The 243,510-nt window shown below is 53.0% G+C and overlaps 2 protein-coding genes across 4 annotated transcripts; both read left to right on the plus strand.

The window, feature by feature from the left end:
* The first annotated feature begins 6,803 nt into the window (after positions 1–6,803).
* On the plus strand, positions 6,804–212,688 carry LOC147706642 (pregnancy-specific beta-1-glycoprotein 11-like). 3 transcript variants are annotated; one of them, XM_086933129.1, is made up of 6 exons: positions 6,859–6,939; positions 179,810–179,860; positions 187,935–188,056; positions 200,098–200,247; positions 206,629–206,985; positions 209,576–212,688. In XM_086933129.1, the coding sequence occupies exons 4-6, from the start codon at positions 200,178–200,180 to the stop codon at positions 209,578–209,580; spliced, it is 432 nt and encodes a 143-aa protein (XP_086789255.1). In that variant the 5' UTR covers positions 6,859–6,939; positions 179,810–179,860; positions 187,935–188,056; positions 200,098–200,177; the 3' UTR covers positions 209,581–212,688. The 3 variants fall into 3 exon arrangements, with proteins under 3 accessions (XP_086789256.1, XP_086789255.1, XP_086789257.1); XM_086933131.1 differs by having other exon boundaries at positions 6,886–6,939; positions 187,907–188,056; XM_086933130.1 differs by lacking the exon at positions 179,810–179,860 and having other exon boundaries at positions 6,804–6,939.
* Positions 210,644–212,688, plus strand: LOC147706643 (uncharacterized). The gene is made up of 3 exons (XM_086929642.1): positions 210,644–210,692; positions 210,967–211,314; positions 211,594–212,688. The coding sequence occupies exons 1-3, from the start codon at positions 210,644–210,646 to the stop codon at positions 212,535–212,537; spliced, it is 1,341 nt and encodes a 446-aa protein (XP_086785768.1). The 3' UTR covers positions 212,538–212,688.
* Positions 212,689–243,510: the final 30,822 nt, after the last annotated feature.

Here is a 243,510-nt window from a genome sequence, read left to right on the forward strand (position 1 = left end):
CTCAGCAGCAACGCTTACCTCCAATGCGATATATAATCCAGCGATATTTGCAAAATGTGCGATTATCGCTGGAGCCCATCGATAGGCGATCCGTTGATGATGCAAGGTTTCCCGTCCCAGAAGCGGGGGGCTGTATCCAACAAGGACAGCTGCAGGACGCACGGGCCTCGGTGCCACCGCCCATGTTCTTCCGTGCAGGAGAAGGACAGGGCCTGGGTCTCTAAGTGTTATACATTACAACACACCACTCCTTCTAGCCCCCAGAACAAAGAAGAACCTCAAACTTTTCTATACTTTCCCAAGTATTTCAGCGCAGGTACAAGTCGTAGAACATATTTAAGGTGCACCATCGCTGTCCACGATTAATTTATTGTGTGAGAACACCCTTATTAAATACATTCCCACTCATGGTACAAAGAGTTTTCGGGTGCATTAAAATAGAAAAAAAAAACCACAGGCAAAGAAATCGCCAGTCCAATACCCCCTCCAACGCTTCAAATCATTCTAGAAACAAGCCAGTGAGGTAGCTCAAAATCTCAAGTGCGTTATCAAATACGAGAGATGGAGCATCAATGCAAATACCGTACCTTGGGCGCCCCTTTACCCGCTGTAAAATTGGACTTTTGTTCTCCAGAGAAGGTGGTGGTATGCAGCCAGACTAAAGAGCACTGGGGGTTTGCGGTGAATCCCTCCTTGTAGTTGGAGTCTGGGGGACAACCCCCACTGCCTGTATATCGAGGTGCAGGCATCCAACATTTAGGCACAACAATGAAAGAACAGGACTGTAATGTATGGATTCAGATCTGTGGCAATTATTTAAGTGCATTAGTTCATTATCTTTATACAACAGCACCAACTGTACATCAAAAGATTGATCTCATTAGCGCTGAATTGTAAACAGGATTAGTGCCAACATCGGCCCATCCCCCATCCCGCTCACAACAATTTCCCCAATAACCGACACCACACAGTGTTTTGTTGGAGAAAGTTGTTCGCAGCTTTATTTGCATAAACATTATGCCAACATATTGGGTTATCTTACGGGCGATCCAGGGTCAGGCCGCCCTTCGCAACCTGCCCACCTGATGAGCCATAAACCCCCTGTGGTGTTAACCACGGGGGTGTTGTCAGTATTGGGGGAAGGGCTATGCCCTCCCCCGGCGGACCTCCCGTCCACCCCTGACTCACGCCCCTCCCCCTACGGGGGCGGAGCGTTGCAGGCAACCCCCGGTTGCTCAAGTCCACAACCGCCCGAAGGACTAGCGGGGCGCCGTCGCTCCTCCAGGATCCCACCGAAGATCTCCCAGGGGATAATTGGCTCTCGCATCCTTCCTGTCCTCCTGTAGAGGGTACCCTTCTGTACCTTCCAGCATTGGATCGCCCTGTAACTCTGCCATGGCTTTGGGTGTGGCCACCGCCACCCCAGAGCCCCCCCACCTTCTATTGTTCTTTTATTTACAACTTAACGCTACCAACGCTTCCGCTAAATCAAGCCGGAAGAGGTCCGTCCCCACTTAGGATAGGTGTATGCCATCTTCCTCAAAGCACCCTGTGCATTTTGCATGTAGCAACCCATGCCTGACAAAACCAAATCCTCTTTGCTCTGTGAATGTGCGCATTGCGCTGTTCACCCGCCTGCGCGAGGCCTCCATTGCCTCCCCTGACCTTGCGCCCCGCCAGGATAGCCTCGGGTAATTTCAGATCATCATATCTGACAGGTTCCCCGCAAGTTGCTCAATTCGCCCAAAGTGTTCTTCATCAAGTGCAGCATGCCCCTGCGCCCCAGGTGAACCAACTCATCACCTCCTAGGTGTATTACCAATAAATCGGTTGGTGAGCTACCAACCAGGTACCAAAGAGGGCGCTGTTACCCATGCCTCATGCCTCTGCCATATCTAGCAGGAATGGGTCCATCCCCACTTTGGATCAGTGTAAGCCATAGTCTTCAAAGCACAACGTGCTTTTGCATGAAGCAACCCATGCCTGACAAAACCAAACCCTCTTTGGCCCGTCAAATTGCGCATTGTGCTGTTCACACACCTGCGCGTGGTCTCCATGGCATCCCCTGAACGTTAGAAACTAATGCCTGCTCAGACCACTTTTTAACCTCTATATCCAATGGGAGGTGGATATTCAGGTTAAGTCCCCATTAGCGATAATGCTTGAATATCGCTGGATTTCCAGTGATATTCACGCATTGTGCCGCTATCGCAGGATATTTTATCGCTTTGGAGATAAACGTTGCTAATAGCACGTTATCTCTGCGATAATATTCCGGCGATAAAAAACAATGCGCTAAGTGCATTTAGCGATAATTATCGCTACTCCTTGCTAATATGCCCAAAGGTTTTTAGGTCTCGCCTTCGGAGCGCGCATGCGCTGCATAGGCAAAAAGACCTTTTGCTATCCCCATTGCTTTTCAGCCAAAAACGTGCACGCGTTCCTTTGCCTTCAATGGCAACGTGTGCACGTGTGGCGATTCACTTGCGGGAGCGGGCGGCGCCATATGGTATAAATTATCGCTGCTCCCGTAAGTGAATCGCGCAGGCCCCCTCCTCTCTCCCCCCATATGTTTGTAAGTGATCGTGAGCTGATGCCATCTCGTGTGCAAGACATATCAGATCATTAATTGACCCGCCTCTTGCTGGCCTATGGAAAAGCCACATGACAGTCACACAATGTTACACAGAGAGAGTAATAACATGCTTACTACTAAGTTAAAAGGGGGGAAAGAAATCCCTACTCAGTCCCATGCCGAAAACTCACCAAAGTTAACGATGACGTCCTGCAAAGTGCTCCGCGTCCCTCGATAAATGCGGCCTTAAGCGAGTATGGAGTCGGACTTTTAAATAATGGCCTGCTAATGGTAGAGTTCAGAAGACAGCCGTGCGTTTCCCTTTTCCAAACATGATCTCCCACATCCTCGTTCTTCCTGCTAAAACCCAACAGAGGCCCCATTCATATGTCTGAAGAACATGGCTGCGTATAAATGAGCGGGTCCGTCTCTAACCTTTGCTTCTGCAGATCTCACCCTGTGACTCTTTGCAGAATGGGCAGCTTGCATAGAAAAATATTGCTGCAGGACACTCATTGAATGCTGCCTCTGTCTTTCCTTCTATTAGAGGCATCAGAGATTACCATCTACATTCACTTTCACAGCCTTGAAGCGCTCTGGTATTTTTGCATAAGTACAGGCACCTTGAGCACTTCGCCCTATGCTGTGAGTCTATTTCCATGTGCTAGAAATTTTGGAATTGGGAGAAATCTTTTCCTTACCTGTAAGTAAATAAGGCCACAGGACCTGACTAACGCATGATTTTGCGAGTTACACACATCCCTAGCCATATGTACTCCCATATGCTTATTCTGACATATAGAGTAAATTTGCACCTTTTTTGTATTCATTCAGAAGTCTCGAAAAACCTAGGGTACTCAAAGATGCACAGCCGTAACAGATAATAATTATAATAACCAGTGTTTTATTTGCAGCTTTATAATTTGCAGCTTTATACCTCACTTCTGCAATTTCTTTTTCTAAAAAATATATTTTTAGTTTATTTTCAAAACATTGCAGCAATAGCAAATAAAGACACTGGACCGCAAATTCAAGTCCAACTCCATTGACCACATGGTAATAACAACCACAAACAAGCTTTGGCATAGCCAATAGGTCTCACCTTTGGGACCTTATAAGTATTTAGCAATGCAACACTTGATGTTGTTGCACCAAGGATATTGTGCTGGATAACTAAACACGTATAATGTCCCAAAGGCAAGACCTATTGGCTATGCCAATGCTTGTTTTAAAAGTTTTAGAAGTTTGGGGGCGCTCTCTGATCCTGGCCTCACCTTAGAGGAGAGAAGCACCCTCTGGCTTCGCTAAGAATATTGGCATAGAAAACAAAATGAAAAAGGTAAGCGTGCATTGAAAGGTGAACAAGTACCACTTTCTGTTTACCTCTTTCTGCCCAAATCCACTTGCCCAGACAACGCCCTCATGCATGACTAGGTGTTCACCTGGAATCACAACACTGCAGAGGTATTTATATATATATATATGTTCACCCTAAGTAAGGTGAATATAATTGTTTCCTCTTTAAAATAGGTTAAGTTAACCTTTTTAAGTGGGGAATGGATAATTGTAAAGAGAGTGGAGCTGTTGTAGATGTGTTCACGGGATATTAGACGGGAGCTATCATAACCCAAGATGTATACGTTTCTCAAAACAAACGACTTCTTTTTGTAACCTACAGGTCCAGTTTCTCTCCTTCGGGTACTAAAAGTCAATTTTGCACACTGCTTGATCATAGGAAACTTGGAGACTATGCAGAGTTAGTTATCCGATGTGAAATTTCAGTGAGTTGGATCAAAAGGTTATATTTTAATAGAAAAACGTTCGCATGTGATATGTTATTTATGTGTAAACCCTCACACACCTTTGACTGGCAGTTACTCAGCCTTCCATGGTGTAAGATTTACTTACCATGAATGTGCTATGACTCTTATGAGGACTTACCATCTACCTATAATTGTGATCTCATATCCATGTACTTCTTCAATGTACCTGTATGAATTTCTGAATGTAAAGATGTTTCTTGGCATGTCATTATAAAACGCTGGATTTATCTCTATGTCTCTTCCCCTTTCTCTAAATGCTCAAAACTGTTAGCAAACCTGTAAGCTACTACACAAACATTGGCTCTTCCCCACATAACCACCATACTCACACATGAATATACAGCATATCCCTGTGTATATAAGAATGTATTTGGACTAAATATGTGTAGCTAGATATTTTTATTCCTTTGTATAAACATGTATAAGAATTATGTTTAGAAATATATAGATATTTGTTAGTCCTGCTTAAGAAATGTAAATTTTACATATGGTTATATTATTATGCGTTTAACATGTATACATGTCGCTGCATAAATAAGTAGATTTTTATCATAACTATCTACAATTGATTCCCTATTGAATTATCCACCCCCAAACATATATATATATATCATAAAAAACAAATACATTAGCTTAAATACAACTCAAATCTACATATATTACTATTCCCTGAAAAAATCATAGGTTTCAGGCCAGATATAGTTCTCTCCTGATAACAGGTTAGTAAATCAGAATTCAATGTTCGGATGATTTTAGGTGACTATTTTAAAGCTCCAAAACTCCACACTTAACAGAACTTCCAAGTGAAACCAGTCAATGTTAGCCTACGGAAGGAAATTCAAGTTACTGTAAGTATGGTTAGAATTACTTTTCAGGGTCAGTGCTGGGCTCAAAGATGCAGCACTGAGGTCTCTCCTGATAACAGGTTAGTAAATCGGAATTCATTGTTCGGATGATTTTAGGTGAATATTTTAAAGCTCCAAAACTCCACACTTAAAAGAATTTCCAAGTGAAACCAGTCAATGTTAACGTATGGAAGGAAATTCACTTAGCAGGTAAGTAGTGTAATCTTTACTTTTTCTTACTCAGTGGTGGATCCTGGATCCAGCACTGGTGCATCTCCTGTAAACAGTTGAAAGAATGCGTTCAAGTCATACAGGCGATTTTTTAGGAATATTTTCAGTTTGTGGAAATAGACAGAAACTTTTCTGCTGAAAACCAGACAATGGATTCCTTTGGAAGGAAATACAAGTTACTGTAAGTATGGTTAGAATTACTTTTCAGGGTCAGTGCTGGGCTAAAAGATGCAGCACTGGGTTCTCTCCTGATAACAGGTGAGACAATTGGAATTCGTTGTTCGGATGATTTTAGAGGAATATTTAAAAGTTCCAAAACTCCACACAGAAGAATTTCCACGTGAAACCAGTCAATGTTGGGCTACTTGGCCCCCATGGTCCCTCAGGTTTGAAGTGGAATTTTTCCCCAACTTAAAACGCGCCACAGGGCGTGTTTGCACACATCACGTCAGGCCCCGTCCCCTCCCTTCACCCCTGTGTAAACGCACCCTGTCACTGTTCTAAGTTGAGAGATTAAGTCCCCTTCAATCCTAAGGGTCCCTAGGGTCAAACTAGCCCACCAGGTACCTCCTGTAAGCATCACAGAGCTGCGTTGCAGAGAGGTGTAAAAAGGGGCGTGGCCTCTGAACACCTGTCTGCAACGCAGCTCCGTGGCGCATACTGGAGATACCTGTTGGGCTATTTGGCCCTTAGGGACCCTCAGTATTGAAAAAGAATTAATTCCCCAACTTAAAACGCGCCACAGGGCGCATTTGCACAGTGGTGAGGAAGGGTGCGGGGCCTGAGGTGATGTGTCTGCAAACACGGACTGTGGTGCGTTTTAAGTTAGAGAATGAATTCCTCCTCAATCCTGTGTGTCCCAACTAGGCCGCCAGGTACCTCCAGTACGTGCCAGGAGGCAGCGCTGCAGAGAGGTGTGCAGAGGCCACGCCCCTTGTTACAACACTCTGCAACGCAGCTCTGTGAAGATTGCTGGAGGTACCTGGTGGGCTAGTTGGCTTGTTTCCAGTCTAGGGAGGTCCTGGCCTGGCAGTTCGGGCTGGGCTGTTCCCATGGGGCACAGGGTCAATGCTGGTTTGCATATGGCTGGGTTCAAAGTGGAATGGCATGGTGAGCAAAAAAACGACGGATTTAGGCCCAGATCTCTGTACTGGGGTGAATGTATGACATCGTTCTGCATTCTGTCCACCAACTGTTCTTTTTTGCAATAGCTCCAGGTCTAGCAAATGCGAGACGTGTTGCATTGCAAATGCTTGTTATAGGACTTATGCCCTGGCCTTGGAGCTGCAGCAGGCGTTCTTTCTGCCTCTCCTCTTCAAGCAAGCAGGCTCAAACCCCTCCTTTCTGGCGCGAAGGCACGCCCGCATCTCGAGGCCTCCTGGCCTTGGCTTCTTTCCATCTCACACACACTGCAGCCGAGTTCAGTCCGGAGGGAAGTCAGCAGGGCCCAGGAGAGAGGTGCCTGGTGAGTACCTTTGACCCTAGGGGGGGGTTCCTGTCGCAAGAGGCACCGGGTCTACAGGGGGCCTTGAGAGCGCCACCTTGAGGTGATCCCTTGTCACTGCCTTGAGGCCAGAGGCCACTGCTGGGCTTCGCCCCTTTTGTCACCCGCTGCTGGGGCCATGCCGGTGGCCCCCTCCTTCCCGCCAATGGGGAGTGCTCACGGCCCCTGGAGTGAGTGCTGATTCCACGAGGGACTGACAGACATGAATGTCCGACACAAAAAGGGACCACAGAGCTGCCCTGCGCTTATGTTGTGGCTGCTTTAGGTCTGACTGCGTTCATGCCAAGCTCTTTGCCGCATAATGGGATTCTTTAAAGGTGCCCCTCTGCTGTGCTGCTCTGAGCTGTGTGCCGCATAATGGGATGCTTTAATTGTGCCCCTCTGCTGTGCTGCTCTGAGCTGTGTGCCGCATAATGGGATGCTTTCATGGTGGCCCTCTGCTGTGCTGCTCTGAGCTGTGTGCCGCATAATGGGATGCTTTCATGGTGCCCCTCTGCTGTGCTGCTCTGAGCTGTGTGCCGCATAATGGGATGCTTTCATGGTGCCCCTCTGCTGTGCTGCTCTGAGCTGTGTGCCGCATAATGGGATGCTTTAATGGTGCCCCGTGCTGTGCTGCTCTGAGCTGTGTGCCGCATAATGGGATGCTTTAATGATGCCCCTGTGCTTTGCTGCTCTGTGCATGGACACCTTGGCCCGCTGTGAATTGAGTTTCAACCGTTGTTCGCGCCATGGCGACCCCTAGAGGTCTCATTGGGCTCTGTGAACAGGCGCCTCCCTGCTCCGAAGCGCCAAGAAGCCTTTGTGCCCCGTTCATTTCCAGGCACTTCTACCCTTCGTGCACCCCCCGTGCAAGCCTCCATGTTGTTTGCTCCTGGGGGGGCCTCTCACCATAAACCATAGATCGCGACTCATTTTAAATGTGCATTCGGCAGCCAGCAGTGCAAAGATATAAAGTATATGTAAAAGTGACGTTTCTTATCCTCGTCATAACCTGAGAGGGGGGTTTCCTGCTCGAAGCCCCGCTTTCATTGAGTGTCCAACACACACATAGCGTCAAGGCAACCTTACACAATAAGCGAAGATAAATAAAGAAATCACAACACATAAGCACCCCTTAACATATAGCAAATGCGTTTCAATGTGTTATTGACGCGCGTGGGCGCCGCGAAGCATTTTAAAAATGAAGAATGAATGAAACGTGTATTGAGCCCAAACGAGAGGGGTTTACTCTGTGTTCACACTCAAGACCCTCACACACGTGAGCCCGGCCGCAGGGGCCAGGATTAGAACTATATTTATATCTGTGAATTCAACTTCCGGAATGATCCCTGGGGTTGAGTCAGGTGACGCTCTGTGCCCAAGTCCCCAGTTATTATTGTAAAGCTCTCAGTGGCACCGGGGTTGGCACCTCCCAGGGTGTGTCTCTGCCCGTGTGCCCGCCCCCACGCCGCTGCCAGGCACTCTCCTGAAGTTCGCAGGTTTAACATTCTGTGCATGAGGTTTTTTTAATATGTATTTGTATTAGAAACGAGGCCGCCCCTGTCACCGCGGTACATTCCATCCTGAACTTGTATATCCTTTTATTGTATTTTCATTCGTCCGCTCACACTCCTTTACATTAACTTAGCCACAGCTGTACTGTAGAGTTGCTATAAAAGCGCATGCTATGGCATAATGTGCACTTTTTTCTTTAAATAATCACTCTACTACAAACAAAATACAGCGCATTCCTGTCCTTTCCCCCTGCGCCGGCGCACAATGGGCTGCCGAGCGCCAATTCAGGCACCTTTGCACCATGGTGCAAGGGGGCCTGCGTTGCGGGGATGATTATTTTTGTACAGGAAGAGAAACCTCTCTGTACAAAAATAATCACAAGAGGCCTTTTCCTCTTTCTATGTGTGCTGCAGAATACAGGACGCATAGAGAAAGGAAATACGAAGAGAAATAAAGATATTTCTCCTGGTTGCGCCTCCCTTATGCCTCCCCTGGGGAGGCGTAAGGTTTTGGCGGTCTCAGATTTACAATTGCTCGTAAATCTAGGGCAGTGTCAAAAGGCCATGGATTTTGCTGGGAACACCCCCAGAAACACCCATTGCACACCCCTTTAAGGCAGAACACTGCCTTAAAGGGAACAATATTTATTAGGTAGCATTAAGCCAAAAGTGTTGCCTGATAAATATCACGCATGCGTCTGCGGCACGGAACGTCACAAAAAGTGACGTTCCGGAGGTGCAAGGAGTCTCATAAATGAGGACCATAGTTTTTAAACATGAGCTTAGAGTCATTCCTGCCCCGTCCTCACTGGTGACAGTACGATTAGTGAACGTACAGGCAAGACCATTCGACACCCATCATCGACCTTCTGACCCCCCCTGGCTACTCTATCTTCAGAAGAGATAGACCTGAAAAAATAGGGGGTGGGTTAGCAATCATCTTTAAAGAAGAACTTCAACTCTCCCCCATTAATAACACTGACTACACAACGTTCGAATACTTATACAGCGAACTCAAAATTAAATGCTTCCCCCCTATACGACTGCATACCATCTACCACCCGCCTGGTGAACCCCTTCCCTTTGCAGAAGAATTCTCCGACCTCCTAACTAAATCATTACTTTCCAGCTCCAAAAACCTTTTCCTAGGAGATCTCAACCTCCACTGGAACGAACCTAATGAGCCGGCAATCAGCCTTGTCAATAATCTCCTTGAGATTAGCGACCTCAAGCTACTTTGCCTCTCCCACACCCACGCCAAAGGAGCTATCCTTGAAGCAATCATCTCCACCCCAGATCTTACATCCCTATCCACATCATCCCCATCGACTGGTCTGACCACCATCTCATTCTGTTCACAATATCCTCCCCAGCCCCTCCTGCCCCTATAAAAATAAATAAAGCTACAATTGTAGCTAGAAATTTGAAACAAATCACTCCTGGCGCACTGGAACATAAATTCCAATCCCAACTCAGCCCCCCCCCTTCAAATGCTAATGATCTCACAGAGCATTTCAACAAAACTGTATCGGAGGTGTTAGACCAACTTGCACCTCTGAAAACTAAAACATAAAAAAATGCCCCCTCTAAATCATGGTTCACCCTAGACCTTAATAAAGAAAGACGCTCGCTGAGACTGGCAGAAAGAACATGGAGGCAACACCCCTCCCCATCCCATCTTGCCCTCCTTAGAACTGCGAGATCCTCTTGCAAAACACAGGACTTTTCAGAGGAAGCGTCATTCTTTCATCTTCAACTCTCTCATGCCAAAAATAGACCCAGAGAACTGTTCAACATTATTAGAAACCAAACCAACCCTCCACCCCTTAACCCGGTGGCCTCCCTCGAAGCCAACAAATCCCTCGACCCCTCACAATCTGGCTTCCGAGCAAAACACAGCACTGAGACCGCCCTCATCGCAGCAACAGACGACATTCGAACTCTACTGGACAAAGGAGACACAGTCGCCCTCATCCTCCTCGACCTCTCTGCAGCCTTAGAGTTAGACACAGTCTGCCACAGCACCCTTTTACAACGCCTCAGAAACATCGGAATCCAAGGAAAAGCACTTGAATGGATCACCTCGTTCCTCACCGGAAGAACTCAGAGAGTCCGCCTTCCACCATTCAAGTCCGAGGCCACTGAAGTCATCTGTGGCGTACCCCAAGGGTCCTCACTCAGTCCCACCCTCTTCAACGTATACATGAGCCCCCTCGCGTCCATCGCCCGCCAACACAACCTCAACATCATCTCTTACGCGGATGACACTCAACTGATCCTTTCTCTCACCAATGACCCCAGCACCGCCAAAACTAACCTACACGAAGGAATGAAAGAAGTCGCCGATTGGATGAAACACAGCCGTTTGAAACTGAACTCAGATAAAACAGAAGTCCTCATCTTAGGTACATCCCCCTCTGCATGGGACGACTCTTGGTGGCCGGAAGCCCTTGGAAAAGCACCCATCCCGACAGACCACGCTCGGAACCTAGGCGTTATCCTGGATTCTTCACTCTCAATGAACAGACAAGTCAGCGCCGTATCTTCATCCTGCTTCAACATTCTTCGCATGCTCAAAAAAACATTTCGCTGGATCCCCACCGAAACCAGAAAAACAGTCACCCACGCTCTGGTCACGAGCCGACTGGACTACGGAAACACCCTCTACGCCGGTACCACCGCAAAACTCCAGAAAAAACTCCAACGCATCCAGAACGCTTCAGCCAGGCTCATATTAGACATCCCGCGTAAAGAACACATCTCTGGTCAGCTGAAAAACCTCCACTGGCTTCCCGTCAATAAGAGGATCACTTTCCGGCTCCTAACCCACGCACACAAATCTCTCTACGACATCGGACCAGAATGCCTCAACTCACGTCTGTCCTTCTACACCCCCTCCCGCCAACTACGTTCTTCCAGCCAAGCCCTCGCCACTGTACCTCGCATCAACAAGACCACCATGGGAGGCAGATCCTTCTCATACCTGGCTGCTAAAACATGGAACTCACTCCCCACTTACCTTCGCCTCACCCAGAACCACCTAGCATTCAGAAAGCAACTTAAAACGTGGATATTCGACAAGTAATCCTCCTCCCCTCCCTAAGCGCCTTGAGACCCTCCGGGTATGTAGTGCGCTATATAAATTCTTTGACTTGACTTGACTTGACTAACTTTTTCTGTGAAAAAAATCACTAAAATAGACTGCGCTTTCCTTGATACTTCACCCTCGCTCACCCCTCAACCACCCTTGATCACCGCACCTCTTCCCCCTCTCCCCTTGAACACTTCTCTGACCCCCTCTCACCCCCTCCCTTCTCTTACCCCTCCGGAACCCATTTCCCTTCCGCTTAAAAATAACGCCTCATGCCATAATTTCCACCCTGTATCTGAACAGGAGGTCTTCAACATTTTAGCCAAAATCAAACCTTCCTCCCACACCAAAGATCCTCTCCCTTCCGCACTCATCCAAGATCTCAAACATGTTATCGTCCCCTACTGGACCCACATCATCAACGCCTCGCTCTCAACAGGGAGTGTGCCCATTTCCCTTGAACTCGGGCAAATCACTCCCATCCCCAAAAATCCCAAAGCTGACCCCAACGACCCTAATAATCTCCGCCCCATCTCCAACATCCCCCTCCTCTCCAAAGTCCAGGAAAAATGCGCCCTCCTCCAACTGGACAAACACATTGACACGTTCAACCTGCATGACTCCCTTCAATCTGGCTTCTGCAAAGGTTGCAGCACGGAAACCGCGCTTCTCAACATAGTCGATGATATTCACCTAGCCCTGGACAAGGGCGAGACCTACCTACTCATCTTTCTTGACATTTCCACGGCATTTGAAACAGTTTACCACCCAACCCTACTCAACACACTCAAAAATCGCTTCGGCCTCAGTGGCACTGTCCTTAATTGGATCATCTCCTACTTTCAACAGAGAACCCAACAACTTAAAATTCAAAACTGCCTGTCTGGCCCAACCTCTGTCTCCCTTGGTGTCCCTCAAGGATTCATCCGCTCTCCCGCTCTTTTTTAACGTCTTTATGACACCCCTTTCTCGGATACGCAAACAAGAAAAAATCAACTACCACCTATATGCTGACGACACCCAATTGTACTATAAAACATAATCCGGTGCTGATATCCTGCACCTCAACACAGTCCTAATCAAAATCCAAACCTGGTTCCGCAACAATCATCTGAAACTCAACCCTAAAAAAACTGAGATCATTCTCTTCTCTCCCAAAAACAACCCTCTCCCCATCCAAACTTGCATCGCCGACCTTAATGCGCTAAACTGCTCCCTCTCCCTCGCCGATTCGGTTAAATCACTCGGCATCACCATCAACAATAAACTCACACTAAATTCCCATGTCAAGAACTCTGCAAAAAGTGCTCTCTTCACTGTCCGGCATCTGAAAAAAATCAAACCTTTTATCCCAGCGGAAGACTTCAAATTAATTGTCCACTCTCTTGTTCTATCCAAAGTAGACAATGGTAATGCCATTCTCTCTGGCACCCCCAAAATCCACCTGGCCCCCATCAAATCCGTTCTCAACCTCACCGCCAGGCTAACAACGAACTGTAACCGCTCTGACCACATCTCCCCTGCCCTCAAGTCCCTCAAGTGGCTCCCCATCGAAGGCAGATCCTCCTATAAAATTGCCTGTATTACTCACAAAGCCCTTTACCAGAAGACCCCATCCTACCTCGCAACTAAACTTAAAAAAGCTGGCTGTGCCCGAACACTGAGAAGCACCAACACTCTTCTTCCCATACCCCCCTACTCAAAAAAGCTGTTCGAAATCCCGCTCCTTCTCTGGTAAGGCCCCTACCATTTGGAATGCCCTACCCAAAGACCTTCGATGCCACCCCTCCTACTCCAGATGCAAAAAAGACCTTAAAATTCATTTGCTCACTACATTTTGGGGAAACTAAATCCTAGATCTCCTTTCTCACAACCTCTCCTCCTCCCTCCTTAGACTACTCCCCCACCCCCATTCACCCCCCATTTTTCTCTTGTCACCTCCCTCTCCCCCTCCCCCTCCCTTTACCACCCACTACCTACTATGTCCTTTGAATCCTTTTTGACATACTATTACATTTACTATTTACAATAACATTCTGGTTCCTGCTACTTGCTTCTCTATCTCTTCCTATATGTTCCTCTAATCACTATGTTCCCTAAATTACTCCCTGTGTTTTTTATTGGTTTGAACACCTGTATAACCCGTTTCGTTCAACTGCCATGATTGTTTTTATTGTGTACTTCCATTGCTGATGTAAAGCGCTCTGATACCCTCGGGTGGAGCTAGCGCTATATAAAACCTTCTAAATAAATAAATAAATAAAGAAAGTTGTTTCGTGGCCCCTGTATGTGGCCCAGGTTAATATGGAGCACCCTTAGTCCATTAAATTAAACACAATAGGTTTTTGTATAGTTACTTTTCTGAAAAATGTATTTGAACTTGCTTTCATGCACAAAGTTGAAGAAAAACGATTTTTGGTGAAATAAAATATTTGCTCAAGATCACATAATTTAAGTGGGGAAGCTGCAATTTATCCAGGTTTTATGTTTCGCGTTGTACAAATCAGCCACTAAATGTCTATCTATTTGCTCCTCCTGTTTAAGGCAATGCTTTGTTTTTACCTCCTTGCGCAGTTTTCTGCAGTTTTTCTATAGTGTAGAGGTATTGAAGCACTTGGCATGAACACCAGTTACATTACTCAAGCCATATTCTTTTTATTTGATATTTTATGCACTGGAGATTTGCCCAAAATCACAGGATGTTGAGCCAATGCAGACTCAAACCTAGCTTGTACAGTTCTAAAATTGGAAGCTCTTGCCATAGTGCCACATCCTGGGTAGATTGAGGGTGGCAGCCAGGAGGTACATGAAAGCTCGGCTCGTCATTGGCTTGAAGTTCCAGAACACCTCAAGCTGAGCCGGAGCCAGGCTTCAGGCTCAAGCCCGGATCAAGCTTACTGTGGGTTCCCTATCTCTAGTTGGGAGTGGGGACAGAGGTTAACCTGCCGATGATGCAGCAGGTACAGTGACACCAGGGTCCAGGCCAGTGAACGGCTTTCTGCGCCTCCATTATGATTGGTGTTTATGCGTTTTAGCTTGTGTATGATGCACGCAGTAATGTAGTTTAGGATGGGGCATGCATCATACTATTCAGATAGTACAGTGCAAGCCTCATTGGATGAGCAGCCACCAGGCTGAGGGGGTCATAAATGTCCCCCAAGAGTTAATGTGGAATTACAATGCCTAGTAGTGGAAAAGCCTGATTCACAAAGGTAGGCGTACACGTGTGTATAAGTGTACTATTTTTTTGTATTCACAAACTACAAGTTTATTTTTACTAATAGCAATTTTTGGACACCGTCGGTGCCACTGTCTGGGTGGAGAGCTCCGCACGTTAAAAGATGAGACAGGTCTAACGTTTTATGTGTCGCATATCTGCCCAGAATGCGGAGTCTCCACAGCCGTAAAATGACTATTCGCAAAAGTAAACTTGTAGGTTATGAATACCAAAAAAATAGCAAACTTCAACAAACCTTTACGTTTACCTTTGTGAATCAGGCGCTGAGCGTGTCTTTCTGTTTACTGCCAGATGCTGAGGTGAAGTTAATAACTGTTATCTCAAGTAAGATGTTGTGTTGGGATGAATTTGTTCTCACAGGCCTGAGAGTTACAATGGGAGCATTTCATATCCTGATATCTTGTGACCGTACATGGCACATTCTCAGGTTCTAGTCACCACCAATGGAATGAGGCCATTTTATGGCTGTGGTATTTTCGACACATGTATTACTTTTGCCTCATGTGCCACATAATCTATCATCTGCAGTATAATATCCAGTTTAAAAAGAATCTCCCTAGCTCAAAAAGATCAAAAGTTACTAAAAATGCTGTATATAAGCCTTTGTTTTCACTATAGATACTTACCTATGTTTGTGTATTACTTTGTATAAACATGTAAAATAATATTATGTTGTTAAGAAAAAAAAAAAATTAAAAAATCATCTCTGGTCTACATGTGCATACTTCCATTGTGCCTCTATGTACCTTCCATGTACTTGGATCTTTGTGTCTGTTACTTTTCTCCTGAAAAAGCATATCCAATGCACTACCCTATTTCTCATCCTGTCCCTCTATCAATATATTTAATCTAAATATACTTACCTCCTTTATGTATCTATATACTTTCAAAGTACTTGTGAATCTATATATTTATCACTTTCTTCTAATTTAGCATTTCCAATGCACTACCATATTTCTCAGCCTATACTTCGCTCAATATATCTTCTAGCCCAACCTTCTGACTCATCTCAAACTTCTTTCTACTACTCCTTCCAATGCACTACCCTATCTCTCATCCTATACATCTATCAATATATCCTCTACATCCCCTCTCTCACTTATCCCAAACGCCATGCCACTACTATGATCGCCAAAATGACCCTTTCTAGACTCTCTCCTGCTCTACCCCTCCTTGCATCATCTGACACCTCTTTACTATACCGATCCCCCTAAACAAACCTTTCTAAACTCTCCCCTCTGACTCCTCCCCTCCAAAACTCCTTTTTACTCATCCAAAACCCTCCTCCTACTGCTAAGACCTAAAACATTTTTTTTTTTAAATGCTTCACTCTTTTATCCCTCCACTATCCTTCAATCAAAATTAACAGGCTAACATGTTCACTTCTCAAATTCCATATTTAACTATACTAATATACTACCCAAATAACTGAATAACATATCCACTACTCAAATTACTTCATATTTATACTATACAAATTTTCAACACTAATGCTTTATGGGTTCCGGAGTGGCGTGCTACTCGCCAGAAAAGTGCTTCAATGCCCATCAGGGGTAACAAGTGCTATATGAATGCAAATCTTTCTTCCCCTTTTATCCCTTTGCTATCCTTTAAACGCCAAGTAACTGACTAATATCCACCACTGAAATTACTTCATATTTTACCATATTATCAATCAAACAATCAATCAATCAATCATTATATTTGTAAAGCACACTACATACCTGTGAGGGTCTCAAGGCGCTGGGGGGTGGGGGGCTGCTACTGATCCGAGAGCCAGGTCTTGAGGAGTCTTCTAAAGGCCGGCAGATCCTGGGTCTGCCGTAGGTTGGTGGGGAGCGTGTTCGAGGTTTTGGCGGCGAGGTAAGAGAAGGATCTGCCGCCGGCGGTGGTTTTCCGGATGCGTGGCACTGTGGCGAGGGCAAGGTTGGCAGATCGGAGGCTGTGGGTGGGGGTGTAGAAGCTGAGTCGGTCGTAGAGGTATGCTGGTACGGCGTTGTGTATGGCTTTGTGTGCGTGGATGAGGAGTTTGAAGGTGATCCTCTTGTTGACGGGGAGCCAGTTAGGCCTCTTAGGGGGGGTGCGATGTGGCTGCGTCGGGGGGCGTCGAGGATCAGTCGTGCCGAAGCATTCTGGATGCGTTGCAGCCGTCTCAGGAGCTTGGTTGTTGCTCCTGCGTAGAGAGCGTTCCCGTAGTCCAGTCTGCTGGTGACGAGGGCCTGGGTGACGGTTTTCCTAGTGTCGGAGGGGATCCATTTGAAGATTCTGCGGAGCATTCGGAGGGTGTTGAAGCAGGACGCGGAGTTGGCGTTGACTTGCTTGGTCATGGAGAGGGCGGGGTCGAGGATGAAACCCAGGTTGCGCAGGTGGTCGGTGGGTTCTGGGGCAGTTCCTAGCGATGTAGGCCACCAGGAGTCGTCCCAGGCTGATGGGGTGGGGCCGAGGATGAGGACCTCTGTCTTGTCTGAATTCAGCTTCAGCCTGCTGTCCTTCATCCATTCAGCGACGGCCTTCATTCCTCTGTGCAGGTTGGTTTTGGCGTTCTGGGGGTGTTCAGTGAGGGATATGATCAGCTGGGTGTTGTCGGCGTAGGAGATGATGTTAAGGCTGTGTTGTCGTGCGACGTGGGCGAGTGGAGCCATGTAGATATTGAACAGCGTCGGGCTGAGGGAGGATCCCTGTGGAACGCCGCAGATGATCTCGGTGGTCTCGGAGCAGAAGGGTGGGAGGCGAACGCTCTGGGTTCTGCCGGAGAGGAAGGATGTGGTCCAGGCCAGGGCCTTCTCTTGGATTCCGGCGTTAAGGAGGCGTGCTGTTAGGGTGCGGTGGCAGACCGTGTCGAAGGCTGCTGATAAGTCCAGGAGGATAAGGGCGGCTGTTTCTCCTTTGTCCATGAGGATCCTGATGTCGTCGGTGGCGGCCATGAGGGCGGTCTCGGTGTTGTGGTTGCTGCGGAAGCCGGATTGGGATGGGTCCAGGATGTTGTTGTCTTCGAGGTAGCGGGTCAGCTGTCTGTTGACGATCTTCTCCGTGACTTTCGCCGGGAAGGGGATGTTTGAGTTTGGTGAGAATTCTGGCAGGGTTCTTGCCAAGAGACTCCACCAGCGAAGTGTACAGAGCTGTGTCATAAAAATTCAAGATCAAATGGGGGTAGTGCATGACACTCAGGAGGGCGTAAATGAAGTGTTTTTAAATAACTATACCAACCTGTATAAGGAGGATATTCTGAGGCCTCAGACAGAGATAGAAGTGGAGGAATTTTTATTAGGGGTTGATACTCCCAAGCTGTCTCAGGAGCAGTGTGAATGTTTGTCGGCTCCTATTCAATGGGATGAGGTGGAGCTTGCGGTGAAGGCCTGAGCGAATGGTAAGGCCTGTGGCCCAGATGCCGTGCCTCTTGAGTTTTATAAGACATTTTTGGGTGAGATTGGGCGGGACTTGCTTAAAGTACTTTAGAGCTGCGCAGAAGGGTATAGTGCCGGAATCTTGGCAAGACACTATTATAGTTTTGTTTTAAAAAAGGGTAAACCTGAGCTGCTGCCATCAACTTTTCGACCGACTTCACTAATAAATAGTGATTCTAAAATCTCTTCGAAAATTTTGGCAGCCAGGCTAGCTCAGGTGATCATTCCCTTGGTCTCTTTGCGCCAGCACGGAATTATTCCGGGGCGGGACACGGCAGATCATGTTAGACGTGTCATAGTGTTATTAGATTGGGCACAGGTCCTGGCCTCTCCCCTCGGGGTGATCCTGTTGGACGCCGAGAAGGCATTCGACAGGGTCTCCTGGGGGTTCTTGTGGGCCGTGCTCCTTTGGAAGGGATTTAGGACTGAATTTGTTCAGGCGATTCAGGCGCTGTATTCCTCCCCAAAAGCTGCACTTCGTATCTCTGGCCAACAGACTAGCTCATTTTCTATAAGTAGGGGTACGCGGCAAGGGTGCCCGTGTTCACTCTTGCTGTTTGCCCTTTATATTGATCCATTCCTGAGTAAAATAGAGGGCAACCAGGGCATAGCACCGATAAGGGCTGGCGATACTACGTATCGTACCTTAGCATACGCAGACGATATAGTTGTCTTAACATCTGATGTTTCTTCCGCATTTAGTGCGCTTAAGGTTTTGGCTGAGCAATTTGGGGCAGTGTCAGGGTACAAGTTAAATGTATCCAAAACTCAGGTAGTTCAGACACCTGATATGCCATTGTCAGATGCTCCAGTTGTCACAGAAGCCATGTATCTAGGGGTCCGAATAACTGCCGCAGTTGAAACCATTCCGGATTTAACCATTCTACCGGTGATAGAGGCGGTTAACACTAAATTAGAGCGGTTAGACCATCTTCACCTTTCCCTTTATGGACGATGCAGTGTCCTTAAAATGTTGGTACTCACGAAGTTTTTATATTTATTTAGGACTATTCCTTTAGAATTATCTCAAAGTAGTTTGATTAAGGCGGATAGGATTTGCTATAGGTTTTTGTGGGGGTATAGGCGCTCTCGCCGGGCAGCTAAGTAGATGTGCCTTCCGCGGGATCGTGGTGGCTGGTCCATACCAAATTTAGTATTGTATTACTGGGCAGTGATGGCTCAGTCGCTGGGAGTACCACTACTTGGAGATAAGGCTATGTTCCTCCATGTTTATTATTATTTTACTTGTTTTGAGGATTAGTATCTTTGTGCCTCTTTCCCGTTTCCTTTATATTTTTTGCTTTGTTGTCCTTCAAGAAATGATCTTAATATTGATTGTTGTAATGAATTCAAACTTACTTTTTTGATGTATTAATGCCATGACTGCATTGCTTGGATGTAAACTTCTGTCAATAAAATTAAAAAATAAAAAAAGGGGAGGGGAGGGGAGCAAGGAGATGGGCCGGACGTTCTTGAGGTCTTTGGGGTCCGCCTCGGGTTTCTTCAGTAGGGCGTTGATCTCGGCGTGCTTCCAGCTCTTCGGAAAAGTTGCTGTCTCGAAGGAGATGGTGATTGTTTTCCGGAGATGGGGTGCGATGGCTGTGCTGGCTTTATTGAAGATGTGGTGAGGGCATAGGTCAGATGGGAATCCGGAGTGGATGGAGTTCATGGTCTTGATGGTGTCTTCGTCGCTGACGTTGGACCAGGCGGTCAGACGACTGACGTGGGTGGGGGTCGCAGGGATGGTGGTCTCGGCGGCGGAGGTGGGGGTGTCGGTGTTGAAGCTGTCGTGGATGTCGGTGATCTTGCGGTGAAAGAAGGTGGCCAGTGAGTCGCACAGGTCTTGTGATGGTGGAATGTTGTTGGTGTTGGAGCTGGGGTTGGAGAGTTCTTTCACGATGTTTAAGAGCTCTTTGCTGTTGTGTGCGTTGTTTTCTAGGCGGTCCTTGAAGGCGGTCCGCTTGGCGGTCTTGATGAGTTGGTGGTGTCTGCGGGTGGCATTCTTGTGGGCGGTGTAGCTGTCTGGTGTTCGGTTGCGGAGACAGTTCTTCTCCAGCTTCCGGCAGGTGCGCTTCCTGACAGCGTGCGTCAACAAGCGCTACATAAATACAAACCTTTGTCCTCTTCTATCCTTCTGCTATCATTCCAAATCCAAATAACTGACGAACCTATCCACCACTTAAAATGTACTTGCATGTTTCACTATACTAATTCAACACTAATCCTCTATGGGTCCCGGAGTAGCGTGCTACTCGCCGAAAAAGCACTTTGACGCCTCGTCAGGGGTAGTAAGCGCTATATAAATGCAATTACAATACAATACAAAACATATTGTAGCGCACTTGAAGACACTTTGCAACGGTTGACTGTTCACCTTTCAGTTGGTTTTTGCTATGTTTGAATGTTAAGCGTGTATTACAAAGGGTAATCGAGGCTCAGACAATATTAACAAGTGTCAAAAAAGAAAGTAATGAAGTAATACTATCACAAAATGTCGGCTCATTACACCACATAATTTGCATCATCTTGCTGCATAATTTAGTCAACCCTGCTGCATAATGTTGTCCTCCCCTACCACATAAATTTAGTGGCGCTGGTGATTCTCTTTGTCTAACCACATCTACTCGTACAGAGACTTATCACAATTCATTTCAATAAAGGGCTACCACGGGTTAAGCAATGTGGGATGATGGACGCACAGTGGCATTCATGCTTATTATCGAGACTTACCGTAGAAATAAATAACCCAAACCAAGAACCTTCAGCTCATCCTTGACTGCAAACTCAACATCACAGCCCAAATCAACTCCATCAGCGACTTATACTAGCACAGACTGCAGGTGCCGAGGAAGCTTTTCAAACGGCGGCCACTAAACACCGGGGGCCTCATTTATGAACAGTGACGCATCGCTGCGTGAAAACAGCGATGCGTCACTTTTCACTGCGCCCTCCTTGCGACACCAATGATGTGTCATATTTAATGTATGACGCATCATGTCGCAAGGACTTACAGATCCGTCAGTATTTCTGACGTATCTGTAAGCGCAAAAGTGACGCATTGCTGGAGTGTGTCACAAAAGTGACGCAACTCCAGCAATGCGTCCTTTCACATGGGGAAAGCCCCATGTGAAAGGGCTTGCGTCAGTCTTACGCCTGCTGTGAGGCAGGCGCAAGATTTTGACGCAACAGCGTCCTAAAAGTGATTTCACTGCATCACTATTACGAGGCTTTTTGCGGGGGAACGCCCCCTCTGCATACATTATACCTGACGCAGGTATAATGTGGCGCAGGGGTTTAAAAAGTGACGCATCTACCTAGATGCGTCACTTTTTAAATATGGTGCAACGAGGCGCATGTTTTACGCCGCAGATGCGTCACAAAAAGTGACACACCGGCGGCGCAAAACTGACGCAAGGCCTCATAAATGAGGCCCCGAGAATCATCACCCACACTCCACCAGAACGAGCAGCCGCTGGGCCAGGATCAATAAGTATCTCATCGGGAGGCTGCACAACATCCAGCACTCGGCAGCCAGAATCCCTCCCAGCCTCCCACGACACTCGCGTATCTCACCTCACCTCAAGGAGCTACTCTCGCTATCCACACCCAGACGAGCACATTTCAAGCTCCTCACCCACACCTTTAAGGCACTCTGGCCCAGCACACCTCAAAAACACCATCGGCTTTCACAAACCTTCCAGACACCTCCGTTTGGCTAGACTCCTGCTTGCTCACAACCCACACCTACGGAAAACCAAAGCCGGCGGAGGAGCCTTCACCTACATCGGTCCGAAGGCATGAAATGACACATCCCAGCCTCCGCTTCATTTCTTGAATTGCACAAGAAGCTGGTCCCGGCTCTTCAAATAACCACATTAGGCCCTAGGCCTGGCGAATGCACACCTGCTCTGCGCCAGGACACCCTCCAGGTGAGAGTGTGGTTTACAAATCAAAATACCCTGACCTTACCTGACCCAAGAGAAGCAAACGCACTTCATGGAGCATTCAGTTCCAACTGGTACAAAACTCATCCCTGCTGGAGTATTCTGCAGGACTGGAGACCTGCTTTTATTGCCCATGTTGTGTGTCTGTTTGCCATATATGGCTGGGGTAAGAGGCAAAACGATTCCCTCGTTGGCGTGGGGTCACGCCCCATGCAAATGAGGGAACACCCTCTGAATATAGCGCTGTGTATACACATGTGTCAGCGCTATCAGTATTACAGAAGGGGGCACACAGGCACCTAAAGACTCATCGGTAACCAGGGCCCCAGAAGGTGTCCTGCGCAGGCATCTGCGGACTCCTCTGTAACCCGGGCCCCAGAAGGTGTCCTTCACATGCATCTGCGGACTCCTCTGTAACCCGGGCCCCTGAAGGTGTCCTGCACAGGCATCTGCGGACTCGTCTGTAACCCGGGCCCCGGAAGGTGTCCTGCACAGGCATCTGCGGACTCGTCTGTAACCCGGGCCCCGGAAGGTGTCCTGCACAGGCATCTGCGGACTCCTCTGTAACCCGGGCCCATGAAGGTGTCCTGCGCAGGCATCTGCGGACTCCTCTGTAACCCGGGCCCATGAAGGTGTCCCGCACAGGCATCTGCGGACTCCTCTGTAACCCGGGCCCCAGAAGGTGTCCTGCACAGGCATCTGTGGACTCCTCTGTAACCCGGGCCCCAGAAGGTGTTCTGCACAGGCATCTGCGGACTCGTCTGTAACCCGGGCCCCAGAAGGTGTCCTGCGCAGGCATCTGCGGACTCCTCTGTAACCCGGGCCCCAGAAGGTGTTCTGCACAGGCATCTGCGGACTCGTCTGTAACCCGGGCCCCGGAAGGTGTCCTGCGCAGGCATCTGCGGACTCCTCTGTAACCCGGGCCCCAGAAGGTGTTCTGCACAGGCATCTGCGGACTCGTCTGTAACCCGGGCCCCAGAAGGTGTCCTGCGCAGGCATCTGCGGACTCCTCTGTAACCCGGGCCCATGAAGGTGTCCTGCACAGGCATCTGCGGACTCCTCTGTAACCCGGGCCCATGAAGGTGTCCTGCACAGGCATCTGCGGACTCCTCTGTAACCCGGGCCCATGAAGGTGTCCTGTACAGGCATCTGCGGACTCCTCTGTAACCCGGGCCCCAGAAGGTGTCCTGCACAGGCATCTGCGGACTCCTCTGTAACCCGGGCCCATGAAGGTGTCCTGTACAGGCATCTGCGGACTCCTCTGTAACCCGGGCCCCAGAAGGTGTCCTGCACAGGCATCTGTGGACTCCTCTGTAACCAGGGCCCCAGAAGGTGTCCTGCACAGGCATCTGCGGATTCGTCTGTAACCCGGGCCCCAGAAGGTGTCCTGCACAGGCATCTGCGGACTCCTCTGTAACCCGGGCCCCAGAAGGTGTCCTGCACAGGCATCTGCGGATTCGTCTGTAACCCGGGCCCCAGAAGGTGTCCTGCACAGGCATCTGCGGACTCCTCTGTAACCCGGGCCCCAGAAGGTGTCCTGCACAGGCATCTTCAGACTCCTCTGTAACCCGGGCCCCAGAAGGTGTCCTGCACAGGCATCTGCGGACTCCTCTGTAACCCGGGCCCCAGAAGGTGTCCTGCACAGGCATCTGCGGACTCGTCTGTAACTAGGCTCCCAGAAGGTGTCCTGCACAGGCATCTGCGGACTCCTCTGTAACCCGGGCCCCAGAAGGTGTCCTGCACAGGCATCTGCGGACTCGTCTGTTACCAGGGCCCCAGAAGGTGTCCTGCACAGGCATCTGCGGACTCCTCTGTAACCCGGGCCCCGGAAGGTGTCCTGCACAGGCATCTGCCGACTCCTCTGTAACCCGGGCCCCAGAAGGTGTCCTGCACAGGCATCTGCGGACTCCTCTGTAACCCGGGCCCCAGAAGGTGTCCTGCACAGGCATCTGCGGACTCCTCTGTAACCCGGGCCCCAGAAGGTGTCCTGCACAGGCATCTGCGGACTCCTCTGTAACCCGGGCCCCAGAAGGTGTCCTGCGCAGGCATCTGAGGACTCCTCTGTAACCCGGGCCCCAGAAGGTGTCCTGCACAGGCATCTGCGGACTCGTCTGTAACTAGGCTCCCAGAAGGTGTCCTGCACAGGCATCTGCGGACTCCTCTGTAACCCGGGCCCCAGAAGGTGTCCTGCACAGGCATCTGCGGACTCCTCTGTAACCCGGGCCCCAGAAGGTGTCCTGCGCAGGCATCTGCGGACTCCTCTGTAACCCGGGCCCATGAAGGTGTCCTGCACAGGCATCTGCGGACTCCTCTGTAACCCGGGCCCATGAAGGTGTCCTGCACAGGCATCTGCGGACTCCTCTGTAACCCGGGCCCATGAAGGTGTCCTGCACAGGCATCTGCGGACTCCTCTGTAACCCGGGCCCCAGAAGGTGTCCTGCACAGGCATCTGCGGACTCCTCTGTAACCCGGGCCCATGAAGGTGTCCTGCACAGGCATCTGCGGACTCCTCTGTAACCCGGGCCCATGAAGGTGTCCTGTACAGGCATCTGCGGACTCCTCTGTAACCCGGGCCCCAGAAGGTGTCCTGCACAGGCATCTGCGGACTCCTCTGTAACCCGGGCCCCAGAAGGTGTCCTGCACAGGCATCTGTGGACTCCTCTGTAACCAGGGCCCCAGAAGGTGTCCTGCACAGGCATCTGCGGATTCGTCTGTAACCCGGGCCCCAGAAGGTGTCCTGCACAGGCATCTGCGGACTCCTCTGTAACCCGGGCCCCAGAAGGTGTCCTGCACAGGCATCTGCGGATTCGTCTGTAACCCGGGCCCCAGAAGGTGTCCTGCACAGGCATCTGCGGACTCCTCTGTAACCCGGGCCCCAGAAGGTGTCCTGCACAGGCATCTGCGGACTCCTCTGTAACCAGGGCCCCAGAAGGTGTCCTGCACAGGCATCTGCGGACTCGTCTGTAACCCGGGCCCATGAAGGTGTCCTGCACAGGCATCTGCGGACTCCTCTGTAACCCGGGCCCATGAAGGTGTCCTGCACAGGCATCTGCGGACTCCTCTGTAACCCGGGCCCCAGAAGGTGTCCTGCACAGGCATCTGGGGACTCCTCTGTAACCCGGGCCCCAGAAGGTGTCCTGCACAGGCATCTGCGGACTCGTCTGTAACTAGGCTCCCAGAAGGTGTCCTGCACAGGCATCTGCGGACTCCTCTGTAACCCGGGCCCCAGAAGGTGTCCTGCACAGGCATCTGCGGACTCGTCTGTTACCAGGGCCCCAGAAGGTGTCCTGCACAGGCATCTGCGGACTCCTCTGTAACCCGGGCCCCGGAAGGTGTCCTGCACAGGCATCTGCGGACTCCTCTGTAACCCGGGCCCCAGAAGGTGTCCTGCACAGGCATCTGCGGACTCCTCTGTAACCCGGGCCCCAGAAGGTGTCCTGCACAGGCATCTGCGGACTCCTCTGTAACCCGGGCCCCAGAAGGTGTCCTGCACAGGCATCTGCGGACTCCTCTGTAACCCGGGCCCCAGAAGGTGTCCTGCGCAGGCATCTGAGGACTCCTCTGTAACCCGGGCCCCAGAAGGTGTCCTGCACAGGCATCTGCGGACTCGTCTGTAACTAGGCTCCCAGAAGGTGTCCTGCACAGGCATCTGCGGACTCCTCTGTAACCCGGGCCCCAGAAGGTGTCCTGCACAGGCATCTGCGGACTCCTCTGTAACCCGGGCCCCAGAAGGTGTCCTGCACAGGCATCTGAGGACTCCTCTGTAACCCGGGCCCCAGAAGGTGTTCTGCACAGGCATCTGCGGACTCCTCTGTAACCCGGGCCCCAGAAGGTGTCCTGCACAGGCATCTGCGGACTCCTATGTAACCCGGGCCCCAGAAGGTGTCCTGCACAGGCATCTGAGGACTCCTCTGTAACCCGGGCCCCAGAAGGTGTCCTGCACAGGCATCTGCGGACTCCTCTGTAACCCGGGCCCATGAAGGTGTCCCGCACAGGCATCTGCGGACTCCTCTGTAACCCGGGCCCCAGAAGGTGTCCTGCACAGGCATCTGCGGACTCCTCTGTAACCCGGGCCCCAGAAGGTGTCCTGCACAGGCATCTGCAGACTCCTCTGTAACCCGGGCCCATGAAGGTGTCCCGCACAGGCATCTGCGGACTCCTCTGTAACCCGGGCCCCAGAAGGTGTCCTGCACAGGCATCTGCGGACTCCTCTGTAACCCCGGCCCCAGAAGGTGTCCTGCACAGGCATCTGCGGACTCCTATGTAACCAGGGCCCCAGAAGGTGTCCTGCACAGGCATCTGCGGACTCGTCTGTAACCCGGGCCCCAGAAGGTGTCCTGCACAGGCATCTGCGGACTCCTCTGTAACCCGGGCCCCAGAAGGTGTCCTGCACAGGCATCTGCGGACTCGTCTGTAACCCGGGCCCCAGAAGGTGTCCTGCACAGGCATCTGCGGACTCCTCTGTAACCCGGGCCCATGAAGGTGTCCTGCACAGGCATCTACGGACTCCTCTGTAACCCGGGCCCCAGAAGGTGTCCTGCACAGGCATCTGCGGACTCGTCTGTAACCCGGGCCCCAGAAGGTGTCCTGCACAGGCATCTGCGGACTTCTCTGTAACCCGGGCCCCGGAAGGTGTCCTGCACAGGCATCTGCGGACTCCTCTATAATCCGGGCCCCGGAATGTGTCCTGCACAGGCATCTGCGGACTCCTCTGTAACCCGGGCCCCAGAAGGTGTCCTGCACAGGCATCTGCGGACTCCTCTGTAACCCGGGCCCCAGAAGGTGTCCTGCACAGGCATCTGCGGACTCCTCTGTAACCCGGGCCCCAGAAGGTGTCCTGCACAGGCATCTGCGGACTCCTCTGTAACCCGGGCCCATGAAGGTGTCCTGCACAGGCATCTGCGGACTCCTCTGTAACCCGGGCCCCAGAAGGTGTCCTGCACAGGCATCTGCGGACTCGTCTGTAACCCGGGCCCCAGAAGGTGTCCTGCACAGGCATCTGCGGACTTCTCTGTAACCCGGGCCCCGGAAGGTGTCCTGCACAGGCATCTGCGGACTCCTCTATAATCCGGGCCCCGGAATGTGTCCTGCACAGGCATCTGCAGACTCCTCTGTAACCCGGGCCCCAGAAGGTGTCCTGCACAGGCAACTGCGGACTCCTCTGTAACCCGGGCCCCAGAAGGTGTCCTGCACAGGCATCTGCGGACTCCTCTGTAACCCGGGCCCCAGAAGGTGTCCTGCACAGGCATCTGCGGACTCCTCTGTAACCCGGGCCCCAGAAGGTGTCCTGCACAGGCATCTGCAGACTCCTCTGTAACCCGGGTCCATGAAGGTGTCCTGCACAGGCATCTGCGGACTCCTCTGTAACCCGGGTCCATGAAGGTGTCCTGCACAGGCATCTGCGGACTCCTCTGTAACCCGGGCCCCAGAAGGTGTCCTGCACAGGCATCTGCGGACTCCTCTGTAACCCGGGCCCCAGAAGGTGTCCTGCACAGGCATCTGCGGACTCCTCTGTAACCCGGGCCCCAGAAGGTGTCCTGCACAGGCATCTGCGGACTCCTCTGTAACCCGGGCCCCAGAAGGTGTCCTGCACAGGCATCTGCGGACTCCTCTGTAACCAGGGCCCATGAAGGTGTCCTGCACAGGCATCTGCGGACTCGTCTGTAACCCGGGCCCCAGAAGGTGTCCTGCACAGGCATCTGCGGACTCGTCTGTAACCCGGGCCCCAGAAGGTGTCCTGCACAGGCATCTGCGGACTCCTCTGTAACCAGGGCCCATGAAGGTGTCCTGCACAGGCATCTGCGGACTCCTCTGTAACCCGGGCCCATGAAGGTGTCCTGCACAGGCATCTGCGGACTCCTCTGTAACCCGGGCCCCAGAAGGTGTCCTGCACAGGCATCTGGGGACTCCTCTGTAACCCGGGCCCCAGAAGGTGTCCTGCACAGGCATCTGCGGACTCGTCTGTAACTAGGCTCCCAGAAGGTGTCCTGCACAGGCATCTGCGGACTCCTCTGTAACCCGGGCCCCAGAAGGTGTCCTGCACAGGCATCTGCGGACTCGTCTGTTACCAGGGCCCCAGAAGGTGTCCTGCACAGGCATCTGCGGACTCCTCTGTAACCCGGGCCCCGGAAGGTGTCCTGCACAGGCATCTGCGGACTCCTCTGTAACCCGGGCCCCAGAAGGTGTCCTGCACAGGCATCTGCGGACTCCTCTGTAACCCGGGCCCCAGAAGGTGTCCTGCACAGGCATCTGCGGACTCCTCTGTAACCCGGGCCCCAGAAGGTGTCCTGCACAGGCATCTGCGGACTCCTCTGTAACCCGGGCCCCAGAAGGTGTCCTGCGCAGGCATCTGAGGACTCCTCTGTAACCCGGGCCCCAGAAGGTGTCCTGCACAGGCATCTGCGGACTCGTCTGTAACTAGGCTCCCAGAAGGTGTCCTGCACAGGCATCTGCGGACTCCTCTGTAACCCGGGCCCCAGAAGGTGTCCTGCACAGGCATCTGCGGACTCCTCTGTAACCCGGGCCCCAGAAGGTGTCCTGCACAGGCATCTGAGGACTCCTCTGTAACCCGGGCCCCAGAAGGTGTTCTGCACAGGCATCTGCGGACTCCTCTGTAACCCGGGCCCCAGAAGGTGTCCTGCACAGGCATCTGCGGACTCCTATGTAACCCGGGCCCCAGAAGGTGTCCTGCACAGGCATCTGAGGACTCCTCTGTAACCCGGGCCCCAGAAGGTGTCCTGCACAGGCATCTGCGGACTCCTCTGTAACCCGGGCCCATGAAGGTGTCCCGCACAGGCATCTGCGGACTCCTCTGTAACCCGGGCCCCAGAAGGTGTCCTGCACAGGCATCTGCGGACTCCTCTGTAACCCGGGCCCCAGAAGGTGTCCTGCACAGGCATCTGCAGACTCCTCTGTAACCCGGGCCCATGAAGGTGTCCCGCACAGGCATCTGCGGACTCCTCTGTAACCCGGGCCCCAGAAGGTGTCCTGCACAGGCATCTGCGGACTCCTCTGTAACCCCGGCCCCAGAAGGTGTCCTGCACAGGCATCTGCGGACTCCTATGTAACCAGGGCCCCAGAAGGTGTCCTGCACAGGCATCTGCGGACTCGTCTGTAACCCGGGCCCCAGAAGGTGTCCTGCACAGGCATCTGCGGACTCCTCTGTAACCCGGGCCCCAGAAGGTGTCCTGCACAGGCATCTGCGGACTCGTCTGTAACCCGGGCCCCAGAAGGTGTCCTGCACAGGCATCTGCGGACTCCTCTGTAACCCGGGCCCATGAAGGTGTCCTGCACAGGCATCTACGGACTCCTCTGTAACCCGGGCCCCAGAAGGTGTCCTGCACAGGCATCTGCGGACTCGTCTGTAACCCGGGCCCCAGAAGGTGTCCTGCACAGGCATCTGCGGACTTCTCTGTAACCCGGGCCCCGGAAGGTGTCCTGCACAGGCATCTGCGGACTCCTCTATAATCCGGGCCCCGGAATGTGTCCTGCACAGGCATCTGCGGACTCCTCTGTAACCCGGGCCCCAGAAGGTGTCCTGCACAGGCATCTGCGGACTCCTCTGTAACCCGGGCCCCAGAAGGTGTCCTGCACAGGCATCTGCGGACTCCTCTGTAACCCGGGCCCCAGAAGGTGTCCTGCACAGGCATCTGCGGACTCCTCTGTAACCCGGGCCCATGAAGGTGTCCTGCACAGGCATCTGCGGACTCCTCTGTAACCCGGGCCCCAGAAGGTGTCCTGCACAGGCATCTGCGGACTCGTCTGTAACCCGGGCCCCAGAAGGTGTCCTGCACAGGCATCTGCGGACTTCTCTGTAACCCGGGCCCCGGAAGGTGTCCTGCACAGGCATCTGCGGACTCCTCTATAATCCGGGCCCCGGAATGTGTCCTGCACAGGCATCTGCAGACTCCTCTGTAACCCGGGCCCCAGAAGGTGTCCTGCACAGGCAACTGCGGACTCCTCTGTAACCCGGGCCCCAGAAGGTGTCCTGCACAGGCATCTGCGGACTCCTCTGTAACCCGGGCCCCAGAAGGTGTCCTGCACAGGCATCTGCGGACTCCTCTGTAACCCGGGCCCCAGAAGGTGTCCTGCACAGGCATCTGCAGACTCCTCTGTAACCCGGGTCCATGAAGGTGTCCTGCACAGGCATCTGCGGACTCCTCTGTAACCCGGGTCCATGAAGGTGTCCTGCACAGGCATCTGCGGACTCCTCTGTAACCCGGGCCCCAGAAGGTGTCCTGCACAGGCATCTGCGGACTCCTCTGTAACCCGGGCCCCAGAAGGTGTCCTGCACAGGCATCTGCGGACTCCTCTGTAACCCGGGCCCCAGAAGGTGTCCTGCACAGGCATCTGCGGACTCCTCTGTAACCCGGGCCCCAGAAGGTGTCCTGCACAGGCATCTGCGGACTCCTCTGTAACCAGGGCCCATGAAGGTGTCCTGCACAGGCATCTGCGGACTCGTCTGTAACCCGGGCCCCAGAAGGTGTCCTGCACAGGCATCTGCGGACTCGTCTGTAACCCGGGCCCCAGAAGGTGTCCTGCACAGGCATCTGCGGACTCCTCTGTAACCAGGGCCCATGAAGGTGTCCTGCACAGGCATCTGCGGACTCCTCTGTTACCCGGGCCCCAGAAGGTGTCCTGCACAGGCATCTGCGGACTCGTCTGTAACCCGGGCCCCAGAAGGTGTCCTGCACAGGCATCTGCGGACTCCTCTGTAACCAGGGCCCATGAAGGTGTCCTGCGCAGGCATCTGCGGACTCCTCTGTAACCCGGGCCCCAGAAGGTGTCCTGCACAGGCCTCTGCGGACTCCTCTGTAACCCGGGCCCCAGAAGGTGTCCTGCACAGGCATCTGCGGACTCCTCTGTAACCCGGGCCCCAGAAGGTGTCCTGCACAGGCATCTGCAGACTCCTCTGTAACCCGGGCCCCAGAAGGTGTCCTGCACAGGCATCTGCGGACTCCTCTGTAACCCGGGCCCCAGAAGGTGTCCTGCACAGGCATCTGCGGACTCCTCTGTAACCCGGGCCCATGAAGGTGTCCTGCACAGGCATCTGCGGACTCCTCTGTAACCCGGGCCCATGAAGGTGTCCTGCACAGGCATCTGCGGACTCCTCTGTAACCAGGGCCCCAGAAGGTGTCCTGCACAGGCATCTGCGGACTCCTCTGTAACCAGGGCCCCAGAAGGTGTCCTGCACAGGCATCTGCGGACTCGTCTGTAACCCGGGCCCCAGAAGGTGTCCCGCACAGGCATCTGCAGACTCCTCTGTAACCCGGGCCCCAGAAGGTGTCCTGCACAGGCATCTGCGGACTCCTCTGTAACCCGGGCCCCAGAAGGTGTCCTGCACAGGCATCTGCGGACTCGTCTGTAACCCGGGCCCATGAAGGTGTCCTGCACAGGCATCTGCGGACTCGTCTGTAACCCGGGCCCCAGAAGGTGTCCTGCACAGGCATCTGCGGACTCCTCTGTAACCCGGGCCCATGAAGGTGTCCTGCACAGGCATCTGCGGACTCCTCTGTAACCCGGGCCCCAGAAGGTGTCCTGCACAGGCATCTGCGGACTCCTCTGTAACCCGGGCCCCAGAAGGTGTCCTGCACAGGCATCTGCGGACTCCTCTGTAACCAGGGCCCATGAAGGTGTCCTGCACAGGCATCTACGGACTCCTCTGTAACCCGGGCCCATGAAGGTGTCCTGCACAGGCATCTGCAGACTCCTCTGTAAGCAGGGCCCATGAAGGTGTCCTGCACAGGCATCTGCGGACTCCTCTGTAACCAGGGCCCCAGAAGGTGTCCTGCACAGGCATCTGCGGACTCCTCTGTAACCCGGACCCATGAAGGTGTCCTGCACAGGCATCTGCGGACTCCTCTGTAACCCGGACCCCGGAAGGTATCCTGCACAGGCATCTGCGGACTCGTCTGTAACTAGGCTCCCAGAAGGTGTCCTGCACAGGCATCTGCGGATTCGTCTGTAACCCAGGCCCCAGAAGGTGTCCTGCACAGGCATCTGCGGACTCGTCTGTAACCCGGGCCCCAGAAGGTGTCCTGCACAGGCATCTGCGGACTCCTCTGTAAACCGGGCCCCAGAAGGTGTCCTGCACAGGCATCTGCGGACTCCTCTGTAACCCGGGCCCATGAAGGTGTCCTGCACAGGCATCTGCGGACTCCTCTGTAACCCGGGCCCATGAAGGTGTCCTGCACAGGCATCTGCGGACTCCTCTGTAACCCGGGCCCCAGAAGGTGTCCTGCACAGGCATCTGCAGACTCCTCTGTAACCCGGGCCCCAGAAGGTGTCCTGCACAGGCATCTACGGACTCCTCTGTAACCCGGGCCCATGAAGGTGTCCTGCACAGGCATCTGCGGACTCCTCTGTAACCAGGGCCCATGAAGGTGTCCCGCACAGGCATCTGCGGACTCGTCTGTAACCCGGGCCCCAGAAGGTGTCCTGCACAGGCATCTGCGGACTCCTCTGTAACCCGGGCCCCAGAAGGTGTCCTGCACAGGCATCTGCGGACTCCTCTGTAAACCGGGCCCATGAAGGTGTCCTGCACAGGCATCTGCGGACTCCTCTGTAACCCGGGCCCATGAAGGTGTCCTGTACAGGCATCTGCGGACTCCTCTTTAACCCGGGCCCATGAAGGTGTCCTGCACAGGCATCTGCGGACTCCTCTGTAACCCGGGCCCATGAAGGTGTCCCGCACAGGCATCTGCGGACTCCTCTGTAACCCGGGCCCCAGAAGGTGTCCTGCACAGGCATCTGCGGACTCCTCTGTAACCCGGGCCCCAGAAGGTGTCCTGCACAGGCATCTGCGGAATCCTCTGTAAACCGGGCCCCAGAAGGTGTCCTGCACAGGCATCTGCGGACTCCTCTGTAACCCGGGCCCATGAAGGTGTCCTGCACAGGCATCTGCGGACTCCTCTGTAACCCGGGCCCATGAAGGTGTCCTGCACAGGCATCTACGGACTCCTCTGTAACCCGGGCCCATGAAGGTGTCCTGCACAGGCATCTACGGACTCCTCTGTAACCCGGGCCCAGAAGGTGTCCTGCACAGGCATCTGCAGACTCCTCTGTAACCCGGGCCCCAGAAGGTGTCCTGCACAGGCATCTGCGGACTCCTCTGTAACCAGGGCCCATGAAGGTGTCCTGCACAGGCATCTGCGGACTCCTCTGTAACCCGGGCCCCAGAAGGTGTCCTGCACAGGCATCTGCGGACTCGTCTGTAACCCGGGCCCCAGAAGGTGTCCTGCACAGGCATCTGCGGACTCCTCTGTAACCAGGGCCCATGAAGGTGTCCTGCGCAGGCATCTGCGGACTCCTCTGTAACCCGGGCCCCAGAAGGTGTCCTTCACATGCATCTGCGGACTCCTCTGTAACCCGGGCCCATGAAGGTGTCCTGCACAGGCATCTGCGGACTCCTCTGTAACCCGGGCCCATGAAGGTGTCCTGCACAGGCATCTACGGACTCCTCTGTAACCCGGGCCCATGAAGGTGTCCTGCACAGGCATCTGCGGACTCCTCTGTAACCCGGGCCCATGAAGGTGTCCTGTACAGGCATCTGCGGACTCCTCTGTAACCCGGGCCCCAGAAGGTGTCCTGCACAGGCATCTGCGGACTCCTCTGTAACCCGGGCCCCAGAAGGTGTCCTGCACAGGCATCTGCGGACTCCTCTGTAACCCGGGCCCATGAAGGTGTCCTGTACAGGCATCTGCGGACTCCTCTGTAACCCGGGCCCCAGAAGGTGTCCTGCACAGGCATCTGTGGACTCCTCTGTAACCAGGGCCCCAGAAGGTGTCCTGCACAGGCATCTGCGGATTCGTCTGTAACCCGGGCCCCAGAAGGTGTCCTGCACAGGCATCTGCGGACTCCTCTGTAACCCGGGCCCCAGAAGGTGTCCTGCACAGGCATCTGCGGATTCGTCTGTAACCCGGGCCCCAGAAGGTGTCCTGCACAGGCATCTGCGGACTCCTCTGTAACCCGGGCCCCAGAAGGTGTCCTGCACAGGCATCTTCAGACTCCTCTGTAACCCGGGCCCCAGAAGGTGTCCTGCACAGGCATCTGCGGACTCCTCTGTAACCCGGGCCCCAGAAGGTGTCCTGCACAGGCATCTGCGGACTCGTCTGTAACTAGGCTCCCAGAAGGTGTCCTGCACAGGCATCTGCGGACTCCTCTGTAACCCGGGCCCCAGAAGGTGTCCTGCACAGGCATCTGCGGACTCGTCTGTTACCAGGGCCCCAGAAGGTGTCCTGCACAGGCATCTGCGGACTCCTCTGTAACCCGGGCCCCGGAAGGTGTCCTGCACAGGCATCTGCGGACTCCTCTGTAACCCGGGCCCCAGAAGGTGTCCTGCACAGGCATCTGCGGACTCCTCTGTAACCCGGGCCCCAGAAGGTGTCCTGCACAGGCATCTGCGGACTCCTCTGTAACCCGGGCCCCAGAAGGTGTCCTGCACAGGCATCTGCGGACTCCTCTGTAACCCGGGCCCCAGAAGGTGTCCTGCGCAGGCATCTGAGGACTCCTCTGTAACCCGGGCCCCAGAAGGTGTCCTGCACAGGCATCTGCGGACTCGTCTGTAACTAGGCTCCCAGAAGGTGTCCTGCACAGGCATCTGCGGACTCCTCTGTAACCCGGGCCCCAGAAGGTGTCCTGCACAGGCATCTGCGGACTCCTCTGTAACCCGGGCCCCAGAAGGTGTCCTGCACAGGCATCTGCGGACTCCTCTGTAACCCGGGCCCCAGAAGGTGTCCTGCACAGGCATCTGCGGACTCCTCTGTAACCCGGGCCCCAGAAGGTGTCCTGCGCAGGCATCTGAGGACTCCTCTGTAACCCGGGCCCCAGAAGGTGTCCTGCACAGGCATCTGCGGACTCGTCTGTAACTAGGCTCCCAGAAGGTGTCCTGCACAGGCATCTGCGGACTCCTCTGTAACCCGGGCCCCAGAAGGTGTCCTGCGCAGGCATCTGAGGACTCCTCTGTAACCCGGGCCCCAGAAGGTGTTCTGCACAGGCATCTGCGGACTCCTCTGTAACCCGGGCCCCAGAAGGTGTCCTGCACAGGCATCTGCGGACTCCTATGTAACCCGGGCCCCAGAAGGTGTCCTGCACAGGCATCTGAGGACTCCTCTGTAACCCGGGCCCATGAAGGTGTCCCGCACAGGCATCTGCGGACTCCTCTGTAACCCGGGCCCCAGAAGGTGTCCTGCACAGGCATCTGCAGACTCCTCTGTAACCCGGGCCCATGAAGGTGTCCCGCACAGGCATCTGCGGACTCCTCTGTAACCCGGGCCCCAGAAGGTGTCCTGCACAGGCATCTGCGGACTCCTCTGTAACCCCGGCCCCAGAAGGTGTCCTGCACAGGCATCTGCGGACTCCTATGTAACCAGGGCCCCAGAAGGTGTCCTGCACAGGCATCTGCGGACTCGTCTGTAACCCGGGCCCCAGAAGGTGTCCTGCACAGGCATCTGCGGACTCGTCTGTTACCAGGGCCCCAGAAGGTGTCCTGCACAGGCATCTGCGGACTCCTCTGTAACCCGGGCCCATGAAGGTGTCCCGCACAGGCATCTGCGGACTCCTCTGTAACCCGGGCCCCAGAAGGTGTCCTGCACAGGCATCTGCGGACTCCTCTGTAACCCGGGCCCCAGAAGGTGTCCTGCACAGGCATCTGCAGACTCCTCTGTAACCCGGGCCCATGAAGGTGTCCCGCACAGGCATCTGCGGACTCCTCTGTAACCCGGGCCCCAGAAGGTGTCCTGCACAGGCATCTGCGGACTCCTCTGTAACCCCGGCCCCAGAAGGTGTCCTGCACAGGCATCTGCGGACTCCTATGTAACCAGGGCCCCAGAAGGTGTCCTGCACAGGCATCTGCGGACTCGTCTGTAACCCGGGCCCCAGAAGGTGTCCTGCACAGGCATCTGCGGACTCCTCTGTAACCCGGGCCCCAGAAGGTGTCCTGCACAGGCATCTGCGGACTCGTCTGTAACCCGGGCCCCAGAAGGTGTCCTGCACAGGCATCTGCGGACTCCTCTGTAACCCGGGCCCATGAAGGTGTCCTGCACAGGCATCTACGGACTCCTCTGTAACCCGGGCCCCAGAAGGTGTCCTGCACAGGCATCTGCGGACTCGTCTGTAACCCGGGCCCCAGAAGGTGTCCTGCACAGGCATCTGCGGACTTCTCTGTAACCCGGGCCCCGGAAGGTGTCCTGCACAGGCATCTGCGGACTCCTCTATAATCCGGGCCCCGGAATGTGTCCTGCACAGGCATCTGCAGACTCCTCTGTAACCCGGGCCCCAGAAGGTGTCCTGCACAGGCATCTGCGGACTCCTCTGTAACCCGGGCCCCAGAAGGTGTCCTGTACAGGCATCTGCGGACTCCTCTGTAACCCGGGCCCCAGAAGGTGTCCTGCACAGGCATCTGCGGACTCCTCTGTAACCCGGGCCCCAGAAGGTGTCCTGCACAGGCATCTGCGGACTCGTCTGTTACCAGGGCCCCAGAAGGTGTCCTGCACAGGCATCTGCGGACTCCTCTGTAACCCGGGCCCCAGAAGGTGTCCTGCGCAGGCATCTGAGGACTCCTCTGTAACCCGGGCCCCAGAAGATGTTCTGCACAGGCATCTGCGGACTCCTCTGTAACCCGGGCCCCAGAAGGTGTCCTGCACAGGCATCTGCGGACTCCTATGTAACCCGGGCCCCAGAAGGTGTCCTGCACAGGCATCTGAGGACTCCTCTGTAACCCGGGCCCCAGAAGGTGTCCTGCACAGGCATCTGCGGACTCCTCTGTAACCCGGGCCCATGAAGGTGTCCCGCACAGGCATCTGCGGACTCCTCTGTAACCCGGGCCCCAGAAGGTGTCCTGCACAGGCATCTGCGGACTCCTCTGTAACCCGGGCCCCAGAAGGTGTGCTGCACAGGCATCTGCAGACTCCTCTGTAACCCGGGCCCATGAAGGTGTCCCGCACAGGCATCTGCGGACTCCTCTGTAACCCGGGCCCCAGAAGGTGTCCTGCACAGGCATCTGCGGACTCCTCTGTAACCCCGGCCCCAGAAGGTGTCCTGCACAGGCATCTGCGGACTCCTATGTAACCAGGGCCCCAGAAGGTGTCCTGCACAGGCATCTGCGGACTCGTCTGTAACCCGGGCCCCAGAAGGTGTCCTGCACAGGCATCTGCGGACTCCTCTGTAACCCGGGCCCCAGAAGGTGTCCTGCACAGGCATCTGCGGACTCGTCTGTAACCCGGGCCCCAGAAGGTGTCCTGCACAGGCATCTGCGGACTCCTCTGTAACCCGGGCCCATGAAGGTGTCCTGCACAGGCATCTACGGACTCCTCTGTAACCCGGGCCCCAGAAGGTGTCCTGCACAGGCATCTGCGGACTCGTCTGTAACCCGGGCCCCAGAAGGTGTCCTGCACAGGCATCTGCGGACTTCTCTGTAACCCGGGCCCCGGAAGGTGTCCTGCACAGGCATCTGCGGACTCCTCTATAATCCGGGCCCCGGAATGTGTCCTGCACAGGCATCTGCAGACTCCTCTGTAACCCGGGCCCCAGAAGGTGTCCTGCACAGGCATCTGCGGACTCCTCTGTAACCCGGGCCCCAGAAGGTGTCCTGTACAGGCATCTGCGGACTCCTCTGTAACCCGGGCCCCAGAAGGTGTCCTGCACAGGCATCTGCGGACTCCTCTGTAACCCGGGCCCCAGAAGGTGTCCTGCACAGGCATCTGCGGACTCGTCTGTTACCAGGGCCCCAGAAGGTGTCCTGCACAGGCATCTGCGGACTCCTCTGTAACCCGGGCCCCGGAAGGTGTCCTGCGCAGGCATCTGAGGACTCCTCTGTAACCCGGGCCCCAGAAGGTGTCCTGCACAGGCATCTGCGGACTCGTCTGTTACCAGGGCCCCAGAAGGTGTCCTGCACAGGCATCTGCGGACTCCTCTGTAACCCGGGCCCCGGAAGGTGTCCTGCGCAGGCATCTGAGGACTCCTCTGTAACCCGGGCCCCAGAAGGTTTCCTGCACAGGCATCTGCGGACTCCTCTGTAACCCGGGCCCCAGAAGGTGTCCTGCACAGGCATCTGCGGACTCCTCTGTAACCCGGGCCCCAGAAGGTGTCCTGCACAGGCATCTGCGGACTCCTCTGTAACCCGGGCCCCAGAAGGTGTCCTGCACAGGCATCTGCGGACTCCTCTGTAACCCGGGCCCATGAAGGTGTCCTGCACAGGCATCTACGGACTCCTCTGTAACCCGGGCCCCAGAAGGTGTCCTGCACAGGCATCTGCGGACTCGTCTGTAACCCGGGCCCCAGAAGGTGTCCTGCACAGGCATCTGCGGACTTCTCTGTAACCCGGGCCCCGGAAGGTGTCCTGCACAGGCATCTGCGGACTCCTCTATAATCCGGGCCCCGGAATGTGTCCTGCACAGGCATCTGCAGACTCCTCTGTAACCCGGGCCCCAGAAGGTGTCCTGCACAGGCAACTGCGGACTCCTCTGTAACCCGGGCCCCAGAAGGTGTCCTGCACAGGCATCTGCAGACTCCTCTGTAACCCGGGTCCATGAAGGTGTCCTGCACAGGCATCTGCAGACTCCTCTGTAACCCGGGTCCATGAAGGTGTCCTGCACAGGCATCTGCGGACTCCTCTGTAACCCGGGCCCCAGAAGGTGTCCTGCACAGGCATCTGCGGACTCCTCTGTAACCCGGGCCCCAGAAGGTGTCCTGCACAGGCATCTGCGGACTCCTCTGTAACCCGGGCCCCAGATGGTGTCCTGCATAGGCATCTGCGGACTCCTCTGTAACCCGGGCCCCAGAAGGTGTCCTGCACAGGCATCTGCGGACTCCTCTGTAACCAGGGCCCATGAAGGTGTCCTGCACAGGCATCTGCGGACTCGTCTGTAACCCGGGCCCCAGAAGGTGTCCTGCACAGGCATCTGCGGACTCGTCTGTAACCCGGGCCCCAGAAGGTGTCCTGCACAGGCATCTGCGGACTCCTCTGTAACCAGGGCCCATGAAGGTGTCCTGCACAGGCATCTGCGGACTCCTCTGTAACCCGGGCCCCAGAAGGTGTCCTGCACAGGCATCTGCGGACTCGTCTGTAACCCGGGCCCCAGAAGGTGTCCTGCACAGGCATCTGCGGACTCCTCTGTAACCAGGGCCCATGAAGGTGTCCTGCGCAGGCATCTGCGGACTCCTCTGTAACCCGGGCCCCAGAAGGTGTCCTGCACAGGCCTCTGCGGACTCCTCTGTAACCCGGGCCCCAGAAGGTGTCCTGCACAGGCATCTGCGGACTCCTCTGTAACCCGGGCCCCAGAAGGTGTCCTGCACAGGCATCTGCGGACTCCTCTGTAACCCGGGCCCCAGAAGGTGTCCTGCACAGGCATCTGCGGACTCCTCTGTAACCCGGGCCCCAGAAGGTGTCCTGCACAGGCATCTGCGGACTCCTCTGTAACCCGGGCCCCAGAAGGTGTCCTGCACAGGCATCTGCGGACTCCTCTGTAACCAGGGCCCCAGAAGGTGTCCTGCACAGGCATCTGCGGACTCCTCTGTAACCAGGGCCCCAGAAGGTGTCCTGCACAGGCATCTGCGGACTCCTCTGTAACCAGGGCCCCAGAAGGTGTCCTGCACAGGCATCTGCGGACTCGTCTGTAACTAGGCTCCCAGAAGGTGTCCTGCACAGGCATCTGCGGACTCCTCTGTAACCCGGGCCCCAGAAGGTGTCCTGCACAGGCATCTGAGGACTCCTCTGTAACCCGGGCCCCAGAAGGTGTTCTGCACAGGCATCTGCGGACTCCTCTGTAACCCGGGCCCCAGAAGGTGTCCTGCACAGGCATCTGCGGACTCCTATGTAACCCGGGCCCCAGAAGGTGTCCTGCACAGGCATCTGAGGACTCCTCTGTAACCCGGGCCCATGAAGGTGTCCCGCACAGGCATCTGCGGACTCCTCTGTAACCCGGGCCCCAGAAGGTGTCCTGCACAGGCATCTGCAGACTCCTCTGTAACCCGGGCCCATGAAGGTGTCCCGCACAGGCATCTGCGGACTCCTCTGTAACCCGGGCCCCAGAAGGTGTCCTGCACAGGCATCTGCGGACTCCTCTGTAACCCCGGCCCCAGAAGGTGTCCTGCACAGGCATCTGCGGACTCCTATGTAACCAGGGCCCCAGAAGGTGTCCTGCACAGGCATCTGCGGACTCGTCTGTAACCCGGGCCCCAGAAGGTGTCCTGCACAGGCATCTGCGGACTCGTCTGTTACCAGGGCCCCAGAAGGTGTCCTGCACAGGCATCTGCGGACTCCTCTGTAACCCGGGCCCATGAAGGTGTCCCGCACAGGCATCTGCGGACTCCTCTGTAACCCGGGCCCCAGAAGGTGTCCTGCACAGGCATCTGCGGACTCCTCTGTAACCCGGGCCCCAGAAGGTGTCCTGCACAGGCATCTGCAGACTCCTCTGTAACCCGGGCCCATGAAGGTGTCCCGCACAGGCATCTGCGGACTCCTCTGTAACCCGGGCCCCAGAAGGTGTCCTGCACAGGCATCTGCGGACTCCTCTGTAACCCCGGCCCCAGAAGGTGTCCTGCACAGGCATCTGCGGACTCCTATGTAACCAGGGCCCCAGAAGGTGTCCTGCACAGGCATCTGCGGACTCGTCTGTAACCCGGGCCCCAGAAGGTGTCCTGCACAGGCATCTGCGGACTCCTCTGTAACCCGGGCCCCAGAAGGTGTCCTGCACAGGCATCTGCGGACTCGTCTGTAACCCGGGCCCCAGAAGGTGTCCTGCACAGGCATCTGCGGACTCCTCTGTAACCCGGGCCCATGAAGGTGTCCTGCACAGGCATCTACGGACTCCTCTGTAACCCGGGCCCCAGAAGGTGTCCTGCACAGGCATCTGCGGACTCGTCTGTAACCCGGGCCCCAGAAGGTGTCCTGCACAGGCATCTGCGGACTTCTCTGTAACCCGGGCCCCGGAAGGTGTCCTGCACAGGCATCTGCGGACTCCTCTATAATCCGGGCCCCGGAATGTGTCCTGCACAGGCATCTGCAGACTCCTCTGTAACCCGGGCCCCAGAAGGTGTCCTGCACAGGCATCTGCGGGCTCCTCTGTAACCCGGGCCCCAGAAGGTGTCCTGTACAGGCATCTGCGGACTCCTCTGTAACCCGGGCCCCAGAAGGTGTCCTGCACAGGCATCTGCGGACTCCTCTGTAACCCGGGCCCCAGAAGGTGTCCTGCACAGGCATCTGCGGACTCGTCTGTTACCAGGGCCCCAGAAGGTGTCCTGCACAGGCATCTGCGGACTCCTCTGTAACCCGGGCCCCAGAAGGTGTCCTGCGCAGGCATCTGAGGACTCCTCTGTAACCCGGGCCCCAGAAGGTGTTCTGCACAGGCATCTGCGGACTCCTCTGTAACCCGGGCCCCAGAAGGTGTCCTGCACAGGCATCTGCGGACTCCTATGTAACCCGGGCCCCAGAAGGTGTCCTGCACAGGCATCTGAGGACTCCTCTGTAACCCGGGCCCCAGAAGGTGTCCTGCACAGGCATCTGCGGACTCCTCTGTAACCCGGGCCCATGAAGGTGTCCCGCACAGGCATCTGCGGACTCCTCTGTAACCCGGGCCCCAGAAGGTGTCCTGCACAGGCATCTGCGGACTCCTCTGTAACCCGGGCCCCAGAAGGTGTCCTGCACAGGCATCTGCAGACTCCTCTGTAACCCGGGCCCATGAAGGTGTCCCGCACAGGCATCTGCGGACTCCTCTGTAACCCGGGCCCCAGAAGGTGTCCTGCACAGGCATCTGCGGACTCCTCTGTAACCCCGGCCCCAGAAGGTGTCCTGCACAGGCATCTGCGGACTCCTATGTAACCAGGGCCCCAGAAGGTGTCCTGCACAGGCATCTGCGGACTCGTCTGTAACCCGGGCCCCAGAAGGTGTCCTGCACAGGCATCTGCGGACTCCTCTGTAACCCGGGGCCCCAGAAGGTGTCCTGCACAGGCATCTGCGGACTCGTCTGTAACCCGGGCCCCAGAAGGTGTCCTGCACAGGCATCTGCGGACTCCTCTGTAACCCGGGCCCATGAAGGTGTCCTGCACAGGCATCTACGGACTCCTCTGTAACCCGGGCCCCAGAAGGTGTCCTGCACAGGCATCTGCGGACTCGTCTGTAACCCGGGCCCCAGAAGGTGTCCTGCACAGGCATCTGCGGACTTCTCTGTAACCCGGGCCCCGGAAGGTGTCCTGCACAGGCATCTGCGGACTCCTCTATAATCCGGGCCCCGGAATGTGTCCTGCACAGGCATCTGCAGACTCCTCTGTAACCCGGGCCCCAGAAGGTGTCCTGCACAGGCATCTGCGGACTCCTCTGTAACCCGGGCCCCAGAAGGTGTCCTGTACAGGCATCTGCGGACTCCTCTGTAACCCGGGCCCCAGAAGGTGTCCTGCACAGGCATCTGCGGACTCCTCTGTAACCCGGGCCCCAGAAGGTGTCCTGCACAGGCATCTGCGGACTCGTCTGTTACCAGGGCCCCAGAAGGTGTCCTGCACAGGCATCTGCGGACTCCTCTGTAACCCGGGCCCCGGAAGGTGTCCTGCGCAGGCATCTGAGGACTCCTCTGTAACCCGGGCCCCAGAAGGTGTCCTGCACAGGCATCTGCGGACTCGTCTGTTACCAGGGCCCCAGAAGGTGTCCTGCACAGGCATCTGCGGACTCCTCTGTAACCCGGGCCCCGGAAGGTGTCCTGCGCAGGCATCTGAGGACTCCTCTGTAACCCGGGCCCCAGAAGGTTTCCTGCACAGGCATCTGCGGACTCCTCTGTAACCCGGGCCCCAGAAGGTGTCCTGCACAGGCATCTGCGGACTCCTCTGTAACCCGGGCCCCAGAAGGTGTCCTGCACAGGCATCTGCGGACTCCTCTGTAACCCGGGCCCCAGAAGGTGTCCTGCACAGGCATCTGCGGACTCCTCTGTAACCCGGGCCCATGAAGGTGTCCTGCACAGGCATCTACGGACTCCTCTGTAACCCGGGCCCCAGAAGGTGTCCTGCACAGGCATCTGCGGACTCGTCTGTAACCCGGGCCCCAGAAGGTGTCCTGCACAGGCATCTGCGGACTTCTCTGTAACCCGGGCCCCGGAAGGTGTCCTGCACAGGCATCTGCGGACTCCTCTATAATCCGGGCCCCGGAATGTGTCCTGCACAGGCATCTGCAGACTCCTCTGTAACCCGGGCCCCAGAAGGTGTCCTGCACAGGCAACTGCGGACTCCTCTGTAACCCGGGCCCCAGAAGGTGTCCTGCACAGGCATCTGCAGACTCCTCTGTAACCCGGGTCCATGAAGGTGTCCTGCACAGGCATCTGCAGACTCCTCTGTAACCCGGGTCCATGAAGGTGTCCTGCACAGGCATCTGCGGACTCCTCTGTAACCCGGGCCCCAGAAGGTGTCCTGCACAGGCATCTGCGGACTCCTCTGTAACCCGGGCCCCAGAAGGTGTCCTGCACAGGCATCTGCGGACTCCTCTGTAACCCGGGCCCCAGAAGGTGTCCTGCACAGGCATCTGCGGACTCCTCTGTAACCAGGGCCCATGAAGGTGTCCTGCACAGGCATCTGCGGACTCGTCTGTAACCCGGGCCCCAGAAGGTGTCCTGCACAGGCATCTGCGGACTCGTCTGTAACCCGGGCCCCAGAAGGTGTCCTGCACAGGCATCTGCGGACTCCTCTGTAACCAGGGCCCATGAAGGTGTCCTGCACAGGCATCTGCGGACTCCTCTGTAACCCGGGCCCCAGAAGGTGTCCTGCACAGGCATCTGCGGACTCGTCTGTAACCCGGGCCCCAGAAGGTGTCCTGCACAGGCATCTGCGGACTCCTCTGTAACCAGGGCCCATGAAGGTGTCCTGCGCAGGCATCTGCGGACATGTTGGACAGGCCACATGAAGGGCCGCTCTCCCCCAGCCCAACCAGGCCCGAGAGCCGCCACAACAGTACCACGCATCATCATTGTACATCTGCTGCCCTCTCAGGGCCCCTGCCTGCGAAGCAAGCTAACCTCGTGGGCCCGGTCCACTGCCGGCCCACGCGGCCAACCTGAACCGCCATCTTGGACACTTCACCACGAGGTCGCCTGGCCCCCGATCGACCCCGACCCTGGGCCTGGCCCGGCCTCAGACATCTCGGCACCACCATCCACCCAGGAGGTGAGCGGGCTACTTGGCAAGTCAATGGGAGAAAGAGGTGTCGATGGCTCCCCCCGCCAAGTGCCGCTCGCCCATCGCCTCCCCGGGCGCTGGCCCCACCCCCCTGCTGGGTGTCTGGAATCCCGCATCCCGGACCCCCCGACCTCCAAGTGCGAGGGTCCGGACATCAAAGCACGCCAGCCCTATAACTGGGGCAGCTCCAGAGCAGGAAGGCAGTTGTATCTTGGAGTCGAGAGACGTAAAGAGGAACTCATCCTGAACGGACTACTGGCGCTGCCGTAGCTCTGTCCTGTGCACCATCATCCTGCCTGGTGGCGCTGCCACAGCCGTCGTAACCTTCATCCTTCATCGTCGTCCGGATCTGCTGGCGTGGCCGCGGACCGTTGTAACCGTCATCTTCATCGGGACCTGCAGGCTCCGCCGCGGACCGTCATCTTTCATCCGACCATCTCGGGACCTGCTTGGCTCCTCCACGGCCCGATCATCAAGAAAGCCGAGCTCAAGGATTGAGAGCTATTTTTGGACTCACCGGTAACTAAAGACTGTCCCGCTACCCTTTTCCTCAACCAAAGACTAAGCTAGAGGGGACCCCTGAGTCCAGACCTCCTTGTACCATATCATCGTAACCTAAGAATTGCATATAAAGTCTCGTTAACCTTCAGTCTTGTGTGGTGTCCGTCTGTGGGGGGGAAGTTATTCATCTGTACAGTCGTTGGAGACGGCTCTCCCTGGAGACCTCTCCCCGTAACCTCGGCCGACCCTCCCGGTCCGTCTAACATTGGTGGCAGCGGTGGGATTCGAATCACCGCATAACGTACAGAAAATAGCTCACCCCACAACGAACCATAATGACAACTAAAGAAAGCGGATCAACCGAGAAGTTCCAAATGGAAAAACTAGAGGAGTACAGCCACCGTGAACTAAAGCAGTTCTGCATCGAACTAGGTATCGCTACCACCGGACTAAGCACCAAGGACGATTTTAAACATGCCCTAGAATCTTGGGCAGAGACCGGGGATACCGAAGCCCCTGAGCAAAGCACCGCAGAAAAAACCACCACAGCCCCTGAAGGGCAAAGAACCGGTCTCCCGCAAGACGAGATCCAAGAAAGAGAAAAAATCCGACTACACGAGCTAGAAATGGCCCGACTCAAGATGGAAATAGAACTCAAGTTGGCCGAACAAAAAATCAACTTAGAGCACCTACGTCTCCGAGAAGAAAGAGAAGAGAAACAGAGACAAAGGGAGCTCGAGGAAAAGAAACTGGCGTACGAGCACGAACGGAACATAGCCGAGATCAACCTGCGCAAACAGAATAAAGAGTTAGGGGTGCCCGAGAGACCACACACCCCGGGGACCGCGGAGAAAAAAGTACACATCCCCAAGGATGTGGTCCGAGAATATTTCCGAGAGGACGACATCCAACAATGGTTTAAGGCCTATGAAATCGCTATGACTGCGCACCGGATCGATAGAAACGACTGGGGTGCCGGCCTATGGGGCAGATTCCTCAATGAAGGCCGCGATACCCTGTTACAGCTCCCAGACCACCAGATGACCTCCTACGACCATATGAAAGCGGCCCTCCTCACCCGCTATGGTCTCACGCCCGAGATGTACCGCCAGAGGTTCCGAGACTGCACACGCATCCCGGGTACAACTTGGGTGGACTATGTAACGTACTTTAGCAGAGCTTTCGAAGGCTGGATCAAAGGAAACAACGTCACGACATACGAGCAGCTGTTCAATCTGATGGTATGGGAGCATCTGTCCAACAATTGCTTCATCGAACTACGCCAACACCTCCTCGACAGCAAGTTGACCGATCCCCGGCAGCTCGCAGCCGAAGCTGACCGGTGGGAGATAACCAGAGTGGGCCGGAATGGGTCCTACGAGCAAAACAGGAACAACAATGGACACCACCGACCGAGAGGAGGAGGAGGGGGCCAAGGACGAGGAAGAGACCACACTCCGGCCGCCCCCGCTGCCAGCACCACCCCCCCGGCCAACCGGGGCAGCACCCCGGCGCGACCGGGGTACAGAGCCAATGTCACATGTCACCGATGCCAGCGAGTCGGCCACTATGCAAATGACCCAAGCTGCCCGCAGTATCAGAGTCCAAAACCCCGCCAAGTGGCCGCCGCGGCACTAGGGGAAGAACAGATCCCCGAGGAACAAGAAACAGACCAGCAAGAGTATCAAGAGTGGGAGCCAGCCGCCATGACTCTCGCGTGCTTAGGGGGAAGAGACATGGTCCCGCGGGTCCCCCTACCCGCTAACACCCAGAAGTACAGCCAATGGGTAAGCATCAATGGACGACGGGCCGAAGCCCTTCGGGACACCGGGGCCAGTGTGACAGCCGTCCGCTGTCACCTGGTGACCCCCGAACAATATCTACCGAACATCCTCTGCCCTGTGCGATCAGCCGACAACTCGGAAAGTCTGTGTCGGATGGCCTGCGTCCCCTTTGAGTGGGGAGGGGTCTCCGGCATGCTGAAGGTGACGGTCCGAGACGACTCCCCCGTGGACTGCCTACTCGGAAATGACCTGGAGAGCTCCCCGTGGGCAGCCGTGGAGCGAAAAGAACACTTGGGGATGTTAGGCGTCCCGGACTGGGCGTGCGTCACCACCCGGTCCATGGCCGCCCGGGCCAACCCTCACCCAGAAGAACCAGAATGGCCGGCGCCGCCGCCTCCGGTCGCCCCAGCCGAGACCACCGACCATGACACCCCCCTCGAACCTGCTCAACCTTCCGACATCGCTAACCTTGACCAGTGGGCCCAAGAGGGGGGACCCACGCAAGAACAATTTCGCCGGGAGCAGAAGGCCTGTCCCTCCCTAGAGGGACTCCGCCAACAAGCGCTCGCCCAAAGCGCAGGGGATACTTCCGGAACTCATTGGGTCTACTGGGACAATGATCTGCTGTACAGCGAGCAAAGAATCGCCGAGCTGGGGGCCAACAGAGTACTAGCGGTACCCCTCCGTTTCAGAGACTTCCTGTTAAACTTGGCCCACGATGTCCCCCTGGCAGGGCACCTCGGACAAGATAAAACTTACAGCCGCCTAGTGACCCACTTCTTCTGGCCCAAAATGAGAAACGATGTGCACCAGCATTGCCGATCTTGCCCCACGTGCCAAGCCAGTGGGAAGAGCGGCCGCAAACTAAAGGCCCCCTTGCAACCCTTTCCAGTAGTCACGACCCCATTTGAGAGGGTCGGAATAGACATTGTGGGACCCCTAGACCCGCGTACAAAACAAGGCCATCGCTTTATTCTGGTGCTGGTGGACCACGCCACCCGCTACCCTGAGGCTATACCTCTCCGGACCGTGACAGCCCCAGTGGTCGGCCGGGCCCTGATGGGGATCTTCTCCCGTGTGGGGTTCCCCCGAGAAGTCGTCAGCGACAGAGGCACGAACTTTATTTCTAAATACATGAAATCACTCTGGCAACAGTGTGGGGTCACCTACCGATTCACGACCCCCTATCACCCCCAAGGGAACGGACTGGTTGAGCGGTTCAACCGCACACTAAAAGGGATGATCGGGGGATTGGAAGAGCCCCTCCGTCGCCAGTGGGATGTACTGCTGCCGTGCCTCCTCTTCGCCTACCGGGAGGTCCCACAAAAATCACTAGGCTTCAGCCCATTTGAACTGCTATACGGGCACCCAGTGCGGGGGCCGCTCAGCCTGATCAAAGAAGGCTGGGAGATGCCTCCGGCCAAGAACCCTCCAGACGTCTTCCGGTACCTCCTCACCCTCCGCAACCAGTCCCAGCGGTTCAGAGACCTAGCAAAAACCAACCTAGAGGCCAGTCAAGAGGATATGAAAAAATGGTATGACCAGAACGCCTCATCCATTGAATTCGAGCCGGGGCAACAAGTATGGGTAATGTCCCCCACAGAACCATGCGCTCTCCAAGACAAATGGACGGGGCCCTTCAAGGTGATCGAGCGCAAGGGTCCTGCCACCTATCTGGTCGATATGGAGTCCTCCCGGAACCCACTCCGGGTCCTCCACACCAACAGGCTGAAACCTCACTTTGCACGAACCGAACTCAGCCTACTGATGGCCACAGACAACGGGGCTGAAGATGACTCCGAGCCTCTCCCTGACCTCCTGCGGACCCAGGAGCAAGACGGCTCCGTAGATGGGGTCCGCCTCTCGGAGACCCTCACCAGAGAACAACGCCAAGAGTGCCAAGCCCTCCTGTCACAGTTCGCCAGCCTGTTCTCCCTCACCCCAGGTGTCACGTCCTGGTGTGTGCACGATGTGGACACCGGAGATAGCCCTCCTATCCGCCACCGGGCCTACCGCGTACCTGATCGGGTACGGGCCTGCATCCAGGCGGAAGTGGCCAAGATGCTCACGCTCGGGGTCATCGAGCCCTCAGACAGTCCATGGGCCAGCCCGGTCGTGCTGGTCCCCAAAGCAGCCGCCCCCGGAACCACCCCAGAACTCCGGTTCTGTGTCGACTACCGGGGCCTGAATGAGGTCACCCGGACGGACGCACATCCCATCCCCCGGGCAGATGAACTGGTCGACCGAATGGGAGCTGCCCGCTACCTCAGCATCTTCGACCTGACAGCAGGGTATTGGCAGATCGGCCTCACACCCCGAGCACAGGAACGTTCTGCCTTCTCCACCCCCGATGGCCACTATCATTTTACGGTCATGCCTTTCGGCATGAAAAATGCACCAGCGACTTTCCAACGGCTCGTCAATAAGGTCCTGGCGGGGCTCGAAGGGTTCAGCGCCGCCTACCTAGACGACATCGCTGTGTACAGCCACCACTGGACCGAACACCTCCACCACCTCCGAGCAGTGCTGCAAGCCCTTCAACGAGCTGGCCTCACGATCAAGGCCAGCAAATGTCAAATTGGACAAGGGTCTGTGACCTACCTCGGGCACCAGGTGGGAAGCGGCCTAGTGGCCCCTCTACAGCTAAAAATTGCTGCCATCCAGGACTGGCAGCCCCCTATCACCCAAACCGAGGTACGAGCATTCCTGGGCCTCACAGGCTATTACCGAAGGTTTGTAAAAGACTATGGAACCATAGTGGGGCCTCTCACGGAACTCACGTCAAAGAATCAACCAAAGAAAGTGAACTGGACCCCAGAGTGTCAAACGGCATTCGAACAATTGAAGGCCGCCATGTGTTCCGCTCCTGTGCTCCAGGCCCCCGACTACAGCCGGGAGTTCCTCGTCCAGACGGACGCCTCCGACCAGGGCATTGGGGCGGTCCTGTCCCAAGTGAACACCGAAGGCCTTGATCAACCCGTGGCCTTCATCAGCCGGAGGCTCCTACCCCGGGAGCAACGCTGGAGCACCATAGAGAGAGAAGCCTTCGCAGTGGTATGGGCCCTCAAAAAGCTCCGGCCCTACCTTTTTGGCACCCACTTCCGGGTGCAGACCGACCACCGACCCCTGCAGTGGCTGATGCATATGCGGGGGGAAAACCCAAAGTTGCTGCGCTGGTCCATCTCCTTGCAAGGTATGGACTTCACAGTCGAACACCGGCCAGGACCAGACCACGCCAACGCAGACGGCCTGTCCCGGTTTTTCCGCCTCGACGACGAGAGTCCCCAAGAAGATGGGTAACTCTCCCCGCCTTCAGCTGGGGGGGACGCATGTTGGACAGGCCACATGAAGGGCCGCTCTCCCCCAGCCCAACCAGGCCCGAGAGCCGCCACGACAGTACCACGCATCATCATTGTACATCTGCTGCCCTCTCAGGGCCCCTGCCTGCGAAGCAAGCTAACCTCGTGGGCCCGGTCCACTGCCGGCCCACGCGGCCAACCTGAACCGCCATCTTGGACACTTCACCACGAGGTCGCCTGGCCCCCGATCGACCCCGACCCTGGGCCTGGCCCGGCCTCAGACATCTCGGCACCACCATCCACCCAGGAGGTGAGCGGGCTACTTGGCAAGTCAATGGGAGAAAGAGGTGTCGATGGCTCCCCCCGCCAAGTGCCGCTCGCCCATCGCCTCCCCGGGCGCTGGCCCCACCCCCCTGCTGGGTGTCTGGAATCCCGCATCCCGGACCCCCCGACCTCCAAGTGCGAGGGTCCGGACATCAAAGCACGCCAGCCCTATAACTGGGGCAGCTCCAGAGCAGGAAGGCAGTTGTATCTTGGAGTCGAGAGACGTAAAGAGGAACTCATCCTGAACGGACTACTGGCGCTGCCGTAGCTCTGTCCTGTGCACCATCATCCTGCCTGGTGGCGCTGCCACAGCCGTCGTAACCTTCATCCTTCATCGTCGTCCGGATCTGCTGGCGTGGCCGCGGACCGTTGTAACCGTCATCTTCATCGGGACCTGCAGGCTCCGCCGCGGACCGTCATCTTTCATCCGACCATCTCGGGACCTGCTTGGCTCCTCCACGGCCCGATCATCAAGAAAGCCGAGCTCAAGGATTGAGAGCTATTTTTGGACTCACCGGTAACTAAAGACTGTCCCGCTACCCTTTTCCTCAACCAAAGACTAAGCTAGAGGGGACCCCTGAGTCCAGACCTCCTTGTACCATATCATCGTAACCTAAGAATTGCATATAAAGTCTCGTTAACCTTCAGTCTTGTGTGGTGTCCGTCTGTGGGGGGGAAGTTATTCATCTGTACAGTCGTTGGAGACGGCTCTCCCTGGAGACCTCTCCCCGTAACCTCGGCCGACCCTCCCGGTCCGTCTAACAGGACTCCTCTGTAACCCGGGCCCCAGAAGGTGTCCTGCACAGGCCTCTGCGGACTCCTCTGTAACCCGGGCCCCAGAAGGTGTCCTGCACAGGCATCTGCGGACTCCTCTGTAACCCGGGCCCCAGAAGGTGTCCTGCACAGGCATCTGCGGACTCCTCTGTAACCCGGGCCCCAGAAGGTGTCCTGCACAGGCATCTGCGGACTCCTCTGTAACCCAGGCCCCAGAAGGTGTCCTGCACAGGCATCTGCAGACTCCTCTGTAACCCGGGCCCCAGAAGGTGTCCTGCACAGGCATCTGCGGACTCCTCTGTAACCCGGGCCCATGAAGGTGTCCTGCACAGGCATCTGCGGACTCCTCTGTAACCAGGGCCCCAGAAGGTGTCCTGCACAGGCATCTGCGGACTCCTCTGTAACCAGGGCCCCAGAAGGTGTCCTGCACAGGCATCTGCGGACTCGTCTGTAACCCGGGCCCCAGAAGGTGTCCCGCACAGGCATCTGCAGACTCCTCTGTAACCCGGGCCCCAGAAGGTGTCCTGCACAGGCATCTGCGGACTCCTCTGTAACCCGGGCCCCAGAAGGTGTCCTGCACAGGCATCTGCGGACTCGTCTGTAACCCGGGCCCATGAAGGTGTCCTGCACAGGCATCTGCGGACTCGTCTGTAACCCGGGCCCCAGAAGGTGTCCTGCACAGGCATCTGCGGACTCCTCTGTAACCCGGGCCCATGAAGGTGTCCTGCACAGGCATCTGCGGACTCCTCTGTAACCCGGGCCCCAGAAGGTGTCCTGCACAGGCATCTGCGGACTCCTCTGTAACCCGGGCCCCAGAAGGTGTCCTGCACAGGCATCTGCGGACTCCTCTGTAACCAGGGCCCATGAAGGTGTCCTGCACAGGCATCTGCGGACTCCTCTGTAACCCGGGCCCCAGAAGGTGTCCTGCACAGGCATCTGCGGACTCCTCTGTAACCCGGGCCCCAGAAGGTGTCCTGCACAGGCATCTGCGGACTCCTCTGTAACCCGGGCCCCAGAAGGTGTCCTGCACAGGCATCTACGGACTCCTCTGTAACCCGGGCCCATGAAGGTGTCCTGCACAGGCATCTGCAGACTCCTCTGTAACCAGGGCCCATGAAGGTGTCCTGCACAGGCATCTGCGGACTCCTCTGTAACCAGGGCCCCAGAAGGTGTCCTGCACAGGCATCTGCGGACTCGTCTGTAACCCGGGCCCATGAAGGTGTCCCGCACAGGCATCTGCGGACTCGTCTGTAACCCGGGCCCCAGAAGGTGTCCTGCACAGGCATCTGCGGACTCCTCTGTAAACCGGGCCCCAGAAGGTGTCCTGCACAGGCATCTGCGGACGCCTCTGTAACCCGGGCCCATGAAGGTGTCCTGCACAGGCATCTGCGGACTCCTCTGTAACCCGGGCCCATGAAGGTGTCCTGCACAGGCATCTGCGGACTCCTCTGTAACCCCGGCCCCAGAAGGTGTCCTGCACAGGCATCTGCGGACTCCTCTGTAACCCGGGCCCCAGAAGGTGTCCTGCACAGGCATCTGCTGATTCGTCTGTAACCCGGGCCCATGAAGGTGTCCCGCACAGGCATCTGCGGACTCGTCTGTAACCCGGGCCCCAGAAGGTGTCCTGCACAGGCATCTGCGGACTCCTCTGTAACCCGGGCCCCAGAAGGTGTCCTGCACAGGCATCTGCGGACTCCTCTGTAAACCGGGCCCCAGAAGGTGTCCTGCACAGGCATCTGCGGACTCCTCTGTAACCCGGGCCCATGAAGGTGTCCTGCACAGGCATCTGCGGACTCCTCTGTAACCCGGGCCCATGAAGGTGTCCTGCACAGGCATCTACGGACTCCTCTGTAACCCGGGCCCATGAAGGTGTCCTGCACAGGCATCTACGGACTCCTCTGTAACCCGGGCCCATGAAGGTGTCCTGCACAGGCATCTACGGACTCCTCTGTAACCCGGGCCCATGAAGGTGTCCTGCACAGGCATCTGCGGACTCGTCTGTAACCCGGGCCCCAGAAGGTGTCCTGCACAGGCATCTGCGGACTCGTCTGTAACCCGGGCCCATGAAGGTGTCCTGCACAGGCATCTGCGGACTCCTCTGTAACCCGGGCCCCGGAAGGTGTCCTGCACAGGCATCTGCGGACTCCTCTGTAACCCGGGCCCCAGAAGGTGTCCTGCACAGGCATCTGCGGACTCCTCTGTTACCCGGGCCCCAGAAGGTGTCCTGCACAGGCATCTGCGGACTCCTCTGTAACCCGGGCCCCAGAAGGTGTCCTGCACAGGCATCTGCGGACTCCTCTGTAACCCGGGCCCCGGAAGGTGTCCTGCACAGGCATCTGCGGACTCCTCTGTAACCCGGGCCCCAGAAGTTGTCCTGCACAGGCATCTGCAGACTCCTCTGTAACCCGGGCCCCAGAAGGTGTCCTGCACAGGCATCTGCGGACTCCTCTGTAACCCGGGCCCATGAAGGTGTCCTGCACAGGCATCTGCGGACTCCTCTGTAACCAGGGCCCCAGAAGGTGTCCTGCACAGGCATCTGCGGACTCCTCTGTAACCAGGGCCCCAGAAGGTGTCCTGCACAGGCATCTGCGGACTCGTCTGTAACCCGGGCCCCAGAAGGTGTCCCGCACAGGCATCTGCAGACTCCTCTGTAACCCGGGCCCCAGAAGGTGTCCTGCACAGGCATCTGCGGACTCCTCTGTAACCCGGGCCCCAGAAGGTGTCCTGCACAGGCATCTGCGGACTCGTCTGTAACCCGGGCCCATGAAGGTGTCCTGCACAGGCATCTGCGGACTCGTCTGTAACCCGGGCCCCAGAAGGTGTCCTGCACAGGCATCTGCGGACTCCTCTGTAACCCGGGCCCATGAAGGTGTCCTGCACAGGCATCTGCGGACTCCTCTGTAACCCGGGCCCCAGAAGGTGTCCTGCACAGGCATCTGCGGACTCCTCTGTAACCCGGGCCCCAGAAGGTGTCCTGCACAGGCATCTGCGGACTCCTCTGTAACCAGGGCCCATGAAGGTGTCCTGCACAGGCATCTGCGGACTCCTCTGTAACCCGGGCCCCAGAAGGTGTCCTGCACAGGCATCTGCGGACTCCTCTGTAACCCGGGCCCCAGAAGGTGTCCTGCACAGGCATCTGCGGACTCCTCTGTAACCCGGGCCCCAGAAGGTGTCCTGCACAGGCATCTACGGACTCCTCTGTAACCCGGGCCCATGAAGGTGTCCTGCACAGGCATCTGCAGACTCCTCTGTAACCAGGGCCCATGAAGGTGTCCTGCACAGGCATCTGCGGACTCCTCTGTAACCAGGGCCCCAGAAGGTGTCCTGCACAGGCATCTGCGGACTCGTCTGTAACCCGGGCCCATGAAGGTGTCCCGCACAGGCATCTGCGGACTCGTCTGTAACCCGGGCCCCAGAAGGTGTCCTGCACAGGCATCTGCGGACTCCTCTGTAAACCGGGCCCCAGAAGGTGTCCTGCACAGGCATCTGCGGACGCCTCTGTAACCCGGGCCCATGAAGGTGTCCTGCACAGGCATCTGCGGACTCCTCTGTAACCCGGGCCCATGAAGGTGTCCTGCACAGGCATCTGCGGACTCCTCTGTAACCCCGGCCCCAGAAGGTGTCCTGCACAGGCATCTGCGGACTCCTCTGTAACCCGGGCCCCAGAAGGTGTCCTGCACAGGCATCTGCTGATTCGTCTGTAACCCGGGCCCATGAAGGTGTCCCGCACAGGCATCTGCGGACTCGTCTGTAACCCGGGCCCCAGAAGGTGTCCTGCACAGGCATCTGCGGACTCCTCTGTAACCCGGGCCCCAGAAGGTGTCCTGCACAGGCATCTGCGGACTCCTCTGTAAACCGGGCCCCAGAAGGTGTCCTGCACAGGCATCTGCGGACTCCTCTGTAACCCGGGCCCATGAAGGTGTCCTGCACAGGCATCTGCGGACTCCTCTGTAACCCGGGCCCATGAAGGTGTCCTGCACAGGCATCTACGGACTCCTCTGTAACCCGGGCCCATGAAGGTGTCCTGCACAGGCATCTACGGACTCCTCTGTAACCCGGGCCCATGAAGGTGTCCTGCACAGGCATCTACGGACTCCTCTGTAACCCGGGCCCATGAAGGTGTCCTGCACAGGCATCTGCGGACTCGTCTGTAACCCGGGCCCCAGAAGGTGTCCTGCACAGGCATCTGCGGACTCGTCTGTAACCCGGGCCCATGAAGGTGTCCTGCACAGGCATCTGCGGACTCCTCTGTAACCCGGGCCCCGGAAGGTGTCCTGCACAGGCATCTGCGGACTCCTCTGTAACCCGGGCCCCAGAAGGTGTCCTGCACAGGCATCTGCGGACTCCTCTGTTACCCGGGCCCCAGAAGGTGTCCTGCACAGGCATCTGCGGACTCCTCTGTAACCCGGGCCCCAGAAGGTGTCCTGCACAGGCATCTGCGGACTCCTCTGTAACCCGGGCCCCGGAAGGTGTCCTGCACAGGCATCTGCGGACTCCTCTGTAACCCGGGCCCCAGAAGTTGTCCTGCACAGGCATCTGCGGACTCCTCTGTAACCCGGGCCCATGAAGGTGTCCTACACAGGCATCTGCGGACTCCTCTGTAACCCGGGCCCCAGAAGGTGTCCTGCACAGGCATCTGCGGACTCGTCTGTTACCAGGGCCCATGAAGGTGTCCTGCACAGGCATCTGCGGACTCCTCTGTAACCCGGGCCCCAGAAGATGTCCTGCACAGGCATCTGTGGACTCCTCTGTAACCCGGGCCCATGAAGGTGTCCTGCACAGGCATCTGCGGACTCCTCTGTAACCCGGGCCCCAGAAGGTGTCCTGCACAGGCATCTGCGGACTCCTCTGTAACCCGGGCCCCAGAAGGTGTCCTGCACAGGCATCTGCGGACTCCTCTGTAACCCGGGCCCCAGAAGGTGTCCTGCGCAGGCATCTGCGGACTCCTCTGTAACCCGGGCCCCAGAAGGTGTCCTGCGCAGGCATCTGCGGACTCGTCTGTTACCAGGGCCCATGAAGGTGTCCTGTACAGGCATCTGGGGATTCGTCTGTAACCCGGGCCCCAGAAGGTGTCCTGCACAGGCATCTGCGGACTCCTCTGTAACCCGGGCCCATGAAGGTGTCCTGCACAGGCATCTGCGGACTCCTCTGTAACCCGGGCCCCAGAAGGTGTCCTGCACAGGCATCTGCGGACTCCTCTGTAACCCGGGCCCCAGAAGGTGTCCTGCACAGGCATCTGCGGACTCCTCTGTAACCCGGGCCCCAGAAGGTGTCCTGCGCAGGCATCTGCGGACTCCTCTGTAACCCGGGCCCCAGAAGGTGTCCTGCACGGGCATCTGCGGACTCCTCTGTAACCAGGGCCCATGAAGGTGTCCTTCACAGGCATCTGCGGACTCGTCTGTAACCCGGGCCCCAGAAGGTGTCCTGCACAGGCATCTGCGGACTCCTCTGTAACCAGGGCCCCAGAAGGTGTCCTGCACAGGCATCTGCGGACTCCTCTGTAACCCGGGCCCCAGAAGGTGTCCTGCACAGGCATCTGCGGACTCCTCTGTAACCCGGGTCCCAGAAGGTGTCCTGCACAGGCATCTGCGGACTTCTCTGTAACCCGGGCCCCAGAAGGTGTCCTGCACAGGCATCTGCGGACTCGTCTGTAACCCGGGCCCCAGAAGGTGTCCTGCACAGGCATCTGAGGACTCCTCTGTAACCAGGGCCCCAGAAGGTGTCCTGCACAGGCATCTGCGGACTCGTCTGTAACTAGGCTCCCAGAAGGTGTCCTGCACAGGCATCTGCGGACTCCTCTGTAACCCGGGCCCCAGAAGGTGTTCTGCACAGGCATCTGCGGACTCCTCTGTAACCCGGGCCCCAGAAGGTGTCCTGCACAGGCATCTGCGGACTCCTCTGTAACCCGGGCCCCAGAAGGTGTCCTGCACAGGCATCTGCGGACTCCTCTGTAACCCGGGCCCCAGAAGGTGTCCTGCGCAGGCATCTGCGGACTCCTCTGTAACCAGGGCCCCAGAAGGTGTCCTGCACGGGCATCTGCGGACACCTCTGTAACCAGGGCCCATGAAGGTGTCCTGCACAGGCATCTGCGGACTCGTCTGTAACCCGGGCCCCAGAAGGTGTCCTGCACAGGCATCTGCGGACTCCTCTGTAACCCGGGCCCCAGAAGGTGTCCTGCACAGGCATCTGCGGACTCCTCTGTAACCCGGGCCCATGAAGGTGTCCTGCACAGGCATCTGCGGACTCCTCTGTAACCCGGGCCCATGAAGGTGTCCTGCACAGGCATCTGCGGACTCCTCTGTAACCCGGGCCCCAGAAGGTGTCCTGCACAGGCATCTGCGGACTCCTCTGTAACCCGGGCCCCAGAAGGTGTCCTGCACAGGCATCTGCGGACTCCTCTGTAACCAGGGCCCATGAAGGTGTCCTGCACATGCATCTGCGGACTCCTCTGTTACCCGGGCCCCAGAAGGTGTCCTGCACAGGCATCTGCGGACTCCTCTGTAACCCGGGCCCCAGAAGGTGTCCTGCACAGGCATCTGCGGACTCCTCTGTAACCCGGGCCCCAGAAGGTGTCCTGCACAGGCATCTGCGGACTCCTCTGTTACCCGGGCCCCAGAAGGTGTCCTGCACAGGCATCTGCGGACTCCTCTGTAACCCGGACCCATGAAGGTGTCCTGCACAGGCATCTGCGGACTCCTCTGTAACCCGGACCCCGGAAGGTGTCCTGCACAGGCATCTGCGGACTCCTCTGTAACCCGGGCCCCAGAAGGTGTCCTGCACAGGCATCTGCGGACTCCTCTGTAACCCGGACCCCGGAAGGTGTCCTGCACAGGCATCTGCGGACTCCTCTGTAACCCGGACCCATGAAGGTGTCCTGCACAGGCATCTGCGGACTCCTCTGTAACCCGGACCCCGGAAGGTGTCCTGCACAGGCATCTGCGGACTCCTCTGTAACCCGGGCCCCAGAAGGTGTTCTGCACAGGCATCTGCGGACTCCTCTGTAACCCGGGCCCCGGAAGGTGTTCTGCACAGGCATCTGCGGACTCGTCTGTAACCCGGGCCCCAGAAGGTGTCCTGCACAGGCATCTGCGGACTCCTCTGTAACCCGGGCCCCAGAAGGTGTCCTGCACAGGCATCTGCGGACTCCTCTGTAACCCGGGCCCCAGAAGGTGTCCTGCACAGGCATCTGCGGACTCCTCTGTAACCTGGGCCCCAGAAGGTGTCCTGCACAGGCATCTGCGGACTCGTCTGTAACCCGGGCCCCAGAAGGTGTCCTGCACAGGCATCTGCGGACTCCTCTGTAACCTGGGCCCCAGAAGGTGTCCTGCACAGGCATCTGCGGACTCCTCTGTAACCAGGGCCCATGAAGGTGTCCTGCACAGGCATCTGCGGACTCCTCTGTAACCCGGACCCATGAAGGTGTCCTTGTCAGGCATCTGCGGACTCCTCTGTAACCCGGGCCCCAGAAGGTGTCCTGCACAGGCATCTGCGGACTCCTCTGTAACCCGGGCCCATGAAGGTGTCCTGCACAGGCATCTGCGGACTCCTCTGTAACCCGGACCCCGGAAGGTGTCCTGCACAGGCATCTGCGGACTCCTCTGTAACCCGGGCCCCAGAAGGTGTTCTGCACAGGCATCTGCGGACTCCTCTGTAACCCGGGCCCCGGAAGGTGTTCTGCACAGGCATCTGCGGACTCGTCTGTAACCCGGGCCCCAGAAGGTGTCCTGCACAGGCATCTGCGGACTCCTCTGTAACCCGGGCCCCAGAAGGTGTCCTGCACAGGCATCTGCGGACTCCTCTGTAACCCGGGCCCCAGAAGGTGTCCTGCACAGGCATCTGCGGACTCCTCTGTAACCTGGGCCCCAGAAGGTGTCCTGCACAGGCATCTGCGGACTCGTCTGTAACCCGGGCCCCAGAAGGTGTCCTGCACAGGCATCTGCGGACTCCTCTGTAACCCGGGCCCCAGAAGGTGTCCTTCACAGGCATCTGCGGACTCCTCTGTAACCCGGGCCCCGGAAGGTGTCCTGCACAGGCATCTGCGGACTCCTCTGTAACCAGGGCCCATGAAGGTGTCCTGCACAGGCATCTGCGGACTCCTCTGTAACCCGGGCCCCAGAAGGTGTCCTGCACAGGCATCTGCGGACTCCTCTGTAACCCGGGCCCCGGAAGGTGTTCTGCACAGGCATCTGCGGACTCGTCTGTAACCCGGGCCCCAGAAGGTGTCCTGCACAGGCATCTGCGGACTCCTCTGTAACCCGGGCCCCAGAAGGTGTCCTGCACAGGCATCTGCGGACTCCTCTGTAACCCGGGCCCCAGAAGGTGTCCTGCACAGGCATCTGCGGACTCCTCTGTAACCAGGGCCCATGAAGGTGTCCTGCACAGGCATCTGCGGACTCCTCTGTAACCCGGGCCCTGAAAGGTGTCCTGCACAGGCATCTGCGGACTCCTCTGTAACCCGGGCCCCAGAAGGTGTCCTGCACAGGCATCTGCAGACTCCTCTGTAACCCGGGCCCCAGAAGGTGTCCTGCACAGGCATCTGCGGACTCCTCTGTAACCAGGGCCCCAGAAGGTGTCCTGCACAGGCATCTGCGGACTCCTCTGTTACCCGGGCCCCAGAAGGTGTCCTGCACAGGCATCTGCGGACTCCTCTGTAACCAGGGCCCCAGAAGGTGTCCTGCACAGGCATCTGCGGACTCCTCTGTAACCCGGGCCCCAGAAGGTGTCCTGCACAGGCATCTGCGGACTCCTCTGTAACCCGGGCCCCAGAAGGTGTCCTTCACAGGCATCTGCGGACTCCTCTGTTACCCGGGCCCCAGAAGGTGTCCTGCACAGGCATCTGTGGACTCCTCTGTAACCCGGGCCCCAGAAGGTGTCCTTCAGAGGCATCTGCGGACTCCTCTGTAACCCGGGCCCCAGAAGGTGTCCTTCACAGGCATCTGCGGACTCCTCTGTAACCCGGGCCCCAGAAGGTGTCCTGCACAGGCATCTGCGGACTCCTCTGTAACCCGGGCCCCAGAAGGTGTCCTGCACAGGCATCTGCGGACTCGTCTGTAACCCGGGCCCATGAAGGTGTCCTGCACAGGTACCTAAAGACCCGTCTGTAACCCGGGCCCCCGAAGGTGTCCTGCACAGGCATCTGCGGACTCCTCTGTAACCCGGGCCCCAGAAGGTGTCCTGCACAGGCATCTGCGGACTCCTCTGTAACCCGGGCCCCAGAAGGTGTCCTGCACAGGCATCTGCGGACTCCTCTGTAACCCGGGCCCCAGAAGGTGTCCTGCACAGGCATCTGCAGACTCCTCTGTAACCCGGGCCCCAGAAGGTGTCCTGCACAGGCATCTGCAGACTCCTCTGTAACCCGGGCCCCAGAAGGTGTCCTGCACAGGCATCTGCAGACTCCTCTGTAACCCGGGCCCCAGAAGGTGTCCTGCACAGGCATCTGCGGACTCCTCTGTAACCCGGGCCCCAGAAGGTGTCCTGCACAGGCATCTGCGGACTCCTCTGTAACCCGGGCCCCAGAAGGTGTCCTGCACAGGCATCTGCAGACTCCTCTGTAACCCGGGCCCCAGAAGGTGTCCTGCACAGGCATCTGCGGCTTGTCTGTTACCCGGGCCCCAGAAGGTGTCTTTCACAGGCCTCTGTTGACTCGTCTGTTTCCAGGGCCCCAGAAGGTGTCCTGCACAGGCATCTGCGGACTCGTCTGTTACAAGGGCCCCAGAAGGTGTCCTGCACAGGCATCTGCGGCTTGTCTGTTACCAGGGCCCCAGAAGGTGTCCTTCACAGGCCTCTGTTGACTCGTCTGTTTCCCGGGCCCATGAAGGTGTCCTGCACAGGCATCTGCGGACTCGTCTGTAACCCGGGCCCAAGAAGGTGTCCTGCACAGGCATCTGTGGACTCCTCTGTAACCCGGGCCCCAGAAGGTGTCCTGCACAGGCATCTGCGGACTCCTCTGTAACCCGGGCCCCAGAAGGTGTCCTGCACAGGCATCTGCGGACTCCTCTGTAACCCGGGCCCATGAAGGTGTCCTGCACAGGCATCTGCGGACTCCTCTGTAACTCGGGCCCCAGAAGGTGTCCTGCACAGGCATCTGCGGACTCCTCTGTAACCTGGGCCCCAGAAGGTGTCCTGCACAGGCATCTGCGGACTCGTCTGTAACCCGGGCCCTGGAAGGTGTCCTGCACAGGCATCTGCGGACTCCTCTGTAAACCGGGCCCCAGAAGGTGTCCTGCACAGGCATCTGCGGACTCCTCTGTAACCCGGGCCCCAGAAGGTGTCCTTCACAGGCATCTGCGGACTCCTCTGTAACCCGGGCCCCAGAAGGTGTCCTTCACAGGCATCTGCGGACTCCTCTGTAACCCGGGCCCCAGAAGGTGTCCTGCACAGGCATCTGCAGACTCCTCTGTAACCCGGGCCCCAGAAGGTGTCCTGCACAGGCATCTGCGGACTCCTCTGTAACCAGGGCCCATGAAGGTGTCCTGCACAGGCATCTGCAGACTCCTCTGTAACCCGGGCCCCAGAAGGTGTCCTGCGCAGGCATCTGCGGACTCCTCTGTAACCCGGGCCCATGAAGGTGTCCTGCACAGGCATCTGCGGACTCCTCTGTAACCCGGGCCCATGAAGGTGTCCTGCACAGGCATCTGCGGACTACTCTGTAACCCGGGCCCCAGAAGGTGTCCTGCACAGGCATCTGCGGACTCCTCTGTAACCCGGGCCCCGGAAGGTGTCCTGCACAGGCATCTGCAAACTCGTCTGTAACCCGGGCCCCAGAAGGTGTCCTGCACAGGCATCTGCGGACTCCTCTGTAACCCGGGCCCCAGAAGGTGTCCTGCACAGGCATCTGCAGACTCCTCTGTAACCCGGGCCCATGAAGGTGTCCTGCACAGGCATCTGCGGACTCGTCTGTAACCCGGGCCCTAGAAGGTGTCCTGCACAGGCATCTGCGGACTCCTCTGTAACCCGGGCCCCAGAAGGTGTCCTGCACAGGCATCTGCGGACTCCTCTGTAACCCGGGCCCCAGAAGGTGTCCTGCACAGGCATCTACGGACTCCTATGTAACCCGGGCCCATGAAGGTGTCCTGCACAGGCATCTGCGGACTCGTCTGTAACCCAGGCCCCAGAAGGTGTCCTGCACAGGCATCTGCGGACTCCTCTGTAACCCGGGCCCATGAAGGTGTCCTGCACAGGCATCTGCGGACTCCTCTGTAACCCGGGCCCCAGAAGGTGTCCTGCACAGGCATCTGCGGACTCCTCTGTAACCCGGGCCCATGAAGGTGTCCTGCACAGGCATCTGCGGACTCGTCTGTTACCCGGGCCCATGAAGGTGTCCTGCACAGGCATCTGCGGACTCCTCTGTAACCCGGGCCCATGAAGGTGTCCTGCACAGGCATCTGCGGACTCCTCTGTAACCCGGGCCCCAGAAGGTGTCCTGCACAGGCATCTGCGGACTCCTCTGTAACCCGGGCCCCAGAAGGTGTTCTGCACAGGCATCTGCGGACTCCTCTGTAACCCGGGCCCCGGAAGGTGTCCTGCACAGGCATCTGCGGACTCCTCTGTAACCCGGGCCCATGAAGGTGTCCTGCACAGGCATCTGCGGACTCCTCTGTAACCCTGGCCCCAGAAGGTGTCCTGCACAGGCATCTGTGGACTCCTCTGTAACCCGGGCCCCAGAAGGTGTCCTGCACAGGCATCTGCAGACTCCTCTGTAACCCGGGCCCCAGAAGGTGTCCTGCACAGGCATCTGCGGACTCCTCTGTAACCCGGGCCCCAGAAGGTGTCCTGCACAGGCATCTGCGGACTCCTCTGTAACCCGGGCCCCAGAAGGTGTCCTGCACAGGCATCTGCGGATTCGTCTGTAACCCGGGCCCCAGAAGGTGTCCTGCACAGGCATCTGCGGACTCCTCTGTTACCCGGGCCCATGAAGGTGTCCTGCACAGGCATCTGCGGACTCCTCTGTAACCCGGGCCCATGAAGGTGTCCTGCACAGGCATCTTTGGACTCCTCTGTAACCCGGGCCCCAGAAGGTGTTCTGCACAGGCATCTGCGGACTCGTCTGTAACCCGGGCCCCAGAAGGTGTCCTGCACAGGCATCTGCGGACTCCTCTGTAACCCGGGCCCCAGAAGGTGTCCTGCACAGGCATCTGCAGACTCCTCTGTAACCCGGGCCCCAGAAGGTGTCCTGCACAGGCATCTGCGGACTCGTCTGTTACCCGGGCCCCAGAAGGTGTCCTGCACAGGCATCTGCGGACTCCTCTGTAACCAGGGCCCATGAAGGTGTCCTGCACAGGCATCTGCGGACTCCTCTGTAACCAGGGCCCATGAAGGTGTCCTGCACAGGCATCTGCGGACTCCTCTGTAACCCGGGCCCAGAAGGTGTCCTGCACAGGCATCTGCGGACTCCTCTGTAACCCGGGCCCCAGAAGGTGTCCTGCACAGGCATCTGCGGACTCCTCTGTAACCCGGGCCCATGAAGGTGTCCTGCACAGGCATCTGCGGACTCCTCTGTAACCCGGGCCCCAGAAGGTGTCCTGCACAGGCATCTGCGGACTCCTCTGTAACCCGGGCCCCAGAAGGTGTCCTGCACAGGCATCTGCGGACTCCTCTGTAACCCGGGCCCCAGAAGGTGTCCTGCACAGGCATCTGCGGACTCCTCTGTAACCCGGGCCCCAGAAGGTGTCCTGCACAGGCATCTGCGGACTCCTCTGTAACCCGGGCCCCAGAAGGTGTCCTGCACAGGCATCTGCGGACTCCTCTGTAACCAGGGCCCATGAAGGTGTCCTGCACAGGCATCTGCGAACTCGTCTGTAACCCGGGCCCCAAAAGGTGTCCTGCACAGGCATCTGCGGACTACTCTGTAACCCGGGCCCCAGTAGGTGTCCTGCACAGGCATCTGCGGACTCCTCTGTAACCCGGGCCCCAGAAGGTGTCCTGCACAGGCATCTGCGGACTCCTCTGTAACCCGGGCCCCAGAAGGTGTCCTGCACAGGCATCTGCGGACTCCTCTGTAACCCGGGCCCCGGAAGGTGTCCTGCACAGGCATCTGCGGACTCGTCTGTAACCCGGGCCCCAGAAGGTGTCCTGCACAGGCATCTGCGGACTCCTCTGTAACCCGGGCCCCAGAAGGTGTCCTGCACAGGCATCTGCAGACTCCTCTGTAACCCGGGCCCATGAAGGTGTCCTGCACAGGCATCTGCGGACTCCTCTGTAACCCGGGCCCCAGAAGGTGTCCTGCACAGGCATCTGCAGACTCCTCTGTAACCCGGGCCCCAGAAGGTGTCCTGCACAGGCATCTGCGGACTCCTCTGTAACCCGGGCCCCAGAAGGTGTCCTGCACAGGCATCTACGGACTCCTCTGTAACCCGGGCCCATGAAGGTGTCCTGCACAGGCATCTACGGACTCCTCTGTAACCCGGGCCCATGAAGGTGTCCTGCACAGGCATCTGCGGACTCCTCTGTAACCCGGGCCCCAGAAGGTGTCCTGCACAGGCATCTGCGGACTCCTCTGTAACCCGGGCCCCCGAAGGTGTCCTGCACAGGCATCTGCGGACTCCTCTGTAACCCGGGCCCATGAAGGTGTCCTGCACAGGCATCTGCGGACTCGTCTGTAACCCGGGCCCATGAAGGTGTCCTGCACAGGCATCTGCGGACTCCTCTGTAACCAGGGCCCCAGAAGGTGTCCTGCACAGGCATCTGCGGACTCCTCTGTAACCCGGGCCCCAGAAGGTGTCCTGCACAGGCATCTGCGGACTCCTCTGTAACCCGGGCCCCAGAAGGTGTCCTGCACAGGCATCTGCGGACTCCTCTGTAACCCGGGCCCCAGAAGGTGTCCTGCACAGGCATCTACGGACTCGTCTGTAACCCGGGCCCCAGAAGGTGTCCTGCACAGGCATCTGCGGACTCCTCTGTAACCCGGGCCCCAGAAGGTGTCCTGCACAGGCATCTGTGGACTCCTCTGTAACCCGGGCCCCAGAAGGTGTCCTGCACAGGCATCTGCGGACTCGTCTGTAACCCGGGCCCCAGAAGGTGTCCTGCACAGGCATCTGCGGATTCGTCTGTAACCCGGGCCCCAGAAGGTGTCCTGCACAGGCATCTACGGACTCGTCTGTAACCCGGGCCCCAGAAGGTGTCCTGCACAGGCATCTGCGGACTCCTCTGTAACCCGGGCCCCAGAAGGTGTCCTGCACAGGCATCTGCGGACTCCTCGGTAACCCGGGCCCCAGAAGGTGTCCTGCACAGGCATCTGCGGACTCCTCTGTAACCCGGGCCCATGAAGGTGTCCTGCACAGGCATCTGCGGACTCCTCTGTAACCCGGGCCCCAGAAGGTGTTCTGCACAGGCATCTGCGGACTCCTCTGTAACCCGGGCCCCAGAAGGTGTCCTGCACAGGCATCTGCAGACTCCTCTGTAACCCGGGCCCCAGAAGGTGTCCTGCACAGGCATCTGCGGACTCCTCTGTAACCCGGGCCCCAGAAGGTGTCCTGCACAGGCATCTGCGGACTCCTCTGTAACCTGGGCCCCAGAAGGTGTCCTGCACAGGCATCTGCGGATTCGTCTGTAACCCGGGCCCCAGAAGGTGTCCTGCACAGGCATCTGCGGACTCCTCTGTTACCCGGGCCCATGAAGGTGTCCTGCACAGGCATCTGCGGACTCCTCTGTAACCAGGGCCCATGAAGGTGTCCTGCACAGGCATCTGCGGACTCCTCTGTAACCCGGGCCCATGAAGGTGTCCTGCACAGGCATCTGCGGACTCCTCTGTAACCCGGGCCCATGAAGGTGTCCTGCACAGGCATCTGCGGACTCCTCTGTAACCCGGGCCCCAGAAGGTGTCCTGCACAGGCATCTGCGGACTCCTCTGTTACCCGGGCCCCAGAAGGTGTCCTGCACGGGCATCTGCGGACTCCTCTGTAACCCGGGCCCCAGAAGGTGTCCTGCACAGGCATCTGCGGACTCCTCTGTAACCCGGGCCCCAGAAGGTGTCCTGCACAGGCATCTGCGGACTCCTCTGTAACCCGGGCCCCAGAAGGTGTCCTGCACAGGCATCTGCGGACTCCTCTGTAACCCGGGCCCCAGAAGGTGTCCTGCACAGGCATCTGCGGACTCCTCTGTAACCCGGGCCCCAGAAGGTGTCCTACACAGGCATCTGCGGACTCCTCTGTAACCCGGGCCCATGAAGGTGTCCTGCACAGGCATCTGCGGACTCCTCTGTAACCAGGGCCCATGAAGGTGTCCTGCACAGGCATCTGCGGACTCCTCTGTTACCCGGGCCCCAGAAGGTGTCCTGCACAGGCATCTGCGGACTCCTCTGTAACCAGGGCCCATGAAGGTGTCCTGCACAGGCATCTGCGGACTCCTCTGTTACCCGGGCCCCAGAAGGTGTCCTGCACGGGCATCTGCGGACTCCTCTGTAACCCGGGCCCCAGAAGGTGTCCTGCACAGGCATCTGCGGACTCCTCTGTAACCCGGGCCCCAGAAGGTGTCCTGCACAGGCATCTGCGGACTCCTCTGTAACCCGGGCCCCAGAAGGTGTCCTGCACAGGCATCTGCGGACTCCTCTGTAACCAGGGCCCATGAAGGTGTCCTGCACAGGCATCTGCGGACTCCTCTGTTACCCGGGCCCCAGAAGGTGTCCTGCACAGGCATCTGCGGACTCCTCTGTAACCAGGGCCCATGAAGGTGTCCTGCACAGGCATCTGCGGACTCCTCTGTTACCCGGGCCCCAGAAGGTGTCCTTCACAGGCATCTACGGACTCGTCTGTAACCCGGGCCCCAGAAGGTGTCCTGCACAGGCATCTGCGGACTCGTCTGTAACCCGGACCCATGAAGGTGTCCTGCACAGGCATCTGCGGACTCCTCTGTAACCAGGGCCCATGAAGGTGTCCTGCACAGGCATCTGCGGACTCGTCTGTAACCCGGGCCCCAGAAGGTGTCCTGCACAGGCATCTGCGGACTCCTCTGTAACCCGGGCCCATGAAGGTGTCCTGCACAGGCATCTGCGGACTCCTCTGTAACCCGGGCCCATGAAGGTGTCCTGCACAGGCATCTGCGGACTCGTCTGTAACCCGGGCCCATGAAGGTGTCCTGCACAGGCATCTGCGGACTCCTCTGTAACCCGGGCCCCAGAAGGTGTCCTGCACAGGCATCTGCGGACTCCTCTGTTACCCGGGCCCTAGAAGGTGTCCTGCACAGGCATCTGCGGACTCCTCTGTAACCCGGGCCCCAGAAGGTGTCCTGCACAGGCATCTGCGGACTCCTCTGTAACCCGGGCCCCAGAAGGTGTCCTGCACAGGCATCTGCGGACTCCTCTGTAACCCGGGCCCCAGAAGGTGTCCTGCACAGGCATCTGCGGACTCCTCAGTTACCCGGGCCCCAGAAGGTGTCCTTCACAGGCATCTGCGGACTCCTCTGTAACCCGGGCCCCAGAAGGTGTCCTGCACAGGCATCTGCGGACTCCTCTGTAACCCGGGCCCCAGAAGGTGTCCTGCGCAGGCATCTGCGGACTCCTCTGTAACCCGGGCCCAGAAGGTGTCCTGCACAGGCATCTGCGGACTCCTCTGTAACCCGGGCCCCAGAAGGTGTCCTGCACAGGCATCTGCGGACTCCTCTGTAACCCGGGCCCCAGAAGGTGTCCTGCACAGGCTTCTGCGACTTATCTGTTACCTGGCCCCAGAAGGTGTCCTGCACAGGCATCTGCGGACTCCTCTGTAACTCGGGCCCCATAAGGTGTCCTGCACAGGCATCTGCGGACTCCTCTGTAACCCGGGCCCATGAAGGTGTCCTGCACAGGCATCTGCGGACTCCTCTGTAACCCGGGCCCCAGAAGGTGTCCTGCACAGGCATCTGCGGACTCCTCTGTAACCAGGGCCCATGAAGGTGTCCTGCACAGGCATCTGCGGACTCCTCTGTTACCCGGGCCCCAGAAGGTGTCCTGCACAGGCATCTGCGGACTCCTCTGTAACCCGGGCCCCAGAAGGTGTCCTGCACAGGCATCTGCGGACTCCTCTGTAACCCGGGCCCCAGAAGGTGTCCTGCGCAGGCATCTGCGGACTCCTCTGTAACCCGGGCCCAGAAGGTGTCCTGCACAGGCATCTGCGGACTCCTCTGTAACCCGGGCCCCAGAAGGTGTCCTGCACAGGCATCTGCGGACTCCTCTGTAACCCGGGCCCATGAAGGTGTCCTGCACAGGCATCTGCGGACTCCTCTGTAACCCGGGCCCCAGAAGGTGTCCTGCACAGGCATCTGCAGACTCCTCTGTAACCCGGGCCCATGAAGGTGTCCTGCACAGGCATCTGCGGACTCCTCTGTAACCCGGGCCCCAGAAGGTGTCCTGCACAGGCATCTGCAGACTCCTCTGTAACCCGGGCCCCAGAAGGTGTCCTGCACAGGCAACTGCGGACTCCTCTGTAACCCGGGCCCATGAAGGTGACCTGCACAGGCATCTGCGGACTCCTCTGTAACCCGGGCCCCAGAAGGTGTCCTGCACAGGCATCTGCGGACTCCTCTGTAACCCGGGCCCCAGAAGGTGTCCTGCACAGGCATCTGCGGACTCCTCTGTAACCCGGGCCCCAGAAGGTGTCCTGCACAGGCATCTGCGGACTCCTCTGTAACCCGGGCCCCAGAAGGTGTCCTGCACAGGCATCTGCGGACTCCTCTGTAACCCGGGCCCCAGAAGGTGTCCTGCACAGGCATCTGCGGACTCGTCTGTAACCCGGGCCCATGAAGGTGTCCTGCACAGGCATCTGCGGACTCCTCTGTAACCAGGGCCCCAGAAGGTGTCCTGCACAGGCATCTGCAGACTCCTCTGTAACCCGGGCCCCGGAAGGTGTCCTGCACAGGCATCTGCGGACTCCTCTGTAACCCGGGCCCCAGAAGGTGTCCTGCACAGGCATCTGTGGACTCCTCTGTAACCAGGGCCCCAGAAGGTGTCCTGCACAGGCATCTGCGGACTCGTCTGTAACCCGGGCCCCAGAAGGTGTCCTGCACAGGCATCTGAGGACTCCTCTGTAACCCGGGCCCCAGAAGGTGTCCTGCACAGGCATCTGAGGACTCCTCTGTAACCCGGGCCCCAGAAGGTGTCCTGCGCAGGCATCTGCGGACTCCTCTGTAACCAGGGCCCCAGAAGGTGTCCTGCACAGGAATCTGCAGACTCCTCTGTAACCCGGGCCCTGGAAGGTGTCCTGCACAGGCATCTGCAGACTCCTCTGTAACCCGGGCCCCAGAAGGTGTCCTGCACAGGCATCTGCAGACTCCTCTGTAACCCGGGCCCATGAAGGTGTCCCGCACAGGCATCTGCAGACTCCTCTGTAACCCGGGCCCCAGAAGGTGTCCTGCACAGGCATCTGCAGACTCCTCTGTAACCCGGGCCCCAGAAGGTGTCCTGCACAGGCATCTGCGGACTTCTCTGTAAACCGGGCCCCAGAAGGTGTCCTGCACGGGCATCTGTGGACTCCTCTGTTACCCGGGCCCCAGAAGGTGTCCTGCACAGGCATCTGCGGACTCCTCTGTAACCCGGGCCCCAGAAGCTGTCCTGCACAGGCATCTGCGGACTCCTCTGTAACCCGGGCCCATGAAGGTGTCCTGCACAGGCATTTGCGGACTCCTCTGTAACCCGGACCCCGGAAGGTGTCCTGCACAGGCATCTGCGGACTCCTCTGTAACCCGGGCCCCAGAAGGTGTCCTGCACAGGCATCTGCGGACTCCTCTGTAACCCGGGCCCTGGAAGGTGTCCTGCACAGGCATCTGCGGCTTGTCTGTTACCCGGGCCCCAGAAGGTGTCCTTCACAGGCCTCTGTTGACTCGTCTGTTTCCAGGGCCCCAGAAGGTGTCCTGCACAGGCATCTGCGGACTCGTCTGTTACAAGGGCCCCAGAAGGTGTCCTGCACAGGCATCTGCGGCTTGTCTGTTACCAGGGCCCCAGAAGGTGTCCTTCGCAGGCCTCTGTTGACTCGTCTGTTTCCCGGGCCCATGAAGGTGTCCTGCACAGGCATCTGCGGACTCCTCTGTAACCCGGGCCCCAGAAGGTGTCCTGCACAGGCATCTGCGGACTCCTCTGTAACCCGGGCCCCAGAAGGTGTCCTGCACAGGCATCTGCGGACTCCTCTGTAACCCGGGCCCCAGAAGGTGTCCTGCACAGGCATCTGCGGACTCCTCTGTAACCCGGGCCCCAGAAGGTGTCCTGCACAGGCATCTGCGGACTCGTCTGTAACTAGGCTCCCAGAAGGTGTCCTGCACAGGCATCTGCGGACTCCTCTGTAACCCGGGCCCATGAAGGTGTCCTGCACAGGCATCTGCGGACTCGTCTGTAACTAGGCTCCCAGAAGGTGTTCTGCACAGGCATCTGGGGACTCGTCTGTAACCCGGGCCCCGGAAGGTGTCCTGCACAGGCATCTGCGGACTCGTCTGTAACTAGGCTCCCAGAAGGTGTTCTGCACAGGCATCTGGGGACTCGTCTGTAACCCGGGCCCCAGAAGGTGTCCTGCACAGGCATCTGCGGCTTATCTGTAACCCGGGCCCATGAAGGTGTCCTGCGCAGGCATCTGCGGACTCCTCTGTAACCCGGGCCCCAGAAGGTGTCCTGCACAGGCATCTGTGGACTCCTCTGTAACCCGGGCCCGAGAAGGTGTCCTGCACAGGCATCTGTGGACTCCTCTGTAACCCGGGCCCAAGAAGGTGTCCTGCACAGGCATCTGCGGACTCCTCTGTAACCCGGGCCCCAGAAGGTGTCCTGCACAGGCATCTGCGGAGTCCTCTGTAACCCGGGCCCCAGAAGGTGTCCTGCACAGGCATCTGCGGACTTCTCTGTAAACCGGGCCCCAGAAGGTGTCCTGCACGGGCATCTGTGGACTCCTCTGTTACCCGGGCCCCAGAAGGTGTCCTGCACAGGCATCTGCGGACTCCTCTGTAACCCGGGCCCCAGAAGCTGTCCTGCACAGGCATCTGCGGACTCCTCTGTAACCCGGGCCCATGAAGGTGTCCTGCACAGGCATCTGCGGACTCCTCTGTAACCCGGACCCCGGAAGGTGTCCTGCACAGGCATCTGCGGACTCCTCTGTAATCCGGGCCCCAGAAGGTGTCCTGCACAGGCATCTGCGGACTCCTCTGTAACCCGGGCCCCAGAAGGTGTCCTGCACAGGCATCTGCGGACTCCTCTGTAACCCGGGCCCATGAAGGTGTCCTGCACAGGCATCTACGGACTCCTCTGTAACCCGGGCCCCAGAAGGTGTCCTGCACAGGCATCTGCGGACTCGTCTGTAACCCGGGCCCATGAAGGTGTCCTGCACAGGCATCTGCGGACTCCTCTGTAACCCGGGCCCCAGAAGGTGTCCTGCACGGGCATCTGCGGACTCCTCTGTAACCAGGGCCCCAGAAGGTGTCCTGCACGGGCATCTGCGGACTCCTCTGTAACCCGGGCCCCAGAAGGTGTCCTGCACAGGCATCTGCGGACTCCTCTGTAGCCCGGGCCCCAGAAGGTGTCCTGCACAGGCATCTGCGGACTCCTCTGTAACCCGGGCCCATGAAGGTGTCCTGCACAGGCATCTGCGGACTCCTCTGTAACCCGGGCCCCAGAAGGTGTCCTGCACAGGCATCTGCGGACTCCTCTGTAACCCGGGCCCCAGAAGGTGTTCTGCACAGGCATCTGCGGACTCCTTTGTAACCCGGGCCCCAGAAGGTGTCCTGCACAGGCATCTGCGGACTCCTCTGTTACCCGGGCCCCAGAAGGTGTCCTGCACAGGCATCTGCGGACTCCTCTGTAACCAGGGCCCATGAAGGTGTCCTGCACAGGCATCTGCGGACTCCTCTGTAACCCGGACCCCGGAAGGTGTCCTGCACAGGCATCTGCGGACTCCTCTGTAACCCGGACCCCGGAAGGTGTCCTGCACAGGCATCTGCGGACTCGTCTGTAACCCGGGCCCCAGAAGGTGTCCTGCACAGGCATCTGCGGACTCCTCTGTAACCAGGGCCCATGAAGGTGTCCTGCACAGGCATCTGCGGACTCCTCTGTAACCCGGGCCCCAGAAGGTGTTCTGCACAGGCATCTGCGGACTCCTCTGTAACCCGGGCCCCAGAAGGTGTCCTGCACAGGCATCTGCGGACTCCTCTGTAACCCGGGCCCTGGAAGGTGTCCTGCACAGGCATCTGCGGACTCCTCTGTAACCCGGGCCCCAGAAGGTGTCCTGCACAGGCATCTGCGGACTCCTCTGTAACCCGGGCCCCAGAAGGTGTCCTGCACAGGCATCTGCGGACTCCTCTGTAACCCGGGCCCCAGAAGGTGTCCTGCACAGGCATCTGCGGACTCCTCTGTAACCCGGACCCCAGAAGGTGTCCTGCACAGGCATCTGCGGACTCGTCTGTTACAAGGGCCCCAGAAGGTGTCCTGCACAGGCATCTGCGGCTTGTCTGTTACCAGGGCCCCAGAAGGTGTCCTTCACAGGCCTCTGTTGACTCGTCTGTTTCCAGGGCCCATGAAGGTGTCCTGCACAGGCATCTGCGGCTTATCTGTTACCAGGGCCCCAGAAGCTGTCCTGCACAGGCATCTGCGGACTCCTCTGTAACCCGGGCCCCAGAAGGTGTCCTGCACAGGCATCTGCGGACTCCTCTGTAACCCGGGCCCCAGAAGGTGTCCTGCACAGGCATCTGCGGACTCCTCTGTAACCCGGGCCCCAGAAGGTGTCCTGCACAGGCATCTGCGGACTCCTCTGTAACCCGGGCCCCAGAAGGTGTCCTGCGCAGGCATCTGCGGACTCCTCTGTAACCCGGGCCCATGAAGGTGTCCTGCACAGGCATCTGCGGACTCCTCTGTAACCCAGGCCCATGAAGGTGTCCTGCACAGGCATCTGCGGACTCCTCTGTAACCCGGGCCCCAGAAGGTGTCCTGCACAGGCATCTGCGGACTCCTCTGTAACCCGGGCCCCAGAAGGTGTCCTGCACAGGCATCTGCGGACTCGTCTGTAACCCGGGCCCATGAAGGTGTCCTGCACAGGCATCTGCGGACTCCTCTGTAACCCGGGCCCCAGAAGGTGTCCTGCACAGGCATCTGCGGACTCCTCTGTAACCCGGGCCCATGAAGGTGTCCTGCACAGGCATCTGCGGACTCCTCTGTAACCCGGGCCCATGAAGGTGTCCTGCACAGGCATCTGCGGACTCCTCTGTAACCCGGGCCCCAGAAGGTGTCCTGCACAGGCATCTGCGGACTCCTCTGTAACCCGGGCCCCAGAAGGTGTCCTGCACAGGCATCTGCGGACTCCTCTGTAACCCGGACCCCAGAAGGTGTCCTGCACAGGCATCTGCGGACTCGTCTGTAACCCGGGCCCATGAAGGTGTCCTGCACAGGCATCTGCGGACTCCTCTGTAACCCGGACCCCAGAAGGTGTCCTGCACAGGCATCTGCGGACTCCTCTGTAACCCGGGCCCATGAAGGTGTCCTGCACAGGCATCTGCGGACTCCTCTGTAACCCGGGCCCATGAAGGTGTCCTGCACAGGCATCTGCGGACTCCTCTGTAACCCGGGCCCCAGAAGGTGTCCTGCACAGGCATCTGCGGACTCCTCTGTAACCCGGGCCCCAGAAGGTGTCCTGCACAGGCATCTGCGGACTCCTCTGTAACCCGGGCCCCAGAAGGTGTCCTGCACAGGCATCTGCAGACTCCTCTGTAACCCGGGCCCCAGAAGGTGTCCTGCACAGGCATCTGCAGACTCCTCTGTAACCCGGGCCCCAGAAGGTGTCCTGCACAGGCATCTGCAGACTCCTCTGTAACCCGGGCCCCAGAAGGTGTCCTGCACAGGCATCTGCGGACTCGTCTGTAACCCGGGCCCCAGAAGGTGTCCTGCACAGGCATCTGCGGACTCCTATGCAATCCGGACCCCAGAAGGTGTCCTGCACAGGCATCTGTGGACTCCTCTGTAACCCGGGCCCGAGAAGGTGTCCTGCACAGGCATCTGCGGACTCCTCTGTAACCCGGGCCCATGAAGGTGTCCTGCACAGGCATCTGCGGACTCCTCTGTAACCCGGGCCCATGAAGGTGTCCTGCACAGGCATCTGCGGACTCCTCTGTAACCCGGGCCCCAGAAGGTGTCCTGCACAGGCATCTGCGGACTTCTCTGTAAACCGGGCCCCAGAAGGTGTCCTGCACAGGCATCTGCGACTTATCTGTTACCTGGCCCCAGAAGGTGTCCTGTACAGGCATCTGCGGACTCCTCTGTAACCCGGGCCCCAGAAGGTGTCCTGCACAGGCATCTGCGGACTCCTCTGTAACCCGGGCCCCAGAAGGTGTCCTGCACAGGCATCTGCAGACTCCTCTGTAACCCGGGCCCCGGAAGGTGTCCTGCACAGGCATCTGCGGACTCCTCTGTAACCCGGGCCCCAGAAGGTGTCCTGCACAGGCATCTGCAGACTCCTCTGTAACCCGGGCCCCAGAAGGTGTCCTGCACAGGCATCTGCGGACTCCTCTGTAACCCGGGCCCCAGAAGGTGTCCTGCACACGCATCTGCGGACTCGTCTGTAACCCGGGCCCCAGAAGGTGTCCTGCACAGGCATCTGCGGACTCCTCTGTAAACCGGGCCCCAGAAGGTGTCCTGCACAGGCATCTGCGGACTCCTCTGTAACCCGGGCCCCAGAAGGTGTCCTGCACAGGCATCTGCGGACTCGTCTGTAACCCGGGCCCCAGAAGGTGTCCTGCACACGCATCTGCGGACTCGTCTGTAACCCGGGCCCCAGAAGGTGTCCTGCACAGGCATCTGCGGACTCCTCTGTAAACCGGGCCCCAGAAGGTGTCCTGCACAGGCATCTGCGGACTCCTCTGTAACCCGGGCCCCAGAAGGTGTCCCGCACAGGCATCTGCGGACTCCTCTGTAACCCGGGCCCCAGAAGGTGTCCTGCACAGGCATCTGCGGACTCCTCTGTAACCCGGGCCCCAGAAGGTGTCCTGCACAGGCATCTGCGGACTCCTCTGTAACCCGGGCCCCAGAAGGTGTCCTGCACAGGCATCTGCAGACTCCTCTGTAACCCGGGCCCATGAAGGTGTCCCGCACAGGCATCTGCGGACTCCTCTGTAACCCGGGCCCCAGAAGGTGTCCTGCACAGGCATCTGCAGACTCCTCTGTAAACCGGGCCCCAGAAGGTGTCCTGCACAGGCATCTGCGGACTCCTCTGTAACCCGGGCCCCAGAAGGTGTCCTGCACAGGCATCTGCGGACTCCTCTGTAACCCGGGCCCCAGAAGGTGTCCTGCACAGGCATCTGCGGACTCCTCTGTAACCCGGGCCCCAGAAGGTGTCCTGCACAGGCATCTGCGGACTCCTCTGTAACCCGGGCCCCAGAAGGTGTCCTGCACAGGCATCTGCGGACTCCTCTGTAAACCGGGCCCCAGAAGGTGTCCTTCACAGGCCTCTGCTGACTCCTCTGTAACCCGGGCCCCAGAAGGTGTCCTGCACAGGCATCTGCGGATTCCTCTGTAAACCGGGCCCCAGAAGGTGTCCTGTACAGGCATCTGCAGACTCCTCTGTAACCCGGGCCCATGAAGGTGTCCCGCACAGGCATCTGCGGACTCCTCTGTAACCCGGGCCCCAGGAGGTGTCCTGCACAGGCATCTGCGGACTCCTCTGTAACCCGGGCCCCAGAAGGTGTCCTGCACAGGCATCTGCGGACTCCTCTGTAACCCGGGCCCCAGAAGGTGTCCTGCACAGGCATCTGCGGACTCCTCTGTAACCCGGGCCCCAGAAGGTGTCCTGCACAGGCATCTGCGGACTCCTCTGTAACCCGGGCCCCAGAAGGTGTCCTGCACAGGCATCTGCAGACTCCTCTGTAACCCGGGCCCATGAAGGTGTCCTGCACAGGCATCTGCGGACTCCTCTGTAACCCGGACCCCAGAAGGTGTCCTGCACAGGCATCTGCAGACTCCTCTGTAACCCAGGCCCATGAAGGTGTCCTGCACAGGCATCTGCGGACTCGTCTGTAACCCGGGCCCCGGAAGGTGTCCTGCACAGGCATCTGCAGACTCGTCTGTAACCCGGGCCCCAGAAGGTGTCCTGCACAGGCATCTGCGGACTCCTCTGTAACCCGGGCCCCAGAAGGTGTCCTGCACAGGCATCTGCGGACTCCTCTGTAACCCGGGCCCATGAAGGTGTCCTGTACAGGCATCTGCGGACTCCTCTGTAACCCGGGCCCCAGAAGGTGTCCTGCGCAGGCATCTGCGGACTCCTCTGTAACCCGGACCCATGAAGGTGTCCTGCACAGGCATCTGCGGACTCCTCTGTAACCCGGGCCCCAGAAGGTGTCCTGCACAGGCATCTGCGGACTCCTCTGTTACCCGGGCCCCAGAAGGTGTCCTGCACAGGCATCTGCGGACTCCTCTGTTACCCGGGCCCCAGAAGGTGTCCTGCACAGGCATCTGCGGACTCGTCTGTTACCCGGGCCCCAGAAGGTGTCCTGCACAGGCATCTGCGGACTCCTCTGTTACCCGGGCCCCAGAAGGTGTCCTGCACAGGCATCTGCGGACTCCTCTGTAACCAGGGCCCATGAAGGTGTCCTGCACAGGCATCTGCGGACTCCTCTGTAACCCGGGCCCCAGAAGGTGTCCTGCACAGGCATCTGCGGACTCCTCTGTAACCCGGGCCCCAGAAGGTGTCCTGCACAGGCATCTGCGGACTCCTCTGTAACCCGGGCCCCAGAAGGTGTCCTGCACAGGCATCTGCGGACTCCTCTGTAACCCGGGCCCCAGAAGGTGTCCTGCACAGGCATCTGCGGACTCCTCTGTAACCCGGGCCCCAGAAGGTGTCCTGCACAGGCATCTGCGGACTCCTCTGTAACCCGGGCCCCAGAAGGTGTCCTGCACAGGCATCTGCGGACTCCTCTGTAACCCGGGCCCCAGAAGGTGTCCTGCACAGGCATCTGCGGACTCGTCTGTAACCCGGACCCCGGAAGGTGTCCTGCACAGGCACCTAAAGACTCCTCTGTAACCCGGGCCCATGAAGGTTTCCTGCACAGGCATCTGCGGACTCCTCTGTAACCCGGGCCCCAGAAGGTGTCCTGCACAGGCATCTGCGGACTCGTCTGTAACCCGGACCCCGGAAGGTGTCCTGTACAGGCATCTTCAGACTCCTCTGTAACCCGGGCCCCAGAAGGTGTCCTGCACAGGCATCTGCGGACTCGTCTGTAACCCGGGCCCCAGAAGGTGTCCTGTACAGGCATCTTCAGACTCCTCTGTAACCCGGGCCCCAGAAGGTGTCCTGCACAGGCATCTGCGGACTCCTCTGTAACCCGGGCCCCAGAAGGTGTCCTGCACAGGCATCTGCAGACTCCTCTGTAACCCGGGCCCCAGAAGGTGTCCTGCACAGGCATCTGCGGACTCCTCTGTAACCCGGGCCCCAGAAGGTGTCCTGCACAGGCATCTGCGGACTCCTCTGTAACCCGGGCCCCAGAAGGTGTCCTGCGCAGGCATCTGCGGACTCGTCTGTAACCCGGGCCCCAGAAGGTGTCCTGCACAGGCATCTGCGGACTCCTCTGTAACCCGGGCCCCAGAAGGTGTCCTGCACAGGCATCTGCAGACTCCTCTGTAACCCGGGCCCCAGAAGGTGTCCTGCACAGGCATCTGCGACTTATCTGTTACCTGGCCCCAGAAGGTGTCCTGCACAGGCATCTGCAGACTCCTCTGTAACCCGGGCCCATGAAGGTGTCCCGCACAGGCATCTGCGGACTCCTCTGTAACCCGGGCCCCAGAAGGTGTCCTGCACAGGCATCTGCGGACTCCTCTGTAACCCGGGCCCCAGAAGGTGTCCTGCACAGGCATCTGCGGACTCCTCTGTAACCCGGGCCCCGGAAGGTGTCCTGCACAGGCATCTGCGGACTCCTCTGTAACCCGGGCCCATGAAGGTGTCCCGCACAGGCATCTGCAGACTCCTCTGTAACCCGGGCCCCAGAAGGTGTCCTGCACAGGCATCTGCGGACTCCTCTGTAACCCGGGCCCCAGAAGGTGTCCTGCACAGGCATCTGCGGACTCCTCTGTAACCCGGGTCCATGAAGGTGTCCTGCACAGGCATCTGCGGACTCCTCTGTAACCCGGGCCCATGAAGGTGTCCTGCACAGGCATCTGCGGACTCGTCTGTAACCCGGGCCCCAGAAGGTGTCCTGCACAGGCATCTGCGGACTCCTCTGTAACCCGGGCCCATGAAGGTGTCCTGCACAGGCATCTGCGGACTCCTCTGTAACCCGGGCCCCAGAAGGTGTCCTGCACAGGCATCTGCGGACTCGTCTGTAACCCGGGCCCCAGAAGGTGTCCCGCACAGGCATCTGCGGACTCCTCTGTTACCAGGGCTCCAGAAGGTGTCCTGCACAGGCATCTGCGGACTCCTCTGTAACCCGGGCCCCAGAAGGTGTCCTGCACAGGCATCTGCGGACTCCTCTGTAACCCGGGCCCCAGAAGGTGTCCTGCACAGGCATCTGCGGACTCCTCTGTAACCCGGGCCCCAGAAGGTGTCCTGCACAGGCATCTGCGGACTCGTCTGTAACCCGGACCCCGGAAGGTGTCCTGCACAGGCACCTAAAGACTCCTCTGTAACCCGGGCCCATGAAGGTTTCCTGCACAGGCATCTGCGGACTCCTCTGTAACCCGGGCCCCAGAAGGTGTCCTGCACAGGCATCTGCGGACTCCTCTGTAACCTGGGCCCCAGAAGGTGTCCTGCACAGGCATCTGCGGACTCCTCTGTAACCCGGGCCCCAGAAGGTGTCCTGCACAGGCATCTGCGGACTCGTCTGTAACCCGGACCCCGGAAGGTGTCCTGTACAGGCATCTGCGGACTCCTCTGTAACCCGGGCCCCGGAAGGTGTCCTGCACAGGCATCTGCGGACTCGTCTGTAACCCGGGCCCCGGAAGGTGTCCTGTACAGGCATCTTCAGACTCCTCTGTAACCCGGGCCCCAGAAGGTGTCCTGCACAGGCATCTGCGGACTCGTCTGTAACCCGGGCCCCAGAAGGTGTCCTGTACAGGCATCTTCAGACTCCTCTGTAACCCGGGCCCCAGAAGGTGTCCTGCACAGGCATCTGCGGACTCCTCTGTAACCCGGGCCCCAGAAGGTGTCCTGCACAGGCATCTGCAGACTCCTCTGTAACCCGGGCCCCAGAAGGTGTCCTGCACAGGCATCTGCAGACTCCTCTGTAACCCGGGCCCCAGAAGGTATCCTGCACAGGCATCTGCAGACTCCTCTGTAACCCGGGCCCCAGAAGGTGTCCTGCGCAGGCATCTGCGGACTCGTCTGTAACCCGGGCCCAGAAGGTGTCCTGCACAGGCATCTGCGGACTCCTCTGTAACCCGGGCCCAGAAGGTGTCCTGCGCAGGCATCTGCGGACTCCTCTGTAACCCGGGCCCATGAAGGTGTCCTGCACAGGCATCTGCAGACTCCTCTGTAACCCGGGCCCCAGAAGGTATCCTGCACAGGCATCTGCAGACTCCTCTGTAACCCGGGCCCCAGAAGGTGTCCTGCGCAGGCATCTGCGGACTCCTCTGTAACCCGGGCCCAGAAGGTGTCCTGCACAGGCATCTGCGGACTCCTCTGTAACCCGGGCCCAGAAGGTGTCCTGCGCAGGCATCTGCGGACTCCTCTGTAACCCGGGCCCCAGAAGGTGTCCTGCACAGGCATCTGCGGACTCCTCTGTAACCCGGGCCCCAGAAGGTGTCCTGCACGGGCATCTGCGGACTCCTCTGTAACCCAGGCCCAGAAGGTGTCCTGCACAGGCATCTGCGGACTCCTCTGTAACCAGGGCCCCAGAAGGTGTCCTGCACAGGCATCTGCGGACTCCTCTGTAACCCGGGCCCCGGAAGGTGTCCTGCACAGGCATCTGCGGACTCCTCTGTAACCCGGGCCCATGAAGGTGTCCTGCACAGGCATCTGCGGACTCCTCTGTAACCCGGGCCCAGAAGGTGTCCTGCGCAGGCATCTGCGGACTCGTCTGTAACCCGGGCCCAGAAGGTGTCCTGCGCAGGCATCTGTGGACTCCTCTGTAACCCGGGCCCATGAAGGTGTCCTGCACAGGCATCTGCGGACTCCTCTGTAACCCGGGCCCCCGAAGGTGTCCTGCACAGGCATCTGCGGACTCGTCTGTAACCCGGGCCCATGAAGGTGTCCTGCACAGGCATCTGCGGACTCGTCTGTAACCCGGGCCCATGAAGGTGTCCTGCACAGGCATCTGCGGACTCCTCTGTAACCCGGGCCCCAGAAGGTGTCCTGCACAGGCATCTGCGGACTCCTCTGTAACCCGGGCCCCAGAAGGTGTCCTGCACAGGCATCTACGGACTCGTCTGTAACCCGGGCCCCAGAAGGTGTCCTGCACAGGCATCTGCGGACTCCTCTGTAACCCGGGCCCCAGAAGGTGTCCTGCACAGGCATCTGTGGACTCCTCTGTAACCCGGGCCCCAGAAGGTGTCCTGCACAGGCATCTGCGGACTCGTCTGTAACCCGGGCCCCAGAAGGTGTCCTGCACAGGCATCTGCGGACTCCTCTGTAACCCGGGCCCCAGAAGGTGTCCTGCACAGGCATCTGCGGACTCCTCTGTAACCCGGGCCCCAGAAGGTGTCCTGCACAGGCATCTGCGGACTCCTCTGTAACCCGGGCCCCAGAAGGTGTCCTGCACAGGCATCTGCGGACTCCTCTGTAACCCGGACCCCAGAAGGTGTCCTTGTTGGACGTGGCCCATCTGGCAGGTCCGCCCCTGAAGTTTTTATGGTATATGTAACCTGGGGATGGTGATTCCCCCTCTGAGTGAGTGTGAGGAGAGAGCGACCTACCCTTCCATAGGAATACATGGGGAATGGATGAGTCCTCTGTAGTTCCCGGTGCGTAGGGTGTGCAGGGTCAAGTCTGGTATGTATGAACTCGTGAGATTGAATGCTGCGCAACGGTATATGAGGTATGAGTGTGTCTAGTGTAGAAGTCCCCCTTTTGGAAGTTGGCATATTTGTGGAATATGTGCCTGGCGTATGATTGGCCGGGGCTGGCTGGTGAGCCTGGCTCCCAGGATCTGGGAGGGTCTGCCCCGGTGGTGAATGGAGTGTTTAGCATACTGATGTGAGGGGAGGAGTGAGCCTGGGTCTGCTTGTGGATTGACTGTCTGGTTTGAGTGTCATGAATGAGGCTGGGTTTTCCCCAGACAATGCTGGCTCCACCCCCTGGGGTGCGGCTGATGTTCCTAGCCTGGCCAGTGTAAAGAATCCCCCCATAACCAGTTCCAGCTGGTTCTCCCCCTGCCTGCCCCTTCAGACCAAGAATGTGTGTATAAAAAGGGTGCTGTGACACTCTGGACTTGTTCTTGTTCTCAACTTGAATCTACCCGGAGCTGCTGCTGCTGGGGCTCAGGGGTGGCGTGCCTCCCTGGGCCCTGCCCTACTCCTGGACTGAGGAAGGCCCTTTCCCCTTCCTGGCGCTGCTGGGCCCCCCCTGAGGTCCTGGACTACCGATGGACTTTGGTAACCCGCATCTAGCGCTGGGGGAGCGCTGTCCCTTCTGCCCAGCGCCTGGGAGCGCTGTTCCCTGCCCCCTACCGCTTTGGGGTGCTTCACTCCTGCACGATCGCTGGTAGCGCTATATTCAACAAGCCGGTGCTCACCCGGCGTCTGCACCGTGCTACCAAGATTCGACACCCCCAGCGAGTGCCTACCTCGCTTTATTCCCTGCCCTTGTGCCTTACGAGGGAGCCCACTCCTCGTCGATTTCCCCCGAGTTCATCGCCGCCGCCCGGGACCCTAGTGATGTCATCCCCGGGCCGCGCTGGTATTGGCTGCCGGCCCGGGATTCCCCACTAGCGTCATCCCCCAGGCCGCGCCGTGATTGGCTGCCGGCCCGAGAGAAGGAGAGAGGCCGGCCGAAGAAGGACGACGAAGCAGGAGCGGCGGGAGCCCACTCCGCGCTCCTGCGATACCCCCGTGAAGCTGCTGACCTTCCCCGGGGCTCCCGAGAGAGAGAGAGCCCCGGAGCACAAGGAGAAGGCTGGCGCAGCAAAGGAGACCGGCGCACCAGACCCGGTGAGTGCTGCGGCCAGCAATGGAGAGGAGGGGCGTCGGGACACGTTGTCGGTGTCCGCCCCTCCCCTCGAGTGAATCCCTGGTTGTGCCCTGAGGTCCGTGAGGCCTCCCACGAAGCCGAGTCCCCCGAGAGTGACTCCGCCTGCCCTACCAATGGTCTGAGCCCGGCGAGGCTCCCCTGTGGCCCCCTCAACCCCTGAGCCCCGAGAAGGCTCCATTTCCATGTCGGCCTCCGAGCCCCGAGAGGCTCCATCCATATGGCAGCCCCAGAGCCCCGAGAGGCTCCACCGTGCCACTACCCCCCCTCGTTCACGAGCCCGAGTGGCTCCACCAGTTGGCACCCCTTTTTCCCCAGGGCCGGCGAGGCTCACACGATGTCCCTCAGTTGCCCAGCACTTAGTGGGCAACTGCTACGTTTAGGTTTGCCCCGGGCTCCCTGCCCTGAACGTCGAGACTCCTGGGCCCCTTGCCCCAGAAAGGCCCGCTGGCCTGTGGATGGCTATGGACTAAGACTAAGGTGATCCCTACAAGTATTCTATGTTGCACCTCTACCGGTGCCCCTGTATGTTGTGTACCTTGACCTCCTTCACCCCCCTCTGAATACCAGATGTCCCCTGTATGTGATTCCTGGCAGTGGTCCCTTGGCCCTGTGCTGTACCCTCTTCCCTGTAGCCCCTGCCCGTGCCCCTGGCACCTTGTACAATGTATGTTCCTATGTGTCCTGCTTAATACAAAGACTATTTTTATATATATATCTGGTGTGGAGTTCCTTTTGTGGGAGGCCGGGGATGTTGTTGTTGGTGGGTGCGTGCGCAAATGCTTCACATGTCCTCCGAGATAGGCCTGGCTGCCCGCGCCGCGTTACCCAGAGGGCGAGCAGGGGTCGACTTTTCATAGGAGTGGCGGTCTCTGACTGGCTGTGGCGCAAGCCCTGGCCGGCCGGGGGTCCCATTTCCTACACTGGTGGCTAGCGGTGGGATCCGGACTTGTGTTTGCGCAGTACCACAATGATAACTGGCCTCCCTACAAAACTCTGTATTGTAAATGGTCGCAAAGAAAAGAGATTATTGTTTTAAGAGTTTACGTAAATGTCCGTCCTATGAAAGATGTGTTCTGGTTAGATGGCCCTAGCTAGGGAGGGTAGATCAACTCCCTAGTACAATGTGTTTTCTGGAACTCACCGGAAGGGTGGGATCCAGTGGTGGCAGCATAATTAGGTTCAATGTATATGGTCCCTGTCCCTTCCTTAGAATAATGGTACCTGTGCCACATAGGGTCAGGTCAGGTTGCTAAAAATGTCTGTGAAAAATGTTAAAGATTGTTAGAAATACCCGTCCTGTGGAAAGTTTTAAGGGTTACTTAAATATCTGTTCTGTAGAAAAAAATGTACATGTATACTGAGAGTTAGGTGTCCCTAGCTTGGGAGGGTAAATCATCTCCCTAGTGTAATATGGTTTTCTGGATTCACCAGAAGGGTGGGATCCAGTGGTGGTTGCAAAATTGTGTTCAAATATGTATGGTCCTTGTCCCTGCCCTAGAGTAATGGTACCTGTGCCCCGAGGGTCAGGTTGAGGAATCAGGGGCGGTGGAAAACTGTCCTACCAGTCTAGGGAACGGTATGTGCATGAATGTTGAGGTATGCTGAGTAATGGAGTATAAGTTCTCTGGGATGGGGAGCTTGCTGAATCAACGTTAATCTTGTCCTTCCTTATCCCGATGAATGTGTTGGAGGCATCATGTGTTCCGTGCACCGCTGAATGTGGTTGATGCGTCAGGTGCCCCCCCCCCTTTTTGCCCTGCTAATTGTGTTTGATGCATCATGCGTTCCGTACCCCGCTGAATGTGGTTTAGGCGTCAGGTGTCGCCCTGGCTGAATTTATGTTAAGTTGTATCCCGGACAAGGAAGACCTGCTGGCTCGGCCGCGGCTTGCCTTGGGGAGAGCTGAACCTTGAGACCTGCTGGCGCTGCTGCAGCTCGTTTTGTTAAAGTTATGGTAGTTGTATCCCGGACAAGGAAGACCTGCTGGCTCGGCCGCGGCTTGCCTTGGGGAGAGCTGAACCTTGAGACCTGCTGGCGCTGCTGCAGCTCGTTTTGTTAAAGTTATGGTAGTTGTATCCCGGACAAGGAAGACCTGCTGGCTCGGCCGCGGCTTGCCTTGGGGAGAGCTGAACCTTGAGACCGGCTGGCGCTGCTGCAGCTCGTTTTGTTAAAGTTATGGTAGTTGTATCCCGGACAAGGAAGACCTGCTGGCTCGGCCGCGGCTTGCCTTGGGGAGAGCTGAACCTTGAGACCGGCTAGTACTGCCGCGGCTCGTTTTGTTGAATTCATGTTAGTTGTATCCCAGACAAGGAAGACCTGCTGGCGCGGCCGCGGCTTGCCTTGGGGAGAGCTAAAACGCTTAGTTCCCAGGTGGAAGACCAGTGGAGGGAGGAAGTTCCAAGACTGTTAGGAAAGTGTGTTCTGAGGGTGTTTCTCCTGGGAGAACGCGGAACCTCAGAAGTAGAGGTAGGGTGGGGCATTCTTGCCCGTGACCTCTGGCAAGCCTGAGGGTGTGGACCCTAGGTGGAAGGAACAGTGGTAGTCGTGGCTACCCTGAGAAAGGGAGTGGAGAAGGGCTATTGTGGGCCCGGGGTTACCACCCCCCACTTCGGATTCGCAGGGACCAGTGGTATCTGGGTGGCCTAGGGCCTGGTCCTAGTCACGGACAACTAAGGCGTGCCAGGGGGGTAGCCTGGTTGGACCTATGTCTTTATTATTTTTTTTTTATTTTTTTATTTTTCTTACTTTTTAGCCTGTGTGTGTCTATCGGCCCAGGTAGGCGTCGAACTGGAGGGTGGCTCGGTAGCGTGAGCCACGTCCATGTTCTATCGCCCTGCAGCAGGGAAGTCCATCACGGTAGTGATTGGTCTACCCTGCGTTTGGGCTGGGAGGGGCATGTGTTGGACGTGGCCCATCTGGCAGGTCCGCCCCTGAAGTTTTTATGGTATATGTAACCTGGGGATGGTGATTCCCCCTCGGAGTGAGTGTGAGGAGAGAGCGACCTACCCTTCCATAGGAATACATGGGGAATGGATGAGTCCTCTGTAGTTCCCGGTGCGTAGGGTGTGCAGGGTCAAGTCTGGTATGTATGAACTCGTGAGATTGAATGCTGCGCAACGGTATATGAGGTATGAGTGTGTCTAGTGTAGAAGTCCCCCTTTTGGAAGTTGGCATATTTGTGGAATATGTGCCTGGCGTATGATTGGGCTGGCTGGTGAGCCTGGCTCCCAGGATCTGGGAGGGTCTGCCCCGGTGGTGAATGGAGTGTTTAGCATACTGATGTGAGGGGAGGAGTGAGCCTGGGTCTGCTTGTGGATTGACTGTCTGGTTTGAGTGTCATGAATGAGGCTGGGTTTTCCCCAGACAATGCTGGCTCCACCCCCTGGGGTGCGGCTGATGTTCCTAGCCTGGCCAGTGTAAAGAATCCCCCCATAACCAGTTCCAGCTGGTTCTCCCCCTGCCTGCCCCTTCAGACCAAGAATGTGTGTATAAAAAGGGTGCTGTGACACTCTGGACTTGTTCTTGTTCTCAACTTGAATCTACCCGGAGCTGCTGCTGCTGGGGCTCAGGGGTGGCGTGCCTCCCTGGGCCCTGCCCTACTCCTGGACTGAGGAAGGCCCTTTCCCCTTCCTGGCGCTGCTGGGCCCCCCCTGAGGTCCTGGACTACCGATGGACTTTGGTAACCCGCATCTAGCGCTGGGGGAGCGCTGTCCCTTCTGCCCAGCGCCTGGGAGCGCTGTTCCCTGCCCCCTACCGCTTTGGGGTGCTTCACTCCTGCACGATCGCTGGTAGCGCTATATTCAACAAGCCGGTGCTCACCCGGCGTCTGCACCGTGCTACCAAGATTCGACACCCCCAGCGAGTGCCTACCTCGCTTTATTCCCTGCCCTTGTGCCTTACGAGGGAGCCCACTCCTCGTCGATTTCCCCCGAGTTCATCGCCGCCGCCCGGGACACTAGTGATGTCATCCCCGGGCCGCGCTGGTATTGGCTGCCGGCCCGGGATTCCCCACTAGCGTCATCCCCCAGGCCGCGCCGTGATTGGCTGCCGGCCCGAGAGAAGGAGAGAGGCCGGCCGAAGAAGGACGACAAAGCAGGAGCGGCGGGAGCCCACTCCGCGCTCCTGCGATACCCCCGTGAAGCTGCTGACCTTCCCCGGGGCTCCCGAGAGAGAGAGAGCCCCGGAGCACAAGGAGAAGGCTGGCGCAGCAAAGGAGACCGGCGCACCAGACCCGGTGAGTGCTGCGGCCAGCAATGGAGAGGAGGGGCGTCGGGACACGTTGTCGGTGTCCGCCCCTCCCCTCGAGTGAATCCCTGGTTGTGCCCTGAGGTCCGTGAGGCCTCCCACGAAGCCGAGTCCCCCGAGAGGGACTCCGCCTGCCCTACCAATGGTCTGAGCCCGGCGAGGCTCCCCTGTGGCCCCCTCAACCCCTGAGCCCCGAGAAGGCTCCATTTCCATGTCGGCCTCCGAGCCCCGAGAGGCTCCATCCATATGGCAGCCCCAGAGCCCCGAGAGGCTCCACCGTGCCACTACCCCCCCTCGTTCACGAGCCCGAGTGGCTCCACCAGTTGGCACCCCTTTTTCCCCAGGGCCGGCGAGGCTCACACGATGTCCCTCAGTTGCCCAGCACTTAGTGGGCAACTGCTACGTTTAGGTTTGCCCCGGGCTCCCTGCCCTGAACGTCGAGACTCCTGGGCCCCTTGCCCCAGAAAGGCCCGCTGGCCTGTGGATGGCTATGGACTAAGACTAAGGTGATCCCTACAAGTATTCTATGTTGCACCTCTACCGGTGCCCCTGTATGTTGTGTACCTTGACCTCCTTCACCCCCCTCTGAATACCAGATGTCCCCTGTATGTGATTCCTGGCAGTGGTCCCTTGGCCCTGTGCTGTACCCTCTTCCCTGTAGCCCCTGCCCGTGCCCCTGGCACCTTGTACAATGTATGTTCCTATGTGTCCTGCTTAATACAAAGACTATTTTTATATATATATCTGGTGTGGAGTTCCTTTTGTGGGAGGCCGGGGATGTTGTTGTTGGTGGGTGCGTGCGCAAATGCTTCACATGTCCTCCGAGATAGGCCTGGCTGCCCGCGCCGCGTTACCCAGAGGGCGAGCAGGGGTCGACTTTTCATAGGAGTGGCGGTCTCTGACTGGCTGTGGCGCAAGCCCTGGCCGGCCGGGGGTCCCATTTCCTACAGTCCGTCACATGCATCTGCGGACTCGTCTGTAACCCGGGCCCCAGAAGGTGTCCTGCACAGGCATCTGCGGACTCGTCTGTAACCCGGGCCCCAGAAGGTGTCCTGCACAGGCATCTGCGGACTCCTCTGTAACCCGGGCCCAGAAGGTGTCTATGCGCGGATGCCAGCAGCGGCCTATTGTACTTGGGCACACTTGGGGCAAATGTCAAGGTCGTTTGCGCAACCGCTACGCTTAACACTACCTATATTCCCCAACCAAAATCTGACTTGGCTGTGACCTCGCCCCCAGAGACCCTAATCTGCTTACGTTACCACCTGACCTTCTCAGATTGGTGCCTGCGCATTTGGTCTACTTGTCCGGCGGTTTAGAAAAGGTTACAAACCAATCCCGGTCGTTCTGACCGGCTGTTCATTCTAAACTGCACACGGGCTGCGTAATATGTCCTGATCAGCCAGTTGTATAAGAGAAACGCATAGGATTTATCACAGAGGAAAGCATGGAACAGCCTTGGTCTGCCACTGCTTCCAGGGAAAAAACACCCCAATTAAAGCCCAGTGGGACCACCCGATGTCCAGACTCCCCATATGATCTACCAAGAGAGAACATCACAATATTGCCACGGGGCTACCTACTATGCCCGGACACTGCAGTAAACTAGTAGGGCTGTCCCCAGCGCAGATCATGCCCTAGAGACAGAAAACATTAATTGGAAGGCCCACCCCACCCCTCATCTATCACTTTTTTGGCGCACTGCGACAGGAAGCCATAATGCCCTTCACGCTGACCAGGCCAAGCCTGTTTGGAGTATGATGACTAGTTTGTCTCCATTACCATCACAATCCGTAATTTTTACACGGGTCCTCTCTATTGTCTGAGATAGACGTTACAACTAGACATTATACTCTCCCAGCTCTGGGCGAGTACCTCCAGTGTGTAGCCCTGGTTTGCATTTGCCCATCGCTTCGTGTTGTCCTCACCCTGAGTTTGGTACTCGATGAAGGGCGGGACAGGGGGCAACACTGAACAGTCTCAAGCAGGGATTTGGCATTGACAGACAATATGAAAAGCTCAAGCAAAGGCAGAAGGGGGGGATGGACTTAGAACACAGACTGAACACAGCCGGACTCAAAAGATAGCTGCGCTGTCTAACTTGACCTGAAGAAGCCCAGTGAATGATTTAATCTGATCAATTTAAATGAGCGCAGAGAACGAGAACTGAGTCTGCGATAGAGACGGATCTGCCAACTCGACAAGATGGAAGGATTGGAGTTAACTCTTGACTTAAAATTGGGATTTTTTCCAATATTCTCTAGCGAGAGCAGACATGTACAGACAGACCTCGACTGGAGGACAGATGTAAGATGGCAGTACGCTTCCTTAAACACTAGCTCACCGCTGTGCACAGCCTTACCACTTGAGACCTCACCAGACCTCGCGAGGGCTTAACCAACATGCATCTTTGTCATAATTCAAATATGTGTAAAGCATGCGACCTACTTCTGATAATAATCTGTTGAATGAATGTACTCATTTTCACAATGCAACACATGGGATGAAAATGAGCTCGGTCTCATAAAGGGACGTGGCATATATAATTAAGGTGTGGCTTAAGTACAGGCAAGCCAAAACCTGTGCTTAGCAAAATGTGCCGCCCATTTGGCCTTTTGCTCTTTCTGTCATGTTATCCAGATACGTAATACATCAAGCAACCATTCACCGACCAGGAAGCCTGGTAGGTGAGGGCAGAGGCCCAACACCGCTCCCAGGATGCTTGTATCCGAACCAGGAAGGACAGGTTTGGCAGTTTGGGCTGGACTATTCCCAAGAGGCAACGGGACAAGATTGATCTACAAATAGCTGTGTTTGAACTGGGGTGGCAAGAGAGCTAAAGGACGATGATGGTTGCAACCGAGATCAGTGACTGGGGTGAGCGTCTGAAAAGTTTCAGCGCTCCGCCCATCATTCCTTTGTGTCTCTTTACTAGATGAGAATTAGCATCCGAAAGGTACACATGTGTGTCAAAATCTTCCCCAGGAATGTTTTAGTAAGTCAAATTTAGCGCTCTCCGTACAACATGTATGGTTATGTTGATTGGTAAATGACCCGTCCGTTCACACTGTTTTAAAGAACTTGGCCAACTCGCACCCTACATGTTGTAGACAACATGACCCTAAATGCCCGTCCCTGCCAAGGGGATCGTAATGTTGGTGGGTTCGTGGAGGTTTGTGGGCGCTGAGTGCAGAGGGAACCCGCCCCGCCCCAACTAACTCGGCATACAGATAGCCGGACCGCTGGCAAAGGAATGCGCGTTGATGCCTGTATGGAGGAGCTCTGGACACGGGCGCATCTCTATTTATATAATGCAAATTGTAATCTTTCTCCTGCTGCACGGAAACCCACCATACGGTCTTTGCTTTTTTGGCAGGGGCTGTTAGTTCTTAGTCCACAGCATATATTGCTCATCGCTTTGTGTTTTTGTGGTTCCTTGGGCTAAAACAGCTCTGAATTCAATGTAAACTCACAGTAGCGCATGCGCAGCTAGCTTAGAATTGACTATGCGCGTGAAAAAGAGGCTGCCGCTATTCTAACAGGTTTATATGATGCTTCATTACCATGTGATGTCTCGCTCGACCAGGGCCAAGCACGCTCCCCCCGTCGCGGATCCACCTTCTAAGCTCCTGTGCGGACAACGAACCTTTTCAAGACACGCACGTTGCGGCGAGCGTGTCGAGCAGGCACCCCGGACTCACCTTCAGCCGGGCGGCTAGTTACAAGCTTTCTACGAAAAGAGCATGTCTGACGTTCATGACTAGAATTGTGACTGTCGCGCTCAATACAATTGCCCTTGACGGAGGGGGGGCAGCGGTCCACTCTGGCCACGCCTCAAACATGTCTGCATGTCTGGGCCCTTTACCTGCTATGATTGTTGTTTATGCTTTCAGCCACAGTCTGCTCAACTATATTCGTCCCAGGACCTGGCACGGTGCCCCACAATTTACATGATTGTAGCAAATGTTTGGTTACGACTGAAGTCTGAGATCCCCTAAGCCTTGAAAAGGCACCTGTGTTTATGTAAAATTAAACATGCGTGCAATAAACGTTATTGCTACCGGATCAGAACGGAAGTCTGCATGTTAGCTGCAGGTATTCTAACAGATGTATATGCTGCTTCAATACAAAGTGATGTCTCCTCGACCGGGGCCAAGCAAGCTTCCCCCTGTCGCGTATCCACGTGTTGTTCTCCTCGAGCGTGTTCCCACTGTCTGGGGATACTGTCGTAACATGTAAATCACTCGTCGCGGAAAACCCACTTGTCAGCTTTCGCAAATTACGCCTCTCTCCCTGAGGAAGGGGCGTAAGGCCCAGGGGTTTGTTGAAGATCACACCGTGTAACACCTGGGGCCTTGGATGTTGCATATTCTATACTGTACGCCGAACCAACCGCGGGCAACCCTGTGGACCTCAACCCCTGGAGCGGGTGGGGGGAGGAGAATGCCGTACTGGTGTCGTATGGTCCCGAGGGCCAGGGAGAAGTGCGGCGCAGTTGTTAGACGGGGACCCGGAGGGTCGGCCGAGTACAGGGGGAGAGGCCTCCGGTGAGGGCCGTCTCCGGCGATCGTACAGACAAGTAACTCCCCCCCCACAAATGGACACCACACAAGGATGCGATCTGCACACTTTATATAGGATTCTTGAGGCAAGGTTATCAATGATACAGTGGGGGCAGGACACGAGGATCCTCCCAATTCTAGTCTCTGTAGGGTAAGGGGTAGCGGGACAGTCTTGGTACCGGTCCGTTACAAGGGCGGCCAGAAGGAGCTCACAATCCTCGAGCTCAGGGGTCTGTAAGGTCGGGCTGCGGCAGCACCAGCAGGCTAGGAGGATAGTTCTCGGCAAGGAGGGCCGCGGCAGCGCCAGCAGGCTAGGATGATAGTTCTCGGCAAGGAGGGCCGCGGCAGCGCCAGCAGGCTAGAATGATAGTTCTCGGCAAGAAGGGCCGCGGCAGCTCCAGCAGGCTACGATGATGATTTTGTTGCAGAGGGGCCGCGGCAGCGCCAGCAGGCAAGAGCGATGATTCACAAGGATGGGCCGCGGCAGCGCCAGCAGGTCCAGACAAAGATGCACGTTGCAGAGGGCTGCGCCAGCAGCCTTCGGAGATGGTTCACAAGGCAAGACTGCGGCAGCGCCAGCAGTCCGTCAGGGATGAGTTCTTCAAGGTGTCTCTCGACTCCAGGATACAACTGCCTTCCTGCTCTGGAGCGGTCCCAGTTATAGGTCTGGTCTCCTTTGATGTCCGGACCCTTGCACTTGGAGGTCGGGAGGTCCGGGATGAGGGAGTCCAGACACCCAGCAGGGGGGTGGAGCCAGCGCCCGGGGAGGCCGGGGGCGATCGGCACCTGGCGGAGGAGAGCCATCGATACTCCTTTCTCCCAATTGACCTGCCAAGTGGTCTCTTCACCTCCTGGGTGGATGGTGGTACCTCGATGTCGGGGCCTGGCCAGGCCCAGGGTTGGGGTCGAGCCGAGGCCACGCGGCCTCGTGATGCCGTGTCCAAGATGGCGGCTGGGCCGGGGCAATGGTGCTGATGGAGGCCCGGGCCAGCCGATACGGGGGGTGTTCGGGAGCAGGCGTCCCGTTGGGGACGGGTTGCGGGTTGCCTCGGTGGGTTGCCGGGATGGTTCTTTCGGGGGATACAGGGAGAGCCGGTGTCCGGGCCCTATCATGCGGGGAGGGAGCGGGCCTTCCACGAGGCCTGTCCAATATGCGTCCCCCCCAGCTGAAGGCAGGGAGAGTCACCCATCCTCTTGGGTACTCTCCTCGCCGAGGCGGAAAAAACGTGACAGGCCGTCCGCGTTGGCGTGGTCCTGGCCAGGACGATGCTCCACAGTGAAGTCCATCCCCTGTAAGGAGATGGACCATCGCAACAGTTTTGGGTTCTCCCCCCGCATTTGCATCAGCCACTGCAGGGGTCGGTGGTCTGTCTGTACCCTGAAGTGAGTACCGAAGAGGTAGGGCCGGAGTTTCTTGAGGGCCCATACCACTGCGAAGGCCTCCCGCTCGATGGTGCTCCAGCCCTGTTCTCGAGCCAGCAGGCGTCGGCTGATGAAGGCCACTGGCTGATCGACTCCCTCGGCGTTGAGTTGAGAGAGGACGGCCCCATCGCTATGATCTGAGGCGTCCGTCTGGACTATGAATTCCCGGCTGTAGTCGGGGGCCTGGAGCACGGGGGCGGTGCACATGGCGGTCTTCAACTTCTCGAAGGCCGCTTGACAGTCCGGAGTCCAGTTGACTGTTTTGGGGTTTTTCTTGGATGTGAGTTCTGTGAGGGGCCCCACAATGCTGCCATAGTCCTTTACAAACCGCCGGTAGTATCCGGTGAGTCCCAGGAAGGCTCGGACCTCGGTTTGGGTGACAGGTGGTTGCCAGGACTGGATGGCAGCGATCTTGAGCTGAAGGGGGGTCACCAGACCGCTCCCCACTTGGTGTCCGAGGTAGGTCACGGACCCCTGGCCAATCTGGCATTTGCTGGCCTTGATGGTGAGGCCGGCCTGCTGGAGGGCGTGCAGGACTTCTCGGAGGTGGTGGAGGTGGTCTGCCCAGTGGCGACTGTACACAGCAATATCGTCCAGGTAGGCGGCGCTGAATTCTTCGAGGCCCGCCAGTACCTGGTTCACGAGTCGTTGGAAGGTAGCTGGAGCGTTTTTCATGCCGAATGGCATCACTTTGAAGTGGTAGTGGCCATCCGGGGTAGAGAAGGCGGATCGTTCTTGGGCCCTGGGGGTGAGGCCGATTTGCCAGTAGCCTGCTGTTAGATCGAAGATGCTCAGGTAGCGGGCAGCCCCCATGCGGTCAACCAGCTCATCCGCCCGGGGATGGGGTGAGCATCGGTTCTGGTAACGGTGTTCAGGCCCCGATAGTCCACACAGAACCGGAGCTCGGGGGCAACGCCCGGGGCGGCAGCCTTGGGGACCAGTACGACTGGGCTGGCCCAGGGGCTGTCGGATGGCTCGATCACTCCTAGAGCCAGCATTTTGATGACTTCGTTCTGGATGCAGGCGCGCACCCGATCTGGCACTCGGTACGCCCTGTGTCGAATAGGTGGACTATCCCCGGTGTCCACGTCGTGAAGGCACCAGGGGGTGACCCCGGGGGTGAGGGAGAACAGGTTTGCAAAGTGTAGCAGGAGAGCTCGACAGTCTCGGCGTTGCTCTGGGGACAAGGCATCGGAGAGTCTGACCCCTTCCACTGAGCCATCTTTTTCACGGGTCCTTAGTAGGTCAGGGAGGGGCTCGGAGTCTTCTTCCGTCCCACTATCTGTTGCCATCAGTAGGCTGAGTTCCGAGCGTACGAAGTGGGGTTTGAGTCTGTTGGCGTGGAGGACCCGTAGGGGGTTCCGGGAGGACTCCATGTCGATTAGGTAGGTGACGGGGCCCTTGCGCTCTATCACCTTGAAGGGTCCTGTCCATTTGTCCTGCAGGGCACAGGGTTCGACCGGAGACATCACCCAGACTTGTTGTCCGGGTTCAAACTCGATGGAGGAGGCATGCTGATCGTACCATTTCTTCATGTCCTCCTGACTGGCCTCCAGGTTGGCTTTGGCAAGTTCCCTGAATCGCCGGGTCTGGTTGCGGAGGGTCAGGAGATACTTATATACATCTGGAGGAGTCTTCTGGGGGGCCATCTCCCATCCTTCCTTGACCAGGCTGAGGGGGCCCCGGACGGGGTGTCCGTACAGGAGCTCAAAGGGACTGAAGCCGAGGGATTTCTGGGGAACTTCTCGATAGGCGAAGAGGAGGCACGGGAGCAGCACGTCCCATTGGCGACGTAGGGGTTCTTCTAGGCCCATGATCATTCCCTTGAGAGTGCGGTTAAACCGCTCGACCAGTCCATTTCCTTGCGGGTGATAAGGGGTCGTGAATTTGTAGGTGACCCCGCACTGTTGCCAGAGAGACCTCATGTACTTCGAGATAAAGTTCGTGCCCCTGTCGCTGACGACTTCCCGGGGGAAGCCCACTCGAGAGAAGATCCCCATCAGGGCTCGGCCTACCACGGGCGCTGTCACGGTCCGAAGAGGAAGGGCCTCAGGACAGCGGGTGTCGTGGTCCACCAGGACCAGGATGAACCGGTGCCCCTGTGCCGTTCGGGGGTCCAGGGGCCCCACAATGTCTATTCCCACCCGTTCGAACGGGGTGGTGATGACGGGAAAGGGTTGCAAGGGTGCTTTGATCTTTCGGCCGCTCTTCCCGCTGGCCTGGCAGGTGGGGCAGGCCCGGCAGTGGTTGGAGACATCATTTCGCATTTTGGGCCAGTAGAAGTGAGTTACCAGGCGGTTGTACGTTTTGTCTTGCCCCAGGTGCCCAGCGAGGGGGACATCGTGTGCCAAGTTCAAAAGGAAGTCTCTGAAGCGGAGGGGCACCACCAGCACCCGACTGGCCCCCAGCTCAGCAATTCTTTGCTCACTGTAAAGCAGGTCATTGTCCCAATAAATCTAGTGGGCCCCTGAGGTGTCTCCTGCGCTCTGGGCGAGGGCTTGCTGCCGGAGTCCCTCAAGGGAGGGACAGGTTCTCTGCTCCTGTCGGAATTGTTCCTGGGTGGGGCCACCCTCTTGACGCCACTGGGCCAGTTCGGGAAGGTCCTGGAGTCGAACGGGCCCTTCTTCGTTTTGTTCTGGGGGATTGGCTCTTAGGGCGGCTCCCTCCGGGACAATCGGGGGAGGCGGTTCTGGCCATTCGGGTTCTTCGGGACTGGGGATGGCGCGGGCGGCCATCGACCGGGTCGTTATGCAGGCCCATTCAGGGAGGCACAACATCCCCAGGTGCTCTCTTCTTTCGACGGCTGCCCAGGGGGAACTTTCGAGGTCGTTCCCCAGGAGGCAGTCCACTGGTGCATCATCGCGGACAGTCACCTTCAGCATTCTGGACACTCCTCCCCACTCGAAGGGGACGCAGGCCATCCGACACAGGCTTTCTGAGTTGTCGGCTGACCGGACGGGGCAAAGGATGTTCGGCAAGATCTGATCCGGGGTCACCAGATGACAGCGGACTGCTGTCACACTGGCCCCGGTGTCGCGTAGGGCTTCAGCCCGGCGCCCATTAATGTTGACCCACTGGCTGTATTTCCGTGTATTGGCGGGTAGGGGGGCCCGCAGAATCATGTCTCTTTCCCCTAGGCACACCAGGGACATGGCGGCTGGTTCCCACTCGGGCTGGTCGGCTTCGTACTCCTCAGGATCTTCTGGGGTTTGCTCTTCCCCCAGGGCGGCGGCAGCGACCTGGCGGGGCATAGGGTTCTGGTTCTTCGGGCAATTAGGATCATTGGCGTAGTGGCCGGGTCGCTGGCATCGGTGGCAAGTAACGTTGGCCCGGAACCGTGGACGCATCGGGGGCTTTCCCCTGCCGGCCGGGGGTGGGGCGTTGCTGGTGGGAGCCGCCGGGACGGCGTCTCTGCCCCGACCCTGGCCTCCTCCTCCCCCTCGGGGGCGATGGGGTCCTTGGTTGGTTCTGTTCGGATCGCTGGGCCCGTTTCGGGCAACTCGGGTGCTTTCCCATCAGTCAGCTTCGGCGGCGAGTTGCCGAGGTTCAGTCAGTTTACTGTCGAGGAGGTGCTGCCTGAGCTCGGCGAAGCAATTGTTAGAAAGATGCTCCTACACAATAAGGTCAAAGAGTTGCTCGTAAGTTGTCACCTTGCTGCCCTTGATCCACCCCTCGAATGCTCGGCTGAAAAAGTTCACGTACTCCACCCAAGTTGTACCCGGGATCCTTTTGCAGTCGCGGAACCGCTGGCGGTACATCTCGGGCGTGAGTCCGTATCGAGTGAGGAGGGCGGCTTTCATGTGGTCGTAGGATGTCATCTGATGGTCCGGGAGTTGCAGCAGGGCGTCTCGCCCTTCGTTGACGAACCTCCCCCATAACCCGGCTCCCCAGTCGCTTCGGGGAATCCGGTGGGAGGTCATGGCTACCTCATAGGCTTTGAACCATTGCTGGATATCGTCGTTCCGGTAATACTCTCTGACGACATCCTTGGGGATGTGGACTTTAGGGTCTGTAGTGGCAGGAGTGTTCGGACGCTCGGGAACCCTGAGATCTTTGTTCTGTTTCCGAAGCTCTATTTCTTTTAGGTTGCGATCATGTTCGTAGGCTAGCTTTTTCTCTTCTAACTCTCTCTGTCTTTGTTTCTCTTCCCGCTCCTCTCGGAGCCGCAAGTGTTCCAATGTTATTTTTTGTTCCGCCAATTTCAGTTCTCCATCCAAACGAAGTCGAGCCAGCTCCAATTCATGGAGCCTGCTTTTTTCCCGTTCTTGGATCTCCTCTGGGGAGAGACCCGATCTTCTTTCTTCCGTCGGAGTGGTGTTCGTTTCCGGTGCCTCGAGGCTTTGGTTTTGGGGTACGGCCGTACCCGTCTCTGCCCTAGATTCCAGGGCCTTTTTGAAGTCTTCTTTCGTGCTCAGTCCTGTGGTAGCAATGCCTAGTTCTATGCAGAATTGCTTTAGTTCTCTGTGGTTGTACTCTTCTAGTTTCTCCATCTGGAATTTTTCTGTGGTTCTGCTCTCTTTTGTTGTCATTGTGGTTGTGTCGTGGGGTAAGTTACTCTCTGTACGATTACGCGTTGGTTCGGATCGCGCCGCTGGCCACCAATGTTAGACGGGGACCCGGAGGGTCGGCCGAGTACAGGGGGAGAGGCCTCCGGTGAGGGCCGTCTCCGGCGATCGTACAGACAAGTAACTTCCCCCCCACAAATGGACACCACACAAGGATGCGATCTGCACACTTTATATAGGATTCTTGAGGCAAGGTTATCAATGATACACTGGGGGCAGGACACGAGGATCCTCCCAATTCTAGTCTCTGTAGGGTAAGGGGTGGCTGGACAGTCTTGGTACCGGTCCGGTACAAGGGCGGCCAGAAGGAGCTCACAATCCTCGAGCTCAGGGGTCTGTAAGGTCGGGCTGCGGCAGCGCCAGCAGGCTAGGAGAATAGTTCCCGGCAAGGAGGGCCGCGGCAGCGCCAGCAGGCTAGGATGATAGTTCTCGGCAAGGAGGGCCGCGGCAGCGCCAGCAGGCTAGGTTGATAGTTCTCGGCAAGAAGGGCCGCGGCAGCGCCAGCAGGCTACGATGATGATTTCGTTGCAGAGGGGCCGCGGCAGCGCCAGCAGGCAAGAGCGATGATTCACAAGGATGGGCCGCGGCAGCGCCAGCAGGTCCAGACGAAGATGCACGTTGCAGAGGGCCGCGACAGCGCCAGCAGGCTTCGGAGATGGTTCACAAGGCAAGACTGCGGCAGCGCCAGCAGTCCGTCAGGGATGAGTTCTTCACGGTGTCTCTCGACTCCAGGATACAACTACCTTCCTGCTCTGGAGCGGCCCCAGTTATAGGTCTGGTCTCCTTTGATGTCCGGACCCTCGCACTTGGAGGTCGGGAGGTCCGGGATGAGGGAGTCCAGACACCCAGCAGGGGGGTGGAGCCAGCGCCCGGGAAGGCCGGGGGCGATCGGCACCTGGCGGGGGAGAGCCATCGATACTTCTTTCTCCCATTGACCTGCCAAGTGGTCTCTTCACCTCCTGGGTGGATGGTGGTGCCTCGATGTCGGGGCCTGGCCAGGCCCAGGGTTGGGGTCGAGTCGAGGCCACGCGGCCTCGTGATGCCGTGTCCAAGATGGTGGCTGAGCCGGGGCAATGGTGCTGATGGAGGCCCGGGCCAGCCGATACGGGGGGTGTTCGGGAGCAGGCATCCCGTTGGGGACGGGTTGCGGGTTGCCTCGGTGGGTTGCCGGGATGGTTCTTTCGGGGGATACAGGGAGAGCCGGTGTCCGGGCCCTATCATGCGGGGAGGGAGCGGGCCTTCCACGAGGCCTGTCCAACAGCAGTCAATACTGCAAACTAGCGGTTAATCTACAAAACTCTTCTAACATGCTGCCTCCCACACGCATGGTGTCTGATCCGGGCGCTCCCAAAATTTTGGCCGCCAATAAACCGCTTGTGGCACTGAGGTTAGAAAACGGGGGGGGGGGGGGGGGGGGGGCGCTCCTCATACACGTGAGCGCCATTTTGTCCAATACTCGTGGCCCCGTGGGGAGGGTGCTCGTGCACACGGGCGCCATATTCGCAAACGTGTACACAAATAACAAACCCCTACGGCAACAGCTAGGTAACGAACCCCTCCTAATGACCCGTCTGCTCACTAAAAGTGCGCCCATTCCAATGATATAGAACTGGAGGCATCTCAAGAAGATGAGGAGCGCGGCTGTTGGGACGCGCCTCTGTGGCCATGGCTTGCTAATCCTATGATTCAGAGGATACGCTCTGGTATCAAGAATGTGAGCATGGTCCGTAGCTGTAGCACAGCCGCCGCAGACATAAGCAATTCCCTCGGGTGTTCCGCACTTTGACCAAAGGGATTGTACGCTTTATAGAGCACCGTGTTCACATTACACAATTATGCACGGGGAGATTCTGATATAGCCTGGAGGCGAAACCGAGGCAAGAACCACGGTCTCGGCACCAAAGTCGGCAATCACACCAACTGACCACCTCCTCACCCTATTAACTAAACGTGGCAAAGTTATAATATGCTCTCAGCAGAGGTCTGCCAGCGCCAACACTGTGAATCGGATGTGTGCGGCAACTGTGGAAGAATACAGGCTGCTAATCTATGGGGTGCCCCAGGGCGATAGAAGACTGACCCCGTACCCCAATAATTGCGACCGTCAAGATGCTCGCCCAACCTCCCCTGATGGCGTCGGAGGCAGACACAGGGTGTTAGACGGACCGGGAGGGTCGGCCGAGGACAAGGGGAGAGGTCTCCAGGGAGAGCCGTCTCCAGCGATCGTACAGACGAGTAACTTCCCCCCCACAGATGTACGCCACACAAAGATAAGGTTTAACGCTCTTTATAAGCAATCTTTAAGTACGGTGGAATGGTACAAGGAGGTCTGGACTCAGGGGTCCCCTCGATTCTAGTCTCTTGGTTTGGGAAAAGGGGTAGCGGGACAGTCTTGTTACCAATCTGGTAGATGCGTTGATAAGATGGATAGCTCTCAATCCTCGAGCTCGGCGTTCTGGATGATCGGGCCGCGGCGGAGCCAGCAGGTCCCGAGATGATCGATGATAGCGGCGGTCCGCGGCGGAGCCAGCAGGTCCCGGTGAAGGTGGTAGTTACAAACGGTCCGCGGCCACGCCAGCAGGTCCCGACGAGGATGAAGGTTTCAGAAGGTTGCGGCAGCGCCAGCAGGCAAGACAGTAGTTCGCAAGGCAGGGCTACGGCAGCGCCAGTAGTCCGTCAAGGATGAGTTCTTCACTGCGTCTCTCGACTCCAGGATACAACTGCCTTCCTGCTCTGGAGCTGCCCCAGTTATAGGTCTGGCGCCCTTTGATGTCCGGACCCTCGCACTTGGAGGTCGGGAGGTCCAGGATGAGGGAGTCCAGACACCCAGCAGGGGGGTGGAGCCAGCGCCTGGGGGAGCTGGGGGCGATCGGCACCTGGCGGGGGAGAGCCATCGACACTTCTTTCTCCCATTGACCTGCCAAATGGTCCGTTCACCTCCTGGTTGGGTGGTGGTGCCGGGATGTCGGGGCCTGGCCAGGCCCAGGGTTAGGGTCGACCGGATGCCACGCGGCCTCGTGGTGCAGTGTCCAAGATGGCGCCCAGGCCGGGCGAGGGGGCCGGTAGTGATTCGGGCCCATGATGCAGAGATGTCCGGGGGCAGGGGTCCCGTATGAGACGGGGAGCGGGTAGTTTCTGTGGGTAACACCTGGAGGGCCGGGCTCGGGCCTTGTCATGCGGGGAGGGAGCAAGCCCTTCACGTGGCCTGTCCAACATGCGTCCCCCCCAGCTGAAGGCGGGGAGAGTCACCCATCCTCTTGGGGACTCTCCTCGTCGAGGCGGAAAAAGCGTGACAGGCCATCCGCGTTGGCGTGGTCTTGCCCAGGTCGAGGTTCCACAGTGAAGTCCATCCCCTGCAGGGAGATGGACCAACGCAATAGTTTTGGGTTCTCCCCCCGCATCTGCATTAGCCACTGCAGGGGCCGATGATCTGTCTGCACCCGGAAGTGGGTACCGAAGAGATAAGGCCGGAGCTTTTTGAGGGCCCACACCACTGCAAATGCCTCCCTCTCGATGGTGCTCCAGCGTTGCTCTCGGGCCAGGAGACGTCTGCTGATGAAAGCCACTGGTTGGTCAAGTCCTTCGGGGTTCAACTGGGAAAGGACTGCCCCAATGCCATGGTCGGAGGCATCCGTTTGGACGATGAATTCCCGGCTGTAGTCGGGGGCCTGGAGCACAGGGGCGGAGCACATGGCGGCCTTCAGCTTCTCGAAGGCCGCCTGACAGTCTGGGGTCCAGTTGACCTTCTTCGGGTGGTTTTTGGATGTGAGTTCCGTGAGGGGCCCCACAATGCTGCCATAGTCCCTCACGAACCGCCGGTAGTAGCCTGTGAGTCCCAAGAAGGCGCGGACCTCGGTCTGGGTGATGGGGGGCTGCCAAGACTGGATGGCAGCGATCTTGAGTTGCAGAGGGGCCACCAGACCGCTTCCCACCTGGTGTCCGAGATAGGTCACGGACCCCTGGCCAATTTGGCATTTGCTGGCCTTGATCGTGAGGCCGGCTCATTGGAGGGCCTGCAGAACCTCTCGGAGGTGGTTGAGGTGGTCGGACCAGTGGCGGCTGTACACAGCGATATCGTCTAGGTAGGCGGCACTGAATTCCTCGAGTCCCGCCAGGACCTGGTTCACTAGCCGCTGAAAAGTTGCTGGGGCATTCTTCATGCCGAATGGCATGACCTTGAAGTGGTAGTGGCCATCAGGGGTGGAGAAGGCAGAACGTTCTTGGGCCCGGGGTGTGAGACCGATCTGCCAGTAGCCCGCTGTCAGGTCGAAGATGCTGAGGTAGCGGGCAGCTCCCATGCGGTCGATTAGTTCATCTGCTCGGGGGATGGGATGTGCGTCGGTTCTGGTGACAGCGTTCAAGCCCCGGTAGTCGACGCAGAACCGGAGCTCAGGAGTGGTGCCGGGGGCGGCCGCTTTGGGGACCAGTACCACTGGGCTGGCCCAGGGGCTGTCTGAGGGCTCGATGACCCCGAGCGTGAGCATTTTTGACACCTCCTCTTGGATGCAGGCCCGTACCCGATCTGGTACGCGGTAGGCCCGATGTCGGATAGGGGGACTGTCTCCAGTGTCTACGTCGTGCAGGCACCAGGGGGTGACCCCTGGGGTGAGGGAGAACAGGGTTGCGAACTGCAGTAGGAGGTCTCGGCAGCCTTGGCGCTGTTCCGGGGTGAGGGCCTCTGAGAGTCGGACCCCGTCCACGGAACCGTCCTTCTCCCGAGTCCGTAGGAGATCAGGGAGTGGTTCGGAATCCTCTTCGGCTCCGCTGTCTGTCGCCATCAGGAGGCTGAGCTCTGAACGCACAAAGTGGGGTTTTAATCTATTGGCGTGGAGGACCCGGAGGGGGTTCCGTGCAGATTCCATATCGATGAGATAGGTGACAGGGCTCTTGCGCTCGACCACTTTGAAGGGCCCTGTCCACTTGTCCTGCAAGGTGCATGGTTCGGTGGGGGACATCACCCACACTTGTTGGCCGGGTTCGAATTCGATGGAGGAGGCATTTTGATCGTACCACCTTTTCATGTCTTCCTGACTGGCCTCCAGGTTCGCTTTTGCCATTTCTCTGAATCGCCTGGTCTGATTGCGTAGGGTCAGGAGGTACTTGAAAACATCTGGAGGGTTCTTCAGGGGGGGCATCTCCCAACCTTCTTTGACTAGGCTGAGCGGCCCTCGCACAGGGTGTCCGTATAACAGTTCGAACGGGCTGAAGCCGAGGGACTTCTGGGGGACTTCTCGATAGGCAAAGAGGAGGCACGGCAGTAGCACATCCCACTGGCGACGGAGGGGCTCTTCCAACCCCCCAATCATCCCTTTGAGCGTGCGATTGAACCGCTCGACTAGTCCGTTTCCTTGAGGGTGATAGGGGGTCGTGAATCGGTAGGTGACCCCGCACTGTTGCCAGAGGGACTTCATGTATTTTGAAATAAAGTTTGTGCCCCGGTCGCTGACGACTTCTCGGGGAAAGCCCACCCGGGAGAAGATCCCCATCAAGGCCCGGCCGACTACCGGGGCTGTCACAGTTCGCAGGGGAACAGCCTCAGGGTAGCGGGTGGCGTGGTCCACCAGTACCAGGATGAACCGATGTCCTTGTGCTGTACGGGGGTCCAGGGGCCCCACAATGTCTATCCCCACCCTCTCGAACGGGGTGGTGACAACTGGGAAAGGTTGCAGAGGTGCTTTAAGTTTGCGGCCGCTCTTCCCGCTGGCCTGGCACGTGGGGCAAGACCGGCAGTGATTGAGTACGTCGTTTCTCATCTTGGGCCAGAAAAAGTGGGTCACCAGGCGACTGTAGGTTTTGTCCTGACCCAGGTGACCAGCCAGTAGGACATCGTGGGCCAGGTTTAGCAAGAAGTCTCTAAAGCGGAGGGGCACCACTAGCACTCGACTGGCCCCTAACTCCGCGATTCTCTGTTCGCTGTACAACAGGTCGTTGTCCCAATAGACCCAATGGGCCCCGGAGGTATCCTCTGCGCTCTGGGCGAGGGCTTGTTGGCGCAGTCCCTCGAGGGAGGGACAGGTCTTCTGCTCTTGACGAAACTGTTCCTGGGTGGGCCCCCCTTCCTGACGCCACCCCCTTCCTGACGCCACTGAGCCAGGTCGGGAAGGTCCTGGGGCTGAGCGAGCCCTTCGGGGGTTTGCTCTTGAGGGTCAGCCCGGTCGGCGTCTTCTGCTGGAGCGACCGGGAGAGGAGGTGCTGGCCATTCTGGTTCTTCAGGTCGGGGGATGGCACGGGCGGCCATGGACCGGGTGGTTACGCACGCCCAGTCCGGGAGGCCCAACATCCCCAGGTGCTCTCTTCTGTCTACGGCGGCCCACGGGGAACTCTCAAGATCATTCCCCAGGAGACAGTCCACGGGGGCATCATCTCGGACCGTTACCTTCAACATGCCGGAGACTCCTCCCCACTCGAAGGGGACGCGGGCCATCCGGCATAGACTCTCCGAATTGTCGGCTGAACGGACAGGGCAGAGAATGTTCGGCAGGATCTGTTCTGGGGTCACCAGGTGGCAGCGGACGGCTGTCACACTGGCCCCTGTGTCACGTAGGGCTTCGGCCCTGCGTCCATTAATGTTCACCCACTGACTGTACTTCCTGGTGTTGGCGGGTAGGGGGGCCCGCGGGACCATGTCTCTTCCCCCTAGGCACGCTAGAACCATGGCGGCTGGTTCCCACTCTTGGTGTTCTTGCTCGCACTCCTCTTGTTCTTCGGAGATTTGTTCTTCCCCCAGGGCGGCGGCAGCCATCTGGCGGGGTCTCGGAGTCTGGTTCTGTGGACAGTTCGGGTCATTTGCGTAGTGGCCGACTCGCTGGCATCGGTGACACGTGACATTGGCTCTGTACCCCGGGCGCGCCGGGGGGTTGCCCCGGTTGGCCGGGGGTGGGGTGCTGGCAGCGGGAGTGGCCGGGGCGTTGTCTCTTCCTCGTCCCTGGCCCCCTCCTCCTCCTCGGGGACGGTGCTGACCTTGGTTGTTCCGGTTCTGTTCATGTGGCCCATTCCGGCCCACTCGGGTAATTTCCCACCGGTCAGCCTCGGCGGCGAGCTGCCGGGGATCAGTCAATTTACTGTCGAGGAGGTGCTGCCTGAGCTCGACGAAGCAGTTGTTAGATAGGTGCTCCCACACCATGAGATTGAAGAGTTGCTCGTAGGTCGTTACATTGCTTCCCTTGATCCAACCCTCGAAGGCTCGGCTGAAATAGTTCACATACTCCACCCAAGTTGTACACGGGATCCGGGTGCAGTCTCGGAACCTCTGGCGGTACATTTCGGGTGTGAGCTCATAGCGGGTGAGGAGGGTAGCCTTCATGTGGTCATAGGAGGTCATCAGGTGGTCTGGGAGCTGTAACAGGGCGTCGCGGCCCTCATTGACGAACCTCCCCCATAGCCCGGCTCCCCAGTCACTTCGATCGATCCGGTGGGAGGTCATAGCGATCTCGTAGGCCTTGAACCATTGTTGTATGTCGTCATCTCGGAAATATTCTCGAACGACATCCTTGGGGATGTGTACTTTTTTTTCTGTTGCTCCCGGGGTGCGCGGTTGCTCGGGCACCCCTAATTCTTTGTTCTGCTTACGTAAGTCTATTTCTGCTAGCTTGCGCTCATGTTCATACGCTAGTCTCTTTTCTTCAAATTCCCTTTGTCTCTGTTTTTCTTCCCGTTCTTCTCGGAGCCGCAGATGTTCTAGGTTCAGTTTTTGTTCGGCTAATTTGAGTTTGCCATCCATTTTGAGCCGGGCCATTTCTAATTCATGTAGTCTGCTTCTTTCTCGTTCTTGGATCTCATCCTGCGAGAGGCCCGTTCTTCGCTCCTCGGGAGCCGTGGTGTTCCTCTCTGATGCTGCAACATTTTGGTCCGGGGGTCTGACGGCCCCGGTTTCTGCCCATGACTCAATGGCGTGCTTGAAATCGTCTTTAGTACTCAGACCGGTGGTAGCGATACCTAGTTCAATGCAGAATTGTTTCAACTCACGATGGCTGTACTCTTCCAATTTCTCCATCTGGAATTTCTCGGTGGATCCGCTCTCTTTGGTTGTCATTGTGGTTTCGTCGTGGGGTGAGCTACTCTCTGTACGATTATGCGTTGATTCGGATCGCGCCGCTGGCCACCAATGTTAGACGGACCGGGAGGGTCGGCCGAGGACAAGGGGAGAGGTCTCCAGGGAGAGCCGTCTCCAGCGATCGTACAGACGAGTAACTTCCCCCCCACAGATGTACGCCACACAAAGATAAGGTTTAACGTTCTTTATAAGCAATTTTTAAGTACGGTGGAATGGTACAAGGAGGTCTGGACTCAGGGGTCCCCTCGATTCTAGTCTCTTGGTTTGGGAAAAGGGGTAGCGGGACAGTCTTGTTACCAATCTGGTAGATGCGTTGATAAGATGGATAGCTCTCAATCCTCGAGCTCGGCGTTCTGGATGATCGGGCCGCGGCGGAGCCAGCAGGTCCCGAGATGATCGATGATAGCAACGGTCCGCGGCGGAGCCAGCAGGTCCCGGTGAAGGTGGTAGTTACAAACGGTCCGCGGCCACGCCAGCAGGTCCCGACGAGGATGAAGGTTTCAGAAGGTTGCGGCAGCGCCAGCAGGCAAGACAGTAGTTCGCAAGGCAGGGCTACGGCAGCGCCAGTAGTCCGTCAAGGATGAGTTCTTCACTGCGTCTCTCGACTCCAGGATACAACTGCCTTCCTGCTCTGGAGCTGCCCCAGTTATAGGTCTGGCGCCCTTTGATGTCCGGACCCTCACACTTGGAGGTCGGGAGGTCCAGGATGAGGGAGTCCAGACACCCAGCAGGGGGGTGGAGCCAGCGCCTGGGGGAGCTGGGGGCGATCGGCACCTGGCGGGGGAGAGCCATCGACACTTCTTTCTCCCATTGACCTTCCAAGTGGTCCGTTCACCTCCTGGTTGGGTGGTGGTGCCGGGATGTCGGGGCCTGGCCAGGCCCAGGGTTAGGGTCGACCGGAGGCCACGCGGCCTCGTGGTGCAGTGTCCAAGATGGCGCCCAGGCCGGGCGAGGGGGCCGGTAGTGATTCGGGCCCATGATGCAGAGATGTCCGGGGGCAGGGGTCCCGTATGAGACGGGGAGCGGGTGGTTTCTGTGGGTAACACCTGGAGGGCCGGGCTCGGGCCTTGTCATGCGGGGAGGGAGCAAGCCCTTCACGTGGCCTGTCCAACACAGGGCCTCAGTATAGTTGCAGTGTCCCACGCCGCTGCTGTCCCGATGGGTGGCCTAGACTGACACCAGCGGACTGCAGGCGGGGGCAGAGGCAGTACTGGCAGGAAGGGGTAGGACGCGTGCACTGTGCCGGACCTGGCAGGTCGTAGGTTCAGAAAAGGTGTTGGCACATGAGAGGTGATGATGGGCAATATCCGCCACGCGGCGGGCCAAGGCTTCGTGAAAGCCGTGGCATCGCCGGACTGGCACCACATGGGCAGGTTGAGCCTCCACAAGGACCTGGGCCAAGGCCGCACGCGGGGATAGGCAGCGCCGCCACCACCCTGCGTGCGCCCCGCTCCCAAACACTATCTCCCGGTCCCCTCTCCCAGGCTAGGCCGAGAGTGGAGACGGCGCATCAATCGGGTAGAAGACTGCCCCCGTTATCACCGATGTACATGCGAAAGACTGCGCGATGGGCCCCATAGCTCACGAAGGTTAGAGAATGCTGGGCGCGAGCACCCACTGCACACGGGCTCCACCCGGCCCGCAGGCCCTTACCAAGGCAGGCCAGGAGGGACCCCCGCAGCCACAAACCGCAGCCATGCGGGCGGAAAGGGGGGGTAAATTGGTTTGCAGGGGCGAATGAAACGCCGAGCCCCCGGGGGAGAGGCAGTACCCATGGCCCGGGCAGGAACTTGCACGCGGGCCGGGGAAAACCTGCCCCCCCCCCTGCACCCAACCGCGAGAAGAAAGCGGTAGTAAGGTGCCCCGCACAGGCCCGAGGCCACGAGACATCTGGAAGGGGTCAAGGCCGACTCTGCACCCCCTCCTCCACAGTGGCCCGTCGCTACGCGGGCCGCCTAGCCCTGCTCGACCTCCGAGAGGAGGGAGTAGGCGGAGGGGGGAACAGTCAGAAGGCCACTCACCTTAAATTCCAGCAAAAGAGTGTCCTGTGACCCGACGTGTGACGTCCGGAGCAGCAAAGAGGCAGATAAAATGGCGAGGGGAAGATATATACCCCTCGCCTGCCTTCCGCCCCGGACGTGCGTCACTGGCCTGCCCACGCTCCATCCGGGCACCACCTGCCCGGGGAGGAGTGGCTGACCCAAGTAGGGGGGGGGGGGCGGGGGAAGCCCTCTGGGACTAAGGGCCCGCCCTCCTGATGGCCACAGGGTAGCCTCGGGCAGCCGCATTTCATTGTCAAAGAAAATGCGCTCTGTCCCCAAACCGGTGATGTCTTTGGGCGAGGAATGCGGAAGGGACCTTATGCAGCAGAGGGCTGGGGCAGAAAAGAACACATCTGCTGAGTCTGAGGCTTCAGGAGGGTCCCCACTGGGGGCCACACCACCTCTGCTGCACCAGACTGAGGGGACACCTCTGCGCCCAACACCGCCCTCAATGAAGGGCATATTTACAAGGAGGTGGCGGAGCACGGCGTTAGCCACTTTGGGTAAAGGCCGAACTTCACCACTTATAAAACAGAGGTCTGCACCATAATTATAAGGATACGGTGCAGCCCTGCATTTCCCCCTGCACTGGTGCTAATTTTAGCTGCCTAGTACCAACCCAGGCACCCTTGCACCATAGCGCCAGGGTGCCTGCTATGAAGGGGGAGATTGTTTATGTGCAAACGGTCTCTCTTCCTGCACATAAACAATCTGAAATGGCGTTTTTAACTTCTATGTGAGCTGCTTAAATGTCATTTTTAGGTCTCGGCTTCGAGACCTATTGCAGCTGAGTTGCTCCTCAAGGGAGATAGAGCGGTGCACGAGCCAACCAGGGTCTGTGGACGTGCACACACACAGGCAGGCAGGCAGTCACGAGCCGCGCACACACAGACACACACTCAGAGACAGACGCACACACACACACACCCCCTCCCTCTCTGCCCACTCCCTTTCTGCCGCCCCCCCTCTACCCCCACTCACCGGGCTCTTTCCCTCACAGCGGGTCAGTCATGGCAGCAGGCAGACTCTGTGTCTTCTCCGGCGATCTTCAGCTGATGTGCACGCCCACGCTGCGTCTCGTGCGCGACCACCACGCTGTTTCGCGCCCGTTGATCCTCAGCTTGTTGCTTACAGCCAGTGGATTGAACTTGAAGGTACTCGACAAAATATCCTTGTATAACTAAAAACTGAGCATCATCTTCATCTCACGTTTGTAAAGGTAATCATGAACACCAATTGTGTTAAAATATATTGAATACGATAGATCACCTTCCACTCACCCATACATATACTTTAAATTCCTTATTCATGATTTATTAGAACAAGGCAACGCAGAAGATAATTTTTGGTTGTCTGTGGGTGGGGAGATGGGGTTAGCACTCTCTGCCCTCTTTTCCTATCATTGACTCTTTGGCGCTTATAGGAAAAACCCAAGCTGCTTATACTTTAGAGGAATTCTGCATAAGGATTATTATAGTGTGAGTGCAGAGTGCGCACAGTTCAGAGTGCGCAGAGTGCAGAGTGTGAAGTAGTGAGTGCAGAGTGAGTGAGCAGAGTGCGCACAGTGCAGAGTGCGCAGAGTGCGCAGAGTGCAGAGTGTGAAGTAGTGAGTGCAGAGTGAGTGTGCAGAGTGTGAATGCAGAGTGCAGAGTAGTGAGTGCAGAGTAGTGAGTGCAGAGTAGTGAGTGCAGAGTAGTGAGTGCAGAGTGCGAGTGCAGAGTGAGTGTGCAGAGTGAGTGTGCAGAGTGAGTGTGCAGAGTGCAGAGTAGTGAGTGCAGAGTAGTGAGTGCAGAGTAGTGTGTGCAGAGTGTGAGTGCAGAGTGTGAGTGTGTGTGCAGAGTAGTGAGTGTGCAGGGTAGTGAGTGCAGAGTAGTGAGTGCAGAGAAGTGAGTGCAGAGTAGTGAGTGCAGAGTAGTGAGTGCAGAGTAGTGAGTGTGCAGAGTAGTGTGTGCAGAGTAGTGTGTGTGCAGAGTAGTGAGTATGCAGAGTAGTGAGTGTGCAGAGTAGTGAGTGTGCAGAGTAGTGAGTGTGCAGAGTAGTGAGTGTGCAGAGTAGTGAGTGTGCAAAGTAGTGTGTGCAGAGTAGTGTGTGCAAAGTAGTGAGTGCAGAGTAGTGAGTGCAGAGTGTGAGTGCAGAGTGTGAGTGTGTGTGCAGAGTAGTGAGTGCAGAGTGAGTGTGCAGAGTAGTGAGTGCAGAGTAGTGAGTGCAGAGTGAGTGTGCAGAGTAGTGAGTGCAGAGTAGTGAGTGTGCAGAGTAGTGAGTGCAGAGTAGTGAGTGCAGAGTAGTGAGTGCAGGGTAGTGAGTGCAGAGTAGTGAGTGCAGGGTAGTGAGTGCAGAGTAGTGAGTGCAGAGTAGTGAGTGCAGAATGCAGAGTAGTGAGTGCAGAGTAGTGAGTGTGCAGACTAGTGAGTGCAGAGTAGTGAGTGTGCAGAGTGTGAGTGCAGAGTGTGAGTGCAGAGTAGTGAGTACAGAGTTGTGAGTGCAGAGTGCAGAGTAGTGAGTGCAGAATGCAGAGTAGTGAGTGCAGAGTAGTGAGTGTGCAGACTAGTGAGTGCAGAGTAGTGAGTGTGCAGAGTAGTGAGTGCAGAGTGTGAGTGCAGAGTAGTGAGTGCAGAGTTGTGAGTGCAGAGGGCAGAGTAGTGAGTGCAGAGTAGTGAGTGCAGAGTAGTGAGTGCAGAGTAGTGAGTGCAGAGTAGTGAGTAGTGAGTGCAGAGTAGTGAGTGCAGAGTAAGTGAGTGCAGAGTAGTGAGTGCAGAGTAAGTGAGTGCAGAGTGCAGAGTAGTGAGTGTGCAGAGTAGTGAGTGTGCAGAGTAATGAGTGCAGAGTACAGAGTAGTGAGTGCAGAGTGCAGAGTAGTGAGTGCAGAGTACAGAGTAGTGAGTGCAGAGTGGTGAGTGCAGAGTAGTGAGTGCAGAGTAGTGAGTGCAGAGTGTGAGTAGTGAGTGCAGAGTAGTGAGTGCAGAGTAAGTGAGTGCAGAGTAGTGAGTGCAGAGTAAGTGAGTGCTGAGTGCAGAGTAGTGAGTGCAGAGTGCAGAGTAGTGAGAGCAGAGTAAGTGAGTGCAGAGTAAGTGAGTGCAGAGTAGTGAGTGCAGAGTGCAGAGTAGTGAGTGCAGAGTAGTGAGTGCAGAGTAGTGAGTGTAGAGTAAGTGAGTGCAGAGTAAGTGAGTGCAGAGTAAGTGAGTGCAGAGTGCAGAGTAGTGAGTGCAGAGTAGTGAGTGCAGAGTGCAGAGTAGTGAGTGCAGAGTGCAGAGTAGTGAGTGCAGAGTAGTGAGTGCAGAGTGCAGAGTAGTGAGTGCAGAGTAGTGAGTGCAGAGTGCAGAGTAGTGAGTGCAGAGTAGTGAGTGCAGAGTAGTGAGTGCAGAGTAGTGAGTGCAGAGTGGTGAGTGCAGAGTGCAGAGTAGTGAGTGCAGAGTAGTGAGAACAGAGTAGTGAGTGCAGAGTGCAGAGTAGTGAGTGCAGAGTAGTGAGTGCAGAGTAAGTAGTGAGTGCATAGTAGTGAGTGTGCAGACTAGTGAGTGCAGAGTGCAGAGTAGAGAGTGCAGAGTGAAGAGTAGTGAGTGCAGAGTGCCGAGTAGTGAGTGCAGAGTAGTGAGTGCAGAGTGGTGAGTGCAGAGTGCAGAGTAGTGAGTGCAGAGTAGTGAGTGCAGAGTAGTGAGTGTGCAGACTAGTGAGTGCAGAGTGCAGAGTAGTGAGTGCAGAGTGCAGAGTAGTGAGAGCAGAGTGCAGAGTAGTGAGTGCAGAGTGCAGAGTAGTGAGTGCAGAGTAGTGAGTGCAGAGTGCAGAGTAGTGAGTGCAGAGTAGTGAGTGCAGAGTAGTGAGTGCAGAGTAGTGAGTGCAAAGTAGTGAGTGCAGAGTGGTGAGTGCAGAGTGGTGAGTGCAGAGTAGTGAGTGCAGAGTAGTGAGTGTGCAGAGTAGTGAGTGCAGAGTGCAGAGTAGTGAGTGCAGAGTAGTGAGTGCAGAGTAGTAAGTGCAGAGTAGTGAGTGCAGAGTAGTGAGTGCGGAGTAGTGAGTGCAGAGTGCAGAGTAGTGAGTGCAGAGTGCAGAGTAGTGAGTGCAGAGTAGTGAGTGCAGAGTAGTGAGTGCAGAGTGGTGGGTGCAGAGTGCAGAGTAGTGAGTGCAGAGTAGTGAGTGCAGAGTAGTGAGTGCAGAGTGGTGAGTGCAGAGTGGTGAGTGTGCAGAGTAGTGATCGTGCAGAGTAGTGAGTGCAGAGTGCAGAGTAGTGAGTGCAGAGTGCAGAGTGCAGAAAGTAGAGTAGTGAGTGCAGAGTAGTGAATGCAGAGTAGTGAGTGCAGGGTAGTGAGTGCAGAGTGTGAGTAGTGAGTGCAGAGTAAGTGAGTGCAGAGTGTGAGTAGTGAGTGCAGAGTAGTGAGTGCAGAGTAAGTGAGTGCAGAGTGCAGAGTAGTGAGTGCAGAGTGCAGAGTAGTGATTGCAGAGTAGTGATTGCAGAGTAGTGAGTGCAGAGTAGTGAGTGCAGAGTAGTGAGTGCAGAGTAGTGAATGCAGAGTGCAGAGTAGTGAGTGCAGAGTAGTGAGTGTGCAGAGTAGTGAGTGCAGAGTGCAGAGTAGTGAGTGCAGAGTGCAGAGTAGTGAGTGTGCAGAGTAGTGAGTGCAGAGTGCAGAGTAGTGAGTGCAGAGTGCAGAGTAGTGAGTGCAGAGTAGTGAGTTGTTAGACGGGGACCCGGAGGGTCGGCCGAGTACAGGGGGAGAGGCCTCCGGTGAGGACCGTCTCCAGCGATCGTACAGACAAGTAACTTCCCCCCCACAAAATGGACACCACACAAGGATGCGATCTGTACACTTTATAGAGGATTCTTGAAGCAAGGTCATCAACGATAAAGTGGGGGCAGGACACGAGGATCCTCCCAATTCTAGTCTCTGTAGGATAAGGGGTAGCGGGACAGTCTTGGTACCGGTCCGGTACAAGGGCGGCAAGAGGGAGCTCACAATCCTTGAGCTCGGAGGTATGAAAGGTCGGGCCGCGGCAACGCCAGCAGGCTAGGAGGAAAAAGTCTCGGCAAGGAGGGCCGCGGCAGCGCCAGCAGGCTACGATGATGACTTCTTTGCAGAGGGGCCGCGGCAGCGCCAGCAGGCAAGAGCGATGTTTCACAAGGATGGGCCGCAGCAGTGCCAGCAGGTCCAGACGAAGATGCACGTTGCAGAGGGCCGCGGCAGCGCCAGCAGGCAAGACGAAGATGCACGTTGCAGAGGGCCGCGGCAGCGCCAGCAGGCAAGAGGTGGTTCACAAGGCAAGGCTGCGGCAGCGCCAGCAGTCCGTCAGGGATGAGTTCTTCAAGGTGTCTCTCGACTCCAGGATACAACTGCCTTCCTGCTCCGGAGCTGCCCCAGTTATAGGTCTGGCCTCCTTTGATGTCCGGACCCTCGCGCTTGGAGGTCGGGAGGTCCGGGATGAGGGAGTCCGGACACCCAGCAGGGGGGTGGAGCCAGCGCCCGGGGAGGCCGGGGGCGATCGGCACCTGGTGGGGGAGAGCCATCGACACTCTTCTCTCCCATTGACCTGCCAAGTGGTCTCTTCACCTCCTGGGTGGATGGTGGTGCCTTGATGTCGGGGCCTGGCCAGGCCCAGGGTTGGGGTCGAGCTGAGGCCACGCGGCCTCGTGGTGCCGTGTCCAAGATGGCGGATGGGCCGGGGTAATAGTGCTGACGGGGGCCCGGGACAGCCGCTGCGGGGATGTTCAGGGAGCAGGCGTCCCGTTGGGGACGGGTTGCGGGTTGCTTCGGTGGGTTGCCGGGGTAGTTCTTCGGGGGACACCGGGAGAGCCGGCGTTCGGGCCTTATCGTGCGGGGAGGGAGCGGCCCCTTCACGAGGCCTGTCCAACATGAGTGCAGAGTAGTGAGTGCAGAGTAAGTGAGTGCAGAGTAAGTGAGTGCAGAGTAAGAGAGTGCAGAGTGCAGAGTAGTGAGTGCAGAGTAGTGAGTGCAGAGTGCAGAGTAGTGAGTGCAGAGTGCAGAGTAGTGAGTGCAGAGTAGTGAGTGTGCAGAGTAGTGTGTGCAGAGTAGTGAGTGCAGAGTAGTGAGTGCAGAGTGCAGAGTAGTGAGTGCAGAGTGCAGAGCAGTGAGTGCAGAGTGCAGAGTAGTGAGTGCAGAGTAGTGAGTGCAGAGTGCAGAGTGCAGAGTAGTGAGTGCAGAGTAGTGAGTGCAGAGTGCAGAGTAGTAAGTGCAGAGTAGTGAGTGCAGAGTGAGTGTGCAGAGCAGTGAGTGCAGAGTAGTGAGTGTGCAGAGTAGTGAGTGCAGAGTAGTGAGTGCAGAGTAGTGAGTGCAGGGTAGTGAGTGCAGAGTAGTGAGTGCAGGGTAGTGAGTGTAGGGTAGTGAGTGCAGGGTAGTGAGTGCAGAGTAGTGAGTGCAGAGTAGTGAGTGCAGAATGCAGAGTAGTGAGTGTGCAGACTAGTGAGTGCAGAGTAGTGAGTGTGCAGAGTGTGAGTGCAGAGTGTGAGTGCAGAGTAGTGAGTGCAGAGTTGTGAGTGCAGGGTGCAGAGTAGTGAGTGCAGAGTAGTGAGTGCAGAGTAGTGAGTGCAGAATGCAGAGTAGTGAGTGCAGAGTAGTGAGTGTGCAGACTAGTGAGTGCAGAGTAGTGAGTGTGCAGAGTAGTGAGTGCAGAGTGTGAGTGCAGAGTAGTGAGTGCAGAGTTGTGAGTGGAAAGGGCAGAGTAGTGAGTGCAGAGTAGTGAGTGCAGAGTAGTGAGTGCAGAGTAGTGAGTAGTGAGTGCAGAGTAGTGAGTGCAGAGTAAGTGAGTGCAGAGTAGTGAGTGCAGAATAAGTGAGTGCAGAGTGCAGAGTAGTGAGTGTGCAGAGTAGTGAGTGTGCAGAGTAGTGAGTGTGCAGAGTAGTGAGTGCAGAGTACAGAGTAGTGAGTGAAGAGTGCAGAGTAGTGAGTGCAGAGTACAGAGTAGTGAGTGCAGAGTGCAGAGTGGTGAGTGCAGAGTAGTGAGTGCAGAGTAGTGAGTGCAGAGTGTGAGTAGTGAGTGCAGAGTAGTGAGTGCAGAGTAAGTGAGTGCAGAGTAGTGAGTGCAGAGTAAGTGAGTGCTGAGTGCAGAGTAGTGAGTGCAGAGTGCAGAGTAGTGAGAGCAGAGTAAGTGAGTGCAGAGTAAGTGAGTGCAGAGTAAGTGAGTGCAGAGTAGTGAGTGCAGAGTGCAGAGTAGTGAGTGCAGAGTAGTGAGTTTGCGGAGTAGTGAGTGCAGAGTGCAGAGTAGTGAGTGCAGAGTAGTGAGTGCAGAGTAGTGAGTGCAGAGTAAGTGAGTGCAGAGTGCGTGAGTGCAGAGTGCAGAGTAGTGAGTGCAGAGTAGTGAGTGCAGAGTGCAGAGTAGTGAGTGCAGAGTGCAGGCTAGTGAGTGCAGAGTAGTGAGTGCAGAGTAGTGAGTGCAGAGTGCAAAGTAGTGAGTGCAGAGTGCAGAGTAGTGAGTGCAGAGTAGTGAGTGCAGAGTAGTGAGTGCAGAGTAGTGAGTGCAGAGTAGTGAGTGCAGAGTGCAGAGTAGTGAGTGCAGAGTAGTGAGTGCAGAGTAGTGAGTGCAGAAGGCAGAGTAATGAGTGCAGAGTGGTGAGTGTAGAGTAGTTTGTGCAGAGTAGTGAGTACAGAGTAGTGAGTGCAGAGTGCAGAGTGCAGAGTAGTGAGTGCAGAGTAAGTAGTGAGTGCATAGTAGTGAGTGTGCAGAGTAGCGAGTGCAGAGTGAAGAGTAGTGAGTGCAGAGTGCAGAGTAGTGAGTGCAGAGTGCAGAGTAGTAAGTGCAGAGTGCAGAGTGCAGAGTAGTGAGTGCAGAGTAGTGAGTGCAGAGTGCAGAGTAGTGAGTGCAGAGTAGTGAGTGCAGAGTAGTGAGTGCAGAGTAGTGAGTGCAGAGTGAGTGTGCAGAGTAGTGAGTGCAGAGTAGTGAGTGTGCAGAGTAGTGAGTGCAGAGTAGTGAGTGCAGAGTAGTGAGTGCAGAGTAGTGAGTGCAGGGTAGTGAGTGCAGGGTAGTGAGTGCAGAGTAGTGAGTGCAGAGTAGTGAGTGCAGAATGCAGAGTAGTGAGTGCAGAGTAGTGAGTGTGCAGACTAGTGAGTGCAGAGTAGTGAGTGTGCAGAGTGTGAGTGCAGAATGTGAGTGCAGAGTAGTGAGTGCAGAGTTGTGAGTGCAGAGTAGTGAGTGCAGAGTAGTGAGTGCAGAGTAGTGAGTGCAGAGTAGTGAGTGCAGAGTAGTGAGTGCAGAATGCAGAGTAGTGAGTGCAGAGTAGTGAGTGTGCAGACTAGTGAGTGCAGAGTAGTGAGTGTGCAGAGTGTGAGTGCAGAATGTGAGTGCAGAGTAGTGAGTGCAGAGTTGTGAGTGCAGAGTAGTGAGTGCAGAGTAGTGAGTGCAGAGTAGTGAGTGCAGAGTAGTGAGTGCAGAATGCAGAGTAGTGAGTGCAGAGTAGTGAGTGCAGAATGCAGAGTAGTGAGTGCAGAGTAGTGAGTGTGCAGACTAGTGAGTGCAGAGTAGTGAGTGTGCAGAGTAGTGAGTGCAGAGTGTGAGTGCAGAGTAGTGAGTGCAGATTTGTGAGTGCAGAGGGCAGAGTAGTGAGTGCAGAGTAGTGAGTGCAGAGTAGTGAGTGCAGAGTAAGTGAGTGCAGAGTGCAGAGTAGTGAGTGTGCAGAGTAGTGAGTGTGCAGAGTAGTGAGTGTGCAGAGTAGTGAGTGCAGAGTACAGAGCAGTGAGTGAAGAGTGCAGAGTGCAGTGTGCTGAGTGCAGAGTAGTGAGTGCAGAGTAGTGAGTGCAGAGTGTGAGTAGTGAGTGCAGAGTAGTGAGTGCAGAGTAAGTGAGTGCAGAGTAGTGAGTGCAGAGTAAGTGAGTGCTGAGTGCAGAGTAGTGAGTGCAGAGTGCAGAGTAGTGAGAGCAGAGTAAGTGAGTGCAGAGTAAGTGAGTGCAGAGTAGTGAGTGCAGAGTGCAGATTAGTGAGTGCAGAGTAGTGAGTTTGCAGAGTAGTGAGTGCAGAGTGCAGAGTAGTGAGTGCAGAGTAGTGAGTGCAGAGTAGTGAGTGCAGAGTAGTGAGTGCAGAGTAAGTGAGTGCAGAGTAGTGAGTAGTGAGTGCAGAGTAGTGAGTGCAGAGTGAGTGCAGAGTAGCGAGTGCAGAGTAAGTGAGTGCAGAGTGCAGAGTAGTGAGTGTGCAGAGTAGTGAGTGTGCAGAGTAGTGAGTGTGCAGAGTAGTGAGTGCAGAGTACAGAGTAGTGAGTGCAGAGTGCTGAGTGCAGAGTAGTGAGTGCAGAGTAGTGAGTGCAGAGTGTGAGTAGTGAGTGCAGAGTAGTGAGTGCAGAGTAAGTGAGTGCAGAGTAGTGAGTGCAGAGTAAGTGAGTGCTGAGTGCAGAGTAGTGAGTGCAGAGTGCAGAGTAGTGAGAGCAGAGTAAGTGAGTGCAGAGTAAGTGAGTGCAGAGTAGTGAGTGCAGAGTGCAGATTAGTGAGTGCAGAGTAGTGAGTTTGCAGAGTAGTGAGTGCAGAGTGCAGAGTAGTGAGTGCAGAGTAGTGAGTGCAGAGTAGTGAGTGCAGAGTAGTGAGTGCAGAGTAAGTGAGTGCAGAGAAGTGAGTGCAGAGTAAGTGAGTGCAGAGTAGTGAGTGCAGAGTAGTGAGTGCAGAGTGCAGAGTAGTGAGTGCAGAGTAGTGAGTGCAGAGTGCAGAGTAGTGAGTGCAGAGTAGTGAGTGCAGAGTAGTGAGTGCAGAGTGCAGAGTAGTGAGTGCAGAGTGCAGAGTAGTGAGTGCAGAGTAGTGAGTGCAGAAGGCAGAGTAGTGAGTGCAGAGTGGTGAGTGCAGAGTAGTGAGTGCAGAGTAGTGAGTACAGAGTAGTGAGTGCAGAGTGCAGAGTAGTGAGTGCAGAGTAGTGAGTGCAGAGTAAGTAGTGAGTGCATAGCAGTGAGTGTGCAGACTAGTGAGTGCAGAGTGCAGAGTGCAGAGTAGCGAGTGCAGAGTGAAGAGTAGTGAGTGCAGAGTGCAGAGTAGTGAGTGCAGAGTAGTGAGTGTGCAGACTAGTGAGTACAGAGTGCAGAGTAGTGAGTGCAGAGTGCAGAGTAGTGAGTGCAGAGTGCAGAGTAGTGAGTGCAGAGTAGTGCAGAGTAGTGAGTGTGCAGAGCAGTGAGTGCAGAGTGCAGAGTAGTGAGTGCAGAGTTGTGAGTGCAGAGTAGTGAGTGCAGAGTGCAGAGTAGTGAGTGCAGAGTGCAGAGTAGTGAGTGCAGAGTAGTGAGTGCAGAGTGCAGAGTAGTGAGTGCAGAGTGCAGAGTAGTGAGTGCCGAGTAGTGAGTGCAGAGTAGTGAGTGCAGAGTAGTGAGTGCAGAGTGGTGAGTGTGCAGAGTAGTGATCGGGCAGAGTAGTGAGTGCAGAGTGCAGAGTAGTGAGTGCAGAGTGCAGAGTGCAGAGTAGTGAGTGCAGAGTAGTGAGTGCAGAGTAGTGAGTGCAGGGTAGTGAGTAGTGAGTGCAGAGTAGTGAGTGCAGAGTGTGAGTAGTGAGTGCAGAGTAGTGAGTGCAGAGTAAGTGAGTGCAGAGTAGTGAGTGCAGAGTAAGTGAGTGCTGAGTGCAGAGTAGTGAGCGCAGAGTGCAGAGTAGTGAGAGCAGAGTAAGTGAGTGCAGAGTAAGTGAGTGCAGAGTAGTGAGTGCAGAGTGCAGATTAGTGAGTGCAGAGTAGTGAGTTTGCAGAGTAGTGAGTGCAGAGTGCAGAGTAGTGAGTGCAGAGTAGTGAGTGCAGAGTAGTGAGTGCAGAGTAGTGAGTGCAGAGTAAGTGAGTGCAGAGTAAGTGAGTGCAGAGTAAGTGAGTGCAGAGTAGTGAGTGCAGAGTAGTGAGTGCAGAGTGCAGAGTAGTGAGTGCAGAGTGCAGAGTAGTGAGTGCAGAGTAGTGAGTGCAGAGTGCAGAGTAGTGAGTGCAGAGTAGTGAGTGCAGAGTGCAGAGTAGTGAGTGCAGAGTGCAGAGTAGTGAGTGCAGAGTAGTGAGTGCAGAGTAGTGAGTGCAGAGTAGTGAGTGCAGAGTAGTGAGTGCAGAGTAGTGAGTGCAGAGTGCAGAGTAGTGAGTGAAGAGTAGTGAGTGCAGAAGGCAGAGTAGTGAGTGCAGCGTGGTGAGTGCAGAGTAGTGAGTGCAGAGTAGTGAGTACAGAGTAGTGAGTGCAGAGTGCAGAGTAGTGAGTGCAGAGTAGTGAGTGCAGAGTAAGTAGTGAGTGCATAGCAGTGAGTGTGCAGACTAGTGAGTGCAGAGTGCAGAGTGCAGAGTGCAGAGTAGCGAGTGCAGAGTGAAGAGTAGTGGGTGCAGAGTGCAGAGTAGTGAGTGCAGAGTTCAGAGTAGTGAGTGCAGAGTGGTGAGTGCAGAGTGCAGAGTAGTGAGTCCAGAGTAGTGAGTGTGCAGACTAGTGAGTGCAGAGTGCAGAGTAGTGAGTGCAGAGTGCAGAGTAGTGAGTGCAGAGTAGTGAGTGTGCAGACTAGTGAGTGCAGAGTGCAGAGTAGTGAGTGCAGAGTGCAGAGTAGTGAGTGCAGAGTGCAGAGTAGTGAGTGCAGAGTAGTGAGTGCTGAGTGCAGAGTAGTGAGTGCAGAGTAGTGAGTGCAGAGTAGTGAGTGCAAAGTAGTGATTGCAGAGTGGTGAGTGCAGAGTAGTGAGTGCAGAGTAGTGAGTGTGCAGAGTAGTGAGTGCAGAGTGCAGAGTAGTGAGTGCAGAGTTGTGAGTGCAGAGTAGTGAGTGCAGAGTGCAGAGTAGTGAGTGCAGAGTGCAGAGTAGTGAGTGCAGAGTAGTGAGTGCAGAGTGCAGAGTAGCGAGTGCAGAGTGGTGAGTGCAGAGTGCAGAGTAGTGAGTGCAGAGTAGTGAGTGCAGAGTAGTGAGTGCAGAGTGGTGAGTGTGCAGAGTAGTGATCGGGCAGAGTAGTGAGTGCAGAGTGCAGAGTGCAGAGTAGTGAGTGCAGAGTAGTGAGTGCAGAGTATTGAGTGCAGGGTAGTGAGTGCAGAGTGTGAGTAGTGAGTGCAGAGTAGTGAGTGCAGAGTGTGAGTAGTGAGTGCAGAGTAGTGAGTGCAGAGTAAGTGAGTGCAGAGTAGTGAGTGCAGAGTAAGTGAGTGCTGAGTGCAGAGTAGTGAGTGCAGAGTGCAGAGTAGTGAGAGCAGAGTGCAGAGTAGTGAGTGCAGAGTAAGTGAGTGCAGAGTAGTGAGTGCAGAGTGCAGATTAGTGAGTGCAGAGTAGTGAGTTTGCAGAGTAGTGAGTGCAGAGTGCAGAGTAGTGAGTGCAGAGTAGTGAGTGCAGAGTAGTGAGTGCAGAGTAGTGAGTGCAGAGTAAGTGAGTGCAAAGTAAGTGAGTGCAGAGTAAGTGAGTGCAGAGTAGTGAGTGTAGAGTAGTGAGTGCAGAGTGCAGAGTAGTGAGTGCAGAGTGCAGAGTAGTGAGTGCAGAGTAGTGAGTGCAGAGTAGTGAGTGCAGAGTAGTGAGTGCAGAGTGCAGAGTAGTGAGTGCAGAGTAGTGAGTGCAGAGTAGTGAGTGCAGAGTAGTGAGTGCAGAGTGCAGAGTAGTGAGTGCAGAGTGCAGAGTAGTGAGTGCAGAAGGCAGAGTAGTGAGTGCAGAGTGGTGAGTGCAGAGTGCAGAGTAGCGAGTGCAGAGTGGTGAGTGCAGAGTGCAGAGTAGTGAGTGCAGAGTAGTGAGTGCAGAGTAGTGAGTGCAGAGTGGTGAGTGTGCAGAGTAGTGATCGGGCAGAGTAGTGAGTGCAGAGTGCAGAGTGCAGAGTAGTGAGTGCAGAGTAGTGAGTGCAGAGTATTGAGTGCAGGGTAGTGAGTGCAGAGTGTGAGTAGTGAGTGCAGAGTAGTGAGTGCAGAGTGTGAGTAGTGAGTGCAGAGTAGTGAGTGCAGAGTAAGTGAGTGCAGAGTAGTGAGTGCAGAGTAAGTGAGTGCTGAGTGCAGAGTAGTGAGTGCAGAGTGCAGAGTAGTGAGAGCAGAGTGCAGAGTAGTGAGTGCAGAGTAAGTGAGTGCAGAGTAGTGAGTGCAGAGTGCAGATTAGTGAGTGCAGAGTAGTGAGTTTGCAGAGTAGTGAGTGCAGAGTGCAGAGTAGTGAGTGCAGAGTAGTGAGTGCAGAGTAGTGAGTGCAGAGTAGTGAGTGCAGAGTAAGTGAGTGCAAAGTAAGTGAGTGCAGAGTAAGTGAGTGCAGAGTAGTGAGTGTAGAGTAGTGAGTGCAGAGTGCAGAGTAGTGAGTGCAGAGTGCAGAGTAGTGAGTGCAGAGTAGTGAGTGCAGAGTAGTGAGTGCAGAGTAGTGAGTGCAGAGTGCAGAGTGGTGAGTGCAGAGTAGTGAGTGCAGAGTAGTGAGTGCAGAGTAGTGAGTGCAGAGTGCAGAGTAGTGAGTGCAGAGTGCAGAGTAGTGAGTGCAGAAGGCAGAGTAGTGAGTGCAGAGTGGTGAGTGCAGAGTAGTGAGTGCAGAGTAGTGAGTACAGAGTAGTGAGTGCAGAGTGCAGAGTAGTGAGTGCAGAGTAGTGAGTGCAGAGTAAGTAGTGAGTGCATAGCAGTGAGTGTGCAGACTAGTGAGTGTAGAGTGCAGAGTAGCGAGTGCAGAGTGAAGAGTAGTGAGTGCAGAGTGCAGAGTAGTGAGTGCAGAGTTCAGAGTAGTGAGTGCAGAGTGGTGAGTGCAGAGTGCAGAGTAGTGAGTGCAGAGTAGTGAGTGTGCAGACTAGTGAGTGCAGAGTAGTGAGTGTGAAGAGTAGTGAGTGCAGAGTGCAGAGTAGTGAGTGCAGAGTTGTGAGTGCAGAGTAGTGAGTGCAGAGTGCAGAGTAGTGAGTGCAGAGTGCAGAGTAGTGAGTGCAGAGTGCAGAGTAGTGAGTGCAGAGTAGTGAGTGCAGAGTGCAGAGTAGCGAGTGCAGAGTGGTGAGTGCAGAGTGCAGAGTAGTGAGTGCAGAGTAGTGAGTGCAGAGTAGTGAGTGCAGAGTGGTGAGTGTGCAGAGTAGTGATCGGGCAGAGTAGTGAGTGCAGAGTGCAGAGTAGTGAGTGCAGAGTGCAGAGTGCAGAGTAGTGAGTGCAGAGTAGTGAGTGCAGAGTAGTGAGTGCAGGGTAGTGAGTGCAGAGTGTGAGTAGTGAGTGCAGAGTAGTGAGTGCAGAGTGTGAGTAGTGAGTGCAGAGTAGTGAGTGCAGAGTAAGTGAGTGCAGAGTAGTGAGTGCAGAGTAAGTGAGTGCTGAGTGCAGAGTAGTGAGTGCAGAGTGCAGAGTAGTGAGAGCAGAGTGCAGAGTAGTGAGTGCAGAGTAAGTGAGTGCAGAGTAGTGAGTGCAGAGTGCAGATTAGTGAGTGCAGAGTAGTGAGTTTGCAGAGTAGTGAGTGCAGAGTGCAGAGTAGTGAGTGCAGAGTAGTGAGTGCAGAGTAGTGAGTGCAGAGTAGTGAGTGCAGAGTAAGTGAGTGCAAAGTAAGTGAGTGCAGAGTAAGTGAGTGCAGAGTAGTGAGTGTAGAGTAGTGAGTGCAGAGTGCAGAGTAGTGAGTGCAGAGTGCAGAGTAGTGAGTGCAGAGTAGTGAGTGCAGAGTAGTGAGTGCAGAGTAGTGAGTGCAGAGTGCAGAGTGCAGAGTAGTGAGTGCAGAGTGCAGAGTAGTGAGTGCAGAGTAGTGAGTGCAGAGTAGTGAGTGCAGAGTGCAGAGTAGTGAGTGCAGAGTGCAGAGTAGTGAGTGCAGAAGGCAGAGTAGTGAGTGCAGAGTGGTGAGTGCAGAGTAGTGAGTGCAGAGTAGTGAGTACAGAGTAGTGAGTGCAGAGTGCAGAGTAGTGAGTGCAGAGTAGTGAGTGCAGAGTAAGTAGTGAGTGCATAGCAGTGAGTGTGCAGACTAGTGAGTGTAGAGTGCAGAGTAGCGAGTGCAGAGTGAAGAGTAGTGAGTGCAGAGTGCAGAGTAGTGAGTGCAGAGTTCAGAGTAGTGAGTGCAGAGTGGTGTGTGCAGAGTGCAGAGTAGTGAGTGCAGAGTAGTGAGTGTGCAGACTAGTGAGTGCAGAGTGCAGAGTAGTGAGTGCAGAGTGCAGAGTAGTGAGTGCAGAGTAGTGAGTGTGCAGACTAGTGAGTGCAGAGTGCAGAGTAGTGAGTGCAGAGTGCAGAGTAGTGAGTGCAGAGTGCAGAGTAGTGAGTGCAGAGTAGTGAGTGCAGAGTAGTGAGTGCAGATTAGTGAGTGCAGAGTAGTGAGTGCAGAGTAGTGAGTGCAAAGTAGTGAGTGCAGAGTGGTAAGTGCAGAGTGGCGAGTGCAGAGTAGTGAGTGCAGAGTAGTGAGTGTGCAGAGTAGTGAGTGCAGAGTGCAGAGTAGTGAGTGCAGAGTTGTGAGTGCAGAGTAGTGAGTGCAGAGTGCAGAGTAGTGAGTGCAGAGTGCAGAGTAGTGAGTGCAGAGTGCAGAGTAGTGAGTGCAGAGTAGTGAGTGCAGAGTGCAGAGTAGTGAGTGCAGAGTGGTGAGTGCAGAGTGCAGAGTAGTGAGTGCAGAGTAGTGAGTGCAGAGTAGTGAGTGCAGAGTAGTGAGTGCAGAGTGGTGAGTGTGCAGAGTAGTGATCGGGCAGAGTAGTGAGTGCAGAGTGCAGAGTAGTGAGTGCAGAGTAGTGAGTGCAGAGTAGTGAGTGCAGAGTAGTGAGTGCAGAGTAGTGAGTGCAGGGTAGTGAGTGCAGAGTGTGAGTAGTGAGTGCAGAGTAAGTGAGTGCAGAGTAGTGAGTGCAGAGTAAGTGAGTGCAGAGTGCAGAGTAGTGAGTGCAGAGTAGTGAGTGTTCAGAGTAGTGAGTGTGCAGAGTAGTGAGTGCAGAGTAGTGAGTGCAGAGTAGTGAGTGCAGAGTAGTGAGTGCTGAATAGTGAGTGTGCAGACTAGTGAGTGCAGAGTGCAGAGTAGTGAGTGCAGAGTGCAGAGTAGTGAGTGCAGAGTGCAGAGTAGTGAGTGCAGAGTAGTGAGTGCAGCGTAGTGAGTGCAGAGTAGTGAGTGCAGAGTAGTGAGTGTGCAGACTAGTGAGTGCAGAGTGCAGAGTAGTGAGTGCAGAGTGCAGAGTAGTGAGTGGAGAGTAGTGAGTGGAGAGTAGTGAGTGCAGAGTAGTGAGTGCAGAGTAGCGAGTGTGCAGAGTAGTGAGTGCAGAGTAGTGAGTGCAGAGTAGTGAGTGCAGAGTAGTGAGTGTGCAGAGTAGTGAGTGCAGTGTTGGACAGGCCACATGAAGGGCCACTCTCCCCCAGCCCAACCAGGCCCGAGAGCCGCCACGACAGTACCACGCATCATCATTGTACATCTGCTGCCCTCTCAGGGCCCCTGCCTGCGAGGCAAGCTAACCTCGTGGGCCCGATCCCCTGCCGGCCCACGCGGCCAACCTGAACCGCCATCTTGGACACTTCACCCCGAGGTCGCCTGGCCCCCGATCGACCCCGACCCTGGGCCTGGCCCGGCCTCAGACATCTCGGCACCACCATCCACCCAGGAGGTGAGCGGGCTACTTGGCAAGTCAATGGGAGAAAGAGGTGTCGATGGCTCTCCCCGCCAAGTGCCGCTCGCCCATCGCCTCCCCGGGCGCTGGCTCCACCCCCCTGCTGGGTGTCTGGAACCCCGCATCCCGGACCCCCCGACCTCCAAGTGCGAGGGTCCGGACATCAAAGCACGCCAGCCCTATAACTGGGGCAGCTCCAGAGCAGGAAGGCAGTTGTATCTTGGAGTCGAGAGACGTAAAGAGGAACTCATCCTGAACGGACTACTGGCGCTGCCGTAGCTCTGTCCTGTGTACCATCATCCTGCCTGTTGGTGCTGCCACAGCCGTCGTAACCTTCATCCTTCATCGTCGTCCGGATCTGCTGGCGTGGCCGCGGACCGTTGTAACCGTCATCTTCATCGGGACCTGCAGGCTCCGCCGCGGACCGTCATCTTTCATCCGACCATCTCGGGACCTGCTTGGCTCCTCCACGGCCCGATCATCAAGAACGCCGAGCTCAAGGATTGAGAGCTATTTTTGGACTCACCGGTAACTAAAGACTGTCCCGCTACCCTTTCCTCAACCAAAGACTAAGCTAGAGGGGACCCCTGAGTCCAGACCTCCTTGTACCATAACATCGTAACCTAAGAATTGCATATAAAGTCTCGTTAACCTTCAGTCTGGTGTGGTGTCCGTCTGTGGGGGGGAAGTTATTCATCTGTACAGTCGTTGGAGACGGCTCTCCCTGGAGACCTCTCCCCGTACCTCGGCCGACCCTCCCGGTCCGTCTAACATTGGTGGCCAGCGGCGCGATTCGAATCACCGCATAACGTACAGAAAATAGCTCACCCCACAACGAACCATAATGACAACTAAAGAAAGCGGATCAACCGAGAAGTTCCAAATGGAAAAACTAGAGGAGTACAGCCACCGTGAACTAAAGCAGTTCTGCATCGAACTAGGTATCGCTACCACCGGACTAAGCACCAAGGACGATTTTAAACATGCCCTACAATCTTGGGCAGAGACCGGGGATACCGAAGCCCCTGAGCAAAGCACCGCAGAAAAAACCACCACAGCCCCTGAAGGGCAAAGAACCGGTCTCCCGCAAGACGAGATCCAAGAAAGAGAAAAAATCCGACTACACGAGCTAGAAATGGCCCGACTCAAGATGGAAATAGAACTCAAGTTGGCCGAACAAAAAATCAACTTAGAGCACCTACGTCTCCGAGAAGAAAGAGAAGAGAAACAGAGACAAAGGGAGCTCGAGGAAAAGAAACTGGCGTACGAGCACGAACGGAACATAGCCGAGATCAACCTGCGCAAACAGAATAAAGAGTTAGGGGTGCCCGAGAGACCACACACCCCGGGGACCGCGGAGAAAAAAGTACACATCCCCAAGGATGTGGTCCGAGAATATTTCCGAGAGGACGACATCCAACAATGGTTTAAGGCCTATGAAATCGCTATGACTGCGCACCGGATCGATAGAACCGACTGGGGTGCCGGCCTATGGGGCAGGTTCCTCAATGAAGGCCGCGATACCCTGTTACAGCTCCCAGACCACCAGATGACCTCCTACGACCATATGAAAGCGGCCCTCCTCACCCGCTATGGTCTCACGCCCGAGATGTACCGCCAGAGGTTCCGAGACTGCACACGCATCCCGGGTACAACTTGGGTGGACTATGTAACGTACTTTAGCAGAGCTTTCGAAGGCTGGATCAAAGGAAACAACGTCACGACATACGAGCAGCTGTTCAACCTGATGGTATGGGAGCATCTGTCCAACAATTGCTTCATCGAACTACGCCAACACCTCCTCGACAGCAAGTTGACCGATCCCCGGCAGCTCGCAGCCGAAGCTGACCGGTGGGAGATAACCAGAGTGGGCCGGAATGGGTCCTACGAGCAAAACAGGAACAACAATGGACACCACCGACCGAGAGGAGGGGGAGGGGGCCAAGGACGAGGAAGAGACAACACTCCGGCCGCCCCCGCTGCCAGCACCACCCCCCCGGCCAACCGGGGCAGCACCCCGGCGCGACCGGGGTACAGAGCCAATGTCACATGTCACCGATGCCAGCGAGTTGGCCACTATGCAAATGACCCAAGCTGCCCACAGTATCAGAGTCCAAAACCCCGCCAAATGGCCGCCGCGGCACTAGGGGAAGAACAGATCCCCGAGGAACAAGAAACAGACCAGCAAGAGTATCCAGAGTGGGAGCCAGCCGCCATGACTCTCGCGTGCTTAGGGGGAAGAGACATGGTCCCGCGGGTCCCCCTACCCGCTAACACCCAGAAGTACAGCCAATGGGTAAGCATCAATGGACGACGGGCCGAAGCCCTTCGGGACACCGGGGCCAGTGTGACAGCCGTCCGCTGTCACCTGGTGACCCCAGAACAATATCTACCGAACATCCTCTGCCCTGTGCGATCAGCCGACAACTCGGAAAGTCTGTGTCGGATGGCCTGCGTCCCCTTTGAGTGGGGAGGGGTCTCCGGCATGCTGAAGGTGACGGTCCGAGACGACTCCCCCGTGGACTGCCTACTCGGAAATGACCTGGAGAGCTCCCCGTGGGCAGCCGTGGAGCGAAAAGAACACTTGGGGATGTTAGGCGTCCCGGACTGGGCGTGCGTCACCACCCGGTCCATGGCCACCCGGGCCAACCCTCACCCAGAAGAACCAGAATGGCCGGCGCCGCCGCCTCCGGTCGCCCCAGCCGAGACCACCGACCATGACACCCCCCTCGAACCTGCTCAACCTTCCGACATCGCTAACCTCGACCAGTGGGCCCAAGAGGGGGGACCCACGCAAGAACAATTTCGCCGGGAGCAGAAGACCTGTCCCTCCCTAGAGGGACTCCGTCAACATGCGCTCGCCCAAGGCGCAGGGGATACTTCCGGAACTCATTGGGTCTACTGGGACAATGATCTACTGTACAGCGAGCAAAGAATCGCCGAGCTGGGGGCCAACAGAGTACTAGCGGTACCCCTCCGTTTCAGAGACTTCCTGTTAAACTTGGCCCACGATGTCCCCCTGGCAGGGCACCTCGGACAAGATAAAACTTACAGCCGCCTAGTGACCCACTTCTTCTGGCCCAAAATGAGAAACGATGTGCACCAGCATTGCCGATCTTGCCCCACGTGCCAAGCCAGTGGGAAGAGCGGCCGCAAACTAAAGGCCCCCTTGCAACCCTTTCCAGTAGTCACGACCCCATTTGAGAGGGTCGGAATAGACATTGTGGGACCCCTAGACCCGCGTACAAAACAAGGCCATCGCTTTATTCTGGTGCTGGTGGACCACGCCACCCGCTACCCTGAGGCTATACCTCTCCGGACCGTGACAGCCCCAGTGGTCGGCCGGGCCCTGATGGGGATCTTCTCCCGTGTGGGGTTCCCCCGAGAAGTCGTCAGCGACAGAGGCACGAACTTTATTTCTAAATACATGAAATCACTCTGGCAACAGTGTGGGGTCACCTACCGATTCACGACCCCCTATCACCCCCAAGGGAACGGACTGGTTGAGCGGTTCAACCGCACACTAAAAGGGATGATCGGGGGATTGGAAGAGCCCCTTCGTCGCCAGTGGGATGTACTGCTGCCGTGCCTCCTCTTCGCCTACCGGGAGGTCCCACAAAAATCACTAGGCTTCAGCCCATTTGAACTGCTATACGGGCACCCAGTGCGGGGGCCGCTCAGCCTGATCAAAGAAGGCTGGGAGATGCCTCCGGCCAAGAACCCTCCAGACGTCTTCCGGTACCTCCTCACCCTCCGCAACCAGTCCCAGCGGTTCAGGGACCTAGCAAAAGCCAACCTAGAGGCCAGTCAAGAGGATATGAAAAAATGGTATGACCAGAACGCCTCATCCATTGAATTCGAGCCGGGGCAACAAGTATGGGTAATGTCCCCCACAGAACCTTGCGCTCTCCAAGACAAATGGACGGGGCCCTTCAAGGTGATCGAACGCAAGGGTCCTGCCACCTATCTGATCGATATGGGGTCCTCCCGGAACCCACTCCGGGTCCTCCACACCAACAGGCTGAAACCTCACTTTGCACGAACCGAACTCAGCCTACTGATGGCCACAGACAAGGGGGCTGAAGACGACTCCGAGCCTCTCCCTGACCTCCTGCGGACCCAGGAGCAAGACGGCTCCGTAGATGGGGTCCGCCTCTCGGAGACCCTCACCAGAGAACAACGCCAAGAGTGCCAAGCCCTCCTGTCACAGTTCGCCAGCCTGTTCTCCCTCACCCCAGGTGTCACGTCCTGGTGTGTGCACGATGTGGACACCGGAGATAGCCCTCCTATCCGCCACCGGGCCTACCGCGTACCTGATCGGGTACGGGCCTGCATCCAGGCGGAAGTGGCCAAGATGCTCACGCTCGGGGTCATCGAGCCCTCAGACAGTCCATGGGCCAGCCCGGTCGTGCTGGTCCCCAAAGCAGCCGCCCCCGGGACCACCCCAGAACTCCGGTTCTGTGTCGACTACCGGGGCCTGAATGAGGTCACCCGGACGGACGCACATCCCATCCCCCGGGCAGATGAACTGGTCGACCGAATGGGAGCTGCCCGCTACCTCAGCATCTTCGACCTGACAGCAGGTTACTGGCAGATCGGCCTCACACCCCGAGCACAGGAACGTTCTGCCTTCTCCACCCCCGATGGCCACTATCATTTTACGGTCATGCCTTTCGGCATGAAAAATGCACCAGCGACTTTCCAACGGCTCGTCAATAAGGTCCTGGCGGGGCTCGAAGGGTTCAGCGCCGCCTACCTAGACGACATCGCTGTGTACAGCCACCACTGGACCGAACACCTCCACCACCTCCGAGCAGTGCTGCAAGCCCTTCAACGAGCTGGCCTCACGATCAAGGCCAGCAAATGCCAAATTGGACAAGGGTCTGTGACCTACCTCGGGCACCAGGTGGGAAGCGGCCTAGTGGCCCCTCTACAGCTAAAAATTGCTGCCATCCAGGACTGGCAGCCCCCTATCACCCAAACCGAGGTACGAGCATTCCTGGGCCTCACAGGCTATTACCGAAGGTTTGTAAAAGACTATGGAACCATAGTGGGGCCTCTCACGGAACTCACGTCAAAGAATCAACCAAAGAAAGTGAACTGGACCCCAGAGTGTCAAACGGCATTCGAACAATTGAAGGCCGCCATGTGTTCCGCTCCTGTGCTCCAGGCCCCCGACTACAGCCGGGAGTTCCTCGTCCAGACGGACGCCTCCGACCAGGGCATTGGGGCGGTCCTGTCCCAAGTGAACACCGAGGGCCTTGATCAACCCGTGGCCTTCATCAGCCGGAGGCTCCTACCCCGGGAGCAACGCTGGAGCACCATAGAGAGAGAAGCATTCGCAGTGGTATGGGCCCTCAAAAAGCTCCGGCCCTACCTTTTTGGCACCCACTTCCGGGTGCAGACTGACCACCGACCCCTGCAGTGGCTGATGCATATGCGGGGGGAAAACCCAAAATTGCTACGCTGGTCCATCTCCTTGCAAGGTATGGACTTCACAGTCGAACACCGGCCAGGACCAGACCACGCCAACGCAGACGGCCTGTCCCGGTTTTTCCGCCTCGACGACGAGAGTCCCCAAGAAGATGGGTAACTCTCCCCGCCTTCAGCTGGGGGGGACGCATGTTGGACAGGCCACATGAAGGGCCACTCTCCCCCAGCCCAACCAGGCCCGAGAGCCGCCACGACAGTACCACGCATCATCATTGTACATCTGCTGCCCTCTCAGGGCCCCTGCCTGCGAGGCAAGCTAACCTCGTGGGCCCGATCCCCTGCCGGCCCACGCGGCCAACCTGAACCGCCATCTTGGACACTTCACCCCGAGGTCGCCTGGCCCCCGATCGACCCCGACCCTGGGCCTGGCCCGGCCTCAGACATCTCGGCACCACCATCCACCCAGGAGGTGAGCGGGCTACTTGGCAAGTCAATGGGAGAAAGAGGTGTCGATGGCTCTCCCCGCCAAGTGCCGCTCGCCCATCGCCTCCCCGGGCGCTGGCTCCACCCCCCTGCTGGGTGTCTGGAACCCCGCATCCCGGACCCCCCGACCTCCAAGTGCGAGGGTCCGGACATCAAAGCACGCCAGCCCTATAACTGGGGCAGCTCCAGAGCAGGAAGGCAGTTGTATCTTGGAGTCGAGAGACGTAAAGAGGAACTCATCCTGAACGGACTACTGGCGCTGCCGTAGCTCTGTCCTGTGTACCATCATCCTGCCTGTTGGTGCTGCCACAGCCGTCGTAACCTTCATCCTTCATCGTCGTCCGGATCTGCTGGCGTGGCCGCGGACCGTTGTAACCGTCATCTTCATCGGGACCTGCAGGCTCCGCCGCGGACCGTCATCTTTCATCCGACCATCTCGGGACCTGCTTGGCTCCTCCACGGCCCGATCATCAAGAACGCCGAGCTCAAGGATTGAGAGCTATTTTTGGACTCACCGGTAACTAAAGACTGTCCCGCTACCCTTTCCTCAACCAAAGACTAAGCTAGAGGGGACCCCTGAGTCCAGACCTCCTTGTACCATAACATCGTAACCTAAGAATTGCATATAAAGTCTCGTTAACCTTCAGTCTGGTGTGGTGTCCGTCTGTGGGGGGGAAGTTATTCATCTGTACAGTCGTTGGAGACGGCTCTCCCTGGAGACCTCTCCCCGTACCTCGGCCGACCCTCCCGGTCCGTCTAACAGCAGAGTAGTGAGTGCAGAGTAGTGAGTGTGCAGACTAGTGAGTGCAGAGTGCAGAGTAGTGAGTGCAGAGTGCAGAGTAGTGAGTGCAGAGTAGTGAGTGCAGAGTAGTGAGTGCAGAGTAGTGAGTGCAGAATGCAGAGTGGTGAGTGCAAAGTAGTGAGTGCAGAGTGCAGAGTAGTGAGTGCAGAGTAGTGAGTGAAGAGTAGTGACTGCAGAGTAGTGAGTGCAGAGTAGTGAGTGCAGAGTAGTGAGTGCAGAGTGCAGAGTAGTGAGTGCAGAGTAGTGAGTGCAGAGTAGTGAGTGCAGAGTAAGTGAGTGCAGAGTGCAGAGTAATGAGTGCAGAGTAAGTGAGTGCAGAGTAGTGAGTGCAGAGTAGTGAGTGCAGAGTAAGTGAATCCAGAGTAGTGAGTGCAGAGTAGTGAGTGCAGAATGCAGAGTAGTGAGTGCAGAGTAGTGAGTGCAGAGTGCAGAGTAGTGAGTGCAGAGTAGTGAGTGCAGAGTAGTGAGTCCAGAGTAGTGAGTGCAGAGTAGTGAGTGCAGAGTAAGTGAGTGCAGAGTAGTGAGTGCAGAGTAGTGAGTGCAGAGTGCAGAGTAGTGAGTGCAGAGTGCAGAGTAGTTAGTGCAGAGTGCAGAGTAGTGAGTGCAGAGTAGTGAGTGTTGGACAGGCCACGTGAAGGGCTCACTCCCTCCCCGCATGACAGGGCCCGGACACCGGCTCTCCAGGTGCTACCCACAGAAGCAACCCGCAAACCGTCCCATACTGGACTCCTGCTCCCGGACATCTCTGTATCACTGGCCCGGGCCACTGTCAACACCATTGCCCGGCCCGGCCGCCATCTTGGACACTGCACCAAGAGGCCGCGTGGCCTCAGCCCGACCCTAACCCTGGGCCTGGCCAGGCCCCGACATCCCGGCACCACCATCCACCCAGGAGGTGAACGGACCACTTGGCAGGTCAATGGGAGAGAGGAGCGTTGATGGCTCTCCCCCGCCAGGTGCCGATCGCCCCCAGCCTCCCCGGGTGCTGGCTCCACCCCCCTGCTGGGTGTCTGGACTCCCTCGTCCCGGACCTCCCGACCTCCAAGCGCGAGGGTCTGGACATCAAAGGGCGCCAGACCTATAACTGGGGCAGCTCCAGAGCAGGAAGGCAGTTGTATCCTGGAGTCGAGAGACACCTAGAAGAACTCATCCTTGATGGACTGTTGGCGCTGCCGCAGCCCTGCCTTGCGAACTGTCGTCCTGCCTGCTGGTGCTGCCGCGGCCTTCTGCAACCTTCATCCTCGTCGGGACCTGCTGGCGCTGCCGCGGCCCGTTACGATCTACGACCTCCTCGAGACCTGCTGGCGCTGCCGCGGCCCGGTACCATCCACGATCTCCTCGAGACCTGCTGGCGCAGCCGCGGCCCGACCTCCTAGAACGCCGAGCTCGAGGATTGAGAGCTACCATCATTTCATCCGCTACCAGTTGGTAACAAGACTGTCCAGCTACCCCCTTTTCCTTCCAAGAGACTAAGAACCGAGGGGACCCCTGTGTCCAGACCTCCTTGTACCATACTACCGTACTTCAAGATTTGCTTATAAAGAATGTTAAACCTTATCTTTGTGTGGTGTCCATCTGTGGGGGGGAAGTTACCTGTCTGTACGATCGCTGGAGACGGCTCTCCCCGGAGACCTCTCCCCCTGTCCTCGGCCGACCCTCCAGGTCCCGTCTAACATTGGTGGCCAGCGGCGCGATCCGAACCAACGTGTAATCGTACAGAAGGTAACTCACCCCACGACTAAACCACAATGTCGACCAAAGAGAGCGGATTTACAGAGAAATTCCAAATGGAAAAACTGGAGGAATACAGCCATCGAGAATTAAAACAATTTTGTATGGAACTGGGCATTGCTACCACCGGTCTGAGCACAAAAGATGACTTTAAACATGCCCTAGAATCGTGGGCAGAAGTAAATGCCGCCGGACCCCGGGATCAAAACATCGAAACACCGGAGACGAGCACCGCTCCGTCCGAAGAAAGGAGAGCGGGCCTCTCTCGGGAAGAGATCCAAGAACGAGAAAAAAGCAGACTGCACGAACTAGAGTTGGCACGGCTCAAGTTGGACGGAGAACTAAAACTAGCGGAACAAAAAATGAACCTAGAACACATAAGGCTCCGAGAAGAGCGGGAAGAAAAGCAAAGACAAAGGGAGCTCGAAGAAAAAAGACTGGCATACGAACACGAGCGCAAGCTAGCAGAGATAGAACTACGGAAGCAGAACAAAGACCTGGGGGTGCCCGTGCAACCGCGTACCCCAGGAGCTACAGAACCAAAGGTCCACATCCCCAAAGATGTCGTCTGAGAATATTTCCGAAACGACGACATACAACAGTGGTTCAAGGCCTACGAGATCGCCATGACCTCCCACCGGATCGATCGAAGTGACTGGGGAGCCGGTCTATGGGGGAGGTTCGTCAATGAAGGCCGCGATGCCCTGCTACAGCTCCCGGACCATCAAATGACGTCCTATGACCACATGAAGGCCGCCCTCCTCACTTGATATGGGCTTACACCCGAAATGTATCGCCAGAGGTTCCGCGACTGCACCCGAATCCCGGGTACAACTTGGGTGGAATATGTGAACTATTTCAGCCGAGCCTTCGAGGGATGGATCAAGGGAAGCCACGTAACGACCTACGAGCAGCTCTTCAACCTCATTGTGTGGGAGCACCTCTCCAACAACTGCTTCGTCGAGCTCAGGCAGCACCTCCTCGACAGTAAATTGACTGATCCACGGCAGCTCGCCGCCGAGGCTGACCGATGGGAGAGCACCCGAGTGGGCCGGGGTGGGCCAAACGAACAGAACCGAAACAACCAAGGTCATCACCGTCCCCGAGGAGGAGGAGGAGGCCAGGGCCGGGGCAAAGACGCCGTCCCGGCCGCTCCCGCTACCAACACCCCGCCCCCGGCCGGCCGGGGTAACCCCCCGATGCGCCCGGGGTTCCGAGCCAATGTCATTTGTCACCGATGCCAGCGAGTCGGCCACTACGCCAGTGACCCGAACTGCCCAAAGAACCAGACTCCCGGGCCCCGCCAGGTAGCTGCCGTCGCCCTAGGAGAAGAGCAAGTCTCCGAAGAGCATGAGGAATACGAACAGGAGCAACCAGAGTGGGAACCGGCCGCCATGGTCCTGGCGTGCCTAGGGGGAAGAGACATGATCCCGCGGGCTGCCCTACCCGCCAACACCAGAAAATACAGCCAGTGGGTGAACATAAATGGGCGCAAGGCTGAAGCCCTGCGTGACACGGGGGCCAGTGTGACGGCCGTCCGCTGTCACCTGGTGACCCCGGAACAAATCCTGCCGAACGTCCTCTGCCCCGTCCGTTCAGCCGACTATTCTGAGAGCCTGTGTCGGATGGCCTGCGTCCCCTTCGAATGGGGGGGAGTATCCGGCATGTTGAAAGTGACTGTCCGAGATGATGCCCCCGTGGACTGTCTCCTGGGGAACGATCTCGAGAGTTCCCCGTGGGCCGCCGTGGAAAGAAGAGAGCACCTGGGGATGTTGGGCCTCCCGGACTGGGCCTGCGTAACCACCCGGTCCATGGCCGCCCGCACCATCCCCAGACCTGAAGGACTCGAAGGGCCAGCACCTCCTCTCCCGATCGCTCCGGTGGGAGACGCTGACCCTACCGACCCCCCGGAACAAACCCAAGAAGGGCTCGCTCAGCCCCAAGACCTTCCAGATCTGGCTCAGTGGCGTCAAGAAGGGGGACCCACCCAGGAACAATTCCGTCAAGAGCAAAAGACCTGTCCCTCCCTCGAGGGACTGCGACAGCAAGCACTCGCCCAGAGCGCGGGAGACACCACCGGGGCCCACTGGATCTATTGGGACAATGACCTATTGTACAGCGAACAAAGAATCGCGGAGTTGGGAGCCGGTCGAGTGTTGGTGGTGCCCCTCCGCTTTAGAGACTTCCTGTTGAATTTGGCACACGATGTCCCCCTGGCTGGACACTTGGGACAGGACAAAACTTACAACCGCCTGGTCACCCACTTTTACTGGCCAAAAATGAGAAACGACGTCCTCAACCACTGCCGGTCCTGCCCCACTTGCCAGGCCAGCGGGAAGCGCGGCCGCAAACTCAAGGCACCCCTGCAACCATTCCCTGTTGTGACCACCCCGTTCGAAAAGGTGGGAATAGACAGTGTGGGGCCCCTGGACCTCCGAACAGCACAAGGGCATCGATTCATCCTGGTCCTGGTTGACCACGCCACCCGCTATCCCGAGGCCATTCCCCTTCGAACTGTAACAGCACCAGTGGTCGGCCGAGCCTTAATGGGGATCTTCTCCCGAGTGGGCTTCCCTCAGGAAGTCGTCAGCGACAGGGGCACAAACTTCATTTCAAAATATATGAAATCCCTCTGGCAGCAGTGCGGGGTCACCTACCGATTCACAACCCCATATCACCCGCAAGGAAACGGACTGGTTGAGCGGTTTAACCGCACACTCAAGGGAATGATTATGGGGTTGGAAGAGCCCCTACGCCGCCAGTGGGATGTGCTACTCCCGTGCCTCCTCTTCGCCTACCGAGAAGTCCCCCAGAAGTCCCTCGGCTTCAGCCCCTTCGAACTCCTGTACGGACACCCCGTTCGAGGGCCCCTCAGCCTAGTCAAAGAAGGTTGGGAAATGGCCCCCCTGAAGACACCTCCAGACGTCTACAAGTACCTCCTGACCCTCCGCAATCAGACCAGACGATTCAGAGAGATCGCCAAAGCCAATCTTGAGGCCAGTCAGGAGGACATGAAGAAATGGTACGATCAAAATGCCTCCTCCATCGAGTTTGAACCTGGCCAGCAAGTATGGGTGATGTCCCCCATCGAACCTTGTGCCTTGCAGGACAAATGGACGGGGCCCTTCAAGGTGGTCGAGTGCAAGAGCCCCGTCACCTATCTCATCGACATGGAATCTCCCCGGAACCCCCTCCGGGTCCTCCACGCCACCAGACTCAAACCCCACTTTGTGCGCTCGGAGCTCAGCCTGCTGATGGCTACAGACAGTGGAGCGGAAGAAGACTCTGAGCCCCTCCCTGACCTACTAAGGGCCAGTGAGAACGATGGTTCAGTGGACGGGGTCCGACTCTCCGATGCCCTGACCCCGGAGCAACGCCAAGACTGTCGGGCCCTCCTGCTGCAATTTTCGACCCTATTCTCCCTCACCCCCGGGGTCACCCCCTGGTGCTTGCACAACGTGGACACGGGGGACAGTCCCCCTATCCGATACCGGGCGTACCGCGTACCAGATCGGGTACGCGCCTGCATCCAGGAAGAAGTATCAAAAATGCTCACACTCGGAGTCATCGAACCTTCGGACAGCCCCTGGGCCAGCCCAGTCGTGCTGGTCCCCAAAGCTGCTGCCCCAGGCACCACCCCTGAGCTCCGATTCTGCGTCGACTATCGGGGGCTGAATGCTGTCACCCGGACCGACGCTCACCCCATTCCCCGAGCAGATGAGCTGGTCGACCGCATGGGGGCTGCCCGCTACCTCAGCATTTTCGACCTGACGGCGGGCTACTGGCAGATCGGCCTCACCCCCAGGGCCCAGGAGCGATCCGCTTCCTCCACCCCGGATGGACACTACCACTTCAAAGTGATGCCATTCGGCATGAAAAACGCTCCAGACACTTTTCAACGACTGGTGAACCAGGTATTGGCGGGCCTTGAAGAGTTCAGCGCCGCCTACCTGGACGATATCGCGGTATACAGCCGCCACTGGTCAGACCACCTCCGCCACCTCCGAGAGGTCCTGCAGGCCCTCCAACAGGCCGGCCTCACAATCAAGGCCAGCAAATGCCAGATTGGCCAGGGGTCCGTGACCTACCTCGGACACCAAGTGGGAAGCGGTCTGGTGGCCCCCCTCCAGCTCAAGATCGCTGCCATCCAGTCCTGGCAGCCCCCTGTAACGCAAACCGAGGTCCGGGCCTTCTTAGGGCTCACAGGATACTACCGGCGGTTTGTGAAGGACTATGGCAGCATTGTGGGGCCCCTCACAGAACTCACATCCAAGAAGCATCCAAAAATGGTCAACTGGACTCCAGACTGTCAAGCGGCCTTCGAGAAGCTGAAGGCCGCCATGTGCACCGCCCCTGTGCTCCAGGCTCCCGACTACAGCCGGGAATTCATCGTCCAGACTGATGCCTCCGACCATGGCATTGGGGCCGTCCTCTCCCAGCTGAACCCCGAGGGAGTTGACCAACCAGTGGCCTTCATCAGCAGACGCCTACTAGCCCGAGAACAGCGCTGGAGCACCATCGAGAGGGAGGCCTTCGAAGTAGTGTGGGCCCTCAAGAAGCTCCGGCCCTACCTCTTCGGTACCCACTTTCGGGTGCAAACAGATCATCGCCCCCTGCAATGGCTAATGCAGATGCGGGGGGAGAATCCCAAACTATTGCGATGGTCCATCTCCCTGCAGGGGATGGACTTCACTGTGGAGCACCGACCTGGCCAGGATCAACGCGGATGGCCTGTCACGCTTTTTCCGCCTCGACGAGGAAAGTCCCCAAGAAGATGGGTGACTCTCCCCGCCTTCAGCTGGAGGGGACGCATGTTGGACAGGCCACATGAAGGGCTCACTCCCTCCCCGCATGACAGGGCCCGGACACCGGCTCTCCAGGTGCTACCCACAGAAGCAACCCGCAAACCGTCCCCTACGGGACTCCTGCTCCCGGACATATCTGTATCACTGGCCCGGGCCACTGTCAACACCATTGCCCGGCCCGGCCGCCATCTTGGACACTGCACCACGAGGCCGCGTGGCCTCAGCCCGACCCTAACCCTGGGCCTGGCCAGGCCCCGACATCCCGGCACCACCATCCACCCAGGAGGTGAACGGACCACTTGGCAGGACAATGGGAGAGAAGAGCATTGATGGCTCTCCCCCGCCAGGTGCCGATCGCCCCCAGCCTCCCCGGGCGCTGGCTCCACCCCCCTGCTGGGTATCTGGACTCCCTCATCCCGGACCTCCCGACCTCCAAGCGCGAGGGTCCGGACATCAAAGGGCGCCAGACCTATAACTGGGGCAGCTCCAGAGCAGGAAGGCAGTTGTATCCTGGAGTCGAGAGACACCTAGAAGAACTCATCCTTGACGGACTGTTGGCGCTGCCGCAGCCCTGCCTTGCGAACTGTCGTCCTGCCTGCTGGCGCTGCCGCGGCCTTCTGCAACCTTCATCCTCGTCGGGACCTGCTGGCGCTGCCGCGGCCCGTTACCATCTACGACCTCCTCGGGACCTGCTGGCGCTGCCGCGGCCCGGTACCATCTACGATCTCCTCGGGACCTGCTGGCGCTGCCGCGGCCCGACCTCCTAGAACGCCGAGCTCGAGGATTGAGAGCTACCATCATTTCATCCGCTACCAGTTGGTAACAAGACTGTCCCGCTACCCCCTTTTCCTTCCAAGAGACTAAGAACCGAGGGGACCCCTGTGTCCAGACCTCCTTGTACCATACTACCGTACTTCAAGATTTGCTTATCAAGAACGTTAAACCTTATCTTTGTGTGGTGTCCATCTGTGGGGGGGAAGTTACCTGTCTGTACGATCGCTGTAGACGGCTCTCCCCGGAGACCTCTCCCCCTGTCCTGGGCCGACCCTCCAGGTCCCGTCTAACAGTGAGTGTGCAGAGTAGTGAGTGCAGAGTAGTGAGTGCAGAGTAGTGAGTGCAGAGTGCAGAGTAGTGAGTGCAGAGTAGTAAGTGCAGAGTAGTGAGTGCAGAGTAGTGAGTGCGGAGTAGAGAGTGCAGAGTGTGAGTAGTGAGTGCAGAGTAAGTGAGCGCAGAGTAGTGAGTGTGCATAGTAGTGAGTGCAGAGTGCAGAGTGCAGAGTAGTGAGTGCAGAGTAGTGAGTGCAGAGTAGTGAGTGCAGAGTAAGAGAGTGCAGAGTAGTTAGTGTGCATAGTAGTGAGTGCAGAGTGCAGAGTAGTGAGTGCAGAGTGCAGAGTAGTGAGTGCAGAGTAGTGAGTGCAGAGTAGTGAGTGCAGAGTGTGAGTAGTGAGTGCAGAGTAAGTGAGTGCAGAGTAGTGAGTGCAGAGTAAGTGAGTGCAGAGTGCAGAGTAGTGAGTGCAGAGTGCAGAGTAGCGAGTGCAGAGTAGTGAGTGCAGAGTGCAGAATAGTGAGTGCAGAGTAGTGAGTGCAGAGTAGTGAGTGCAGAGTAGTGAGTGTGCAGAGTAGTGAGTGTGCAGAGTAGTGAGTGCAGAGTAGTGAGTGCAGAGTAGTGAGTGCAGAGTAGTGAGTGTGCAGACTAGTGAGTGCAGAGTGCAGAGTGGTGAGTGCAGAGTGCAGAGTAGTGAGTGCAGAGTGCAGAGTAGTGAGTGCAGAGTAGTGAGTGCAGAGTAGTGAGTGAAGCGTAGTGAGTGCAGAGTAGTGAGTGCAGAGTAGTGAGTGTGCAGACTAGTGAGTGCAGAGTGCAGAGTAGTGAGTGCAGAGTGCAGAGTAGTGAGTGCAGAGTGCAGAGTAGTGAGTGGAGAGTAGTGAGTGCAGAGTAGTGAGTGCAGAGTAGTGAGTGTGCAGAGTAGTGAGTGCAGAGTAGTGAGTGCAGAGTAGTGAGTGCAGAGTAGTGAGTGTGCAGAGTAGTGAGTGCAGAGTAGTGAGTGTGCAGACTAGTGAGTGCAGAGTGCAGAGTAGTGAGTGCAGAGTGCAGAGTAGTGAGTGCAGAGTGCAGAGTAGTGAGTGCAGAGTAGTGAGTGTGCAGACTAGTGAGTGCAGAGTGCAGAGTAGTGAGTGCAGAGTGCAGAGTAGTGAGTGCAGAGTGCAGAGTAGTGAGTGCAGAGTAGTGAGTGCAGAGTGGTGAGTGCAGAGTAGTGAGTGCAGAGTGCAGAGTAGTGAGTGCAGAGTAGTGAGTGCAGAGTAGTGAGTGCAGAGTAGTGAGTGCAGAATGCAGAGTGGTGAGTGCAGAGTGGTGAGTGCAGAGTAGTGAGTGCAGAGTGCAAAGTGCAGAGTAGTGAGTGCAGAGTAGTGAGTGCAGATTAGTGACTGCAGAGTAGTGAGTGCAGAGTAGTGAGTGCAGAGTAGTGAGTGTAGAGTGCAGAGTAGTGAGTGCAGAGTGCAGAGTAGTGAGTGCAGAGTAGTGAGTGCAGAGTAAGTGAGTGCAGAGTGCAGAGTAGTGAGTGCAGAGTAAGTGAGTGCAGAGTAGTGAGTGCAGAGTGCAGAGTGCAGAGTAGTGAGTAGTGAGTGCAGAGTAGTGAGTGCAGAGTAAGTGAATGCAGAGTAGTGAGTGCAGAGTAGTGAGTGCAGAATGCAGAGTAGTGAGTGCATAGTAGTGAGTGCAGAGTGCTGAGTAGTGAGTGCAGAGTAGTGAGTGCAGAGTAGTGAGTGCAGAGTAGTGAGTGCAGAGTGCAGAGTGCAGAGTAGTGAGTGCAGAGTAGTGAGTGCAGAGTAGTGAGTGCAGAGTGCAGAGTGCAGAGTAGTGAGTGCAGAGTAGTGAGTGCAGAGTAGTGAGTGCAGAGTAAGTGAGTGCAGAGTAAGTGAGTGCAGAGTAGTGAGTGCAGAGTGCAGAGTAGTGAGTGCAGAGTAGTGAGTGCACAGTAGTGAGTGCAGAGTACTGAGTGCAGAGTAGTGAGTGCAGAGTAAGTGAGTGCATAGTAGTGAGTGCAGAGTGCAGAGTAGTGAGTGCAGAGTAGTGAGTGCAGAGTAGTGAGTGCAGAGTGCAGAGTAGTGAGTGCAGAGTAGTGAGTGCAGAGTAGTGAGTGCAGAGTAGTGAGTTTAGAGTGCAGAGTAGTGAGTGCAGAGTGCAGAGTAGTGAGTGCAGAGTAAGTGAGTGCAGAATGCAGAGTAGTGAGTGCAGAGTAAGTGAGTGCAGAGTAGTGAGTGCAGAGTAAGTGAGTGCAGAGTAAGTGAGTGCAGAGTAGTGAGTAGTGAGTGCAGAGTAAGTGAGTGCAGGGTGCAGAGTAGTGAGTAGTGAGTGCAGAGTAGTGAGTGCAGAGTAAGTGAGTGCAGAGTAGTGAGTGCAGAGTAAGTGAGTGCAGAGTGCAGAGTAGTGAGTGCAGAGTAGTGAGTGCAGAGTGCAGAGTAGTGAGTGCAGAGTAGTGAGTGCAGAGTAGTGAGTGCAGAGTAAGTGAGTGCAGAGTAGTGAGTGCAGAGTAAGTGAGTGCAGTGTGAGTAGTGAGTGCAGAGTAGTGAGTGCTGAGTAAGTGAGTGCAGAGTAGTGAGTGCAGAGTAGTGAGTGCAGAGTAAGTGAGTGCAGAGTGCAGAGTAGTGAGTGCAGAGTAGTGAGTGCAGAGTAGTGAGTGCAGAGTAGTGAGTGCAGAGTGCAGAGTAGTGAGTGCATAGAGTAGTGAGTGCATTGAGTAGTGAGTGCAGAGTAGTGAGTGCATAGAGTAGTGAGTGCAGAGTAGTGAGTGTGCAGACTAGTTAGTGCAGAGTGCATAGTAGTGAGTTTAGAGTGCAGAGTAGTGAGTGCAGAGTGCAGAGTAGTGAGGGCAGAGTGCAGAGTAGTGAGTGCAGAGTAGTGAGTGCAGAGTGCAGAGTAGTGAGTGCAGAGTGCAGAGTCGTGAGTGCAGAGTAGTGAGTGGTGAGTGCAGAGTAGTGAGTACAGAGTGCAGAGTAGTGATTGCAGAGTGCAGAGTAGTGAGTGCAGAGTAGTGAGTGCAGAGTGCAGAGTAGTGAGTGCAGAGTGCAGAGTAGTGAGTGCGGAATGCAGAGCAGTGAGTGCAGAGTAGTGAGTGCAGAGTGAGTGTGCAGAGCAGTGAGTGAAGGTGCAGAGTGGTGTGTGCTGTTGAGTGCAGAGTGGTGTGTGCTGTTGAGTGCAGAGTGGTGTGTGCTGTTGAGTGCAGAGTGGTGTGTGCTGTTGAGTGCAGAGTGGTATGTGCTGTTGAGTGCAGAGTGGTGTGTGCTGTTGAGTGCAGAGTGCTGTGTATTGGCAATCTAAATGACAATGCCATGTATTTATGATTTAAAGAAAAAAAAGAAATGTCATGAGCAATGCCAATAGCTCCACCTTTAATGATGCCGAGACCATTGCATTGTAAATGCTTGTTTTAAATGATTGTTTATGTGTAGGAAGGGACACCTTCCCGCACATAAACAATCAATGGCCTCTTGCTGTTTCCATGTGTGCTGCACAATGCAGCACACATAGAAACAGAAAAAAGCATTTGCAATGCTAATCGGTCTCGCCTTTGGGACCTTATAAGTATTTGGCCACGCAGCACATTATACTGGGCACTGCGACACCTACTGTTCTTTAACATGGAATTCTTCCCAAACTTGGGGGTTGCTTAAAGCAACATGTTTAAGGAGAGAATGAAGAATGAAAAATGTATTATTTTCTTTCACCTGTTCAAAATGTTGAGGGTCACCGCTGATGGAATGTCTCAGATAATGAAAGCTGAGAGTGTGCTTGAGAGAACTTTAGCTAGAGTGTGTGTCTGTGAGGGTGACACTGTGTGTGAGAGAAAGGAGGGGTGTCTGAAAGCATGTGTAAGAGAAATGTGTGTGTGAGTATAAATTGGGTGTGTGCGTTTGAGAGGACATGTGTGCATGAGAATGTGTTTGATAAACAACTTTAGAAGCAATTCATATGTAGGTCTGTTTGGGAAAGTGTGGTGCCTGAGAAAGAGAAAGTGTGTGTGAGAGAGAGGGCGCAAGAGAGGTGAAATTGATAGTAGTCCCCAAGAGGTGCCTTCCTAGGTCCTGACCCTTGTATGGCATCAGAGGAACCCCTTCCTTTCCTAACTGTAGGTTCCATCAAATCTTGTGTGGAGGCGTAAGGGCACCCAAAGTCTCACTGCACCGCTGAAAGATCCATGGGAAAGGACGGCGAGTGGGGCAAAGCCCCGCAAATCCTCACCGCCCAAGTAAAAGCTCATCTGAAGCAATATGAAGTGACGCAAAGCACCCTAATAACCCAACTTCTCACAATCGTCCTAAGTGGGAGGGGTATGCCCAGATGTGGGTCCTGTGCACACTGTGTCACTAGAACCAAGGTACACCTGGCTGATAAGCCCTCAAATAGGCCATAACCAGTCCTGGGTTGCTTATGTTCCGGATTAGGGAGGACCTAGTCCAGCAGTTCTGGCTGGACTGTTCCCACTGAGGCTGGGTTAAGATTTGCTTGTTTATTGCTCGCTCCAAACTAAAGAGGCATGTGTGCAAGAGCCGACAAATAACCAGAGGCTGAGATTAATTAAAGCATTCATTCCATCACTTTTTTGTATAATTTACTATTTCTAAAAGTAGCATTCACCTGCAGACTAGTAACCACAGTGGCTATCGAGGGAAAATAGTACAATGTTTGTTTCCATTGTCTATGGAAAGAAAAGCACTTAACACTTACGGCTCCCATACTTTGCTTTTGCAATTGAAACTTCAAGTAAGTGGGGTCATACTGTATCCCTTGAGCCTGGGGAGTGCAACAAAAACACTTTGCTTCTTCTGGCTTGTTGGACTTGGCCCTTTTGGCAGGTTCACGCCAGAATTTTTTTTTGCCTTTTAATATGACATAATGGTAGTGATTTCTTGTCTCTGCGCACTTTGGCACTGGGGGCCAGTGTAAAGTGCGTGCGCTCTCTGAGTGCGTGTGGTGAGATTGGCCTGCCCTCCCATAGGAATGCATGGGGGATATGTGTGTCCATGGTAGTTCGTGATGTGAGGGGAGTGCAGGGTCGAGTTTGGTATGTACGTACTCGTGAGATTAAATGCTGCGCGACGGTGTGCGCAGATTTAATGTGACTAATGGAGAAGTGCCACTTTTAGAAGTTGGCATTTCTGTGTGCAGTGAATGTGAATTGACTGTTTGGCTTGTGATTGACAGGAGCAGGCTGGTGTGCTTGGCTCCAGGAGTCAGGATGAGTCTACCTGGTGGTGAATAGGGAGATCTGCATGTAGATGGGAGGGAGGAGTTGAACCTGGGACCTGAATAGGACTGGGCCTTCCCTCCACAATGCTGGCTCCATCCCCTGTGGTGCTTCTGATGTCCCTGGCCTGTCCTGTGAATAGAGGAGAGGAGCTGAGCAAAACAAAATGCTCAAGTGCTCCTGAACCAGATGTAACTGGTTCTCTCTTAGCCCTGTGTTGTGTCACAAAGGGATTTTACTGTATAAATAAGGGGCTGTGACCCCAAGAAGATGTTCTTGCTTGTGACTTTAATCTGCCAGGGGCGTGCTGCTGCTGGGGCCCAGGGGAAGGCTTGCCTCCCTGGGCCCTGCCCTGCCCGTGGATGCCTGGAGGACTTCTTGGGACCCTTCTGCCCTGCTTTAATTCTAGGACTTCTTATGCTACTTGGGCACCCTGGGAGTGCTTTGCCTTCTCCCTGCAGCGCTGGACTGTGCGCCGCTACTGAAAAGGGATTCCCCCTGCCTAGGGATTCCCTCCTCCCTGTGAGCATTGCGGGTACCCACTCTGCTTATTTGGTGATTTTTGTGCGCAGGTGCCCACCCTGCGTCTTCGTTGTTGATTTGAAAATTGCAGGTGCCCACCCTGCATTGTGTCCGCTTGAGTGTATTTACTCGAGCAGGTGCCCACCCTGCGGCTGCCTTTCGATGGAAGGAGCGGGTGCCCACTCCGCTCGCTATTTGTCGTGAAAAGAGGGAGCCAACCCTTCATTTGTCCCGGAGAAGTTGCTGCCGGGTCTCGCTGCCAAGCCGCGGCCGCCCGGAGGTCAGGCAAGTCTGCCTGCGACCTGGGCGTGGCCGGCGGCTGGGCTGGGAGAAGGTGCGAGAGTTGTGGGGCTCCCATGAGTGGTGGGAAGCCCAGGAAGAAAAGGAGGTGGCCGAGAGGTGGCTCAATCCTGAAGTCCGGGTCCCGAGACGGGGGACCGGGTGAAGCGTGGCTGGTGCGACGGTGGGGCTCCCGAGAGTAAGGGAGAGCCCCGCGTTCTGTCACCATTGAGGAGTCCGGCAGAGGGGGCCCGAGGCACATTGCCGATGCCTGCCCCCGCCGCATCCAGAAAGAGGAGTTTCCTGCGAGAGCAGACCCGAGTCCTGCCCCCTGAGCCAGTGAGTGAGGGCTCGAGGGGGGCGGGGTGGTGCCGGTCGAGGCCCTGACCAGAGCGGTCCCGCCAGAGAGCGGGCTGCCCTGCCTTTGCTTCCCGTGGGACATCGAGGGCCCAGAGGAGCCACTGCTTCTATTATAAAGAGCCAGAGGGACCCGTGACCCCTTGTTCCGTGTCCCAGTGTGTGGGCAAGTTCTTCTTCATTATTTGGGGGCATGAGTATCTACCGAGCCAGTGTGCTCCACGGGGGCAGAGTTATTCCCAGAACCAGATGGTTCAAAAGCAACTCATATTTGATTTCTAGAGCCCGAGTGGCTCCCACAGTTTTGGTCCCATTACCTCCAGAGCCTGAGTGGCTCCCAGGGGCACTTTCCTTTAACACGCCAGTGTTAGAGGGCCAGAGAAAGCCCATGCCGCATTTGAACTTTTACAGCTGCCCAGCAAGTAGTGGGCAGCTGAACCGTTTAGGCGCAATTCTTAAAAGAGTCCCTGAGAGGGACAAAAGTGGCACAGAGGTGCCAGGCCTTCCACAGCTGCGCAGCAATTAGTGTCAGCTGCATCGTTTAGGCCCCCAGGTTATTGTTCTCAGCTGCCCAGCAAGTAGTGGGAAGCTGCTAAATTTAGGTTTTGCGCAGTGGCGCACCCTTGACCCTCGCTGCCTAGGCAGCAGTCCTGACTTTGTGGACATAGGGCGTTTGAGCCCCCTTTTGAGATGGCCAGTTGGCCAGGGGGATTATTACATTTATAGGGCGCCAGGCCCTAATGTGTTTTATGTACTAGACTAGTATGATTTTGGTGCTAGGAAATGTATTGTGTATATTATGTTTTACGCACCCTGTTTGATACCTCTAAATATGGTTTATGATTATGAGGTTGTTTTGCCTACTTTGGTTTGTGTTAGTGAGATTATACTTCACTGTGCGATTTACGCCCCTATTGTGATTTATACTTAGGTGGTTAGGGTCTAATGTATTTAGACGTGTGGGATACTGTGCATAATGTAGTTTATATCACAGACTGATGCAAACTACAGTGATTACCAGTGTTTACTGGTTGTACGTTTTATGACCTTTTCTACGTATGTGTTTTAGGATCTATTTTACATTTACCAAGTTAGCTCTGTGATGGTTCTGACAGTGGTCCATGTGGCCCTGTCAGGTTTACATAATCCCTTGTAAATATTGCCCAGTGCCTGTTGGCACAGTGTACATCATGTGATTATTATTCTAATGTGTTTTGAGAATGCAAAGGCTATTTTTGATATAACCTTGTGTGGAGTTCCGTTTGTAGTGTGCCTGGTGTTGGACTTGGCCCTTCTGGCAGGTTCACCCCTAAACTTTTTGCTTTTTGATTGTGACTTAGTGCTAGTGATTTCTGGCTTCTGCGCACTTTCACTGTGTCCCAGTGAAAAAAGGGTGTGCGCACTCTGCGTGTGTGTAGTGAGGTTGGCCTGCCCTCCCATAGGAATGCATGGGGAATGTATGTGTCCATGTTAGTTCCTGATTCCTGGGGAGTGCAGGTGCGAGTTTGGTATGTGCGGACTCGTGTGATTAAATGCTGCGCAATGATGTATGCAGCGTGATTGTGTCTAGTGTGGAAGTGCCACTTCTAGAAGTTATTCAAAAGGGGATGATGGACGGAGCGTTTGAGCAAATCAAACACTCACCCCCAGTCAAGTGATCTGGGTTTAATCCATCACCATTCTTTAGCTCACTCAGCCACCCCAGTTAAGACATGGCCATATGCAAATCAGTCTGACCCTGTGCCTCATGGGAACAGCCCAGCCCGAACTGCCAAGCCATGTCTTCCCTGGACCGGAAACAAGCATCCTGGGACCGGTTTCGGATTCATAAGCCTCATCAGCCAGGCTATCTTGAATCCAGTGGCCAAGTGAGCAAGGGACTCATGTCTGAGCATACCCTGCCAACTTAGGGCGAACAAAGCAATACAAAAGGGGATGATGGACGGAGCGTTTGAGCAAATCAAACACTCACCCCCAATCAAGTGATCTGGGTTTAATCCATCACCATTCTTTAGCTCACTCAGCCACCCCAGTTCAGACATGGCCATATGCAAATCAGTCTGACCTTGTGCCTCATGGGAACAGTCCAGCCCGAACTGCCAAGCCATGTCTTCCCTGGACCGGAAAGAAGCATCCTGGGACTAGTTTCGGATTCATAATCAAACAAATTTGGCTGGGTATGCTCCTGGTTTTATAGATCGCTTTAGGTCCAGATTGTGGCTATTAACAGATTTTCATTTGCAAGAGATTGTCGAACATTTATCACAGAAACAAAACTCTGTGGTGCAGAGTCCTTTTACCACTGAGATTGTGCTAATACACCAACTGCCAATTGGCTAATTAAGATGCGCACGTAAAGTGCGCAGACGTGTTTTTAGGGGAGAAGAGAAGGGATAAGCGGATAAAGTTATTAATCCCAAATTACAGTGTTGTGGCATAGAGCGGAGATGGAGTGGGGGATAACAATTAATGAAATCCAGAATATTACGTTTTCGTGGAGTAGTTGGGTGTTTGGTTTGTTTTGATGTGTTTTGGTGGACGCTCAGAAATAGTCTAGTTAGGAGTGTCAATTAATTGCAGCATGCAGGCAGTGTCATCCACAATACTTGTAATTACTGTCTAGCAGTCACCTGTTGGCGGTGTGAACCCACCGGGAAATGAACTGGACTTTGTATTCGCACTCTTAGTAAATCCGTAGAGTTGTAAAAGAGTTTACCAATATGTTCGGAATGAGATTTTAAACACGTCCACTCCCGCCTTAATAGAAATGCACATATTATCAACCAGCTTGCTACTGGCTCAATGGATGACAGTGGCAACAAAACTACTCCACAACATGAAGAGCAAATGAAACACACTGTGCGCTGCATTGTGTGCTTCAGACAAGAGCTGTGTGACGGAAAGCACATGACTCGTCTCTGTGCCCCAACCTGCGCAGCCAATGTGCTCATGTTCTGCCAATTGAACGGTAAGCCCGCCTCACCCCTCCCACCCCCACAGTACTGTGCCCACACACTGTCTGTTAAATCAAAGGGGACACTGTTCTAAATTGAGGGTGCAGTGTATCACCCAGTCAATGTAAAGAAAGATTGAGAGTAGAATAGAAGATAAGAGAAGAAGGAAAAAGAGAGAGGCAGACTGTCTGCCTTTGTGCCGTCTCTGTTGTGCGAGAGCGTGCTGCCTGCCTACATGCACGGCTCCAGCCGAACTTGTTCGCGAGTGCCTCGCAGCCTGGTGTGCCTGCTCGTACAGGGAGTGGCAGGGCAGAGCAACCTGCTCCAGCATTGTGCACACCAGCGCGTACCTGGAGCACAGGAAGAAGAGCAGCTCGGACGAACACTGCACTTTCACCAGTGGGTAGAACTGGTTAAAAAAACAAAGGACGCAGCTGCTTGGATAGTGTAAGTGCGCATGACGCACTGAATGTTGCAGGAAACCAAGTTGTGCCTATAGTAGGAGAAACTCATTAAAAATGTAGTGCTTACAGACTAAATAACACGTACGGTGTAACAACAGAAGTAAAAGGGCCAGTAGCCATTGGAGGTTGCAAATGAAGACAAGGACGTACTAAGGAGGGACTAACAAGCCTATTTACAAATCAGCCAGCAATTACGAAGGACAATGACACCAGCCAATGACAGATATAGGAGGAGAGTGAACGGGAATTCCATTCCATACTCCAGTACAACAAGTCTCGCAGAGCAGCTCATATGCGCTGACTCTAGGCATGACCTAAAAACAAGGAGAAATGAAACATTTCTTCTTGTTGCACCTGTTTAAGACCAGGATTATCCTGGTCTTAATTTTGATACTGCCCTATATTTACGCTGTAAATATGGGGCAGCTTCAAAATCAATGGGCAAGCCCACCACCACACCCATTGCCCGCTCCTTCCATGCTAAGGGACTGATGACGATGTTGGGGGTGGGGTGCTAATACTCCCAGCATTGTAGAGACAATTGGGAAGGGGTAATATTCCAGCAATGTAGAGCCTATATGGGGGTTGGGGGCTAATACTGTCAGCAATGTAGAGCCAATTGGCGGGTGGGGGGGGGCAAATACTCACAGCGATGTAGAGTCCATTTGGGTGTGGGGGGCTAATACTCCCAACAATGTGGAGCCAATTGTTAGGGTGGGGGGCAAATAGTCACATCAATGTAGAGCCAATTGGGGGTGGGGAGCTAACACTCCCAGCAATGTAGAGCCTACTTGGGGGCTAATACTCCCAGCAATGTAGAGCCTACTTGGGGGGGTGCTAACACTCCCAGCAATGTAGAGCCTACTTGGGGGGTGCTAACACTCCCAGCAATGTAGAGCCTACTTGGGGGGTGCTAACACTCCCAGCAATGTAGAGCCTACTTGGGGGCTAATACTCCCAGCAATGTAGAGCCTACTTGGGGGGCTAACACTCCCAGCAATGTAGAGCCTATTTGGGGGGTAATACTCCCAGCAATGTAGAGCCTACTTGGGGGGGTGCTAACACTCCCAGCAATGTAGAGCCTACTTGGGGGGCTAACACTCCCAGCAATGTAGAGCCTATTTGGGGGGCAATACTCCCAGCAATGTAGAGCCTACTTGGGGGGTGCTAACACTCCCAGCAATGTAGAGCCTACTTGGGGGGCTAATACTCCCAGCAATGTAGAGCCTACTTGGGGGGGTGCTAACACTCCCAGCAATGTAGAGCCTATTTGGGGGCTAATACTCCCAGCAATGTAGAGCCTACTTGGGGGGGTGCTAACACTCCCAGCAATGTAGAGCCTACTTGGGGGGTGCTAACACTCCCAGCAATGTAGAGCCTACTTGGGGGGCTAACACTCCCAGCAATGTAGAGCCTACTTGGGGGCTAATACTCCCAGCAATGTAGAGCCTACTTGGGGGGGTGCTAACACTCCCAGCAATGTAGAGCCTACTTGGGGGGTGCTAACACTCCCAGCAATGTAGAGCCTACTTGGGGGGCTAATACTCCCAGCAATGTAGAGCCTACTTGGGGGCTAATACTCCCAGCAATGTAGAGCCTACTTGGGGGGGTGCTAACACTCCCAGCAATGTAGAGCCTATTTGGGGGCTAATACTCCCAGCAATGTAGAGCCTACTTGGGGGGGTGCTAACACTCCCAGCAATGTAGAGCCTACTTGGGGGGTGCTAACACTCCCAGCAATGTAGAGCCTACTTGGGGGCTAATACTCCCAGCAATGTAGAGCCTACTTGGGGGCTAATACTCCCAGCAATGTAGAGCCTACTTGGGGGGGTGCTAACACTCCCAGCAATGTAGAGCCTACTTGGGGGGTGCTAACACTCCCAGCAATGTAGAGCCTACTTGGGGGGCTAATACTCCCAGCAATGTAGAGCCTACTTGGGGGGCTAACACTCCCAGCAATGTAGAGCCTACTTGGGGGCTAATACTCCCAGCAATGTAGAGCCTACTTGGGGGGGTGCTAACACTCCCAGCAATGTAGAGCCTATTTGGGGGCTAATACTCCCAGCAATGTAGAGCCTACTTGGGGGGGTGCTAACACTCCCAGCAATGTAGAGCCTATTTGGGGGCTAATACTCCCAGCAATGTAGAGCCTACTTGGGGGGGTGCTAACACTCCCAGCAATGTAGAGCCTACTTGGGGGGCTAACACTCCCAGCAATGTAGAGCCTACTTGGGGGCTAATACTCCCAGTAATGTAGAGCCTACTTGGGGGGCTAATACTCCCAGCAATGTAGAGCCTATTTGGGGGCTAATACTCCCAGCAATGTAGAGCCTACTTGGGGGGGGTGCTAACACTCCCAGCAATGTAGAGCCTACTTGGGGGGCTAACACTCCCAGCAATGTAGAGCCTACTTGGGGGCTAATACTCCCAGCAATGTAGAGCCTACTTGGGGGGCTAACACTCCCAGCAATGTAGAGCCTACTTGGGGGCTAATACTCCCAGCAATGTAGAGCCTACTTGGGGGGCTAATACTCCCAGCAATGTAGAGCCTACTTGGGGGGGTGCTAACACTCCCAGCAATGTAGAGCCTACTTGGGGGGCTAATACTCCCAGCAATGTAGAGCCTACTTGGGGGGCTAATACTCCCAGCAATGTAGAGCCTACTTGGGGGGCTAATACTCCCAGCAATGTAGAGCCTACTTGGGGGGCTAACACTCCCAGCAATGTAGAGCCTACTTGGGGTGCTAATACTCCCAGCAATGTAGAGCCTACTTGGGGGGCTAATACTCCCAGCAATGTAGAGCCTACTTGGGGGGCTAATACTCCCAGCAATGTAGAGCCTACTTGGGGGGCTAATACTCCCAGCAATGTAGATCAAATTGGAGGTGTGGGGGTCTAATATTCCCAGCAATGTGTCCTTGAATAATGTAACTGGTTCGCATGCAAAGTGCCTCAATTCCTCTGGGTGGAGTACAAGTTGCAGAAAACTGCAAAAAACACAAAGCCAATGGTTACTGAGCTGGAAAGTCATTTTCTCACTGTGGCAGCAAAAGTAATTGGCAACTTTAAGGAATGGGCAGAGTGGAGATGCTGGTGCTCCAGGAACTGTTGAAAAACCAACAAAGCCCCAGGGTAAAAGCACAGAGGCTCCAACGAAAGGGATGATCATGGAATGGGGACAATGACTTTCATATTGCCTGTGAAAGAACAACAGGAATAAAACCCATAAACCACGTCGGGATGGGTGTAGGATGTGTATAAAAAACAATTCCCAACAGGTATCACTTTAAGGCAGATCAATGATGTATGCTGTCAGCATTACATGAGAAAGAAACAAGGAGACTCATGCGGTTTGAGAGCTTATTATTCACCAATTCAACTAAGGGCGTTTCACATGGAAATACAGTCAGGCAGCACTGTACAGAGGAAATCATGTGACAACCCGAAGGCACTTGGAGAGTGGTGATATATACAATTGGTGAAGGGTGATGATGCAAGTGCAGAACGTGAACAGCGTGAACGGCGCAAGGTGACAAAGAAATATACAGTGATGGCTCCGTAGGGCTTGCTTATTGGTCACTTAGATCAAGGTTTCAACATTTTTCCAGAAGCCACAGTTGCCTAACTGTATTTCCATGTGAAACGCCCTTTGTTGAAAAGGAGAATAATAAGCTCTTAAACCGCATGAGTCTCCTTGTTTCTTTCTCATGTAATGCTGACTGCATACATCATTGATCTGCCTTAAAGTGATACCTGTTGGGAATTGTTTTTTATACACATTTCATAGTGCCTGAGCATCATTGTGATCCCAATTCGACCCTGGGTCCTTAGCATGTTGTGTCTGTCAAATGAGGGAATGTTTCATCAGGTAGGCACAGTCAGACCGCTAAATACCAGAAGAAATACACATCTGATGTGGGAACAGGAATGCCCATAGTCACAGTTATGTATCACAAAGTGAATGCAGGAGTCCCCCCACAACACACAATGAAACATCGCAGGGCAACCGAACTCTAATGTACTCACAAAAGTATTTCCACAGAGACATATTCACTGGCCCCGTGCCCGCACCTACATTGCATCTGTTATACAGGCTAAATCCTAAGATCTGAAACACATACAAAGACAACAACATCTCATGTCATAGGAAGTCACATGGCAGGAAGTGACATCATTCATCTGTATTACCTTGCCATTTCCCAAACACTACAGCAGAAGTACATGGGTTACTCTGGATAGCTGCCAAAGAAAATACATGTATAAATCACACAGGAAGCAAGACAATACATCCACCCAATCAGACGGATAACCTAGGCTTAGCTTATTCACTATCTCACACGTCACTTTACCCAATGCACAAAGTGTTGACAGATCAATGCATGTCTACAAACAACAAATTGACTACTCCAGTTCAATCTGGACCTCCACTCCCCCATCAGACCAATCACACAATCCCATATCCTGTGTCATGATGAGTACACAAGTGTCAGAACAGATCACCATAGGGAGGCACAACCTGAATGGGATGTTGGATGTGTCAGGAATGACACCACAGGAAGGACCCAGAACATATCCAGAGCAGGACTCTGACAGATGAATCCCTTACATACAATCACTAACATGCACACAGGTCAGATAGCACGCACAACGCACTCAAATACTTAGGGACAACTATCTTGGGACACAGTATGCTTTGCCAGGCCAGGTTGACACGCCCCTGCAGGACACATGCCATTCAACCACCACTGTTCACTCGGGCTAGCCAGCAGTCAGGACAGGGTATCAAAGTATCCTACTTGGAGTCAAAGCACTCAAAAAATAGATAAACTGATGACAGTCCACATGGCGCAGACCTCCAATCTGCAGGAACACAAAGGATGGTTCATCATCAAAAACCTTGGACGAAGGAAGACACACATCTCCAAACGTAGGCAAATTATCACATAGAAAAGAAAGACACCGGGACATGCGTTTGCTGGCATAAGGTACAATGAATGTCCCTGCACACAAGTCACAAGCATCGCCACATATAAACCGCACTATCAACTCAATATTGTGTCCTGGACACAATTTAGGATGTACAGTAAATCATCTTTATTCATCAGGAAATGCAGACCTGGTCAGATGGGAAGAACACACATTTAGCAAGGAATCAAGCATACCCCAACAGGAGCATATGGAACTAAATCAAACAACACAATGAACATAACAAGATAGAACAAGAAAGAGGGACCATGTGCATTTAGAAGAACACCAACACACATACCTCACAGGCCACACATGGGGGGAGGGGTGAGACTGGGGCCTCTAAGACAACAGCAATTGACAACCGTTGACATTGTAGCATATGTGAACCCCAAAAGACACCACTACGCGTGAACAAAGGAGGAAACATAATGCAGCCAGCTGCCTCATCTAGCCATGTTCTGAACACCTTTCATAGGGCCATTGACATGTGTCTATGACCCTCACCCTACAAAGTCCTACACCCATCCAGTGGCTCTTCATGTAACACATTGACCCACAGCTTAACTACTGCAATCCTCTGTAGGCACACAACTCACTCCCTGCGCAGAATCACTCTGAGTATCTCGTTTACTAGCCATCGGGGTGTTGATCCCTACACGTGCAGCCATACAATGTTCAGGTAGATTCAATCCAGTCATGAATCAGGAAACGTCTACCTTGCGTTCAGAATAGGGGAGGAATGTATGGGCCACAACAATACACTGTGAACTATACATGGATGGTTGCCTCACTAGTGTGCATCTGGGGCAGGTGATCCACAATCAGCACCATCTGCTGGGTTGTTGTTAAGCAACAGAGGAGGCAGGACAGCAGTTCACTCGACTTATTCCATAAATGTGTGCATCTCAGTTTCTCATGTTGCTAAGTAAAAGCAATGCAGTTGCTCAATCAGATGGTTGATGTGTGTTTGAACATATGTCAACAAGGCTAACATCACATCCTGCAACTGAACTGCAGTCAATTGATGACATTGTGATGCCTCTGTGTACAGTAAAGACCAGAGGATGTTGGCCGAGGCAACACATAAGTCCCCAGACCCAGCCCCTCAGTACTGATTTCAGTGCCTCCCACTCCAACAACCTAGAAGCGGTTGAGTCCCAGTCTTCATTGAAATATGTGTAGAGGAAATCTATCTGGAATTTGAAAAAAGCATGGGCCAATAACAATGTAGGATGCAGGCACCATGTGTGGACTGGGGGCGCTGCACACGACACCCAATCTGTATGTGTACAGGGTCATCTTCTGAGAATGTCATTCACACCAATTCATCAACTAGCTCCTCAGGCTGTAGTGTGTGCTGCTAAATATTAAATACATTTTGAATGTGCAGATTGCGTACTGCAGAGTAGTAGGAATACTCATGAGGATCGGCCAACAGTGTCGGAGAGATCAGTCCACAGCCCATCGTGTAGGATAAGCGGCCAGCACTGGTGAGGATGCCGGGGGTGAATAAATCTGTGACTCCCAAACACAATCAACATAGCCATCCTCAAGCCAGGCGATATGGGTACATCTTGTGAGGATGAGGGATACATGCAGAATGAGGTCTGTTTTGTTCACAATTGGCACTGGAACACTGCCTCCAAATCTATGAAAACTTCAAGGAGACCTTCAACCGAGGCACATCGACCCCAGGCTCTGTGGCAGTGTTTAATGGGCAGAATCGGACCCCGTATGGACCCACACAAGGGCTACCCTTGCCAAACCAGATTAAAGGTTAAAACATATTGACAATGCAAACACTTATGGAACTGGGTGCTATGGTCCGGTGTCACATGTGTGTTTTGTTACAGTGCAAGGTTTTTCCATCAGCACAACCAGAGATGTTACAATGCATCTACCTCCCTTGGTGTCCTCATACCTCTGACATTCAAAGTCAGAATGCCATTAATACCCATGTGTGTGTAGTCTACTGGGAAGTGTGGGGATGTGTTCCAGGAGTAGTCTGACCCCAGGTTGCACAACAACACACATACTTGACTTGTCACTTGGGGGGCCTTAGACCTCCATGCAATGGGCTGCCATCCAAAGTTCGGGCATCATGACAGTTCAATATAAGCAATCAACACCTCCACCCCAGGGCAATATCCAAGAGAAAGAATAACAAATCATTGACAACCTCTACCTACCAAGGGTAACTCGCCACTCATGCCCACACACCTCAGACAAGGCAAGGCTAGGCGGAAGCACATTTTCCTGTTGGGACAATAGGTTTTACATAAGCAAGTGCACCCCAACGTGTCCATTCCAACAATCAGTCAAGAATATGCATTGGCAGACAGCAAGCTGCAGCAAACACATTCCACATCCTCTAATTTCATCATAACTGTTTTTCCTACTTACATCCACATAATCCACATAATCAACACATTATCTTTTGGCCTGCATAATCTCTACTTGTGCAGGTATGACCGCTCTCACATCCACCTCAAAATACATGCTTATCTCTCAGGACGATCATACATACAGAAGCACGTCATCATTCCCCTGCGCTGGAGGTATCCGGAGAAGCATGTCTGCCCCACAAACTCCAGCATCGTCCAGGAACTATTCCAAGCAGAATCTCACAATCTCACACTGGTGCTGCTCTTCTTATATCCACACTTACATTCACAGCACAACCCTGCAACACTATGTACACAACACCACTCACATACATGACATGTACACAATGTACTGTACTCATCACCTCCTCAGCTGAAGTTAAACGTAACAGGTCAAATGAACCACTCGCATCACCAGTTTCACCAACAGTAATGTCTAGGACTGCACTCACACTTAACACATCACCAGTGGCCAGATGTACAAAGTTATTTTTGCAGGCCCAAATGGGTTTTAGACCTGTTTGCATCCGCAAAAAACCTGTGGCCCATGTACTAATCAAATTGCAACTCGCAAAATAGGATCAGCGACTCACTATTAGGAAGGGGAGTTTCAAGGGCATCCCTTTCCGAATATCGACTCCTTAAGCTATGCTAGAATGTTCTGCAACCGCAATTGTGGTTGCAAAAAGGTCACACTTTACACCCTTCTCAGGAGGGTGGTAAAGCACTCGCAAACAGGAAGGGGTCCCAAGGCGACCCCTTCCCATTTGTGAATGTATGAAAAAATATATTTTTAAGGGCAGGCAGCAGTCCCAAGGACCACTGCCTGCCCTTAAAAACAAGCAATGCAATAGGTCTCACATTTACGTGACTTTGAGCTATTGGCATTGGAAATGACATTGCCTTTTATGTTTGTTTTGCTTTTTAAAACATAAATAAAAGGCATTGTCATTTACATGCCAATAGCTTAAACTTGCATAAATGCGAGACATATTGCATTGCAAATGCTTGTTTTTACAGACAATACGATAGCTGGACTGGAAGGAATTTGAGCGAGGGAGAGGCAAAGAGAAAAAGAAAAGAGAACGCTGGGTAAGCAAGCCTATTTGCCCTTCCTTCTGCACCTTATGCTGCTGACCTCTGTCTCTGTCTGTGCTCCCTGATCAAATTATATACAGAGAATATATTAACATATGTCACTAACAGCCTAAAACGGACACTGCCCATCTACTGCTTCCGTTCTGACGAACCGAAGAGTAATGCAGGCTGAAGATCACTCAGGGGCAGATTTACAAGCCCCTTGCACCACTTTTGCGTCACTTTTTCCATGTTAAAAGTGACGCAAAAGTGGCGCAAGGGGATTATAAATCTGCCCCATACAATTTAGGGTGAGGATGAAGGGGGAGTGACAGCAGTCGAAGTGCGTTTAAAAGAGAATGGGAATTCTGATCCTGAGTGCAATGGAATCTGGATCAGCGAGTGTGAGGCGGTGCCAGGGGGGGTGGCTATAAAAGAACAAAATATTCTGTAAATATTTAGTTTGTCTTTCACTTTCAGGACAAACAATGCAAAACAATGCACACACCTTAAATGAGAAATCATTTCAAGGTAAAAGAATCAAAAGAAATGCACTGCAGAATGATTTTGGTTCAAGATAGAAAAGGGAGTACTGTAGGAAGGGCAGACATTTTTTATGTGTCCTTTTAAAGCGCGCTCTTCAGAACTCAACTGGTTAAGACCCTTACATTGCACCTCTCAAAAAGAATAAATCTTTGTCACCATAAATCCTCATGTGACTCCATCAAATAAAGACAAACTAGCTTCCAAGCAGCATTTACCTGTACAGATTAAGCAATTCCACACATTTACATTTCTTTCAGGTAACAGGCATCCTCGCAAGAAGGCTGGCTTCTTCTTTAGCTCCCTCCCTTCCCTTGGCTTCACAGCACAGCAGACTCCCACCTCTCCCTTCCAGTCGCAGACATCTCACCTCTCGGAATCAACCATTCCGGAGGGTAGCTTTCTGTTTTCAAAACAAAAAGTAGGGGAACTATTTTTGTTAAATCAAAAAAAGTATGGGCACGTCATTCCCCGCAGTCCCTGCCCACTTCAGTCTCTGGGTGGGGAGTCTGAGTGCGAATCGTTAACCATGACATGTGAACAATATATAATGCTGCCTTCTAGAGCATACCAGAAACATGTAAGTAAACACATTCTGGTAATAAGTAACTACTTTTAATACATCGATTCCATCTATCCTACTACCTGGAAGCCGTTTTGGTGTTAATCTGGTGTCACACACTCAGGCTGCTGGAATCATCACCTTCTTATGCAGGGTTGGAATGGGACAGAAAATAAGTCCGGCCACCAAAATAAAAGTAAAAACAACAGTTGATGGACAGAATGCAGAACAATGTCATACATTCACCACAGTACAGAGATCTAGGCCTAAATCCATCGTTTTTTCGCTCACCATGTCATTCCAGTTTGTAACTAGCCATATACAAATCAGTCTTGACCCTGGGCCCCATGGGAACAGTCCAGCCTGAACTGCCAAGCCAGGTCCTCCCTGGACTGGAAACAAGCATCCTAGAACCGGTTTCGGGCTTTCAGCCCTCATCAGCCGGGATAGCTTGATTCCAGTGGCATGGAGAGCACAGGACTCACGTCTGAGCATACCCGTCCCACTCGGGGTGACAAATGCAAAAACAACAGTTGATGGGCAGAATGCAGAACAATGTCATACATTCACCCCAGTACCGAGATCTGGACCTAAATCCATAATTTTTTGCTCACCAAACACTGCAAGCTGTAGCCGGCGGTAGCATTTTTTGAAAAGCTCTTCCCTAAAGTCTCGTCAGACAGCGCAAGCGCTGGGTCAGGCGAGACCTAAAAATGGCTTTGGCTGCAGGCATTTGACATTCTTAATGTATATTGAATTAACACAAAACAGTTGCTGTACTCATCTCTGAATTAAAAAAACAGTGCCACTAAGTACCGGTTAATTAAGTGCTGTTGCCGAGCACTGGAAACCAGCGACTCAAATTAAGTACTTAGAATTAGAAATTACTACTGTGACCAGAGCTTCAGCACTGTCTAGAGGACTAAGAATGAGGAATTACCACCGGGACCAGAGAAGCAGCTAACAGCACTGCCTAGAGGACTAAGAATGAGGAATTGCCACTGGGACCAGAGAAGCAGCTGCAGCACTGTCTAGAGGACTAAGAATGAGTAATGACCACTGGGACCAGAGAAGCAGCTGCAACGCTCTGCAGAGCACTTAGAATGAGGAATTACCACTGGGACCAGAGAAGCAGCTGCAGCACTGCCTAGAGGACTAGGAATGAGGAATTACCACTGGGACCAGAGAAGCAGCTGCAGCACTGTCTAGAGGACTAAGAATGAGGAATTACCACTGGGACCAGAGAAGCAGCTGCAGTACTGCCTAGAAGACTTAAAATGAGTAATGACCACTGGGACCAGAGAAGCAGCTGCAACGCTCTGCAGAGCACTTAGAATGAGGAATTACCACCGGGACCAGAGAAGCAGCTAACAGCACTGCCTAGAGGACTAAGAATGAGGAATTACCACTGGGACCAGAGAAGCAGCTGCAGCACTGCCTAGAAGACTAAGAATGAGGAATTACCACTGGGACCAGAGAAGCAGCTGCAGCACTGCCTAGAGGACTAAGAATGAGGAATTACCACTGGGACCAGAGAAGCAGCTGCAGCACTGCCTAGAAGACTAAGAATGAGGAATGACCACTGGGACCAGAGAAGCAGCTGCAACGCTCTGCAGAGCACTTAGAAAGAGGAATTACCACTGGGACCAGAGAAGCAGCTGCAACGCTCTGCAGAGCACTTAGAAAGAGGAATTACCACCGGGACCAGAGAAGCAGCTGCAACGCTCTGCAGAGCACTTAGAAAGAGGAATTACCACTGGGACCAGAGAAGCAGCTGCAGCACCGCCTAGAGGACTAAGAATGAGGAATTACCACTGGGAACAGAGAAGCAGATAACAGCACTGCCTAGAGGACTACGAATGAGGAATTACCACTGGGAACAGAGGCAGAGCTGCAGCAGTGCCTAGAGGACTAAGAATGAGGAATTACCACTGGGACCAGAGAAGCAGCTGCAACACTCTGCAGAGCACTTAGAATGAGGAATTACCACTGGGACCAGAGAAGCAGCTGCAGCACTGCCTAGAAGACTCGGCGAGAAACCCTGGGTTCAGATTCGACAATGAACTCTCCTGCAAATCCCAAATCAGGCAAGTTTCCTCCTCTTGCTTTGGGATGTTACGCATTATGCGGAAATTCCTCCACTTCCTTCCATTGGAAAGTCGTAGAACTGTAGTCCACGCACTTATTACATCTCATCCAGACTACGCCAACAGTCTCTACCTGGGTCTCCCCGCCTCTCTGGCTCTCAGACTGCAGACGGTCCAGAACGCTGCGGCTAGAATGATCTGCAAGATACCTGTCCGCCGCCCGATCTCCCACCACCTGAGGAACCTGCACTGGTTTCCCGTGATCACGCGCATTGATTTCAAGGCCCTGACACTGGCATTCAGAGCAATCAGGGGACTGGGCCCGACGTATCTGAGAGAGATACTCCAACACTGCCATCACGTCCGGACCCTGGGATCCAACCCTCTGTGTCTCCTTGCCATTCCTCGTTTTCGTAAGACAAGGACAGGCGGCAGAGCCTTCGTGGTCAGGACCGCAAAACTCTGGATGGCCCTGCCACTCTCGATCCGCTTAGCAGGGATGGAACAAACTTTCCGCTGTGCCCTCAAAGCCTGGCTTTTCAACCACAGCTAGCTCCTTTCCCACACCTATCTAATCCGTCGACTGCCTCAGCGCCGGGGCAGCTCGGTTGGAGGTAGCTGCACGCTCTACAAACTCCTAAATAAATAATAAATAAAAGCTTAGGTGTGAAAGGGAGAACACACGGAGAAACAGCGGGGGTTAGGGGAAAGCAGCACCACTGGCCAGCTGCTTACATTTGCAACATTTCCAGCACACCAGGCAGGCAATCTAAAAAAAGAGTGCATGAAACAAACTGAAATGGAAAGAAGCGAAGTGAGCCCTGTAACAGGGCCAGTCGCTGTGGGAGGTGACGACAGACCAAAAGGAGGGACAATTGGGCACGATTTACCATTCAAAAGTAAGGAATTCAGAAAGGCACCTTGAACAACCAATGAATGACAAGAGAAGAGCCGGCTTGAAGTCTGTGTACTGAATACACCATTCCTCGCATCGTAGCGCATGCCTCGCAGCGCATGCCTCGCAGCGTATGCCTCGCAGCGCAGCACATGCTTTGCAGCGCAGCGCATGCCTCGTATCGCATGCCTCGCATCGCAACGTATGCCTCGCCGCGCAGTGCATGCCTCATAGCGTATGCCTCACAGCGCAGCGCATGCCTCATAGCGCATACATCGCAGCTCATGCCTTGCAGCGCATGCCTTGCAGCGCAGCGCATGCCTCATAGCGCATGCCTCGCAGCGCATGCCTCGCAGCGCAACGCATGCCTCATAGCGCATGCCTCGCAGCGCAGCGAATGCCTCGCAGCGCATGCCTCGCAGCGCATGCCTCGCAGCGCAGTGCATGCACTCTGCTAGTCTCGACCTAAAAATGCTTTGCACATCTGCCCTTTAATGTTTTAAAGCAAACAGTCAGAAAACTCATGGTGGCAGTGCGCTCAATAAATTCCCTTTAACATTAACATTTAACATTACCATTTCAATTTGTCTGAGACTGGAAGACAATATAAATACTATTTATGTACAACAACATATTCCATATAGAACGTAGAATGGCGCACAGAGAAGGAGCCTGAAAGCATCTTTTAGAAGAGGAAACACAGCTGAAGGATGAACCCTCATTACTCGAGACTCTCAGCTGGTGCCATGGTGTTTGGGCCTTTAAGTGGAATCAAAAAACTGCGGGGCCTCTCAGAGGGGCGTGGCTGGCGCAATTAAGGGCGTGGCTTAAAAACACATAAGCTAAAAACCTGTGCTTGGCATAGAGTGCCGCCCCTCTGGTATTTTGCTGCTCTTGTCATGACATCCAGCTTTATAATACGACACTAACATTACACCTACTACAAGCCAGGACTCTTGGCTTTGTCAATGGTTGTTATTTGCATTTAATAAATAAGCAACGACTGTGGCTTTGCTGCTCAGAATATTGAAAGTGCATCCGTTTGAAACGATGAGACTACGAAAGACACCCCCCCCCCCCCACCCCCCCGCCTCTTTGAAGTTGCATCAAAGTCTTTGAGCGGTGGGGGGACGGCTGCAGAGGTAAGACTCTCTTTTTCACCCCGAGGGCGAGGGCAGAAATGGAGAGCCATAGGGACCTGTCTCAGCACCACCTGCTTTTAAGAACTGCCGGTGCTGAGCACCGGCAGGACCCGGTCCACTTAAAGCCCTGATGGTGTTTCTACAAATTCCATCTTTGCAGTTACTGCTGATGAACGTATGGCGACTCAGACGCTCACACTGTCTTCTGTCGGATGAGATTGTGTCTTCCTGCTCTGACATTTCTCGCCGTGAACGTTTATAGGAAACGTGAAAATAGGACCCCAAATGCACAAGAAAAGACTGAGCCCAAACGTGCTGTCAGGTATGAACACCAGAGCTGCGTGAGCCGTAGAGGGGGCCCCTGGCGCCTTGTGGTTCACCCCCTTTCCAGGAGAGGTACCAATGATGAGAGAGAGTGCCAATAATGGAGCTGTGGACAGGGCTGCACACCCCTGGCCCAGGCCAGGCTGGGCTTTAGTTGCTCTCAGGGTGAGTGTCAGGGGGCCTGGCTGCCGGAAACGTTAGTTGCCATGGTGTTTGTGTGTGGGCGGGGTGTTTTATGTAAATGGCACATTCCTTCAGCTGAACAGGGTCAGCGATACTGGGATCAAACAAGCACTGACGCGTTCAAGCCTCCGCCGCGGCTGGAGCTTCAAGGGGACAGACAGTGCCAAAGCCATACATTCAGGGGAGTAAGTGCTCTGTAAATATGTACTGTAGAATTGTCGAAGCCGGATCGCTGTTGCAATGTAACCCTGAGTGAATTTTCAATGTGTATAAAACTCTACCCACTAGTATCTGTAGAAGACCTTTGTACTCACTCCCATTCCGATGTGATTCTTAGAGTTCATACATTTGTTTCTTTATTTTATTTTATTTTATTTTATTTATTTTATTTTATTTATGCAATTTTATATAGCGCGGACTTTACCCGAAGGTGTCAGAGCGCTTCACATAAGGACCAATAATGATATACAGGAACAAAATACAAAAGCAAACAATAAGTTACATGGATCAAAAGTGACACTGGTGAGCAACCAAAATACACGAGGTAGCAATCGGTGCATTACAGGAGAAAAAAGTGAATGTGTGCAGGTTACAAAGATGTACAAAATACAAGTAGAAGAATAATACTGCAATAAAAGGCAGACACTCCATCACAAGAACAAACGTTACGTAGGCAATGGAGGTACTTGTGCAAGTAACTCTTCTAATCCAAAATCCTTACGTAACGCAACTGGCTCTTTTGAAAAGTGCTCCGACACCTTTGGGTAATGTTCCGCTATATAAATTCGCATTAAACAAGCATTGGAAATGCAATAGGTCTCGCAATAGAAAAGTTAGAGTTTTTGGTGTTGAAAATGTTTGTTTATTTTTTGCTAAAATAGAAAAGTTTGAGCTTTTGATGTGGAAAATGTAAATATTTTTTAATTTTTGTTTATGTTTTTTAAAATATAAAAGTATTAATTTTGTTATTAGAAATAGCAATAGTTTTAAAATTAGCAAATGTTACATCTATAGCATTAGTAAAGGTACATATTTAGTTTTCCCCTGTAAGCAAGCGTTGCCTAATCTGTTCCTAAAGTCAATGTCCCTCGCATAGAATTGAGCCAAACAACTTTGTCTACTTTGCAAGTTCACTGCCGAGCCGGCTTATCATGTTGAAGGCACAAGAGAACAAATGTTTGGAGTCTAATTTACTAAGCGAGAGTGGCCGTTCCCGGTTCAGAATCTTAAATCATGCGGCTACAATGCTGCAATTTTACATCAAAGCTCATACGCGAGCTGGCTATTTTCAGAAAGGGAATGCCATGGAAGCAATGTGTATTGGAAACTCGCTGCAAGCCCCCATGCAAATGACGGAATGCTACGATGTTTAAAAGCTCATACGCGAGCAGATTGTTCAAACAACCCATGGAAGCATTTCTCTTTTCTAACTCGCTGAAATGTGCACACTCCTAACTCCGACCGAAGAAAAGTACAAAAGAAAATCCTCGTTTGTTTATTTGACAGATCCAAATAAGTGTCCGTGAAAATGTCACTGTTGTAATGTAATTATCTATTTAGCATAGGTGCGCTCCCACCTGTAGTCCTGAAAAGCGGTTAATGCAGCGTTGAACATTAACACCCAAAATGAATACTCCCACAACTTGTCAGTGAAAATACAACGGGTTAGAGGTAAACGCAGTAGAACCGCTGTTTCCCCGAGTAAAAAAACAGTAGACACATCCTCCAGTGTATATGTTAAAAGAGGCAGTTATTGTGTTAGAGTGAAGACTAGGTGGCCGCTCCTCGCGCGCGAACTACCTACAAGTCGACACAGGAAGGACACTCGTGCCGCTGGTTGCAGGTGCACTTGTAAGACGACGTGTTTGGTTGCTCATTGAAAAATTCCATTTTAAAACACAAAAATGTTTTCTTTCGGCACAGGTTTACCACCAATGAACAAAAAAAAGTGGAGAAGATTTAAAACAGCGTGAACCACATCATGTACCTGTAATGCCTTGAAAGACTTCCAACTGCTCTTGAACCAGTGTGGGGATTATAGGATGCATTTGCACAAGATCACGCGTGTGAGCTATGAGGTGCGGTGTTGTGCAAGTCAAACCCGCTACAGCACCCCGTTTTTCAGCGTTGGCAAGTTGACAATGCACCTGCATTTAGTGCAAAATACTGGAATGAATGAAAACACGTCTAAAGCGCATAGCTAGTACACGAGTGTCCGTTCCCAGAACACCAGAAGCGTGCGAGCACATCTTAAGTTCCATGCTACCGTATGCAACCTAAGGAAAGGGTAACAATTGCCCACCATGTGGGTACTAAAATGCAGCAAGGACGGGGCTGCAGCGGGAGTTGCTAACCACTCGGCGTCGGTGCCACTGCACCTGCTGCACTAGTGATAGCAACAACACTCGCTACTGGGCTTCAAAGGAAAGGATTGTGATTCGAGTACGAGAAACGAGCAGTAACTTCAAACACAGATGCTGGCCAAGAACCCTGGAAATCGGTCCTTTCATACACAAACTGAGAATTTGGCATTTTTAGCGCACTTGCAGGCTTATTAAGAAGCAATAATTGAGCTGGTGCCCCATCCTGTGATTGTGAGTAAAAAGGGGACCGGGACATAAAACGGGTGTGATCTTTTAAGGCCAAAGCAGGTGTGTTAAGGGTCTCTTCTACGTCAGCAAGATGATTGATTTTACATACAGGCACAAGTGCGTGGGATGTTAGGACACAATGACAGAGCAAAGGAAACTGCAGTATGTTCAGCTTATATCGTTTTTTTTAATTCCAGTTCCTTAAAACAGTATACTTAAAAAGGGGATGGGGTAAAAGATCAGAAGAAAAAGGTAAACAGTGAGATGCTGAAAGATAGGAGGACCAGAAGAAAATGAGAACGGGAGACAATAATAATAGAAGAAAAAGTAAATCAGCGGATGGATAATAGAAACGGATGATAATCAAAAATATACATATTAAAAGGATAATGAGAGAGTAACATGGCTAACAGAAAACTCATGGAAAATCGCTTAATGAATAAGGAGAACAGAAAGGGAAAGACTGGAAGAAATGTGTTGAAAACAAAAAAATAGGTAAAGTAGGGTATAAGAAACCACGGACATGTCAAAGACATACCAGCAAGAGCGGGGAGGGTGGGAGGAGGGTGGGAGAAGTCCATGAAGAAGTAAAAAAAAAACGAGACACGGCCTGCCGGCCGTGAAAGTGAATGTGAAAATAATTAGGGGAGGAGAAATCCTTTGAAGAGCTGCTGGCGGCACCAAGCTGGGGAGACAAACGGAAAGGGGAGGAGAAATGGCTGAGTCAGAGCGCACGCTTTGATGCAGCAGGGGGCAGAGCGGAGCGGGAAGAGCTGCTGGCGGCACCAAGCTGGGCAACAGATGACTGGCGATTTGGAGAGGGTGTGTTAAAGGAAACTGTGTAGCTCTGACTCAGAATGACCTCTTTCGACCCCAACGCACCTATTACAATGACTATGAACCAGCACCGCCGGTGAGCGTCGGGACGCTGCAAAAATCACCTAAAACATGCTGACGAAAAAGATATACTAATCGCAGGGTTTTAACAGTTATCCTTTAAATCCAAAGTTGTCAAATGAGGGACCATAGACCTTTCATTCGATGGGTTGTTACTACACTAGAAGCCGGAAAGGTGGGCGGGCGTTGTATTGCCATTATTTTACCCGCAATTTACAGTCCCGATCTGCCAAATTTAGAGCGGTCTGTAAAGTGCCAAAATCCGTTCAACAGCTGTCCAAAGTCCCACTCAAAGAGAAGCCTGGCTAAAACAGTAAAAGTACTTCCGCTACTTAATTTGAATTTTGTAACCATAATAAGGTAGGAGAAAATCAATATTTTCAAAAGATACCCTTTCTAACAAAATACGTGACACGGCCTGGTGTTCCTTGCTGGCACAAACGTCCTCCTCCCAGCCCCCATATTCCGGCCCCACTACTGTACTCTCCCAGCCTGGGGCTCTGTCTCCATGGAATTCGTTTGTGGGGGGAAGGCTAGGAATTAGGAATGCTCAGCTTGTTGGGTTTAAAGACCCTTGGCGGTGGGGATGAGCATGCATCCTTCAAATAACAAGCAGTGGGGAAGGAAGAGGCAGACGATAAAAGGAGCAAATGGCAGATGAGCGCGAGTGCTGCTCGAGTGTTGTTAAAAGGTGCGTTCCTCACCAAGTGCCTTTGTGCACTTGCTCATCCCTCTAAAGACATGCACCCAGGCAGACTTCGGCACTACGGTAGGTCGCACGCATAGATACGTGTGCATTTGTAGTGGATTAATTAAATAACAGAACGAAAGAAAAGCACCTGAAATGTAAGCATCAATAACATGATTACTTTAAAACACTCCAATCGGGCCAGCAGAGCAAGAATAAGACACTGATACATGCAAAGCCAAAACGTGGCATGCCGCGTTAATATGCAGGAACGAACAAAAGTGGGCAGCCTCCATATTCTTGCTTAAGTAAAGCATGTGAAATGTAAGCAGGAACAACATGGTTACCTTAACACTTTCCGACCGGGCCAGTAGTGCAAAAATCCGATGCTGATACATGTAAACATAAAACGCGGCGTACCGCGCTGATATGCCGAACCAAACAAAAGTGGGCCACTGCCATAGTCTTGCAAGGACGTGGTGGAGGTGGGGCAATAATGAGGCCAGCATTGTAGCATGTCTGAAGCCCTCATTTCCGACTGGGCCAGCAGTGCAAGAATCCGATGCCGATACATGTAAACATAAAATGCGGTGTGCCGCGCTGATATGCAGAACCAAACAAAAGTGTGCAGCTGCCATATTCATGCAAGGACAGGGTAAGGGATTGTAGCATGAGTGAAGCCCTCATTTCCGACCGGGCCAGCAGCCCAAGAATCCGATGCCGATACATGTAAACATAAAATGCGGTGTGCCGCACTGATATGCAGAACCAAACAAAAGTGTTCAGCTGCCATATTCGTGCAAGGACAGGGTAAGGGATTGTAGCATGTGTGAAGCCCTCATTTCCGACCGGGCCAGCAGTCCAAGAATCCGATGCCAATACATGTAAACATAAAATGCGGTGTGCCGCGCTGATATGCAGAACCAAACAAAAGTGTGCAGCTGCCATATTCATGCAAGGACAGGGTAAGGGATTGGGCGATAATGAGCTAAGAATTGTAGCATGTCTGAAGCCCTCAGTTGCCGCACGGACTGCTGTGTTAACAAGAGAAACAAGAGGAAGAGGACGAGAGAGTAAACAAGTAGGGGAAAAAAGTAAAACAAGCATTTACAATGCAATGGTCTCGGCATTATTAAAGGTAGAGCTATTGGCATTGCTCATGACTTTTTTTTTAATCAGAAAAAAACGGCATTGTCATTTACATTGACACTAGCTTAATCGTTAAATAAATGGCATTGTCATTTACAATGCCAATAGCTTAATCGCTCGCAAATGCATGACCTATTGCATTTACACCTACACAGAGCCACACACACAAAGCCACCCACACACACATAGAGCCACCCACACAGAGCAACCCACACAGTCATTCACATAGAGCCACCTACACAGAGCCACCCTCACACAGAGCCATCCACACATAGAGCCACCTACAAAAAAAGCTATCCACAGAGCCACACACAAAGCCACACACACACAGAGCCCCCCCACACACAGAGACCCACACACACACACAGACCCCCCCACACACACACACAGCGCCCCCACACACATACAGAGCCCCCCCACACACAGAGGCCCCCCACACACACAGAGCCCCACACACACACACACACACACAGAGCCCCCCCCACACACACAGCACCCCCCCCCCACACACACAGAGCCCCCCCACACACAGAGGCACCCCAGCACACACACAGAGCCCCCCCACACACACATATCCCCCCACAAACACAGACCCCCCACACACACAAAGCCCCCCCCACACACACAGACCCCCCACACTACAAATCCCATGACAATCGCTACCATCACTCAGAGCCTGCTGGCATGACCCACACTTCCAGTATTCCCAATCTGTATACAGCCCCTTGGTGCAACAGTAATCCCTGCTCCGCCACACTGCAACGCGCCTTCAGGCCTCGACAAGAGGTAGGAACGTGCTGTAGAAATGAGGTGGAAACAGTCAAAGCTGACAATCAGACAGGTGCTGGCTGGGCCACAGAATAAAAGACTAAACGCAACATCACTTCTATGGACCCCATCAGGAGCAGTAACATCAGAGCAACCAGACATCCATCCTCTAAAGGAAGGGGGAATGACTCCCTGGCAAGAAAGATGGCCTCCCTCTTTTTCCAGTGATCCAAAAAACAATGGCCAGCTTATTCACCGAACACTGCCATGCTACAAATAAATCAAATGCAAATGGGAAGGAAAGACTACTCTGTGTGCCTGGGAGGAAAAAGATCACCAAATTCATAACACCACTTGCACACAGACAACCGCCTCTAATGGGTAGGTAATGATGCCACTAACACCAGGGCACATACAGGTTAACATCTGAACAAGAACTGTGCCTTTGACACGCCTTTCATTTTTGTTATTATGGCAAATGTATGCAAAAGTCGATATCAATTCTAAAACATGCTAACGGTAGTGCACAGGTTTACAAAAATAAACAAGAGGCTCTTTTCCCCTGCTACTCTACATCAGGATGAGCAATGTGAAAAAGGAATTTGTTTAGCCATTGACAGCTAAATAAAGATATCATTTACAGTATTCACATGGTTGATTGCCAAATAGCATACAATATCTGCTGTTAAGACAGCTGCTAAATGCACAATTATTTGTTTCTGCTAGTTATCTGCCCCTGTCTAAACAGCAGAAAGTACAAACTATTTGGCCAACTTACTTCAGTTAATACAGATGTAACCATTTAATTGCTACAACCGACTATTGCAAAAACGTTTCAACGGATTCTCTAGCGATTGATAATATATATTTAATCATTTTTCTGCTAAATCTTTAAACTTTCAATTTTTCGGTATAAATGGCAATTAAATGAGGACATAATATCTAAAAATAGGGGCTACACTACCTAAGTGTCATCTAAAACAGGATTAGTTACTCATGACACAAACTCCACTGTCCATTTAAGGCGCATAGGCCACACCATAGGTTACCTTTTGTAAGCATTGAGGAATCATGGAACAAGTGAATGGTGAAAATCCTGCATTAAACGAGGTCCTTTTTAGTAGCTGTTAAATGCAAACACCACAAGATTCTGTATTTACGTATGGGCATCAATATAAACCTGAATTTTAAGAAGCCTTTGTCTCAGAAAGAGAAGTAACCATAGACACCCAGGCAAAAACCACAAGTAAGTGCGATCTCTAGAGGCTAGTTAGTATTTATATATATGTACTGTACTGTAAAGGAGGATGGTTAGGTTTACTCTTGGTCTACCGCAACTTTTCATACATCTTTGTAAATCAGGAGAGCATCAAGGGATGCGCACACTTTGTTCACGTTTTGTTACACCTTCCCTAGTACACAATTAGCACACTGTCCGCCCCCTGCAACACTACCTTTCCCAATTCAACAGCTCTGTTTGTCCTTCCCTTGATGTTTTTTGGCAGAGCTTGCCTGCATTCACATACCTGCTCATTGCATTATATTGTAATACGTTCTCATTCTCTCTCTCTGATAATAAAATCTTGCAACTAGAGACGGCATCCTACCACCTAGTTTGTAGGTCACGAGTCGCTGCACAATCCTAATGAAGGAAAAAGACTTACTTACCTTACAGCTAAGAAACCGTCAATAATCCTTTCATCTATCCACGGACTGTCAGCCCTCTTTCAGACCCAGGAACAGAACTACGTGGATTGACCGGACGCCGGCGCACTGACGTCACACGCCGATTCGCTGTTGAAGAGACTATTCCACAGACTCGTCTCCCGCTTCTTAGTCCCTGGTCCGTATTCCACGAGGGCAAGACGACGGACGGACCTCAGGGCAGGAGCCGAGTAGAGCATACCTTAAAAGCTTGGAGGAGTGGGCAGGGAGGATGTAGGCGAGGCAAGGCCTTAGCGCCATGGTTGTCTCGCAGCAGGCAGGGAAGCTGCCGGTGTTCAGCCGGTAGGGCTTGCACGCACGCCTTCTTTGAAATGAACCGCTGAAAGAGCCCGGTGAGTGGGGGGCGAGAGAGGGGGGGCAGAGAGGGAGGGCATGTGTGTGTGCGTGTGTGTGTGTGTGTGCGCGCGCACGTGTCTGTGTGTGTGTGTGTGTGAACAGCGTGCTGCGCATGGCCATCTCTTGTCTGAATGCTGGTTTGCCTGCAGGACAGGAGATGTGCGCGCGTGCGTGCCTGTACGTGCTCGTCCAAATACCAGAAGCGCCGCTCGTGCCCCGGGTTATCTCCCTTGAGAGCAAACTTCATGACTATAGGTCTCGATGCCAAGACCTAATAACAGGAGACATGGCCTGGCGGCTGTGAAACTGAAAGGGGAGGAGAAATGGCTGAGTCAGAGCGCACGCTTTGATGCAGCAGGGGGTGAAGCGGAGCGGGAAGAGCTGCTGGCGGCACCAAGCTGGGGAACAGATGGCTGGCGATTTGATGCTGTGCACACGCATTTTTACTCATTGCGCTTGCGCATTGACCTAAAAGCGCATGTGCACTGCATCAAATCGCCACTTTGGTTAAACTCTGGATAAGCCCCTATATCTCTCGCCAGCTCGAATGCGCAAGCGCATCGGCAGGTGAGACCTAATAAAAAAGAAATATATATATCGTCTCGGTAAGCACGGCCAGCGTTTGAACTCATGGCAGGGACATACACTGCAAGTTCTTGATTGAAAGCACTGGAGACAGGCAGCGGGAGGCAGCAGAGTCCCCCCTGCTGCTGGGCTGCCGTGGGGGGCAGTGACCTGGGACATGGCGTCACGTGGCTGAAAGGAAGGCAAACATTGCCAGGACTCCTCCTGCTCCGTTGTGTAGAGGAGTGTGGAGTTAGAGTTAGAAAATAGAATTGAACGCCTCTCCCTTGAGGCTGAGCTCTGTGCTGGCCAGCTGCAGGACAGATGTGCCCCCCAGCAGAGGCTGGGCAACAGCACTGACATCTGGAGGGTGCCACCCATCATAACTAGGCTGCGGTCAGGGCCGGACTGGGAACCAAAACCGGCCCTGGCAAAATGCTCGCCCCCCCTCCCCCTGGGGGTTGGGGGTGCAATCGAGCTCTTTGCCGGGGCCGGTTTTCGGCCAATTTTGTTACAGGGCCAATTTTGCAGCTATGCTGCAAAAACGGCCCTGTAACAAAAACGGCCCCCGGGGCCCAAAACCGGCCCCCACCCGTGCAGCGCACCGGGGTATTGCCCGGTGCCCGCCACGGCCAGTCCGGGCCTGGCTGCCGTGCCCAGGCGAAAGGAGGCAGGGCTATAGCGCCTTGTGCCGCCGACCAAAGTAAACCATTAGTGAAATCGCCATGGGGCGGGAACACACATAGAAAGGAGGGATTGGGGACGTGGTTACAGCACCACGCAAGATGCCCGCGGAGTGAGGTCTCTCCGCCGCGCCGGACCTTTATTGAACTCTTTCTGGCGTTTCTACGAGGTTACCAGCAAGAAGATTACATTATTCCTCAACCGGAATGTAAGCCGCATTTTCTGCGCTATTTCCGGACACTTTTTATTAATGCAAGCAAGGTTTTTGCTGTCTTTGTGTTCCGCGACTTGAGGCACCCGCCATTTTACTCCTCGGTGCTGGAACTGCACTCAGCTCTCTCCTGTGATTCCACGGTGACGGTGCCCTCTGTCATGCTGTGGCTGCTCTCTTTTAAACAACGTGTAAGTCGATTTCTCCGCACTATTTCTGAGTGCCTTTTCTCACCGTGATACAGGCTTTTACAGACTGTGAGCTGAGAGGCTGGTTGTGCCCGCCATTTTGTAGCGCGTCTATCATCTCCTCACAGCCGAACGTTTTCTCCTTACACAATGTCTATTTGCAAATTGCTCTCTCCTTGGATTAAAGTATATTTCTACTGATTTTTTTTATCCAGCCATATACTTGGAGTTTGTAATTGGTACTTCTACATGAACTTTGTTACATTTCTCCTCACAGAGCATGAAGCATTGTGTTCGCTGAGTGACTTTTGTTGATTATTCTACAGACTGCTACAGATGAAGGTTATTTTCAACTACATGACCTTGTTTCCAGTTTGCCATATTGTTTAAACTTCTCCATTTGGATGCATATATTTCTCTGCCTACATGCTCAAATTTCCTCAAGACGTCAATAGCATTATCGTCTTATACCGGATGACAGACTATCTCTAATGTGCTTTTTCTCTCAGCATACCACCTGCTGCTGACACCTTGGGTTACAGATCTGGCCACAGCCACCTTTTTGACAGCTCATCTATAATTTCAATAATTGGACCCTTTTTCACCGAGGAAACCTACTTGGGTGTTGCTGGTTGCTGCTTAAACGCCAAGTCCTTTACTATCCAGCCTCCCCATATCCCTGGAGGGATTGACCGCCCTGCCGCTTGCTAACAACTTGCAGCACCCGCTTCGCGGGTGCCGCTGCGCGGCGTGTGGCAAGGGGTCGAGGCTGCTGGAGTGTCTGCCGGTCGGAGGAAGGAGGAGGGAGCACTGCGAGTCTACCGAGGGAGCGCGAAGCAGGGACTCTCAAGACCAGGAGTCCCTGCGCTGCACTGATGTGCACGGCCGCGCCCCCAGCAAGACACGCCCCCCGGCTGTCCAGGTCACAAAAGCGGGAAGCCTTCCAACTTGCAGCGGGACCCTTTTTCACTGAGGAAACCTACTTGGGTGTTGCTGGTTGCTGCTTAAACGCCAATTCCTTTACTATCCAGCCTCCCCATATCCCTGGAGGGATTGACCGCCCTGCCGCTTGCTAACAACTTGCAGCACCCGCTTCGCGGGTGCCGCTGCGCGGCGTGTGGCGAGGGGTCGAGGCTGCTGGAGTGTCTGCCGGTCGGAGGAAGGAGGAGGGAGCACCGCAAGTCTACCGAGGGAGCGCGCCGCAGGGACTCTCAAGACCAAGAGTCCCTGCGCTGCACAGGTGTGCACGGCCGCGCCCCCAGCAAGACACGCCCCCAGGCTGCAACGCCCCCTTCTAAACAACGGACTACCGCTCAGCGGGACGTGAGCGGGACGCCGAGCGAAGCCCGAGCAAAGGGCGGGCAGTCTGCGGCAGTCAGGGGCTGTTAGAGGCTGGGCTGGGCCACCCCTCTTACATCCATCGCTTTTGGTTCAAGGGCACGGTTACTATCTGCGGGTCTCGAAACCAATATGTCAACCCGCTCTGGTAAAGCTTTGAGGGGTGGGGGAGAAAGTGCCACGGGGAGTACAATAATTGGCACAATGGACAAATTCATCACTAGGGTAGCTGCGGTTATTGAAAAGGAGATTGTGATGACGGAACGTCGCCTTTCACAAGACTCCTTTCCCTCCAAACGCTCCTCCTTGGGAGCTGTTGCACATGCCCTGTCCCCAATCTCCACCTACCCTATCTCCTCCTTGCCAGAGATTCTGTCCGTAGAGCCACGGATTGTAGCTATAGAGGCAGGCATTGACAGGATAGAAAGCCTAATTACTAATCCCCTTCCCTCCAGCCCTAGCCCAGTTGCTGTGCCCTGCACCACTCACAGCTACCTCTTCTGGCCATAACTCCCAACCTCCTATTCAGGTTCCCTCACTAGGCCAAAAACCGTTGCCCCAGGCTCGGGTTTGTCGGGCCCATAAGAAAAGGAAAAGGGTTATTAGCACTCGGAAGGGAAGCTATTCCTCGCTCTACAAGCGTCCTAGGATACAGTCCCATAAAGGACCTACGCACCCAGAAGCTGGAGGGCCAGAACCATCTGGGAATATAACCCCATCAGGGCCAGTAGCAGAAATACCATTGCCCCACCACTCGGCATTACCTACACCTCTAAATGAGGGGTCCTCCCTTGAGCCCTTTGAGAAACTGGTTAAGTCTCTGCTGGTACCGCTTATTGACCAAGTTAAGAGTCTGGGGGATAGGTTAGATAGATTCGAACAGACCACCCGGGACAACTTTTTCTCCTTGAAATCCCTTTTTAAATTACAGTCAAGGCTCAGGGAGGATATTGCAGCTGGGAACGAAGGGAAAGGGGATCCTGTGGGCCCAACACAGGGACCCTTACCGGCATTGTCCGCCTATGCACAAGCCAGTGGGATGGCTTCAACACCAGCATCACTGGCTAGTGCAAAACCAGCTAAGCCGACTACTACTACTACCCATGTTGTCCAGGTCCACGCTAGCACCCCCCAGCAGTGAGAGCAGCTAAGTCTAACCCAGCTCAAAAGAAGCGGCAAGAAGGAGGGGCTGGCTCCAATTCTAAACCATCGGCCGCTCCATCCACTGAAGCCAGGGGAGTAGCCTCGGCTCCAAATAACTACTTGCCCACCTAAAAACTCGAGTCCAGTGGCTATACCACAAAAGGTGGTACGCAAGTGTCCCCCAGTCAATCTTTCCCCTGAGTGCCAACCATACGTTGTTGTTCTCATCAAGGTTCCCGCCCTAAAGGATAACCAGCAGGAAACCCACCAGGCACTAAAGAACAAGGTCATCCACTGGTTGCAAGCCAACAGACCCCTTCCCTTGGGTGTGGACGGCCTGATTCTCGGTGTGCGTAGGGTGGGTTGGATTGGCCAGGGGAAAAAATTGTTTGAGGGGGATTGTGTGGTGGTCAACTTCCAAGACATAAGAGCTGCCCACTCAATATGTAGCCTAGGACAGGCCACGGCCGGTCCCGGAGTTGAAGTAGTTGATTTAACATTAGCGCGGGGACACACTGACTAGTGTAACCAGGCGCTTTATAAGCTCAGTTAATAATAATAATAATAATTCTTCTACCCGCGGCCGGTCATGAACCCTTTAAGCAGTTATCCTGTGTTACCAACTCAAAATAGTGCTTACGGCCAATCGTACCCAGCAACAACTGTTGTGCAGTCGCATGCAGTCTTGCCAATGCCGAGCTGGCGCACTAGGGGCTACTGACTTCTAGATTCCCCTGAGGAGGCTCGGATGACCTGGTCTCCAGACGCCCAGTCCTCTTTAACTGTTAAACCTAAAGACCCCTTGACCACCTCAGATGAGCAGGTTGCCTTAGCGGACACAGGGGAACCAAGGGTGGGGAGGACTTTACTTGAGCCTGCCACTATCTGCCCTACCGTGGGAGAGGTAGACCTATTTGGCCCTGTCGAGCCCTGCAGCATTGCGGCTGTGGCGGACCCATCCATTAGGGTTCCCAGCTGGAATGTGGCTGGTCTGGACAGGAAGCTGGCCCTGCCAGACTGGAACGCACTTGTGAAGCAGTACTCCATATGTCTGTTCCAGGAAACCTGGAGTAAGGAGCCCCTACATAAGGCAGGATATTCTACTCACCACTTACCAGCTGTTCATTCAGAGACTGGCAGGGGTTTGCCCTTCGAGTGGCCTCCTTGTCTGGGTAGCTTCTGCACTTCCCTGTCGGGTGGAGGAGCATGACACCCATTGCCCGGACCTCCTTAACATCACCCTGAAAAACCCCAAGGGTCACGTTATTGTAAACATCTTTAATATCTATGCCGGAGGTATGAAGGGGGGTAGAGAATCCCCCACCATAGCCTGTCTGGAGGCTCTGCTTCGATCCTCTCCACATAAGTACCGCACTCTGGTTGCGGGTGACTTCAATTGCACCTTTGAGCCTCTCGGCCCTGAAGTCTCACAAGATCAAGAGGACGATGACAATAGGTGGGGGATACCAGCTCTAGAACTCAGACCAATTAAAAAATGGACGGAAGTGGTGCTCCAGGTTAACTCCCTAACAATGGAGTTTGACCTGAGGGCTCTTAATGGCAGGACTAGTTCCGACAAAGAGGGAGCCCATACATACAATAGGCCCGCACATACGTCAAGAATCGATTATCTTCTACTTGACGTCCATCTATGGAGCATGGTAAAGGATATGGTGGTCATACCCTCTGTCGAGAGTGACCACAACCTCCTCTCGCTTACCCTGACCCATAGGTGGTTAGACGGTATAGGGAGCAGAACCGCTTGTCCCCCCGCCCCGGATGTGTCATCGGTCTCTAACTGCGGTCGGCGGCTAAAGTGGGCTAAGCTGTCGCTCTCAGTGGAGAAAATATCTTCCATAACGCAGCTCTTAGCTGGAGCCCTAGAAAACCTTGACTCCCCTGAGGGCGGGCTGGTGGATGTGCCTGCCAGGTTCTGTAACCTAACCCAGGCCCTTAGTGACCTCTTTATTGTCCCAGGTAGGGCCAATAGAAAGAAACCATGTCCCCGGGCCAGACAAAGCTGGTTTAATCGCAAGTGTAGGGAGGCGAAGATACTGCTTGTTGAAGCAGTTAAATCCAAATCACAAATCAGGACCAGGGAGGCCAGAAGGCTATACTCTCACTGCCAAAAAGACGCTAAGAAGGAATGGGAGGACAATTTTTGGCAGGACCTCTTGGCTGCTAGTCGAGGGAGAGACGCCAAAGGGTTTTGGGACCTGGTGGGCAGTAGGAATCGTCCTGATGACACCTTGAGGACCTGTACTATCACTGCCCAGGCGTGGTTTAACCATTTTATGGCTCTCTATTCCGCCGTAGAAGGCACGCTTAATGACCCCTTTATCCTTCCCCCCTATACCATGGACAGAGATACGGACCTCTTTTCCGCACGGGAGGTCACGAACCTGATTAAAACTCTAATACCACTAAAAGCAGCTGGCCCGGATGGGTTACCAGGGGACCTTCTTCGAGCCTATCCAGGTGAATGGGGGGTGTTGATCTCTGCACTTCTGAACGCTATTATTGAGGGAGGAACTGTGCCAGAGTCCTGGAAAGGAACAGAGGTAGTGCCAATTTTTAAAAAGGGCAGTCAGGATCTACCAGGGAACTATAGGCCAGTAAGCCTTATAGACTCAACACAGAAGGTGGTGGTAAAAGCTATCTTGGGGAGGATCCTTCAATGGGTGGATGATAACCATATACTGTCTGAGATGCAAGCTGGGTTTCGCTCAGGCACAGGAACCATCGAACAAGTCTTTAGACTCCTGTTACTTTACTGGAAGGTGGTGGAACTGGGCAAGGGCAGTCTTTATCTGGCCTTTATAGACCTGAAGACTGCCTTTGACCTGGTTCCTAGGGAAGAACTCTGGAGGGTGTTGTTCAATCTTGGGATGCCCCCTTACATCTTAAACCTCCTCATCAAATTGCATAATGCCAACTATGCTCAGGTTAGATGGGGTTTGAACGGGGAAAAGACCGACAAGATCTGGGTTGTGAGGGGTGTACGGCAGGGCTGCGTTTTAGCTCCCACCCTATTCTCCCTCTATGTGAATGGGGTGGTAGAGCACCTGCTCGGTGAGCCAGCAGACGCCCCCACATTGGGTGGCGTAAAGATCCCAACTCTGTTGTTTGCCAACGACACCCTTCTTATTTCGAAAACCCCCCAAGGCCTACAGAAGCTCCTGAACCGCTTCCAGGATTTTTGCGCAAACAGAGGACTTGTCATTAATGTGGACAAAACGAAGTACTTAATCATGCACCCCTCCCCGCAAACTTGGCCGCCTACCCATCCTGAACTCTATCCCACTCGAAAGAGTGTCAGAATTTGACTATTTGGGTATCCGTTTGAGTGATGTTATGAGCTGGACTCCCCACATCAACAAAATGACTGTGGGTCACAAAAGGGTGGGGGGAGCTCTGTTAAAGGAGTACAACAATTCATCAAAACACTGTGTAGCTCCGATAATAGACATTTACAAAGCCCGAGCAGTATCCGCATCACTCTACGGAGCTGAGTTATGGGGTCTAGGTAATATGGAGTCTCTGGCTAAGGCAGAAAATAAATTCATCAAGGACCTCCTGGCCATTCCGATGAGCACCCCGACAGTCCCGGTGCTCCTGGATGCTGGTTGCAAATCAATCAAGGACCAGGCCCGCCTTCGGCCTCTTCTGCTGTGGGCTCGCCTGTGGAGGGTCCTGGAACTAAAATCTTATGCAGACGGGCTGGCAGAGGTGATGCACTCAGATGGCTGGCAGAAGATCAAATGGCTCAGGGACCTTAAGCACCTGCTTGGGGACTTGGGATTGGGCTCTTGCTGGTCTACCCACTCTGCTCCCCCGAAAGAGACCCTTAAAAAACTATATTGGGAATGGGTTTCTGCCAAGCTCATCAGCAACCAGCGTCACTGCAACTCCACCGCAGCCTTCCTGGAAATAAAAGACGTTGTTGCCCTTGAGCCCTTTCTGGACATTATTCCCATCCCCATGGATCGGGCTCTCTATATCAAATTCAGACTAGGGACTCTACCCCTAGCCGACCTCCTCTCCAGATGGAATACGTCCAAGCAGGTATCACGCCATTGCGCCCTATGTACTGACAGACCCGAAACTGTGGCACACTTCCTTTTTGAATGCCCGGATTACGTGCGCCCTAGATCCCACTGGCTTAAACCACTTTGTAGAGAAATGGGCACTCGTCAGCATTTGGTGGCTCTACGGATTTTATTAACTGATACAGCCCCTCCTATTGTTTGTGCCGTATCCAAATTTTTAAAATGGGCCTGGTTGATCCGCTTAAAAAGACTGTCCATATCAATTTAATTCTTTTTTAAACTAATTTATTCTGATCAATTGTTACTTTTACTAGCTGATTTTAATGTACAGTCTCTTCTTTACGATGTGCTGTTTTAATATTTCTCGTGTACTGCTTTTATGATATATGCATATCGAAATAAAGCAATCAACCAACCAACCAACTATTTGCAGCTTGCTGGTCTACTGCTTACTGCCACCTAATTCCTGCTCTATTGGATTTGGAACTTCATTATAAGCATTATCGTCAAGCGATCTGTCTACTCCCTCACTGACTCGCACTTTCCAATTTTATAATATCACCAAATATCTGACCCTGCCATATCCGCCATTCTTATTTAACATACTCCGTTTTCTTTGGACTCAAGATTTGAAGATGATCTGCTGAGTGCTTTGGTAATCCTACTACTACACAATCTACAGTAAGCTCCTTTATATGGGCAAACTCCGCAAACCAAAGTTCATCTTTGTCTCTTCTAAATCTCCTCAAGAGACATCCATCTCATTCTCCTCTGACATCTCTTCATCTGTGGATCAAATGGCTGGTCTGGCTCCTCATCGTTCCTCTTCAACGCAACCGTCATCAAATAAACCTTCTCCCACTGCTTCCTCTAAATGTCTGAAGCAAGATCCTCTATCTCCAGACAAGCCATCCTCTCCAATCTCTATAGAGTTACTTTTAGAGGAGATTCGCGCTTTGCGCCCCTTTGTTGAGGACACCAGCAGAGACTGCAGCTTCTGAAAGACAAATGGGCATCTATGGATGCTAGAATCTCATCTGTAGAGCAACAGGTTTCTGAGGTTCAATCCAACTCTCAACGCATCTCTTCTTTGGAGAAATTGATCCATGCCTTCCACCAACATACTGAGGATTTGGAAAATAGGAACAGATGGAATAATCTTCGTGTTTATGGTCTTCCAGAATCTTTGGAAGGAGATGACCTCGTAACATTCTTCACCTCCTTCATTCCCAAACTGTTGGACATGCCTCCTACCACTTCTCTCAGTATCCAGAGAGCTTATAGACTTGGTCCATGTTCATCTGATTCACCGAAGCCACGAGGTGTCATTATTAATTTTTTGAAATTTACGGATCTCCTCTCAGTTCTTTCTGCAGCTAGGTCCAAACGTCAAATCTCCTGGATGGGTCAGAGAGTGTTCCTTTCCCAAGATGTCTCTAGCGCCACAGCGTCTGGGAGAAAGGAGTTTCTAAATCTTAGTGCTCCTCTACGATCCTTGGGTGCTAGATATGGATTGTTTCATCCCTGTATTTTCAAGGTCACCCACCAAAATAGAACTTGGACCCTTCAAGACCCTGGAGAACTTAAAAACGTTATTCATCTCCAATCTGGTGGTGTCATGGATAAGTCCACCTCTTCGTGTGGCTGATCATCTCAATCTATATATTTGCTTATGTTGGTTTTTCTTCTTGTAGAATTTCTATTGTTGTTCTATATTCAGTTTCTCTCTTTAACTGTTGTTTTGGCTGCATTTTCATGTTATTGGTCATCCCATGAATATTCACGCATGCTTGTTTAGCATTTTATAGAACTTCTATTGTTATTGTACCTTTATATTTACCCTCCGGTTAATTCGTGTACTATATTGAACTCCTTCCCATTGTTATTTCGTCTTCTATTCTCTTGTTTGTGTAATGAATATTTTTATAGTGTACGTCCCTATTGTCATTTTCTTATTGTAATTTACCATTTTATATCCTTCATAGATTCATGAAGCTCTTCCCTTTGTCCCACGTGACTCCTTCCCTGCAACACAGGTATATTTCCCTAAATCTGCGTTGGTAAACTTGTCAATTTTACAATTTGTTTTTTGTTCTGGTGCGGTTGGATTTCCTCCTTTTGCAAGATCCGTCTTGTAGAGTGTCGCCACTTCCCCATCTCCCTGTGTCTATCTTTTTCAGGTACCTTGTCTTCAGTCATCCTTTGGATATGTACTGTCTCTTCTTCTGCTTTCTTGTTTCCCTCCTTTCTCTCCTTTCCTTTCCCCTCCTTTTCTCTGTTCAATCATATTTTATGTTTTCTAGCTTCTTGCTGTTTCTGCTTTTCTGCTTTCTGATGTTTTCATATTTTTTCACAAATCTTAATGTTATTATGTTCATCTTGTTTGCAAATTTAGAGTTATCTCGTGGAATGTAAAAGGTTTTAATAATCCCATTAAACGGCAGAGAGTACTTTCTCATTTATCCTCCTATACCCCTGATATTGCTCTTTTACAGGAGACTCACGTTAAAGATCTTGAATCTCTTAAGTTAAAAAGAACTGGGTTGGTACAGTTTTATTTTCTCCCTCTTCCAATAAGAAAAATGGTGTTGCTATTTTAATTCGTAATTTTTTTTAAATGTAAGGTATTATTAGAAGAAAAAGATTCGGAAGGGAGATGGATTTTGGTTAAATTACTGATTAATTCAATGTATCTAACTCTTTTTAATATTTATGGTCCTACTCAACCTGACTGTTCATTTTGGCCTTTAATTACTAGCACATGTATCCAACACAAAGATGATTTTTTTTTATAGGAGGAGATTGTAATCAGTTTATAGATCCGTTCCTTGATCGCAAATCTACTGTGCGCTTCATCCCTCACAAACCCCACAAGCAATTCTTGAACACTATACTTCAAACACATCTCTCCGACTCTTGAAGACTCACGCATCCAGACACTTTGGATTATTCTTCTTTCTCTCACCCTCATGCTTCTTCCTCTAGATGAGACTATAGCTTTCTCTCTCAGTCTCTCACTCAAAATCTATTATCCTCTTCTATTGAACCTATTGTTAGTTCAGATCACGCCCCTATTATAACGGATATTGATTAATTTCCACAACTTTCCAAGCCTTCTCGCTGGCACTTTAATTCTACACTTCTTACTGATCCTATTTTTTCTTCCTCATTTCGAACTTTTACTAAGGATTTCTTTCAAATTAACTCTACTCCCAACACTCCTCCTTATATTCTCTGGGATTCTTTTAAGGCTACTGCGAGAGGGGTTATTATTGATTTTGTCTCTAGGAAAAATAAACAATTTCTTCAAAAACGCAAATCTTCTCTTGCATATATTAAAAAACTTGAGCATCAATTCTATACCTCTTCCGATACTTGTATGTCCCCAGAACTTTTACGAGCGAAGATCTCTTTCAACAAGTTTACCACGGATAATGCTTCTTCAATTCTTCTTCATAGTACTGCTCGTTATTATGGAGGTCGTAACAAATCTGGCAAACTTTTAGCTAATTACCTAAAATCCTGTAAGTAGCGTACCTTCATTGAATCCATCTTTTCTTCTGACAATGTTCTTCTTCATACAGATAAAGATATTCTTGAACAATTCTAATTGTTCTATCAACAGTTGTATACTCCAGATTCCCTTCCAACTTCTTATATGATTCATTCGTACTTTGAAAAATTACTTATGCCCTCTACTTCCCACCTTAATTTTTCAACCCTTGACCTTGATCTTTCCCTACATGAACTCTCTATGGCTTTATCTTCCCTTACTAAACGTAAAACTCCTGGTCCTGATGGCTTCCCGGTGGAGTTTTATTTGCATTTTTCTGACCTTTTATTACCCAAACTTTTATTATTTTGTCAATCCTTTTATTCCTCTGGTGAGACTGCAGGTACTGTTCAAGATGCCACCATTTGTCTCATTCTGAAAGAAGGTCACATATGGCCCGCTTCTAGTCTCGCCCTCTTGTCTCTAATCATGCATGGCCCGCTTCTAGTCTCGCCCTCTTGTCTCTAATCATGCATGGCCCGCTTCAAGTCTCTTCCTCCCATTTCTAGTCACACATGCCCCTTTTCTAGTCTCTCCCTCTCGTCTCTAGTCATGCATGGCCCTTTTCTAGTTTCTTCCTCCCATCTCTAGTCATGCATGGCCCTCTTCTACTATCTCTGTCTCGTCTCTGGTCTTGTATGGCCTCTTCAAGTCTCTCCCTCTCATCTCTAGTCACACATGGCCCTCTTTTAGTCTCCCTCTCGTCTCTCGTCACTCATGGCCCGCTTCTAGTCTCTCGCTCTTGTCTCTAGTCACGCATGGCCCTCTTCTTGTCTCCCTCTCGTCTCTAGTCACACATGGCCCGCTTCTAATCTCTCCTCTTGTCTCTAGTCACACGTGACCCGATTCTAGTCTCTCCCTCTCATCTCTAGCCACAAATGGCCCTATTATAGTCTCTCCCTCTCGTCTCTAGTCACATATGGCTTTCTTGTAGTCTCTCCCTCTCGTCTCTAGTCACGAATGTACCTCTTCTAGTCTCTCCTCTCGTCTCTGGGTATGCATGGCCCTATTCTAGACTCTCTGTCTTGTCTCTAATCACACATGGCCAGCTTCTAGTCTCTCCTTCCCATCTCTAGTCACACATGGCCCTCTTCTAGTCTCTCCCTCTCATCTATAGTCATACATGGCCCTCTTCTAGTCTCTCCTCTTGTCTCTAGTCACAATGGCCCACTTCTAGTATCTCCCTCTCGTCTCTAGTCACTCATGGCCCACTTCTAGTCTCTCCCTCTCGTCTCTAGTCATGCATGGCCCTCTTCTAATCTCTCCTCTCATCTCATCTCTAGTCATACAAGGCCCTCTTCTAGTCTCCCTCTCGTCTCTATTTACATATGGCCCTCTTCCAGTCTCTCCCACGCATCTCTAGTCACACATTGGCCTCTTCTAGTCTCTCCCTCTCGCCTCTAGTCATACATGGCTATCTTCTACTCTCTCTTCTCGTCTCTGGTCATGTAAGGCCCTCTTCTAGTCTCGCCTCTCGTCTCTAGTCACATATGGCTCTCTTCTAGTCTCTCCCTCTCGTCTCTAGTCACGCATGGCCCTCTTCTAGTATCTCCCTTTAGTCTCTAGTCATGCATGGCCCGCTTCTAGTCTCCCTCTCGTCTCTATTCACACATGGCCCTCTTCTAGTCCCTCCTTCTCGCCTCGAGTCATGGATGGCTCTCTTCTAGTTTCTCCCTCTCGTCTCTAGTCACGCATGTCCCTCTTCTAGTCTCTCCCTCTCGTCTCCAGTCACGCATGGCCCACTTCTAGTCTCTCCCTCTTGTCTCTAGTCACACATGGCCCTCTTCTAGTATCTCACTCTCTTCTCTAGTCACACATGGCCTTCTTCTAGTCTCTCCCTCTCATCTTTAGTCACTCATGGCCCACTTCTAATATCTCCATCTCGTCTCTAGTCACTCATGGCCCACTTCTAGTTTCAGAACACATAAAAGAGCAGACCAGGTCTGGGGATGGTGTGTGACTATGCTAATCACTGCAAGACAATTGGATGGATGTGTGCAAAAAACGATTGAGAAACATATGCTAGAACCAGACCCATCAGCCTAACCTTTATGTCGGAGTTTACGTCATGTGGGGGTTTACTGGTCATTCATCACCTCATCCAGCCATATAGTGCCGGTGCGGGAAGGAATGTCAATACTCTAGCGATATGACTCATCGTGGAGTGATGTAAATAGAGTGCAGTGCTCGAGTGGTTGTGATGAATAAAATTGACTACACAGATTCAACAGAAAGTTCGAATAGAAGTCTGAGTGTCAGGAGTTAAAAACACGCCAAGTAGTAAGACTACCCTTCGGCGCTTTGCAAGACGGTCAACATGTTTCAGCCTAATGGGGGAATTCCCCGGCTTTCTTCAGGACCCATAGTCATGGAATAGCTACTGCAACAACAAAATATGTGAAGTGAAAAATATCAAAAATATACATATCTACCAGGAACTTAAAGGATTGTATGTCCACTGGAGGGAGAGACATAAGTCTTCTTCCTATCAAAAAACAAGAGATTATTATCAGGTACTGAGGGTTGCACACTTACAGCCGCATGAATACACAGAGACCACACAGAAAAACACCTGCATGAACAATTTACATTCTGCATTTCAAAAGAAGCATATTAGCTTGATCACACAGAGGCATTTCCTCACAGTGATACTCACCCAGCTTTTTGTGGGTGAAGACCTCACCTCACCCGGCAACTGCTCGGGAGTATGAGGCCCCGCTCTATAGTGTAGAAAAGGGACACAGTCAACACATAGATCTAGTGTGCCCAAACAAATTGCTCTACACATATAACCCAACCCACGTGTGCTAGAGACCCAACCGCCGCAATTACAGACTCTCCTACAGCTAAATCCACATAAGACACTTAGAGAACATATCTCATACAATATTCAAATAGTACATTGGATGCAATGAACATGAATCATCAGGTTCCTAGATACATGACATGAGCACTCTAGACTACTAATATTTCTACCCCATCGAAACTTGACAAGAACACTCTAGGTTGTTACTTGACATGCCCCCTAGAGAAGACCTTAGGGAGAAAAGCAGAAGAAGCTGACAAAACGCTCACCTATCCGTCGGTGTCCCCGATATTCAGCCGAACGGAAGGGGCGGAACTGGTTGTGTAGCCTTTCAGCCTTTAAATATCTGCCGCCGATAGAAACATGAGTCATAGGATGGGCAAGCGCGCGCGATGTAGGCCACTAGTCCCACGCTCATGCGTAATGCAACTGAAAGCCGACTTCTAGTTTCTCCCTCTCGTCTCTAGTCATGCACGGTCCTCTTCTAGTCTCACCTTCTCATCTCTGGTTACGCATTTCTCGCTTCGAGTCACGCCCTCTCGTCTCTAGTCAAACTTGGCCCTCTTCTAGTCTCTCCTCTTGTCTCTAGTCACTCGTGGCCCACTTCTAGTCTCTCCCTCTCATCTCTAGTCACTCATTGCCCTCTTCTAGTCTCTCCTCTTGTCTCTAATCATGCACAGCCCTCTTCTAGTCTCTCCCTCTCATCTCTAGTCATACATGGCCCTCTTCTAGTCTCTCCTCTTGTCTCTAGTCACGCACGGCCCTCTTCTAGTCTCGCCCTCTCATCTCTAGTCAGACATGGCCCACTTCTAGTTTCTCCCTCTCGTCTCTAGTCACTCATGGCCCACTTCTAGTATCTCCCTCTTGTCTCTAGTCACTCATGACCCTCTTCTAGTTTCTCCCTCTCGTCTCTAGTCACTCATGGCCTTCTTCTAGTTTCTCCCTCTCGTCTCTAGTCATGCACGGTCCTTTTCTAGTCTTTCCCTCTCGTCTCTAGTCATGCATGGCCCACTTCTAGTGTCTCACTCTCTTCTCTAGTCACACGTGGCCTTCTTCTAGTCTCTCCATCTCATCTTTAGTCACTCATGGCCCACTTTTAGTATCTCCCTCTCGTCTCTAGTCACTAATGGCCCACTTCTAGTATCTCCCTCTCATCTCTAGTCACTCATGGCCCACTTCTAGTTTTTCCCTCTCGTCTCTAGACATGCACTGTCCTCTTCTAGTCTCTCCCTCTCATCTCTGGTTATGCATTTCTCGCTTCTGGTCACGCCCTCTCATCTCTAGACACACTTGGCCCTCTTCTAGTCTCTCCTCTTGTCTCTAGTCACTCCTGGCCCACTTCTAGTCTCTCCCTCTCATCTCTAGTCACTCAGGGCCCACTTCTAGCCTCTCCCTCTCGTCTCTAGTCACGCATGGCCCTCTTCTAGCCTTTCCTCTCGTCTCTAGTCATGCACGGCCCTCTTCTAGTCTCGTCCTCTCGTCTCTAGTCATGCATGGCCCTCTTCTAGTCTCCCTTTAGTCTCTAGTCACTCATGGCCCACTTCTAGTCTTTCCTCCCATCTTTAGTCATGCAAGGCCCTCTTCTAGTCTCTCCTCTCGTCTCTAGTCACGCATGGCCCTCTTCTAGTCTCTCCCTCTCATCTCTAGTCACTCAGGGCTCACTTCTAGTCTCTCCCTCTCGTCTCTAGTCACGCATGGCCCTCTTCTAGCCTCTCCTCTCGTCTCTGGTCATGCATGGCCCTCTTCTACTCTCTCCTCTCGTCTCTAGTCACTCATGGCCCTCTTCTAGTCTCCCTCTCGTCTCTAGTCATGCATGGCCCTCTTCTAGTCTCTCCTTCTCATCTCTAGTCACTCGTGGCCCACTTCTAGTCTTTCCTCCCATCTCTAGTCATGCAAGGCCCTCTTCTAGTCTCTCCTCTCGTTTCTAGTCACTCATGGCCCTCTTCTAGTTTCTCCCTCTCGTCTCTAGTCACTCATGGCCTTCTTCTAGTCTCTCCTCTCGTCTCTAGTCACGCATGGCCCTCTTCTAGTCTCTCCACTTGTCTCTAGTCACACATGGCCCACTTCTAGTCTTTCCTCTCGTCTCTAGTCACGCATGGCCCTCTTCTAGTCTCTCCACTTGTCTCTAGTCACACATGGCCCTCTTCTAGTCTCGTCCTCTCGTCTCTAGTCATGCATGGCCCTCTTCTAGTCTCGCACTCTCATCTCTAGTCACTCATGGCCCTCTTCTAGTTTCTCCCTCTCGTCTCTAGTCATGCATGGTCCTTTTCTAGTCTCTCCCTCTCATCTCTAGTCATGCTTGGCCCTCTTCTAGTCTCTTCCTCTCATCTCTAGTCATGTATGGCCCTCTTCTAGTCTCTCCTCTCGTCTCTAGTCATGCATGGCCCTCTTCTAGTCTCTTCCTCTCATCTCTAGTCATGTATGGCCCTCTTCTAGTCTCTCCTTCTCATCTCTAGTCACTCGTGACCCACTTCTAGTCTTTCCTCCCATCTCTAGTCATGCAAGGCCCTCTTCTAGTCTCCTCTTGTTTCTAGTCACTCATGGCCCTCTTCTAGTTTCTCCCTCTCGTCTTTAGTCACTCATGGCCTTCTTCTAGTCTCTCCTCTCGTCTCTAGTCACGCATGGCCCTCTTCTAGTCTCTCCACTTGTCTCTAGTCACACTTCTAGTCTTTCCTCTCGTCTCTAGTCACGCAAGGCCCTCTTCTAGTCTCTCCCTCTCGTCTCTATTCGTGCACGGCCCTCTTCTAGTCTCGTCCTCTTGTCTCTAGTCATGCATGGCCCTCTTCTAGTCTCGCCCTCTCATCTCTAGTCACTCATGGCCCTCTTCTAGTTTCTCCCTCTCGTCTCTAGTCATGCATGGCCCTCTTCTAGTCTCTCCCTCTCATCTCTAGTCACACATTGCCCTCTTCTAGTCTCTTCCTCTCGTCTCTAGTCATGCATGGCCCGTTTCTAGTCTCTCCCTCTCGTTCTCTCCCTCTCGTCTCTAGTCCCGCATGGCTTCCTTCTAGTCTGTCCTTCTCATCTCTAGTCATGTATGGCCCTCTTCTAGTCTCTCCTCTCGTCTCTAGTCATGCATGGCTTGATTCTAGCCTCTCCTTCTCGTCTCTGGTTATGTGTGGCCTGCTTCTAGGCTCCCCCTCTGCTTAGCAGTGTATTTCCCATCCATCAGTAATATGTGTGTCTGCCTGTTGCACACAGATACAACTTGTTATCCCATCTTCTGCCAATATTTTTACAGTTTAGATGTGATTAAAACTTGCAAAACCAGCACTGTTCTTATTACAATGCTCCTGTGCATGTTCTTCTAGTGTATTTGTGTTGAGTTTGTGCATGTCTTTGTGTGTATTTCCCAATTTGCGCACCAGCCCTCTTTAGGCCACGTGGCACCGCACCTCAAGCTGCTGTGCAAGATGTTAAAAAACAATTAGCAAAGCCAATAGATGTTACATTAGTAAAACCTACTGGTTTTGCCAATTTTTGTTAAGACTTTAGCTGTTATTAGCCTGCCGTTGGGTACGTAGGGAATTTTCTCTGCTATTTGCTTGGCCACTATACTCAGCCTCTTTGGTTTTTTAACTAACTCTAAAGAATAACCGTAACATTTTCACTTTCGTAACTGTCCACCTCCCATGCTTACCTTGTAATCAAATATAGAAAATTAAGTAAAGAAGAAAGAAATGTGATGAAAGAACGAATAATTGTAGTTTTATGATCATTTTCAAGCGTTTGATCTGCTTCTGCCCAATGCCAGCTCATGAAGACACCGCAGCCAGACGGGAGAAGTGGGAAGAGACCCATTGCGCAATATCTGCAACCGGATGACGTACTTCCTCCAGCCGGCCACCTCTACATTTGAATTGGTGGCTATTTTCGGTGAGTTCGATTCCCTTGGGAGCCAATCACGGTGCAGCAAGCATTCTTTGTTTTGTGACAGCACACCCGTTTTGCCCAATTTACAAAGGCAAACTTATACTTTTATGTAAGTTTACTACTTTTTTGGTATTCACAAAGGTAAACTTAGACTAAAAATCTAACATCACTACTTTTCGGCATTCACAAAATGTAAACGTAGACAAAAAGTCTAACTTTATTTCTTTTCGGTGTTCACAAAGGTAAACTTAGATCGAAAGTCTAACTTTGCTAGTAGTACTTACCTTCGTGAGTACTAAAAAGTAGTAAAATTAGACTTTTTGGACTTACTTTACCTTTGTGAATCAGGCCCAGGATCTGGTACTCCTGACTCCCAACTTGAGGGCGTAGCCAAAACCTCTCTCCCAGGGATTACCACATAATTGTCGGGCAACAGCTGAGTTGGTAAGCCGAACCATAAACACGTGGGGCCTCATTTATGAAAAGTGACACATCGCTGCGTGAAAACAGCGATGCGTCACTTTTCACTGCGCACTCCTTGCGACACCAATGATGCGTCATATTTAATGTTGTAATGGCCGGATTTTCCGTTTAGATGGGATCAGCCCCTAGGGGCCCCTATAACCCAGCCAGAACGTACTCACCTCCCTCCTTAGAGCGTATTCACAATGGATATAGAAATATATATATATAAGTCGTACCTAAGGATAGGGAAATAGCAATGAACATGCATAGGTTTTCTACCATATCTTATTCACATCAGTTAGTCTCGCGGCCGCTCCGACCCAGACTGATCTACCCCAGGGCAGATATGACACACAATCCGGTGCGTCTACACATGGGCCTGCAGAACCCAATGCTCTCTTTTCCAAACGGTTTACAATCCGGCAAACCTACACGCTGGTAATCCCCCCCAGCGCTCTCACTTACACAAGCCACAATCCTGTGGGTATACGCGTTGGTAATCCACCCCAACGCTCTCACTAACGCCGCATATCAACGACGACCACATTCCTATGAACACCTATCGGAACAGTTTCTCCTTTGTCTACTTGGGATAAAACCATAATAGAATTTGGTACGGTTTCCAAATAGTATGATGTGCCTCTTATCCTTGGCATCGAAGGTCCACTTCGCCCCCTATTTATGTGATCACCACTTACCTGATTGGGGTTACTCATCCATTCAAACAAACAATAACCACCTAGAAGCCACGTTTACCAAGATTGAACAAGAATACTCGGCACACATCCGTTCACTAAGAACTAGGGTATTTATTGTCAATAAACACATATAACACAATACTATGCAACATGAACTATGCAAAGGAAAGATAAAGATTAGAACGTGCACTTATTATGGAAGGGGCAGATATCACCTTATTAATATGAAGTCGGGACTCGGCAGTCATCTAGGTTCCCTTCTCGTCTCTGTGTCTTGGCTCGTCTTGTAGTCACACCCCAGCCGTCACAAGCACACGTCTGCACCGCTAGGCTCAACCTCGTCTGCTTCCCTCCAAGCCACTGGAACCTTGCTGGTTATTAGCTACCGTGTCTCTCTCTCTCTCTGTTTCAGTGCGCTCCGCGCTAATTCTCCTTCAGTCTTTCTCAGAGAGTCTCGGTCTTAAATCTTTCTCGGACTTCAAAGATGGCGACTGTCTGCCATGAAATAATTAATAGCAGAGATGCTAACGGCTAGATGCCGCCTACGAACTAACTGTCGACTAACTAACACCTTCGCTAATATTAAAGCCTGTTCCTTCATGGAAAGCTACGGCCAGTAACCTGCCGGCCACCAAATTCTTGTACCTCCCCGTACCAAGGACACGTTCCCAGCCGGCTGGCCTGAAGTTGTGTCTTCGGAGTGGAGAAAAATACATTCCTTCGATAAGGGCCAGCCTGAGCCGGTTCTCTCCAAGCGAACAACAGCTTGAAACTAAAACATTACACTTGACCTAGAAGCCCTCTTGAGCTACCAGGCAGAGGGCAAAATGGAGTCTGTCTCGTTTAAGGCCTACAGGGCCTGCAATATATATATAACTCCATGGAAAATATCCTAACATGTTAGCAAATAGGCAAATCATGATTAATACTTATGTATCTATCCCCTAGCTTGAATTCATAAGCCCTATTCTCCAGCAAAGGGACACGAAAATACTCTACTATATAAAAGGCAGGGATCCTATTTATAGTCCTAATCCCTATGCTATAAGGGTGATAGGCTGGAGTCACTCTCCATCATTCTCCTTCTTAAAGGAGCCAGAAAAAGTCAGCCATTACATTACACCCCTTGACTCCAGTCTATTAACCACAAATTATATAGAACTCACATCAGTAGAAGAATAATAAGAAACAAAGTTAACTGACCTATGCCTCTTGCTAAGTCTACAAAACTGGAGCAGGGAAGGAATGCACTGAATAAAGCAACAAACAGCTATTAAAATACAAATGGTAACGATAACTCCCCCTAAAATCTGTCGTAGAGAATGCAAGTCGGGTAACCAATTAAAGAGCCAGTCAAATAAACCCTGATCGATATGTTGTCTAATTTCTGCAGTCAAGTCGTGGAGTTTGTCAATATGGGCTTGGATCGTTTTAGAATGGTCGGACAAATTAAAACAGCATAGGCCCTCAAAATCAGAACAGTCATGGCCATGTTTTAACAAAAGGTAATCAATTGCTGCACGATTCTGTAAAATCGCTCTACGTTCACCCTGGGCATCTAATAACAGGTCAGATAAAACAGTAGATGTTTGATTGATGGATTTAACCATCCAACAGGCCATCTTGCCAATGGTTTTTGCATTATAAACGGCCAATGCAGGGACTCCAATAATAGAAAAAGCTAAACCAAGGTATTCCGACTTGGAGAAAAGGTGAACAGAGGAATCACAGTCCTCATGTAGTGACATTGAATCTCGTATCATACGGGAATGTGAACTAGGATGCGAAGAAAACATTAATAAACTCAACCTAGTGATAGCACATGGACCACCGGAAATGTTTGCGGGAATATATGGCCAAGACGAATTCCCGCAGGAAAAGAGCCAGCCAGATGGTAACAGCATGGAACGATAATAACTAGGGGCAACCAATAAACGTTTACATGTCATATTGTTCTTAACAGAAAAACATGAACTTGGAAGTCTCTTTAAACACAGTAATCGTTGATGAGCTGAAAAAGAAGTTGCGGCCTGTATTTTCAACCTAAGACATTCGGTGATAGCTTTGGGGTCACATGTCATCATAAAACACAGGTCACCGGGAGTAATATTGAAAGTGGTAATTCGGGAAAGAATAGGGGTATCAAGGTCAGGAAGAACAGTACATAAGGGGCAAAATTCATGGGCCGCGAAATCGCCCAGAATAACATTTGGTCGGGCATTCAAAATATTAAAGACATGCCGTAAAGTCACAATAGATGCTGGGACGGCAACCAGGCAGGTCGCCAAAATATCAGTCACAGACCTCATGGGAGTAAGGCAAAAATGTGGAGAGTTCGTCACTCTCTTAGCCAAAGTAATCCAGAAGTTGGAAGAAGTAGTCCATGTCGAACGCGGAAATCGGGATTTCCAATCAACCGAAGTCGGTGGATCCTCTCCTCTCCCGGCGTAGCAGACCAAAAGGAGTCCAACGCCGACACATCCTGCAGCAGCAGTCCAAAGAATGATCTGAAAGAATACAAACACAGGCCTTAATCATTCTCGTAAGTAACATTTATCAGCTGGGACAGCTTCCCAGCTATCTTTCCCTGGCTTCATCACCAAAACGGTGTTGTCACGACCGGTCGCAATAATATCAGCCTGTTCAGGGGGATTTTTAGGCGATTGCACCCATATTTTAGCTCCAGGAAGATCAGACGATCCGAAGCCTTTTTGTCCTCGCACAGTTAGCAACGTTGGGGCAGAGCCTTTCTTGATCTCACCACTGAAAACAGGCATAATCAATAACTGAGCAACACGGTCAGACTTTTTGATCAATAAGTCAGTCTCACTGCTATTAAGCAAGAGAACCTTAATCTCTCCCTGATAGTCACTGTCAATTACTCCCCCGAGCACTTGAATACCTTTCAGGGCAAGGCCTGATCTGGGGGAAATTAATCCAAAACTACCGGCAGGTATACAGACACCAATGCCAGTTTCAACAATTATTCGGTCTTTTCCTTGTAAATTTGCATCATTTAAAGCATGCAGGTCTAGGCCTGCGGAACCTGGGGTTGCTCTACATGGAGCCAAAGCACCGGGGGTAATTTCCCAATACATGACAGTGTTGGATAGGGAATTAGGCTTTACATCAACATTTGGAGGAAACAAACGCATCAAAGGGGATTCAGCATGTAACAAAGGGCGATTATTTAAAATTAATAATGCCTGAAACAAAAAATCCCTCCAGTTCTTGTAGTGGTCATCCGTTAATTTACGTAATTGATCTTTTAGCAAACCATTCATTCTCTCAATCAGTCCGAAGCCTGTGGATAATATGGAATGTGAAACACCCATTCAATGTTATTTTCCACACAAAATTCCTGTACCAATCTTCCACGAAAATGGGATGCATTATCAGATTGAATTTGGAATGGGACACCATAGTACAAAATAAGCAGCTCCAGGGTTTTAATGGTATTCACTTGGGTAGCGTTCTTACAGGGAAAAGCGACCAGAAGGCCACTATAAGTGTCAACAACTGTGCAGACATACTGACAATTTTTGCTCATAGGGAGCGGACCAATGTAGTCAATCTGCCAAATTTGGGCGGGCAATTTTCCTCGATGTAACTGGCCTCGAACAATTTGAGGCACCTGCTTCTTTCTAGAATGTTGGCAAATGGGACAATGCAGAATTACATCTTTAATCAAAGAAAAAGGAATATGAATTCCTCGATCGGAAGCCCACCTGCTAGTGGCTTTCTCTCCAAAATGTCCTGCTTTCTGGTGGGCCCATTTCGCCAATCCCGCCAAATCAGAATCTTGCATATCCACCACTGCCTCAGCAATTTTAGATTTCTCATCTGCAATATTATGAAAGAATTTATCAAGGGAGTCTATTGGAGTGTGAGCAACCACGTGAAAGATTGTTACAGTACTCTGTGGGAGCAACTCCCAAATTTCTTGCCATAATTCTTTTCCCCACAATTCTTTTGAATGCAATTCCCAATTATGAGAATGCCATGTTGGTAACCACACCGCCAGTCCATTAGCAGTGGACCAGGAATCAGTGAAAATATGACAGGTGCCAGGTAATTCTTGTTTCAAAACTTGGTAAACTGCATAGAGCTCAGCATATTGACTACTCTTACCATCACCAGTTGTACTCAATAATTTCTGCGTGATCGGATTGTAAGACACTGCTTTCCAATGTCGTTTCTCACCAATGAACCTCGCTGAACCATCCGTAAACCACACATGTTTTCTATCCTCCGCGGACAGATCATCAAATGATTTACCCCACTTGACGGGAGATTCCTGCACTACGGGTACGGAACAATCACTTCCAGTCTCATTTGAGGGCGCCTGCGCCACTCGTTCATGCAAGACTGCCACACCTTTCGGACCCACACGTGCCCTATCCTGAATGTACCATTTCCATTTAATCACGCTCGCCTCTTGAGCATGTCCAATTCGATGAGATTTCGGAGAACTCAAAACCCACTGCATAATGGGAATTTCAGGTCTCAAAACCACAGCATGGCCTAGGGTCAATTGCTCGGTATCCACCAGAGCCCAGTAACATGCAAGCAATTGTTTTTCAAAAGGTGAATAACGCTCGCCAGCCTCAGGTAACTTTTTAGTCCAAAAACCTAATGGCACTTTTTGTCTGCCCTGCTTTTGCCACAGACTCCAATTTGCATACGGACCTTCCATGGACACATTCAAATCCACATCGCCTTCACCCACTGGCCACAAATCCAGAGCATACTGAATTGCTTCTTTCGCCAAATCAAAAGCATTCTGTTGTGATTCACCCCATTCAAACGCATTCTTCTTACGAGTGACTCGATATAACGGGGCTAAAATCTGACTCAAATGGGGAATATGCTGACGCCAAAAGCCAAACAAACCAATGAAACTCTGAGCCTCTTTCCTGTTCTTTGGGACTGCAAAATCTAGAATTTTTCGCTTCACCTGTGGGATCACTTCTCTATGACCTTCATGCCAATTAATTCCTAAAAATTTCACATTTTGGGATGGACCTTGTAATTTATCAGGGTTAATTTCCCAACCTTTTGCTCGCAAACAATCAAGGATCTGATCCAAATGGGACTGTACCTGATCTTGCGTCTCACCTTGAATCAAAATGTCATCAATATAATGACACACCTGCACCTGTGAATTAGCGGGAACCTCAGACAAATGCTCCGCCACCAGCCGGTGACAGATTGTGGGACTGTGTACATAACCTTGAGGAAGACTCCGGAACGTCATTTGACGTCCATTCCATGTAAAACTGAATTGTTCCTGGCACTCGGGGGCAATCGGAATTGAAAAGAAAGCATTAGCAATATCAATAGAAGCATACCATGTACCTGGATGCTTTTGAATTCTCTGAATCAAAGTGACAATGTCTGGTATTGCAACAGTCAATTTAGGTGTATGTTTATTCAGTTCTCGATAATCAACAGTCATGCGCCAAGAATTATCACTTTTGCGCACGGGCCAAACGGGATTATTCCAAGCAGACGTGACCGGAGTTATAACTCCCGCGTCAACCAAATCCTGAATTGTAGCATTAATTTCTTCATGACCTCCTGGGATACGATATTGCTTCTGAGAAACCACTTTCGTGGCTAGAGGAATCTTAATGGGGGGCATTCGCAAACGGCCAACCCGTACGGGTCTGGTCGAAATGTACTGTCTAGTTCCAAATTGATAACAACCATCATCCAGATGCAAAGTCATTCCTTTTAAAATGTCAATTCCAAATATATATTCCAAAAGTGGTACAACTAACACAGAGTATTCTCTACGAGGAATCCTGCCAATTTTAATTTCAAGTGTAGTTTGCACTGCGGGGGTCTCTTTACCACCTAAACCAGTAATTGTGAAAAACTGTCCTTTAAATTTCTTTGATTTTCCGTGGATTAAAGTGGCCTCCGCTCCTGTATCAACTAGTGCTCGGGCCCTTTGAATATTACGATGTTTCCAAAAAATCTCAATATCTACATAGGGTCTGTTGTCTCTGTGAGCCCACTTGTGTACTGGAGCTTGACCTATTTCCTAGTCATTTTTCCTGCGCTCCGTCAACCAAGACAAGTCAGGGTAAATACTCTCTGTTTTCTTTGGTATCAAAATGTCCTGTTCATATCTGTCTCCATTACGAAACGGATTTTTGTCATTTTCAAAATACTGTGAATTACGGTCAGAAAATCTATTACGATCCTCCCTTCTTTTCATTTCAGGGGAATAACTTCTCTCCTCTCTATATCGGTTGGAAAGACGATCATCTCTCCCCCTTTCTTTTTCCCCCTCTCTCCCTCTCTCGTAATCACGATGAGGGGACACATCACGATCATAACGCCGATCATCACGGCGTTCAGAATCCACACGTCGTCTCTCATCACCACTATCATCAGAACCACGATCATACTCATTCTTTCGGACACGACGGGCACCCTCCTTTCGATCCAAACCACGCTTACGAAACATATCCCATAAGCGATTGTTAGGCTCCCCGTCAATGTCCTCCCTTTTGACACCATCAGCAATGAGAGCAAGAAACATGTCACGTCTAGAGAACTTATAGTCCCCAGCAGTACGACCCTCAGGTCGAGATTGTCTTTCAGGTTTAAACCACTCACCCAGCTCACCCAGCTGACGAACCGATTCAAGCACAGCAGACAAAGGATTGCCAGTTTGATTAATCAATAAAGTCATCATGACCTGCTTGTAAGCAACAGGCGAAGAACGGATAATGCGATTACGCACAGAAGATGTTAAAAGACCATCTAGCAATCTGTCAGAAGTACTAAGAAAGATAGCAGTTTTCATGACTTCCTCCTTCAAACGTTGCGACGCATCGCGCAAAGTGTACCATGGCTTGTCATTAACAGGCCAATCAGATTCAGTAGGATATTTGTGATTACAGCCGTCAGACGCAAGCTGGAGCAAAGTAATTTGACCAGCACCATTATAGTTCCGAAAATGATCTTGAATAGTGGAATCAGAGCTCAAAGAGCAAAACCGTAAACAATCAACAGCATCAAGCATAATGCCGGCAGCGCCGAGTTCATAAAGGCGCACCATCCAAGTAAGCAAGGCCTCACCAGGCCGTTGTCGAAATCGTTGTAAAATGTCACTAACCTCCTGTTGAGTAAAGTCTTCAATACAATCCAAAGCAATACCACCTGGATTACCAGGGGCTTGTTGTCATTTGCGATAAAATACAGGATGAGCAGAAACCTCAGGAAGGGCCTCCGAGGAAGCCCGCATCTTAGATTTAACAGAACAATCGGGGCAAGATACGTCACCTCAATGGGAAGAGCGAGCGCGTTCGCCGTGAGCAACAGTATCAGTATAAGAAGCAAATTTACAATCACGTCCGGAGCGAGAAGATTCGCGCTTATCACCCTCCTCAGCCGAGGAGTCTGAAGCATTTGAATCCCAGATATTACCATCCCACTCATCAGGGTTCCAATCCATTCCGGCCTTTGCTGCGACCAGACGCACTTTTCGCGTAGATACACGACCACGACGATGTTTATACTTGTATCGTGCAATGCGGACCGCAGCTCTTTTGGCAATGGTCTGATATGTCTCAAGTTTATCAGCAAGCAATTTATTTTGACAGCGCAAAAGAGTATGCGCATTTTGCAACTCAACACATTGTCCTTCCATGTCTTTAAACTGCTTCTGCAACTGAACAAACCTCTCGTGAAGAATTCTGTATGCATTAAGAACAATCCAACCTCTGCGTCCTAAAATAGGAAGCTCATCACCCTTCACTACTGGCGCTTTCTGTTAGCACGACACCACATCGGCAGGCTCCGCCTGCTCCAAACACGAAGACCAATTTTCGCTCAAACCAGTAGAATCCGCCCACTCAAGGGCCAAAGCCTCGTAAGGCGTAGACTCCCAGCCGGGAATCTGAATAGGTAACTTAAAAACAGACGGCGATTTTTTCGCAAACATATTGACACACAAAAATTATATACACAATTATACACAAAATATTATACGTACGAGCCGAGCGCAAACCAACAAGATCAAAACAATACAGCGCACACAGGCTTCGTAAACAGTTCGTGACGCCAGATGTAATGGCCGGATTTTCCGTTTAGATGGGATCAGCCCCTAGGGGCCCCTATAACCCAGCCAGAACGTACTCACCTCCCTCCTTAGAGCGTATTCACAATGGATATAGACATATATATATATAAGTCGTACCTAAGGATAGGGAAATAGCAATGAACATGCATAGGTTTTCTACCATATCTTATTCACATCAGTTAGTCTCGCGGCCGCTCCGACCCAGACTGATCTACCCCAGGGCAGATATGACACACAATCCGGTGCGTCTACACATGGGCCTGCAGAACCCAATGCTCTCTTTTCCAAACGGTTTACAATCCGGCAAACCTACACGCTGGTAATCCCCCCAGCGCTCTCACTTACACAAGCCACAATCCTGTGGGTATACGCGTTGGTAATCCACCCCAACGCTCTCACTAACGCCGCATATCAACGACGACCACATTCCTATGAACACCTATCGGAACAGTTTCTCCTTTGTCTACTTGGGATAAAACTATAATAGAATTTGGTACGGTTTCCAAATAGTATGATGTGCCTCTTATCCTTGGCATCGAAGGTCCACTTCGCCCCCTATTTATGTGATCACCACTTACCTGATTGGGGTTACTCATCCATTCAAACAAACAATAACCACCTAGAAGCCACGTTTACCAAGATTGAACAAGAATACTCGGCACACATCCGTTCACTAAGAACTAGGGTATTTATTGTCAATAAACACATATAACACAATACTATGCAATAGGAACTATGCAAAGGAAAGATAAAGATTAGAACGTGCACTTATTATGGAAGGGGCAGATATCACCTTATTAATATGAAGTCGGGACTCGGCAGTCATCTAGGTTCCCTTCTCGTCTCTGTGTCTTGGCTCGTCTTGTAGTCACACCCCAGCCGTCACAAGCACACGTCTGCACCGCTAGGCTCAACCTCGTCTGCTTCCCTCCAAGCCACTGGAACCTTGCTGGTTATTAGCTACCGTGTCTCTCTCTCTCTCTGTTTCAGTGCGCTCCGCGCTAATTCTCCTTCAGTCTTTCTCAGAGAGTCTCGGTCTTAAATCTTTCTCGGACTTCAAAGATGGCGACTGTCTGCCATGAAATAATTAATAGCAGAGATGCTAACGGCTAGATGCCGCCTACGAACTAACTGTCGACTAACTAACACCTTCGCTAATATCAAAGCCTGTTCCTTCATGGAAAGCTACGGCCAGTAACCTGCCGCCCACCAAATTCTTGTACCTCCCCGTACCAAGGACACGTTCCCAGCCGGCCGGCCTGAAGTTGTGTCTTCGGAGTGTAGAAAAATACATTCCTTCGATAAGGGCCAGCCTGAGCCGGTTCTCTCCAAGCGAACAACAGCTTGAAACTAAAACATTACACTTGACCTAGAAGGCCTCTCGAGCTACCAGGCAGAGGGCAAAATGGAGTCTGTCTTGTTTAAGGCCTACAGGGCCCGCAATATATATATAACTCCATGGAAAATATCCTAACATGTTAGCAAATAGGCAAATCATGATTAATACTTATGTATCTATCCCCTAGCTTGAATTCATAAGCCCTATTCTACAGAAAGGGACACGAAAATACTCTACTATATAAAAGGCAGGGATCCTACTTATAGTCCTAATCCCTATGCTATAAGGGTGATAGGCTGGAGTCACTCTCCATCATTCTCCTTCTTAAAGGAGCCAGAAAAAGTCAGCCATTACAAATGTATGACGCATCATGTCGCAAGGACTTACAGATACGTCAGTATTTCTGACGTATCTGTAAACACAAAAGTGAGGCATTGCTGGAGTGTGTCACAAAAGTGACGCAACTCCAGCAATGCGTCCTTTCACATGGGGAAAGCCCCATGTGAAAGGGCTTGCGTCAGTCTCACGCCTGCTGTGAGGCAGGCGCAAGATTTTGACGCAACAGCATCCTAAAAGTGACGCAGTGAAATCTCATAGATTTCACTGCGTCACTATTACGAGGCTTTTTGCGGGGGAACCCCCCCTCTGCATACATTATACCTGACGCAGGTATAATGTGGCGCAGGGGTTTAAAAAGTGACGCATCTACCTAGATGCGTCACTTTTTAAATATGGCGCAACAAGGCGCATGTTTTACGCTGACGATGCGTCACAAAAAGTGACGCATCCGCAGCGCAAAACTGACGCAAGGCCTCATAAATGAGGCCCCTGCTTTTTAAATCTTCACTTTTCCCCTTTAGCTGGCGGTTTACCTGTCCCTCTCCGTCAGCACTGGGGCCGGTTCACACTCCATAAGACCTATAACATGACGTAATATTCACATCAGGTGGTGATCATGCAAGCAGTCTCAATGTAAGCTGTAACCTCTGTGCTCCTGAAAAGTGACTGGAAAAAATCATTCCTCCCCTTGTTCGGTATCTCACATATGATCTAGATCCAGAAGTTAAAAGCCACCGATTTCTCCTTGGGAATATAACCGATTTCTAAAAAAAACTGCCTATGGCTCATATTTAGAAGTACTATTTTGCCAGCAGGATTTTATATATTAAAACCGACTTTAAAAAAAACTATCTATGGACATAATAGCATTGACAAGATCTGTTTAATCTATTTAAAAAAGCACTTTACTTTATCAATGAATAGCACAAGGTTATTAGTGAAGCATAAATCCTTGTGCAGAGACCTTTCGAACAAAAAGAATAAAAATAATATATATATTGCAATGATTTTAAATATGGCAGCATAGATTTTTTTTATTCAGCTTCTCCATTTAATATTGAATGATGCAGTTTATCCATCACTTAACCCTGTGCTTGGTTTTCAGAATCCCATGTTCCTCGTCTCATTGGCTTTCACCGGGTATTGCGAGATCCCCTCCCTGACCAATCGTAGCTCTGAACCGAAATGGAGAACGCCTTCCAAAGTCGGCCATCTTGCACCCTGGGAGCCCGAACCTTGTGCTTCCTCCTCACAGGTGAGTGGATGTGAACTTATCACGAGGAGCAGATGAAAGTAGTTTTGACAGTTAGCGCTAATAAGACATGGGCTGCACAGAGGCCCCTCTGCGGAGACTCAGGGCCCTGATTCACAAAGATTCTTACATGTAGTAAAGATGTGAGTGTGCACTCTCAGCACTCGGGCCCTGATTCACAAAGGTACTTAAGTATGGTAAAGTTATGAGTGTGCACTCTCAGCACTTAGGGCCCGATTAACAAAGGTGCTTACAAGGTGCTTACATGTAGTAAAGTTACTAGTGCGCACACTCAGCACTCGGGCCCTGATTCACAAAGGTACCTAAGTGTGGTAAAGTTACGAGTGCGCTCTCTCAGCACTCCGGGCAGATTCTCTGCATGGTGCATTCTGCCCCGAATGAGGAGATTCCCCAGCGGGTGCAGATACTCTGCCCTCAAAACTTTACTACACATGGGTATCTTTGTGAATCAGGCCCTCAGCGAGCTGTAAATCCTAGAGGGCCTTGCCGTTGTCTAGTCTGCTTGGCGTGGGTGACGGTCTTTCGGCATTCGTGGGAGATCCACTTGAAAGTCTTTCGGAGGATGCAGAGAGAGTTGAAACAGGTTGAGGTGACGGCGTTGATCTGGCGGGTCATGTTGAGGGATGAGTCTAGTATGATGCTGAGGATCCTGGCGTGGGTGGGTTTCCGTGAGCAAGGGGCCACCAGGTGTTGTCCCAGGCGGTGGAGGAGGATCCAAGGACGAGGACCTCGGTCTTCTCCAAGGTCAGCTTTAGGCAGCTGTCGCTCATCCAGGCTGTGACATCTTTCATTTCTTCTTGGAAGCAGAGTCTGGTGTCTTCGGAATTCTTTGTGAGAGGGGGGATGAGCTAGGTGTTGTCGGCATAAGATACTATGCTGACCCCATGCTGTCTGACGATGACGGAGAGGGGGTCCATGTAGATGTTGAAAAGCGTGGGGCTGAGCCACTAATTCTGATCGTTCTATGGATGAATAAAAACAGGTTAAAAGTACTTTCAAAGTGGTAAAATCCCTGGCAAGCTCTAACTCTGCTCAACAACCAGGAAGGCCTGGCAATAACCATAGTCCTTGTCAGGGTGAGCCAGAAAGTCCACCAATTGAACTTGTGCTTAACCCTCTGGTAGCTTGGCACAAAAGCTTTCAGGCTTAAAACATAGAGGCCCTGTGTAAAGTATGTATACAGAACACAAACGGTAACAAAGTGAAAACACAAAACAACAGAAATCCCAAACCAAATTATAGAAATAGAGTATATTTTAATTTAAAAAATGACATCAAAATGAATTAAGTCCATGCATTTGAACAGGAGTTATGAATTTTTAAGTTTTAAGCGTAAAATAATACCTAAAAGATCAAAACACCAAATGTGGGTACCTGGTTGCAATTCGAAAGTTAAGGCCGACCGTGAGGGAGCACGCTTCAGCTACACAGGGTGGATTTGGCTCTGTCTCAGCTTAATTTCTGAGTTACAAGAACTTTTGAAGAAAAGTTCCTCAGAGAGTAGAGTTCAGCAGGGCAAGGCAGCCGGCAGTGTCTGAGGAGGAGACATCATAGTCAGGAAGCCTCTGGTCAGGATTGTGGTGAAGATTTCTACCTTCTGACTTTGTTACTTTGTTAGAAGTCAGAAATCTTCAGCGGGTTGAAGCTGCAGGCTCCACAAGGTCAGATAGAATTCGATTCAGGACAGGGTTTTTACAGTGAAGGAAATACTGGGCGCACTGCTATTGGTTGAAGCGCAGAAGGTTTTTGTGCTAGTATATGAAAACAATAGGTGCAGACAGGTGAGGGGAGAAGCCCTATAACCCCTCCAAAAGTGTGTGTTGCGAAACACACGCTATAACAAAGTAAACAAAAGCCACAAGGTCAGATACCTTCGCTGACAGGTCCCGAAGAACAGGATTTGCTGCTGCAGAGAAGAACATAGCGGGAGCTACCGCAAAGTCAGGTCAACCAGCAATGCACCCTGGGCAGATCGACTGGTAGGTCGGCCCAAGTCTTATGTTGGTTCTCCTGGAACATTTTGGTGCAACATTCCTAACTTTTATGGTTAGTAAGGAGCAGCACCTTCAACACCACTTCCAAGGGTTCCGAACTGGTATTCGGACTGCTCATATCAACACTCCTCTCTCTCCTAAACAGGGAAATATTGGTTCATCCCCAATTGGCATATTTAATTTGCTTATAAGTCCCTAGTAAAGTGGTAATGCACGTACCCAGGGCCTGTAAATTAAATGCTACTAGTGAGTCTGCAGCGCCCACTTGAGCAGCCCTTTAACCACGTTTCATGACTGCCATTGCAGAGCCTGTGTGTACAGTTTACACTGCCATGTCACCTAGCAAAATAACCTTTTCCCAGGCCCAAACCATCCCTTTTTATACATATAAGTCACCCCAAAGGTAGTCTGTGACCAGCCCAGAGGGCAGGTTGCAATGTATTTAAAAGGTAGGATGTGGTTTTAGATTTTACATACTCTGGCAGTAAAAAACTCTCAAATTTGTTTTTCACAACTGGAAAGGCTAGATCTCCCATAGAAGAACATTGGGATTAACTTATTACATTTTATAACTGTAATTTCCAATTGGGAAGAGGTAAACCCTTCAAGTCTGGTGTCTCTGGAATCACAATTCAAATTCCAAACTGGTGAAGTTTGATTATAGATTGCAATTCAGAAAATCGTGCTTTTAGAAATGTGGCATTTTCTTGCTTTAGCCTTGGGGTGTCTGTAGCCTGCCTCTGATCACACAACTGTTGGGACTTTGTGTTTTCCTCATAGACAGCCACTCACAATGGGATCTCAGGTGTGTCTCAATGGGCCATCTCTGGCAGGATAGGAGAGAGGAGCGGGGCACAGTCTCACTTATTCTTGACTTGACTAGGCTGTGTCCTGTTCAGACAGAAAGGACTACATATCCCCTGTAGACTGGAGCCAGGGCAGGAAAGGAGGACATCTGTGTACATCAAAAGCATGTCTTTGAAGTCTCCTCAACTTTAAGGGCACCACTGGGTATAAGTACTGGACCTACGACAACACCGCTTGGGTACACTTCTGGACCTCTGGATGTTCTCTCAGGAAGAAGGACTGCTGTGCTGCGGATGGACTGCCACTCCGCTGGACTCCTGCTTTGCTCTGCTCTGCTGATTTGCAACCTGATGTCCTCTTGCCTGGGGGAGAAGGACTGGACCTGCATCTCTTGACCCCAGGACCCAGAGTGAATCCAAAGGCCAGTTGGCTGAACCCTTGATCTGAAGCCTCAGGGACAGAATAGGCTTCCAACCCCTGCACCTGGACTCTGCCATCTGTGAGTCTACCCGGCCAAGTGCTTCCACCCCAGTCCTGGACTCTTGGAAGGGGGCTAAGGTACTTGCCAGTAGAAACGATGCATCTTCTCTGCTCACCAACGCATCCCCTAGAAGAACCGACGCATCACTGCTTCTGAGAGGATTGGACATGTCACAAAAGGCTTGCATTGCTGTTGTCTCCCACATCTTTAGATCAACGCATCAACTCTTTTCTTGGCGCAAGCTCCTCGCTTCCCTGTCGATGGCGTCCACAACGATGCACCTCTGCAGTTTCACCGCCATTGGGACCGACGCATCCTTGATCCTCAATGTTGATGCATCATGACCTCTCAACAAAGCCTCGTCGCATTTCGGAACCAATGCATCTCGGAACCGACGTATTGCCTCGGCTGCATGACATATCTTCGACCTGAATTCATGCAAAGCTCTGCAACCAGGATTTGAGGTACTCTGTTTAGCTGCCCTAGCTGGGTCCCAGCGATTGTTCTTGCTCCATCTCAGAACTTGTAACTTTGTCGCGGTCCAGCGTGACCAGATATCCCCAATAGTGCTTTGTGCTTTTTGGCGCTATTTTTCAATATAAGCTTTAAAAATCAATATCTCTGGTACTAGAAAACAAGTATATTGAACATACATAAGTGAAACAAATTAATTGAAAAGGCAATTCATTAAACATAAAATGTGCTGAGAAAATGTAAACGGAATGGATTTATGGGCAGTGTTAACGTGGTGGCTGAGGTTCACGTTAACATTAGGTTTGTCATAGGATGAAGTTAGAGGCAGGGCCGGGGTAAGGCTTAAGGTTTATGGTTTAGGTACACATTAGGGATAGGGAGAGGTTCAAGAACACGCTCACTGAAACACTGCCAAAACTGGTGGATTATCCACCCTCGCACCCTCTCGATTTCCCTGCCTCAATTAAAGGTGTGAAAACGGATTCGCCATCATATGAAACACTTCAATTCTCTGTACCATGCATGCTTACCCTTCTTCATGTTCAGAACAAATGTAGGTCGCTGTTTGGGATTACTCTCATCAGTTTGGGCCGGAGGGCCCCCTTCCTCGCCGGTGGCATGTATGCCACAGGTGTTTTGTGTAGTCTGGGCTGTGGCTCGGACAGCCACATAGGTATCTGTGCATGCATTTCAGAAGCCCTCCTCCTTATGTGACTCAGATGTAATGTGCCAGGGATGGCTTGGACCTGGTCTGATACCAAAGCCTCTCTCCTTTGCTCAGTGAAGATGTGATCCTTCATCCGGGACTGGGCTCTTCTCCATACTGAGACCCTAATGCTCTCAGGAAATGAAGGCCCTCCAGGGCTACTCTGGGAGCAGAGCTGTGAGCCCCAGACTCTGCTGCATCTCTGGCTAGAGGACCTGAGGACCTGATGGCAGAGGATGAAGTAGAAGCAAGGATGGCCCTCTAACAGGCATCAAGAGAAAGAAGCGAAAGTTTTACTTCTGCAGTAGGTGGACGCAGTAGTTGTAAGCCGCTGTTTATAGGATGCAGAGTGAGCCAGAGTGGCTGGCATAATATTCAGCGGGCAACAGGTAGTGGCATTGCCAAGCACTGAGGCTTACAGTTCCTTAGAGCAACATGAAACAAGGGGCTTCATAGAGGGATGGTCCATCCAGAGACCTCTCCCTGATGTAGATGGATGCACTCTGAGGTTTGGTATCCAGTGACCTCTCTTATAGATGGGTGCACTCTGAGGTTTGGTATCCAGTGACCTCTCTTATAGATGGGTGCACTCTGAGGTTTGGTATCCAGGGACCTCTCTTATAGATGAGTGCACTCTGAGGTTCGGCATCCAGTGACCTCCCCTATAGATGGGCGCACTCTGGGGCTTGTCCATCTAGTGACCCCCCCTATAGATGGGTGGAGTCTGATGTTCAGCATCCAATGACCTCCCCTATAGATGGGTGTACTCTCAGACCAGTAGATCCAGTGACCTGTCCTATAGATGGGTGTACTCTCAGGCCAGTAGATCCAGTGACCTCCCCTATAGATGGCTGTACTCTCAGGCCAGTAGATCCAGTGACCCCCCCTATAGATGGGTGGACTCTGATGTTCAGCATCCGGTGACCTCCCCTATAGATGGGTGTACTCTCAGGCCAGTAGATCCAGTGACCTCCCCTATAGATGGGTGGAGTCTAAGACCAGTAGATCCAGTGACCTCCCCTATAGATGGGTGGAGTCTGATGTTCAGCATCCAGTGACCTCCCCTATGGATGGGTGTACTCTCAGGCCAGTAGATCCAGGGAACTCCCCTACAGATGGGTGCACTCTGAGGCCAGAAGATCCAGTGGTCTCCCCCATAGCTGAGCTCACTCTGGGGCTGGTCCATCCAGTGACCTTCCCTATAGATGGGCGCACTCTGGTCTCTGTGGCTGGGGACGGGAGCCGATCTGAAGTTTGTGGATCCTTCTCCGTGGCAGTGGTCACACTCCTTGACGTTCTTCAATCCTGCCTATGATGGTCATAAAAGGAGTCTAGAGTTTGAGATGGGGGCAGAGTCCCCGACACTACTCGCCGTACGTAACTCAAGGGGGCATGATGACTTCCTTGTTGGTCAGGAGAGAATCAGTCCACATATTCTACGGGTAATGCAATCCCTACTGGGCTGGTCAGGGGTCCTCATAAAAAGGCCATCCTCACACTAGTATGAGAATGACATTTCACCTCAGATACCTCATTAATGTTAGAAGGGCGGCCACATGAGCTAGGCAACCGGTCTTGTATCCTGAGGGTTCTGTATATGTCTGACCCATGATCACCGCAAAGTGTGTCTGGGCGGTCTGGATGTCTATCTTTGCATCTGACTTATCTATAAAGGGTGGACACAGGTTAACCTCAAATCCTCAATCACATCTCACGAGGGGCGAGTGTCCACCTCAGGTACAGTCTTCCGTGCCGGGTGAAGGGGGTTCTCCTCTCCTTTCTTCTTACTGTTTATTTTGTATTTGCATTTATCATTTGATCTGAACATCTCATGTGTCCTACCCTGATGTCTGTCCCCAGACTGTGTGTAAGCTTCCATCACCTACTGTACTCCATTTCAGCCTTCCTAGGTTTTGGGGTCCGGGTCTCGACGTCACCGATATCCATCAAGCTGGTCCCGGAGTCGCCCATGGTTGGAGGACAGGTGGTTCTGACACCTTCATACGATGGCCCAAGATTCAACGTGCACTGGTACAGAGATGCTGGGCATGATCTATATTGGAAGAATGCCATCCTGGCCTATAATCCAGAATTCAATCTCACGCACTTTGGATACAACTTCTCTGGCCGAGAGACTGTCTATGGGGACGGCTCCTTAAAGATCACAAACCTTACAATCGGAGACGCTGGGAGCTACACCGTGGAGATCATAACCCCTTCTGACCCCGCTCAAGCCACAGTCCAGTTAACAGTCTCAAGTAAGTGTTTGTGCAGCACTCTCTCTCTGTCTCTGACTCTCTCTCTCTCTCTCTCTCTCTGTCTCTGACTCTCTCTCTCTCTCTGTCTCTGACTCTCTCTCTCTCTGTCTCTGACTCTCTCTCTCTGTCTCTGACTCTCTCTCTCTCTGTCTGACTCTCTCTCTCTCTGTCTCTGACTCTCTCTCTCTCTGACTTTCTCTCTCTGTCTCTCTCTCTCTCTCTGTCTCTGACTCTCTCTCTCTGTCTCTGACTCTCTCTCTCTCTCTGTCTCTGACACTCTCTCTGTCTCTGACTCTCTCTCTGTCTGACTCTCTCTCTCTCTCTCTCTCTCTCTCTGTCTCTGACTCTCTCTCTCTCTCTCTCTCTCTGTCTCTGACTCTCTCTCTCTGTCTCTGACTCTCTCTCTGTCTCTGACTCTCTCTCTCTCTCTCTCTCTCTCTGACTCGCTCTCGCTCTGTCTCTGACTCTCTCTCTGTCTCTGACTCTCTCTTTCTCTCTCTCTGTCTCTGACTCTCTCTCTCTCTGTCTCTCTCTCTCTCTCTCTCTCTCTCTCTCTCTGTCTCTGACTCTCTCTCTCTCTGTCTCTGACTCTCTCTCTCTCTGTCTCTGACTCTCTCTCTGTCTCTGACTCTCTCTCTCTCTCTCTCTGTCTCTGACTCTCTCTCGCTCTGTCTCTGACTCTCTCTCTGTCTCTGACTCTCTCTTTCTCTCTCTCTGTCTCTGACTCTCTCTCTCTCTGTCTCTCTCTCTCTCTCTCTCTCTCTCTGTCTCTGACTCTCTCTCTCTCTGTCTCTGACTCTCTCTCTCTCTGTCTCTGACTCTCTCTCTGTCTCTGACTCTCTCTCTCTCTCTGTCTCTGACTCTCTCTCGCTCTGTCTCTGACTCTCTCTCTGTCTCTGACTCTCTCTTTCTCTCTCTCTGTCTCTGACTCTCTCTCTCTCTGTTTCTGACTGTCTCTCTCTCTGTCTCTGACTCAAACTTCTGAAAGAATAGAAAAGTTGGGGCACTCTTGGAAGCCCCTACTGGTGACCAGTGAGCTGTAGTAATGGACGCCTCACTCCCTAGCAGTGCTGGAGCTGAACCACAGCTCCATTCTGCTGCTCTAAAGGTGGTGCCCTGGGGAGAAGAACAGCTCCAATCTGCTGGCCTTCTTGAGATGGGCGGGTAGGAAGTCAGTGCTGTGTTTCCAACCATGGGGTGTACTGGGGAGCAGAACACATCCATTCTGCTGCTCCTTTGGGGTTGGTCTGGAAAGAGAGACCACACCATTCCGCTGTCCTAATGGCGGCGCACTGGTTTGAAGCACAGCTCCATTCTTGAGGTGGGCTGGAAGGAAGGATAGAACCATCCTGTATATCTCTTGGGGTTGGATTGGAATGAAGAGCAGCTCCATCTGCTGTCCTCTGGAGAAGGCTGGAGGAAGAGCAGCTGCATTTGTCTGGATTCCTGGGGATGGGAAGAAAGGACTACACATCCTGCCAGGGATGAGCTGGGAGGAAGCACCGCTCCATTCCACTGTGGAGGGACTGGGAGGAATGACAGTTCCACTTCGTAGGTGGCCTGGGGTAGGGAGAAGGACAACACCATTTTGCTGGGGGGGGGGGGGGGGGGGTTGAGGGCTGGAAGCAAGGGCAGCTCCATTTGGTTGGCCTTTTGGGGATGGACTGGGAACAAGGTTAAACACCAGCCTGCTATGGGTGGGCTAGGAGGAAGCACAGCTCCATTTGGCTGATTGCCTTTTGTGGGAAGAAGGACAACACCATTCTGCTGGGGGTGGGCTGGGAAGAGGGACAGCTCAGAGCTGCTGGGATGAGCTGGGAGGAGGGACAGCTCAGAGCTGCTGGGGGTGAGCTGGGAGGAGGGACATCTCGGAGCTGCTGGGGTGAGCTGGGAGGAGGGACAGCTCAGAGCTGCTGGGGGTGAGCTGGGAGGAGGGACAGCTCAGAGCTGCTGGGGAGGGCTGTGAGGAGGGACAGCTCAGATCTGCTGAGGGTGGGCTGGGAAGAGGGACAGCTCAGAACTGCGGGGGAGGGTTGTGAGGAGGAACAGCTCAGAGCTGCTGGGGGAGGGCTGGGAGGAGGGACAGCTCAGAGCTGCTGGGGGAGGGCTGTGAGGAGGGACAGCTCAGAGCTGCTGGGGTGAGCTGGGAGGAGGGACAGCTCAGAGCTGCTGGGGGAGGGCTGGGAGGAGGGACAGCTCAGAGCTGCTGGGGAGGGCTGTGAGGAGGGACAGCTCAGATCTGCTGAGGGTGGGCTGGGAAGAGGGACAGCTCAGAGCTGCTGGGGTGAGTTGGGAGGAGGGACAGCTCAGAGATGCTGGCAGTGGGCTGGGAAGAGGGACAGCTCAGGGCTCCTTGAGGTGTCCTGGAAGGAGGGACAGCTCAGAGCTGCTGGGGGTTAGCTGGGAAGAGGGACAGCTCAAATCTGCTGGGGGTGGGCTGGGAAGAGGGACAGCTCAGAGCTGCTGTGGGAGAGCTGGGAGGAGGGCCCGGTCAGAGCTGTTGGGGGTGTGCTGTGAGCTGATTATTGTGTTAATTGAAATGATTTAGTGCTTCAAATTCATCTAACCTGTTTCTCAAACTCTTTTACAGCCTGATTCTCCAGTTATCTTCTGATCCAGAGTATGAGGGCGCAGCCAACACCTCCTGCACCCTCAGCCACCTGCGCTGTCACCCAAGGGGCTTCCATCTTGTCGGTGTTCACAAGATCTGGCTGCTTGCTCCATTCCAGGCTACAAAGAGTGTCTTTCTTCCCGAAGCCTACCTTGACGCGGCCATCCTCAGACTTTTCTTCCTGCATATTCTCTTGTTTGGCTCTTAACTCTGTCCTGCGTCCCCTTGTTAGGAGCTGGCTGGACAGTGCAGCTGTTGCCAGGCAATGATGTGACCATCACTAGAGAGGGGCGTTGGCTCCGCCCACATGTTGGAACCCAGGAGTAAATGTTTTGATTGAGTAGAAGTTTTTGGCTTCCTCAAAAAAAAATCTTGCCCTCTGGCAGCTGTGATCATTTTGCTTATTTATTCAGCTGGGCAAGCTTTAACTTTCAGGGGCATGCGCGTGACATTGGAATGCTATTAAAGTGTCTTAGATAAGTAGATCATTTATGGTGTTTTTCTGTGGTGATGGCACAGCTGGACAGAGGGCAGTCCTTCCCCCGCTTGGATTCTTAGGTCTAGTTTGACCGTGCAACTGTCACCTGACCTCTCAACCTACACCCATATCATTCAGCAGGTTTTTCTTTTGCTTTTACCAAAATACATATCTATTTCCATGCTATTTACATGTACTACTTCACATTATCATACAACATTTCTATAAAGCAAGACCCACTGGCATTGCCAATGCTTGTTATAGTTTCTCCCACTGCTCCCCTCTCCCTGCTTGGTTTCCCTTCTACCTCCATTTCTGCCTGTACGTTGTCTTTACATGTGACCAGGGTCCTCTCCGCGCCCACCGAATGGTCCTTTCTCCCTGCGGGGGTCTCTGTTTCTTCCCACTCCCTCGGTTCTGTCACTCTCTCTTTAGTCTGGTTCCAGCCCCTTCATGTGTAGGATTAACACCTTTATCAGAATACAACACTGGCATGTTCTTTACGTTTTGCTGTAGTGGAAGTGCCAGGTGATGGGAGGTGAACAGACACCTTGTGTAATATTTTTAACATGGGAATTAAGCCTCTGAATCCTATTCAAGCAGCCTTCCACTTGTCAAGTGATTTCTTAATTTGCGTTTTTAGGACTAGATTTCAAAAGGTAAAATATACAAAATGTTACTGTTTTTCAAATGTTATTTTAGTGGCAACGGCACGAAAATATAGGGTGTGACTGTATAAACCCAGCCCGGTGGCATCCCTGCCTGTGTGCCCTGTCCAGATTCACGTCTGATCTGCCCTTCTACCCCTAACATACACAGGAGCCTTCATCGCTATGTACGCTCCTCTTCCTCGTCCATCCTTTCGAGACTCTTTAAAGTTGCCTCTCCTGAGGAAAAACAGCCAATCACCAGCGGATACCCAGGCTGTCGGCGCAAGACGCCTCTAATTTCCCAGAACAGGAGAAGCGGAGGATCTGGGTGGGGATTGCCTCCAGCGTGAACTCTGTTGGCGTTGCAGACAGGTCGGTGGAGGAGCTTAAAAAGCGCTGGTACGACCTCCGAGGGCGTGCCAAGGAGAAGGTGGCGGCGCGCCTCGGTAAGTCATCAGGCACGGGAGGTGGTGGACCGACTGTCCCACCCAACACCCCCCTGGAGGACCAGGTAGAGGACACCTTGGAGAGGGAGGCGTGTGTTGGCGTGACCACTCTGGCCTCCTCCCGCCCCACCCAAAACACCCAAGGTAAGTGGCATGCGACTGCGACCCTGTCCCCTATGACCGTCCCTGCCCGAATAGGCTCACTCATTGGCCCTTAATCATGCCTATGTTGTGCATCAGGAAATGCCCTGAGGCATTGTGGGAGACGTAGTATGTCCACAATGTAGTAGTACCACAATGCGGCCAGAAAGGTTCCAAAGCGCACAAATCCACAGCCATCCAGGGAATGTCACCCAGCATGCATGTAACATCTGCACGTCTGACAGTCACATGCACCTAATGAGTATCCACTTACCCTCACAGGTGCGGATGATAGCAGTGACAGTGAGAGGCTGGTGATCGTCGAGGAGGCCCAGGAGGAGGAATCCCTACCCGCTACCCAGCCACCATCCCCTGCCGCTGCGCCAACACCAGCAGCCAGGCCCCCCACCTTACCTGCAGCAACATCTGCAGGCCCACCGGTTACCAAGGCCAGTCCCCCCACCTTACCTGCTGCAACATCTGCAGGCCCACCGGCTGCCAAGGCCAGGCCCCCCACCAATGTGCCTCCAGTGCCTGCCGCACCTGCGACACCAGCTGCTACAACACCTGCAGCTCGTCCACCACGATCTGGGCCAGCCACATCCGCTACACAGCGGCAGAACAGCAGGAGGGGCAAAGGGCATCTCCATGCCTGCATGAGTGTGGAGCGGCGAATGCTTCGTCTACACCAGAGGCAGTCGCAGCAGCAAGGAGCCATCCAGCTCCAGCTGCAGAAGATCGGCCGCAATGTGGCGGGAGTCGGCCAGCGGGTGGACCGCATGACGGCGGCCATTGAGCGCATGACGGCGGCAATGGAGGCCAATACTGCTGCGCTGGGGAAGCAGTGCAGTGTTGCACGCAGGCGCCACCACCAGCTGCTGAGCCAGATGTCGACCTATAGTCGCTCCAATTATGTGGCAGCAAATGCCACCACCCAGCTGTCGCGGCGCTCTATGACCCAGCAGCACCAGCTGGTCCAGTGCTGCGAGGAGATTACCCGGGTGCTGGAGCACTTGACCACCGCCGTGATCCCACTGCTCACACCTGTGCTACCGGCCATAGTAGGGGGAGACGATGCGAGTGAGGCTGCCTCCAGCGTGAGCAGCAACTCTGCCACGCAGGCCCCCCCACCTAGGCGCAGCACCAGGGCTACGCCTGGTCCATCTGCCCAGGATGAGGATGAGCCTCAAAGGCGCCTGGGAAATGTGCGCAGGAAGCACCAATGACATTGTGTCAGGGACACAGGCGCAGGCTGAAGCAAAGCCTGCCATGAACATTCACATGCAGTATGCTGGAATACTGTATTTTTTTGTAAATAGTTCTTACCATGACCCTTTTCTGTTGTGAATCAAACAAATACATTTATTTTGCAGCACACATTCGCCTTGTGTTATCATTACATTTTGCATGCAATTGTGATATGTGGGGTGGGGGAAGGGGGTGGGCTAGAAATTGTTAGCTGTGATGTGGTTGCGACGTCTGTGGCCTTCAGCTGGGTTCTCCCCGCGTGCATGGTGCGCATTTGCTGGTGGCCGGTCGTCCCCCTCAGATTCACTGCCTGAGATGTCAACTGGTATCCGGCGCTTGGTTGCAATGTTATGAAGCATTGCACAGACAGCCACAATGCGGCAGCACGCTGCAGGACTGTAATACATGGCCCCACCTGTCTTGTGTAGTATACGGAACCTGCTCTTGAGCAGGCCAAATGTCCTTTCAATACAGTTCCTTGTCCGGATGTGCGCAACATTGTAGCGCCGTTGCTGAGGTGTGGCAGGGTTGAGGTAAGGGGTCAGGAGGTATTCCCGTAGGGCGTAGCCACTGTCACCTGAATGAGAGGAGCAGATGTTGATTGCCTGTGCAGCGCAGTTACTTCATAGCAATGTGACATTGTCGACAAAGTGTACTTACCAAGTAGGTGTCCTTCCCCAAACTCTCCCCTGATCAGTCGTGTGTGGAGTCCGCTGTGCCTGAAGATGAAGGAGTCATGGGTACTCCCTGGGTACTGGGCCACAATGTCAGTGATGATGCTCTTGGCATTGCAGACCATCTGTATGTTGAGGGAGTGGTAGGACTTTCTGTTGCGGTACATATACTCCGTGCCAGCTGGTGGGCAGATGGCGACGTGGGTACAGTCTATGCAGCCGAGGACATGGGGAAAATGGGCAACATTATAAAATTGTAGTTTAGTGAGGTCCAATTCCTGTTGGCTTGTGGCAAATGTGATGTGCCGGTGGAGCTGGCTGAGCATGGCGTCAACAAAAGTGTGGAGGCAGCGTGACATGGTGGGCTGGGATATCCCCCCAGCAGCGGCTACTATGCCCTGGAAACTGCCGGAGGCCAGGAGGTGCAGGCTGCACAATACCTGCACATGTGTGGGCACAGAATTGTTTCGCCTTGTTGGGTGCTGCATGATGGGGTCGAGTTCTTGTATCAGCCAGGTGATCATTTCCCCATTCAGCCTGTATTTTGCATATATCTGTTCTCTGGTTTGGCCCAGCAAGGTGACCCGCTGCCGGTAAATCCTTGCCTGCCTCATGCGTCTCCTCCGTGCTGCTCGCTGGAGCCTTCGCCGCCTCACCACCATGTACATCCCAGGCATTGTGGAACGCCTTATGCTGCTGCTGAATGTCCTTATGTGTGATTGGTCAGGCCTGGACCTGTTGGTGATTGGCTAACAGTTTTTCAAATTTGCCTTCATCATGGCTTGTATGGTTACCACCTGCTTTGAGCTGTCCTTAAATTGCGCCGCGCAAACGTGCGATTTTGCGCTTTTTCGCTAATGTATTTCTTGCATGAATGCCGATTGCGACAATATTGCGTTTCGCTAATCATTTCGCAGATTCCGTGGTTGGTCGCTATTTCCGTATCGCTAATGCTCGACTTCCCGGAGTCTGCGACTATTACTGCGTAATCGCTATTCCAATCGCAATTATTTTTTAGCGATTTCGCTATTTCGTACTAGAATGCCGATTCCGTCTTTTGCACCCGCAATTGCGTTATCGCAGCCATTGCGGGCGCTATTTCGCTTCATGAATCAGGCTGTATATCTTTCCCCGCGTGGAACACGGTGCGGTCCATGTCTACTCCATTCTTCAGTCGAAACTCCGATGTAACCTACAGAAAAAAGAAAAGAGGGGGAGGGGGCAGCATTCAAAGCACATCAGCGCGCATAAACACGAAAATGTTCTACTTACCTCGTACCTGACCTATCTCTCTGGGATGCAGTTCCCGGCATTTCGGCATTGAAGCCCAGAGGAACTAGTAGTGCGGCAAAGATAACCAATGGTAGGCCGTTTATTACATACTTCCGGTAAATTTACAACTGTAGTGTAATAAGAGATTCCTGGTTTGAAAAAGGGGGCGTTTTTGACCCGCGAGGGGGCTGCTAAGAAAGAGGTTCGATCTACTGTCCTATTCATTGATATATTTACATATCAGGATCTTTACTGATTGCTTATGCTGCAGGAATGTAGAATACAACAGATCTTGACTATTCTTTTCGCATTATTTTCTGTGTACTATATCCTCTTACTTTTTATAATCAAAGTGCTTCATTTTACTTGTCCCTAAATTCGAGGTTCTCCTTTGTGTATTTGTTTCTCAATTAGTTGTACATTATGGGACAAAATACCATACCTTATATTCGGCAAATAATTCAAGTTAAAGGAACCATTTTCTAATAACTTTGGAAAAGACAGGCATGATGGATAAAAATCTCAATCAATCCTAAATTCAGACAAGGGGTCTGCACTATCTGTCCTTTACTACTTGAAAATAACATCCATTATTCAAAACCTTACCAATCTAGGCGACTGTTATGATGCTGATTCCATATTTATATATATATTTTTTTTAAAACCTTTATTGTGAAAATGTCAGCATACAAATACGGGCCTACAACCATATAGGCCGGCCACGGTGCAGACTGGAAGCGCAAAAGGTAAGGAGAGATTACACTGTAGTATAAAAATACGTAACGGGCGAGTCATTTAATTGTGAGAAACTAAATGTGACTAACGGTTGTAGGATCCGTGAAAGTTAGTCTTATAATTGAAAGTATAACAGGATCAGCTGCAATAGAGTTGCCCAGATACACACCGCTGGTGAGTATCATGAGTAACACCACTTTGAAGCTACGATAATACAATAATCAATAATGAAAGACCAACATCAATAGGGTTGTCCGCATGCCTAGTCAGTACCCTTCCCCGCCCGCCGTGTGCACAAAGACCGCATGCATATCCCATAACATCAAGGCTGAGTAACTGGAACGCCATAAGGAGTTGCAAGTCCCGCCTATATTGCCGCCATTTTGGGGCGAGGCCGGGCGGGTCCAGAGTATAGTCCAAATGCCTCCAATAACTAGCGGCCGGACCAGAACCCCTTTCGGCAGTTCAAAAATTTCATTAACGCCAACAGAAAGAACAGGCAGCATGAACCGTGACTCAAAGGTGAGGAAAGCAAAATCTTCCCTACCGGGTCACGCTGAGGTTCCACCGGAACTGATCGAGTTGGTAGTCTACAGTGTCTCCTGGAAATTCAGACAAAAGCTGGTGTCATCATGAGAGCACCATTATCTTGCGGCAATGTCGCGGCCACTCCGGAGAGCGGGACAGCAGGCGTATCCCTCCGCCGATGCACTGAATCAGCCTCTCTCACAGCACCAGATGGGGATAAGGCGGCGGTCACCCGGGGCAGAGGCAAGTCAATGGGGAATGATCGAGTAATAGTGGCGGTCGCCCCTACCGGAAGCCCGCGGGAGCCGAGGGCCAACGACTCTCGTAAAATCTTTAAATCGGAGAGAACGTCTTCAAGGGTGGGGCTCATGCCCAAGCAGGCAAGCATCCGAGTTCCATGGTACCCCAGAGCCATCCTAGTGGACCAGGCCCAAATCCGGGGAGCCAGCCGCCATCTTGAGAGTCCCACAGCAGCTGTGATTCACCACGGCCACCGGAGCGGGTCCCCCGGCCAGCCAACCGCGGGGGCCCGCTGAGTGGAACGCTAATGGCAATCTTGGTGCAGGAGAGGAACCTCCACCTGCGGAGGGGGGTAGGGGGCCGTCCGCGCCGCCTCTCCACGGGCGCCCCACGCCATCTCCTGGCGCAGGTATATGAAATGGCCGGACCGGGCAACAAAGGGGGGAGCGATCAGCAAGGCATCCCCCGCACACTCCTTGCTGGACACCACCTCTGGGCTATCCGGGGACGGGCCTCGGCGCGTTGTGTTGCCTCCGGCCTATTCGCACAACGGTTCTCCACCCCAGGCCGCCACTGATGCCACCTCGCCGGCTGATGGATTTTGTAGGCTTTCTATAGCCCAAAGCCAACTAAAAAGTAGCCCAAAGTAGCCCAATGCTGCTACTCTAAGGAAGGAGGGACAAGGACAGCGTCAAGCAGACGGCGAATGCATTGGGATTGATGTTGCAGCAGGCTGCCATGTAAATATTTGTCTAATAAAGCGTTTTAACATACTACTTTGTTGGAGTGTTGTATATATATTTATAATCTGGCAACTAGCACAAACCAAAATGTCACTGCGTAACCAGGAAAAATATAGCCCAATTGTGCGTGATCTAGCCCAATCTGGCAACACTGATGGTAGGTATCAGCAGATTTTTATTTGTATAGGGTTTGTCGTTATTGGGCGGGGTGGGCGGCGGAGCCGAGCTACCTTGCTGCCATCACGGTGTCGAGCTCGGCTCCTCCCATTAGTTTCATATTTCCCTGAAGGGCTGTTCCTAGTGTTTCTATTTTAGCGGGGTCAAAAGGATCCCATCAGTGGCCTACTGAATTTGCTCGATTCCTTTTGTTTTTCTTAGCGATTTTTATGCCATAGTTTGCTAGAAAGATACAGCGGCTAATCCGTATTTTATATATATATCCTTTTTATTAGGGCTGCCCTCCGGTGGAGCCGGGTGATCTACCTCTAATAAACGGTCCGGGTAGAACCAATTACCAATCAGTAGGGAGAAGATAGGCATGACGGGTTACAACGGGAGACAAAAGTCTGCACTACCTATCTTTTCACTGCTTGCAAAGACTAGACAGAATATCTCTATTCCATGTTATTTGTAAGCAGAGAATACCTCCAAAGAACCAATATCGAACAACCAATGTTCAGACAATCAAACAATCAGTGGGGAGATAAAAAATAGGCACGACGGATTACAACGGGGACAAAAGTCTGCGCTACCTACCCCTCACTATCTGCGAAGGAAGAGAGAATATTTCTATTCGTCCTCGTTTGTAGACAGAGAGAATCTCAAGAGAACAATCCTCGAACAAACAATGTTCGGGCAAACAATCAATCAGTGGGGGAGAAAAATAGGCACGACGGGTTACAACGGGGATAAAAGTCTGCGTTACCTACCCTTCACTACCTGCAAAGGAAGAGAGAATCTTTCTATTCTTCTCCGTTTGCAGACAGAGAATCTCCAAAAAAGAACCAACAATTCGAAGAGTAATACTAGTATTTTCCAAACAATCAAACAATCAATTCGCGATTTGTCGTGTTACACGACCTTACCCGGACCACGTGGACAGTTCTTCGCCTTCCCCTTCCAGCGCCCGATCGTCCTCTTACTCCAATTTTTACCGCAGCACTCCTGTGGGATCCCAGTCAGTACAGCAGGTCACTCGAGAGAGGTCCGTTCAGAATCGGTGAAGTTCATTCAATCGGCAGCCGGACGAGGGTCCTCTCAAGGCAGGTATACTCCAATCGTTTAGATGTTCACCCCGTCATCAGGACCTCTCTCACTGAACCCACATGTCGCTGATGGGCCCCGCGTTGGGACGCCAATTGAGGAAAAACAGCCAATCACCAGCGGATACCCAGGCTGTCGGTGCAAGACGCCTCTAATTTCTCATAGCAAATAGTTACCAAAATAAAGAGACAGGCGCTGGAAGCTGGAACGCAAGAACAGGTTTTATTTCTCATGAGGAGAGCCTGTCATTTCGGACACACACACAGAATGTCTTCGGGAGGTGCTCTGCCAATTTCTCTGTTGCCTCGCCTCTTATACACAGTTTTATGGTTTTATGACATGAAATATATTCTTGTTAATACTTTGATGTATGAAAAGACATCCTCGGAATCCCCGCTTCAGGCCCGCTCCCACACATATCCACAGTAGAAGTCCCCACCCAACATACAATAGGAGATAGCTACCACACAGCTGGACATTCCGCCAATCCCGGCATGTGTGCAATTGACCGGATCTCAGGGGGTGGGGGGGTTTTGATCAACTGTAACTCCTTTGAAGAGGGGTGATTTCCTACAGTAGAGGCAATAAACTGTATCCGCAGGGCCAGGTGACGGCCTGGGATCAGCCCAGACAGTCGGGTACAGGGAAGGGGTCGTCAAAGGAGGGGTGCTCATGAAAGGAATGAAGGGAGGTGTCGGTCAGGCACGGGGTGCGGTTCCCAGGGTAGAGTCGCGCAGTAGGGGAGGGTTTACGGCCCATGCATGAGAGAGAGAGAGAGAGAGCGGGGGTGGTCAGTGCGTGTGGGGGGATGTTCGCAGTGCCAGAGGAACGTGCTGGCGATCGGAAATGGGCAGAGGGGCCATGGTGCTTAAAATGGATGCCGTTTATGTGCGCGCAAAAGGCCTATGTTGGCAAGATGGCGTGGCCAATGTTTCACGATTTTCACTTTACTTTTAACAGTGGCTGTGGTGAACATAAATGAATGCCGCTTATGTATACCTAATTTAGTCATTTTCCACACTCCCTCCTGGGGTCTCCCCTCCAGGGTTCATCCACCCCGGCCACCCTTATCCGGCATGTTTTTATGTCCCTTCGTTAATCTTGAAGCTACAGAATCATCACACGGAAGGTCTGAAGAGAAATCATCAAAAACTTGACTAGGAACATTGTTGTAGAAATTATGACATTTTACAACACGTCTAACATTCCATACTTTACCATCATTAGTCACAATACTTTTGAAATCGACTTTGATAACTCTACAAGTTGGACATACTTGGAATCACCTTTTGAAACAAAACCAGGTTTGGGTATTCTCACAAAATCACCTACAGCAAAAGAAGGTACTCTAACACTCCATTTAGCATCATGATATGATTTCATTTTATCCTGGTACTGTTTAACTTTTACAGAAGTACTGTGACAATCGTTAGAAACAACTTTACTTAACTTTTTCTTAATCCACCACAGACACAACTTAGAAACAGCATCTCTACCTCTCAGAAGACGAAAAGGGCTAAGCTCAGTGGCCGAATGAGGAGTAATTTTATACATCCACAATCTTTCTCTCAGAACTGTTTTTCACTCACTACCAGATTTTCTGGTCCATCCCACAAACTCCTTAAGAACTCAAGTGAATCTTTCCACTTGACCATTTCCTTGTGGTTTGTAAAGCGGAGTAGTAATATGTTTAACACCACACAAGCAAAGAAATTCTTCCATTTCATGAGAAATCAACTGCACACCATTGTCTGTAATAAGCGTTTCCGGAGTACCTTCACAAGAAAATACTTCCCGAAGAAATTCAGTAATAGTCTGAGAAGTTGCTTGGGAGACAAATCTTACCTCCGGCCATTTCGAGTGATAATCAATCAACACAAGGGCAAAATGAGCATCTGGTGGTAAAAAATTAAACGGACCAGAAACGCCAAAAGCTAACTTTTGCCAAGGGTTCTTTGGCCAAGAAACAGGAATTAGAGGAGCGGAATGAGTTCTCAACATCTCGTCACTGGAAATGCACCTAGAACACTCTCTCACAACCCTATCAACCATTTTATCCATGCCTGGCTCCAGAAACTAGATCTTACCAACCTCTTCATTGAAGACATACCAAGATGACCTTCATGGGCAACCCTAAGGATTTCATCTTGCATAAGCTCAGGTGGAACACATTTACCGTCTTTGAAAATGAAATCACCTTCTACATCAAGATCATTAGACACTTGTAGAAAAGGTCTTAACTCCACAGGCACATCTCTTGCCTTTGGTCAGCCTTCCAAAATATATTTTTTCAACTGATTCTAATTTTTGTCTTCCGAAATTCTGTTCTTCCATGAATCCTCAGACAAAGCAGAACATTCTTTCACAACATGGTCTTCTAAAGAGGTTACAAACTCAACTTCATTGCCCATAACAGGTTTCTCATCAACAGGCAAGGTAAACGAGAAAGACAGTCAGCAGTTACATTACTTTTACCAGGAAGATACTCTATAGCAAAACTGTAATCTTGTAGCTTGAATGTCCCAATACGTGCAGTGGCATTCCTTCCACCTCAAGGAGATAGAATGGAAACTAACGGTTTGTGATCTGCTCTCAAAAGAAATCTGTTACCCCACAAAAAGTTACGAAAATGTTCAATTTCCCATACACATCCAAGGAGCTCTGTTTCAATAACCTAATATTTTCTCTTAGTGTCACTAAGGGTGCGAGAGGGAAATGCAACACACCACTCATCCTTATCACATCTTTGAGATAATACTCCACCTACACCATACAAGCTGGCATCTACAGTAACGATGCAGTTCGTTTACACAAAAAGGCTTTAAAGTGGGTGCTTTTAGAATCTCATCCTTGATCAACTCAAAAGCATTCTGTTGTTTGTCTCCCCAAAGGAATTCAACATTTTGTCTAGTAAGTTCACTAGGGGGTTCCATCTTTGTAGCAAATCCCTTGATGAATTTACTGTAGTATTAACATAAGCCTGCGAACAACATAAGTTTATCTTTGTTGTCTGGAGCAGGAGCTTTGACAATAGCGTCAACAAGTGATTTTTTGGGTACAACTCCATCTCCAGAAAGAGTGTGACCCAAATAATCAACAGAACTGCAAAACATTTTACATTTGTTATCCGTAAGAGTCAAACCATTCAACTCTAGATGCTTGCAAACTTCTATGACATGTTCTTTATGAATGTCATTGGAGAAAACACAAGAATATCATCTTGAAAGCATTTCACAAAGGAATCTAGATCTTTGAAAATGTGATGCATGGCACATTGAAAGACAGACGCCGCTGAGGCTAATCCAAAATGCATTCTCTTATATTGGAAAAGTCCCTTAGGTGTAAGAAAAGCAGTAAGTTCTTTAGAGTCATTGGTTAAGGCAATCTGATGGTACACTATCGCAGGTCAAATGTGGAAAATACTTTAGCTCCCTCTAGCATACACACAACTTGATTTATTTTCGGAATAGGATGACAATCTATTACAAGGTTAACATTCAATGCTCTCAAATCCACACATAGTCTCAAACTTTTATCAGCCTTTCTCACCAAAACAATGGGAGAAACCCACTCAGAAGATTCTATCTCCTCATTAATGTCATCCTCAATTAATTTCTGTTGCAAAAGTTTCAACTCTCCTCTACCATTAATTGGTACATTCCTAAGTTTTTGTTTAACTGGAACTGCACCTTCCTTTAATCCAATCCTTTGACTAAAATTATTTAGCATACCTAAAATTTTAGAAAACACCTTAGGAAAAGAATAAATAATATCGTTAACAACATTTTCATCTTGAAAGTCATTACCATAACAGGATCCGATTTCCTGGGATTAAGGATTATACCCAAACTCCACTGGTCTCTCCAACCAAGTACATTCACACCTTTTATCGCAACATACAATTTCCTGAATGCAACTCGTCCTTTAAAAAAATAATCAACTCCAATATAACCAGCCATATCAAAAATGGTACCATCAAATGCCTTGGCAATTGTGTCAGATTTCCTTAAATCGTGTAAACTTACAACACCTTTGAAAACATCCAAGAAATAATCCTTGGTGATGATGGTCCAGGGAGACCCAGAATCTGCCATAAGGTTTAAAGTTAAACCTAACACAACAACAGAACATTTAGGAGATTTCATATAAAACAAATCTTCTTGGTTGCTATCATCAGTAATAGACACTACTATACCTCTTTCACATACATTTTCCTCACACTCTTCTTCAATCACGCAGGAAACATTTCCTTTATTAACATGTCTAGAATAATTGTTGTTGCACACACTAGAGAAATGCCCCCGTCTGCCACACCTTTTACATTCTTTACCCAGAACTGGGCATCTAGGATGAGATGCATCATGATTAAGGCTTCCACATCTGAAACAATGACATTTTTGTTAAATTTCTAACAATTTTGTTGACCAGAAGATGTGGGATTATCCGTTTTCACAGCCCAAACATCTTCAACTCTTTCTTTGGACTCTTTATTAAGAGACTTCATCCATTTATCAGACTGTTCCATGGCTTTGGCAGTGGTAATGACATCTTTCAAATTCGGATCTCCCATGATCCATAACTGTTCATGGACTTTTTTGCTCTTAGTGTGCACAATAATTTGGTCCCTGATCATCTCCTCGTTAATGGGACCAAAGTTGCAATTGATGGATAAGTGACGTAAAGCTGTGAGAAAATCGTCAAATGTTTCAGAACTTTCTTGGGCTCTAGTAAAAAACTTGAATCTGTTTAAAGCAACACTGGATGTAGGTTTGAACCTAGCTTCAATACGAGCCATAGTATAATCGAAGACATTTCTATCTCCACTTCCATCAGCTTGAGGAAGAGTTCTGAAAACAAATTGATCTTCTGAACCCAAAGACTGTAAAAGAATGTTTTTTTTCTCTCTGCAGAGAACCTATACCGTCAATGGCTTTGAGAGATGTTAAAAACTCCTTTCTCCACCTGGTCCAGGGTATGGGGGGGTTCTCCTTTTTCTTGGAGAAATTTTGAAGGAGGATCAAATTACATCATACCAAGCAAAAATCCACAATTAAGAAGAACTGCAGAGTCACTTATTTATAATGGAAAGTTATTGAGTTTCATAGACTGTCTCTTAAAACAAAGTAAAGTGAAAAAGAGAAAAAGTAAAACAAAACAAAAACGTTTTCACTTACTTCTAAAAACAGAACACAAATTGCTGCATCACTGTTCACATACTTGAATACATTTCGTTTCCATCGAAAATGGCACGTAGAACGGTGAAATAGTTTGGTGACTCAGGTTTCCGGTTGCTATGGAAACCTAACTCTGTAAGAAACACAAGATGGCTCCCGCGTATGAGTGAAAACGTCACACGCAACGTCAAGCAGCGTTAGAGAACTTCCGAGGGAAGGAGTTACAACACACTCACTGCGAACGATTGAAAGAGAGCATTCGCGCTTTGTTGTTGTTTAAACTATCCACAGAACGAAGACAAACTTCACCGGTAAACCGGTACGAGAGAAAAAATAATAAAAGTGCAGTTTACCTTGACGAATGGCACAGATGAAATGTTCTCAAATATTGATGTAGGCATTCAATTAAACAAAATTTCACCATAGATACTGTTGGTAGACACTAACTGCAAGCACGATGTAAACATCAAAAAATCGGCCAGAGTATATATTAAAAAAAAAAATAGTCCATGAAGTAAGTGAAACGAAGGAATGAATACATAAATTCAACAAGCATTTACAATGCAATGGTCTCGGCATTGTTAAAGTTAGAGCTATTGGCATTGCTCATGCCATTATTTTTCTTTATGTTTTTGTTTTTAAAACATAAATAAATGGCATTGTCATTTGCAATGCCAATAGCTTAATCGCTCGCAAATTCAAGACCTATTGCATTTGCACCCACACAGAGCCACCCACACAAAGCCACCCACACACACATACAGAGCCACCTACACAGAGTCATTCATACAGAGCCACCCACACACACGCAGAGCCACCCACACAGAGCCACCCACACACAAACAGAGCCACCCACACAGAGCACAGAGCCACCCACACAGAGCCACACAGAGCCACACACACAGAGACACACACATACAGAGACACACACAAAAAGCCACACACACACAGACAGACACACACACAGAGCCACACACACAGAGCCACACACACAGAGCCACACACACACATAGCAACACACACACACAGAGCCACACACACACACAAAGCCAAACACACACACACAGAGCCACACACACACACACAGAGCCACACACACACACACACAGAGCCACACACACACACACACATACACAGAGCCACACACACACACAGAGCCACACACACACACACCCAGAGCCACACACACACACACACACACAGAGCCACACACACACACGTACACACACAGAGCCACACACACACATACACACAGAGCCACACACACACACACAGAGCCACACACACACAGAGCCACACACACACACACCAGGGGGCAGGGGAGCAAGCACAGCCAGGGGGCAGGGGAGCAAGCACAGCGAGGGGGCAGGGGAGAAAGCACAGCGAGGGGGCAGGAGAGCAGGCACAGCGAGGAGGCAGGGGAGCAAGCACAGCAAGGGGGCAGGGGAGCAAGCACAGCAAGGGGGCAGGGGAGCAAGCACAGCGAGGGGGCAGGGGAGCAAGCATGGGAGCAAGCACAGCCAGGGGAGCAAACACAGTGAGGGGGCAGGGGAGCAAGCACAGCCAGGGGGCAGAAGAGCAAGCATAGCCAGGGGGCAGGAGAGCAAGCACAGCCAGGGAGCAGGAGAGCAAGCACAGCCAGGGGGCAGGAGCGCAAGCACAATCAGGAAGCAGGAGAGCAAGCACAGCCAGGGTGCAGGAGAGCAAGCACAGCCAGGGGGCAGGAGAGCAAGCACAGCGGGGGGGAGGGGAGCAAGCACAGCCAGGGGGCAGGGGAGCAAGCAAAGCGAGGGGGCAGGGGAGCAACCACAGCGAGGGGGCAGGGGAGGAAGCGCAGTGAGGTGGCAGGGGAGCAAGCACAGCATGGGGGAAGGAGAGCAAGCACAGTGAGGAGGCAGGGGAGCAAGCACAGCGAGGGGGCAGGGGAGCAAGCACAGCGAGGGGGCAGGAGAGCAAGCACAGCCAGGGAGCAGGAGAGCAACCACAGCCAGGGGGCAGGAGCGCAAGCACAATCAGGGGCAGGAGAGCAAGCACAGCCAGGGTGCAGGAGAGCAAGCACAGCCAGGGGGCAGGAGAGCAAGCACAGCGGGGGGAAGGGGAGCAAGCACAGCCAGGGGGCAGGGGAGCAAGCACAGAGAGGGGGCAGGGGAGCAACCACAGCGAGGGGGCAGGGGAGGAAGTGCAGTGAGGGGGCAGGTGAGCAAGCACAGCATGGGGGCAGGAGAGCAAGCACATCGAGGAGGCAGGGGAGCAAGCACAGTGAGGGGGCAGGGGAGCAAGCACAGCGAGGGGGCAGGAGAGCAAGCACAGCCAGGGAGCAGGAGAGCAAGCACAGCCAGGGGGCAGGAGAGCAAGCACAGCCAGGGGGCAGGAGAGCAAGCACAGCCAGGGTGCAGGAGAGCAAGCACAGCCAGGGAGCAGGAGAGCAAGCACAGCGGGGGGAAGGGGAGCAAGCACAGCCAGGGGGCAGGGGAGCAAGCACAGCGAGGGGGCAGGGGAGCAACCACAGCGAGGGGGCAGGGGAGGAAGTGCAGTGAGGGGGCAGGGGAGCAAGCACAGCATGGGGGCAGGAGAGCAAGCACATCGAGGAGGCAGGGGAGCAAGCACAGCAAGGGGGCAGGGGAGCAAGCACAGCGAGGGGGCAGGGGAGCAAGCACAGGCAGGGGGCAGGGGAGCAAGCACAGCCGGGGGGCAGGGGAGCAAACACAGGGAGGGGGCAGGGGAGCAAGCACAGCCAGGGGGCAGGAGAGCAAGCACAGCCAGGGGGCAGGAGAGCAAGCACAGCCAGGGGGCAGGAGAGCAGCACAGCCAGGGGGCAGGAGAGCAAGCACAGCCAGGGGGCAGGGGAGCAAGCACAGCCAGGGGGCAGGAGCGCAAGCACAATCAGGGGGCAGGGGAGCAAGCACAACCAGGGGGCAGGGGAGCAAGCACAACCAGGGGGCAGGGGAGCAAGCACAACCAGGGGGCAGGAGAGCAAGCTCAACCAGGGGGCAGGGGAGCAAGCAAAACCAGGGGGCAGGAGAGCAAGGACAGCGAGGGGGCAGGGGAGCAAGCACAGCGAGAGGGCAGGAGAGCAAGCACAGCGAGGGGGAAGGGGAGCAAGCACAGTGAGGGAGCAGGGGAGCAAGCACAGTGAGGGGGCAGGGGAGCAAGCACAGCGAGGGGGAAGGGGAGCAAGCACAGTGAGGGAGCAGGGGAGCAAGCACAGCAAGGGTAAGTGGGAGCAAGCACAGCGAGGGGGCTGGGGAGCAAGCACAGCGAGGGGGCAAGGGAGCAAGCACAGTGAGGGGGCAGGAGAGCTAGCACAGCGAGGGGGCAGGGGAGTAAACACAGCGAGGGAGCACAGAAGGGCAGCAATGGATAGCGCTGCAGGTACATTATCACCAGGTGATAGGCGTGTGAGTGGCCTAATGCCTTCCCAGTTATGTCTCTGTTTTGATAAGACCCAAGTAGGTTTGGTGGGGGGGGCCTTGCTTGTATTACGGCCTGTGACACACAGGCGTCGTCAACATAGAAAATATACATATATTCAATTTCTGCAGAGAGCTGGCAGCCATCACCCACACCCCCACTCTTGCCCTACTAAATATGTCTCCCCGCTAAATAAATCGGGATCTACCACCCGTGCCCCCAGTAAGAAAAGGGGGGGAAGTAATAACATTTGGTACCGTCTGTTCTTTGTGGGTACGCTCAGGTGCCCTCCTAGTACTGATAACTAGGTGGGGTACGAGGTGGAGTGGGGGGGTCTAAGATCTCTGTTTCCAATACAGCGTTGTGTGGTTTTCACGCCCCCATTACAATGGTATGGTCTATATGGGTATCGCCCTCCGTCTCCACGACAGTGATTAATATTGCTGTCATCACGTTCGGTTTTAATCACAGATATACAGAGCCCACCTGCCTCGTGCGGCGCTAATCTACATACATTAACCCCTACGTACATTGTCACAGATTTGGACCCTCAAATGTCTTTTAACCTTATGAACTTTGTTACATTGTAATCAATTTTTAATTTATGCTGTCTTGCTGCTTTTATGATTTTAAATGTAATCGAATAAAGCTTGTTTTGACTGAACACCGAGGCCTGGCACTCATTAGATCGAGAAAATAATGAGGGTTATTGGAGGGGGGAGGTGACCTAGACGATGGGAGCGCACGCTGCTCAAGTGAAAAACAAGACGAGAGTAATAACGTCGGATTACTGCCCAATATTGTTGCAAATCTATTAAAGGCTGCATCATAATGTAATAGTCAAACATTGTCACCACAGGAACATTGCACTGATGGGAGCTCTCCACAGAACATTGTGCTAGTCGGTCGGCCCGCCTAAGAGGTTAGTAAATAGTAGATAGTTAGTAAATAGTACAGTCTAATGTTCCCAGCTCTTGCGTCATAAAAGCAAGCACTTCCGGCTCGACAAATGACGTCCAACTATTTAACAGGACTATTTGTGTCCTTATGCATTTGATCTCAGTGCCCAGCCTTTACGTCACACAATGAACACCGCATAATCTTGTGGCTAGTCGAGATCATACCTGACATACGTCATCAAATGACGACTCAGACTGTTCTGCAGGGGAACCTAGAACCGTGTGGAAAACCCCACGCTGCTGTCAGAATAAGTGGCAATTCCAAGGAACCGCAATAACAGTGCTGCAGTATTGTGCAAAATCTGCAACACTAAAATGTCACGATTGCTCTCCGGTGCACCAAGTCCGGAGCAGTACACATGCACACGGCAGTACTGTGGATTTGGCACGCTTTGTCTATATTGTGCAAATGTGCCAAATCCGTGATGTTTCCATGACAATGCGGTTGAATTCTATTTTCCTCACCTGTCAGCCTCGTATCGGGAGATGAAGGAAGCTGAGGGGTGGGTAAGCAGGTGCTTCTGGTTGATTCAAATAATAACTTGTAATTCATGCATCTGGGAGTGGAAATACCAAACGGTACTAAGTCTCTTACTCAGAAGAGAGCTCGTCCCACGTGTACAAGTTAAAAATCCATGCGAACGGGGCCTCTTATTAGTGACGTCTTGGGCTGAAGGATGCCATTGGTTCTCGACGGATGTCACAGAGGGTGAATGTAACAGTGACAGTGTTACATTCTGTATAGTACAATTTAATATGTTTTATCACCATGTATCTTTAAGTGCATGAGCCATGTTATGTTTCCTAAGATGTTCCATGTTCTTAACAGAGTTTTCCTCATGCAGCATTCTGCTGCTATTGTCAGTTGTAACCTGGACATCTATGTGCCTAGACCAGATGCTGTGCTGTTAATAAATCTACCTTAAAGATCAACCTCCCCTTGGATTATTACAAATTTTGGCGACAAGGATAACCCACTCCAGCCATCTTCAGCACAGGAGCGGAGTTTGAACCCATTTTCTTCAATTTTCGAAATATTGGTAACTATTTGCATTTTTTTTACTTCAGAAAGCTCTGAACACTCTCCATTTCATCTACCATTTCGGAATTACTTCTGCCTTTATTCCGCTTTTCTGGAAACATTTGGAAATATTGTTTTTGTGTACTTTCATCAGTTGCATCTTTTGGATTCACTCTACCTTCGTTGATGAACTTGCTCGCGCGTTGGCACTGGCGCTGTTCCCTAGCAACCTCCTGTTGTTGTTCTACCTCGCCTGTCATCGCTGTTACGAGTCGTTCTGCGTGTTGCTTCTGCTTCGTGTTCTTCTAACACGTCACTGCCTCTGTTTCCTTCCCGCGCACTACGTGGACAGACACTGCTACGTTACTTCCACTACGTAGACAGACACTGCCACGTTAATGCCCGGAACCAAAAATAAACACTGCAGAAGCCATTGAACGTCACCTCGCAACGTATTGCGTCATCGCGCAACTGTAGAAAACGTCATTGCGCAACTCACGCAACGTGACTCCATTTTGGATATTATTGTTACCAGTTACCTAGCAACCATCATACGCGAAGTCGTCTTTATCCTTCGCTTGGAAATATTTTTACAGCGCTTCATTTTATTAACAAAATTACTCTTTTTATGGCAAAATCTTCACAGCGCTTGGATTATTTACAATTTTCTACATCCTGAGGACTTATTCATCGCCTAGCCAACAGTTTTCAACCACTTTTCCTGCTACTTCAGATGTACATTTTCATCTCTTTGTCCTCCCTATTTCAAGTACTGTGTTATTTGATTTTCATTTATTAGCATTTTTCTTATTTTAACTTATTCATTTATTCTTTCATTTTATTGTGCATTTTACATTTTCTTAACATGCAGTTTGATCCTCCAGCTAAATTTTTACAGGTCAAGGGTGACCCTCCTATTCCCTGGTCAAGGTGGAAGGAGGAATTTTTCAACTACATGCGTGCCATTGATGGAGAGCGTATGGGTGCTGAGAGGAAGAAGAGTATTTTATTACATTGTTTAGGATCTGAAGGACAAGAAATCTTTAGAACTTTACCTCACTTACCTGTTGCTTCTGGTAGTGGTGATGCTATGAATGTTTACACAGAAGCTCTTACTAGATTAGAAAAAAGGTTTAAACCTACGGCTAACATTGCTTTAAATCGCTTTAAATTTTATACTAGAGCACAAAAGCAAGAAGAATCTTTTGATGATTTTCTAACTTCCTTGAGAGCATTAAGCATTCATTGTAATTTTGGAGCCATGTGTGACGAAATGATTCGTGACCAAATTATAGTACATGTTAAGAACAAAAAGGTACAGGACAAATTGTGGTGTATAGGTGATCCTAATTTAGAAGAAACCATAGCTATTGCCAAATCAACTGAAATGTCAGAGAAGTGGATGGACATAGTTGATAAACAGGGTTCTCATCCCAGTAAAAATAATACTGATGAAGAAGTGTGCATAGTTAAACCTAAGTTTGATACTAAGAATTCGATATCTACTCAATTTAGAAATAAAAATTTTAGGAGAACTGATACCCCAAATTCTAATACCTCTCCTTCATGTTATAGATGTGGCAGCAAGTTACACATTGCATCTTTCCAAGGTTGCCCTGCTATAGGAAAAACTTGTAATATTTGTAATAAAGTAGGACACTTTAGTAATGTCTGTAGGGAAAGACGTTTTAATTCTCAGTCTCGTTCAGGGCAACAAATGTTTTCTAACAATAGTACTGCCACTAAAATATCTGCACTCAATGTGGTTAATGAGAATATGCAAGATTTGGATCGTGGGTATGTTGTTTCCATTATTCAAACTGGTTTTATACTATTTACGTGCAAAAAATCTCCAAAATGTTTATTTCAAGACTTTACTACTGATATTGAGCTTATGGTAGACTCTGGGTCCCCATGGACTATTATCACCAAAGCATATTTCGATGAAAAACTACAGTCAGTATGTGATATTACTACTCTACAACCTTCAGATATTTTTGCGGAAGGTTTCAATGGAAATAAGATTGATATTGAGGGATTTTTCAATGTTCCATTGAATTTTAGAGGAAGATCTGCTTTCATTAAGTTATATATTGCTATTAAAGGAGTTAATGTACTAGGCTGGCATGACCAATGGGAGCTTGGGATCACTTTAAATCCTAGAGCCAAAGATCCCATTTCCCTATGCAGCGAACAGGATATGATTAACTCTGTTTGTTCCAATGATGGAAAGGAAGATGTTGTTTCCTTTTGGAGCAATAAGTTTAATAATGTCTTTTGTGAACGTTTAGGGAAATTAGAAGGTTTTTCACATAAGATCGTTTTAAAAGAAGGTGCTGTACCTGTTAAGCAAAAGTTAAGAGGAGTTCCCCTAAATGTCAGAGAAGAATTAAAAGAAATGTTGAATGATTTACTAAAGGACAATATCATAGAGCCCATTGAATCATCTGAATGGGTTTCGCCCATTGTTTTGGTGCGCACACCTGACCAGAAATTGAGAGTTTGCATTGATTTAAGAGCACTCAATTCCAACATTATCATTGATTGCCATCCTTTACCTAATATCAATGAACTTGTGTCTCTTTTTGATGGTGTGCAGATTTTTTCCACTTTAGACCTGAGATCTGCGTACCATCAAATTGAACTTACTGAGGACTCTAAAAAGTATACTGCATTCATCACTCCCATGGGCCTGTTTCAATACAGAAGAATGCCTTTTGGCTTGGCATCGGCTGCTTCCGTTTTTCAACGTGTCATGTTTCAAATTTTCAGGGATCTTGACGTGTTCGTTAAGTGTTTTCAAGATGCTATATTAATTTTTTCCAAAAATGAAGTTGAACATTCTACACATTTGAATGAAGTGTGTTGCAGGTTAGAAAAATATGGTCTTACGCTAAAAGCACACAAATGCAAACTTTTCAGAAAATCTGTAGAATACTTGGGACATACATTATCTGGGGAAGGTTTAATTCCTAAAAAGTCAAACGTTGAAGCCATTCTCAATGCCCCTGCCCCGAGCAATAAGGAACAATTATTATCATTCTCGGGCATGTGTGAGTACTACAGTAAGTTTGTAGTTAATTTTGCCACCAAGATGGAACCTTTGAGGAGGTTATTGAGACAGAGTAATGAGTTTGTTTGGGAATCTGAACAAGAAAAAGCATTTGCTGACATTAAGTGTGATATTGTTAATTCACCAACTCTAAAACCCTTTAGAATAGGTAAAAAATGCATCATTACCACTGATGCTAGCTTGTATGGTCTTGGTTGTGTATTATCTCAAACTGATGGTGCAATAGAATGGAATGTGGCTTTCTCATCCAGGACATTAAATGAGACAGAACGTAGATATGCCGTGATTGAACGGGAACTACTTTCCTGTGTGTGGGCAATTGAGCACTACAGAATTTACATTTGGGGCAGTGAGTTTGTATTGAGAACCGACCACAAGCCTTTGGTACATATCTTATCTGTTGGTGGAGGTTGGAACTCTACTGCTAGGATTGCACGTTTGGCATCCAAGTTACAAGAATATCACTTTACTGTGGAGTACATTCCGGGAAAAAAAATGTCACGGCTGACTGTCTTTCACGTCTTCCTTGCAAAGATCAGGAAGACAAAGTTAATAAGGTCAGTGAGGTTGATTTTGTTTTAAATTTGTCTGATGTTGTTACTTCCCAATATCAGGATATTACAGAACAGTTGTGGTTAAAGTGTCAAGAGGAAGATGAGAAATTCGGGATTCTTAAGAATTATATTTTCAAGGGCTGGCCTAATAAGACGAAAGTCAGAGATGATTTGCTTCCATTCTATAATGTTTCTGAGGAGCTATTTTGTGAAGGGGATTTAGTTTTCAAATCTGGAAAGTGCATTCCACCTGTAGGTATACAGGAGATCATTCTCAAACTGGCACATAAAACACATCCTGGAATTTCGGCTATGAAGCGTCTAATAAGGTTAAAGTTTTGGTGGCCAGGGATGGACAGGTATATTGATCGTACTGTCAGGGAATGTAGTGAGTGTTGTACTAAGGACAAAATGTTAAAGTTGCATGTTCCCCCACTTAAACCTGTCAAGTGGCCTGAACTTCCTTGGAGTAAAATAGCTTTTGACATCTCAGGTCCGTTTCAGATATTACCTGAAGCCTCACGTTATGCGCTGGTCATGATTGACTACCACTCTAAATGGCCTGAAGTGAAATTTGTAGCCAGAGTTACTTCTGAGGTTGTTATTACGTTTTTTAAGGAAGTTTTTGCAAGAGAAGGTTGCCCATCTGTATTAGTGTCTGATAACGGTGTACAGTTAGTATCGTCGGAGATGCAATCTTTCTTGCAAAGTTGTAACATCAAGCACTTACGTACATCGCTTTATGAACCACATGAGAATGGGCAGGTTGAACGCTTCAACCGAGTTTTGAAGAGTTTTGTTGTTGATGCCATTAAAGAAAGGAGTAATTGGTTGAATGTGATTAGGGAAAAACTGTGGACCTATCGCATAACTCCTCATACCACGACAGAAGTTAGTCCTTTTAAGCTACTCAAAGGCAGGAATCCTGCATCCAACATTTGTCCTTGGTGGTTTAAGGAGAAATGTAAAGAGTTAGGAGAAGATGAGGTGGATATCCAGAGTGTGGATAATAGAGTTGATTGTAAACAGAGTAAGTCTGCCCTGTGGTACAATAAAAAATGGAAGGCAATTAAATCTAATTTTTGTGTTGGGGATTGGGTTAGGATTCTGAAACCTTTTTATGGTCAACAAAGGTTCCAGCAAGTATAGTAGACCCATTCAAATTAAAAGAGTTTTCGATAATTCAGTAATCACTCAAGATGGCAAAGTTTGGAACTTAAGTAAAGTTGCTAAATGTCCTACACATTCTGTTTTCCAACCAGACCAACGTGACAATTCTGACAGCAGTTCCCTTCCAGGTCCTTCTCCTGATTCTGTGGCTTTTAGAGTCAAGGATGATGTGCGTATCAGAAGGAAACCAACTTCGTTACATGATTTCGTTTAAATATACTTTTCTTCTTTCTTTTAATAGGGGAGATGTGTTACATTCTGTATAGTACAATTCAATATGCTTTATCACCATGTATCTTTAAGTGCATGAGCCATGTTATGTTTCCTAAGATGTTCCATGTTCTTAACAGAGTTTTCCTCATGCAGCATTCTGCTGCTATTGTCAGTTGTAACCTGGACATCTATGTGCCTAGACCAGATGCTGTGCTGTTAATAAATCTACCTTAAAGATCAACCTCTCCTTGGATTATTACAGACAGCGATCTACGACATTAAAGGTGAAGCCCCTCAGGCCCGGTCTCATGACTGGAACAGAGACGCCCCTTTTCGATTTCCCATTTGTCTCAGACAGCTGACCCTACGCCCCTCCCCCATAGCGACTATGAACAAGTGCCTCTGTTGTGGTGCCGTGCCCCTGAACAAAACGGGGGAGAGCCGATGATAAAATATGTTTATTGCTGGCATCAGTTGAGTGGGGAATTCACTGAGGGGTTTTTGGGGGGGCTTTGATGGTCCGTGCTGTAAGCAAGGCAGTGCCTTTACAAACTACAGCCATATTATTACCCCAAACGTCTGACACAAAGCGAGTTTTAGAGTTGCAATCTCGTAAGGTTATACGGTAATGGGGTCACCATCTCCGAACGAGCGGGTGCTTTGAAGCAGGTGCTTTCCATTGAAGTGCTACTGTGAGACTTGGGGCTGCCGCACGGCCAGTCTTGGAGATGCCAGAGACCATTAATGAGCCTCTCCCAGCCAAGTGGGCTTCCGGGACCCATGTCAACATAATAGGAGGATTAGGTGTTAGGGTGGTAAGATTACTTCTGGGACTTGGGGGGCCTTTGGTTTGAGTTAGAGCAAGCGGCCTCCATCTTCCATTCCATTCTGGCCAACAGCGATAATCACAGAGTCCGAACTGGTAGGGAATTCCAAACAGTATTTATATCGATGCAAATCCAAACCCCAGGGAAACAGACACCATATAACAAGCACAACGAGCCAGAAAAACAATCACAAAGAGGGAACAGAGGCAAGAAGAGGCGCAAGAACGAGGGGGAAGACGCACAACGAGGGGGCAGACGCCAGTAAAACAATGACAACGAGGGAACAGAGGCAAGAAGTGCCAAGAAAATTGAGTACTCACTGGAGGACTTGGCAGCTTCTCTACTTCTTCCTGGGGAACAGGAGAAATGGCTTCTGAAAAGCCCAGACAGTTTCGGATTCGGTGCGTGGTTTTCTTTCTCTCCTCTTCCCAGTGGCTGGAAGGTAAAATTCCAGCCAATGGGAAGAGGAGAGAAAGAAAACAGATAGAAAGTTAAAAACAAACCCCCGAATCCCGTCTTCAACGGAGTGATGCCCCTCTCCTCCAATGGCTGGCCTCCGTTTAGAAAGCCAGCTAATGGAGAAGAGGAGCGGGTTCAAGCCCCCATACTGTAGACATAAAGTCTCGGAGCGAGACTTCGCAAGCGCAGCCTTCGTAGTCAAAGACCTAAAAACGAGTAAGATGAAAAATATTTAACTGCAGTCACGAAATTTAGGTCGTAGATTCATGAAACTGGTCGCTCCTGTGCTGGAACGTAGCAGTCCAGTAAAATTATCACCAAAATTGCAAGAAAATGGATATCCAGGCAAAGGTATAAAAATATTTAAATGTAGGTTTATTTAAAGACAGTACAGTACGTCTGCCCTGGTGAAAATCCACAGGTAGTCTGTTCATTGGAACATGGAATCCCATGCTCCATAGCAACAGGGTACAGTACAGCATTTGAAAGAAAGCATTAATGCAATACAGGAATTAAAGAAACATGAAGATGAGAAAATAACACTCCCCTCCAGGGTTCATCCACCCTGGCCACCCTTATCCGGAATGTTTTTATGTCCCTTTGTTAATGCCTGCTGTTGTACAGCTCCTACCCATAGATGCTATATCAGGGATTTAAGTGGGCCGGGTCTCACCGGGTCTGAGCACCGGCAGTTTTTTAAGGGGGGCTCGAAATGGGTCTCTATTGTGCTCTGTTTTGTGCCCTGGCACAGGCGGTCCTCTTTTTTCCAGACTGCAGTGACAGCAGGCATATCCATGTGCGCTGCTCACAAGGCTCACTTCTCACTTGTGTGTGCTGCTCACACTGCTACTTCTCACTAGTGGAGAAGTTAGGGCATGACGTCATGCCAGTCAGGGCACAAGTCCTAAAAAAAGAAGTGGGGGGTCACTCCAAGTAAGGTGGTGTCACCGGAAGTGAGGTCACAACAGGAAGTGACGTCACGGAAGGTAGTCCCCTCTCATTACAGGGAGTCCCGCGTCACTTCGGGGCCACGTTAACCCACTGTGGAATGTAGCTTCATTCCATGTGTGTTTCCACCTCTTTAATGCAAATAACGTTATTTTTAAATAACTGTTTGGGGGCTTAAAATTAAACATGTTTCCTTTTACTGGGAATGTACATTTTATGTAGGAATGTAAATGTGATTTTATTTCTGAAAAGTTTCTTATGGCTGCAAGACGATTTTTATGTTTTTAAAGACCTTGAGGTGCTGAAATACCCATGCTTTTTTACCATCCTGAGAAAGAAAGTTCCTTTTCCCTGTCTCTGCTAACAATCGAACAGGCAGCGAATGTATTAAATTGCATCGAAGGGCCGTGTGCGATGGGGGCAGGTTCAAAGGGCAAAGTAGAATTTTGATAGGTACCGCATTCGCGCGCTACACAAGATTGACAGCCAGCCCTGCCCTTGGGAGGGCAAGTAACGCCATCATTGAAAGTCCAGCTTTTGGGCAGGGGGGACAGCGTTCACCCAGTAAAATAAGTGGGGGGACGCCGTCTACTCGCGTGGTACCCTGACTCGAGCCTTGATGCCAGGTGAGCGTTGTAGGGGAAGGGAATCCTTTAAAGAGAGTCATTTTCTCCTGGATTTCCCTTCTCTTTTTGAAACTCAGGAGCAGCAACATCCTTGTGGTGTCATCAGGGCTTCAAGTGGAAGCTTTTTCAATATTATAACAAGTCAAAGTTGCTGCCTATTTATCTTGTGCACCTAATAACCATTGACAAAGCCAAGAGTCCAGACTTGTAGTTTTGATGTTACTTGTTGTATCACATATCTGGATGCAATGACAGAAACAGCAAAATACAAGTCGGGCGGCACACTTGCTAAGCACAGATTTTTAGCTTATGTGTTTTTAAGCCACTCCCTTAATTACAATAGCCACGCCCCTTTGAGAGACCCCATCAGTTTTCTCATCCCTCTTAAAGCCCTGCGCTATATACATAAAATAAAATGAAATCCTGGGCATGTAAGGAAGTTATGAGTTTCCCAGACAGAGCTGTGGTTGGAGATGCGCCCAGGGTCACCCAGAGCATCAGCAGGTGACGCGGCTCTTGTGTCGGACAGCTTGATCTAAGAGGATGTGTCCCATTCTTAAGAGAAGCTATCCATTGGACAGGTGACGCGACACATAAAATACATGACACCATTGGGGTCTGCAGCCCCCTGTATCACTGGCATGAACTACTTCTCATGTTACACAAAAACAATGCAGCCTAAAGAAATAATAACATTAGTTTTACTTTGAACGTTCTGAAAAAATGAAGAAATATATCAACCACAAGTACTGACCGCTGGCCAAATTTTTCCAGGATCCCCCCACATTTTGTTTTAGGGGGAAGATGTCCTTCAAAATCATTTTTACAACTTAAAGCCAAAACTAATTTTGCTCTGTTCTTCTGGAAAAGTGAACATGGACATGGGCGGCGTCCACCAGGGTTAGGACTGAGAGAGAGCAATGAATCATGGGTGCTTCCGTGTGTAAAGATGCAGCCAATGGGTGAGCAGAGAGGGAGCTAGGATCTGGGAGCTGAATGGAGTGGTACTTCATTGTGAAGTAGACGTCTATAAAGAGGCGCTGCGAACCTAGCCGAGAGGCATTGAAGCGCTGTATATAGTTCCGTACAAGCATAAAGTCAGCAGTGGACAGGAGAGGTTGCTGGTTTGTACAGGTGAAGGCAGTCAGGTGTCAGCCTTTACAGATGTGCGTCTTCAACACTTTCCCCGATTGCAGTAGGGTTGGGCCAGTCCTGATGACCATGGGGATGTTGATTCAGATCCTACACAGAGAAGGCCCATTGGCTTCTTTTCTCCTACACTTTTTGCCTCTAGTCTGATGGTGTCCTTGCTGCGGGGGGCAGAGAGCCACCGGTGGTAGTAGACTTGTCAACGAACAGGCGGTCGTGATGGCTTTGTAGACGCATCTGGTTTTGAAGATTGCAAAGCCTGGCATGGGAAAATTGTTGGGTTCCTTTAAGGTGGAGTGTCACGGTCGTACTTCGTCGTGATGTGGGTGGGGTGCCCTTGAGTGGGTCAGGGTGGACGGTCGGGTGCCATGGAGAAGGGTATGGCCACCACCTAGAAAGAGTTATCTATAGAACATAACACCGCTCTAACAGTATCACTGCAAATGTTCTAGTAATCCTGAGACACGTCAAGTCTCTGCTGCCTCCCTCGCATCCGTACACGACCAATGTATGTGCTCCTGGTGCTTTCACCCCTCCTGTCCAAACTGATCCACATTACACAACACCTGAGGAACGTCCACTAGCTCCCCGTCCAAAAAAGATGCCAATTCTAGATACTGACACATGCCTACAAAGCCCTCCATGACCAAGGGGCAGCATACATGACCCAACAACTGATCTTCCACCAGCCATCCAGGAACCTTTGCTCCGCCTCCCGCCCCCTCACACAGACCATTGTCACAGCAGAGGCCGCTCCTTTCCCCACCCCGCCCCAAGTCCTGGACAGCCCTCCACCTTTGAACCTCACCCTCGCTGACGGACTCAAGGAAGAGACCCAATACCTGGGTTTTTTGACTAAGCCCAACAACCCAGCACCTGAATACCCTCACGGATGGTGCGTCGTACCTTGCTCTACGAGTACTGAGTGATTGCTTGATTAAAAGGGCAGAGGGCCATCTCAATGATCTCCTCCACAAATGATGGGCATGTGAAGATACAGGTACTTGTAAGCCTTAAAATTCTATGTTAGGTAACTTTCTTTTAGATGTACGTACCTTGTTTTACATTTAGGGGTAAGCAATATTTTCCCAAGTACCATAGTGATGGCGGGGCGTCAGTGACCACCACTTTTACTATCATGGGTTAAGGTTATCACAGCCTTGAATTGCCCACCGACCAGCGTGGATTCGGCCAAATCCCTGGGATTCACTCACAACTGCAACCTGAACATGCGTGACCACATCAACTCGATGGCCAAATCAGCCAGATTCCACCTGAGCTACCTTAGGAAATTGAAACCCTTCCTCAGCACTCCCGACCTAAAAATGGCAGTCCAAGCAATTGTTGTATCTAGACTGGAGTATGTCTGCTCTACCCTCTCTGGTCTACCCAAGGTCTCGCTGGCATCTCTAAAAGCCGGCCTCAATGCAGCCGCCAGACTCCTCACCAGCACGAGGAAAATCAACCATATTTCCCCGTACTTGAAAGCTCTCAACTTGCTTCCCCTGGAGGCAAGAATACAGACGTTCGCGCCCGGTGTAGAACGTCATTCCATTCTTTGTCTGTAAAGGGACGTTCACATTCTCTCTCCCATCTAGCCCGTGTGGGTGAGTCAAGTGGGTGTTGTGGCATTACCAGACACACATAGATGTTTCAGAGCAGTTTCGTGTCTGTGGAGCGTGTTAGGATTCACTTATAAAATGCGGTCAGTTTTCTACTGGCGTGCAAATGAATACAGGGGCATGTCACCCGTGTCACTGTAAAGGGAAAGTTCCTTCAATGGCCATACATTACAAAATCAGTATACATCCTACTATTAGAGCTTGGTGACAACGAAATTCTAAACAGACATTATTAAAAAAATATATACTTTATTTCTCTTTTTTCATTTCGTATAGTTTGTTATTTGGGAAATTATTTCATAAGAAGTGCATTTTTTTGGGAGAAAATATTTTTTCCTTAATACATATAAACAATTATAACAAAGTATGCTATAAATATATACAAAATCAATAAACACAAAATATATATTAAAAAAACATCACCTGATATCATACATACAATTCAACATACTCACATACTAACACCCATACCGCAGTCAAACCACATCCACAGGGAAAAAGGAGGAGCTGAGTTATAGTTGGCAAGATCTCAGTGCCAATTCTAGGGCCTCAAGATGCAATTATAGGCCCCTGCACCAGGTCGACGCGCGTTTCGGTGGCTCTAGGCCACCTTCCTCAGGACCTTTTTCTTCACGCTAATTTATCAGATATCAGGGGATCTACAAAGAACATAAAAGGCAGATATGTCCTATCGCTTTAAGATCATGTAAGTTGGTTCATTTGTAGGGATACGAAGTGCACTCGGCACCAGTAAAAAAAGTTTAATTGGAGATCCAATATAGATGATGGCTCAGGACTCCATGCTAATGTATAAGGGTTCTCCCTACAATCCAAGTAACTCTTATGTAGATATAGGAGTTGTCAATTCCCTTCGACGATACAACGTTCGTGAGTGGAGAGGGGACTAAGTCTAGTTCTCAGTAATTTATGTCAGTGCTGTGAATAATTTCGACTGCGGGCGAAGTGCAGATATCTCAATGTTCTAAGTTCCATGCAATCACCAGGCGTCTCGCAAAACCGCGTCGATTCCCCTCACCACTGCAGATTATCGCGGAAAGCCAAGGCTAACGAGAACCCTTATACATTAGCATGGAGTCCTGAGCCATCATCTATATTGGATCTCGGATTAAACTTTTTTTACTGGTGCCGAGTGCACTTCGTATCCCTACAAATGAACCAACTTACATGATCTTAAAGCGATAGGACATATCTGCCTTTTATGTTCTTTGTAGATCCCCTGATATCTGATAAATTAGCGTGAAGAAAAAGGTCCTGAGGAAGGTGGCCTAGAGCCACCGAAACGCGCGTCGACCTGGTGCAGGGGCCTATAATTGCATCTTGAGGCCCTAGAATTGGCACTGAGATCTTGCCAACTATAACTCAGCTCCTCCTTTTTCCCTGTGGATGTGGTTTGACTGCGGTATGGGTGTTAGTATGTGAGTATGTTGAATTGTATGTATGATATCAGGTGATGTTTTTTTAATATATATTTTGTGTTTATTGATTTTGTATATATTTATAGCATACTTTGTTATAATTGTTTATATGTATTAAGGAAAAAATATTTTCTCCCAAAAAAATGCACTTCTTATGAAATAATTTCCCAAATAACAAACTATACGAAATGAAAAAAGAGAAATAAAGTATATATTTTTTTAATAATGTCTGTTTAGAATTTCTTTGTCACCAAGCTCTAATAGTAGGATGTATACTGATTTTGTAATGTATGGCCATTGAAGGAACTTTCCCTTTACAGTGATGTGTCTTCGTTCCCCTCTGTTCCTTGGCCACAACTTATTCTTTTGAGGGGGTCCCATTTTACATGCTGCTAGCATGTCACCCGTGTGCCACCGCCAAGTATTGCCATCTCGCCGTGCCCGGGAGGTCATAGCATGTTTGTAGTGTAGGGAAGTCCATGACCCCCTCAGAGTCGAACCAGTCTCCCACCCTTTTACAGTTAGCATCCTGCCACCCCTTGAATCCCAGCCCAGTAGCTGCTGGTAGGATGTCAGGGTTACCAATTAGTGGTGTTTGTGGGGAGACTGGTGTGGACAGGCCATGTCTCAACTGTACCCTATCTCAAACCCCAATTGTAGATCTAAAGACTGGGTGTCACAAGCCAGCTGACTCCACAGGCGCATGTATGCTCGAATGTTCGGAGCTCTTTAAAGTGCTCTAGGCCTTAAACTGGATCGCTACATTTGATTTCCTTTTTTTTGTAGGAAAGTGCCTCTTTTGGCATGTTTAGCCCCCACTTCTTACCTGATGTAATTTTGATCTGTAAGTGTGCTGGGTCCCTGCTAACCAGGTCTCCTTTGAGAGTAATGCTGAGAAATTCAAACAGCCTGTGTGCCAAGCCTCCCATGCTCTGCATGGGGTATAGGTTTGCCACCCCTACTGCAGGCCCTAAGGCAGGGTGCACTATATCCTATGTGTGGGCATATCAGCATGAGCAGATATGTCTCTACAATGTCCAGTCTAATCTGAGATATTGTAAGTGAACAAGCAGCGATAAGGAGTACAAGGGCAGGATACTTGTCAACACGAGTTTCGTAGCACCATGATGGCTTCACTCACTTCTAAAGTGTTTGGTACCGAAAATCTTGTCTCAATAAATCCTCACTGATGCCAGTGATGGATTTATTAATAATTTCACACAGGAGACCCTGTTTAGATGTCCCCTGAAAACCTACCAAACCCTGGTGTTGTTTGTGACCTGTTTTTGCCAGCCTGTCACCGCCAGACATGTTACTGAACTCATGGGGTGAGAGACAGCGGTCCCAGAGGACAGAGACAGAGATTTCTTAGGCGTAGGAGGTGCACACCTACTCCAGGAGAAGATGGACTTCCTGGGTGGGAAGCTTGAAAGACAGCAACACCTTTGAAATCCAAGCCAGGAACCTCCAGATACTGGGAGAGGCCAAGCCGCCTTTTCTGCTCCACTTTTGGTGAGAGGAAAGGCAGGGAAAAAGCTAGATTAGGAGGAGGGTCTACACTTAGCCTACACCATACCAAGGATGGGGTAGGTGATGTGAACCCTCTCCTGAAATTCCACAATCCTGGGATTTTGGGAAAACCTCCTATCAGGGCTAGGGTAGTGCCTCTTCCCACAGGAAGTGGTCACTAGAGGGTGAAACACCCTTAATGTAAATCTCGACCTTCTAATGCCCCTAAATTAAGTATTTAGATGCCACCCCCAGATCTGAACATCAAATTCATAGGGTCAAAGTAGAAAAGGACAAGTAAGACCCATTGCAAGGGAACTGAAGCCCTGCTGCAGAGGAAACACAGCCTAACTCTACCAACTGCTCCAAGGACTCGACAATCGCTGCTGCTGCATCGTCCTGAACCACGGAGAACCATCAGACTTCAAGAAAACCTGTTAAAGCTGCCTTAATGTGAAGGTATGACCTCCCTGCACACCACAGACACCAATCCCGTGAAGTACAGTTTGTTGACTTGCTGCTCCCCAACTACCTCGACCAAACACCAAGGCAAGAAAAGGTACAGTAGCTCGGGAAGGTCAGATCTGCCTCTCCATCAAGTTTGGAGGCACCAGGACATACCCTGGCCGTGGCATACCAAAACCCTGGGCCCTGGATTCCCAAAAGCAATCACCAAGAAGAAGAGTGTACTCCGGACTCCCTCAGCACCAGAAGCAAGCACCAATTGAGGGACATTGAGCCATTCATTATAAACATCTTGAGGGTCTCAGCTATCCTGAGGTCGCCTCTCCAAGTTGCCTGCACATGACCGTGAGGGCCTCACGATGCACAACACCCGGCTGACCTGTTCGCTCTGCACCTGGCCCAAGCACCGACCAACCAACTTCCATGGTCCCTAGGCCCTTGAGACCCCCTCCCTCTAAGGAGACCCACTGGACTTAGCTGTAAGTCCCTCTGTGCAGTGTTTTTTCAAGTGGCCCCCTTCGTCTTTGAGCGCTAGCTTCCAAGACATCAGCACTTTGCCCCCTGCCAATCTTGGACGCACCCGAATTTCTACTGGAACTTTGGACCCAGTCCCGACATTGACCTAAAATGAGAAGATGAACTTCCTGAAAGCTTTGCCTGAATGTCTGCGCATTGTTCAGCTTTTTCCCCATTGTTTCCGTTGGCGTTTAATTGCGCATAGAATTTATATATTTATCGAACTTTGAAATTTCATAACGTCGAAAGTATTTATCTTTGAACTGTGCTTATGGTCTTAAAAATGATATGAAAGTGTTTGTTATTCTTGAAAATTGGTCTCAGATTTATTCTTGAGTGTGTGTCTCAATTATTGCCTCTGTGA

This window comes from Lissotriton vulgaris, chromosome 7 (genome assembly GCF_964263255.1).
Source record: "Lissotriton vulgaris chromosome 7, aLisVul1.2, whole genome shotgun sequence".
NCBI classification, from domain to species: domain Eukaryota; kingdom Metazoa; phylum Chordata; class Amphibia; order Caudata; family Salamandridae; genus Lissotriton; species Lissotriton vulgaris.

Bases quoted from the DNA above. Each gene is read 5' to 3' on its own strand.
- LOC147706643 (XM_086929642.1), top strand. From the start codon at position 210,644: ATGGGAATTAAGCCTCTGAATCCTATTCAAGCAGCCTTCCACTTGTCA. The intron at 210,693-210,966 runs GTGATTTCTTAA...GCCTCTCCTGAG, and splicing joins AGCAGCCTTCCACTTGTCAA to GAAAAACAGCCAATCACCAG. The intron at 211,315-211,593 runs GTAAGTGGCATG...TTACCCTCACAG, and splicing joins CCCCACCCAAAACACCCAAG to GTGCGGATGATAGCAGTGAC.
- LOC147706642 (XM_086933130.1), top strand. From the start codon at position 200,178: ATGGAGAACGCCTTCCAAAGTCGGCCATCTTGCACCCTGGGAGCCCGA. The intron at 200,248-206,628 runs GTGAGTGGATGT...ACTCCATTTCAG, and splicing joins CTTGTGCTTCCTCCTCACAG to CCTTCCTAGGTTTTGGGGTC.